The 288,358-nt window shown below is 34.5% G+C and overlaps 3 protein-coding genes across 3 annotated transcripts; 1 reads left to right on the top strand and 2 right to left on the bottom strand.

Annotated features, from left to right (window-relative positions):
• Positions 1-105,984: 105,984 nt before the first annotated feature.
• On the bottom strand, positions 105,985-116,570 carry C3H3orf38 (chromosome 3 C3orf38 homolog). Its single transcript, XM_051984368.1, has 3 exons — positions 115,934-116,570; positions 110,890-111,131; positions 105,985-107,522 (listed from the first exon to the last, which is right to left on the bottom strand). Exons 1-3 carry the CDS (start codon positions 116,169-116,171, stop codon positions 106,839-106,841), a joined length of 1,164 nt encoding a protein of 387 aa, XP_051840328.1. The 5' UTR covers positions 116,172-116,570; the 3' UTR covers positions 105,985-106,838.
• Positions 116,571-124,553: 7,983 nt separating this feature from the next.
• On the bottom strand, positions 124,554-234,477 carry ZNF654 (zinc finger protein 654). The gene is given in 10 exon segments (XM_051984366.1): positions 124,554-128,376; positions 128,900-130,783; positions 130,786-131,242; positions 136,680-136,821; positions 150,700-150,839; positions 151,368-151,570; positions 155,977-156,112; positions 162,665-162,746; positions 187,269-187,414; positions 234,098-234,477. Coding segments are annotated over 10 exon segments (3,384 nt in total). The 5' UTR covers positions 234,284-234,477; the 3' UTR covers positions 124,554-128,368.
• Positions 234,478-234,614: 137 nt separating this feature from the next.
• CGGBP1 (CGG triplet repeat binding protein 1) lies at positions 234,615-240,809 on the top strand. Its single transcript, XM_051984367.1, has 3 exons — positions 234,615-234,769; positions 235,452-235,657; positions 236,653-240,809. Exon 3 carries the CDS (start codon positions 236,672-236,674, stop codon positions 237,173-237,175), a length of 504 nt encoding a protein of 167 aa, XP_051840327.1. The 5' UTR covers positions 234,615-234,769; positions 235,452-235,657; positions 236,653-236,671; the 3' UTR covers positions 237,176-240,809.
• The last annotated feature ends 47,549 nt before the right edge of the window (positions 240,810-288,358 follow it).

Genomic DNA, 288,358 nt, shown 5'->3' with positions numbered 1-288,358 from the left:
TAGGTCTGGTTCTCTATCCACTGCCTAACCTAGTTGTCTGATATCTAGTACTCAATAAATGTTTGTTGACTGACCAAAAAAATAAAATAAAAACTTTTTTTTTCTTGCCTTCTGTGATAGTTCAATAGTAGATGATTCTCTATCTACATGTTTAATCACTTCTAATGATGAGATCCTGAATTGTGGGTGAGATTGATAGAGAGAAATTGAAACACTGATGGAATTGTTCTCTGGATCAGACAGGAAGAAGGCTCGGATAAAGAGCAGTTTAACTCCATGGTCCCACCTTCTAGGGAAGTCTTCTAGTAAGAAATCCAAGTTATGTCACAACCCTAAGGCCCACCCTTTGTAGAAATCATGGGCAGCCTCACCTTGTTATGTCCTGTCGGAAATCCCAGTCATATACCTGAAGCTAAATTTTCTCTATAAACCTTAAAGTCCATGCCACCTTTACTGTTCTCCCTTAGGGTAGTCCCCCACAACACTGTCTCACGGTGTTTTTCCCCTTACTCATCCCCCATGCTATGTAGTCCCTCCTAACCCCACAATGTTTCTCAACCCCATTTCTCCTCCTATTAGCTAATTAACAAAAAGTTAGTTAGTTTTAGGGTATTAAGTTCCTTTCAAGATTTAGTCTGCCAGCTAAGGACATGACCAACCTCATGGTGTATTCCCTTTTTCTGGATATTTGGGAGTTTCTACTAAGGAACTTGTCTTTTATATGCTCTCCTACTCTATTTCATATTTATCATTCCTGATGACTAAGTACATCTCATTTTGTCTGCAATCTCTTCCCCTAAATAAATCTACCTTTTGCCAAAGAGAATAGCCATTGTTAATTCTTGACATGTCCAGACCCAAACATTTGATGCTCTCCTAAAGCATATCATCTGGTGCCACATCATTTGCTACTCAATCTGATTTACTATCATGTATTGTGCATGGTAGAAACTTAATGTTTGTGGATTGATTGATCATCACCTATCTCCTATTAACTTAGCATAGGTTTCTTCTAGAATTCTTTTCTATGCTCTCCTGTATTTTTCTTTGAACTTTCTTTGGATAAGATCATTTAAACCAATAGTAATAATAACAAATATATATATGGTACCTTAAATTTGCTAAAAGCTTTACACATCCTCTCAGCAACTCAGTAAGATGACTATTATTTGCATTTTATAGATAAATCTGAAATTTCAAATATCTAAATATACATCTAGCAACAAGTAGTCTCCTAAACTTCAATCCCCATTAGCAATTACCTGATGGAACTCTCTTTTTGGATATCCCATAGGCATCTCAAACTCAAGATAATTAAAAAAAAATTAGGATTCAAATTATTTTCTACCTCCCCAACCAATTTATCTCAACTTCTCTGTTTCTTTTGTAACTACGAGCATCCTTCCAGACACCCAAATTTGCAATACACACACACACACACACACACATATATTTATATATATTTATATATTCATATACATATATATTTAAAATTCTTCCTTCTCTTTTACTACCCTCATTCTCAATATCTAAGCTGTCATTAAATCTTTTTGATCATACCTTCACATTATTTCTCTAATTCTATCCTTTTCTCTCCACTCAAATTATCAGAAAATTTAGGCCCCTTTCACTTTTCATTTATATTATTATTAAACCTTTCAAATTGTTCTTCCTATTTTTAGTTTCTTGTTTTTCTGAGTCATCCACAACATAGTTGCCAAAATAATCATGCTAAAACATAGCTAACTTATATGAGCTTGCTTTAAATCTTTCAATGGCTCCCCATTGTCTCTAAGATAAAATATAAACCTTTTAACTTAGCTTTTAAGATTCACAATTTGACTCCTTTTCCTTCTTACTTCTTACTACTCCCTTTCATACAAATTCAAAGTACATTTCAATCATTATTAACTACAATGTGCTTCTTGAATTTGAAATTTATTCCCCTACCTCCAGCCTTTCATGGTTCATGCCTATCATATACTTACTCTTCAATTCAACCTCTTAGAATTCTTGCCTTCTTTGAAGACTCAATTGAGGTGCCTTTTCCTCTATGAAGTATTTTTTTATTTACCAAATTCTTAAGTACTCTCTTCCTCACCATGTTCAAATTACTTTGTATATACTTATTCATGTTTTGTGATTTTTCTTTCTAGAATAATTTAAACTCCTTGAGGGCAAAGAAAAAAAATGTTTTGGTCTTTGTATCTCCAGCACAAAGCACTATGTTTGACCATAATAGGTACTTGATAAATGTCTGTCAGTTGAACTCAGCTTTCCAAGGACACATAGTTTATAGATAATAAAACAGGAATTCAAACATCACTCTGACTCCAAATCTAGTTCTCTTTTCACTATTTAAAAAATGTACAAAGAAAGAAAAATGCAAAGAAAATCCCATTTTTCTAGGGATCTGTGTGACTTATATTTAATAAGTTTGAGTTTACCAAATATTCTCCATAAAAGAAGGGCTTTTAACTTAAGATCTGTGAACTTTTAAAAATATGTCATTATGCTTCAATAAAATTGATTTCCTTTATTTTATATGTTTCATTCTATACACTCAAACACATTGGCTTCACCAGATTGCAGGAGTAAATCTTTGACAAACAAAAAACAAAAAACAGTTAAGAACCCGTGGAAAAAAAGAGGTTAGTTGTTTCCCCTTTCCAAACAGTAAGCACACAATTGCTGGAGTAAGCATGTTCATTTTAGTACTTTTCCTTTTAAATACTAGTCCACAAATTCCTCAGACGTGAGTAACTAAAAGAAAACTAAATTCATAATATATGAATTAGCAAATATTACTTTTTCTAAAGAGATGGTTCTTCATTACAATATGATAAATTAGGTAAAGACTAAATGATTACCTTTGTTAAATAGTTTTTAAGAAAAAGTAATTCAAAGAAATTCAAATAGTTTAGTACTTTGCTTATCTTAAGCCATTTTAATTATGAAACATTGCTTAAATTAACCCCCAAATCTGTCAGGTCTATACTGAAAATTCATTTGTAATCTTTTTTGTTTTTGTCTTTTTTAAGAATGAGAAGCTTTCTGGACTTTGATCATTTAGCCTTGATTCTAAAGAGAGCTAAAGGTCCCTTTATACAGTGGATATAGTGCCAGGCCTTTAATAAGAAAGACATATCTTTCTGAATTAAAATCTTGTCTAGACACTTACTAGCTGTGTGACCCTGGACAAATCATTTAATCTGTTTGCCTCAATTCTTTATCTGTAAAATGGACTAGAGAGGGAAATGACAAACCACTCCAGTATCTCTGCCAAGGAAATCCCAACTGGAGTTGTAGAGTCAGGCGTAACTGAAAATGACTGAATAACTATTTCTTTGCCAAGAAAACTCCAAATGGGGTCACAAAGAACTGGGCATGATTGAAACTACTAAATAACAACTTCTTTAAAGGGCTGGTAAAGCTGAGCTTCTAAATGATTTCTTTTATCAAATCAAAGGCATAAAACTTCCTTTATTTTTTGGATCAAACTGTTGTTTGTCTTCCCAAAAGAAAAAATTTCTCCATGTTCATTTTTTCTACTAATAAAGAGGAAAGGGGAATAAAGCAAAGAGAGAGAGAGAGGGTTGAAGCCCTGTATTCTCATGTCTTTACCTGTCTTTATACTTATATTCTTTCATCTATAATAATTTTGTAATCTTTTTTCTGAATTTTTTTCATCCACTTTAAAATACAAAACTTTGAAATTTTGTCATAATAGAGAGAAAATGGATTTAGAGTTAAAGATATGTGGTTTCATATTCTTCTAGATCTGCTTTCTTAATTTCTGTATAAATTCAGGGAAATCATTTCATCTCTAGGTCCCATTTCCTAATCTGTCTTTTTTTTTTTTTTAAGAGTTGAACTATATTCTCTCTAAAGTCCCTTACAACTCTAAGCCCTATGATTCCTATTCTAATACCCCCTCGGGTAAATAAGCAAAAATTTACTCTGTACATCTCCATCTTTGAAACAGTTGGCAAAGTAGTTTGATTTAATGGGCTTAAAACTTTTTTTTATCTACCTTTTTTCAGATAAAGTAGTATACCAGTCAATCTTTCTGTCCCTATGAAATAATTTATAAGGTTAAACAAGACTTATAGGGGGAAAGATCTTCAAATATGTTTCCCAAGAACTTTATTCTCAACTGAGAAATTAGATCTTAAATGTGTTTACTTAAAAAAAAAAAAAAAAAAAAAACTAGCCTTCTTACACCTTCAAACAAGACATAAAACTTTATATTTTCTCAATTATTCAAAAAATTGCTAGTGATTTTTCTTTACTTCCACAAATCATATATCCTTCAAACTTTAGTTATGTCTATTCTTAATGAAATAATTTTCATAGGTTCATAGGAACATTTGCTCACTGTATTTAGAGAAAGAAGGGACCTTAATGAACATATATTCAAAATTTCTCATTTTCTACATAAGAGAATTAAATATTTAAAGCTAGAAGAGACCTTAGAGTTTTCTAATTTAATCTATTCACATTTTTCAGATGAGGAAATGCAGACCACAAAGAGATCACAAAGGAATCAAGTGACAAAATCAGAATTTGAATCCAAGACCTTAGGCTTCAAATATAGTTCCTTTTTCATGAGAGAAAGGGAAAAAAAATGGAACCAAGAGAAGTTTAATGACCCATCTAATATCAAAGAAATAATAAATAAAAGAGATCTTATTCAAGCCTACCTTTTCTGACTCAAAATCCAATGCTTTTGCCATTTTATAACTATGTATGTATATATGTATATATATGTGTATTCAGAAAATGGGAATTTTTTTTAAATCTAAGAAGTTATCCTGTTTCCTTAAATTTAATTAACCTTTCCAAACACTAAAGAGAAAAATAATTATGATATGTTTTTCATAAATAACACAATTTTTTTCACCTCCTTTAGTGATCATATAGTTCAATACTCTCTGAAATCATGATCAATGAACCTATTTACATTTTTCTTCAAATCTTACCTAGTTGGCAGGAAAATATCTGACTAAATAAGATACATAAACCATACCACAGAAAGTCCTGCAGAGTTAAGCAATTTCTTCAATAAGGATTATTAATAGAAAATTCCTTGCCTCCACAATAGCTATCTGTAAAAAGGAAAAGAACCCTATCTGAGGAAGATAAGGAAAATATTTAGTAGTGATTCTTAATTACCATGAGTAAGACTGATAAGGGAAACTCATCACTTTGTTCACTATGGACCCGGTTTCACATTATTTAAAACCTTTTACCTTGATTCCGTATACTGTTTTCAGAAATGCCAGTTATATTTTTTCCATTCATTTTCAACAAAGAAGACTGGAATGCAATAGAAAGGAAAAGAATCAGCATTTATATAGCACCTATTATTTGTCAGGCTCTAATTGCTTTATAAATATTTAATCCTAAGAACTCTGTAATCTGCTTCACAGTTGAGATAGTTGAGGAAACAGAGCTTTCCCAAGTTCACATAGCTAATAAATGATTGAGGCTGAGTTTGAACTAGGAATAGGATTCCTGACTCCAGACCACATTGTACCAGTTAACTACCCCCAGATAAAGGTAAGAAGGGATTAGATTTTTAATTTTTACAATAAATAATAATAATTCCATTATTTATTTAGAAATAAATAATGGAATAAATTAATAAATTATTATGTCCAAGGCATAATTCTGGTTAAAGGATTAATATTTAGAATATGGATTCCTCTAGGCAAAGGGAAATATGTGTAACATGACCGTAGAGTTTGCATAGTAATCTCAATATGTTTGTATAGGTTGCAATTTTAAAAGAGAAGTGGTTGTTATATGTATTATTACTGTCCCTGTGAGATAAAAAAATGCTAAGTGAAAATAATAGAAGCTAAGATAACAGCCAAAAGGGCCCAAAAGATTTTTGCCAGTTTCATTACCTATTCTTGCTTGACCAATCAATTCTTATGATTACTGAGCTTTTGAATTAGCATAGTAATATTTGTGTAGTATAACTTAAGGGCCACTAGGAAGGGTGCCATGCCTGGCCTGAAATTCCATCTTTAATAATTAAATCTTAGAGGGACTTTTTATTGTTTGGAGTTACTAAACATCATCTAATAAAGAGCAGTCACTCTCTAGGAGAGAGAACACTAATTTTTAGTCAAATCTTTTCAATAGGATCAAAGTCTTGTGAAGAATGAAAGAGAAGATAGATAGGATAGCGAGAGAGGGGAAGAAAAGAGTAATGGCCTAAGTCATTAGAGATAAATTTTACCAATTTCACAATTTTGTCTAGAGCAATCCCTACTCATCCATTTCCTGTTCCTCACATTCTAGCCATGTCACCTGCAAAGTGGCAAAACAGTTGTATACCCTAACAAGATTTGAAACTTGTAGCCTTTATTTGTCTTAATAGAAGTCTTCAAGCCTTCATTGTAATCTATGAGACTAATCACAAAATAAACATTTATATGGCATGGCCATGAGATTTGTTAGACATTCAAAATATGTGCATTTTTTAAAAGCAATCTTAAAATGTAATTCATTGCCCCTCTCTTCATGCTGTACCTTTGGGCAGCTGCTAGTGTAGCTCCTGCTTAACCCTAGTTCTTCCTCTAACTTCTGCTTTGTCCGTCCTTCCTTCCTTCCCTTCAACAATTCAGAAGTTAGTAGGAAAGCAAGGTCTTGCTTTGTGTTCTGATTGTGGCTCAAAGAACAAATCTGCATAATTATCAATTATTTGGAATCACTTATATACTGTATAATTCAAAAATCCTGTGTCTTTGCATGAAATTCTTATTTTCAAGGACTTTTATTCTTTCTCAATTATTTTATTCCTTTTTTGCATGACAGTATAAAAACCCACATTAGTCCCTCGATTCTTTATTTTAAAAGGTGCCTAAAACATTGAAATCTCCAATATTCATATTCAATATTTTTTACAAATATAGTAAAAAAAAAAAAGGGGGTACATTAGAAAACATTTTTTCTCATTCTCAATCATGATAACAAATTCCAAAGATAAAATAGATCGAGAGTCAAAATGCAGGGAAATTCCTGAGAACATTAATTACAGTTTTGTAGGAACAGAAGGTGTAAACAAAAGGTGCAATTTAATCTGAACTCATAAACTATTCTAAGCACAAGGAATAATACAATTAACTACCTTGTTAAAGACTCAGATTCTGTGTGCATACATAAAAGAAACAGACAAAGAGGTAAGGAGGAGAAATAGAAGGACAGGGAGAAAGAGAGAGAGAGAGACAGAAACAGAGACAGAAACAGAGACAGAGAAGTAGAGTCAATCAGAGGAAAAAGGACCAGAAGTAGAGAGATAGAGACAGAGATAGACAGACAGATGGAAAAACACAAAAGAAGAATGGTGAGAAAGGGAAAATCTGGAAAAATCATGGTTATTTTTAAAAGCTAAAAAACATAGGGCTAACATTTATCAATGATAAGAAATGTGAGGGATTAATCAGTTAACCCGACTCTAAGAATTTTTTATGCATTTTTGCTACCTAATATGCCAAAATTTATATAATGTTACCAGTCTTCTTAGTTAGAATCCAGGAAAGGAAAGAAAAGAATCTTATTTAACTAAATAGACATCACTATCTTGAAGAAGTTTTCCAGTGATCTATCTTCCAAGTTAATTTTAATTAAACAAATGAATGGTAAATGCATGCAAAGAACTAACATTAATCTTTAAATCAAAAAGATTTACTTTGAAATTATAATTAATTACAAGCAAAAATATCTTATTTAATAGGGTGGTGACCTTAGTTACTTTATTTAATCACTAAAACAATTCAATTCCCAAAATTAAGATTTGGATCACTTCCAAATACATCCCATTAAGATGATCAATTCTGTAAGAACATAGACACTAAGCCTCTGAAAAGAAACTCTTTGGAAAGTTTTCCTTCTTATTAATGTGCTTAGATGATACTGGTTCTTGAAAAAAATAAACAAGGAAGAATCTCATTTTTCTCTTTCCCCTAGTGATTGAAGATGAGATGTCCCATTACTAGTCATGGTTGAATTATCTACTATGTTGTTGAACATGCCAATTGTCATCTGTTTGATCCCATGCAGGGACCCACAGTTAAAGAAAGTAATTCTTATTCCCAGGAAGATGTTCTAGCAAAATGCATGTTAACGCATTATCTTCCAAAATCTGGATGAATGACTAGTAAGTTTTATAAACTCATGTCCTGCAATAGTGTCAAAAAGGTCAGAGAAAAATTTAAAATATAACCCTAAATAGCTCTTTGGTGCTCTAACAGTTATTATTTAGTTCATTACATTTTAAAAGAATAACCACAAAGAAATGTCAGACTCAAAGATAATATGAAGAAATCTATTTCCACAGCAACTACTAAGGTTTTATAAGGATGAATTCGTATTAACTAAATTCCTGATCAACTTTATAATTCAATGAAACTGTTAAAAAACAGTAATTTTTTTATATAAATCCTTTTTCATTTTTTTCAAGCAAAATGATCAATAAATATGCTAGAAAGGACAAGTGGCTTTACCACTAATCTATCCCTTACACTTATTTAATAATCCTTTTTCTTTGCATAACATATTCTTAGAAGTTGTTTATGGTCACTTTTCCTTTTTGTTCTGTTACTGACAAGAACTTAACTCAAGGCCTAGATTTGTATAATTGTCATTGGCTCGTTTTTTGTCCCAACTGACTTTTTTAGTTCCAACTATTGTTAACAGAACACTTAAACTATATCAAAGAACCAGCCCAATTTACTTAGCAAAGCAAATACTGAGATTTCAAGGAAATACCCCTTCTACTAGAACTCCCAGTATCTGTGACCTGAGTAAACATTTTTTAGAACTTGTGGGATTCTTTAAAGCCAATTGCATTATATTGTACATAAGGAATGTTTCTTCAGGAATGGAATAGTACCCATAGCTTTGTAATATTCATTTAGTTGCTCTCCCACTATTTCCCACATATCTGGCTCTAATTTTTCTTCCTTGGATAACCAATGAGATGTGTACTTTAATATATTTATGCGCCCAATTATTTGCCTCTGAGTTACTAACAAACCTTGCTTTTTATTAACCTAACTATGCATTCTACATATTTCCCTTGAGTTTCCCTTGAGGTGGGAGAGGCTCGTTTCTTATTATTTATCTCATTTCAGCTGAAAAACGAAAGTGACTAGTTTAGCCCTTACCAAAGCTTCCTGCTTGTCTATTTTTATATTCACCCTATTTCCAGGTCACAGGGACTTCTCCCCTGAGCTTACAATCATATCAGTGGAACTGCCCCACATTTGGCCTCCAGAATGTAATGTCCAGGCTAGCTCTCTGGAGGGTCCAGGCCTTGATCTTTAGGTGAAGAAGTGAAGGCGGTAGGAGAGCTATCACACGGCTGGTCAAAAATGGAATCTGGAGCCTGAAATCGTCTCTGTGTCTGTGGCTGAGAGAGCCTTTTGTGTCTGAGACTCCCTTAAATACCTCAGTATAATTACAACACTACAACACAATGAGCTTGTGCAACCTTTACATCACCATCACATTAAGTAGGGAACCATTATCTCACACTGAGTAGGTGCTTAACTATAAGTACTATGCTGTCCTTGATTCAAGTATACCTTCTCAGAGTGCCAGCCCTCTACAGGCAAATCCTATAAAACCCCTTCTCAGAAAGCTGAATAAAATTCCAAATGTATAAATAATTTTTTAAAAGATAGGTTTGATAAAATGGAAAAAAAAATAACTCCTTAAAAATAGAATTTGTGAAACAGAAAAAGAAAATAACTGCTTAAAAAACAAAATTTGTGAAATGGCAAAAAATTCCATAGAACAAAACAACTCATTTAAAAATTCAATTAGACAAATACAAAAAGAAGTAAAAAAAGTAAATGAAGAAAATAATTCACTAAAATTCAGAACTGAACAAATGGAAATGAATGATTCAAGGAGAAAACAAGAATCAATCAAACAAAACCAAAAAAATGAAAAAATAGAAAAAAAGTAAAATTCCTAATAGGGAAAACTACTAACCTGGAAAATAGATCTAGGAGAGACAACATAAGGATTATTGGACTCTCTGAAATACATGATGAAAAAAAGCCTAGCCACTATTTTTTAGGAAATCATTAAAGAGAACTGCCTAGCTATCATAGAATCCAAAGGTAAAATAACTATTGAAAGAATTCACTGAACATCTCCTGAAAGAAATCTCAAAAGTAAAACTCTAAAGAATATTGTGGCTAAATTTCAGTACTATTGGATCAAAGAAAAAATATTACAAGCAACCAGAAAGAAACTGTTCAAATACTGAAGAGCCACAATAAGGATTACCCAGAACCTAACAGCTTCCACTTTAAAGGACTGAAGGGCCTGGAATCTGATATTCTGAAAGGGAAAGGAACTTGGAATGCAGCCAAGAATAAACTACCCTGGTAAAATGAGCATTTTCTTTCAGGAAAGAAGATGGACATTCAATGAAACTTGTGAATTCCATTTATTTTTGATGAAAAGACCAGAGCTAACAAAAAATTTTGACCTTCAAATATAGAACTCAAGAGAAGCATAAAAAGATACAAAGAAAAGAACTCTTGAGAACAATATTTCTGTTATGGGTATGCATAGAGAGTGCATGCATAATCTGATTTTATTATTATAATATAAAAAAGAAACTAGAGGTGGAAAGAGGAATGTACTGGGAAAAAGGGGAAAGTGGAGGTAAAATGAGGGAAATTACATCTCAGGAAGAGGCAAAAAAAAAAAACCCTATTATAATTGAGGGAAAGAAAGGAGGGTGGTGAACATCTTTCAGATGTTGGTTCAAAGAAAAACTATTATACATATTTGATTTCACCAAGAAACTTCTTTCACATTATAAAAAAGTGGGAGGGGAAAGGGGAAAGGGAAGGAGTAGGCTAAATAAAAGAGAAAACAGAAATAGTAGGGGAGAGGTATAAGAAAGGAAGAGGGTCTCTACAGGGGAGGACTGCTTGAGGCAAGTAGTACTCATAAGTAAATTACTGAGGAGGGAAAGGGGAAAAGGAAAAAGAAAAGTATAATTTGGAGTTAATAAGATGGCAGGAAATGCAGAATTAGTAGTTTTAATTGTAAATGTGAATGGGGTAAACTCTCCCATAAAATGTAAGCAGATAGCAGACTGTATTAAAAGCCAGAATCCTACAATATGTTGTTTACAAGAAACACATTTAAAGCACAGGTGATACATATGGAGTAAAGGTAAAAAGCTGGAGCATGCTTCAGGTGAAGTTAAAAAAAAAAAAAAAAAAGCAGGGGTAGCCAGCCTGATCTCAAATCAAGCAAAAGCAAAAATTGATCTAATAAAAAGAAATAAGGAAGGAAACTATATCTTGCTAAAGGGTACCATAAATAATGAAGCAATGTCAATATTAAACATATATGTACCAAGTGGTGTAGCATCTAAATTCCTCAAAGAGAACTTAAGAGACTTGCAAGAAGAAATAGACAGCAAAAATATGATAGTTGGAGATCTCAACCTTACACTCTCAGACCTAGATAAATCAAACCACAAAAGAAATAAAAAAGAAGTAAATAGAATACTAGAAAAGTTAGGTGTGATAGAATTTTGGAGAAAATTGAATGGAGACAGAAAGGAGTACACTGTTTTCTCGGTAGTTCATGGAACCTATATAAAAATTGACCATATAGTAGGACATAAAAACATCAAAAATAAATGCAGAAAGGCAGAAATACTAAATGCATTTTTTTCAGGTCAAAATGCAATAAAAAATACATTCAATAGACAGCCAGGGGGAATAGACAAAAAAGTAATTGGAAACTAAATAATCTCATTCTAAAGAATGAATGGGTTAAACAGCAAATCATAGACACAATAATTTCATCCAAGAGAATGAGAATAATGAAACAACATAGCAAAATTTGTAGGATGTTAAGAGACTTTCCTTCTGAGAATTGCAATGTATGTCCTGTCAGCTGGTAGGATGGACGCAAGAGGTAAAAAGGGGCTTGGCCTCTGAAGTAGGAGGTTGTGTCTTATAGGTGTTAGATCTTTTCTTAGGATGCAGCACTAACTCCAGGTGTCTCCCTTCTGCAGATCCACCTATGCAGTGCTGAGAGGGCTAGGCACAAGGTAATGCCAGAGGAGAGTAAATATAAATGGCCAGCTTTGCCATAGGCAGAGAAGGATGCAGAGAGAAGTAGAGAGAGGCTGAGATGTAGAGAGATTCAGGGATGCAGAGAGAGAGATGCACAGACATACATACACTTGCTCTTGCTTCCTGCTAACCCCTGCTGAGATAACCAATAAAGAATGGCTGTTTGACATTTTAACATTGGTCTCATCTCCATGTCTATCAGGGAAGACTGGTATGCATAGCCCTGACAATCAGTAGCCTCAGGATAGGAGGTTACAGTGGGGTGCAGCCAAAGTGGTAAGGGGGGAAATTTTATAACTCTAGATGCTTGCTTGCATAAAATAGAGAAAGAGAAGATCAATGAATTGAGCTTGCAACTAAAAAAGATAGAAAAAGAACAAATTAAAAACCCCCAATAAAATACCAAACATGAAATTCTAAAAAATAAAAGGAGAGATCAATAAAATTGAAACTAAAAAAAACTATTCAATTAATAAATAAAACTAAAAGTTAGTTTTATGAAAAAACCAACAAAATAGGTAAACCTTTAGGTATTTTGATTAGAAAAAGGAAAAAGGAAAAGCAAATTGTTAGTCTCAAAATGAAAAGGGAGAACTTTCCACTTATGAAGAGGAAATTAGAGCAATAATTAGGAGTTGTTTTGCCCAATTTTATGCCAATAAATTTGGCAACCTAAGTGAAGTGGAGGAATACCTACAAAAGTATAGATTGCCTAGATTAACAGAAGAGGAAATAAATTACTTAAATAGTCCCATTTTACAAAAAGAAATAGAACAATCTATTAGTCAACTCCCCAAGAAAAAAATCCCCAGGACCAGATGTATTTACAATTCTACCAAACATTTCTCCAATACTATATAAACTATTTGAAAAAATAGGGAACGAAGGACTAATTTCTTTTATGACATAGACATGGTACTGATACCTAAATCAGGTAGGACAAAAACAGAGGAAAAAAAATTATAGACCAGTCTCCCTAATGAATATTGATGCAAAAATTTTAAATAAAATATTAGCAAACAGAGTACCAAAAAACATCTCCAGGATAATACACCATGACCAAGTAGGATTTATACCAGGAATGCAAGGGCTAGTTCAATATTAGGAAAAATATTAGCATAATTGACTAAATCAATAACCAAATTAACAAAAATCATAACAAAAATCTCAATAGATGCAGAAAAAGCATTTGATAAAATCCAACACCATTCCTATTAAAAACACTTGAGAGTATAGGAATAAATGGACTTTTTCTTAAACAATCAGTAGCATCCATTTACAACAATCAGCAAGCTTCATATGTAATGGGAATATACTGGAAGCATTTCCAATAAGATCAGGGGTAAAACAAGGTGGCCCACTATTATCATTATCATTCAATATTGTATTAGAAATGCTAGCTTTGGCAATAAAAGAAGAAAAAGAGATTAAAGGAATCAGAGTAGGTAATGAAGAAACCAAAACATCATTCTTTGCAGATGATATGGTGATATACTTAGAGAACGCTAGAGAATCAACTAAAAAAATTAGAAGTAATCCATAACTTTGGCAAAGTTGCAGGATACAAAATAAATGCACATTAATCATCAGCATTTTTATACATGACTAAAAAAAATACAACAGCAAGAGATACAAAGAGAAATTCCATTTAAAATAAATGTCAATAGTATAAAATATTTGGGAATCTATCTGCCAAGGGAGGGTCAGGAATTATATGAGCAAAACTACAAAACACTTTCCACACAAAGTCAGATCTAAGCAGTTGGAAAAATATCAAGGGCTCTTGGATAGGTCAAGCAAATATAATAAAGAAGACAATACTACCTAAACTAATCTATTTATTTAGTGCTATACCAATCAAACTCCCAAGAAACTATTTTACTGACCTAGAAAAAAATAACAACAAAATTAATCTGGAAGAACAAAAGGTCAAGAATTTCAAAGGAATTAATGAAAAGCAAAGCAAGGTAGCCTAGCTGTACCAGATCTAAAACTGTATTATAAAGTAGTGGTCATCAAAACCATTTGGTACTGGCTAAAAAATAGAGCAGTTGATCAGTGGAATAGATTAGGTTCACAGAACAAAATAGTCAATGACTATAGTAGTGCAGTATTTTATAAAGCCAAAGACCCCAGCTTTTGGGATAAGAATTAACTATTTGACAAAAACTGCTAGAAAAATTGGAAACTAGTATGGCAGAAACTAGGCACTGACCTACACCTAATACCATATACCAAGATAAGGTCGATTATTATTATTATTATTATTTTATGATCTAAACATAAAGAATGATATTATAAACAAATTAGAAGAACATAGGATACTTTACCTCTCAGATCTTTGGAAGAAGAAGGAATTTGTGACCAAAGAAGAACTAGAGATTTTGGAAGGCTGAAACTCCAAAAAGGTAAGCTTGAATCAGACAACCAAGCATTTAAGGCTAATTACTTATTGGTGTGAGACAATGATTCTGCTAGCATATATTTGGATAAATGGCTCTTCTTACCTCTGGTGCTTGCTGAATGTTTGATGTTAAGATAATTGTAAGCAAGGATTAGAGGGTGGAGGGAGAGAAGCAGAGGCATTTGACTGCAGGACAATGAAAAGAGAGACTGGTGACTTAGGACTCCAGAATCCAGGATTTTGCTTGTCTGCCTCCTTCACTTCTCCCCTTAAAAACCAAGGACTTTAATTTATCCTGACTCTGACTAATCCCCAGGCCCTCCAGGAAGCAAGCCTGTACTCCACAAGAGATCATTATTGATCACAAAATAGATAATTTTGATTTTATTAAGTTAAAAAAATTTGCACAAACAAAACTAATACAGACAAGATTAGAAGGGAAGCAATATAGAAACTGGAAATTGAGTGGATGTCCATCAATTGGAGAATGGCTGAATAAATTGTGGTATATGAATGTTATGGAATATATTGTTTTGTAAGAAATGACCAGCAGGATGATTTAAGAGATGCCTGGAGAGACTTAAATGAACTGATTCTAATTGAAATGAGCAGAACTGGGAGATGATAATACACTTCAACAACAATACTATATGATAATCAATTCTAATGGACATGGCTCTCTTCAACAATGAGATGATTCAAACCAGTTCTAATTGTTCAGTAATTAAGAGAATCAGCTACACTCAGAGGGAGAACTATGGGAAATGAGTGTGGACCACAACATAACATTTCCACTCTTTCTGCTATTCTTTGTTTGAATTTTTGTTTTCCTTCTCAGATTTTTTTTACTTTCTTTCTAGATCTGATTTTTCTTGTGCAGCAAGATAATTATATAAATATGTATACATATATTGTAGTTAACATATACTTTAACATATTTAACATGTATTGGACTACCTGCCATCTAGGGGAGGAAGTAGGGAAGAGGGGAAAAGTTGGAACAGAAGGGTTTGCAAAGGTCAATGGTCAAAATTTACCCATGCATATGTTTTATAAATAAAAAGCTATAATAAAAAAAAGGAAAGCAATAAACTAAGAAAACATTTTTACATTCAAAGGTTCTGATAAAGACCTCATTTCTAAAATATATAGAGAATTGACTCAAACTTATCATAGTTCAAACCATTCTCCAATTGATGAATGGTCAAAGGAAACAAACAATTTTCAAATGAAGAAATTGAAACTATTTGTAGTCATCTGAAAAGTTGTTCCAAATCATTATTGATCAGAGAAATGCAAATTGAAACAACTCTGAAATACCACTAGACACCTGCCAGATTGGCTAAGATGACAGGAAATGATAGTGACCAATGTTGGAGGGAATGTGGGAAAACTAGGACACTGATACATTGTAAGTAGAACTGTGAACGGATCCAACCATTCTGGAGCGCAATTTGAAACTATGCTCAAAAAGTTTTCAAACTATGTATACCCTTTGATCCAGCAGTGTTTCTACTGGGATTATATCCCAAAGAGACCTTAAAAGAGGGAAAGGGAACCACAAATGCAAAAATTTTGTCGCAACCCTTTTTGTAGTGCCAAAAAACTGGAAACTGAGTGGATGCCCATCCATTGGAGAATGGCTGAATAAATTATGATATATGAATATTATGGAATATTATTGTTCTATAAGAAACGACCATCAGGATGATTTCAGAGAAGCCTGGAGTGACTTACATGAACTGATGCTAAGTAAAATAAGCAGCACCAGGAGATTATTCTACACAGCAATATCAAGACCACACAACAATCAATTCTGATGGACGTGGCTCTCTTCAACAATGAAATGATTCAAACAGTGCCTCTTGTTCAGTGATGAAGAACCATCTACACCCAGAGAGAGGTCTGTGGGAATTGAGTGTGGACCTCAACATAGCATTCTCACTCTTTGTGTTATTATTTGCTTGCATTTTGTTTTCTTTCTCAGTTTTTTTTTCTTCCTTCTTGATCTGATTTTTCTTATGCAGCAAAATAACCGTATAAATATGTATACATATATTGGATTTAACATATATTTTAACATATTTAACATGTATTGGACTATCTGCCAGCTAGGGGAGGAGATAGGGGGAAGAAGGGGAAAATTTGGAACAGAAGGTTTTGCAAGGGTCAATATTGAAAAATTACCCATGCATATGTTTTGTAAGCAAAAAGCTTTAATAAAAATAAATAAATAAATATTAATTTATTGATACATTAGGAATTTCTTGATTGTCTCTTTACCAAAAAATCTGATCCTCTTCCACAATAAATTTTCTCCTTTTCATTAATGTGAGTTTCAAACTTTTCTATCTCAAAGTAGAAGAGAGTTTTAAAGAAAAACAATTTTACTTTTTGTTAAAAATAAAAAGAAAGAATCATATTCTCAACAATGCAGTAATTCAAGGCAATTCCAATAAACATGAGATGAAAAATGCCAATTACCTCCAGAGAAGGAACTGTGGAGGTGAATGTGGATCAAAGTATAGTATTGTCATCTTTTTTGTTTTTTTTTTTCTTTCTCTTTTTTTTTTTTTGTTCTTTTGGTCCAATTTCTCTTGTACAATAGGACAAATATGGAAATATGTTTAAAAGAATTGTACATATTTAACCTATATCAGATTGCTTCCTGCCTCGGGGAAGAAAAAAATCTGGAACACAGTGTTATAAAAATGAATATTGAAAACTATCTTTCCATGTATTTGGAAAAAAGCATCATAACAATTTCTATTCTTTTTCTATTTGCTAATGCATGTTTTAAAGGTACATCTCTTTCCTGGAAACTATCACCTCTGAAATGATCAATAAAATATCATAATCATAAATATAAACAAAATATATATAATCAAATATTCACAAATCATATACATAAACAAAATGTCATAATGATATGAACATAAAATCTGAGTTGGAGGAGAACTTGAAGGCCATTTAGACCAGAGGTATCTAACTCATGCCTGCAACACTCTCAGTATTGCCTGAATCAGATTAAAATATACTGGGAAAACATTTAACAAAATAAATTGTTTATTAATGAAGAGAATCAGCTATACTCAGAGGGAGAACTATGGGAAATGAGTGTGGACCACAACATAGCATTTCCACTCTTTCTGTTATTTTTTGTTTTCGTTTTTGTTATTAAATACAAAATAACATAGTTAATGTTAATAGGGATTTTCTAAGTCAAATCTATAGGGATATTATGAATGTTTTAGTGGCCCCTGTTTCTATTTGAGTTTAATACTACTGATGTAAATCAATCCATACCTGACCAAAAATCTTTTCTACTGCATCCTTAAAATCCTTAACTTTCATTTGACTCATTCAACAAACATTTACTGATAAGTCCATAAACTGTTAAATATGAAAATAACTTGAGTGATCATCTAGTCCAACCTTCTTGTGTTTATAGGATAGCAATTTGAGATTCAGAAAGGTTAAATGCCCTACCCAAAGACATAAGGCTAAATTAATCACAGAGATAGAATTAGAACTTAAATGTCTTGAGATTTTAGTCCAAGTTTCTACCGATCCTAACTGTGCACAGAGAATAAAGCCTTTTATACAATTCAATCAACTTTTCTATTATAAACAGTCAAATCTTCAAATTAGAATTTAAGAATGACTCATGCTTTTCATGGCAGTAACAAGTGAATTAGACTCAATTGTAGTTATTGATCTTGTTACAATAATACCATATTTCCCTTATTAAATTCACACATTTTTACCAAACAATAACTATGTCTTTTATTAGTATCTCCTGCTTGCTTTTAACAGTTTGCAATGAAATTGAAACAATATCTTTTCTTTTTTTCCCCAGATATAAAAGTCTGATGCTGAGAGTTTGGATAAATATGCTTCTAAAGAAAATACTACCACAAGCCTCATTTTCTCTTTGCTGTCAAGTTATCCAAACATGTGGTTGAAATTACAGTTCCATCCCTCAGAGGAAGGACAAATCGTTCACTGGAGATTAGTTGCCTATAACACATTTGTTTTACCTGGGTCATATCTTTATGGAGAATTTCTCTGGATTGAATTTGCAAGGATGGCCCACTGGCATTTATCACAGTTATTAGATATAATGAAATCCAAACCAATATGAGTTCATTGACTGTATCAGTCTCTGGGGCTCTTTTTCAAAGTCTCAAAGTCCAGTTTGTGAACCTTACTTTCAATTGGGACCCAATTCACCAATCTGACTATGGAGACAAGACTTATTAATTGTTTTATTTTGAAATCATCTTCCCCATGTCCAATAGAGCATTTCATCATGCTGTGGAAATAATCCTGGATTTTCAAAGGTTATCCTTGAGCAAAAGTTTTGACACTTCCTAGCAAACAAAAAGCAGTTTGACTCTCCTCTCCTTTTTACTCACATTCCAACAGTAATACAGACTTTTTTTCATCTCTCTATCATATTATTTAAAAAAACCTTCTAATTTGTATCCCTAGAGACTAGTCATATAGCTGCCAAAGTGATATTTCTAAAGGTCTGACCACATCACTCTTGTGCCTAATAAGCTTTGGAAGCTTCCTATTGCCCTTAGGGTAAAAAGTACATACTTCTTTTCATAATTTGGTCCCTCTGATCTTTCCAGGTTGATCATGCTTTCTATCAGGTACTCTAAACTCTGGCCAAATTGGCCTACTGTATGTTCTCCACACATGCGATTATATTTCCCCCTTCCTATACTTTTGAGAATACTTTTCACACTCACCTCCGTCTCTCCAGTAAAGATTAAATGCTACCTTCTTCAAATAGTCCTTCCTGACTTCACCAGTTATCACAATAGATTTATTATGCACTTATCCAGCAATTACTTATCTCTGAACATGTGTAGAGTTTAAAATTGTCCAAATTACAACAAAAGAAACTGAGGCAGAATTCTGAGTAAATAGCATTTTATTAGAGTTCCCCTCTAATGTTGTTCCCCTCTAATAAAATGGATCTTAGATCTCCTTTATGTTCTGAAATGTCCCTGGTTCCCAGGACTTTAGTCTTCATAGGATTTGATACCCAATTATGCAAAAGAGGCATGATAAAATTCAGAATCTCACTGGTTAATATACTTTGATCTTGAGGGTAAAAAAATAAGATGGAAAAGGCAAGAGTCACCTCTGGTTGCCAATCGGTCCTAAGAACCTGCTCATGCTGGACTTGAGAGGGTGGTCCAGAGGTACAAAAATAAGTAGAAAGACTTTCCAAAGAATCAAGGCATCCCACCCATGTTGGACATGGAATCAGTAAAACAGGATGAAATATCTTTGTCAGCATTTTTGTGATTGAACAAGTTTCATAACTGGTAAACAAGTAGTGAATATTAAAATTTGAGGTGTTATAAAGGCTCTATCAAAACCTATTTATCTAATTGTTCTTGTTTTATATAAATTATTAGTTTGACTAATATTAATTGGAATAAAGTAGGTATACTAATGGATCATATCTCACACATTTCATATGCATTGTATATGTTTAGTCAAATTTTAGTCTCTAGAAGACTTTAGTGTTTTTTCAACAGTGCCCCGTACCTAGAAGGCATTTGAGAAATACCTATATTGAATATGAGCTCAACAATAGACTCTGTCTGTCATTAAATATATACAGATCAAACCAATTCTCTATTGTCAGAAAGAGGATTAACCTAGCAATGTAGAAAGACTCATCACAGGAAAAATGGTTAACAGGTAGTGGCTTTTTGTGGTCTTATCTACAGAGAAATAAGTAGTTGCAATTTGTATTAGGAAAGGGATTCCACACTGATCAAATCATGAATATTTTGAAAAAGTGTTCTTTGAATCCCTACTTCCAAACCCTCCTAAATGAGCCCCTCTCTTTTATTCTGAATTGTTGTCTTCTACTCCATCTGTACCATGCGTGTTCTATCTTATATCCTAGTGTCAAGTCTTAAAGTAAATAAGACCCATACAAAACCTTATACCTTTCAGAGGAGAAGGTAGTATGCAATAGCAAGGCCTGATCATGAGATCCCAGCCACCAAGCAAGAAAAACCACTACATTCTGGCTGTTTAGCCCTTCATGCCATGAATCCCAATGGAAGAAGGCAGGAACCTTAGAGGCTCAGACATATCTTGAGCTGGGTTTCTTTATAAGGCAAAATCTTAGTATGGTTCAGCTTAAGCTAATGGACATTACTTAAGGGTAGAAATGTAAGGATATACCTAGAAGTCAGAACATGCTAGGGTGATTAAAGAATAGTGTCTGTTAATATTACATTTGGCATAACAATTTTCTGACACTCGATGATTAAGTTCATTTCTTAGACTTCTCCCTACACACCAACAGATCAGTCATCAAATGGTTCCCTAACAGTAGATCTACTGTCTCCCATACCACTTTCCATTCACCTAGACTGCTACTAATTGTCTTTTGGATCTTTAACAAATACTTATCCTATACTTCAATAGAAATATTGAATAAGTTTAGTATAAACAAGTTTTAAACTTGGTTTGAATCTTTACTAATAAATCAGTAACATCTTACCTATTCTTTCCAGTATAGTCTGAACTTTAAGCCTCCCTAAAGAATGATGTTCCCATGTGCCTGTTCTTGGAATAGATGAATCCTGTACTTGGATGCCATGTTCAAAATCCCAGCCTTCCTTTCATCCTGCCTCACTGATCCGACACTGCCACCCAACCACATGTTACAATAATACCCCAGTGAAATAGCAGTGACATCTAGAAAAAATATATTTAACTGGCATATAGACTGTATAATCTGAAAAGAGTTCAGAAAAGAGATCAGTAAAGGCAGATATGGTCGGGGGAAAAGCTCTGAAAAGCAAATTCACAAACAGAAAGGAGCTTCCCTGGAAGATTTTCAAATCATCACATGCAATTAAACTATTCCAGTGACAAAGCTGATCTGTAAGGCTTCTAGAGAATGTCTGAAAAAATAAATAGAGAAGGTACCTTCTATTTCAAGATTTTTTCACTTCCACAATATTATTATTTTCTGCCCCTTTTTCTTCTTTTTCCCTCTTGCTTTCCTTCTTTTCTCTGTCTCTCTAAATGGTACTAATTTTAAAAGAATAAATATGAAAAAAAAAATCTTCTCTTTTACAAACAAAAGAGGGATGTGCTCTTTTTCCTTGGCAAGAAGTCCTTTCAGAGACCAATGGGGTAAACTCCATAGCATAAATTTCCTTTATGATCATCCACATTTTGCACCATGAAATCAGTACCTTTGTTATCTGATACAAGCAAGAGTCAAAAAATGGGGCAGTGTGTGGACTCAATGGATGAAGTGCTGAGCCTGAAGTCAGTAAGACTCATTTTCCTGAATTTAAATCCAGTCTCACAAACTTACTTAGCTGGGTGATGTTGAGTAAGTCACTTCACCCTGTTTGCCTCAGTTCATTATCTATAAAATGACCTAAAGAAGGAAATGGCAAACCACTGCAGTATCCTTGCCAGGAAAACCCCATATAAGGTCATAAAGAGTCAGACATGATTGAGAAACAAAAATTAGAGCAAATGCAAATTTATATTTATATTTTGGGGTGATGTTTGTTTAGGATTAGTGCCATTTGAAGAAGAGATCCTCAGAATACCCCTCATTTTCCATGAACTCTGCTTGGTTTTGACTCCACAGAAATCATGCATCTCCCAGAATAAGACCTGAAATCTCAATATTATGCAGATGGACTGAGTTTTTGCTATCTGCCACATTCCTTACACCCTCAAGTGCCTCTCTCTCCCCTTTGATCAGAGGGCTTGAGTACAGAAAAATAAACTCCTTAAAAAGCCTTTCCTTAAAGAGAACTCAGAACTTTCCAGGTAACTCTCCCTTTTCCCATCAGTTTCTGGTTTTTATTCCATGATTTCATCATGATGCTATCATTGAAATCTTTTCTTCCTTCCTTCCTTCTGCTTTTTCTATCATTCTTTCCTTCCTTTTTTCTCCTCTTCTTTCTTTTTTCTACAGTAGCAAATAAAAAAGGGAAGTTCAATAGTCCATAGGGTATTGGTCCATCACAGTACGTACAGTCTTATGTTCCACTGTAATAAAATATGCAGCAAAAATAATTCTAAGAAGACTAAACTAGAGGTAGTAAGAAAGCAAGAGCTTCCATGATAATTAAATATATATATATGGCAATAGGAAAGTCAGAAAGAATAGGAAGGCTATATAAAAATTATAACATAGAAAGTGAAAACTAGAATTTTGATTTATAAAGCAGTAATTCCATCGAGAGTTTCTGGTGACTCCAGTTTCACATTCACGGTTTACAGTATCACCAGAACCCCTCAGTGGAGTTATTTCCTGTAATGCACAGCTGCATTTGATTTATTTTATTAACTCTACATAAAAACCATAGGCACACAGCTTTTACGGTATTTGACTATGATTAGCATCATCTTTTCAATTTTGGGATGGGAAATAATGTGAAATAAAATGAGAATAGCATAGGAAGACCACAACTTTCAAAAGAGGGATAGAGAGAGTTGCTTAGGGCCATAACTTAACAATGAAATTTCCTCCATCTCAAATATGATAATTGATTACAAATCAAAATAGATCAAAATCCTCATTAGTTCATGGAAGACAGTTTTTTGGTTTTAGCCATGAATAAGAATCTCTGGGGGAAAAAATAATCTAGTATGAGAGTTTTGGTTTCTAAGTATCTCTCCATAGGATAAACCTTTTGTTTTAAAAATGTCTTTTAAAAATTATGCCATGATTACAAGATGATTATTTAAGTCTTCTTTGCTTGTCAAAACATAGTATTGTTGAGACTATCTTTCAAATGTACATTGTCCAATTCTCCTAAAAGATTCAATAGTATAAGAAAAAGAAGAGATGAAGCTTGCCAAGAGGATTCTAAAATGGCTAAGTTGCTATACTGAGAAAAAAAATTAAATTAAATGTATCTGACTATTAATGAATGAATCTGTCAGACATTATCTCTATTGTTTGTGGTTAAATTTTTGTATTACATTGAATTTGCCAAAAATGCATGTTAGACTAAGCATTATACCCACTACTTAGTATATTTACAAAAAATTAAGTGCAAATACGTCACAACATAGTGTTAATACTAAAGAATATTCTTTCCCAAACTGAGCAAGGCCTTTACCAGCTTTTCCTGAGAAAGCATCACATATGGTGCTGATAGCTCTGTGATTATGTCAGTGTTTATTAGTTAAATAAAAATCACAAATCTTCTTTAAGGAAATGAACCCAGATGCCTAAAATTAATATTTCTCAATCCCACTGAAGATACTGTAACTTAATTCCTAATGCCTTTACTTTCACAGACTCAAAACTCACAAATTATGTCATTAAAAACAGCGATGGCTAACAAGAGTCTTGGCGTAATGTATTTTCGTTAGCTGAGGCTAATTGGAGCCAAATGAGTAAAACAATGCAGTAAGGACAGGCAGTAAAATTCCAAGTCTTCAAGGACTGAAATAAATTAGGATAATCAGTAGTATATGCAGAATATGGCCTGTTCAATTAATATAAATAGGATAGCAGTCAGCTACAAAGTGCCAGTGAACATGATGAGTTCTGGTGAGCAACAGATGTCTTATTACATTCTATAAACACAAACAACATGCCAGACTAAACCAGATCAAATAGCAAGGGGCGAGCAGCAATATTTGGGAGCTGGGAAAGGAAATATAGAATGTTGGGGTCAGCCTTTGTAAATTTTCCTTTTGCAAGTTTACAGAGGATGGTCTGGTCTAAATTGGTAGGGGTTTCCTCCCTGTTTATTTCAAAGACTAGAAACATCTACCAAAAAGGTCAAGTTACCCATGTGTTTTATTCTTCCCAGCAACTGTTGTGACCCATGTTCTCACACACTAAATAGGAACCACCTCTGAGTTTCCCAGATATGACTGTAGAATCTTGGATTCCATCATAATCGAAGTCCCACAAGAAAATATCTGTTAGTAATATTTTTCTCTCAAAACAAGAAATTACAGGCATCAAAAAATACATATTGATTACATGCAGCTATTTGGAGAATGAAAATAGGTTTGCTTTTCTCTATTTTTTTCTAAAACTTCCCTAACCTTCCTCTCTTCCCATATCCTCTTTATCCTAGTAACATTTGACATTTTCAAGATCCTTCAACTATTGCATATAAATTCTATCAATGTATTTCCAACTTCAAATGTTTTATAGTCAAATTAATTTAAGAAATACTAATCTATTCCAGTTATTGACATGTTAATCTCAATTGTAACAGTTTACCATGAATTCTCATTTCTGGACATGAGCATTTCAATTCTGTGAGTAAGACGTTTTCCTATTACTGAAGTATTTTCTGTTATGAGATCTAATTTGTCTATTGTCTTCTTCTTTTCAAAAGAAAATAACAACAACAAAGTCTTAGTCCTTTAAAATTATTCTAATTGATAGCAGAGTACAACTTTTTGTCTTTGCAACATTGTAGTTAATACATATCACATTCATCACAATCCAGTATCAATCAATAAGCATGTAAGTACCTACAATGTGCCAGGTGCTAGCAATATAAAGGGGAAAAAAAAGCCATTTTTCCCTCCAAGAAACTTACATTCTATGTGACTTATGGAAATGTTTTGCATGACTACACATGTATAACCTGTATTAAAATGTTTGCTTTCTCAATAGGGGTGGCAGGGAAGAAAAGAAAAAGTCAGAGGGAGGAAGGGAGAGAATTTGGAACCCAAAATTTTTAAAACGAATATTAAAACATTGTTTTTACATGTTAACTGGGGAAAAAATAAAATGCTAAATAAATTTCCAAAAAAAGTTTATGTTCTATCAAAGCTTATAATCAGTCTACCTATGAAGCAATCAGTAATCTGAGACCTTGCTTCCAAAGAGCTCACGATCTAATGCAAAAATGTACACAGCAATGCACAAACAAGCCATATCAAAGAATAAATTGGAAATAATCAATAGAGGGAAGGCACTGGAATTAAGGGGAATTGAGAAAAGTTTTCTGTAGAAGATGGGCTTTTAGGTAAAACTTGAAGGAAGCTGGGGCCCCCTGAAGGCAGAGATGAAGAGAAATCATTCAGATTATGAAAGTCAGATGATGAAAAGAGAGGCAATATTAATAAACAATCTCCACTTTATTCTTATGAAAAGTTCTTTTTTTGTTACTTCTAAATAAGGATCAACAATATACAGACTCCATTAAGTAGTCAATGAGCTTTCCTGAGATTGTTTCCAAGTTAATTTATACTCTGTCTCAACTGCAAAATGGATAGCTTTCCAAGTTAAGAACTCTCCAATTTACCTTTTATCCTTGAAATCAACCTTGCAACGATTCCTGTGCCTTAAGAAGCAGTAAAATTACCTTAAATGTTTGAAGTTGTTTTTGTTGTTCTTCTTTTTAATAATGAAATAAATCTCCCAAACTTACTATTTAAGCACAAAGGAAGTGATTAAAACTTTGGAGTAAGAATTGGGGGGAAAAAATTAAAGGGAGCAAAAAAATCTATTGTGAAACATCATAGATTACTCTTCAAAGTTTTACTAAGAAATGATAGTAGCATCTTTTCAAGAAAAAACTCAAAAGATGTGTTAGGCCTGTTAAACCATGACTGCTGTGATTCATTCTTTATACTTGAACTGTGTGTTTTTTTTTTTAATAACTTTTTATTGACAGAACCCATGCCAGGTAATTTTTTACAACATTATTCCTTGCACTCACTTGTTCTGACTTTTCCCTTTCCTCCCTCCACCCCCTCCCCTAGATGGCAGGCAGTCCTATGCATGTTAAATAGGTTACAATATATCCTAGATACAATATATGTGTGCAGAACCGAACAGTTCTCTTGTTGCCCAGGGAGAATTGAATTCAGAAGGTAAAAATAACCTGGGAAGAAAAACAAAAATGCAAGCAGTTTATATTCATTTCCCAGTGTTCTTTCTTTGGGTGTAGCTGCTTCTGTCCATCTTTGATCAATTAAAGCTCTCTTTATCAAAGAAATCCACTTCCATCAGAATATATCCTCAAACAGTATCGTTGTTGAGGTATATAATGATCTCCTGGTTCTACTCGTTTCACTTAGCATCAGTTCATGTAAGTCTCGCCAGTCCTCTCTGTATTCATCCTGCTGGTCATTCCTTACAGAACAATAATATTCTATAACATTCATATGCCACAATTTACTCAACCATTCTCCAATTGATGGGCATCCTTTCATTTTCCAGCTTCTAGCCACTACAAACAGGGCTGCCACAAACATTTTGGCACATACAGGTCCCTTTCCTTTCTTTAGTATCTCTTTGGGGTATAAGCCCAGTAGAAACACTGCTGGATCAAAGGTATGCAAAGTTTGATAACTTTTTGAGCATAGTTCCAAATTGCTCTCCAGAATGGCTGGATGTGTTCACAATTCCACCAACAATGTATCAGTGTCCCTGTTTTCCTACATCCCCTCCAACATTCCACATTATCTTTCCCTGTCATTCTAGCCAATCTGACAGGTGTGTAGTGGTATCTCAGAGTTGTCTTAATTTGCATTTCTCTGATAATAATGATTTGGAGCATATTTTCATATGTCTATAAATAGTTTCAATTTCTTCGTCTGAGAATTATCTGTTCATATCCTTTAACCATTTATCAATTGGAGAATGGCTTGATTTCTTATAAATTAGAGTCAATTCTCTTTATATTTTGGAAATGAGGCTTTTATCAGAACCTTTGACTGTAAAAATGTTTTCCCAGTTTATTGTTTCCCTTCTAATCTTGTCTGCATTTGTTTTGTTTGTAAAAAAAACTTTTCAATTTGATAAAATCAAAATTTTCAATTTTGTGGTCAATAGTGATCTCTAATTCTTCTTTGGTCATAAATTCCCTCCTCTTCCACAGGTCTGAGAGGTAAACTATCCTATGTTCTTCCAATTAATTTATAATCTCATTCTTTATGCCTAGGCCATGAACACATTTTGACCTTATCTTGGTGTATGGTGTTAAGTGTGGGTCAATGCTTAGTTTCTGCCATACTAATTTCCAATTTTCCCAGCAATTTTTGTCAAATAATGCGTTGAACTGTGGTTTCTATGACCCTTTCTTCTTATGTTCATAAGGTTATAGTTTTATTTTCTAGAATTTTATGATTATAGGTACTATCCTCCCTCATTGTGTGAAATGTAAATGAATCAGTATACATGTATCATCTTCATTTCACACTACTGTGGTTGGTGGCTGGGCTCCTGCACTCCCCGCACTGAGACCAAGCTGGTCTGAAAGACTCACCAGAAAGCTAGCCGAGCCAAAATGTGGTGATCTTTTTCTTCTTTAAAATATATAGGATGATGGTTCTTTCTGGGGGAGAGGTGCAGGTTTCTCGAGGGAGGTTTTCTTGGAGGCAGTCTTAGTTGCAGTTGAAAGTAATAATCACCCAAAAGGCAGCCAGGTGATAAAAGTTCAGATCTTTTATTGTTTCTAATATAGCCCTCCGAATGTCTCCAAATCCAAAGGTTTTGTCCTTCAGCCTCTGCCTCTGCTTTCTTCAGCCTCCAGAGCCAGCACAAAGATGGAATGAATCTCTTGTCTCCTTCACTTGGGGCTGGGCTAGCTTTCTGGTGAGTCTTTCAGACCAGCTTGGTCTCAGTGCACATACACATATATTCATTGTTAAGCATAAGATCATGCATTATTCCCTTATTATTTCCCTATGAGAATCTTTGGAGATATGAAATTTATGTCACTAGTCTCACCTGTGAAACCTGAGATGGTATTTCACATATAAAATCCCAAGGAGAAAAAAGGAGACATGAACACTTTGAAGAGGTTTTTGTTCCCTCACTTAAGACAGAAACCCAGAGCCATTTTTCTGGAATTTGTCAGAATTCCCTGTGAAGATAGTTTATTCCCATTTGAGAAAAATTAATGTTTGTATTATTATGTTAATTACTATTAATTTGTGATCCATTCTTTTCCTCCTATTTTTGTTAAAAACACATTCCTGAAAAGGTCAGTCTCTGAAGACCAAGACTGAATGACATGATTATTCCTAGTCCTCAAGGTACATGCTTGATAACCAAGTTGATTAGGACTCCACCTAACTTAGAAATCTGACTTTTGTTATAGCATAAACAGAATCCAGACCTAATCCACTTCTTTCCTAAGGAAGAAGACTTCTTGTCCTTGAGCCCCTCCATTAGAATTTGGGACATTCCTAAATTCCTGGAAAAAAAAAAAAAAAACTAGCTTGAAAAATCCAGATTGAAATGACTTGCCCTGCCCAGATATCTTGAGACTGCTGAATCTCATGATCAAGTCACATTCTCTGCAGAAGAAGGCTTTTCCCCTATCTCCTCATTAAATGTCAATGAGAGTTGAGTTTATCAAGGGAGTTCCCTGTCAGAAGATACACAACTGATATAAGGTGTTTCAAGGTCTCCTTTGGAGTTTTTGATTACTGAATTACTGACCATTGGTTTTGTGATTATTGACTGGTGTATTTAATTAATTTTTTTATTACCTGGAGCTCTGTCTCTTGGAATTTTCTTTCACCATGCATATAACTTGGCATATCTTATAAATACTATTCCTTCTTTTTTGCTTTTATCTTCAAGCCAACTGAGAAGGAACAACCCTTTCCTGGAAATATTATCCTAAAGTGTCTATCTAAATCCAGATGGCCCAATAGCATTTTGTACAATAATTACAACCCACTACATTCCCATTAATAAACTTTGAATAATATAGCAAATATTTCTTTTCTCTCATAGCCAATTACTATGTTTTTAAAAATCTCAAAGTCTAAATATAGAAATGGATGTACTAGATAATACTTTTCTCTCCACTAATTCTGGAAATGGAAAACGCCATCTCCAGAATAAAGCAGAGAACGAACTTTTGGTAAATAAAAATGGAAATAAGCAAAATCAACCATCAACCCCAATTTGAATGAAGATTGGGAGAACTTTATCATTTCACTGTTATCTCTAGACTTCCTAATGTTCACTTGACAATACAGAATATACTTTCATAGTGATTATTAACCTTTTTCCATTCTAAGACATGGATTTTATGGATTTTATTCCTCCTAAGAAGGTAGACATGTGGACATTGGAGCACAGTTAGAACTGAGCCTGAGATGGATATAGGAAGCAAGGATTACAAAAATAAAAATCACAAGATTGGGTTGAGCAATAATCACAGTGGTCTGATCAAGTTATCAAGACCAAAATCATAGGTAGGGGTGGAAATAATCACATAGGGGTTTTATCAAGTTATTTCTGGGATGGATTGTTTTTCAGAGTGAGTGAGTCTGAGTTTGTTAGAAGGGGGAATTCCAAGTTCAGCAAGCAAATATTACAAATCATTTCTGTTGCACTCAGTTTACAGAATGCCGTTTTTCTCCTACTTTTGATTTCTAGGTCTATCTGGCCTCCTCTAGATATTAGTGTTTAATAAAAATCATTAACTGCCTCAGTTTTACATTAATTAATTTGTTTTGACATCTAAGTATTGGGGATGCTCTTTTCTTTCTTCTATTAAGGCAATCATTGAGTTACCATATAAGTGCTTTTGGAGAATCTTTTGCCACATAAAGATTTTGCCTCATAAAGAGAGCTGCAATAAGTGGTTCCTATTCATAGGAGAATAAAATGTACCTGGTAATTTCTCAAGTAGCTCTACTTTATCTAGAGCAAGAATTCTGTGCTCTGAGGAATTCCCTTAATAACTGAGGATAATAAAAGATCAATTATAGGGACATGTAGTAATGTGGGCAGGTTTAGAGGGCCGCAGATAGTGGGAGAACTCTGGGAAAGGTATATTTGAAACAAGGACACTTGCAGCAAGGTGTTTACTCAGTGTGATTGATGAGATAATATTCTCTGGTTCACATATACTTAATGTGATGTAATGATATGATCACTCTAGTTGGCATAGACTTAGTGTGATATGGTGATGTAATGGTTCTGCAGTTAGCACATGCTCAGTGTGCTATAGTGATATAATCATACTAAGGTATTTAAAGACTGAGAGGACTTGAAATAAATAGAATCCATCTTTGACCATCCTCGTAGTGGCTCTCCTGCCTTCATCATTCCTCTATCTAAGACCAAGGCTTATCCAGAGATCCTCAAAAAGCTAGTCCGGAAACTATAGGTGGGGGGGTGGGGATGGTGGATAACTATAGCTTGCCCCTAATATGCTTGTGCCCACCCATTGCCAGTTGAAGATGGGCATATTACTTAGGGCTAAGAATGGCAAGTTATAGTCACCGTCAATCATTCCCTATGCCAAAGAAGAAACATAATGAAAAATATACATGTCACTGTGATAGGCTTTTATTCCTGATACCTGTTGATACCAGATAAGGAGTTAATATTTTGAAGGGAAGATATATAACCTTATTATGCAGAGCTAGAAAGGACATCTTGCTCCAAATAGAGTTGCCAAATAGAGGAGTATGAAAACCAAGACACAAAAATCTATGGAATATCATAGATAAAAAGTACATTATCCTCTCCTCTTCCTAGATATAAGTACTTAATACCCTTGCTATGGATCTGTCCATGATATTCTCAGAGTCTTTAAATATATGAGAAATCATAGTCAACTAAAATATCCTACAAGCAACTTTGAAAGTGGAGAAAATGATGTGTAAGAGATAAATATTGTAGTTAAAAACTGTACTGTACTGTAGCTTTGAAAAGAAATAAGGAGGGTAATAATTATAGCTAAATATGTGCAATTAACAAATCAGCTACAGAAACTGTAATCTATAAATGGGAAGTGTCTGTGTTGTAGCAGGTGCATTTGGCAGGGAATTTTTAAAAAAGACCTTGGTATGGTGGCTCTGCTCTTTAGGATCAATATGATTTTTTTTCAAGTCACTATAACCCGCTTACATATTTTAGAATAGAGGAGTTACATTAGATTATCTCTCTAAAATCTCTCCATCTCTACATCTTCTGTTGCTGAGGTATCTGATGGAGTCAACAAAACACTACATGGCAAAGTTTCCTGATCAAATAATTAACCTTACAAAGAAAACAATAACTTCTTATGATGAAGATTAAAGTTCTTCATTTAATTAAAGGAGAGACAAAGAGAGAGGTAGTCAAAAAGACAGGCAGAGAAAGATACAGAGAGGGACAGAGATAGATAGCCACAAAGATAGAGACAGGCAGAGACAGCAAAACAGAGACAGGGAAAGATCAAGAGACTGAGACAAATGGAGATTTAATCTCTTTAAGAGAAAGTGTAAACTCGATGATCCCTTCTCTTTTGCTAGTTAAAGAAAAAAAAATACTATATGCTGTGTAGTCACAAAGCACAAGTCTGCTATAAGCAATTTCATTATTAACTTTATGCTAATATCTAAGCTTTTCTATCCTGGATGTCAAAAATGGCATAATTCACTCATGTTCTCTACTACATCTCTCTACATTAAGAAAATGTGAGGTAATGTTTATAGGAATCTTAAAAAAAAAAAAAAATGTTAAAATACAGTTTAGGATTAACATTCCAAAGGTCACTACTCAGTTCCTTCCATGAGCACTCCCTTAAAGAGATCCCCTGAAATAACAAGAGACTTTTTTTTCCTACAGATACCTATATCCTTTCACAATGACTGAGAAGAGGGGAGGATGTCACTGAACCCCTTCAGGAATAAGAGAAGATAAGTTCTTAGATGAGAAGCTGCTCATTTATGGGGTGGGGAAGAGAATGATGTGAACAAAATTAAAGCCATTTATTCTTCTTCCAAAGTTTGATTATCACTCTTAATCAATTTTGATAAGAAAAGACTTTTGGTCCTTAACCTAGCCAATCTTCAAACTGAGATGTCTGAAATGTCTTTTTTTTTTTTTAAGACCAGAGAATTATTATTTATTATTTCTACAGAAACTGAAAAAGAGCTTTTTAATATGTTTTCACAACTCTGATCATTTCATAACCAATACACTAGATTTGTCAGGAATTACTACCACCCACTGATCCCTTCTCTAGACTTTTCTGGTTAGACCAGAATAGTCTTCCAAATTTTACCCTAGAAATTCAGCCAAACTATACTTCACATGGCCCTCAACCCTCTAAACAACAGCACTTAATCCTCCTCACAAAGTACTCCAGAAATAAAAACTTTAGTTTCAAGTCTCTCTTAGGTACTCCCCATTTTTATGATTGAATAAATTTTTACTGCTCCATATTCTCCTATCCCTTGATCTCTGGCTTCAACTCTATCTTTCACACATTGTTCTGCTTCCTCTCAAGACCTCTGCAACAGCTAAAATATTTATGTAAAAAAGGCACCTTTGTCTCCATCCAAATGGATATATCCAATATCATTGATCAGGAGCTGTGTCTTGAAACTTTATTTAATCCTAACTATACTGCCCACTTTTTATTTCAATTAATATTATAGGACATTTTCTATCACATTTATCCACACTTGATTTTATCAACTACTTCTTTATTGGATGGAAGTAGGAAAAAAGTCTTTTTTGTGCAATAATTTTCCTGCAGTTTAACAAATATATTTCTAGCAATCACAGAGCATTATTTTTTCTGACAACATTCAATTTCTTTGAAAACTCCTTTTTTTGTTTGTTACTTGCTCCCTGGACAAAGTAAGTAATATATAGAAAAGTAGTAGTTACCCTGCCAAGAAATTATGTTCGGTTATTTCAATCAATAGTCATCTATAACAAATAATTGTTCTCTTGCTTGAAATAATCCATTTAGAGAAAGTCATAAGAACTTACAATGGAGAATCATATTTCTGTATAACACATGGCTTAAGCTCTGCTAGCAGTCCAGCATCATTTCCTTCAGAGATGATAAAGGATAATGTTTCAGATTAATATCCATAAACTACTAACACCCACCTAAATGGCCCAGTACCTATAATTTAGTCATAAATTTGTTTTTTGTCTTTTAAAAAGGGGATGGGAAAGGTCAGTACTCACAAACTTAGATTCCATGTTGAAATGGGAATGTATGCCATTAAAAATCCAAATAACTAGGATGGAGATGATTTAGTAGAAAAAGTATTTAACTTGAAGTTAATAGACTTTTCCCGAATCCTGAATATTAAAGTAGCTAGCTAGCTGACACAAGTTAGTTGCTTCAAATCTATGTTCTTCAAGTCTTCCCATCTATAAAATGAGGGGGATAATAAAACTTTTCACAACCTACTCCCTAAGGAAAACACTTTGCAGAAATGGTAATGTACTAAAGAAATGTGTCTTATGTTCCAAAGTAACAAATTACAAAGTTTGAAACTAGGCTAAGCCGTTCCACTTTACAGCTGGCATAAATTCATGTAACCCTAGAATAACAATAACTCACTATTATATAACATTTTGACATTTGTGAAGTATTTTGCTCACAACCACCATGTAAGGTATTCGATATTATTGTTCCCGTTGAGATTCAGAAAAGTGAAGTGACTTCCTTGTCATTTAGCTAATATGTATCAGGTTAGTACCTGAATCAATGTCTTTTTCTAGATTGCAGAATCTTCCTACTATGTCATACTACTTTTAAGATTCACTCTCTAAAGGTAGAAATATCCATCATCTGATCAACTGTGAACTTGGCTCTTTTGAACAATGTGGTGATTCAAGGCAATTGCAATAGATTTGGGATAGAAAGTACCATCCTCATCCAGAGAAAGGACTGTGGGGATTGAATATGGATTGCAATATAGTATTTTCACTTTTTTGTTATTGTTTGCTTGCTAGTTTTTCTCTTTCTCATTTTATCCTCCTTTTGGTCTGATTTTTCTTGTGCAGCATGATAATTGTGGAAATATGTATAGAAGAATTACATATTTACTACTGGGTTTATATCCCAAAGGGATCATAAAGAAGGGAAAGGGATCTGTATGTGCACCAATGTTTGTCGCAGCCCTCTTTGTAGTGGCCAGAAACTGTAAACTGAATAGATGCCCATCAATTGGAGAATGGCTGAATAAATTGTAGTATATGAATATTATGGAATATTATTGTTCAGTAAGAAATGACCAACAGGATGATTTCAGAAAAGCCTGGAGAGACTTACACAAACTAATGCTGAGTGAAACGAGCAGGGCCAGGAGATCATTATATACTTCAACAACAATACTATATGATGACCAATTCTGATGGATTTGGCCATCCTAAGCAATGAGATGAACCAAGTCAGTTCCAATGGAGCAGTGATGAACTGAACCAGCTACACCCAGCGAAAGAACTCTGGGAGATGACTAAAAACCATTACATTGAATTCCCAATCCCTATATTTTTGCCCATCTGCATTTTTGATTTCCTTCACAGGCTAATTGTACAATATTTCAGAGTCCGATTCTTTTTACACAGCAAAATAACGGTTTGGTCATGTATACTTATTGTGTATCTAATTTATACTTTAATATATTTAACATCTTCTGGTCATCCCGCCATCTGGGGGAGGGGATGGGGGTAAGGAGGGGAAAAATTGGAACAAGAAGTTTGGCAATTGTCAATGCTATAAAGTTACCCATACATATAACCTGTAAATAAAAAGCTATTAAAATTTTTAAAAATTAATTAAAAAAAAAGAAGAAGAATCGCATAAGTTTAACATATATTGGGTCCCTTGCCATCTAAGGGAGGGAGTAGGAGAGAGAGGGAGAAAAATTTGGAAAATAAGGTTTTGCAAAGGTAAATATTGAAACTATCTTTGTATGAATTTGGAAAAATAAAATACTACTTAAAAAAAAGAAATATCCATCTTCTTGCCATATGATAGAGTATAGAGTCATTCCTATACAAAATTTTACTATAAGCATGAGGAAACAAGCAACCACTTCTTGAAAAGAAATAACAGATTCATATTGCAGATTGAGACATATCCTTTGAACATGGTCAAAGCAGAAATTTGTTTTGCTTGACCATAGACATTTGTTAGGAGATTTTTTTTTCCTAACTAACTCATATAACGTTAACAAGAATCCTTAAGTAGAAATCCTGTTATGCCCAGATAATTCATTTTGGTTAGACATATCAATTTATATAAAATATATAATTGTACTTAATTTTGGATAGTACATATGCTTCTGAAGAGCCTCTATGAATCAAATCATATTTTGTAAGTACTTGGGGAATTTGCATGTTCCCTACCATGGCCAGCTAAGTGGTTCAATGGTTAGAGTACTTTACTTGGAATCAGGAAAATTCATCTTCATCAAGTTCAAATCCAGCCTTAGATAGTTACTGGCCAAATGAACCTGGGCAAGTCTCTTAACCTTATTTGCCTCAGTTCCTCATCTGTAAAATGAACTGGAGAAAGAAATGGCAAACCATTCCAGTATACCTTGCCAGGAAAACCCCATATAGGGTCATAAAGAATCAGACATGATCAAGCAACAAAAATTAGAGCAAATGCAAATTTATATTTATACTTTGTTTGGGGTTTACCATTTGTGATGTTTGTTTAAGAAGGTATTAGTGGAAGGCAGGATTGGTCTCAATTGAAGAAGAGATCCTTAGAGTATCCCTCATTTTCCATGAACTCTGGTTTTGGCTTCACAAAAACCATGCCTTCCCCAGAATAAGACCTGATATCTCAATATTATGCAGATTAACTGAGAAATGGCAACTACTCTAGTATTTCTGCCAAGAAAATCTCAAAATGGAGTCATGGAGAGTTAGGCATAAACTGAAATGACTGAACAACAATATCATCTTCTTCATACAATTAAAATTTTTGCAAACTTTTCTTCACTAACAGAATAAAGGCTAAATTCAGTGTACCTCAGGTTTTGTAAATTCTCACAAAAATCTGAGTCAGGTCCAAATGAGTGCTTACTTTATTATTTAAAAAGAAAAAAACTACAAAAACATTGAAAGAAAAACCATGTAGTCTGCTATCAATTTGGCTCTATTAAATAGCAAATTTCTAACATATTTCCATAAAATACTTAGTAATAAGTTACCTCTTTAATAGTAGTTTTTTTTTTTTTTTAAGTATGAGGACAGGGTATTATTTTCTCTCAAAAAATTATGAATGTTACAATTTTGAACACTTTGTCTTTAATCACAATCTCTGACTTAAGATAAAATTCATATATGATATATAATTAGTTTGTGGAAAATTTATATATAATCAATGACTGAAAAAGCAAAATAATGTGTGCATATGTATAAGTGAATACCTACAATGACAATTGTAGATGATTAAAAACTGGGTGGCAAGTAATAATAATGCATGCCACCTAGGATAACTAAGCTCCTCTATATTTTGCAACAAATCAGATAATTTCCATCATTCCTGAAAATGTTGCATCTGCTCCTTTTCTTATGTCATCAATTTTCCTGTTAGAAGGGTGAATTACATGCTTGGGCAGTCCTAATTGAGATTTGGTTCAATAATTTTGAATTTATTGAATCAATAAGAGTTCATTTGTTCCTAAGAAAAAAAGTTGATCCCTAAATATGGTATGTCCAGGAAATAGAATTCACTAATTTTTTAGTAATTTAATTTTACATTTCCTTCCAGGAGAAGCATCCCTTTAACATTCCCAAAGGATATATATGGTAATATGCTTCTATGACATGACTACCTTCACCTCATGTTGAGGATTAAATTTAACCCAGCATTTGTGAATGCTGTATTGGATTTCTATAAAATTACAAGAAATAATACAGCTTTTTTGTGGTATTGTTTTCTTCTGTATAATTAGCCATTCTCTGTTTTAGTTCTTTCCAAAATAATTCTTTCATAACAAAAGACAATCAATATCATAAAATTTATAGAAATTAATATAATTAATATATATGTATATATAATTTGTGCTATATGGAATCTTTTTAAAAAATTAAGTAATTTCCATAAGAAAAATTTATTTAACAAGAGACTATTTTTTCCATTTGTTTAATTCAAAAAATGCCAAAAAGTTAAACTTTTTTTAAAAAATGACTAAATGAGAATTATTCACTATTATACAATGAAATGAAAAAGAAGGCAAAGTCTGAAGTTTTATCAGTTTTCTATGCAGTAATTTTCAACTTGGATACTAGCTAATTTCAGATTCTAGATAATGGTTCTCTCTCCATTTATTTTGCTCATGCTTACCCTGTGTCATTTTCCAAAGGATTGTTATGGGGACTGATTAAAAAAATTTAATTCTACTGTGCTGTCATTTTTCCAAGTGCCTCTTTTAGTTCAATTAGACAGCAACTTGTTAAATATATACTACAGATGAAACAATGTTCTAGATGCTAGAGATATAAAGATGGCTTTTAAAAAAGTCTTTGCCTTTGCCTCTGCCCTCAAAAGGCAATTTGGAACAGTGTTAGGGTGAGGTGGGGTGAGAACAATGACTGAAATTAGAAATGTGTTGTTCTTCAGTTGTGTCCTACTCTTCATGACTCCATTTGGAGTTAACTTGGCAAACACTGGAGTAGTTTTGCTTTTCTCTCTCTAGCTCATTTTATAGATGAGGAAACTGAGACAAACAGGGTTAATTGATATGCCCAGGAGCATACAACTAGTGTATCGAGGCCAAATTTGAACTCAGGTCTTCTTGACATTTTATTCCTTTGAATTTAAAAACTAACTCATAGTTATGCACTAACAAAGAATTTTAAGTAGAAATTCTGTCGTGGCAACATAAATTGTACTGATTACAGATATACTAGAGATAGCCTAGCACTCTATCCACTATGCCTCTTAGCCGAGTCTTCTGGAATGAGAGAACTTAGGTTCTAACACTATCTCTAATGCTTGCTTCCTGTGTGATTTGGGCAAGTCATTTAATTTTCCTCATCTGTAAAATGAAGAGATTAAATTAGATTGCATCTGAGGTCCATTCCAGTTCAATAGCTATGAACAATCTCAAGCACAGTGTCTCACACATAATATGTACTTAATAAGGTAGTGATGATAATTTAAGGAAAAAAAGCAGTTAGGCTTAGGTACTTCTGCATCTAAGATTTCTCTCTTAGGACAAAAGAACAGTTCTGTTCCAGCTCTAGTGCTCTATACTGATGGAAAAGTTTTTAATTTTACTCAACCTCTCTAAGCAGCCAATTCCCTATCTGTAAAATGGGACAATTACATTTGCATTAGCAACTTCACAGCTTTTAAAATACCTTGTTAACTTTAAAATCAAGCTTGTTTGTCTGCATCCCCTTTTGCCCCTCTCATTTGCTCTCTTCTGCATATTTTTAAATGTTTCATTAATAGTCTTTCTGACTCCCAAGTCTGGTGCTCTATACGCTGGGTCACCTAGGTTGCTATGGAGTAAGAAAGGCCTGAGTTTAAATCTACTCTGGAAAAATTATAGCCTCTGTCTGCCTCAGTATTCTTAACTATAAAAATGAGGATACTGATAATACCTATCTCCCAGAGTTGTTATAAGGATCAAATGAGATAATATTTGTAGTGTTTAACACAGTGCCTAATACATAGTAGATTATAAATGATTTTTTTCTTCCTTTCTTTCTTCTTCCTTTCTTTCCTTCTTCTCCCCTTCTTTCCTTCCTTCCTTCTGTTCCTTTTCTTCCTTTCTCCTTCCTTCCTTTCTTTTTTCTCCTTCCTTGCTTCCTACCTTTCTTCTCTCCTTCCTTTTTTCCTACCTTTCTTCTTTTCTTCTTTCTTTCTTTTTTCCTTTCTTTCTTTCTTCTTTCCTTCCTTCCTTCCTTCCTTCCTTCTTCCTTCCTTCCTTTATCCTTCCTTCTTCCTTCCTTCCTTTTTCCTTCCTTGGTTCCTTTCTTTTTTCCTATCTTCCTTCTCTCTTTTTTCCTTCCTTCCTTCTTTCCTTTCTTTCTTCTTTCTTTTTTCTTTCCTTCCTCTTCTGCTAAGAGATGAGAATGATTTATTGTCAGTCTACTGAAACTATGATTGGTCATAGCATTGATCAGAATCCTGAAGTTTTTCAAACTCTTTCCTTTACATTATATAATCAGTATATAAATTGGTGCCTTGGTTCTCACTTCAATCTACATTAGTTGATGTATATCTTCTGAGTTTCTCTGAATCAGGTCCTTTTCATTCCTTTACATTTATATGTTATTTGGAAAGGCTGGAAACACAAAGAATTCCTGGAAATACTGCAAGAGACTCAAATATCTTTGACCAAAGGCAGTGCAGAATAGTGGAAGAAATCTGGAACAAGGTCAAAAAAGACTTGAATTTGAAGCCTGCCTTAATTAATTGTGTAACCCTGAACAAAGCACTCACTCAGTTTACTCATCTGTAAAACAAGACTAATATCACTTACCTTACAAGGTGATTATAAGGATTAAATGAGACAAGTTATTTTGTCACACAGTGTGTGTGTGTGTGTGTGTGTGTGTGTGTGTGTGTGTGTGTGTGTGTATGCATGCAATATTCTCTCTAAAATGTAATGTTCTCTGTTGAGATTTTCTTGGGGTCTCTGGAGGCAGCCTTCGTTTCAGTTCAGTAATCACCACAAATGCAGCCAGGGATTAAAGTCCAAATCCTTTATTGTCTCTTTCAAGTCTTGTCTCCTTCACTTGGGCTCAGCTAGTTTTCTGGAGGCCTTCTGGATCTTGGTTTCAGTGGAGAAGCAAAGGAAGAGAGCCTGCCACCACAGTCTCTGTCTTCCCTAGTTCTGAATTTGTCTGAGTTTATATGTTCCCTTATAGGTGTGACTCTTGTGGAACTCTGTTAAGTACTAAGTACATGTACTGAACTAGAGAACTGTTAAGCACCATGCTAAATAACCGTTGTCTCTATCAATTCCACTGAGTTAGCACCTTGTAAGAATTCTTATTTCAAATTCAGAGTTCTGGCCCATAACGTGTGTGTGTGTGTGTGTGTGTGTGTGTGTGTGTATTCAAACTATCAAATATTCTAATAAATATTCTAATAATTATGGCTTTGCTTAAGATTCTAGCTCATAAAGTTACCTTACAAAGACGTAAAAGTATGGCAAAGTTTTGCTGCATATCAGTGTAGTCAAATTGAATACAACACAAATAATGCTTCTACTTATAATAAGTATTGCTTGAAAAAAAATTATGGTACATATTTTTGAAGTAATATTGCCTCACAATTGCCCGACCTTATATCCTAGTAAAATGATTTATTTTGTTACTTTATGGTTTCATGATTTTATCATGTATGTGTGTAGCATCATGTATTTTACCAGTATGAGTACTCAACCTTACCACTAATGAAGACTATAATATCTCTACCTTAGTAAATTGTCTTGCCGTGTACTACCAAAAACATACATCCCTTCATTGTTGGCTGTTGGAATCCTTACAAGCTGTTAAGTCATTAGAATTTATAGAGACAATAATTATCTAATTTAGCATGGTTCAATATGATTGATCTGATCCTACAAGGAGATGTTATGGGCCAGAACTTGAAACAAGGTACTAAGTGGAATTGAAGAGACAATGTTTAAATCTAGTTTAGAACTGATTTAATCTTACAACAAATAATGGTTTCCCAGTGATTTAATGATTGATGTGTACTCAGTGTACAGCATGTAAGCAAGAATCTCTTAGGGCCAAAGAAAGAAGCCCACTCTCAGAGGAGGAGACAGATTCATCCATATTCCACCTTTGTGCTGACTGGAGACATTTGGAGGGAGCTAGGGGCTGAAGCTCAAGACTTTGAAGGACCCAATAAAGGACTGGATTTTAACTCCTGGTTGCGTTTGAAGTAACTTAGAACTGAAACTAAGGCTGCCTTCAGAAACCTCCCCAAGAAACCTGTTCCCAGAGAGAACGATTATATTATAAAAGGAAGAGAACACCACAGTTAGCCAGTCCTCTGTTAATGAGTCTGCAAGTTTGACTAAACTAACATATAGAAGATAAGCAAAAAACCCATCATCAGGTCCATACTCAAATCTTTAGTAGATTTGACAAAAACTGTACTTCTCTGGTATAGCTTTTCAGAATCCATGCTATAATGTGGCAAGAAATGGCTCTTTATAAGGAAGAAAAATAGTCCTTTTGAAGCTGAACATATTAAGCATCAAAGCTATTTTTCTAAGTTAGCTATATTCTTCTCACCAATTTGGAATCCTTCTTATAAGTATAACAACACTTTATTAGCAACAACAGTCAGTTCCTAAAATGTACCCTGACTCACCAAAAAGCTTTCACATGATTATTAGAAAATTCATAGAACATAGTTGATATTCCCTAAACTCCACAAGTCACTTCAACTCCAGCAATCACTCATTAGTTGCTCTATTAGAGCAAGGAATTATGCTATTTTAAATATTTCTTAGCATTTAACAGTTTCAAAGTCCTGATAAACCTTCTAAAAAGATGGTTCTAGTCTTAGGGTCTTTTATGCTAACATAGACTTAGCTGCTTCTGACATTTATTTCAATATCATCCTCATTAAATCCACGGTCAAAATTAAACCACAGATAATTATTTTACAACTTTTAAAGTGTTTTTCTTTGAATGATATTATATACTTGTGTCAGAGATTCTCTTTTGATCTAAAGAATTTAGATGCATTTTCTTTTCTTTTTTTCCCCCTGAGGCAATTAGGGTTAAGTGACTTGTCCAGGTTCATACAGCTAGGAAGTGTTAAGTGTCAGTTCAGATTTGAACTCAGGTCCTCTTGACTTCAGGGCTGGTGCCCTTTCTACTGCACCACCTAGCTGCCCCAGATGCTAGCTAATTCTAGCTAATTATCTCTACCCAGGTGGAATCTGGGAGCATCAGTACTTGGCACTCTCCCAAGGGTAACTACTAGCTCACCTTATAAGCACTCAGTCCTTTAAGACTTCAAAATATAGAATAATTTTATTATATAGTAAATGAAAGAAAAAGAATTCATTCACAGAACAAAGAGATCCTTCTTCTAGCATATCATCCCCTAAACCAATAAGCTACTTGCATCCTAGAATTTATACAAATATCATGGGTGGGGGCCCTTTCTACACCTCAGTGCTCTTTCATGAATGACTCTTTTATTATCAGTGTTTCACTGTTCTGCTGCTACTGTCCTCCACTTCTGGAAGGAGTCTTTGGTCCTTCTTGACTTTTTTGTTACTTTTAGTTGTACTTTGCTATTCCTCAGTCTACTTTAGTCTAAGTGCTATTCCTAAGTCTACTTTAATCTAAGCTAGCAAAGTTACATTGCTTTTCTTCCTCTGACTTATTTAAATTTTCTTCTGTTATACACTGATCTTTCACTCTTGTTATATATTTATATATCCCATCTATAGAAACTCCAGACCACCAGTCAAGAGTCAACCACAGGTATATCCTAAACATCAATATATATGGGATAAAACTAATAGGGTCATTTCTTGGGCTATTATATCTATGTATTAAAACTGTAATATTCTGATTCTTTCAGCAACAGGCAGAGAGCATTTCTAATTGCTATCTATCTGAAACACCTTAGTAGCTGTAAAAAGGAGGGTCTCCTATTTATTTACAAGACTGGATAAAAAACCCATCCAGAGTGGTATAGTAGATGATTGAGACTATCATGAGCTTTTTGATAAGAGTTGCTCATTGATGCATAGTACTGTTTTCTTTGGAGATGATATGTCTTACTTAAATCAGCCTATTTATGCTTTGAGCCTTGAGAGCCTGTGAGCTGTTAAAGGGAAATCAGTGACTATTACCTTGAAAAGACTTTGGGGTGGTTGATTTCTGGCCAAGATGGCAGAGAGGAAGCACACATCTACTTAAGCTCTGCATTTTCTCTCAGAATTTATTTCATGACAAGCCTCACAATTAGTGCTTGACTGAAAAAAAAAAAACCCACAAATAATTACCAACAGAAGACATTCTTAAAATTCTCCATTAAAGGTCTGTTTTTGCTTTAGGGCGGGGATGGTTAGACCAGGCACAGGCTGAGGGCAAGCAGCAGCAGCGAGAGCACAGCAAGCAGCTCACACTGAGCAGAGCAGAGAAGGGTGGGGTGTGATCTCAGCTGTCTCTGTGGAGAGAGCTTTACTATAGTATTGATTACTTTGCCCTGGCAGCAAGCCAGTAAACAAGCAGAGAGCTAAAAATACAGAGGGTGAAGACTATAACCCCAAAAAGCTAATGTTTGTCAGGACCTGGCCACACCCACCCACAGTGTCTCAGCACACGCTCAGAGTCTCAGAGCACAGACACAGTGCAGCCATTGCTGTCCTGCTAGTGCCTCACTGTTGTCCCCTGCAGTCTGCAGAGGAAGCTTGGTAACACCATCCACCCCCCTACTCCCCCACCCTCCAAAAAAGCAGACTGCATTTGGCTTTTTTCTGCTAGGTGTCTTCTTTGATTCTTCTCTGACAAAATGAGCAAAAAAATTAAATGGACCTTAACCATTGATAGCTTCTATATGGATAGAGAGCAGACTTTAAACCCTGAGGAGATTAAAAACAGACCGTCTTCAGATGAATCCCCAAACGGGGATATGATCTGGTCCTCAACACGAGACTTTCATAAAAGAAATTAAAAAGGCTCTCACAAGAGAGCTAGAAGAAAAATGGGAAAAAGAAAGGGAAGCTTGGCAAAAGAGTCTGGATAAGTCATCCCACTCATTTAAACATAGAGTGGATAAAGAAATCAAATCCTTGAAAAACAGAATTAGTGAACTGGAAGAAGAAAATAACTCTCTAAAAAATAAAATTGGGAAAATGGGAAAAACTTCCATAGAACAAAACAATTCACTTAACAACTCAATTGGAAAATTAGAAAAAGATATTTAAAAAGTGAGTGAAGAAAATACTTCACTGAAAATCAGAATCAAACAAATGGAATTGAATGACATGAAGAGACACCAAGAATCAGTCAAGCAAAACCAAAAAAAAAAAAAAAAAATGAAACAATGGGAAAAAAAATGTCAAATACCATCTTGGGAAAACAACAGACCTGGAAAATAGACCTAGAAGAGACAATCTGAGAATTATTAGATTCCCTGAAAAATATGATGAAAAAAAGAGCCTGGATATTATTTTCCAGGAAATTATCAAAGAAAACTACCCAGAAGTCATAGAAACAGAAGAATAAAATAGAAATTGAAAGAATTCATCAATCACCTACTGAAAGGGATCCTAAAATCAAAACACCAAGAAATATAGTGGCCAAATGCCAGAACTATCAGATGAAGGAAAAAATACAGCAAGCTGCTAGAAAAAATTAATTCAAATATAGAGGAGCCACAATAAGGATTACTCAGGACCTAGCAGTGTCTACATTAAAGGATCGAAGGACCTGGAATATGATATTCCGAAAGGCTAAGGAACTTGGTATGCAGCCAAAAATATCTTACCCTACCAAAATAAGCATCTGTTTCCAGGGAAGAAGATGGACATTCAACGAAATAAGTGAATTTCACCTATTTTTTTTATGAAAAAACTGGAACTAAACAAAAAGTTTGATCTATAAATATAGAACTCAAGAGAAATCTAAAAAGGTAAAAAGAAATCTTGGGAACTATATTTCTGCTATAAAGATATATAAAGAACACATTTATACTTTGTTCTAGAACTAGAGGTGGAAAGGAAATTGTACCCAGAAAAGAGTAAAGTGGGGATACTACCTCTCACAAAGAGGCAAAGGAAACCTATTATATCTGAGAGAAAGAATGGAGGGGGATGAACATAGTGTGTATCTTACTGCCATCAGAATTGGCTTAAAGAGAAAAATATTAGAAATATTCAATTTATGGTGAAACTTCTCCCACCTCATTGAAAAGTGGGAGTGCAAAAGTGAAAAGGGAAGGAGTAAGCTAAGCAGAAAGGAATACAGCAATTGTGAGGAAAAGGAGTAAGATAGGGGGAGTAACTCTAGGATAGAGGGAGGGATACTAAAAAGGGAGGGCTGTGAGAAGCAAATGGTGCTCACAAGTTTAATACTGGGGAGGGGAGGTAAGGTAAAAGGAAAGGAGAAAAGCATAGACAGGGGTTAACAAGATGGCAAGTAATACAGAATTGGTCATTTTAACCATAAATGTGAATAAGGTAAACTCTCCCATAAAAAGGAAGCAGTTAGCAGAATGGATTAAAACCCAGAATCCTACAATATGTTGTTTACAGGAAACACACCTGAAGCAGGGAGATACATACAGAGTAAATGTAAAAGGTTGGAGCAGAATTCTACTATGCTTCAGAAGTAAAAAAAGCAGGGGTAGCCATCCTGATCTCAGGTCAAGCAAAAGCAAAAATTGATATAATTAAAAGAGATAAGGAAGGGCATTATATCTTGCTAAAGTGTAGCATAGATAATGAAGCAGTATCAATATTAAACATATATGCACCAAGTGGTGTAGCATTTAAATTCTTAAAAGAGAAATTAAGAGAGCTGCAAGAAGAATAGACAGCAAAACTATAACAGTGGGAGATCTCAACCTTGCACTCTCAGAATTAGATAAATCAAACCACAAAATAAGAAAGAAGTCAAAAAGGTAAATAGAATACTAGAAAACATATATATGATAGATCTTTGGAGAAAACTAAATGGAGACAGAAAGGAGTACACTTTCTGCTCAGCAGTTCATGGAATCTATACAAAAATTGACCATATATTAGGACATTAAAATCTCAAACTCAAATGCAGTAAGGCAGAAATAGTAAATGCATCTTTTCAGACTACAATGCAATGAAAATTACATTCAATAAAAATCCAGGGGAACATAGACCAAAAAGTAACTGGAAACTAAATAATCTCATCCTAAGGAATGACTGGATAAAACAGCAAATCACAGACATAATTAATAACTTCACCCAAGAAAATGACAACAATGAGACATCATACCAAAATGTGTGGGATGCAGCCAAAGTGATAATAAGGGGAAATTTCATAACTCTAGAGGCTTACTTGCATAAAATAGAGAAAGAGAAGGTCAATGAATTGGACTTGCAACTAAAAATGCTAAAAAAAAAAAAAAAAAAAAGGAACAAATTAAAAACCCCAGTCAAACACTAAACTTGAAATTCTAAAAATAAAAGGAAAGATCAATAAAATTGAAAATTAAAAAAAAAAACTATTGAATTAATTAATAAAACTAAGAGTTGGTTCTATAAAAAAAACCCAACGAAATAGACAAATCCTTAGTAAATCTAATTTTAAAAAGAAAAGAGGAAAATCAAATTGTTAGTTTTAAAAATGAAAAGGGAGAACTTGCCACTACTGAAGAAAAAATTAGAGCAATAATTAGGAGTTACTTTGTTCAACTTTATGCCAATAAATTCTTTAACTTAAATGAAATGGAAGATTATCTTCAAAAACATAGCTTGTCCAGATTAACAGAGGAAGAAGTAAATATCCTAAGAGTCCCATTTTAGAAAAAGAAATAGAACAATCGATTAACCAACTCCCTAAGAAAAAATCCCCAGGACCACATGGATTTACATGTGAATTCTATCAAACATTTAAAGAACAATTAACTCCAATGATATATAAACTATTTGAAAAAATAGGGATTGAAAGAGTCCTACCAAATTCCTTTTATGATACAGACATAGTACTGATACCTAAACCAGGTAGGTTGAAAACAGAGAAAGAAAATTATAGACCAATCTCCCTAATGAATATTGATGCTAAAATCTTAACTAAAATATTAGCAAAAAGATTACAGAAAATCATCCCCGGGATAATACACTATGACCAAGTAGGATTTATACCAGGAATGCAGGGCTGGTTCAATATCAGGAAAACTATTAGCATAATTGACTATGTTAATAATCAAATTAACAAAAACAATATGACCATCTCAATAGATGCAGGAAAAGCATTTAATAAAATCCAACATCCATTCCTAATAAAAACACTTGAGAGTATAGGAATACATGGACTTTTCCTTAAAATAGTCAGGAGCATATATTTAAAACCATCAGTAAGTATCATATGTAATGGGGAAAAATGGGAATCTTTCCCAGTAAGATCAGGAGTGAAACAAAGTTGCCCACTATCACCATTATTATTCAATATTGTATTAGAAATGTTAGCTTCAGAAACTGGAAATTGAATGGATGCCCATCAATTGGAGAATGGCTGGGTAAATTGTGGTATATGAATGTTATGGAATATTATTGTTCTGTAAGAAATGACCAACAGGATGAATACAGAGAGGCTTGGAGAGACTTACATGAACTGATGCTAAGTGAAATGAGCAAAACCAGGAGATCATTATACACTTCAACAACGATATTGTATGAGGATGTATTCTGATGGAAGTGGATTTCTCTGACAAAGAGACCTAACTCAGTTTCAATTGATAAATGATGGACAGAAACAGCTACATCCAAGAAAGAACACTGGGAAATGAATGTGAACTATTTGCATTTTTGTTTTTCTTCCTGGGTTATTTTTACCTTCTGAATCCAATTCTCCCTGTGCAACAAGAGAACTGTTCAGTTCTGCAAACATATATTGTATCTAGGATATACTGCAATATATCTAACATATAGGACTGCTTGCCATCTAGGGGAGGGGGTGGAGGAAGGGAGGGGAAAAATCAGAACAGAAGCAAGTGCAAGGGATAATGTTGTAAAAAAAAAATTACCCTGGCATGGATTCTGTCAATATAAAGTTATTATAAAATAAAATAAAATATATATTAAAAAAAGAAAGAAAGAAAGAAATTTTAGCCTCGGCAATAAGATTCAAGAAAGAGATTAAAGAAATCAGGGTAGGTAATGAGGAAACCAAACTATCACTCTTTGCAGATGATATGATAGTATACTTAGAGAACCCCAGAGATTCAACTAAAAAGCTATTAGAAATAATTCATAACTTTAGCAAAGTTGCAGGATACAAAATAAATCCACATAAATCCTCAGCATTTTTATACATCACCAACAAAATCCAACAGCAAGCTATACAAAGAGAACTTCCATTCAAAATAAATGTCAATAGCATAAAATATTTGGGAATCTATCTATCAAAAAAAAGTCAGGAATAATATGAGTAAAATTACAAAACACTTTCTACACAAATAAAGTCAGATTTAAATAATTAGAAAAATATTATGTGCTCTTGGATAAGCCAAGTGAATATAATAAAGGTGACAATACTCCCTAAACTAATATATTTATTTAGTGCTATACCAATAAGACTCACAAGAAACTATTTTAATGACCTAGGAAAAATAACAAAATTCATATGGAAGAACAAAAGGTCAAGAATTTCAAGGGAATTAATGAATAAAAAAATCAAATGAAGGTGGCCTAGCTGTACCTGATCTAAAACTATATTATAAAGCAGCAGTCACCAAAACCATTTGGTATTGGCTAAGAAACAGATTGGTTGATCAGTGGAATAGGTTAGGTTCACAAGACAAAATAGTCAATAATTATAGCAATGTATAGTTGACAAACCCAAAGATCCCAACTTTTGGGATAAGAATTCATTATTTGACAAAAACTGCTGGGAAAACTAGACATTAGTATGGCAGAAATTAGGCATGGACCCACACTTAATACCATATACCAAGATAAGATCAAAATGAGTCCATAATTTAGGCATAAAGAATGAGATCATAAATAAATTAGAGGAACATAGGATAGTTTACCTCTCAGACTTGTGGAGGAAGAAGAAATTTGTAACCAAAGATGAATTAGAGATCATTATTGATCATAAAAAAGAAAATTCTGATTATTTCAAATTTAAAAGCCTTTGTACAAACAAAACTAATGCAAACAAGATTAGAAGGGAAGCAATAAACTGGGAAAACATTTTTTACAGTTAAAAGTTCTGATAAAAGCCTCATTTCCAAAATATATTGAGAATTGACTCTAATTTATAAGAAATCAAGCCATTCTCCAATTGATAAACAGATAATTTTCAGCTGATAAAATTGAAACTATTACCACTCATATGAAAAAGTGTTCCAAATCACTATTGATCAGAGAAATACAAATTAAGACAACTCTGAGATAACACTATACACCTGTCAAATTGGCTAAGAGGACAGGAAAAAATAATGATAAATGTTGGAGGGGATGCAGGAAAACTCGGACATTGATGCATTGTTGGTGGAGTTGTAAATGAATCCAACCATTCTGGAGAGCAATCTGGAATTATGCCCAAAAAGTTATCAAACTGTGCATACCTTTTGATCCAGCAGTGTTACTATTAGGCTTATATCCCAAAGAAATACTAAAGAAAGGAAAGGGTCCTGTATGTGCCAAAATGTTTGTGCGGGCCCTGTTTGTAGTGGCTAGAAACTGGAAAATGAATGGATGCCCATCAGTTGGAGAATGGTTGGGTAAATTGTGGTATGTGAATGTTATGGAATATTATTGTTCTGTAAGAAATGACCAGCAGGATGAATACAGAGAGGCTTGGAGAGACTTACATGAACTGATGCTAAATGAAATGAGCAGAACCAGGAAATCATTATATACTTCAACAGCAATACTTGTATGAGGATGTATTCTGATGGAAGTGGATTTCTTCAACAAAGAGAAGATCTAATTCAGTTCCAATTGATCAATGATGAACAGAAGCAGCTACACTCAAAGAAAGAACACTGGGAAATGAGTGTTTGCATTTTTGTTTTTCTTCCTGGGTTATTTTTACCTTCTGAATGCAATTCTTCTTGTGCAACAAGAGAACTGTTCAGTTCTGCACACATATATTGTATCTAGGATATACTGTAATATATTTAACATGTATATTTAAAAAAAGTTATTGTTTTCCCTCCTACACTTTTAGAATGTAAGCACACTATAAGTAAAGATTCCTTCACTCTTTATACTTACAATCACAGTGCCTGCCACATAGAAAACACTTAATAAATGTTGATTAATTGACAAGTTTTCACAAAAAAAGAAAAAAGAAAAGACCTTGGGCACTCTCATAGGTCACTGTTTGAAAGCATTTGTATTAAACTCTAGGACACGGTTTGTAAATGTGGTTAGAAATCAAGTTTTGAAAATATTTGTAGAACTTGACACAACTATTAAAATGCAATAATCACTCATTTATAAGGTGCAAATTTATATCACATCATTTCTTGACTTTACATTAGATTCACCAACCCAAGTTCTATAACTTGGATTCTCTCTCATGTAAATGTAAGTGTGATTTTTATGGTAGCATATATTAAATTGCATTTAATTCTTCACACAATTCTTGTTGAGCCTATGATAATATGCTCATTTAAAAATCATCTGCTCTACTTTAGTAGATTAGTCAGAGAGCACAGAACATCTTTAGGGAATGTCATAGGAAGTTCCCCCAAGCTCAATAACTATTTTGCTATTATGACCAAACAAGGAAATTTCACTTCCAAGTACAACCACAAACCCAGCTACTTTCCTCTATAAACAATTGTTCCAACATATTTTGGCCTGAAATTTTCCAGCTGTGCTCAAAAGCTTTGCAGAAACACATGGAAACTATTTCTTGGGGTTTATTTTTAATTATATCCCTTATTTCCCCATGGTCCTTTATACATTATTGCTCCCAAGGATACAGGATGCTCTAGAGACTGAATAACTTTCATGATAATGCCACTGTATGATCTTCTATAGTCAAGATTCTTCATTCTAGGACAGATAGCATCATTTGAACTTGTTCTGCTAGTTTATATGATACCTATATCATTACAGTTGTTTGTGTTTTGAACTCATCAGACATTAAATTATTTCTTTAGATGCCTATAAATATACCACACAACGAGGATCCCACAAATGTCATGCTATACCAAGATCCATATCCCTAATGACAGAATCCAATGTTTTTTCTTTATATAGATTCTCAGGCATACCATAATGAAGTGGTAGCATACCAAAGATGTGATTCTAGCAGGAGGGCCTAGTATATAGCATATAAAATACTTGATAACATTTTAAGCTTCCCTTTTAAGTACTGATGTGACTTTACTATTCAAAGTGCCCAGGTAGTCCTAAAATTGACATATTCAAGTTGAAAGCAACCTTAGAAATAATATAGTCTAACCCTCTGTAACTTCTGTTCCTATTTTAATAAATGAAATAAGTCTAAGGAGGTTCTATCCCAAAGAGATCATCCCAGTTCCTCAAGAAGCATCAGATCATAAACAGGGCATAGGATTCGAGATTAATTACTAATGTTATGTGGAGTGACCTGTGATATTCTAGTTCTGTCCCAATCTTTAGGTATTTCTGTGAAAAAACCTTCATGATTTGTAAGCATATGAAAAAAATAACAGAATGGACCTTATCTATATCCTGTGATAAGACCAATATTTGCTTAATGCACTTGCCCCAACTTCCTTGGCATAGTTTCTTTCCCTCAGAAAATCTGATTGGCCACAGTTTTCTTAATACAATTACCTGGGTGGAGACATAAAAACTCCCAGCCTCTGTACTCAAAGCCTCTCAGATAAGGTGACTGCCTGAGACTATAAGTTGCAAGATCCTTTTGGCTTACTGACCAGAAGCATTTTCCAGATAGAGCAAGGAATGCCACCATATATTTCTGTTATATATCCTTACTATGTTAGAGCAGAGCAAACTTCTTCCTTTGTTCAGTGACTTGCAGGGCCTCATTTCATCCCAATGTTGAACTTGAATTAAGAGGGGCTGGTGTTAGAGCCATCTAATGTGTATTCCCAGATGTGTTCACCTGTTATTTACCCCCAAAAATACCTATTCTGAATGAAGTCAGTATTTCTCCAACTAACCAACTAGTTGGAGAAATACTAGCTAACAATTCTTCATTTCCTCTTGGGGTCTCTACCACAAGCAGAAATAGATGAGTAAGAGTTAGAAAGCTAAGAGCTACAGAATCAACATTTCCAAATACTGGGACTGGAGAAGACTTTTTTTTTTTTTTTTGCAAGGCAATTGGGGTTAACTGCCTTGTTCAGTGTCACACAGCTAATAACTGAGGCCAGATTTAAATTCAGGTCCTCCTGACTCCAGGTCTGGTGCTCTATCTAGTGTGCCATATATCTGCCCCTGAAAAAGACTTTGAGAGTTCCTCAGACAGCAAAGATATAAAATCAGTCACTACTTAAAGAAATTAATTTAAACTATTCTTTGAAAAGTCAACTACTGATGCTGAAGCTTTGGTTGTGTAATGAAAAGACAGGACCTATTGAAAAAGACCCTGATGTTGGAAAAGATTGAAAGCAAAAGGAAAAGGAGATGGTAGAATACAAGTTGGTTAGATAGTATCATGAAAATAATAAATTTGAATTTGTACAGACTTTTTAAAATAGTGGAACATAGAAAGGCTTCGTCTACTGTGGAGAGGGGGGTCACAAAGACATTATTCAGACATGACTGAATAACTGAAGAACAATATTACAAATAGCAATGCTACTTTGATAAAATAAAAAAGCAAAAACCTAATCTTAACAGTGCATTCTTATATATGTTGCACAAAATCTTTTATTTGAAAAATTACTATCATTGGAAAGGCACAGTCCTAAATTATCTACCAGTGCTATCCACCAGCTTGGTTGGTACTGAATGGGACATTGGGTGAAGTTTTTTCAATCTATGAGGCCTTAACCCTAAGTCACATGATCCCTATTCTCACAGAAGATCAAGGTCTTGGACCCTGAGTCGCAAGAAGTCACATGATCTCTAAAAGGTCAGACCCAAGTCAGTGACAGGAAGTTACTGGAAGTGACCTGAACCACAGGAAGCAGACGACATTGGTGACCATTGGTCAAGGATAGTTACTTCCTTTCAGTCTATCCAATAAAAGGTTTGCATCTTTTGCTATTTAAATCCGGACAAGCCTAAAGCTTGTCAGGTTCCATGAGACATTGTAGAAGCTGGGATGGCTCCCAATTGTGCTTGCTTGGGCCTCTTTCTGCAGGGACTAAATAAATGATTTCTCTTTGTACCTGAAGATATCTCTGATTAGTTAATTTGGGAAAGGGGATCTAGTACCAGTCCCACACAGCACAATATACACAAGGAAAAGCCTAGAGGATTTAATTCACAGTGATGCAGAGGGAGAGAATAGGGAGGAGAGGCATGTGATAAGACTGACTAAAAGAAACATCAAATCTTTCATCATTGTGGTAACTTATGTTACAATTAAACTGCAATTGGTTTTACTTCATATTTTCTTTGTTTATAGCTACCTCTTTCTGATTCTAGAATTCAATGACATATATATGACATTTTAGAAATCTAATGTCAATATCAGATTTCCAACAATCATTGAAAAGAAAAATTGGCTCTTACCAAAGGCATTGATTAAACGCTTGATAAAAGAAACTACAAAACATTCACCACTGGAAGGCATTCTCCCACAAATACATATATGTTAAGTATGCCTGAGTTCATTCTCCCACAAATACATATATCAAGAGTGTACACAATCCACATGTAGAAAATACATGTGGGTAAAGTAACTCACATCTCCTGAACTTCAAGCTCTTAAAGGCCTTTTCCTCTTTAATTTTTTCCAAACTAATTCTTGATACCCTGGGCTAATTTTCTCTTGAAACCATAGTTGACTGTTTTGCTGCTAAGACCATGGTTTTCAGGGTAGCTAAGTGATGCAGCAGATAGAACAGCACCTACAGTCAATTAAGACTTGAGTTAAAATCCACCCTTAGACACTTACTTGCTGTATGACCACTGACAAGTCTTTTGTTCCTATTTGCCTCAGCTTCGTCATCTGTAAAATGAGCTAGAGAAGGAAATGACAAATCTCTCCACTATCTTTATCATTTATCCAAATGAGGTCACAAAAAATTGGGCATTAGACTTGTGATGGAAAGTGCCATCTGCCTCCAGAGAGAGAACTATGGAGACTGAATGGGGATCAAAGCATAGTATTTTCACCTTTGTAATTGTTGTTGCTGTTGCTGTTTGTTTGCTTGTTTTTTTTTTTTTTTCTTTTCTCATGTTTTTTCCTTTTGATCTGATTTTTCTTGTGTAGTATGATAAATGTCATCTGCCTCCAGAGAGAGAACTATGGAGACTGAATGGGGATCAAAGCATAGTATTTTCATCTTTGTAATTGTTGTTGCTGCTGCTGTTTGTTTGCTTGTTTTTTTTTTTTCTTTTCTCATGTTTTTTCCTTTTGATCTGATTTTTCTTGTGCAGTATGATAAATGTCATCTGCCTCCAGAGAAAGACTGAATGGGGATCAAAGCATAGCATTTTCACCTTTGTAATTGTTGTTGCTGCTGCTATTTGTTTGCTTGTTTTTTTTTTTTCTTTTCTCATGTTTTTCCCTTTTGATCTGATTTTTCTTGTGAAGTATGATAAATATGTTTAGAAAAATTGTACATGTTTAATCGATATAGGATTGCTTGATATCTTAGGGAGCAGGGGAGAGAGAGAACAATTTGTTACATGAGGTTTTGCAAAAATAGATGTTGAAAACTATATTTGCAAGTTTTTGGAAAAATTAAATATTATTAAAAATGTTTTTAAAGAATTGTAACAACTGAACAATAACAATAACAACAATCATGATTGCTGAAATTCCTTCCTTGCTTAGATGACTATCTCTAACTTTGGGGTGTGTTTCTCTGCTCTCTTGTAGATAAATATTTCCTAATGAAAAGTTATTCCTCTTAAGAGCAACATCGTAGACTCAAGGAGGAGGCAGAGAGAAATGATCTCCTTATAAAAATGATTCCTCCTCAGCAGTTGCTTTCCACGTCTGGCTTGAATTGAAAAATTACCTTTTGAACAGTTTCAATGTCTTTTAATGGTCACCTGGAGGGGTGGCTAATAATTACTCTTACAATGATATTACTCCTTTCCTAATTCACTCAAGGGACTTGTTGGAATCTCATAAAGGTATCACTAGGTGAATATGCATTGTTACAGTTAGTTTAACACTTCATTAACACTTTGTCATTACATTATGGGCTTTCTGGACTGGGGCAGGGGGCAGAAAGAGGGATGGCTAAAGCCCAATTTCCCTATGCATAAAAAGCTAGTTTTCCAGATGACATGCTTATCCCATCTGTGTTGAAAACATATCAGTCATATAGGACATGATATTAGGAAGTGTGGATAGATCAAGTTCAAATCCATTATTATTACTATAAAAACAGCAATATAGAATACACTACCCATGCTGAACAAGTAACTTTCATATTTAAAGGCAGCACAGCATTTAAAGAAAAAGGAAGTGCTCTGGTAACATCTGTAAAATCTGATGACTTATAAATCCCTGTCTTGCCACCAAGGGCACCTCATAAGCTAGTCAAGGGGTCCTCCAACTCTGACAGTATCAAGTTCTGAAGGTAATTATCATTGGTACCTGTTCAGTTAGTCTATTCTTTCTTCCTTGGACTGTTACAGGCATTTAAGCTTTTGTATCCCAAAAGGGAACCTGACACTCATAGCCTATCAGGCTAAAGGCATCTATTCTGCCTAGTTTGGTTGCTACTAGAAGTTAACTCTGGGCTTATGTCTGTCTCTGTCTATCTGAATATCTGTCTGTCTCTCTGTCTCTCTTTATCTTGTACTTTCTCTCTTGTACTCTGACTTTCTGTTTCTTTCTGCCTCTCTCTGTCCCTTTCTGTCTGCCTTTGTCCCTTTGAATCTGTTTCTCTTTTTGTTTCTCTCACCTAGTTTGCACTGAGAAAATTTTTCTATCATCTTTCTAAGAAGAAATTTCTTTCTCTTTCAAAAATAACTAGTAAGTTAGCACTAGAAGAATCTGCTTCTCCCTAGATGGATCTATAAGCCCAGCAAGAATTTTTGGCAAGGACCATGGTCATAGTCTGCACTCCTTGTTGTTTGTCTTTCATTCTTGAAGAGGATCATGACATCAGGAAGGTAATACCATGACATTTGAGTGACCTGGATTTAAGTGAGGGAGGACTGTGCAAGGTCACTTGCCTCACTTTCCCCTCCAGAGCCATCTGGGTCCAGTAGCAATTCATATATCAAGATAACTGGAGATAGCTACTGATTTAGCCAAATAGATACAAGATTGGATAGGTCCAGTCCAGTCTGTAGTTCATCATCTGGATGCCTCTATTATCCATTGAACCTGGCCATTGTCCACTCTGATATGGCCTTCTGTCAGCTCCTCATGGATTCTACAGAAAAAGCAATGGTTTTTCTTAAAGCCACTTCCCTCACACCTCCTAAGATAGCTTTTCCTTCTTCCCAGAAATTAGATCAAGAACAAGGGCAAAATTGCTAGAACTCTGGGGAAAAAAAACAAACTGACCAGTAGGCAAGTAATTGAGTCCACCACAGGTTCCCCATCAATTTATTTGTAAGCAGGGCCAACCCTGTGTTATATATAGGTATTTTTTGTTCTTGTTCAATCATTCAGTACAATTACTTATGAACTTGTGGGTCATATTGTCCAAGGGGTTTCCTTGGCAATGATACTTAGAGTAGTTTGCTATTTCCTTCTCCAGGGGATTAAGGCAGAGGTTAAGTGACTTGAGCAAGGTCATAAGGCTGATAAGTGCCTGAGGTCTGATTTAAATTTCAGGTCTTCCTGACTCTTGAGAGTAGTTAAATGGTGCAATGGATAGATTTCTAGGAGTTAGAAAGACTCATCTTTCAGAATTCAAATCTGATCTCAAATATTTAATAGCTATATAACTTTCAGCAACTCACTTAAACTCTATTTGCCTCAGTTTCCTCATCTGTAAAATATGATCTGGAGAAGGAAATGGCTAACCATACCAGTATCTTTGCAAAGAAAACCACAAATGGGGTCATAGAAAGTCAAATACAACTGAAAATGACTAAACAATAACAATCTTCCTGACTCTAAGCCCAGCATTCTGTCCCCTGAGCCATTTTGCTGCCCCAACATATATGCATAGGTAACACTAAAAACTAATTGTTAACAAACTGTATGCAAGTCAGACCTCTGGCCAAGAAAGAATACTTGTTCCAATAGAAACCTTGAAGCCAGCATGGGGCAGAGAGAAGACAAATAGATATTCAAATATCTAACGTATAACAAACCAAACTTTTTTTTGAAGGTCTGCAAAGGATTTATATATAGTAGGTATTGTCATTATCCCCATATCATGTTCTTTGAATATAAGAAAAAAAGTGATAAATTAGATTATAAATTTTTTAGGGCTTGTTGGTTTATTATTGGCATTTATTATTGGATTATTAGTAGATTATTTTAATTATTTATTTCAAACCAACACTTTTTAATATAAATAGTATTTCATTTTTTCCAATTACATGTAAAAGACAATTTTAAACATTCATTTTTGTAAGACTTTGAGTTCCAAATTTTTCTCCCCCTCTTCCTTTTTTTTCTCTCTCCCCAAAATGGCAAAAGATCTGATCTAGATTATTCATGTACAACCATGTAAAACATATTTCTACATTAGTCATGTTGTAAAAGAAGAAATAGAACAAAAGGGAAAAATCACACACACAGAAGTGAAAATAGTCTTCTTCGAACTGCTTTCAGCCTCTATCAGGTCTTACTCTGGATGTGAATAATATTTTCTATCATGAGTCTTTTAGAATAATGTTGGATCATTGCTTTGCTAAGAACAACTAAGAATCATAGTTGATCATTGTACAAATGTTGCTAATTAGGAAAATTACAACGTGTACAATGTTCTTCTGCAAACCAATACTTTTTAAAGAAAAACATTCAATGAACATCATATCTTCCATATTATTTTGTCCTCTTTCCATGTTATCATAGTCATTGTATGTTATTTTGTGTTGCATCTTTATTTTTAAAAATTATTTTTCATATATGAAAATGCAGGCATTTTCCATGAGGGTAGGAAAGCCTTTGTTATCTGCCCCAGCATATGGCTTCATGCTTTCCTAATAAAGGCCCTTAAAACATAACTGCTAAAAGAGTACAATCAACCCACAAGGAAAAAGATACTGTTTGAAAATCTCTCACCTAGTCATTATTTTCTATTCAATAAGGAACATATTCCATACTAGTGGGGCAATAGAATCAGCACCTGATTTGAGTACTACATCATATTAAGCTTTTAATATATATTGTTCTGTGCTAAGGGATATGTGATTTGATCTATAATATATCCAAATCCAGGTAAACAATAGGTCATGTTACATGTAAAAAATTATTCTTGAATTTAATATTTCCCATTTGTGAGGTATAGTTATCTCTGAATACTTATCCAAATGAGATCTCTAGTAAAATTCTGAGCAAAATGATCCCACAAATTCAGTTTGTTTGGATTTTTTGAGAGAAATAAAGTTTTTCATACAACTATATCTGCAAATTGTCTATTATCTATCCTGAAGGGAAGTTGGAAGTGAAATCAATTTGAGAGAATGCCAGAGTTTCCTACTTTTTAATATTCATCTTTAGGCTTCTTTCCCCATCGTGGGATAGCACTGTAACTAATGTATTTAAGGGTGCCGAATTTCTGGGTGCATATGTAACCTATTCTATTGCATCTTACTCCACAGATCTGAGAACCTATCATAGATACCCTCTAATTAAGCTTTGCAAAACAGTTCTGTGATTTAGGTAATAGCTAGAGATGTTAAGCCCCGGGAAAGCACATAGAAATGTTAAACAGTTTAACCAAGGTCACTTAACCAATTCATTTGATTGGGGAAAACTGAAGCTTCCTAACTGCCAAGGCAAAAAGAAAACTGAAAGCCTCTACTCCACGTAATTCACATGCTAAGGATCTAATTGAAAAGGCTGCCTTCTTTTTTTCTCTTCTTTCCCCCAGCTCCACCCTTTTTGCCCTCCCCCCATTAAATATAATAGAAACAGCTAGAATATATTTCTACTCACTTACTAATGCTTTTCAACCAAAATAAAATAGCTTTCAGTCATCAAATCATTTCCACTAGGTTGCTTATTGAAGCACTTTTTAACATCATATAAATATGTAACCCCTCCATTAGAGTTAAATTTATTTGTGCCAAATTTGAACATCCTTTTTACAAAAACTAATTTATTTACCCAATTAATTAATTGGGTAAGCAGAAGCTGGCAACCTTCAAAAATATCCTTTTAGCAAAAGCATCTCTTTCAAAAATGCTACTTTTCAAGTTATTTTTCAAATAGTATAAAGCCTGAAGACCAAATCCATTGTGTCGGATATCATTTCCTATTTAATAAGAAAGGGACCATCACACCTGCTCAAGAGGACACAAATACCACATTCTCCAATGAAGCTCAAAGACAGTGACATTTTTGTTATTTTATGTGCACCACTAACAATACTCTTGTAGAAAATAGCTCTCCATATTAAAAAAAAAAAAAAAAAAAACTTCATTGGTATTGGAAAGCCACTTATTCTATGTTTTACATCAGAGAAGTTACAGTTAAAAGAATTGCTCTACCCTTGAATGTGAAGTCTTATGTCTAAGGATATTGAATGCACAGGAACTCTACTGTCATATGGGAAAAGCCATTCTGACTGAATAAAGAAAATGTGTGCCATACACATTTATTAGCTTATAAAGAAAAATAGACGCATTTTGTTTATGATAAGAACAAATAAAATGAAAAAGAAAATTGGTACAGACAGTAGAAATCAAGAAGCCAGTCTGACGGGAAACTGTTATTCAATCATTCTCCAGATGAAATGGTGCAATATCTCCACACTGTGGCTAGATAAGGAATTACTTATTAACTTTCTATGCTCTGCCAAAATATTATGTTGTGTGGGTAATTCTCCAAAGGGTTTGTTCACTAGTAAATGAAGCCTTGTTTAAACAATTCTTGAAAATCATCTCTACCTAGCAGACTTCATCCTAATTCAAATCTTTATAGTTTTTCCACAATAGAAGGCTGAGCTGTCACACAAATGTTTGTTTCCCTTCTTTGGCCCATTATTCTCATCTGTCTTTTATTGTACCTAAGTTTCCATATTGCTATTTTTAAATGTAACTAAAACATTTTAATATTTTAAAAATATGTATTCAGGGGCAGCTAGGTGGTGCAGTGGATAGAGCACCAGCCCTGAAGTCAGGAAGACCTGAGTTTAAATCTGGCTTCAGACACTTAACACTTCCTAGCTGTGTGATCTTGGGAAAGTCATTTAACCCCAATTGCCTCAGCAAAAAAAAAGGGGGGGGGAGTAAAAAATATGTGTTCTCCTGCATGGGGGGTGAGGAACAATTCCTCCTCATCACTAATGGAAACAGTTGTTTTCCTTCAAAACACAATATAAGTACCACTTCATACATGAGGTATTTTCCTACCTGCTTTCTCTATCTATTATTCCTTCTCACAAAAATTCACCATATATTTTTTCTTGCATATATATTCTGTGTATATTGTCTCCCACAATAGAAAAGGTAGAAAGTAAACTATTTGTTGTCTTTGATTGGGATTCTCTCATTTCTATCTTGTATTCTGAGTGGCTTCCATAGTTTTTTTGCATAGAGTAGATGCTTGATAAATAACTGTTGATTAATAATACTATAGTTCCTTAAGAACAATGATTCTTTTTTTTCTGTCTGTCCTCATCTTCTAGTACTGTACCTTATAATTCTGTTTCTTGGCTGTAATGGGCTTGAAACTCTCGAGTTGATGCACTGAGGTCAGGACAGCCGAGCACTAAGGCTAACTATGGATTGAACAATACTCTATGGACATACGCTTGGAAAATGGCCCTTCCCACTATTCTGTGCTGGCTCGATGATTGGTGTATACAGAGGATTGTAGGAGGGACTAGGGGGTGGAGTAAGACTAGCCAGAGTCACTTTGGCGGTAGACAAGGGAGAAGGAAGGTCATGGAGATTCTGAGTCCATCCAATTCAATCCTACCTCTAAAGACCAAGAATAAAGACCAAGGACTTTTTGCTTGTCCTGATTCTGGCTGATTCTAAAGTATCCAGGGTGATAACACGGTCATCACATTTGGTGCCCAACATGTGGACCAAGGTTCCTAATTTCACTGAAGAAGTTTCCAGTGACCAGGAAGTAGGGTGAGTATTTTAATAGACAAATAGGGAACTTACTTTGTTAAGGGTTAAACTAGTAACCTTTTCTAGCTGAAATGGGGCAGATATTGGGAAAAGATTCTCCCTCAGCCCCAGGCCCAGCCCCACCCCCAGCCCCACCCCAAGGGGGCTCTATAAAAAGCATGCTTAAGTTGATCAAGGGATAAGGTTTAATTGTAACTTGGTTGCAGATGGCTAGACTCTTGGGTACATTAGAACATTCATCCCCTTGGTTCTTAAAGGAAGAAGAGATAGGGCTAGGTACTTGGAAGTTGGTAGGAGATCAACTATGTGAATACTACAATGATAAAGGTCCTTATTCAATTTCCAAGGAAACATTCTATATATACAACATAATACAATTGGCCTTAAAGAATCCTGCAAGTTATAGAAAAAAGAAAAATTCTAAGAACAGCCAGATGAGGAAGTGTGAGGACAAAGAGGAGGACAAAGAATGGATTAAAAGCCATATCACCAGAGGGCATAGGGAGTTAAGTGAGGATGAAGGGGGTGTGAAGGGCGTGTGTGATTCAACCCCACCTAAACTGGAACTGGTTCTTGACATGCCTCCATCAACTTCACCTTCCAGGATAGAGAGAAAAAGAATAGTGAGAGGGGTAGTGACACCACCAGCACCTCCCTCCCCCCCCCCCCCCCCCCCAGCAATCACGCCCTCGTGACTAGATTGCAAAGGCAGTACTTAAAGAAAAGGGACAAAATAAAGCTGATTTGAGAATAGGTATGTATCCTGTGATTCAACAGTTTAACTCTTCAGATCAAGAACTCCTTTTGATATAGAAATCCTCAAAGACCTGAAAAAGGCTTGCACTCTTTATGGGGCTACAGCTTATGTTAAGATGTTATTACAGAATTTGGCTTATGAAGTCTTAACCCATAGGGATTGGAAATCTATATCAAGGACATGCTTAGAATCTGGACAAAACTTGTTGTAGCTTTCTGAATATAATGAGCTCTGTAGAATACAAACTCAACAAAATAGTCATAATGGAGTTAATCCTCCAATCACCTATGACCAACTAACAGATGTAGGTTCTTAGGCAGAAATTTCAGTGCAGATTAATTACCCCTTAGCAGCATATGAGTAAATTGCTGCTGCTGCAATCAAAGCATGGGTTTCTCTCCTCAATAAAAACAACAAAGGTGAAGCCTTCACAAAAATAGCACAAGAGCCAAATGAACCTTTTGCTGATTTTGTGGGACATTTGCAGACAGCTATCATATGAACAAATGGTGAAAATGCAGTAACAGACATGATGATAAGTCAACTTGCTAAAGAAAATGCTAATGAGGTTTATAGAAGAATACTAGGACTACGCAATGATGCTCCTTTAGAGGAGATCATAAGACGCTGTGCCAGGCTATGATGTAGACTTCCCAAAATCCCAACATGGGAAGACAGGGTCCCTTCTGTCAAGGGACGTCCAGAGAAACTCATCAATGCTTTCAATGTGGTAAAGTAGGGCATCTGAGAGCTCAATGTTGGCATAGAGACAGAATGAGAAAACAGCATGGGAGAACAAAACCCAATACCCCATATCCAGCCTATGGATCCCTTGCCTCCAGGCACAATAGGCTTGACCATTTCACCTCCTGAGTGTACTTACAAAACAGTATCCATCCATACACTGTTGGGGAAAACTGGGGAATGTGTAGATAATATCCCAATCACTAATACAGGTAGACAATGTATGACTTATCAACCAGGAGAAGTAGTAGCGTCAGGTTTACTGATACAGACTCCTAATAAGCAATCTGGTGATAGTCGCTCAGATTCTGACTCCAAGCAACAAAATCCAGGAATATACTGGACAGCAGCTGTGACAGCTGACCGACCTATGCTCACTATCTATATAAATGACATACCATTAGAAGGATTGGTAGACACTGGTGTGGACCGTACAGTCATTAGAGGTGCCAATTGGCCTAATCACTGGCCAAAGATTAAGGCAGACACCTACATGTCTGGCATAGGAGAATCAATAGCAGCTTAAGTCAGTGCTACCCCTTTGAGATGGATATTTGAAGGTGAAACAGGAATTTTTACTCTTTTTATAGTTGAAAAAAACCCCATCAATCTGTGGGGAAGAAACAGTTTACAACAGTTAGGATTACAAATGAGTACTTTGGTTTTTTAGGCAGGGCTACTGTTGAAGGCCTGCCAACACTTTCACCTATTCCTATCCAATGGAAAACTGATACACCAGTGTGGATAGAACAATGGTCCTTAGGTAGTGATAAAATTCAGGCCTTATTAGACATAGTACAGGAGCAACTTGACCAAGGACACTTACAACCTTCTCTAAGTCCTTGGAATTCCCCAGTATTTGTTATAAGAAAGAAATCTGGAAAATGGAGGATGTTGACTGATTTAAGAAAAGTAAATGAACAGATGGAAACTATGGAAACTCTTCAGCCTGGACTTCTATCTCCTACTCAATTGCCTAGAGAATGTCCTCTTTGGGTTATAGACATTAAGGATTGTTTCTATTCTATCCCTTTGGATAAGGAGAATATGAAAAGATTTGCCTTTTCAGTGTTAACTTAGCTGAGCCTTATAAAAGATATGAATGGACAATTTTGCCACAGGGAATGAAAAACAGCCCCACTATGCATCAAATGTATGTTGCTGTTGCTCTTACTCCAGTAAGAAAAGCATTTCCAAAAGTTATGTTATTACATTACATGGATGATACATTGGGATGTGTATCTGAGGAACAAATGTTAGAAGCATGTCTACAAAAGACCATGGAAACACAAAGGAACTATAAATTGCACATAGCTCCAGAAAAAATTCAAAGACATGCTCCTTTTCAATATTTAGGATATGAAGTATATCCTAAGGTGTTATGAGCCAGAACTTGAAACAAGTTGATAACTCAAGGGAGATGTTAGAATCCTAGTGTTAACTCAATGGAATTGATACAATGCTTATTAATTCACACATTAGAGCAAATCCTTACAAAGTGATAGGTCAATTGCCTAATTTAGCATAGTACTTAGCAAATTGTCTAACTCACTAATGTATTTAAGTACTCATTGGAGTACACACGTATGGGAGATTCACAAAGTTAACTTTGTAACTTTGTGAATTCACACCTCCCTTAATCCCTCCCTCAGAAGAGGAGTCAATCTTTAAGAGATCATATATAAGAAGGTGACAGAGGCTCAGTCAGAAGTGCAATTGAAAAGATTGAGAGGGGAGCACTCTAGGAGGAAGCCCACAAGCCCACTCTCGGAGGTGCAGTCAGATTCATTCCAACTTTCACCTTTGTGCTGGCTGGAGATATTTGGAAGAAGAGAAGCCAAAGCTGGCAGAGGCAAAAAATTAGCAATGAGAGCTCTCAGAACCAAGGAAAGAGATAAGAAATAAACGTTTGAATTTTATCAACTGGCTATATTTGGAGTGATTATTACTTTTAACTGAAACTAAGGCTGCCTCCAGAAAACTTTCCCAAGAAACCTGCTCCCAGAGAGAACCAGCACATTATACAAAGGAAGAGAACACCACACTAAGGTGCTTACAGTACAAAAACTTTCTTTAAGAACAAAGAAGCTAAACATCTTAAATAACTTTCAGAAATTGATAGAAGATATCCAATGAATGCATCCAGTGTTAGGCTTGACTACCTATCAGTTACAACCATTATATGACATTTTAAGGGGAGACAGTGCTTTCAATTCACCACACCAGCTTACAAAAGAAGCTTAAGAGGCTTTGAGAAAAGTTAAACTGGCTTTATCCAATGTGGTTGAAAGAGTCACTCAAAAAACCTTGGAAATATCAGTTTTTGCTACACAAGAGTCATCCACAGCAGTCCTTCATCAAGGAGACAGTGTGATAGAGTGGGTGAACCTCCCAGCAAAACCAGAAGAAAGCCTTATTCCTTACCCAGTGCTTGTGGCTAGAATTTTATTAAAGGCCATTAAGCGAGCAGTACAATTATCTGGGATAAGACCTGACAAGATATACACCTTTTATACTAATGCACAAATTAATATATGCTGTGAAACCATCCCAGAGTGGCAAATTTTATTAGTCATGGCTCCAAATTTTACACATGGGTCTCCATTAAGGATAACCAAACTATTACATAACTGGCAATGGATTCTTGAAGAAAAGGTTTCTAAAGTTCCTCTTAAAGAACCAATTATCTTTACAGAAGCATCCAAACATAATATTTGCTCTGTATACTCTCGTGACTTAACTATAAAGAGAGTAGTCAGAACTCCTTTTCAGTCTACCCAGCAGAACGAATTGTATGCAATCATTTTGGCTCTTACTTATTATCCAGGAGATATAAATATAATATCTGATTCAGCCTATTCAGTAGGTGTTGTACAAAGAATTGCCACAGCCCAAATAAAATTTGTATCCTCTAATATATATCAGCTCTTTAAGGAACTTCAAGAGTAAGTGAGAAAGTATCTAGATAAGATTTATATCTTGTATATCCACTCTCATAGTGGACTTCTAGGTCCTATTTTTGATGGTAATTCAAAGGCAGATAGCCTTCTAACCATGTTGGCCAGTTCTCCTTTATTTCAGGAAGCCCAAGAATCTCATTTTAAATATCATCAGGCTGCTCGAGCTTTATGTTTACAATTTGGAATACAAAAGAGGAAGCTAGGAGCATAGTAAAAGCCTGTACAGCTTGCATTCCTTTCCACGCTCCTATACTGCCTCTAGGGAAGAACCCTCGTGGTTTGAGACCCAGTGAAATTTGGCAAATGGATGTGACTCATTATAAATCTTTTGGTCATCAGGATTCACTTTTGCAATACCAGCAGCAAAAGAGACAGCCCAAGTAGTCACTGAATTCCTTATACAAGCATTTGCAATTATGGGTGTGCCACAAGCAATAAAAACAGACAATGGACCTGCATATATTTCTTTTTTTTAATTTTATTTTATTTAATAATAACTTTATATTGACAGAATGCATGCCAGGGTAATTTTTTAAACAACATTATCCCTTGCATTCATTTCTGTTCTGATTTTTCCCCTCCCTCTCTCCACCCCCTCCCCTAGATGGCAAGCAGTCCTATATATGTTAGATATGTTGCAGTATATCCTAGATACAACATATGTTTGCAGAACAGAACAGTTCTCTTGTTGCACAGGGAGAATTGGATTCAGAAGGTAAAAATAACCCAGGAAGAAAAACAAAGAGCCTGCATATATTTCTAAACATTTTGCACACTTTTGTGCACAGTACAAGATTTTACACACAACTGGCATACCCTTAAGACACTCCTCCAAAAACAAAAGAAAGGGGGAGCCACAGTACCCTAGAGAACTTCTAAATCTAGCTCTTTATACTATTCACTTCTTGATTTTTGACAAAGATGCACTGGCTCCAGCAGACAGGTTTTATAACCCATGGGAAGGGCAGTGTCCAATGCGAGCAACTCCACTATCTTTAGATAATCGCCAGGTGATGTGGAGAGACCCAGAAAGTGGTGAATAGAAGGGACCAGATAAGTTAACTGCTTGGGGGAGAGGGTTTGCTTGCATCTTCACAGATGGAGAAGGAATCAGGTGGGTGCCAACAAGCCGTATTTACCTTGTCCATCGGAGAGAGACTGAGGAGAACCTTGAAACAAAGGAGAAGACCCAAGAAACATAGGGTGGTTCCGTTGCTGACTGTGCCCACCACTGAAAGAGCTTGGCAGTTATGGCGTTTGACTCATGGACATCAAAAACTGATGGACTTCAAAACCCTCAGGAATCCTCTGAGACATGATAAGATTGTTGTAGGACTTGAAAACCCTCAGGAATCATTGGATTCTCTGACACATGATAAGACTGTTGCAGAACTTGAAAATCTGGAGGAATCATTGGATTCCCTAACATGTGAAGCAATGGACAATTGATTGGTTCTGGACTATCTTTTGGCTGCTGGAGAAGGCGTATGTGTGACTGTTGTTTACATACCCTTCTTCTAAGACTTCTGGAAATCTTTTACAATATCGTGTTGATTCATATTGTTTGTTATATCACTATTTACATGTACAATTCATGTTTGTTACACCACATCGAGCCTGCACTGACTGTGGAGAGAGTCATCACTAATAGCCTGTGTGTTATTGCTATGTGCTTGTGTAATATCTTCCATGCTGTTGGGTTTGTAAATACCTGTTTCTGATAAGACCCTTCAGCCCAGAAACCCACTAGCAATCCCCACTTCCCTTTGGTGCTTTTCATCTCCCTTCCTGAGTTGTCAGGGAGAGCGTGATCATCTCCTTTTTAGTGCTTTCACTTCCCTTCCTGAGAAGTCAGGGGCATGTGATCACCTCCTTTTCACAGTGTGACCATCCGTGTTCTAAAACAAAAGAAAGTGGGAGATGTAATGGGCTTGAAACTTTTGAGTCAATGCACTGAGGTCAGGACAGCCGAGCACTAAGGCTAACTACTGATTGGACAATACTCTATGGTCATATGCTTGGAAAATGACCCTTCCCACTATCCTGTGCTGGCTCGATGATTGGTGTATATAGAGAATTGTAGGAAGGACTCGGGGGTGGAGTAAGACTAGCCAGAGTCACTTTGGCAATAGACAAAGGAGAAGGAAGGTCGTGGAGATTCTGAGTCCATCCAATTCAATCCTACCTCTAAAGACCAAGAACAAAGACTAAGGACTTTTGTTTATCCTGACTCTGGCTGATTCTAAGGAATCCAGGGTGCTAAAGTGGTCATCACACTGTAATTTCATCAATGAATATTTAACTATTCCCTTCAACAATGGATATCAATCACTGGCCCATAATTAATAGATTTTTCCATAATCACAAGCCTAGTATATTGTAGAGAAAAAATCTGATCACCTTCTATTTACAGTATTCTACTGGTTTGTAGATTTTTAAAATATTTGTAGAATTGAATTAAATGTATTATTTCAATGAATAATTGTCCAAATATTTTATATCTGTAATTAAAATAAACACACAATATTTTTATTTAACAAAATAAAATAAAATGAAAATGTGCTAGGGAAAGGATTTGGGGGAGATATTATAAAAAAAAAACAGATTGCTCTTTCCCAGATGAACAATTTTTTCTATACTTACGGAAAAAAAAAACAAACAAACACACACACACAAAAAAAAACTTGATCTTTAAAAATAGTACATGATTTAAAAGTACTTAAAACAGCAATTTGATTTGGATTTTTTTTTTTTTTTTTTTTTTTTTTTTGGTAAGGCAATTGGGAGATTAAGTGACTTGACCAGGGTCATGCAGCTAGGGAGTATAAGATTTCTGAGGCCGATTTTGAATTCTGGTCCTCCTGACTTCAGGGCCGGTGCTCGATCCACTGCACCACCTAACTGCCCCTGGATTCAATTTTTTAATAGTTCATTTATTCTTAAAAAATGAACACATTCTAAATCATTTTTCATGATGTTAGGTTTAAGAAAATTGGAAAAATTTGGAGTCAAAAGCATTAGGTCCAAATTTGACTTTTTATATTATTTTTGTGAATTGGTCAAATAGTTAACTATCTCTGTGCCTCACTTTCTTTACCTATATGCAACCTCTATCCCAAAACCCATTGGTATGGGACTTTCCTTAGTGGTAAAGATGAATGCCCTGCCCTGTATGAGTGGTAAGAGCAGAAGAGCTTAGTTTCTAAGCTAGTGCCTTTGGGGATTTTTTAGGATACATCCATTTTGAGGATTCATCAAGCTTCAAGTCTCCCCCAATTGCTCTTTAAGCACAAAGTCACTTGAGACACTTCTAAGTTCCAGCTTTGAGAGAAAAGATGGAAGAGACTAAATGCAGTTTTCTGATGAGGGCACACCATGCTGAATGGTCCTGTTCCAGTGTTTCCCATGTCATATAATTGATTCTAAAATTCTTAATGAGATACCTTGAGAATGTCCTTGCATCACTTTTCTGACCACCTTGCGAATACTTGCCCTGTGTGAGTTCTCCATAAAATATTTTTTTTGGGGGAGGGGAAAGCATACATTTGACTTGAGCAATGTGGCCAGCACAAAGGAGGCAGTAGAGGTGGGATGCTTGGCAGTTTAGTATGAGAAAGGACCTCAGTGTATAGTATCCTGCCAGATGATCTTTAGAATTTTCCTAAGACAATTCAAATGGAAGCTATTCCATTTTCTGGCACAGAGCTGGCATACTGTTCATGTTTCACTGGCATACAACAATGAGGTCAGCACAATAGCTCTGTAGACTTTCAATTTGGTAGTCTTAATACCTCTCCTCTCCCACTCTTCTTTCTGAGCCTCCCAAACACTGAGCTAGTTCTGGCAATACTCATAGTCAACCTCATTATCAGTGCATACATTCTTGGTAAATATCCAAGATAAGAGAACTAATCCATAGCATTCAAAACTAAACCATTTACTGTAACTGATGTTCCACATATGGATGGTGTGGTACTGATGGAGGACCTGTGTTTTTTGGGGTTATAATTGGTCAAATTGGTCAAAATCAACAGCCCTTCAAGATCTTAGAATAAAAAGGTCAAAGTGTCCCACTGCATCCTGGACCATTGCCAATCTTTATGATCTAAGTTTGCCTCTAGACTTCAATGTCTGTAGAGGAGAGAAGCTGAAACGGATGACTTTGCTCAGTCCTCCCTTACTAAAATCCAATTCACTTGCAAGTCATTCTACTCCTAATACCATTGGTCCTCTGAGAGCAACAATCAAACTCCTACCAAAAACATGATAAATAAAGCTTGTTGAGGTTAAGAAGTGCAGTTACTCTTCCCATAACATGTCACCAAAATGATCAGGTTAGCCACAAAAATAATATGGTACAGGATGAGACCCCAAAATCTGGTGTCTCAAATCATCCCAAAAGAATATAGGCATAGACCTCCAAATCAAGGGATTACACTCCTAGGAGAAGACAACATACAGAGCAGGAAGCTAGGAACATAGTAAGTACATAGCAAAGAAAAGTTTTTTGTTGTTTTTTAAACAACTAATAAGGGGAAAGACAAGTTCCTTGGTGGAATTCACAATCAACCAGGAAGAAGATGCTATTAAAGGAAAGAAGCCTTAGGGTGGGAGTACACCAGGGGAGGGCTGAATTCATAGAGAAATTTAGCAAAGATCTACAGTAAAAGCAGATTTTTATAAGAGAAATATAACCTTGGATATATAACATCATCACTTGACTTTCTGATTGGATATGTGAGGTTTCTAGAGATCCCCATCTGACCTTAATGAAAAGTCCAATTGGACAAAAGGCCTACTTAAGAACAAAAGACCTGCTTAAAAGGCTGAAGTGATCCAATCGTGCTTCTCCCAACTTGCCTCTGGGAGTAGCTAGGTTTCCAGATTTAGGCTTTCTCTGCTAACACCCACATTGCTATCCAGGACCTCATCAGCTATATCAAAATAAAGGAAGTAAATTATTCTTAAATAAACTCAATATTAAATCATCAATTTATTCTGACCTCCCAGACCTTCGATGAGAGGGAACAAATGCTAATAGAGATATCTTCTCTATATATCTTAAGATCATACAAGATCAGACCAAATCACTTTGTCCAGTTATCTGATCATTAACATTGATCAAAATGTGAAACAAAGTGGATACTTTGCACAAAGTATAGTGAAAATGAAATTCTGTATGCATGGTACTAAATACTTGTGTTTCCAGATGATAATACTTAGATTAAAAAGGTCAAAGTGTCCCACTACATCCTGGCCCATTGCCAATCTTTATAACCTTCAGAATACTTTAGGAATTCCTTAATGAGGTCCATGTTTGCTTAATAGAGATTGGCCTATTAATATATGTATTATCCATCTTCTGATATCAAACAATCAGCCAATAAATATTTATTAAGCACCTATATATATCAGGTACTGTGCTGGGATAAAAAAACAGGCAAAACACAGTTCCTACCCTCAAGGAACTTGACATCTATGGGGGGGGGGGGGGGAGGAGCAGCTTGGAATCTATAAAGCAATTTCTATACAGTATAAATAGAAAATAAATAAAAGAAAGAGAGCCCTGGAAGTAAGAGAGGATTGGGAAGGCTTCCTGTAGAAGAAGATATTTTTGTTGGAAATTAAAGAAAGCAGGAAGTGAGTAGTTGGAGTTGAGGGAAAGCATTTTAGGCTTTGGGAAATGCCAGACAAAATGCCTGATTGTTGTTCTCAACAAGAACCAATAATATCAAAAGGAGAATGAGTTTTAAGTGAATTGGATTTCTGTAAGGAAGAACTGGGCAAAGTCATCAGCTTCTCTCCTCTAGAGTCATTGAAGTCCAGAGGCAAAACTTAGATCATGAAGATTGGCAAAGATCTGGGATGCAGTGAGACACCTTGATCTTTTTAATCTAAGATCTTGAAAAGCTGTTAGGTGGTACATTGACATTGGAGTCAGAGGGACCCTAGTTCAAATTTTACCTCAGACACTTGACACTTATTAGCTGTGTGATCCTGACTACCTTACTCCTTCTTCCTTTCTCTTTCCCCTTCCCCCCAAAAAAGGAAAGAAAAGGTAAGGTCTTTCCTAGATCTCAGTTTGTCTAAGACAAGAGATATTCAGTGAGTAAAGTCTAGGTAAGAATTAAGGCAAAAGAGAACCTAGTTTGTCTTCACAAAAGAAACAATCTGGGAAGGGAAGACCCTCAGAGTTTCTGGTCAGAACAGAAATAATTGCTATTTATATTCCCATGTGGTTTAGGGAGTGAGTAGGTGGATATTGCTTCAAGTATTAACATATAAGAGAATAGAAATATTTTCCCCCTTCTTCGCTTTGTGTTAGTCCTTAAACAGATCACACTCTCTTTATTGAGATTAGTAAAATTACCTCTCCTTTAACTTTTTCAATTTATTAAAATATAGCCTCACTTTTCTCTCTCTCACTTAGGAGCCCAAGTTCCTTTCATTCTTTAACAGTTGCCATAATTCTTACCTGTTCTCCCAATTGCTGTGCTATCTTTCTTTCATTATATCAATTTGCCTTGTTCCAGATAATCAGTAATCCCTGGAATATCCTTTCCTCTACCAAATAATAGCCAGGAAGAGAATGAGAGAAATGTCCTAACTTTCTATAAGAATTAGGTATATGATCAAACTAAATAGACTTTGAACTGAACTAATTATATTGAAGCTTTGCTCTTACATATATATGCCCTCCAGTTAGATCAATTTGCTGGTTATTAACATGCCCATGTCTTTTCTTTAGCATGATGGGTTTTGATATTGAGCTACAATTATGACTATGGGTATGCATCAAATTATCTGAGAAATATCTATTTATGATAAGGCTTAATCTTAAGGACATCAAAAAAGTTCCTTTTTCTAATGGTTAGAGCTCTCCAACAGTGGAATGCTCTCTCAATTATAGCATAAGCTTCCCAGAAATCTATATAAGTTTCTTGCATGGTGTGGGAGGTTAGACAAAAATGACTTCTAATGAATCTAATTATATGATTTTTGATGAAATATATTATTTAAATGAAATGGAGTTGTTTAAGATTTTAACTAACAAAATTTAAAACTTCTTCCTCAAATATTAAGTACTAAAAGAATTTAGACAAATATCTATTCATATAACATAAATGTTAGACATAGATCATTTCATAAAGCCAGGGGTATGCAATCCATAAAAGAAATATATCAGAAATTCAGGAATCTACTATATTAAAGTAGATTTCAGACTTTAAAACAATATATTATGATAATCAGTCTGATAGAATTGTCACATCATTAATCTCTCCCAATCCCAGAGGTGCTGTGTAAATATGTTTGAATCCCAAACCACTGGAAAATATATCTTAAAGTCATTGCACACATTAATATTTATAGTCAGAATATGCAATAAATAATGTGATTAAGTAATTTACTAGATTAAGAAAAGCCATTTTGTGATTCACTGACATTGAGTCTCCTGATGAATAGATAAGATAATTGAATTTGAATGAATAGACAAGACAATTGAATTTGATCTTATGGATCTATTATTTAAATGAATACCCTCAGGATTTCCTCAAAGAAATATATGGTTCTAATATATTCCCATTATAGCAATATGTATTTTTTTTTATTTCTTTTAATTTAAACCTTTAGCCTTGGTAGAAATGGTTGAACTAGGAGAAGTTGAAGCTTTGATCTTACATATACATGTCCTCCAGTTAGATCAATTTGCTGGTTGTTAACATGCCCATGTCTTTTCTTTAGCATAATGGGTTTTGATATTGAGCTACAATTATGACTATGGGTATGCATCAAATTATCTGAGAAATATCTATTTATGATGAGGATTAAAGGAAGTTATCATCCAGATTATAAATCTTATCCAAATATTTGCAACCAGAGATAAGTCAATTTCTCCATCTGGGCCTCAGTCTTCCTTTTTAGCTTTTGTGTATAGATGGGGGGATCAGAGTGGGTGAATTTATTTTACATCTGCCCCCAACTGAGTTAATATAATCTCAAAAAGCAACGGGGACAACAGGGACAATATTCTGTTTTAAAGTAAAGTTAAGAAGATTTTATATTTTTTATTGCTACTTTATGAAATATTGATTGATGGAACTAAAAGGACTGATTGCCATTAGCTAAAGATCTTTCATGCTTCGATAATCTTTAAAAAGCTAATTTGATAACGCTGGCAAGAGAGTAGAGGCAGGACATCTTTGGAGTTTCATTTTATTTTTTTTGTTTGTTTGTTTAATTACATTTCATTTGTGGAGATTATTAAGGGATAGGAAGGAGGAGTCTACAACGTTTATTCTGAGAAAGTGTCAGATCCTATTTCTCTTTAGGAACTTGGCAGGACAAAGGACGTATTTTTTTTGGAAATGAGGATTTTGAGATGAAGCACTCCAACAACACCAAATTCCCTGATCAATAGTGCCTGTTTGATCCCTTCTGGGAAAAAATAGAATTGCTTGGAAGTAGAAAAGCAAAGGGCAAAAGTAATCTAATAGAGCAAAAAACTGAAAAGGAAACTGAGGTAATAAGGTTAAATGACTTGTCCAATGTCACACATTTAGTAAATGTCTAAGATAAGGATTTTGAATTCCAGACTGCCTGACTACAAATCTAATATTCTATCCATAGTGCTGCCCACATGGAGAGCCAGCTAGGGAAATAGAATCCATCTCTTAAAAGGTATCACTCTTTATCTTTCAACTTTAAAAAGGCAGCATTGGGAGGAGGGAATTCTCTTATCATCCTCTCCTTCAGCCACAGAATTTTGTAAGAGAACCACTCTCCCAATAAGATATACCAAAACCCACACCTCCAAAAAAAAAAAAAAAAAAAAAAAAGGCAGCAGAAAGAATCTCAACAGTTGCATAACCCAACATTCATTAAAGCAATTCCCACTTTAATTTAGCTAACAAACTATAATCTTGAGGAACTCCAAGAAGGTGGAGACTACCACCTTTCAAAGCTGTTTAATTTCCCTTTTTGACAGCTCTAATTGTTAGGTAGTTTTTTCCTAACATGAAGTCTAAATTTATCTCTTTATTACTTTCAACCATTGTTTTTTCTTTCTGAAGCCAAATGAGTTTCTCTCCTTCAAATGACAACCTTTCAGATACTTGAAGACATCTATCATATGCCCTCACCCCCAATTTGTCTCTTTCCTAAGCTAAGTATAAACAATTCCTCCACTGATCCTCATATAGTTCTTTTCAGGACTAAAGCCAAATAATCAATTCTCAATTGTGGTGCCAAAAGCCACAACATAGTCAGCAGCCATAGCCCAATAAAACCATCTTAGTATACAGACCAAACCAAGTAGAGGATAACCAATAAACTACAAACCTATAGGTGAGTTTGGGAGATTTCTACCCCTAAGCATGTGAAGACTTTCTCTGGCAGAATTGAAGGATGAAAATAATTCATTCCAAAAGCCATGAAGGCAGTTGAAGCACTGTGAAGCATTTAGAATTTGGTCATACATTGAAGATGTCAAGATCATCCACTGCATCCTAGGCTATTGATAGCCATCTTAACTTTTGATTTCAAGATGATGGAAGGGAGGCTAATGACTTTGGTTCATTGAGTTGAACAACAAACAAAAATACGACATGAATTCAGGACCTTTCACTATTGTTATACTTTTATGGATGCTCTTTAGATGATCACATTCTTTCAGAAACTCATGGTGCCCAGAGATGAATACAGAATTCCAGATAAGGCCTGATGAGAGCAAAGTACGATGGAGTTACAATCTCCTTATTCCTAGAAGACCCTAAAATCTCAGTTTTATAAGCTTGTACTCCACTAATATTTCCAGATTTTTTTCAGAATAACTGTTATCTGTCTTTCCCATGTTGTGCTTGTGAAGTTGGGGGATATTTTTTAACCCATGTGCAAGACTTTATATTTAATTCTACTTAATTTCATCTTATTGTACTCAGCCCAATTCTCTAACCTTTCAAGTTTCCTTTGAACCTGAACTGTATCACCTACTTTATTAGTTATTCCTCAAATTTTATATCATCTGAAAATTTGACAAGAACACCATGTCTGCCTTTATCCAAGTCATTGATCAAAATGTTAAATAGCCCAGAGCAAAGCACAGATGCATGGGATACTTCCCTAAACATCTGCTATATTGACATTGAACCATTAACAGCAATTTTTTTTTTCTGAACCATATGATCAAAACCGAATTCAGGTATATCACAGACAAAATGGAAGTATGTAGAAAGGTAATTCAGAGAATATCAGACAAAAAAAAAAAAGAAAAGAAAAGAAAAGAAAAAAGAACATTAGTAAGGAAGTAAACGAAACTACATTGTAACAGAATTAGCAAGATGAATATATTCCAGTGGTTCCTTGAAGCACTAAGTACTTTACCAAGGTATTATTTGTTCTTTAATTTTAACTCAATATATTACAGCATAGATTGTTTTAAAATAAATATTTCATATAGTTAATTTAAAAAAAATTTTAAATTTGTACCACTTTGATTAACATTTATGTTTATAGTTATAAAAATGGAAATAAATAAAATTTAGCTATAGAGCTGAAATTATAATTATAACAAATGTATGTATATGTATACACATACATCCATGTACACACACACACACACACACACACACAATCCTTTGCAAAAACATCTCCTCACACCATTTAATAAGAAAACTGAGACCTAAGATGGTAAATGACTAATCCAGAGTTATATTTTCAATGATGAAATTAGAAGATAGACCTCCCAAATCCTAATCAAAACTCTTTTCACTAAAATTCTTTTTTTTTTTTTTTTAATCTTCACGTTCAAAAAAGACTAAGAAATAGTTTAACTGTAGTACTGTCTAGGCCACCCCTAGAGTCAATCAGATCAAAATGCCAGGAATTTTCTGCATGTGAAATGTATTGTCATGTAATGAGAATGAAGGTTTAGTATGGACTTCAGGTATCTGGAGTAAATTCTGGGTATGAAGGTAAGCATATAAATGTATTAGGGAATGAAAGAGGGGGAACACAATAAAAGAATTGGAGGCTCTGTAAAAGAGTTTATGACAAAAATAGAACACTAAGCAAAATACACTAAGGACATGTTCTATCAACTACTAGAGCCCCTTGATTGTTCAAGAATTTGACAATAGTTTTTCTACACCGACCTGTTTGTTTCAATTTTCCTTTGTCCATTTCAGATAAATGGAATCAGATAATCTTCAGATAAGAGTGAGATTCATTTGATGCCTACTCTTCCTACTTCTTTCTCCATGTTTGTATATTTTTTCTTATTGTTTGCTGTTGTTCATCTATTTTAGTCATATCTGGTTCTTCATATTCTCACTTGGGGTTTTCTTGGCAAAGAAAATACTGGAGACTGGAGAGGTTTGCTGTTTACTCCATTACATTTTACAGATGAGGAAACTGAGGCAAGCAGGGTTCAGTGACTTAATCAGGGTCACACAGCTAGTGTCTAAAGACAGATTTGAATTTAGGAAGATGAGTCTTCCTGACTCTAGACCCAAAACTCCATTTGCTATATAGTTGCCTTTTTTATGTATTCCAATTATAAGTAGAAAGTGCCATCCCTATTCCTCTTTTGTATACTAGTGTATTATTTGTATCTTCCCTTCTCTTTTCCCTTTTAAAATGTTCAGAACTGAACTGATCTTTCACCTCTGGATCCTTAACCTAGGATCTTTATTTTCCTTATTTAACTCTCTCAAGAGCCTTTGAAGGTATTGTTATTTTTTCTTGATTTACATCTGAATACTTCATTGTATTCTTGCCAATGCACAAACAAGATATAACTGAAAAATAAGAGAGATAGATAAGAAAATCTGACCGAAGTTGACATTTGGATGATTAACTTGGCACTTGTTATCCAGAAATAAGTTTTTATACAGGTTTCAGAATTCTCTTTCAATGGGAAACATCCCATCCCATCATAGATCCATGAATAAAAATTGGATTTAAAAAAATGGAGAAGAAACCTTCTTCCCCATTAGAATGTTAGCACTATATCATCATACAGTTCATTCCAATTGATGAAATCAATTTACTATTCTCAGTTTCTCCAAACTCTTTTTTTATGCTTCAAAGTTCCTACTAAGTTCTAGTCTTTTTGTCAGAAATTATTGAAAGCACTTTATTCCATTAAAGAAATCTAATTCTTTTTTTATCTGTAGGATTAAACACAACTTTGCATGGTAAGTTATTTTTGTTTGTAAGCCTATATCTTTTGCCTTTTGGAATATCATATTCCAAGATCTCAGCTCATTTTTAGTAGAAATGAGGGATTCTTAAGGGATTCTTGTTACTTGCACTGTTTCTTTCTGGATGCCTATAGTATTATCTTTCTTTGATGAGGAGGCTCAGGAATTTGCAATAACATTTTTGAGAGTTTTTCCGTTTGAGATTTCTGTCAAGAGGTGATTGATAGATTCTTCCTATCTTTACTCTGCCTGGTTCTAATAAATCTGAAGTCTTCATCTATGATTTCTTGAAATATAGTGTTCAGGTGTTTTATTTGGTTTTGTCCAATCTTTTTTTTTTTTTTTTTTTTTGGCTGAGGCAATTGGGGTTAAGTGACTTGACTAGGGTCACTTGTTAAGTATCTGAAATCAGATTTGAACTCAGGTCCTCCTGACTTTAGAGCTGGTGCTCTATCCATTCTGCCACCTAGCTGCCCCTGTCCAATCATTCTTAAATTATTTCTTCTACACCTGTTTTTCATGCCAGATTGTTTTTTGTTTGTTTTTGTATAAGATGTTTTACTTTTTCTTCTTTAATTTTTTTTTATTTTGTTCTAATATTCCTCACTATCTCATAGTCATTAATTTTTGTTTGGTCTATTCTAGTTTTCAAAGATTCCATTTCTTGGGTAAGGATTATCACTTTTTTTTCTTCTAAGCAACTTATTCTCCTTCCAGGTCTTTACTCAGATGCTTTTATTTCATTTTTTATTACATACTTCATCTCTTCTATGTATTCATGTAGTCTATGTAGAAAAACATTTTTTCTTTTAAGATTTTTCTTATAATTGCTATAGAATTACATTTGCCTAATTTTTGTTCCTTGATGATGTTATCTTTGATTTGCGATTCTCTCCAGATTTAATTTCTGAACTAGGATTGTACCAGGGTAGACATCATTCCCTACTTCCCTCTCTCGTTTGGGGATGATCAGTTCTTCTTGCTCTTGGTCCCCTGGGTTCTTGTACTGACCTACACCTTCCAAGATTTACTGCCACTGATCTTTGAGATTAAAGGTTCTATATGTGGGGAAAAAATTGCCCCAAAAGACCAAAAGGAGAAACTGAGGCAGAGCTCTGAGACAAAAACACACTTTATTAGGGAAATCCGGCTCCCTTCCAACCAAGAAGATTCCAGACCTTTCTCCCAAACTGAGGTATCACCTTCCTTCAGGACTCTATTTTTATAGGGTTACAAGTATGCTAAAAAACAGAACATTTCATTGGTTACCATATAATACATAGGTTAAAGTATGAATAACAGCCAGGTTTCAAAGTATAAAATGGGCAATGCAGGAAATATTTCCAGTGACTACATGGTCATAAGATGGATGCTCTACCCTTGGGTTGAGCAAGTGGAACTGGAGCATTCTACTGATCAAGAAATGGATGAGCCATCTCTTAGAGTGGGCAAGTGGAGGTAGCACATCCCTAAGAACACTTTGGGGTAGGTGAGTCTTAGGGGCTTGCCATCCTACCAGCATGAAATGTGGGTGAAGCAGGAAAAAGATACTTTGTGTCAGTGTTCTTTTGGTACTGTAGTTAGGCAAATAGGCCTCATGTCTGATACACAGATAATTTCTATTATAAAAGCAATAGGTCTGCAAAAGGCCTCTCTATCAGAATCTGTATTTTTATACAAACTATGAATTACGTAGTTCTTTTTCTTCCTTTTAATGTAAGTAGAATAGTTCTCTCGGGGGAGAGGTGCAGGTTTCTTGGGGGAGGTTTTCTTGGAGGCAGCCTTAGTTCAGATCAATAATTACCCCAAATGCAGCCAGCTGGTAAAAATACAAACGTTTATTTCCTCCTTCTAAAGCAGCCAGGTTAGTTGAGGCCTCTCTCTCTGCTTGGTTCCAAGAGCTCTCTCCGAATGTCTCCAAATCCAAAGGTTTTGTCCTTCAGCCTCTGCCTCTGCTTTCTTCAGCCTCCAGCCAGGACAAAGATGGAATGAATGTCTTGTCTCCTTCACTTGGGGCTCTGCTAGTTTTCTGGCGAGTCTTTCTGACCAGCTTGGTCTCAGTGGGGGAAGGGCAGGAACCCAGCCACCACAGTGGTGTGAGATGAAGATGAATTGTGCTTCTGAGAGAGTCTTCTCAATCTTCAGTTCAGCTCTGACTCATGGATTCTTCTGACTTGACGCTCTTCTCTTCATGTTATTTGGCTGAATTCTCCCTGAAAGGGAGGTGTGAATTCACAAAGTTTACTTTGTGAATCTCCCATACTTGTCAACTCCAATGAGTAAAGGTGTGAACACAAGCATTGTATCAATTAGTTCTACTTAGTACCTTGTTTCAGGTTCTGGCCCAAAACATCTTCTTGTAAGATCAGATCAATAATCTATCAACTCTAATGAGTTAGCAGTTTGTAAAGATTCCAACACTTATTATTGGGTGATTGACTAAATAAATATTACTAAATGAATAATTACTAACAATCATTGTTCCCCATAAAATTATAATGGACTGATTAATACTTATTATAGTTTGAATTGAGGTCCCAATAAATCAACTTTCTCATGTAATATTTAGAGGACTTCTAGTGTTTCAAGACCCCAGAGAAACGTTGGAGCCCCTTAACTTGTGCTATCTCCAATGACTCCATCCTGGGATTTTCTGACCGAGGCTTTCTCAGCAATGTCTTCTACTCTTGACATCTCCAATCATCCTTGGTCCCATTGGGAATCTATCCTTTTTTTTTCTGCTAGAAAACACCTTACTTTTTGTGAAGTTCTAGGTTTTGTTTGGATGTATTGATCATTATTCAGTTTGCTGGGAGCTTCAAGGTTTTGCTGAATGAAAAATTGAAAGTTTAGTAAACTGCCTTCCATCTGGGAAGTTATCTTGGCAGGAAGTCTCTCCATTATATTGAAAAACCATATAGAACAGGATTTTGGCCTCTACCTCCTTAACATTCCCATCATTCATCACAATTGCAAAATCATGGGCTTTAAAGGTAGAAAGGAATCCTTAAATCCTCTATTTTTACAGAGGAGAAAACCAAGGCTACGAGAGATTAGAAACTTGACAAAACAATAGAAGTGATAAGTATCAAAGCCAAAATTGTTGAATAGTTATTCTCAAAAAAATGGGATTAAGACTCTGCTAAAATATTCTCCAGTAAGAGAATTACTATTTTAGAAATCCCATAGACCTGGGGGATAGGGTACTCTCTACTATCAAAGTGCATTTTTCTAGCCTAACTGGGTTTATTCCTCAGGGACTGTGGCTCCAAAGAGATGAGTCAGATTCTTCTTCCACTCTCTGACTGAATATATCTCCAACTTAGAGTAGAACTCCAGGCTGCTTTCTTAAATAAAAGTTTCTGTTTGACTCATATCAAACTCTCATTAAAGTGCATTAGTGAGGTCCTAAATATATTTACTGCATTGGAGAGATATTTATTTATTCTTTCACAAAAGAAACCACTTAAAACACAAAAACCTCATAAATATCCAATAACAAGCATTTCAACTGATCAACAAATATTTCTTAAACATCTACTAAGTACCAGGTACTGTCCTAAGAACTGGAAATTATTTGTTGTTTTGCCTAGAATGCTGTCAGTAGATATAAAAGTCAGACTTGCAATTTGACTAAAAATCCTAGTTTTTTCTTATCTGACAAAGTCCTGGGTTACTAGGTAGAGTTGACAGAGCCGAAAGTACTGATAAACTTACGCCCTGAGGTAAATAGGGAAGGGCATTGATGGGGATCAGTTCAATTTTATAGTTCCACTTTCTAGCTATGTCCAACCAGAAATACAAGTTATGTCAAACCCCTAAGGTTAAATTTCCCCTATAAATCTGTCCATGGCCCACACCAAGTTTGCTGAGTATCTTTTGGGTCAGTCTGCACGGCATTCTGCCTTTTGGTGTCTTTCTTCTCACCTCTTCCCCCTACCTCATGTTTCTTTCCTCTCATTCCTCCACCACGCCTCATAATGTCTTTCTCCTTATAGCTAACATTTTTAGGATACTAAATCCCTTTTAGGATTTCCCTGCCTATCAATAGTATGCTCCCTTCTTAAGGAGTATTTCCTTTCTCCTTATGAGTTCCACTAGGGAACTTGTCTTTTTCATTGACATTTGTTAAAAATTTTTTTCCTTGCTAATTATATGCTCTCCCAATTCTATTTCATATTTACCATTCCTGGTTTCTATAATCTCTTCATTTTGGCTGTAACCTCTTCTCCTAAATAAACCTACTTTTTGCCCAAGAGAAAGTCCATTGTGAATTCTTCACATGACCAAATCCCAAAATTTGGTGCCTACATTATTCCCATCATTTGGTACTGAACCCCAAACACATCATTTGGAACTAGGGATTGCTACCCTGAACACATCATACATCATATCTGCCTATCTCCAACAAAACATCAAGGTAACAATATCAGTAAGTTATTGTCTTAGTCTAAGCACTTGAAATGTGTTTTTTGTTTTCCTTTTGAGTCCCTGTCAAATGGAATAACTTTTCCTCCACTGAAACCTCAAGTCCTTTAAAGAGATAGCATCTACCTACAGCTACCTATCTACAAATATACAATAATTCAAAGGTAAAATAAGTTCCAGAGTAATTCATATCGAAGAGGGGAAGGAGAAATCATTTTAATTGAAATACTCAAATAATGCAGATAGAAATATCTCTTGTGTTTGGGAACTCAAATTTTCCAGATATCTTCAATCACTTATCAACTTAGCCGTTTTGAGACAGAGCTTCAGTTCTAGATTCTTGACTTCAGAAATCCTTTAATACCAAATGCCATTCAATATGTAACACTGGGTCTTTCTGTTATGAAGTTGAATGTTGGGAAATGAAATTCTGTTTATCAGAGCATAATTCTGTGTCTGGCTTTCAATTCCATACTCCCATTACTTTCCAGTGCAGTTATTTTAACATTTGCACTGGACACTGCCCTGTTGGGTTAAAAAGCCTGTATTCTCCCCAACTGTAATCTTTCTGCTGGTTGATCATGTAATCTTTTTGTGCCATATGATTACTTTTAGTCTGATTGATCACATCAGAGTCCTGACCTTTTAAAGACTCTCTGGGTGTAACCTCAGCTGCCATCATGCTCCATCTGTCTTTTGATTGATATCTTAGAGCTGGGCTCCACCTCTCATTTCCCTGGGTCAATCTAAATTCAGAGGCCCAGTGAAAGCCTCAGTTGCATTTTGGACATGGGGTTTGAGGTTTTCTTTCACCCTATCTTCTCACTCTATCTCGATATCTACACTGAGCTCTAAGATGTCCTATCTTTCCACACTGAAAACATCGACGAGTTTCTCTAGAAGTCCTTGCCAAGAGGGACCCTGTTTTCCCATGTTCATCATAGTCTGAGTATAATAAGCATTTGTACCCGCTGTGGCACAGTGCCTCATGATCTCCTCTAAAGAAGCATCTTTGTCTAGTCCCCATATAATTTTTTTGCAAATCTCATTGGCATTTTCCTTAGCCAGATGTCTGGTCATTATTTCTGTAGTTGCATTATCTCCAATGAACCATTATTACAGCTGTTTGCAAACATCCCACAAAATCAGCAAAAGATTCACTGGGACCTTGCTCAATTTTTGTGAAGGTTTCCCCCTCGAGCTTTTTGTTCTGGGAGGGAACCCCAAGCTTTTATTGCAGCCTTAGAAATTTGCTCATACACTGGTATGGGATAATAAATCTGTTCTGAATTCTTTCCATACTGACCTTCACCAGCTAGTTGGTTAAAAGCAATTTGTACAATAGCTCCTGTTTGTCTATTGTGTTGAGCTTGAATCCTACATAATTCATGATACTCTGAAAGCCACAACAAATTCTGTCCAGGTTCTAAACATGTCCTAGCTATGGATTTCCAATCATTTGGGGTTAAGATTTCATAAGACAAATTATCTAGTAACATTTTCACATAAGATGATGTAGCCCTATAAAGAGTGCATCCCCTTTTCAAATCTTTAATTTTTTCCAAATTAAAAGGAGTATATCTTTTCCCTTTTTGACCTGAAGACTCAAGCTCTTCAATCACAGGGTATGCATTTATAAAATCAGATATATCTTCTCCTTCATTTTTTGCCTTAATGCTTTTTCTAATCTTGTCATATTCTGCTTCACAGGAGATGCTGATTGTGTTTCTGCCTCTCCCCCCACCTCTTCCTTCTTCTTCCACTCATGAAGGGTTAATTGAGGGGGGAAGGTTATGAGATGTGGAATGATTTAATTTCTCCTGCTGTGAAGTATCACACTCAAAATTGTACTTAACTCCATTCTTATCTGATTCTTCCTCCTTTTCACCTTCTTTAGTTGGCACTTCCCCCTCCTGCTCTTTCTTCTTTTTCTTTATTCTAACACTTATATAATTTCTTATAGCCAGTTGTATTAAATTGTATGTATTAAGTGTGTCTTTGGAAATTGAGTCAGGTTCATTTTTATTGCAGAATTGACAAAGATACTCTCCTACTAATTTCCACTCCTCTAGATTCAATTCTTTTCCCATAGAGAAACAAGGACATATGTGCTTTACAATTGCTAAAAGTTCAGTGATCTACTACAAAATTATAATCAAACCTTGGTTTTTCATAACCTTGACAATACTCTCTAAACATTTTCCTTGAACAGAAACAGAAGGCTGTTTTCTAAACAACTGTTCCATCTTAGCTGAAATTCTACTTTAACTCTTTTAATAAAATTTCTTTATTATACTCATCCTAATTTCTGGGTTGAGGAGACTTTTCCACTGGATTCAGGATCCTGCCAGTCCCACGTTCAGGCACCAAAATGTGGTGTTCTCTTCTTTTGTATAATATAATGGTTCTCTGTGAGAGCGGGTTTCTTGGGGAGATTTCTGAAGGCAGCCTTAGTTTCAGTTCCGTGTAATAATCACCTCAAACGCAGCCAGGAATTAAAATCCAGTTCTTTATTGTGTCCTTTAGAGTCTTGAGCTTCAGCCCCTAGCTCCCTCCGAATGTCTCCAGCCAGCACAAAAGTGGAATATGGAATGACTCTGTCTCTGCCTCTGAGAGTGGGCTTCTGTATCTCCCAGAGTGCTCTTTGGCCCTGAGAGCTTCTTACTTATATGCTGACACTGAGTACACATCAATCATTATATCATTGGGAAACCATTATTTGTTGTAGGATTAAATCAATTCTAAACTAGATTTAAACATTGTCTCCTCAGTTCCACTTAGTACCTTGTTTCAAGTTCTGGCCCATAACATCTCCTTGTAGGATCAGATCAATCAGACTGAACCATGCTAAATTAGATAATTATTGTCTGTATCAATTCTAATGATTTAATACTTTGTAAGGATTCCAAAATCCTTTGATTGAGATTTGAGATAAAGTCTCTTGGGATTGTAGTTGATATTATTTGGAGTTTTGAATTCAGGTATAATTGATGTATCATCAAATCAGTAACTCATCATCTGAAAGAAACATGCCACAAGTTACTCAGAAGAATTTTATCCTGAATTGTTACAGATGGAGATTAGTAACCAGACAAAGGTTTGGAGGACAATCTTGGCCTCCACTTCTGACTCAGTTTTCCAGTGGTGTTCCTTTGAATAAGAACTCATCTAATTATCCTGTGTCTGGCTATAAGGTAGAAAACTGTAACAATTACGTAAAGTTAAACTGAGCTAAGGATGCTTTATTCTGTCATGTATGTGCTCTCAGGCTGAGTCCTGAAGAACCACTTTTTGATGATGTTATTATAGCAAGTTTCTAGAATCAGAGCAAGTGTGGTCAGTAGAAGCCATGAGGATAATTCAAGTATGAAAGATCTTGCAGTTTTCAATCTGAAAATATCTGGTCATTATATTCTAAATAAATAGGTAAGTGAGTATTTGGCTTAGTTAATCTATATGCATGTGTCTGCTCTTTTTAGCATTTTTGTTGTTGCTGACTTTTGTGACAGACATCTTTCTTTGCAAAATGTTACCTATTCTAATTACTGGGGACAGAAAGGGTTTGGGTGATAGATGACCCCAGATGGGAGTTGGGAGTACAGATTTTAGGAGATCTGAATAGGCTCATTAGACTCAAGGCTGTGATCAAAATAATTAATTGGATTTGCTGGCAGACTAGTCCCAGAAGAGACTGAGAATGAGAAAACTGAGGAATGTATCAAGAAGGGTGTGAGAGCTTTTCAAAGGATAATAAATAAGAGGGATGAATTGAGTGAAGCTCTCTCATAAGAATGTGGCCTCGATCTATGCCCTAATTAAAACTTGGGACTTTGCAATAACAAGTTGTGCTATAGCCCAAAGCCACAGGTGTTTGAAATAAACATACGTTTCCCTCCTGTTTTCCCCTCTGACCTTTTCATTAACATTTAAGTTCCTAATATGGTAGAGCATGTCATTGACTAGTATTAGAATGTAAGTCTGGACTCCCAGCCAATAGGAAAAGGGCCAGGAAGAGGTGGGGGTGGGGGAAGGGCTTTTGCATTAAGGTCTTATATAATCCTGTAATTTGCATCTTGCACTTTGCACTACTCTACTGACTACACCTTGTCTGTTGTGAGTTGCCCTTTCTCCTCAGAGCATAATAAATTCTTTTTGCATTTCTACCTCGAGAATTTCCAGCTTAATTTGGGTAGGGATCATAGTGTCCTACACAATATCAGACTTAGGGATAGCTGAACAATTTGTGAATAAACAAGAGATAGAGAGCAGAGTGAGTTATAAAATTGATCATTTAGATTCTATGAAATTAAAAAGGGTTTGTATAAATAAAACAAATGAAGCCAAGTTCAGAAGAAAAGTAGAAAGCTGGGGGGAAAATTTATAGACAGTCTCTCAGATAAAGGTCTCATATCTCAAATATATAAAAAAAAAAACCTTTATAAAAATATGAGTCATTCCCCAGTTGATTAATGGTCAAAAGATATGAACACAAGTTTCCTGAGGAAGAAATCAAAATGATTTATGAAAAATGCTCTAAATCATTATTGCTTAGAGAAATTCACATTAAAATAATCATATATCAAATAGTGCTTTATAGATGCCAGTATTGAATAAATCCATATATAGGAAGAGTCCAGTCCAGATATTACTTGAGATCTGCTCTTTCTAAGAGCCAAAGCATTGGCTCACCATCTCTCAACAATGAATGAAAGATATATTCAGTGAAAAATTTAAAATAATCTTGATGGAGAATGCATGTGATCAGAACAAGGCATCACAACTATGCTATTTATAATTCTATTTTGACAAATACTTTGTTATTGAAAATTTCTGTTATTGATGATCCTATTATGATAGATATCTTTTTATTTCTAGTTAAGGTGAAATTGAAATGTCAAAAAATGGTCTATGCATTAACCCTGGAAGGCATATAGCCTCACCTGGAGGTAGCCAGTGTTAATGTAACACTAGTTTAAAGAGTATATAAATCCTGGCTCTCAGATTAATAAATGGAGCTTGCAAAGCATATCTTCTGCTTGGCCTCAGATATTCATTTCAGATTCACACTCTCTGTTTTCACTGGAGCTGGAGTCCAGCAATGCTTTAATTTTGCAAAGTGTATTACATCCATTTATCTCATTTGAGCCTCACACACCTGGTTACATCTCCCATTTTTCAAAGATTTTTTCCTTTCCCAAAACTTTCCTCTGGATACTGGCACTGATGATAGGAGGAGGAGGGTATAAGGAGTCCTAGTGAATAAAGAATCTTAAATAAATTTCAGCCACATCTTTTAGGTAATTTCTTTTTTTACTGAAAATATGAGAATGGCTTACAGTAATCTGACAGAAAGCATAAAGAAAGGAAGGCAATCCTTTCTTGTGCATTAATCATTGAGTACCCTTTATTGCAGACCTATGCTTACTCTGGAAATCTGGCCTATTCCTCAAGTAAATATAGTTCTTGCAAAGGAATGAACAAATAGTCTCCTTAGGGGGCATCTTGTAATGGAGTATGCTGTACCTGTGTAATGCCAGGAAAACTGAGGCAAGATAGAAATTAGAGAGCTTTTAATATTTTATTTGGATTTGTGAGAGGGAGAGATTGTCTGGGGCCAAAACAGATCCATGTTGGCCCCAGGGCTGAATTGGACTTTTGTCTCAAAGAATTCAGCAGCGAATATGAGGTTCCAACGAAATATATATTGCTCTGAGCGATCAAGGTAGACAAAGACAAAGGAGTGGAGTCCCAAGTAAATGGCAGGAATTTTCAAGAAGAGACCATCAATCGGGTTCTAACAGGGTTGGTGGGGTGGGGTGAGGATTATAAATTCTTACAAATTGGGAGTAAAGGAGATAGTCAAAATAGAGACAGGAAGTATGGAAAGATAGAGGTAGAAGATGTTAATTAGGTATCTGAGATAGGATATCTGGAGTCTTATCTTTTAGAATGCCAGAATAGCCAGCTACAGACTTAATTATCTTAGTCCTATTGAACAGAAAAGGGGGTTGCAACCAGAGGGATTGAGGCAGAACAATTCAAGAATCTGAGGCAGAACAATTTATGGAAACTGAAGCAGGACAATTTAAGAATACTGAGGCAGGATAATAAAAGGAAACTGTGGCACAACCCTGGGAGGCTGCTACATCTCAAGAATCACATATCAATTGAGAATATGTAGGATAGTGCCTTCTTTGTTCTAAACCTATAAAAATCCTTTAATGGAAAGGGAGTTTGAGGATTTAGGCTTTGAAGTCCTTGTACACCTTTCCTAGCAATGGCTCCCACTCGAAATTCTGAATAGTTGTAACTGTCCTCCCAGCCAAGGAATTTGTTTTATTTTTTTTTTCCTTGTGGAATAATTCAGTTATTTATTCCATTTTATTTTTCAGAATCCACTATTTAGAAAGGGCCTCTCACTTTCAGTTCTAAGCTATTTTTTTTTAATCCATTTTCCTCCTCGGAAGCTCTAACTTCATTTATAATTTTATCTTTTGTCTCTTTATTTCCTTTAGTCACTCTTGAAATGCTTGTAGTTTTTTTTCTGAGCACCCTTTGTATTTATGGAGTCACTTTTTCTTAGTTATTCTCATGGGTTTCTCTTAATCTAATTTGTGTGGCTTCAGTTTTTAATTTGGGACTTTGACCTAGCATCAGTCAGGGAGTTAAATAAGGTATGATGACAGCACAAGGGTAGGGAGTTCTGAGGATTCCCTTCTAGCGGTGTAAACAGTTATCTGTAAAGGAATTTACAGACCCAAAAACCTAGATTGATAAAAGAGGTTTATTATGGGGATTGGAAGTAAGGTTAGAGTCTAGTTAAGGAAATAGGTGAGGATAAAGAGAGGATGGCAGTGGAAAAAGTATTCCAGTGGGCAAAGGCCTATACATAGCATAGCATGGCATGTTTGGAATCTCTGCAAAGAGAGGGTTTTAGTTTGGCTCTTTTATAATAGGGGGCTTTGGCTACAAGCTGAAGGGGTTTGTGGGTGGAGTCCCAAGTTGGCTCCTCACTGGATTTCAGCTAGGGCTAGAATTTGAATTGAATTCAATGGGTTTCAGGCTGAGCCGACTCCACCCAGATAACAAAGATGAAACTGTGCTTCGAGTGGAATCTCTTCACTGAGGCAGAGTTGAAGGAGATTTTCAGTTTTGGGGTTCTCTCTTTATTCCCCCCTCAAGCAGTCAAAACTTAAATTCATTTAAAGGAAAAAGACTTGGGGCAGTGTCCTGTATTGAGGCAAAGTTGAAGGAGATTTTCTCCTTCAAGGATTTTCAGAGGTCCAGGGTCCCCTCTTCAAGACCATACTTCATTTTTTAGATGAGGTAAATGAAGATCTTCTTGATGTTGTAGTGTAGGTGGTTTCAGTTCTAAATCAGGTTGCTAGGACTAGACCTTATCCTTTAACAAAATCTCTAGTGGCACAAAATGTATTTTGGCCTCTGATCTGCTTCCTCTGCTTCTCTTTGAACCAACCTCCCCATGGGCCCAGACAGACCCTTAATCAACTGTCATAGACTGTTTGGGTGTGTCTCTAGCCTTTATAGGCCCTGTGATACTGAGGCTGCTTGGTGGTTGTGTTACTTCTGATTTTTTGGTGTTCTGGTAGTACTACTGGTTTCACACCTCTTACTGGTCCTGGTGTTAATGTTATACAAGATGCTCTATTGGTCCTGTCTCCTGCTGTGACTGGCACAAGCTTTCAAGAGCAATCTCACAGGTTGCTGGATGCTGCAGTAGTTCCCATCTCCTACTTTCTCTCCTGTGACTTTGGCAAGGACTGCCTAGGTACTGCAGCAGCCTAGTCTCTTGTGGACTCAGATACTGACTTCAGGCTCCTTGGATAAATTCTGGCTCTGGGTCATCACTTGAAGGCCCCAGAAGAATACTACCTGATTCTGAGCAGTTACCTATGTAAGCTGATGTTCTCTGCTGCTCTGACAAATCATGATTGAGATCCTTTTTCTGTCCTTGGACTCCCACTCATCTAACTCCATTTGCCTCATAGCCTTATTTAAAATGCCTACAGCCTTGTGAAAGTCTTCCTGTAAATTGAAGAATACTATTACTATTTCTCTTTCATTTTTCCTTCAGGTGCATTTTTAGTACTTTGTTGAAATGTTGTGAGAGAGCTTAAGTTCCTCTAGGATTTTTTTATACCATCTGAACCAAAAGTCCAAGGGGATTTTTTCCTTTACCTTGAGTTGAGGTGGAGAGAAGAGATGGGAATAAATTTCTTAAAATTCTTAGAATGGGTAAATAGAGATTATTGGGGGGAGGAATTATTGGGGGGAAAATGGCTGCCTAGGTCAAATATTACCACCAGAGATTACCAATAATTCTTAATTATCCATAATTAAGAATTAAAGAGGTGCATCCTGGGGGATGTGATGGGATTATTCACAACCTGGTCAGTCAAATCTCTGGCATAAACTAGAACTGATCAATTGTTAAGAGAACTAAGACTAGGCCAAATGTCCTATGACTGGAACCAAGGCAGCATATAAAAGGGGTTCTGTCTTTTTTCTCAACCAGCCAGGAACATGGAATTTCTTAAAGCCCATTAGATGATGCTAACTAGATATGCAACTCTGTAAGCAAAGATTCTGGATTTTTCTTAGAATATTGAAATTTAAAGGGCACTGACAGTACTTGTACTCTTTCAAATAGATAAAAACTGAACTTCACATCTAGTTAGGAAGAAAAAAGCTTCATACCCAGGAGAGATTCTTGTAGCTTCCAGAAGCAACTTCATGATGAAATAATAAGGGCTTACTTCAGAAGTTTCAGAAATTATTTGCTTTTGTAGGAATATGATGCCATCAACCTAAAATTAATTAATTGGATATAGAGTTGGCAGGGATTGTCATGGAAAGAAAATCTATTCTATATAGTTTTAAGTCAAGTGGTTGAAATGTTGGCTCCCAGATGCAGGAAATAAGTGGACTATAAATATATAACATTATGTAGAGCAATAGGCAGGGTAAACTGAGCTCTAGGCCTAGAGTCAGGTAGACCAGGTTTCAAGTTTGGTTTTGGATGCTTACTATATGATTCTGGGCAAGCCATCATTCAACCTCTAGGAAATCAACCTAATAGGGGAAACAATGGCCAAACCTGGTAAGATTAATGTAATATAGCTTTTAGGGGAGACAGAAATGATTTAGAGGTCCCCTCATCTTAGGGGAGCTTCTGTTCTAATAAGTCAGTAATCCTAAATCTTCTGGCTTTGTAGTCTGCCTCAGGAAATTCCCACACCCAATCTAAGCTGTCTGATTCTGAATAGACCACTCCTCAGTCAGATAGCTTCTGGCTTCAGGATAGTCCCATGGACTAAACTCCTGAAATAATAGTGATGATCTGTTGGTCAGTGAAAACCAGATTCTGGAAATGACCACTCCTCTGAGCCATAGAATTAGCATGTCATTGATAGAATGCTGGACAAAGGTGTCTCCTCTCTCTTAGCATTCTGCTAAACTATTTTGGGACTTAGCCCAATTCAACTGGCTTTACAATTCCAATAAACTTTGTCCCTTGACCAGGAAATGGGTTCAAGCTTGCAAATTCTTTTGAAACACCTCTCGACACTGGTTTATGACCCCAAATTTTTGGGGTCACCTTCTAAATTTCAACAAGACCTCTATGTTATAATCCCCCTCCTTCTTCCACTCCCAAGTTATCTCATTTTATCTTCACAACCATCCTGGGAAGTAGGTGCTTTTATTATCATCATTTTACAGATGATAAAACAAAGCTAAAATATTTTCCCAAGGTTACACAGCTAGTATCTGAAGCAGAATTTTAACTCAGGTCTTGTTAGGTTCAGAGATCTGTCTACTGTACTACATAAATGCCTCTGCAATAAACCACACAGTTTCCTTTCCTTTCAAAAGTAGATTATAAGAATATAGCTAGAGACAATTAACACTTTCTAGCTGTGTGACCTATGTGACAAGTGATTAACCCCAATTGCCTCAGCAAAAAATATATATATATATAGGACTTGGAGGAAACTTGAGGCCATCTAGTCCAACCTCATATTAACCTGAATTAATGAGAAGGTAGCAACATAGCAAAATAAGGTTTTTAGTCAGACCAAGTTGAGTTGCAGCTTAAAGTGCCATGGAGCAAAGTGCTGGAGATTCCAAAGACTAGATGCTGGGTTCTTATAAAGTATTTGGGCAAAAAGGAGAGAAGTTGCTGGGACAAGAGGGTTGGAATATTCCATTATTTCACACAGTGTAGCATAACTACTGAAAATCTTAGAGAAAGTTTGGGAATTCCAGAGGAGAGATTTTGAGACATTTACAGAATAATCAAAAGTTGGAGAGCCTCAGGCAATTCATGAATCTGGAAATGTGGACAAGTTTAGCTTCAGTCTGCTGAGTTTGACACCTTCAAGTACCTAAATGGAGCCTCAGCTATCCATTCTTGACTCTTAAATCTTCAAATCCAGGTCAGTAGCTAGAAATTTGCAATTATGAAGAATGCCATACAATAATTTTACTCTACTTGCTATATTTTGGACTTTACATCTCTCAAGATTTGCCTAAGAGATCACAGAATGAGTGAGCCCTGGAGTTGTACTGGGGTGGAAAAAGTATAAATCTCAGCAGGGAAATTTGGTACTTGTTACCAGCTAACTTTGTCAAAGTCTTTTAAACCCTGAAATTTTATTTCTTCATCAGGAAAATGGAGATAGCAATACTTGAAGTTCTTTTGTAAATTTCAATATGCTAAACAATATCAACAAATTAGATTCCCTCTAAGTGGCAGTATACAATTAGACAGATGCTCACTTTTGTCTTTATGATGAGGTATGAGAATTGGGGTGGGAGATGCCCTCTGGTTGGAGTCGTAGGTCCTTTGAGAAAGAATTCACAAACCCAAAATCTGTGGCAAAAGGGAATTTTTTTTTCAATCAGTTGAATGAGACCACTTAACTTAGGAAAGGCGTTGTCTGGGAAAGATGTGCTTTGGAATCTCTCCAAAAGGAACACAGTTTATATCTGTTCCACTCCACAAAAAAGACCTATTTACATCATTCTTTCCCCCTCAAGCAGTACCCCCAAATTCATTTGGGGTAATGGGATGTAGGTCTCATCTTCAGTAGCTGCTTTAAGCTGACAAGGGTCGTAGAGCTGTCCCTACTTTCACTGGGGGTTCAGATGAGGAGGGGAAATGTGATATCTAAAGATAACAGCAGTGGCATCGAAGGATGTTGTGTGTCCCAGTCAGTTATCCCATGATCTCCAGGGTGAAGGAGCAGTTGAAAATTCATAGCTTGAAAATTGGAGGAAAGAAATCTCACAAGCAGATTAAAAATGTAGGGGCCAAAGATGGGTTAAAAAATAATTAGAAGTGGAGTTAGTATAGGGGTTAGTAGAGACCATAGCCAGGAACCCCACCCAGAGGAAGGACTTGACCTCAGGAACCATCTGTGCACCTAGGGGATATGCTTTTCTCTGTACAGTTAAGTTCTCCATTCTACTCCATTGTTTCTAAGGGACCTGTTAAGAGGAACGCCTCTGACTGGAACCCTCCCCAGCCTTTAATTCTCTCTACCCCCAGCCTTTAATTCTCTCTACCCGATGCTTAATCCCTTTTTAAGCACTATGGGTCTTTCACTCCAGGCCACTTAAGTGCTCCTTTCACTGTATATAATGCCACTGCCTCAACCCTGTCCCTACCCCTTCAAGGAGACAAAGACAGGGATTTGGGACAATGTTCTTTGGTACTTAAAGAAAGGCACAGCAATGCTAATACCCTGGGTAGGATACTTAGAACATGAAAACATCCTTTCCAACCTCACTGCCATAATCAACTAACTCGCCAAGGAAACTGCACACTCTCTCCAGGAGATCCAAGAATCTTTGGACTCTCTTGGTAACATGGTTATAAATTACCAAATGGCTTTGGATTATCTCTTTACCTCAAGGGAAGGTGTTTGTGCCCTGGTCAATACTTCTTGCTGGAAGTACATTAGCAACTCAGGGAAGTTTGAACTTCATACTGAGAGAATCTTAGAGAAAGCTGGCTGGATGCAAGCCATTCATGGAAAACTCTTCACATACTCTCAAGTCTTCCAGGAACCCATCGGGTTTCTGGCTAGGGTCTCTACTAACCCCTCTTAAAACTCACTAGAACACACATCTTTAAGCCAACTTTTAGCTGTTAAACCTCCCCCCTCTCCTGAAGCCTGTTCAGAGAAGGGAAACATAATCAAGAGATTGGTTTCAATTTTTTGTTGACACCTTTACTAACTGGGTAGGTTTTTCTTTGCAGGACTGAAAAGGCTCAAGAAGTATCAAGATGCTTGCCAAAAGAGATCATATCTCACCTAAGCTTCTAATTATTATTATTTTTTTACTTCTATTTGGCCCCTGCCAGGAGTTAACTCCTTCGTAGCTTTTCGATGGAACCTGATGCATTTTTTTGCAAAGGCCCCATTCCCAAACATCACCATTTCCACCGTGGATGGCACTTCACTTTTAATCTGCTTCCAAAATTTGTCTCCTCCAGGCTCCAACCTACAAATTTCTAACTACTCCTTCAGCTTGAAGATCATGGAACATTCCACATCTCCTGTTCTGAGCTGCTGCAATCTTCAGATCTCCCACTTCCCCTTCTAGCCTGAATCCCCAGTGAAAATAGGGACAGCTCCATGAACCTTGTAAGCTTGAAGCAGTTACAGAAAATGTGAGACCTTCATCCTGTTACCCCAAATGAATTTGGGTCTGGACTGCTTTGAGGGGGGAAATGCTGCTTGAGGGGGGAAATGATGTAAATTGTGTCCCCCTTAACTTCTGGGGGGCCAGATGTAAACCATGTCCCCTTCAGGGGGACTCTCAAACCCTGGGAAAAGCACACTCTTCTGTCCATGAGGGAAACTAAGTTAAGTGATCTCATTCAATTGAAAATCTTGGTCTGATAGTATCTCTGTTGAGTGGCTCAAACTACTCTCCAGGGCTCAAACTCCCAGTTAAGTAATCTCATCATTCAATTTTGAATTGAAGCCCCAAGCCTCAGACAGCTAATAAAAGACAACTCTGAACACTGAATTTTTGCAGACATCCTAACAAGACTATGTCCACTGTTGAAGATATTCTTTTTCCAGTATAACTTCTCTCTGCAATATTCCCTGCACACAAAGAAGGCTAACTTCCTAGAAAGCTGTCTTCCTAGAGGAAAATAAAATTTCTTTTGCCACAGATTTTGGGTTTGTGAATTCTTTCACAAAGAACCTGTGACTCCAACCAGAGGGGATCTCTCACCCCAATTCTCAAATCTCATCATTTAGGGCAGTCAGAGATCACTAGCCATATGTACACAATAAGGGCAGCTTTGGAACAAAAAATTCAAAGAACCTGATGCCTCTAATGCCTCTGATAAACTCAAACTGGCCTTTTGCATGTATAATTTATACCAAATTATATGTTATGTATCACATAACATATTTAGTATATTTTAATTATATAAAACAACATGTATGCATAGAGAACCAAGAGGTTCTTGAGAACAGGAGCAGGGCGGAGCCTAGGGGGTCAAATCCACATTTGTAGGGGCTAGGATTTTTCTAGGAATAGAGTTGTGTAAAAATTGTGGCCCTTAGATCTACAAAATTCTTGAGAGGTTTTTTGGTTGCTATTTTTTGGGCAACCTACCTCCTTTGACTCCTCTCCCAGAGGTATGAAAGCATAAGACCCCCATTGAGAATTCCTAACCCTGAGTCTGACAGATACGGGGACAGAAGTATTGGACCTACTGTATAAAGTGGTGAGCTTGGCTATTCCATGGACCAAAAGAATTAGGCCTTGAGGGGTGACAGAGTTTGGGACTTGATAAATTCCCTTTCTTATGAAAACAAAGCAGCTAAGGATTTTGCTGATCTGATACTACAAATGGAAGATACTGTTTCTAAGCAAGAAAACTTAACACTTCTGACTTGCAGTCTACAAGGGAGATGCCAAAGTCTAGTCTTCCTTTTACATGAGAGAGAGGAGCACCTTAACTAAGGACTCCAGCAGAAGTTAAAAGTTCAAAGCAGAGAGAAACTCCACTACTACTGCCTAGAATACTAACATGTTAAGTGACAGCTTAGGGTTGAAGTGAAAGAGTAAGTGAAAAGGACCCTGGAATCAGGAACAATGGAGTTCCTCAGATTCTTACTAGCTGTGTGAACCTGGGCAACCTTTCAGTTTCCTCATCTACAAAATAGAGAAAACACCTATCTCACATAGGTGTGAAGATCAAAATGAGATATAATTGTAAAATATTTAATACAGTGTTCTGGGTATAGTAGATGTTAAATAAAAGTTAGCCATTTGCTATTATTACAACTTCAAGAATAGCAGAGCAATGCTTACTTATATCTTTGAGATTATTCTCACATAATACTATTAGGGAGCAGGTCCAACAGAAGGAGGATGAGGATACAGATGTGAACTCTAGTTCCAGGAATTGCTAAAAATAAGCACATCCAGCTCCTTTGTCTTAAAGACAGAGGTGAAAAACTCCTAATAAGCCTCTATTGTCTGGATGAAACTCTTAATGAATTTATCCTCTCTGAGAAAGTCTTGATTAGCATATTCTGGTGTGGTGATCTTGTTCTTCTTTAAAATATGTAATAAATATGATGGTTCTCTCTGGGAGAGGTGCAGGTTTCTCGGGGAGGTTTTTTTGGAGGCAGCCTTAGTATCAGTTCAGATCAATAATCCAAAATGCAGCCAGCTGGTAAAAATACAAATGTTTATTTCCTCCTTCCAAAGTAGCCTAGTTAGTTGAGGCCTATCTCTCTGCTTGGGTCCAAGAGCTCCCTCCGAATGTCTCCAAATCCAAAGGTTTTGTCCTTCAGCCTCTGCCTCTGTTTTCTTCTGCCGCCAGCCAACACAAAGATGGAAGGAATCCTGTGTCTCCTTCACTTGGGGCTCGGCTAGCTTTCTGGCGAGTCTTTCAGACCAGCTTGGTCTCAGTGGGGGAAGTGCAGGAGCCCAGCCACCAAAGTGGTGTGAGATGAAGATGAATCTGGTTGTGCCTCTGAGAGAGCCTTCTCAATCTTCCACTGAATTCTCGACTCGTAGCTTCTTCCTCTGAAAAACTCTCCTTCCGCCACCAGCCAGCCAAGTGGAAAATATTCTTGAATAGATCTCTCTTGCCTCAGAGAGAGGGCTTCTGGCGTAATTCCGCTGAAATCTGTCCAAGAGCCTCTGTCTGTTTCTTTTATACGAGAGAGAGGAATTGTGGGATATGAGAGAGAGGGATTATGAGTTTTCTCCCATAGTGCTCTCTGGCCCCAAGAGCTTCAAGGGAGGTGTGAATTCACTAAGTTACAAAGTTTACTTTGTGACTCTCTCATACTTGTGAACTCCAATGAGTAAAGGTGTGAATACAAGCATTGTATCAATTAGTTCTACTTAGTACCTTATTTCAGGTTCTGGCCCAAAATATCTTCTTGTAAGATCAGATCAATAATCTATCAACTCTAATGAGTTAGTAGTTTGTAAAGATTCCAACATTCTGGGACATGGTCAGCCAGGAGGATTCCACTTGGATCCTCTTTGATCCCTCCCAGATTCCTCCCCTTACTCCCTTGATCCTGTCTCAACTCTGAAAAGTCCCCTCAAATCATACTCCCGACCCCCCCCCTTAAAAAAAAGCATTCAGGATCATTATCTTACCTGGTCTTATTTGTTTGAACACATGTGCTATTCATGTAAAATAAAATAGCAAACCTTAGTAACCTGTAATCAATGTCTAAGACATAAATGCCATGACAAATTTTTTGTGTCAATTGAACAATTATGCTTTTCCAAATCTATTTCATATCACCACTCCTGGTACCATTTTACCACTTCAATATCACTATTATGTCAGTAAATATCAATGGCTCTTCCGTATTAGTCACATTTCTCACATGTGCCAGGACCACTTCACTATGCAGCTTCTCTTCCAGTTGACAATGTATTTATTTGTGGGAGAGTAAGCACCAGGGTTTTTAAAGAAATTTTTGTTCACACTCTTGCCATTTTATTAAATGTTTTTGTTTTTAAAACTCTTTGCATCTCCTAGCTGACATTAACTGAAAAGTCAGCACCTTGATGGTGGTGTGTAAGTTATGGTTTATGAGTGGATGTGAAATCTGAGTAACTTGGGTCACAGAAAGCTTTTCTGGGACCCAGCTTTTGAGACAAGAGGTATAAATATTCTCTAAAGGAAAACCCCACATCTGGCACTTGTCTCTAATGGAATTGCTAAGGGTTAGTTGGTTTCTAACTCTCAATTTCTTCATTTACATTTGCTTTATTTTTCAGATTTTACTTAAGATAGTGATCTATTAGATTACACTATCTGTTATCTCCAAGGTGCTTTTCTGTGAGCCTTTGCCCCTTCTTAGTAAAATGCTACATACACTTATGTAGAGAAGTGCTCTCATTAATCATCCTCAATAAAACAAACATATTGTATCTTTTTTTTTTTTGATTATAGAAAAAAGGGAAAGATGTTACTAGTAAAAAACAAATATTTCTTTAGTTTTGTGTGAGATAGTATCATCCACAAAAATAGACTCTCAGAATAAGAAAAAAGCAAAAAGGAATTTATAACAATATCCTCAGAAAGAGCATCTTCCATTTGACAAAGTGTTTGTCAGCAAAGAAGTGCAAAGCATAAACTGCAAAGCACCAGATTAAATAGCCTAAAGGCAGAAGCCCTCCAAACTCCCATCCTCCCAGACTGGTTTTTTCTCCCATTGTTTGGGAGAATCCAGGTTTACATCCTAATCCTGGAAATCTAACCCCTGAAACAAAAAATATCCCTTGGAGAAGAGAATTCAAAGGCATGTTTATCTTTAAAAGAAGTACTTAAATGATAATTAAAGAGGTGGTGGGAAATAGAGACAAACACCGGCAACTTTTAGTTATAGCTCTACTTATTATAAAGTCTCAAGTCACAATTAAAATATAAAGTTCTAGATCTGCAACTTGGCCCATTTTCATTTTTTCAAAGTTATCTATAGATATATCTATAGACATGAACACATTTAAAAATGGTTATCTATCTAATGAATCATATAAATTAGGAATATACTTTTTGGTCCTGCCAATTAAATATATTCTTACTTAACAGTATATATAACTTATTTAACAAATGGCTGCCCAAAATTATAGGAAGTTCTTTCTTTACTGTTTCTGGCCACTTCTGAAATCTGAGAATACTACTTGAGAAATCACAATAGTATCCTTTTGAATTCATCATAAGAATATATTAATGCTTCTACTCAAGTTTGTTTCACATTGAAGGATACTTTCCTTATTGATGCAAACAGGCTCAAATGACAGACATGGATTTCTCTGTAGGATGAATTGATGCCCAATTGATGAGGTCCTAGATAGCTTGGTGGGGGGTCAGCAGAAAGAAACTGGAGCACTGATAAAATTTTCCCATGAGGCAGCCAGGGAAAAGGTCCTGATAGACATCAGTTTATCTCCATGGTTCCACCTCATAAAGTCAGAAATCCAAAGTTAAGTTAAACCCTTCTAGAAGTGTCATGGCAGCTTCACCTTGCTCAGAAATCCCAATCAAGTCCCTGAGGCTAAATTTTCTCTATAAATCAGCTTATGGTCCATGTCATTCCTCTTCCACTTCTTTGGATCAGTCGGCCAAGGGACTCAAGTCTCGCTCACCATGCCTTATCATCTCTCCTTTCAAACCCCACATCCCTTATAGCTAGCTATGTTAGGATGCTAAATCCTTTTTAGGATTTAGCCTGCCAATTAAGTGCATGCCCCAACATCATGGGGTAGTTCTTTTTTCCTGATTAATGACAAATTCCACTAGGGAACTTGTCTTTTACATCATTAATTATTAAAACTCCTTTCTATGTTCTCCCAAGTCCATTTCATATTTCCCATTTTTGGCGTTTATTTTATTTCTTCATTTTGTTTGTAACCTCTGCCCCTAAATAAATCTACCTTTTGCCAAAGAGAATGGCCCTAGTGAATTCTTCACACAACCAAACCCCAATATCTGGTGCCTAATCATTTGGTAATACATCAGCCACATCACAGTCAGTCAATAAACATTTGTTAAGTGCCTATTATGTGCCAGGCACTCCCCTAAGTGCTGAAGATTACAAGGGCCCTTTTCTATTCAGCTAACAAGAAATTACTGACTACTGGTACTATGAAAGGAAATGAAATACAAGACAGAAGCTTTGTGCCCATGTAGTTTACAACCCACCAAAGGAGAGAATAATTGGTTGCTATAGCATGTATCCCAACAGTTCAGAAAAGAAAAGATCAGTTTGGGGGTGGGGTGGGGGGGTGGAGTGTGGAACAGCTGAAGATTTTGTTGAATGACTATTCCTAAGTACTGATCAGATGTCTAGTTTGGTAGGCAATACAAAGATTGATGAATTTCCCTCCAAATGTGATTTTATTTTTAATTCTTGTATTATATAATTTCATTAATACTAATTTGTTAATCCTTATTTAACAAAAAGCTAGCATTTTTAAAACTTCTTTTTCTTTTTAGATAAGTATATACAGTTGAATGTCTTTAAAATCACATTAGATTGGCTTGAGTTGTATTAAGGAGAGGAACTCAGTGACACTGTAAGTAAAAATGGTAGTTATGATGAATATGACTGTTACTAGAACAAATTCTACAATGTCTGGCTGAAGGTTTACCATTTACATTGTTTATTTTACATGCCTTCCTCAGTCAAGTTGTTTTTTTGAAAACCGAGAAACAGTGGTCACTTGGGGAAGAAAGATGTATTAACTAATAGGATAAATAAAAAGCCTGTCCTTTGTAAAATTTGGCCTTCAAGCTCAGTGATTCTATTTCTGGTTTTGGGGTTCTAGGAGTGGATTGTCCAATTTCCAGGAGAGAATTTTATCTTTTTTTTTAATTAAATTGGGGTTAAATCACTTATTCAGGGTCATACATGGCTAGTGTCCGTGGGCTGATTTGAATTTAGGTTTTCCTTACTCCAGGGCCAGTGCTTAATCCATTGTGCCACCTAGTTGCCCCTCAGAACAGAATTATAGAGGGTTGTTTTTTTTTTAAATAGTGGAGAAGTGGTGTTGATATCCAATAATTATAATAATTCAAAAAAAATTAAGAAAATCTTCATTATTGTACTCTTGAATTCATATTTTGTTGCCTACAAACTTTTACAAACAGAGCTTCTTTTGTTGGGTTTATTTTTGCCCGCTTTAATAATAAGCTCCAGATAGTAAACTTTTTGGCAAGCTATACATTTAAAAATATATTCTTCTCTGGCACTGGACATTAATATGGTCCTCAATATAAAGTGGCTTCTAATTTGCTATTTTAATACAATAAATCACGCATTGAAAAAGTATCTTATATTATAAAGGATAATATAGATTGCTACTATTCATTACATAAGGAACACTGTTTATTAGCTTGAAAAAAGTTTACCTTTTTGTCATGTTAATTTGCTTTATTTTTTATTTTCAAATTATGAAATAAAACAAGCAGTTCCATAACACAATACAATAAAAAGATGATTGTACATGAAACTACTACACACAATTTGCTATTCAAATGTAAACAAAATTATGTAAATTTCTTTATTTTTCCTCCCTCTGGCTACCATTGGACACATAGGTCTCTGTGTGTGCGTGTGTAAAATTATTCTATATATACTTCTACTAATCAAATATTTGAATGTCCTTTATAATTAATTTGGGTATTTATAAGAGACAAAATAACTTATTTGCTCAAAGTCATTCTTAAAACAATACTGCTGTTAATGTGTTCATTTCACTATTATTCCATCCAAGTCTTTCCATGTTTTTCTAAAATCACTTGGTCATTTCACTTATAGCAAAATAGTGTTCCATCACCATCACATAACACAATTTATTCAGCCATTCTCTAATTGATGGGAATCCCTGTAATTTCCAATTTTTTGCTACCATAAGAGAACTGCTAAAAATATTCTAAAACATACATGTATATATATCTATATCTATCTATCTATCTATATAGATAGATAGATAGATATAGATATATATCTATGTATATCTCTCTTTATATATGGGTATGTATAGGTTTTTTTTCTTTTCCCTTGCTTTGAAACACTCCTAGTAGTGATTTTGCTAGGCCAAACAGCATAGTTAGTTTTAAAAAGCTTACTTTTAATAAAGTACCTTAGTCTAAGTTAACAGTGTATCCAGAGACAAAAATATCTTCCCCTAGACTCTGCTACAATGATATGGACAGAAGAGTTTCTACAGATAAGATTCTAAACACTCCCTAACCTTTCAAAGGCTTATGCAATTAACAGAAATGACAGAAGTGGGAAACAAAGTGAATCAACTGATTAAAATATTTATGTGTCTTATACATAACACATACACACATATACAAAGCCTCTGAGGACATTGAGAAAAATGAAACTCTATGAATTAAGTAGCTTACATTCTATAGGGGCAATTACACATAGAGGAAAGGCCTCAATAGTAGCAGTACTTAGATTTGTAATAGGTAGATTAGTGACCAGCCTATGTGAAGACAGAGATAGGAAATATAGCTTTATGTGCGAAAAACAGCTATAATGTGAATGAATGGGATTAAAATAATGAGGCTTGGAAAAGCTAAGGATAATTTTTTTTTTTTTTTTGTGATCTTAACATATCTTCAGAGCTAGCAAAACAAATGGTGCACTTTAATCCCTATTCTATCATTTCTGCTTCAAGAATGAATTCTTGAGTCATTTTTCTAAGATAAGGAATCCCATAATTTTTCTTTATAATACTCAGAGCACTCTTAAAACCCTGGAGATAATGATTCTAATCTGATTTTCATCTTGGCTTTAAAAGGTATTTTCTATCCTGCCTGATTTTGTGCCCTTGAAGTGGGAAAGACATCTATTCTACACATCAATGGCCTCATATATTCTTGAGGCAAATTCAACAGGTAGGGGCAGTGTGTTCTATGAATAATATGGCTACCTTTCTGCTAAAACATTTTCTTTCTTTAATTATGGAAAAAGAGAGGTAGGACTGAATAATGGATAGTGTCCTAGACTTGAAATCCAGATCCCATCCTTCCTGATGCTTACTAGCTGCAGGAACACTGACTGGAAAGTCACTTAAATTTTTCAAGTCTCAGGTAACCAAGATGATAAAATAGGATGCAATTTATTGATGAAGTTAGATATCTGACCCATATACATACATTTAAGTAGGTAGAAAGGAATAAAGGAATCACGTTAGACACCCACTTCTATATCTTTACTATTCATCTATCTGGATTGTTTAATTCTTACTCCTTCATTCAAAGCCCACTTGTACTAGATATAACACTACAAAATTCTGAGTCAAATATGAAATTATCTGGTAAGCCTTTGCTTTGCTCACTTGTGAGTTCATAGAATCATAGATGTCAGAGACCATTTAACCCAAACCCACACCTGAGAATCTTCTCTACAATAGCCTCAATAAGAAGGTATTTAACCTTCAGTTGAAAACCTCAAATGAGGGGAAAATCCATTATCTTCACAAGCCAAGAGAGCCAATTCAACTTTAGGAAGTTTCTCTTTGCTTTAATGTTGCACTTAAACTTAACTCTTGGAATTTTCAACCCATTGCTTGTAGTCTTATTTCTGGTACAAAATACATAAAATCTAATTCCTCTTTCACATGGCTGTCCATCAAACTCCTGAAAAGATCTAAAGTTAAATATTTCAAGTTATTTGAAATTATCTTTATATGTCAGACTACCTTTTTCTCAGGTTGCTCTCTAGCTTACAATATCCCTTCTATTATAGGTATACAAAACTGACAAAATACTGCAGATGTGGCTAAATTAGAATGCAACGGGATTCTTAACTTTTATGTTTTAGATATGGTTTATCTCAATTGCTTGATTAGCATTTATGGCTATTTCATTTACCTGTTAATTCATACTGAATTTCCAACTCACTAAAGAACTCATCTTAAGATTTAGTATTTGTAAAATAGATTTTTTTTCAATCAAAATGAAGGACTTAACAGTTATTCTTAAAACATTTTTTTTGTGATAGATTTGGCCATTTGACTAAGCTCTTTTCTCATTCCGACTCCATCATCTAGTGATAATTTTCCCTGAAATTTTTATATAATTTATAAATTTGATAATATATAAATAACTGATAATGCCAAAACAGTATATGGCCAAGTATAGATCCCTAGGCACTCTATTAAGGTCTCATTAGCTAGTCTAGTCATTTAACTACTTTTCTGCCATTATCTAGCTCACATTGATTCATTATGGCCTTGTGAATAACAAACTTTTGTTAAATGCTTTTGATGAAGGCTAGGGAAAACGTCTGTGTAATGTAAAGCATTGCTTTAAGTCTATTAACAACAACAACAACAACAAAATCCCAAAAAAGGAAATGAGATTAGTCTGGTGTGACTTGTTCTTCACATAGTTTTTAATATTACAGTAACCAAGTTTTTCAGTAAATTAGGTTTAATCTAGTTAATCTAAGTTTGGTGATTTTAAATCTTCTGGGGTACCTAAGTGTTCTCTTAAATCTAGCTTGCTTATACGCTCCAGAATGAATGTTTAGGCTTCTCCTAAGATGTATTTTGCCTTATTTTGATAACATGTACTATTTCTCCTAATAGATTTTTTTTTGGGGGGGAGAGAAGGAAATCAGGACTTGTAATGCCAGTAATATATGAAACTCCATGGTATTAAATGCTAGTTGCAGTCTAACAATTGTTTGGAAATTTAAAATTTTAAGAGTGTTGCATGAAGTATAAAGGAAATAAATGACTTCCCCAGGTTCATGGCCAGAATTTGGTCATCCTGACTTCTGGGTCAGAGCTTTATAAATATAGCAGTGAGTTAAACAGACTCATTTTTTCAATGAATACTATCTTTCTTTCCTTTAATAGAAAATTATCAAATACCTATAGTGAACAAGACACCTTATATGGGAATAGGGAGATGAATAAGGTATTGCTCTTGCCAAGCAGGAATTTGAAATATTTAAGTGTAACACTTAAAAATAAACTTGTTTCTTAAATCTTTAGTTCTATACCTTTAACAACTTTGCTTTTAATTCTGAATCTCCCAAGAACTTTCCTTTTTGTTCTTTCAAAACATCTCTTGATATGAGATGGCAAAACAGAAATGTATTAAGTTTACCCCATCAACTTTGCATTTTACTCTTATCTCATGTCATATTAAATATTAATATTTAATATTATAGTAAATAGCTTCCTTTATTTGGCTCATTAACTTTTCTAAACTTATCAAATTAGAGGAAGATACCTGTAAACTAAGTCAGTACAGTCTATTGGTTAAAAATTAAAATCTTTACCTATTTGTGTCTAAAATGGTAGCCATCTCTAGGGTGGAAGAAGAAAACAAGGGAGGGGGGAAAAAAGAAATTTCCACAATAATTTTGTATATTTGAAAGGAATATCAAGTTGTATATAAGAGATTTGCAGTTTTGTAGGCAATCATGTTTTTTTAATGTAATGGAAATGCTTGTTTTATTCAATAAAATAAGAACATAACTCAAGAATAAATAAATAAATCCTATGTAATCAGCAAGAAGAATGAAGAGGAATGCAAACCAATTAATCTATTTTCATTAATTTATTCCTGGCAATTGAAGTGTATAATCCAAATCAAGTAAAAAAATTAAGCAGGGAAAAAATATCAATAAATACAAAAAACACCTGACTGAAATTTACTATTAAAAAAAAAAAAACTTACACCAATCAAGATGACTTTGCAATAGGAATTTTCAAAAGTGTAGTGAAAAGACACATCTTTTATCAAGTAGGCATAAATTAGGTTCAGTGTTAGCTCATTTTGAAATTAACATTTGCCAGTGCCAGAATAGGTTGGGAAAATACATTTTGATGTTTTTGAAAGGTATATAACTTGTACAATGAATAGCCGCCACATAATAAATCACTGGCATTTTTCCTTAAATACAATTAAATACAAGAGTTTATCAAGTATTTGATTTTGCATTAAGGTTACCAACTCAAGAGGGTATGATTTCCATTACAACTATATATTCTATTTTGTAATAGCTGCTCAATAAAATATTTCTAAAATAAGAATTAGAAGGAAATTATGCAAATTATTGTACCCTTTTTTCTATTACAAAGTAAACATTTAGAAAGAAGAATTAGAATTTCTGCAAAATAAAATGAAAATATTGCTTGATTTCTAAGGCACATTATTAGTCATGAAATCTAAAGTGAAATTTATTTGGTGAATGGGATCAAGATCTCATAATATTTGTCCAAACTGAAGTGGAAAGAGATATTGCATCAACATAAAATTTTAGTTTGTAGTCAACAACAGTATCCTAACTAAAATATGCCAACCCTGCAAGCCTGAAATCATCTGAGCAATATTGGTACAGCATAAGCTGAAGAGGTTCTGAATAAAAAGGTTTTTTTTAATTTGACATACAGTACTCAGTGTTTTAAATTAGGTAATTCCAACTCATACGTGTTACGTGATGCCTCATTTTCATGACATAGGGCCTGGTTTCCACTTCCACTACATAAAACAGGGGTTTCAGTAAGCAATGCTTCATTTCTACTACATGTTGCTCCATTTCCATTATATAGTAATTCTAATTCTTTGGATTCCAATGTAATTGAAGGCTTCTCCAATGTCACTCCAGGTTCAAGGGAATTCTGTCCAACAATCCTCAGATTGACAAATTTTATTTTCCAAGTGTTTACTAGAAAAGGGCTGCGGATGAGGCCAAATACTTGTTCAAAGATGCCTAAACACATACTGCCTCGGTGGACAGTGCCAGCAACTGCAACTACAACTAATCCATGTGGAGAGGATACACACTTCAATCCATTGCAATCTAAGTTGGGATTAAGAAATAGAAACTCTTCTTTCACCAGAGATAGTAAACGAAGGCTCACCAGTTCTGAACCATGATAGTCTATCACATTTTGTTCTGATGTGTTGTAACAAAATTTTAGCTTGACATCATCCCAAAAGTGCTGTGGTCCCCATTTTTCTTGGGGTGGTCCAAAGAAAGGATTCTGAGAGTTGAGAAGCTCAAAGAACCACTGGCAGAATTCTTCTCCTAATTTGTAACAATCATCAAATTGTTCAGGGGTTTTTTCTCTTTTTTCCTGTCAATAAAGAAAATATAGGTTAGCTTTATAATCCATTTTTCAAGTCTAGATTTTATGGAAAGAATAAACCATCTTAGAGAGAACTTGAAAATTAACAGTGAACTAGGCCCCAAATTAAATAGGTAGGAAGGGAATCTCATGATTTCATGACCTTCAGTAAATTGTAGAGCTCCTTCAATGTTCTTAAACTTCTCCCAGAAGACTCATCTATTTTTAAAACCAATATTCTACTAGTTTTGTTCTTTGAATCACAGAACATTCTTCTCCGACAAATATAACAAAGAATTACAAAAAAGAACTAAAATAAAGGCCATTATCAAGGAAATATGATACTAAAAAAGAAAGGGGACTCTTGGTGACAGTAATAATTGGTGAACTGAAAGATTGGATACTCCAATATAATAATTATGATGTCAGAATAAAATAAGATTCAGTAGATGAGATAGATTTCCTAAGGTGAAACTGTGAGGACAAGAGCCATACAGAAAGGGTAGGGACAACACACACATAATACTGTTGTAGCAAACAGTCTACATGAAAAGATCAAACACCCATATCAAAAAGTACAGGTTTATGGACCAATACTGTTAGGATACACAAAAAACTTGTCTAGATAGTATGGTACCGTGAAAAATTACTCAGATGATCTAGAATAAAATACCGACACTGAGGCTTATTTCTTCCCTAAACTTTAGTTCTTTCATCAATTAAAAAGATGAAGCTAAGACTCTGAAAGTCCTTTGACATCTCTACATCTACAATTTTGTTGGCTACTTTCTAAGTTCAGAGGGAATTAAATTATCAATCCTGTTACAGGAAGGTAGTGTTGCTGATAATGCTGAGTATTTTTTAAAAAATCATTTAAGAATTTTAAAAACTATTTTACCTATTATTTTTTATGCAAGTTTTATAGACTAATTTGCTTAGGTTAAATAATAAAGCAATGACAGATAATGAATAGCCCATACTAAATAAGTTCCAAACTTAAAACATATTCTCTCAAACTGCTACATGACAACAATCTTTCCTTTTTAAAAATTTTCATTTAAAAGATATGGGGGTGGAGTGGGAATATGTGCAAAACACAATTACATGCTAGGAAATCTAGCACTAGAAAATAAGATTTCTATATAGGATCTAATTTAATAGAAGCAGGAATTAATTCCTAGTATTTTTTTCAGGGACTGAAGGATACTAAATGATTCTAGGATCAGTTAGTACATATTTATTACTAAAGCATTTTCACTGTTATTCAATGATGATAAACCAGTTTTAATTGCATTGAAATTTTCTTGCAGTTCCTCATTAATAGGACATCATTTTGGCTAGAGTGACAGGGAAAGATAATGCGGAATGTTGGAGGGGATATGGGAAAACATTGTTGGTGGAGTTGTGAACACATCCAGCCATTCTGGAGAGCAATTTGGAACTATGCGCAAAAAGTTATCAAACTGCATATTTGATCCAGCAGTGTTTCTACTGGGCTTATACCCTAAAGAGATACTAAAGAAGGGAAAGGGACCTGTATGTGCCAAAATGTTTGTGGCAGCCCTGTTTGTGGTGGCTAGAAGCTGGAAAATGAATGGATGCCCATCAATTGGAGAATGGTTGAGTAAATTGTGGTATATGAATGTTATGGAATATTATTGTTCTGTAAGAAATGACCAGCAGGATGAACACAGAGAAGTTTGGCGAGACTTACATGAACTGATGCTAAGTGAAATGAGCAGAACCAGGAGATCATTATGAACCTCAACAACGATACTGTTTGAGGATGTATTCTAATGGAAGTGGATCTCTTCGATAAAGAGAGCTAATTCAGTTTCAATTGATCAAGGAGGGACAGAAGCAGCTACACCCAAAGAAAGAACACTGGGAAATGAATATAAACTGCTTACATTTTTGTTTTTCTTCCCAGGTTATTTATACCTTCTGAATCCAATTCTCCCGTGCAACAAGAAAACTGTTCGGTTCTGCACACATATATTATATCTAGGATATACTGTAACCTATTCAACATGTAAAGGACTGCTTGCCAGTGGAGGGAGGGAGGGGAAAAATCGGAACAGAATTGAGTGCAAGGGATAATGCTGTAAAAAATTACCCTGGAATGGGTTCTGTCAATAAAAAGTTATTAAAAATAAAATAAAATAAAATAAAACAAACAAAAAAATAGGACATCATTATTAGGATAAAGGGGGAAAGTGCCATATTACCAAAGAATTATTATTAATTCTTTTTAAAAGGCATCACTCAAAATAACTAAGAATTAAAAATTAAGATAGTCCAAAATGGTCAGAGTTTTAACAACTATCTATCTAGATTTCTTCCAACGGCAGATTGATGTGACATGAAATTTTTTTTTTCATTACACACATTAACATACATAAAATAACTGTCACTACTCTGGACTGGAGAAAGGATAGATAGGATGAGCAAAATGAATCACACTTTTAGATTTTTTAAAAAATGTACATTTTCTTCCAAGTATAAAAAGTATTTCAAATTAAAGAAAGTTCCATTAAAAAAAAAAGTCTTGTGGCTATCAGATTAAATCAATTAATTCAGTTAATCTATTTATATATAAATAAGCAGAACTCTTATTTTACAAATGATACTGCTTTGGCAATACTGTTTACACTAATAATGTTTTTTTTTTTTTTTTTGCTGAGGCAATTGAGATTAAATGACTTGCCCAGGGTCACAGAGCTAGGAAGTGTTAAGTGAGGCCAAAATTGAACTCAGGTCCTCCAGATTTCAGGTCTGGTGACTTATCTACTGTGCCACCTAGCTGCCTTAAGAATACATTTAAACAAATGGTTTGATATAACAACAATAACGAAGTGTAAGCCTCCTTGTTTCTGAATTAACAAAAATTTGGAAGTGAAATTTTACTATACAGTATTATATTTCTAAAAGCTCCCAGGCTGTCATGAAAATTTATTTTTATCATAGTACAATACATACTACATAGGACAATAAGTCAAGCGTTTTTATTTAATTTGTAGGACCAAAAAACTTCCAAGATGACATGCTGTCTTAAATTAATAAAAACATATTATACACCAACAAAATTGTAAAAGGTGGCATGACATATTAGATAGGACAAACTTAACAATTAGGAAGAATTGGATCCAGGGCCTGTCTCTGATAAATGCATGCTGTGACCATGGACCACTCAACTTCTCAATCCAGAAAACTCTTTGAAACTCTGACTTTAAGAGTTGAGCTATGTATACCTTAAGAAAAAGTGAAAAGATTTTATAAAGATGTTTAACAAGCAACAATAATTTATGCTAAATTTAAATTATTCCATCATCTTCAAATTATATAAAAATTTAAGGAAAATAAAAGTCATCTTAACTTGTTCACATAGTATGGTGTCTTCTGTACTTGGAACTTTCTCCAGTGTTTCCTCCATCACCTTCAACTCTGGCTTGTTCCAGTGATTTTTGGCATATTGAATAAGATTGTGCTTTTCAGAAGCTGGAGGTACAATCACTCCTTTCATTGCTAGATACTTAAATATGATTTCTCTGTATACTTTCTTTCTCTTCAGAAGTTCTTCAGCACTTTGACTATAAGCTAATACTGCACGAATGGCATCTAGAAAGAATTTGTAAAAATGAACAAAATCAATAAATTAATAAAAATGTTAAACTAAAAGTGACTTTTAATCTAAAATTTTCCAAATGAAATGACAACAAATTCCTAGCTTTCAAACTTCTACTTCCTTTACAACTACTTCTGTATTCAAATAAAAAATTTTGCTTCCAAAATGATAGCATGAAAAATTGTACTTTGTCTTTTTAAGGAGAAATATTACCCACATAGCACATATTACTTTGGTATTTAATAAGATTTTAAGATAGCATTCATTTTTTAAAAGAACACTATTCAAATTTTTATGTTGAAAACTTAAAATTCAATCAGAACTATAGGATTTTATAACATTTTAAAGACACAACAAAAAAGCAGTAGGCTTGTCATGTATTAGAGAATGTGAGCAAAAATAAACAAATTCCTGGATAGAAAAAGAGCAAAAAAAAAAAAAAAAATCTAACCTACTTAGGAAGAGTCTGAAGTGGTATGCAAAAATATGAATAAGAATTGCATAAAATGAGAAGATTGGAGGGACAGGATTTTGTTTTCAAGGTGGGAGCATTCATACTAAGGATATAAAGGATCCATCCAACATTAAAAAAAAACTGCTGGGGATCAGAACAAGATCTAGCATTCAAATTTCATAGGACACTGGAATCTCAAGGTGCAATATGCTGTAATGGAAAAAATATAAAAGTTTTAAAGACATGAACTCAAATTTCACTTCTAATACTTATTAGTTACCATTGATCAATAAGTCCTTTAAACTAAGTACCATGCACCAATCATTTTAACTCTTTATAGCCTAAGTTTCCTCATTTATAAAATTGGGCAGAATGGCAGCAGTTTCACATATTGGTCAGGATCAAAAAATATATATATTTTTTTATCATGTATTATATCATGTATTATATCATGCTTACTTAAACAGAATAAATGATCACATAAAATATTAAACTGAGTAAATCCTTAAGAAATTTCTTATTTAAAATATTTTTGTAATGAAACCAAAATTTCAAAAAAATAATTTGTTCTGAATGCAGAATTTAAATTAGTTTCAAGATTTAATTTTGAAAATTGAGAAATAACATTTTTTTTTTAAAGTTAAAGGAACACCTGTGTCAAATCGTATCTAGCAGACATAGGATTCTGGAAAATTTCTCAGTCTCATTCACCCTACTCTCCATACTTTAAATTTCAAAACTAATCTTATATGAAGTTCCCTGAGAAATTACCCTGGCATGGATTCTGTCAATATAAAGTAATTATTAAATAAAACTTAAAAAAAAAAAAAAAAAAAGAAGTTCCCTGAGGAAATTACTGAGGGTTGGGGGGAGGGGGAGAGAAGAGAAAAGAAGAGGGAGGTGGGGAAAGAAAATCAACCAACCACTTCATATTTATAAACTGTATAATCTTTGAATCAAGACCTTAAGAGTATCACTTAGGTCATTTTACAAATACAGAAATTGAAGCAAAATCCTAAAAAAATGTATTTAGTAGTTACTAATTTTTTAAAAAAGGATGACTTATTTAGAGCTCAAAGGGCACTGAGAAGACATTTTAAAGCTCGAAATTCACAAATGAAGAAAATAAAAGTCTAGCAATGTGAAATGATTTGCTAAAGGTCACAATAAGCAGCAAGCAGTAAAGCCACTATACCACAAAGCCCAATTCTGAAATGGTAAATCCAGTTGCCAATTGTATTAACATTTAATTTAATCACTGATTACATCTATCCAATTTAATTTCATAGCAAAAAAAAAATTAGTCAATTTCTCTGCAAAAATCATATTCAAATGGATATGTAATCCTAAAAGAAAAGATTATAGGAAAAGTTCACATAGTGCAAGATCCAAAGAGAGATAATTCAATGCTGTTATTGAATGACCAAAGAAAATGCATAGGCTCATTGAAAACTCTCACTATTTACTTAATAGAGTAAGAGTTTGTGTAACTCAACATAGATTTGTTTAATGCGCTCCATGAAAAAATTAATGGATGTGTACTTGAACTAATAATGAAAACCAGGATTTAGGGATCAAGACAGAAAAGAATTAATCAGGACTAAAGGGTAATAAAAAGACCAACTGGCTCAGAAGTCAGGAGGATTAGAGTTCAAATTAAACCTCAGACATTTACTACCATGTTTCCCCGATAATAAGCCCTCCCCTTACTGTGTGAGATTCCTCTAAGATAAGCCCTCCCCCAAAAATAAGCCCTATTGAGATTGCTACTGTAGTGAAGGTGATCCCCTGCGCTACACGCTACATTACGGTACCTTCTGTATGCACCGTACCACTCCCCCCCCCAGTGAAACACACGCCGCACTCTGAGCTGCATCCTATCAGAGCTGCAGCAGTGAGCCCGTCATCCTGTTCTTCCCCAGTGATTTGCTTGCTGGCACCATTGAGAGCAGTGCCACGGAGGAGAGCTGAGGCAGGACAACATAAAAAACCGGTATGTAAGCGGGAGTGTGGGGGCATGATGGAGGATAAAAAAACTCGGCCAACACTCACCGCACTAAAGAAAAGAAGAACTTCCTTGCAGAGAGAAGAATAGATCAAGTAATGATTCCTGCAGGAATGCTTGCCTATCTCCAGACCCTTGATATTGCAATAAACAAGCCATTCAAGGACCATTTGCGCATGGAAGTCAATGACTACATTGAAGATAGAATGGAAAGAAATCAGCGTGGAAACTTTGTGAAGCCCTGTCTGCAAGAAGTCGTGACTTGGGTGAAGAAGTCATGGGATAAAATTACTGACAGCTATGTCCCCAAGGCACTACGAGCAGGTTACCTGGACAAGACATGTTCATTTAAAGAGAGCTATATTGCTGGACATGACAGATTGGGTCCACTTCTTCTGAAGGAAATAGAGGCGCAAGACATCCAGGATGGAATTCAGGGTATGGACACTTATGACGATGTTGTTGAAAATGACATGATCATTATTGAATAAAGGTACTTTTTTTTGTTCACATTTACCTGTTTATTAAAATTGCTGTCAATGTTCATTAAAATAAGCCCTCCCCTGAAAATAAGCCCTCTGGCGGTTTTTTTCTGTCCAAAAAAAATTAATAATAATAAGACAGTGTCTTATTATTGGGGAAACACGGTAGCTGTGTGACCCCTGGGCAAGTTACTTAACCCTAAATGCCTTCAATTTTAAAAAAGAGAAGTAGTAGAAAGTACATTGAATTTAACAGAATAATTTCTTAGGATATCAAAATTATTAGTCTTTGGAATCATTTAGGTCAGAAGTTAACCTTTTTGGTATTATCATACTCTTGGCAGTGTGATGAAAGAGATGAAATCCTTTCATAAAAGTAAAAAAGAAAATATACAGGATTAAAAAAGAAACCAATTCTATTTATTGCTATGAAAATATGAAAAAAAAACAAAAACAAATGAAATTCATAGACCACAAGTTAAAACAAGGCCTACTACTTTCATTTACAAAATGAATAAAAAAAGATCTGTAAAAGCAAAAAGACCTGTCCACAGTCACATAGAGGATTTAGCAATAAAGATGGCATTAAAGTCCAAGTTTCCAAATCTTCACACCAAATTTAGTTCCTAATCTCTTTTTACAGATAAAGCGAAGGCAAACTAGAGAAGTGACTAGCTCAGTGCCCAGTATTCAAACTCCCTAACTCCTCTTAGCTCCAGTGCTTTCTCTCTTAATTATTTTCTATACTTCCTGTATACAGCATGCCTTACTTGTATTTGTTTACATAGCTTTTCATCTAGTAGAGTGTAAGTTCCTAGAAGTTGAGAGCCATCTTTTTGCCACTTTAGGTATTCCCACAAGACGCTTACAGTTTACTAGAGTTCTCTCACACCATGCCACCTACTTGTTCATTCAGTCGTGTTTTCAATGGGGTTTTCTTGGTAAAGAAACTGAAGCAGTTTTGCCTTTTCCTTTTCCAGCTCGTTTTACAGCTAAGGCAAATAGGTTAAAAGTGATTTACAGGGTCACAAAACTAGTGCTGAAGGCCAAATCGGAACCCATCTTCTTGATTCCAGGCCCGGAGCTCCTGCTTCCCAGACTCAGCACGAAATCCGACCCTGCTTTCGAATCAGATTTACAGCTGAACCTTATAAGATGCCTTAAAAGTTCTTAATTTTTTATGCAGGGAGACTCAGACTCAGAGCAGTGAAACGGCTTGCTACGGGCTCATCCAATTATTGAGAGTCTGGGTTCTACTTGGACTCCCAAGGAGTTAAAAAATGAGGCCACTGACTTCGGTTTCATTTAAAAAGTGGGACGCTTCGTCTAGATCAGCGAGTTAACTTATTTTTTGGATGGGCGGATGTGGAACCACATTTTTAAAGGTTTAGAGAAATAATAAATGTGTAAGATTAAAAAGGAAATCAAAATTAGGGAAAAGTGATGATGCAACCCTTCCCCCCATATCCAAATTCGAGGATCCTTGAAGCCCGCCCAGAATTCAAAACGTCCAGGGTGGGTCTCCCCATTCTAAAAACGCAGCGATTGCAGCCTTCAGGGAGCGAGAAGGCTCCAGCTGAAGGCCACTGGACGCGTTACAGGCCGTGCTACGCTCCGCGGCGTGCTCTATGACGCGCTCTCCGGCGGCGTCACAAGGGAAGGGAGGCAGCGTGGGCGTTCCAGGAGTGAGCCTGTCTCCCACGGAGGACGGGCCTCCGCGTTGAATCCCTGGCTCTCAAAGCTCGGGCTTGCCGCCCTTCCCCCTACAATCTCGAGTCCTCTCAACGGGGCGGGAAGGGGAAACCAAAGCGGCTTCCCTCTCCCCGAGCGGGACAGCGGCCAGACCACTCTCACCTTGGCGGTCCTGGGGCTGAACCAGGCGGTTGGTGATGGTGTCGCATAGCGCGAGGATTTCGGAAGTTTCCATTAGGCCTAGCAGGTCACGACAGCCCTCCAGCTCTATCTTGTTGAGCCCCGACATGTTGACCCCCGGACGGGGGAATGCGGAGGGAGACAGTCGTGCAAGCAGCCACCTTAGCAACTGTAACCGGAAGCGCTTCCTCGTCTCTCTTCTCCCCTCCCTCCGCGCCATGCGCACAAATCTTTTCCCATATATGCCATGCGCCGAGATGTCCGGAACTTCAGTCAGTGGTGACCTCCCAGGGACATGAGAGCTTAATTCGAAGTTCCGGGTGATAAAGCCCTGCGCTTCAATTCATTAAACTTGGGGCTGTTCCCATGCCCCAGCAGTTCACACGGATTGTTTGGGACCTGGATTGTTTGGGACCTTTTACGCAGGAAGCGCGGCATTGACAGGAAATAAGCTACCCCGGAAGGAAAAGTAATCGACGTCAGAGATGTACGTACGGGAGTGAACTTTCTGATTAGATCCTACAGTCCTGTGTGTATGTGCATGTGTTGGTTCTTCCAAACTCATAATAGTCTAAGTCCGTTCACCCACGTTCACCCCAGAGCCCAAGAAAAAAAAGAATTTGGCTGATCATGTATAATAAATACCCACTAGATAGTAGACATTTCCTCAACACATGTTTATAATACATAATATTTATGTGTGAAGAAGACTTCGACTTCTCATGGTTGGGATCTGGATGTGCTGCATCCAGCTCCTATATCATTGTGAAATTTTCAAAAATTAGGCAAAAGCTGTAAATCAGCCTGATTCTTTGTTTTGGTGACAAACTCAATCAATGGAGAAAATATTAATAATTGCAGATTATTAGGTTTTAAAGTGTGACATGCCCGTGAACATCTTTTTTCAGTGACCGGGTTGTTAAAACATTTATCATCACACCATGATGATTGGTGTATAAATTTCAAGGGATTTGGATGGTGAAAAAAAAAATACATTTAAAAAGTTTTTTCACTAATCTTTAGTTTCTTTCATAATCTTGTGTATTTTAATTTTAAGCATTTAAAAAGTACATATACTTTTATTCATTTAAAATATTTAGTTTAAAAATTTCTGGAAAAGAACAAAAATGAAATATAGGTATATATGTATATATCTACATACATGTATAAGTATATGTATGTATATAAACACGTTTTGAAATGGGAAAATGTTGAGAATAGACAAGGGAACTTTGTTAGTACTAGCTTAAATCTGATAGACATTTTAAAAAATAGAATAATCGAAGTTCAGTTTCCTCTATATTCCCTTCTATATATTAAACACTATAAAGTTCATGTTTGTCAAGTTCCTTAAAAAAAGTAGACATAGATATATTCCTTCCCAACTCATTTCAAACACTTAATTCCTTAAGGCTTTTCTTAAATCTCCCAGCAACCAGTGCTTCCAATCTCCCCATTAGTTTGTCTGGTACTTATTTTATTTATATTTTTACATATATGCACATTGTTTTCTTCATAGAATATAAATTCATTGAAAGTAGGGACTGGTTTTTTTTTTTTTTTTTTTTTTTTTTTTGTCTTTATATATCCAGAACTTAGGGTGGTAACTGAAACATAGTAATAAATGTTTACTGATGACTGATTCTGATAGTTGTAACCAAAGCAAAGAATATGCAACATAGAATGTTAAAGATAAAAAGTTTACAATCTGTTCCCAGCATTTTAGAAGTGAAGTGACTTTTCCATTGTTACCAGGTTACATGGCACAGTCAGGTCTTGAACATAGGTTTTACAATTCTGAAGTGCCATGCTCCTTTGTTTTCTGCCCTCTCACTTTCTCCTTGTGGTCACATCATGGCCAGGACAGCTCCTGGACACAGTAACACCCTACCTGTTAACACAATGCTTCTGCTTTTGTGCACTAAAGGGAGTTGGAATTATGCTGAAATCTTGAGGGTGAAGCTGTGCAGATGTTTTGAGGGTTCATGCTTGAACTTTCTAATAGTATGTCTTCATCAGCTGACCTCACTGATACTCTGCCTAGAAACTCATTCTCCATTAACATACTTGCACCCCTTTCTCATCTAGTGATACTGAACTGAGTGCCCCTAACTCTACAGAACAAATATCTCCCCCACTCTAACCATTTGCTTCTTCCTTCTTTCCACCTCAAAGCCTTATATCTACAATTTCATTTTAGGTCTGTATACCCCCTTCCATAATTAACAAATATTCTTTTCATCTTTAACTATTTTTCTTGCCCTTCTATCTTCTGACTTCTTCCAATGATATTGCATCCCTACCTACACTTTTATTCACAGGTCAGGTAGGAGAGTCAGAATACACTTTCCTTCTCATTGCCATTTTCAGACTCTGCCTCTACACTCATTATTCCTTTCAGGTTCTTGCAAACTAAATTTATCAACCGATCTGAATTCTAGTACTTATTAGCTATTGGCCCTAAGAATATTCTAAATTCTGCTATCTTATATCTTCCTACCACAATTCCCAACTTATTGGGCAATTTTAATATTCGTGTTAATATTCCTACAAGTAACTTAATTTCCCAGTTTCTCAAGCTATTCAACTCCCATGATCTACTTCTTTCATTATTCACTTCAGATCTACACAAGAAAAACTTGATCTTCTCATTATTCTCAGGTCCTTGGTCACTTTAAATTTTAATTAAAATTAAATTTTAAGGACTCCAAAAATTCTTCTATTTGATTATAATTCTTTTTTTTTTTTTTGCTTCTAGGTCATATTCCTATTAAATTATTCCTATTCATCTGACCTTTCAATCTCTCCAGTTTTCAATGCATTCCAGTTCATCAACTCTCCCCTGACTACATTTTCTTCCTTTCCCAATCAACATTATCATTTAATCTCATTTTTTCCCTCATCTCTGATCATGCTTTGCTAAACAACAATCTCATATTACTCCTACCATCTGCCTCCTTTGTCCCTGCTCATAATTTGAAATATACAACTGGAAGAAAAAATAAAATTATGCTAACAGGGTCTGCAACATAAGTGCTTATGCTTTATAGCACAAATACATGAAGAAAGCAAAAATTTAATCTGACTCCCATCTCCAATTCTAATTCACATATGGTTTTCCTGCATATCCCAGTAGTAACAGGTACTTTTTGTAATCGTCAAAAGAGTCTGGTACTGGATAAGAAATAAGAGTAGTTGATCAATAGACTATATTAGGCACACAATATACAGAAGTAAATAACTTCAGTAATCCACTATTTTATAAACCCAAAAAACAAACTATTGGTTCAAGAACTTAATATTTGACAAAAACTACTGAGAAATTTAGAAAATACTCTGGCAGAAATTAGGCACATAGACTTTAATATCTCATACTACATGCCAAGTGATAAGGTCAAAATGATTTAAAATATAAAGAATGATATCAAAAGCAAATTAGGGGCACATGGAAACTTGTTAGATAAGAATTTGTGATCAAACAAGATAGAGGACCACTGGATATAAAACAATTTTTATTCCACTAAACTGAAAAATTTTGCACAAACAAAACCAGTACAGTCAAAATTAGGCTAGCAGAAAACTGGGAGTGGGAGGGATTATTTTTACAGCAACTTTCTGATAAAGGTTTCATTTCTAAAAATATATTGGTAATTGATCCAAATCTATGAAAATAAATGCAATTCTTCAATTGATAGTCAAAAAATACGAATGGGCACTTTTTAGAAGAAATCAAAGCTACCAAGTCTATGAAAAAATGCTCCAAATTAGTATTGATTAAAGAAATGAAAATTAAAACTGAAGTACTACCTCAAACCAATTAAAATGGCTAACAAGATAGAAAAGGGAAATAACAAATGCTGAAGGACATGTAAGAAAAAATAGGTATACTAATGCACTCATGGAGCTGTGAACCAGTACAACTATTTTGTTTTGTTTTGCTGAGACAATTGGGATCAAGGGACTTGCCAGAGAGCCACACAGCGACCAAGTCTGGATTTGAACTCTGGTCCTCCTGACTTCAGGGCCATTGTTTTATCCACTGCACCATCTAGCTGCCCCTAGTACAATCATTTTTGGAAAATGGAACTCTGCCCCAAAGGCTATAAAATAATGCATTATCTTTTGGCCCAGCAATACTGCTAGTAGGGTATCCCAAAGAAAAAGGAAAAGGATCATTATGTACAATAATTTTACAGCAGCTCTTTTTGTGGTGGCAAAAGTTGTAAACTGAGGGGATATCCATCAGTTGGGAAATATTTGAACAATCTGGGGTATATGATTGTGATGGAATACTATTGTGCTATAAAAAATAACAAAATGAATAATTTCAGAAAAACCTTGGAAGACATATGAGCTGATGCAAAGTGAAGTGAGTGGGATTAGGAGAAAAATTATACACAGTAACAATATTGTAACAACAAAGATTTAGTTTTTTTTTGTGTGTGTGTTTGTGTGTATTCTGCCTACCATTTTAATAAGAATTTTAATTCATACACATTCATTTCTCATTTACAAATCCTTGTGCTTGGAATAATCTTATTGGATTTGTATCATAGACTAGGACACGGACCCAGGCCAGTATACCTCCAGTTTTGTTTGGTACTGTAGCCAACAGTAGATTCTTTAAAAATTAGTTCATTTTTTCATCACAACCATGTTGTTTCAATGCATTTTAATTTTTATACATTTTAACTGAATTTAACAAGTCAGCTTTTTCTAAACAAAATGGTATAAAAATCAGTATACTACTAATATCTTCAGGTGCTCAATAAATATAAACTTAATTCATATATACAAATGACTAGATTTAATTATTTTGATCATTATCCAAAATAATTCCAAAGGACTTATAATGAAAAATGCTATCCACTTTTAGAAACAGTACTAATGAACTCTTAAGTGCAGATTTAAGCATATTTTTTTCTTTCAGTTTCTTTTTTGGTAACATGGCTAATGTGGAAATCTTTCACGACTTCACATGTATAAAAGTCTTTATTTCTTGATATCTTAATAGGTGAGGAAAAGGATAGAAAGGAGAAAACTCAAAATTGAAAAATTAAAAATAAAGCACACAGCTAACCAGATCACCACAAGAGTCCAGTGACTCTCCATTATTTACTGAAAGAGGCACTTAATAGTGGGAAAGACCAAGAAAGATCTCTTATAAGGAACAATGCCTGAGCTAAATCTTAAAAAGATTCTTAAAAATAGAGATTACTCAAAGTAGAAGCCAGAGTAAAGGGACAAAGAGAGATGGAGTATACTGTGTAAGGAACAGCAAATAGGCCAATATGACCACACTATATCATAAAGTTCAAAGGGAATGTAAGTGTAAGAAGGATGAGAAGATGGGATCAGATTATAAAGAGCTTTACATATCTGAACATAAGAATTTGTATTTGATGCTGAAGGCAAACTAACGCTGGATTTGTTTGAGTAGGAAACTGACATGGTCACTTAAATTTTAGAAAAACCCTTTGGCATCTGAGTGGAAAGTGAATTGGACTAGGGAAGATTTGAAACAAGGGGTTTACTTAGACTACTGCAATAATCTAGGCAAAAAGTGATGAGGGCATGCACTAAGATAATAGTTGTGTGAGTAGAGATAAGGATATATTCCAGAGATGTGGTAGAGAAAAAATAAATGACATTGTATGGCAATTAAATAGAATAGGTAGGGTGACAATGAAGTGTTAAAGTTGACACTTCAGTATTCAAACCTGGGTGACTTAAAAAAGGATGTTAGCACTCTTGACAATAACAGGAAAAGTTCAGAAGGGAGAGTGAGTTTGGGGGAAAAATAATTTTGGATCTCTTGAATTTGAGATGCCTATGGGGCATACAAAATATGAACTGTTCAGAAGATAGTTGGTGATATAGGACTGATCAGGAGAGAGAAGGGTTGTATATTTAAACCTGGCAGTCATGTGCATAATGATGCATATTCATGTGCTCTATTATGGCAATGTTTTGTAATTTTTTTAACTTGCATATTCCTATGGTAGGATCATAATCACTGGGAACTCTTATAATAATATGGTAATATGGATTATAATTAAGCATATTTGTAGACTGTTTTTAGCCGCCCCTTCCCTCCTCCCCCCCCCCCCCCCCCCGCGCTTTTTTTTTTTTTTTTTTTTGATTAAAGCTTTTCATTTACAAAGCATATGCAGGGGTAAGTTGTCCAACATTGACCCATGTATATAACCTTTTGTTCCAAATTTTCCCCTCCTATCCCACTACCTCCAGCTGGCAGGTAGTCCAATACATGTTAAATAGGTTAAAATGTGTTAAATCCAATTATGTATACATATTTACACAGTTATCTTGCTGCACGAGAAAAATCAGATCAAGAAGGAAGAAAAAGAAAAACTGAGAAAACAAAATGGAAGCAAACAACAGAGAGTGTGAGAATGCCATGTTGTGTTCTACACTCTGTACCCAGGGTTCTCTCTCTGGCTGTAGATGGCTCTCCTCATCACTGCACAAATGGAACTGGTTTGAATCATCTCAATGTTGAAGAGAGCCACGTCTATCAGAAATGTAGATCCCTTTCTTTATCCCTAATGTGTAATATTTGTTTTTAAGTGTATCATATTACAGTTTTAATCATTGAACATGTCCCTTATTTAAGTCAAATCTGTATTTTAGTGATAAATACTAATGAATTATTTTTTTTTAAAGTACAAATAAAAAGGAGGGTTAGTTTTGGCAAGCCCAAGGGTCATCTTTTCATTAAAGTTTTGAGTGAAGGAGGATATGAGAGGAGATAATGTCAGATGGATGCAAGAAAATCAGTAGAAAACAGTGAGTTAGGGCCGGTTTCAGTTACTTTTTCATAAAACATGATGGGAGTCCCTTAACTTGAGAATGTGTAATGGCATACTAGCACTCCAAAGGTGGCGTATGTATGTATGATCTTTATGAATGAGAGAAAATGGGTCTCAAAACAAATTTCTTTGTATGCTTTTTTACTGTAAGTGATGGATACTAGCATTACAAAGGCTACTTTATATTGCTAAAACTCATGTCCCTTTTTTTCATTCAATTTGAAGCCCACAAAGAAAACTTCCTACTTCAATAAGACTATTTGATCAATTAGGGAATGAATTCAATAAATACTCAGTAACTTAATGTTTTCCTGGTTTATATCCAGAAATGGGATCTGGGTAGTCCATAGCCTTCATGTTGAATTCCAAACCACTTTGATCTATTCCTTCATTAGAAATTCCAAGCTTTATTAAGCAAATTTCAAATATACATTTTTAGTTGTGAGCCCAATGCCTGCTTCACATTTCTAATACTTTGTGGCAACTTTAAGATCTTAATTTTTCTAAGTCTACCTTAAGCTTGGTTTATGACAGATTTGTATAACAGGCTTTCAGTGGCCATTCTTTTTCTATCAATTTGGTTCCTTAGTGGTATGTTGCTTTTTAAAAAAATATTGCTGGAGTCACTAAATAATTACCACTTATGTAACACTATCCCCTACTACTTTACAGCCACTAGACTTCTAGTTCCCAAAACAAATGTGTTTTTCTTACCTCTCAACCTCTCATTCCTTTGCTTATCTTCTTTTCTCTGGTAGAATACCTTTCCCACTACTTATCTGCATTCTGAATGCTCATAGCACTTTATACCTTTCAAACACACGTTATAAGCTTGTTATAGATATCTATATAATTAATTTTACAATCTCCCTAAACTTCTGCATAGATAAGACTATGTATCTCTACCAAAGATTTCACACTGCATGTTTGCATTTTTTAAAGAGCTGAAATGTTTTCCCCTCCTATCTTTTTTGGAGGGCACAAAGGTTTGGGATAGGAGCAATAAGGCAGAAAACAATATACAAGAAATAAATAAAATAGTTATCAAGAGAACTATTATTCTCATTTATCACAATTTACATTTAACTAAATTTTCCCTTCCTCCACAAATTGAAACATATTTTGGTGGGTCATTTTTATTTTATAATAATCACCCTCAATTATGATCTTGTTTATTTGAATTAGCAAGAGCTTTTATTTGTTGGGGAGGAGGGGAGGAAGCCCTATGCATTATATGAATTTAACAGTTTTTTGACACAAAATTGTCTTTCAATGATTTCTAATTTGATGTGAATTCCTATTTTGCCTCATGTGTGGAGAGAAAGCTTACTTGAATTTATAATTCAGATGCTTAATAAAAAGACAAAATGCTTTGTAAAAAAAATACAGTAAGCTTTTATCTGATAATCCAAAATACCTCCAAATATTGATCCAATAAATTAAAACTCTTACTAGACTTTACTATTACATAAAGACAATATGGTACACATTGATATCTGTAATAAAATTAAATTGATGCTAAAATTGTTTCCTAACAAAAGATTAGATTTTGTTTAGTATGATTTTGGTAGTGTGTATTTTATGACATTGAAGACTTTCAAAAATTGAAATCACAGGCTTTCAGACTCAGATCTGGAAGAGTATATCTCTGTGAGGTTTGTTAAATCATATTTGTCTAACCACAGCTAGCAGAATCTAAATTAGAAACTCTAAAATATTTTAGGATACTGTAATTTTTTTTTCAAAAGCAAACTATTACAAAAATTGAAGACTTATTAACAACAAGGACAATGTTTTATTGAACAAATCTATGTACAGTACAAAAAATTTCTTTAAATGAAACACTACTGTTGATTTATTGCAGTTCAATGGCTCAGTTTTAATTGTACTCTTATAAAATGTAAAATAAAATAATTTAACATTCAACAAGGAAGCACAAATTTCCTTTCTTGCTGAATCTCTAATAACTTTTACAAATTAATAGTTCCGAAATGCATACATTGCATTTAGTCAATCAGAAAAGGTGTTATACAGTACCAAATAAATTAAGAAATAAACACTATTACCCTTTTTGGGGTTTTCATCCATACCACTGGTGTTAAACCAATAAAAATAAATGAGTACAGCTGAACCTTCAATGTGATTTGAAAACCACAATTTTAATGTTATAAATTATCCATTCAATTTATACAATTGGTAGTTCTTTTAAAAATGAATATGGCTAAATGCCCAAAGTACCAGTGTCCTTTTCCACACACAAGCCCACCACATATTTCATAATATTTGAGCAGCAACATTTCATATTTGCTATTTGCTTAACCAGTTATTGAAGAATCTCAAGTGGTAATAGTTGACTCTCTGAAGCAAATTCTCATTTTTAAGAAGAAAAAAAAAGTTTAAGCAATGGTCTAAAAAAGGTAAAATTATTATTCATATAAGAAAAGAATATCCTCAGAAAAAGATTAGGAAAAAAAACACTACAACAAGAAAAGAGAAATGGAACAAACTCCCTCATTTCTTCCCCACAAAAATGAGCACCCTTCTACAGAACTTTAAAAATAAAGTAAAACAATTTAGATTTATATTTTGTAAAAATGTCCCTAAAACTACCCTGCACACTCTTGGACAGGTGATTCTTTAAAACTTATATACTTAACATAAGTTGTATATAAGAAATGTGTTGACTGAAAATTTTACAGAACTATTGTATTATGGTACAACTCCTTCATGTGACTTTATATGTATACCAACTAACTAATAAACCTTCATGTCTTTTTAGAATCTGAACTTTCTCTTACAGTAACAAAATTGTAAATTAAATTTCTAAACTGAAGCTAAATGCTAAACAGGTAAGGAATGATAAATATTATTTTAGATAAAACAAATTTCAATTGAAAATTGACACAGCTGACAATTTTAAAATAAGTTACAGTTATTAAATGCTTTTTTAGAAGTTAGAAATATGACAACAGTTTGTGTCTTGGTAACTAGATCTGGGGAAAGAAAGAATTAAATTTAACAATCACCACGTAAAATTGCTAAATTATAATTTAATTTATAAATGATGCCATTTTCAAGCAGATTCTATTGTTAAACTTTGATTATTTGATTTTAGGCCTTTTTAATAATGAAAAACAGGTGAGAGAATTTTTCCTTACTTGATTAGTTCAAATACAAATTAACTGGAAACTTGTTAGTAAATGAATGGTTAAAAAATGCTTTTGAAAGTATTGAGAGATAAAGGTTGGAAACAAACAAAAAAAAAGTTGGTGAAAATAACTTGTACGTGAAATTAGGAGGGCATTTTGTAGCATCTAACTTTTAAAAGCAAGTCATAACAAGAAATCTATAGATTTTACTTTTTGATTAATTCACACAAATTGGTCATTTTAACTGGTAATCACAGTAGACTCTGCTAATATTCTTTCCTCACCACCACCCACCACCACCACCACCCACCACCACCACCACCACCATCCACAAAAATAGGCAGCTAAAAGTTGGTATTCTTACCACTATCCATCTTTTTTCTCCAAACAATGCTACAAATCCCAAGTATTTATGCAAATTTTTTTTTTAAAGAGTATGTTTGTCAACCCATAAAGATTCTATTCTAATAAGCACATGGGGATGCCTCTGGCTACTTAAGTCTACAAATAAAAAGAAAATGTAGACCAAATGTAGCCAAAGACACATAACAAATACACACATAATTAAACCTATAACCCTTATGAAAATGTCAACTCCATTGCTGTCCATAAATAAACTCTAAAATTGCTTTCCATAGATTTTAATGCTCTTCTGTCACATAAAATAACTTGCCATTAACAGCCTATGAAATTGTTTTCACAACTAAAGTTAGAAAATATTTTCTGGGTCCCTTGCACTAAATACTTGGGTCAAAAATCCTAATTTTGTTAAATCTAGCTTTGGTCTTAAAAGAAAAATGTCTAATTTCTAATATTTTTGTCAAAGAACTTGATGTTATATATTTTATGTATCTGGTTCAGATAAATCCACCTGCCCTGGAAAATCAAGGCTTTTAAGAGAAATTTCATTTCTTATACATGGGATTTTTGTTGTTGTTAATGCATTTGGAGTAAATTGGTTTCTGGTTTTTCCCAGCTGCTGGTAATGCTGGGGCTGGCAGAATTCTTAAGTTTGGGAGTTCTGAGTTGTAGTTAGCTATGAATTTTTGGTGTCTACAATTTGCATGACATCATTGCTACAAGCCCCTAGAAAGTGGGCTATTGAAAAGAGATCATTAGGCTACCTGGGAGAACAGGTGTAGGTCATAAATAGAACAGGTTATAAAACTGCACTTCTAGCCTGGATAAGTTGGAAAGTCCTAGTATTAAAAAAATTTAAAAAAAACAAAAAGGGATGTATACAAGCTTCTATTAAATGAAAATAATATGAGTGTTATTTTAGAACTTTCTCTTGCTTAAGTTGTTTATTGGCAGTTAAAGTTAAAATCTCTCACAGGAAAATTATTAGCCATTAGTGTAATGATAACCTATATTCTTAAAATGAAAATTCTGTTAACAATTCCTCTTAATTTAGGATGTCATTAAAAAAATTTCTATTTAGAAAGCCCAAATTTATCATTGTACATTTAGTTTTGGGAAATTAAATGATTTCTTACCCTAATTCTATTTAATATATTTTTAAAATTAACATTTGTCTTCATAAGACATCATTTAGATAATTCACACCAAAAGAAATGCCTGTGTATAATGAGCAAATATGCACTTGAAACTTCAATTTATTTTTTTCAAGACTTTAATCTTTTTGTTAGTCAATCTTTGATTCTCCCATCCCCATAAAATTTTTGTTATTTCACAGTAAAATTGTTTTAAAAGATAACTTGTCATTTAACTTCATTCTGTATTGCAAAAGTGAAAAAATTTTATTTTGTTTTAAATCAAAAAGTCTGGATATATTTTGGCCCTAATTTCCTGAAATTTCATTGTAAAATTCTGATATATCACACAGCCAAGATTTTTTTACATTCTTTAATTTATGATGTTGTGGAAACAAGTTTTTAAAAATAATTTCCACAAACTCTAAATCACAACTTACCGGTAAGGTTTTCAAATCATCTTTTATCAAGAAGTAAAGGGCATTATTTGCACATGCATAAAAAAGAAAACAAATACTGTTTGGAAAATAGCTTTTGCATTTCTTAAAATCCATCTTTTGTTTTTGTTTCTTTACAGATTCACATTATTCCTTTCTTTAAGGCCACAGCTACTTTTCTTCTTGGGTTGAATGCTTCTTTATGAGGTGTTAATGAGTTAAACTGAATGTGCTGCTGTGCTTTGATCATACACTCTTATGGTGTGTGGTCGTCTGGATAACTGGTACTTTGGGATCTTTGTAGTAACCCTTCTGGAGTCAAAATTGGCACATCTTCTCTGAGTTCATTCTAGAAAATGTGCTTTTTCTTTATATTGTTCTTTAGTAATCTGAGACCACTCTGTGATTAAGGCCAACTGGGAAAGAGCAAATTGAGGATGCATTTTTTTTTTTTTTGCAGTGTTTTTTTTTCACACTACTCCTTGATAGACGTTTCAGTAACATTTTATCAGGCACCTGTAAAGAAGAACATGCTTGTTAACTTCAGTTTTGTATATATACATTGGGATTACCAAACCAGGAAATGGGTTGATATTAATAGATCTAGTTCATAGAACCATATAATTAAGAGATGGAAGTGACCTCAAACTTTACATATCTAGTTGAGATTCCTCATTTTTAGGTGGAGAGCCTACAGCCCAGAGATTTGTTTATAGTCATATAGGCAGAATAAGTCAAGTCAGGATTCAAGAGTTCTTAACTCTAAACTCATTGTTCTTTCCACTACATTCTACTACACAGCTTGTAAAAAAGTTTTCCATGTCTGCCTTAATCTATCAAACTTCCAATGGTTTTCTTTTGAGGACAACACCTCACTAGCTTTATGTTCTGATGGATAGATATGTTTTTATTTCCATCATGATCACTCTTTCTTATTTTATTACACTAAAATGGCTTAGTTTTGCTCTATTAGTTTCAATGCAATTTTTCATTTACTTATCTAATCCCTTGACTCCCACTATAATTTTATAAGACTTACTTTCATCATCTGAGTCGAATCCAAACAGCGTCTGACATTTCTTTTGTGCAAGGTGAGCCTCAAGTGCTTCTGAATTACAGTAGATGGTCAAGCAGTTGCCACATCTAAATCTCTCTGATGATGTGCTATAAACACTATCTTGATCAGAATGGGCATCTACTTTATCAGTCAGAGTTTTTCTTCGTTTTGGCATACTGATGTACCGTTCATCAAGATAACTGGGAGGCAATGGTCTCACATATGGCTTCGTTAAAATTAAACCATATGAAGTATTTTCAGTTGATGGATTTGGTTTGGAAGGTGATTGAGAGACTACTATTAGGGGACTGTGTTCTTGTGATACTACTTCAACATTCTGTGAAATGGAACCATTTTCTGTCCTTGTTCCATTTGTCTCACTTTTCAGGGCAGCATCTGATGAAACCAAAGCTGTCTGCTCTGATTCACGATGTCCATTGACTAACAGTTGGTCACTAATAACACTACTTTTTTCAGAATTTGGCTCTACAACAGTCATCTTTTGGTCTATGAAGCTTATATCTGAAGCAGTGACATCAGAAGAATGGTCATTCCCATTCTGAACTACACTATTTGTCTTCTTTTCAACACTTTGTATATATGTCTTTGGTTCTGTAGAATCTTTCCTTGATTTCCAAGTGGGAACTGGCAAATCAACAGTTTCTTTTTCACTACCAGATAGGTCTTTTTCCTGATTCTCACACTGAAGATCTGTAAGAGTATCCAAAACATTTCTACTTGTTTCAGCAAAAGATTCTGGTATTGGATTTAAGTAATGCTGAGCTTCATGTTCATACAGCAAAGGAAGCTCTTCAAAAAGCTCATGGCATTCTGGAAAACTACACTGAGCCTGAAAAACACCATGACTTTTTGTATGCTCTGCAAGCTCGGTTGACAGTTTAAATCTCTGATTACAAGTAAAATGTAAACAAAAGTACACATTTGGATAAATATGTCTTTTCAAATGATCTATAAAATGCTGAGAATCCTCAAATTTCCGCTGACAAAATCGGCACTTTCCTTTGTTCCACTTCATTATATGTTGTTGTACTTTCAAATCAGTTGGATGAGCTTTCCTTGCATGTTTATTCAGAAATCTAATTTTTTTAAATATTCTGACACATCCATTAGCAGGGCACTTGAAATTTTCTTGTTGATCTACAATATCCAGATCTTTTTGAGGGCAAACAGTTCCATTTATTTTATGAAGTACTGGAGTCTCTCGATTTAAATCATCATCATCATCATCACCATCATCATCATCATCAATACATGTGGGTAAATTTTCAGTGGTGAAAGGCTCTAGGACATTATTTAAAGAACTATCAGGACTTCCATTTTCAATAACATCATGAGGTCTATACATAAAATTTTTAGTCACATTAGCCACTTGCTCAAAAGATTCTTTCTTATTTTCACTGTTATATGTAACAGGAGTTTCTATTTCACTATCTTTAACATTTGAATTTCCATTTTCAAATGAAATGGAAGCATCAGAGCAATTTATTTGTTCTGTTGTATAAATTCCCTGATCTTCCTGTTGAATTACAGCAAAGTGCTGTCTTTGTATTTTCTTAACATGATTCTTTAAATGCTTCAGCATAAGTCCTCTATTTCTAAATTTTCTACCACAAATTACACATGAAAAGCTGCCCTTTTTCTGGTGAGCCTGTGCATGGCGTACTATGTGGCCACCTAGAAATTCTCTGTTACACAACACACATTTATGCCTTGGAACATTACGGTCTACCTTAGACACATTAAAAGTTGTGAGATTTTTCTTGGCATTACTATGACCTTTGAATTGGGTTCCAGAGACATCTTCTGGATCATATTCCCCATTGTTCAGGTCCATAAGAAAACTAGATCTTCATCTAAAACCTGTGTTTCCATCATCTTTCCAGGATGACCTGTAGTATTTTCCAGTGTATTTTCATTTAAAAATCCAACTGCTAATTTATCTCTCAATAATGCTGCACAGTTTTGCTTTATCATTATGAAATTCCAAAATTCAGGATCAAAAAACAACCCCTTTTTCAAAATTGGAAGCAATTCAAAACGAACACGATTCTGAACAGAACTAGTGCATTCATTGTACTCTTCATCTGGATGTTTATAGAGTCGTTCAACAGTATAATAGGATTCCAAGGAGCGCTCAAGAAAAAATACTGAGAGTGCACAAATCCTGAGAATCTCCAAATCATTTGGCAAAAAATGAGCAATTGTTTTATAAATTAGACATTTAGTGTTTGGATCATCTTGAAGGTCCAGTTGTAGAGCACATCCACATATTTCAACACAAATTTGTAAGCCTTCTACTTCAACCTGGAGAAAGAAAATTTCATTTTATTACTATATAAGAACTAATTTTTTTTCCCCTTTCAAATTTGTCCCCTTCTAATTTCTCTGTAATGTATTCTATTTCAGTAGACTTAAAATAATAGGAAATGTCTAACTTGCATCAAATATGTATAGTACTCAAACATACATATATAACAATTTTACTCTGCATACATTTACATGTCATGGAGACATATAAAAATACTTCATTATATCATCTGTCAATACTTACTTATGGAACATTAATAAAACAAGTATCAATTCACAGAAAGACAAGTGAAAAGCCAATTGGGATATAAAACATTTGAGATAAATATTAACAGAGGAATAATGAAAGTTATTTCAATTATTAATGCTTAAAATGAAAAACATTATTAGTTTTTAAAGCTGTTAACTTTTTATTTTCCTATGAAACTGGCTAGCTGTATAATTCTCTCTTTGCTAGCAAAAATTATAGAATGTGTCAGAAGGAATATCTTCTTCAAATTTTAAATCCCAATAGTGGGATTCCATTTTCATAAATGAATTAGATAGTACACAAAAGTTCCCAGTATTCTGGAGAATTTCATGAAGCAAATATTTGGTGGCAGCAGGCAGCAATTACAACAACTCACATTTATATATTGGATAATATTACTTAACAAGGTTTAAAAAAGACTCAAATGTTAATTAACAGAAAGAGAAACCTTTTTAGAAAATGGCTTATCATTTGATATGTTGACTGATTATATGTAATATAAAGTCTATATTCAAATAAGTTCTTCCAAATGTCAGAGGGAAAAGTTTTTTTTTTTTTTTTTTTTTTTAAAGAAGTTTAAAGTTAAATGAGGTACCAAGAGTACTACTAATAATGCAAATAGCAAATGATAATTTATTTGAGAAAAATAGAACCCAAAAGAAGATAACTGAAATACCTTCCAATTTAGGCTTTGAAAACTTGGTCTGATGACTTGAAAGGCATTAGAACTTTTTTATTTGAAGAGGGTTCATTTATTAGGTTTAATTAAAGCTTGCTTTAATGGCCTGAATAATTCTGAATACTTTAAAAGTTTTTAAAAAGTGTGGACATGGCACATCTGCAAACAAATAGTAGATGTCTTATCTCTGGACTTAAATTCAAGTAACCGATTATTTTAACACATTTTGAATGTCTATAACATCTTTCAATTTCCCTAAGTGGCGATAGTGTAAAAATAAGTTAATAATGGACACTTGTCTTCCATATTCTGAATACTTTCTATAATTATTTTACTTGTTCTTACTAGATGCTTTGCACCTAGTAAACATTTAATAATGTTATTAACATTAATTATCTTATCTTAATTGTTAATAAAATTAATAATATAAATAATAATAATAATAATAAACCTTTGATATATCTGAATTTCTAGAATTTAACTCAGGTGATAAAATGACAAGACCTTTCAATAGTACTGCAATGTAATTATGGATGGCCTTAAAATGTTATATATATTATAAGAATTAGTAATATTACAATTTCATATACATACTAATGACAAATGTAGCAATGAACATGTGATAAGTATAGAGCAGCTATGACAAATGAAAATTTACCTTAAACACTCCTCATTACATGTATTAATCATACACAAAGTTGGTTAAATGGAGCCACAATGAAATAATAGGGTTGCTTTTTCCTCTCCATATCTTTGTGTTCAAAATTCAAGCTAGAATTTTTGGGAAGGAATTAAAGAATCTTCAAGATTCTGTTTGATATATATGTTAAGGCCCATATTGAGAAACATAGCCATTTAACAATGGGCTAAGCCCCTTGATTTGGGGTTTTAAATTTTTTATTTTTACACATGTTGAATCCTAAGAGTCACAAAATTTGAAACCATCTATATACATTCAATTTAAGATCCTTGTCTAGCAACCAGAATTAACATTGCATTGAAGACGTCAATTTTATCGTTTGACACTGTTATAGGTAAAATCTGAAAGAAAAAAAGAAGTTGCAGCTAAATGGAAAGACAGCCCACAAATTCTCCCTGGAGAGGCAAATAAAGGATATAGCAGAGCTGGTTTTATCATATGTCCAAAGGCAACAGGAAACATCATTTCATGGGACACTTGGTCACTTTGAATTTCAGAGCTCATGTTAAACATTTGTAAAAAGATCACTATGAATTGCAAATTGTGTGTCAACATCTGTTGCAGAAGATGAGGAGGCAGAGAAATAGTATGAACATGAAAAGATCCTCCAAATTAAACCATCAATTAATGCTTAGTGACTTCAGTGTTAAAATAAGGATAGGGATGACTGTGAAAAATTATTTAAAAATATTTCTTAGGTCTAAGAAACAAAAAAGAAGCAAAAATCTTCTAGATTAAGTAAGGAACCTCATAATTATATACCATGTACACTATTTAAGTAAGTTAGAGTTACAGAATACTTAAGAGCGCCTCCCTGCTCCTCCCTCCCTTCATTTCCCAAAGAAGCTGATTATAATTTGACAAGAAACAAGTTAGCTACTACTGTGGAAAATCACTCTAAGCCAACTTTTTTTTGTACCGTAAGGTCTACTGTAATGGGCTGAGGCTTGAGTTGATGCACTGAGGTCCCAAGCACATGAGGCTAAATAGTAATTGGATCATACTCTATTAATATATAAGCTTGGAGAAAGAATGGCCCCCACCCACTCTTTGTGCAAGTCCTGATGTGTTGTATAGGAAATGACGATTTTGGTGGGTGGAGGTAGGGGAGTGGAAAAGGAAGGGGAAGGAGAGACTTTTGGGATTGCCTTGCCACGGTTTGTTCAGCTCACATCTCTCTCTGTTAGCTGGCTTCCTGTCACAACTGTCCATATTGCTATCGCAACCTTTCTTGCCTATATTTGCTATCGCAATCTTTATTCACCTCTTCACTTCAATAAATATTGAAGATTTTCCCCTTAACCTGAATTCCTGACTCCGGCTGATTTTAAATACGCGGTCATTACAGTCTACAACTTGTTAGAGGGACCCTTTCACTCTATTTCCTTCAAATTAATATCACATTAGATGAATTTAATGAGACGATATGTTGAATAAAAAAAAACTCATATGACTTTTTAAAACAAGCTTTTGATGCTTCTAAATTAAAACAGGTAAAATAATAGATGTTAATATTATTTCCTATTAATTATTTCCCAAGGAAATGTAACTAATGTAAATATCACAAGAGGAAAACAAAAGAGTTTAGACATTTTCATCTCCTTATTAAACAAAGAGACGTGGCAACCAAGCTTTGAATATAAAAACCATTTGTAAAATCTTAGGGATAAAAATGGTGAAAGATTATGCACTGTATCATCTCTTAAAACAGTGAAGTGGAGGAGAGTAAAAATTAGTTTCTGGAAGGATGATGAGAGAACCAATCATTTTAAATCACTTTAAGAATAATTAAAGATGAATCTGGAAGGGTAATAAACATGAAAAAGATACATTCAGATTTCTACTTGATTTTTAAAAGTTATATGACTATAAGCCACACCTAGACCCTAAGGTAGCCCTCTGTCTGCTGCAGTAAAAATGACAAAGAAAAACTGAAATGGGAAGAGCAGCCAGATTAGACTGAAGTATATATAATGGAGGATCAAGCTGGAGATGACCCATTTTTGAGGATGCTAGGTGACTGATTCTTGAAGAACGAGAAAGTAGAGCCGCCCAGGTATTTGGAAACAATAGAAACATCATCAACAAAGCTACCAACCAAAAACCCTACTTTTCCATCTTGACAAAATCTCTATGAAAAGAATCTAAAAATAAATCAAAGGCAAACTTTCTAAAAACATGAAACATATTTAATCTTTGCATAATCTGAAACTTATAATGAAAATGCTAAGTGAAAAATGAGGTAAACTTGTTGATAGTCTGGGTTTCTATTATGTTTGTCTTTTAAAAATTGTTTTATTATTGCATTCTATTTACATTATGTCATATCCTAAACACCACTCCCCTGAATACATCCTTTAGTTAAAAATTAAAAATATTAAAAAATTTCTTAAAAAGGGGGAAAAAAACCAAGGGGGTGCTTTTCACATATATATTCTATAGAAACTATATGTTTACAGTCACATAAGTGAAAAGGTAGAGAAAACAGAAGACCTTTATACTTAATTGATTTCTACAAATTATTTGCTATGCAAAAGATAATTTAAAAAGCTCTCTTCTAACAACTGTCTTCTATGAATATAGTACAATCATAAAATATTCCTTGAGTGATGGAATTATAGATAACTTATGAGTCCATGATTATTAGTTTAATAAAGTGGAAAAAAACCAGGGAGAAATCTATTTCCCAAAGATATCTGACACTATAGTGGAAGATATTTGATACCAAGTCCAAATGGAAGAAAGATTCCATATAAATGTTGGGATCCTTCAAATGCTACTATTTTCAGATGACATTGTATAGACTGTATCAAGTTCTGGAACACTGAAGAGCCTCCTAAATGAAACCTGTAATCATTCAGAGTTGATCTAAATATCTACACAGAAAAATGCAAGTGGATGATCAATGTCTATTCTAAGATTATGATATGCAGGTAGTTTTAACAAATAGCCCACAGAACTGATAGAATGGTCACATATCTTAGTCAGATATTGTGGACAGACAATGAACTGGGCCCAGGATTAAATAGCAGTGGACTAGATTGCATCTGGAAAATTGTGCAATGCTTACTGACTCTGAGATTTTTCTTGAAATGAAGGCACAATAAAAAAATAATTAAAAAAAAAAGTAATGTGCTTCCAGTTATGCTCCATAGCTGTAAAGTATGGAATATTGCATAGAATGTGAAGATATCTAAAGATTTATGTTACGGTAAATGAACCTATTGTGAAGGTTTTTATAGAAGGTCATGGAACAAGAATTATACAGGATAACAAGATGTGGATAGTTTTCTAATCTACGTTAAAGGAATATGTATCAGTATTATAAGATTTAGCAATTATTGAGGTATTGAGTTTAAAAAGATATTTACTTTTTAAACTACCCTTAAGTTCAAGAAAGTAAAACTGCTTACCTGATTTTAAAACTTATTGTAATTTAATATTTTAATATTTCTGAATCAAGCTTCTCTCTTTAAATCAAACAGGTTAACCTAAAACTTAGGTTAGTTTCTGTATATAGGCTTTAACATACAAATGAGCAAGGAGATATGTTGGGGGGAAAAAAATCAAATAGATTTTGGTGCAAAGCTAAAATTTTATTCCCAGATAAAATTGTGTCATGAGTGAATGGCAAAATAATATTAAATTAGTGTTCTTCCCATTTAAACTGCCTTTGCATGTATACTACCTATATTTACACGATAGCATAATGTAAAAGGAATCTTAAGGATACTTTAATTCTCTACTTCTCAATAATTCAGCAACATGTAAGTTTCATTTAAAATGCAAAATTAAAGAAAATTACCTCATCTTTTATTATTTTCATGAAAGGAAAAATGACTCTCACATTAGTTGCTGTTCTTAAAAGCTGGTAGCATTGGTCTACAAAAACTTGCTTTGAAGGATTAGATTTAAGTTGCAGTTTACTCCATATGAAAATCAAGTCCCTGTAAAAGAGAAAAAAAATTTAAAAATACCATTAAGTTTAGTATTAACTATATTATCCTGTTCTGTAGTAGGTTAGATGAGAGGTATATAAAATGGAAACAATACATGATCTGAGAGTTGGAGGGAGCTCTGAAGATTAGATGAAGTCATCTAATCTAACCCATACAGAAAGGGAATCACCACTTAGGGTATCTGACAAATGGTTGTGATTATATCAATCTCTTCTACCTGATTCTTGCCAACAGATATGAGAGGCAGAAGATAAAAACAAAAACAGCAGTGGCAGACCTATGTTAATGAGGCTCCAAGCTAGATCAGATGCTGGTGAACTTAAGACACTTATAAATTTTGATATTAAGTAAGAGGTCTTCAACATGTATGTTGAAAAAAACAGAAGACCTCGCCTCCTACCACAATGAGAAGCTCTCATCTCCCTTTACTTTCAGAAACACTACATTCAATCTGCTGTATAACCATATAACCTTCTCTCATAATGCATTCGTTTCCATTTTGATCTTCAGCCTCCTTTGGGGAAGAGGAATGGGTCCTTTCAATGAGTAATGAACATTCTCATCCCTGGTCACACCCTATACACTCCAGTGGTTTTAAACAAACACTCCAAACCTCCAGCCCTCAATAACCAATTCCTTATTCTCATCCCTCTCAACTCTTATTTCAAAGAATCAATTACCTCCTTCAACTGTGCCCTTGAAATGACTATTTCATGGGCTTTAATAAACTTCCTTCACCCAAAGGTTATTTCCTCTCTCATTCTTTCCATTACTAACTACTACTGAGACCTGGTCATCCATCCTGATGACACAACTTCCCCAACTATCCTTTTCAGCACTGGTTGCACCATCACTAATTCCCCTAAGTTCACTGGCCAACTGGTTGCACCTTCACTAATTCCCCTAAGTTCACATATATATATACACACACACACACACACACACACACACACATATATATATAGGCCTTCACTGCCATTTCTAGGTTCTCTCCCTTCCTCTTATCACTGAGTATTCTCTCTTACATACCATTCATATCTACCACCCAATCAAAATCTTGGTAGCCATTGTTTACAGATGTCTGGGTCATTCCCCTTCCTTCCTCAATAAGTTCTATGCATGATTTGACATTTTTGTATCCTGACCAATTCATATTCACATATTTGGGACTTCAACATACATAATGACCTAACCACTCAGTGCTTCAATATACATTCTTCCACCCCACTTTAATCATACATTTGATCCTGCCACCACCTACAAATGAACTACTTCCATATTTTTGAGAATTCCACTATCTTCTCTGACCATAATTAATTGGATTTTCATATCTTCCTCTGCCTGCCTTTACTGAAAGACAGTTCTTTCCATCTATACCTTGAATTCTCAATTCTCTCTTCAGCCATCTCCCTTGCATTAGCTATTCTTTCCTCTTTTCCTCATCTTGATCCATTAGTGAACCAATTCAACTCTACAATGTCCTCCTCTTGTGAGTCCTAGCTCCAGTATCATTTCACTGATTCTGACCTGCTAAATTGCAGACATATTATTCCCATTGCTTGTTGCCTTTGTCCCTGCATATTCCTTGCTAAACAACGGTGGAGAAAATTATGCAACATTCTGACTGGATCCTCTAAAATATTATGTCGACAAAACATCAACTGAGTCCTCAATGCTGCTAAGCAATCCTAGTATACCTCCCTTCTCAATGTATTGGCTGACTTTCCAAAGATGCTTCCAAATCTTTTCAGCCCTCATCAAATCTTGCATGGCTATCCGTCTCCAATTCTCTTAGCAATAAAATCTGCCTCCTATTTTACAGAAAAAATTGAGGCCTTATCTTCTCCTTCATCTCTGATAAGGTAGATACCTTCACTTCTTACCTCTACTTGCTCAAGCAATCCTATTTCCATCACTACTCTACTACTTCTTTTAAAAATTGTATTTTTGTCAAACATCTTAGAATATATTTTGTATAATAGCCTTTTATTTTTCAAAATATATGCAAAGACAGTTTACAACATTCACCCTTACAAAACCTTATGTTCTGTATTTTTCTTCACCCCTTCTTACATCTACTCTTCTTCCCCTAGACAGCAAGTAATCCAATATATCTACCACTTATTTTCAATCTCTGCCTGGCTCCTTCCCCACTGCCTTCAAATAAATCCATGTTCCTAATCATTCATCCTTATTATTGTCCTCTAGCGCCTCTGTCTTTTGTAGTTAAACTTGAAAGCCACATAGGTACATTCAGTCTCTCTCTTCTTATTCTCTTCCTTAAGATTCAACTTCTGACTTTAGTTCACCAAAACTTTTCTCCAAAAGTTAGCAATGATTTCTTATTTACTAAATTCCAATGGCTGTTTTTCAGTCCTCCTCCTTGATCTCCCTTTGGGCTCTGACACAACTGATCATCCTGCTCTCCATGAATTCTCTTCTCTTTAGATTTAAATGGTTCCATTTTCTCCTATCAAACGGCTTCTTTTCAGGCGCCTTTGCTGGATTCTCATCCAGGTATTACTCTCTATCCATAGGTGTCCCATAGATTTTTGTCCTTGGCCTACTTTTGTTCTTCTTCTATACTACATCATGTGGTAGTTTAATTAGTTCCTATGGATTTAATTACCTTCTATATGCTGATTATTCTCAAAGAGCTATCTAGTCCTCTACTGACTACAAATCTTGAATCTCCAACTAGGTTTCAGATATTTTGGATTGGATATTCACCAGAAATTTTAGACTCAACATGTTCAAAACAAAATTCATTATTTTTCCCTCTAAACTTATATTCTACTTCTTAAATTAGCTGTTACTGTAAAGTGTGAAGTTCAGACTAGCTCCCTGGAGGCCTCAGAATCAGGATAAGCAAAAGTCCTTGGTCTTTAGGGGGAGAAGTGAAGGAGATGGACAAAACTTCCAAGAGTTTTGCCAAGGATCCTTCCTTGATTCTAGAGTCCAGAATCTCCACGAATCTCCACACTTTTCTCCTCCTCATCCTGAGGCCAAGTAAAGTTTTTTGGCCTCTCTCACTCTACCCCCTTTCCTCCTCAAATCCTTACTTACAATTCTCTTAACCCCAAGCACTGAGCTAGCATCAACTGAGAGAAGAGAAATTCCAAACAATAAAGTTATTGTCCAATAGGTAATTAGCTTTAAGTGCTCAGCTATCTGATTCAAGCACACCTTTTAAGAGTTTCAGCCCTTTACAATAAAGGGCAAAATCATTCTTCCCATCACTCATGCTTACAACTTAAATGTTATACTCAGTTCATTATCTATCTCTTAACCTACATACCCAATATATCCTCCCCATGTATCCAATCTGCTACCAAAGTCTTTTGATTTCACATTTGCAATATCCCTCAATGCCACCATACTAATACAGAATCTTATCTCCTTGACTCAAATCTCTTCCCATTCTAATACATTCTCCAATCAATTAATAAAGTGATTTATTTTCCTAAAGTGCAGGTCTGACCATGTTAGATTACTCACTCCCAAATGAAAAAAAGTTACTCTCAATTGCCTCCAGAATCAAATATAAAATCTGCTATCTGGCAATTCAAAGACCTTTTCAGTCTTTTACTTTTTTTTTTTTTTTTAATTTTTTAACTTATTTTTACTTTTACTCCTCACAATGCACTCCCAAATCCAATGGCCTTGTTGCTATTCCATAAATAAGACACCCCATCCATTTCTAGTCATTTTCTTTAGTTTTCCACCATGACTGAAATGCTCCTCCCTCTCATATTTCTGCCTACTTTCTTTGTACCCCACTACATAGCAATTCATGCCACATAGCAAGTGCTTAATAAGAATTTATTGACTGGGATCCTGGCTCTTTTCTTCTTAATCCATTTATATAGGTATTTCCAAGAATTTGTCGTCTTAGGTTCTTCATTCAACCTCTCCTGTTCACATTCAAGTCCTATTTATTCACTGTACATACCAACTCCTTACCTCTCAAGAAGAGTAAGTCTAAACTACTTCAAAAGTCTCTCAACACATCTTCTAATCTTTACTCTCTCCCATTTCCAATCTACTCATGATAGTATCAAAATAATCTTTCTTAGTCACATTTGTCAAGCCATTTGTCTGCTCAAAAATCTTCATATTCTTTGTTGCTAGCCAAATAAACATCAAACTTATCTACTTGGAATTCTAGGACTTCTGTAGTTTGGAAATAATCTATCTTCTGAGCCTTATCTTATTTCATTTCCCTCTCACATAGTCTACATATATTACAGCCAAACTAAACTTCTACCATGAAAATGTCTGATGTTTCTTTAGCTCTGTTTTCATTCCAGCTGTCCTTTATGTCTAAAATACTCTCCCCTCCTCTTTTTTACCTTCTAAATTTCTGCTCCAATTTAAATTCAACAGAAAAGTTCTCTTTCCTTCAGGAAGCCCAGGGTCTTGCACTCTATCAACTGAACCATCCAGCTTGCAATTTATCAAACATCTAATCTCACATATCTAAGTAACTACAGAATATCTTGAACTATAAAGCACAAGACTTGAGTTCAAATGCAGCCTCTGCCTAAGTTTTCTCAAAATAAAAAGGAATAAAAAGAGCTCCTACCTCTAGAATTGTTGTAAAAATAAAATGAAATCTGTAAATATGTAAAGCACATGCCTGGCACAGAGTAGGTATTATATAAATGCCCCTAAAAGCTATAGTTGACTAAGGGAGTTTCCTTTTAGGATAATTCCTATACAAATGAAATCACTGGTGCAAAAGGAAAAAAAAAATTTAAATCAAAATGAAGCAAAATATATTAACAAACTCTACTAAGCAAATTCACATTGCAATTTTAAGGTTAAAAAATAGAAGATATAATTCTTGCATTAGATCAACTCATAGTTTAGTTGGAAAAACAATATACATTAGGGAAACACTTAGAGAATAACTGCAAAGCAATATATAAATAAATACCAGAAATTTCAATGAGTATATGAGCCATCAGTACAGATATTCCAATGAATTCATCAAATAAGAGAATTTTAGAACTGGAAGGGACTTATAGAGCTCTCTTTAGAGAACTCTTTCATTCTGAAATCAAACAAACCCAGACTTGTTAAAATCACAAAACTGATTGGTGGTAAATGTGGGACTAGAATCAAGGACTCTATCTAGTATAAGGCTCTTTCCCACTATATTATAATTCTTCTCTTTTATACTTAAGTATTTTTATATAGTTGTTTTTTTTAAAGCCATAAGAGCTTTATATATTTTTTATATATTTAGATAATCTAAGTGATGTCAGGTTTATTATGATCCTCTTGGAATTGATTAAAAAAAAACTGATGGAAAAACACCAGTTATATACCAACACAATTGCTTATTTTTCTATAATTCTGAGTTGAAAAGTTATTATGCTAGGTGGCACATTTGCACTGCTGGTTACAGAAAGATTTTAGTCATACTGTGGACATAATTAATTAGTCTGTTGTAGAGTAGCATCTAAACAGACCTTACTTCAGTGACATCTGCATAAAGATTTGCAAAGTTTTTTTCCAACAACATGTTAAGATAAGGGAAAGAAGAAAACTATCACAGACAATCTTTTGTGGGAACTTTTAACACTTGCAATGAGAAAATTCTGAGTGAAATGGTTTCTCTACAAGTTCAGATTCCTTCTGACAAATTTTATAAATGGACCAACATAGGGAACACAAAATCATGTCAAGGATTGTCATGAGAATACAACCAATTCTCTTTAGGAAATTAGGACCAAGCATTAAGTAGTTTTATGGAAACATAAGAATCGGGTAGCCCTAACAGTTCCACATTGGCCACATTGGCCCTGACTGGGAAAAATAAACAGGGTAGTTTTATTTAACAATGGAAATAAATAGTTCTGTTAGCTAGGTTTAAAAAAATGACTATGATAAAGAAAACTTTAAAATGTAATATTGAATATTGTAATATTGAAAGGGGTTAGGCTTGTTCTGCTTGACCTAAGCTATAAGAATTATTTAGGAACAATAAGTTGAAATTGCAAAGTGGCAGATTTAGGTTTAATAGAAGGAACATTTCTTAATGATGAGATTCTTCCAAAGATGGTATGATCTATTTCAGTTTTCCTCTACAGGAGGACAGAGGGCCAGTAATGCTATTGGGGGCAGTATTAATACATTGGAAAAATACTGGCTTTGGAATCAAAGAACCTGGGTTAAAAATTCAAACTCTGATGCTCACTACTGCATGTTCTTACGCAAATCTCAGTTTGTTTCTTCAACTGTAAGTGAGGGTTTGAATTAGATTACCTTTAACTTTCCTTCTAGAACCAAATCAATGATCCTATAAATGTCTACTAAGATATGTAGGTTGCATTGAGTGACCTCTAAGGTCGTTTCTTGTGCTGAAATTCTGTGTGATACAAATCTAAGAATAGCTCTGTCCTTTGGGATTCTAATGAACAGTGTTTTCTGGTGAATGGAGAGGGTTTTTTCATTAACTCAAGTAGTCATTACTAGGAACATATCCACCTGCTGCAAAATACACTTAAAAAAAATAAAGGTCATGCTAATATGACTAAAAAGCAAGTTATTTAGTCTTCTGGAGATTTCTGGAGTCTGAGTTTTCTTCATTTTTCATCTATAAAACAAAAGTGGGAATTTGAGGTCTTTTAAAATTTTAAATCCTATGAAAAGGACATCTCAACAAGGGTAAAGAAAAATAATGTCTGAATATCTTAGAATAACGAATAACTTCTACAATGACTTAGGACAGAGAGAAAAGAATTAAATATAATGGTGATACATATTTATTGATTATATCTTAAAGGAGACCCAGAATCTTAAATCCATGTCCCGAGATCTAAACCAGGATATTAGAGTATCATAGAATGTGGAAAGGATTTTCAGGTAATTAGTTTAATTCCCTCCTTTGGATTTTTCTGAGTGTTCCTCTGGTAATTGGCATCATGTGATTAGAAATACATTTGGGGAGAAGATGCTTATTTGGACTATATCAGTCTTGGGAACAAATAATAAAAAGTATTACAGATAATAAAATCTGATCACAGAGAATTAAAAAAGTTTTCTAACAAAATGTATTTAAGAAATGGACTCAAATTAAAAAAAACCAGAACTCCTCAATTAATAAATGCTAAGATAATGAAGAAGAATGGTTTCTATTCTCATCAAGAAAAGAAACCCAAGTTATCGATAATCAAAAAAATTCCAAATCACTGATCACTAGAGAAATTAAAATTAAAGAAATCTTAAGAGTATCAAATAAAAAAGGAAACTCATAAATGGTAAAGGGACTATGAGAAAAAAGGAACACTAATAGGTATGCAAGTCGGTGAACTTATTACTTGGATATGACCATTCTGGAAAGCAATTTGTAATTAAACACAAAAAGTTTCTAAGTAGTGTATGCACAATGACGCAGCTAAATCATTGCTAAGCCAATTTTCAAAAGAGATCAATAAAAAAAGAAAGGTCTAAGTGTTAAAAAAATTCACAGGAGTTTTCGGCAATGGCAAAAAACTGGAAAATAAAGGGATGCTCATAAATTGATAAATGGCTATGAATAAATTGTAGTATAAGAATATGATGAGTTATCTAAATGTACATTATCAAGTATAGCTGAAGAATAAAGACTTTTGTACTAGGTAAAATGAAAACAAAATAAAGCAATTAGATCATTAAATGTAGGCCTTTACCACTTGGATCCGAAGAAAGCTGTTAGAAAATATATTTGGCTCCAGATTTTTGATGAGAATTCATGAATTCAAGGAAAAGCATAATCTAAGAATAGTCAAATCAGGACAGCCTGTCACTTGCTACAGTAGCAGAAAGGTTTGTTGTTAGCTTCTCCCATTTCTGAAAATGCTTTCTATATATCATCCTAATTCCAGAAGTCGTACTGTTGTGTATGCCTGCTAAGTGTTCCTCTGGAAAGCAATTCTCAGATCTCTGACTTGTGTGCAGAAAATTGAACAAGTAATTCCTTGCTTAAATGTAGCAGCTACCAGGCCACTTAGTAGGATTAGGACTGATTTTTTTTCAGGCTCTGTCTTTTAATCAATAACTTGCTTATTTTTATTTTTAACAGATTAATGTGGAGGGCTCTTTCTAATAAGATCAGATTCCCTGAATTCAAAAGTTAAGTCAATTCTAGACTATGAACAAGGTATAAAAGGTCAAGTAAAAGAAAGGTGGCATATAGCAGCCCTAGAATGTCCATGACACTAAGAAGCTCTTAAAAGCTAGAAAAGCCAACAAGAGGATTGCAGAATCATTAGTGAATCACATCTATTCCAATTCATACCTGAAAACAATCCCTTTTTTAACACTGATGACAAGTAATTATTTAGCCTTTATTTTAAAGCCTCCAATGAAAAGAAATCTATTACAAGTGGTAACCATTCCATTTTGTATTGCTCCAAGTTTTTCTTTATAAAAAGTTGAAATCTGAATATTATTTTCTAGCTAGTATATTTTATGTTTCTAAGGTTAGCTTATCTCTGCTTTAAAGTCCTTTAAGTTTTTATCATATTTCTATCCCCTTCTTCTTTTTTCTGCTATACATAACCCAGTTACTTCCACTAATTCTCATATGACACGATTCCCATTCTAACAATTCTGTTCTCTCTCCTCTGGATGTTCTCTAGTTTGTCAATATTCTCCATAAATTATGGCATCGAGAACCAAAATTAGCTGAATGTAATATTCTAGTTGTGGACTGACCAATGCAGAGTCTAGGTAGACTATCATTTCCTATGCTGTCAGAGTCATACTTTACTTAATGCAGCTTAAAATTACATAGTTTTTTTTTTTAGTTGTTGCCATTCTCTATTCATTTTGAGCTTGCAGAGTCTATTAAAATCTCTAGATATCTTTTATACAAACTGTTGTCTAATCATTTTTGTATTTATGATATTTGACATAACAAGTATAAAATTTCACATTTATCTTTATTAAATTTTATTTCATTAGATCTAATGCATTTCTCTAGCCTACAAAGATCTTTCTTTTTTGAGGGCCTGTATTTTGTCAGCCAATGTGTTGTTATTCCTCTTCAAAATCCAACAAATACATGACTTATATGATTTTATCCAAGTGCAAGACAGACCACTGGCATATTTCAACCAAAGACTTCTCTCTTCAGACTGAAACTGACGCATCAATGATTACAATGAGTCTGGTCATTCAAGCATCTCTGAATATACCCAACTAAACTATCTAAGTGATATTTCTCCTTTACATCTCTACAAGGATAGCATGAGAGACATTATCAATTGCTTTGCTGAAATCCAGGTATGTTACAGCTACAACATTTCCCTGAATGATCAGTATAGACACCTTTTCAAAAAAGAAAATGAAGTTAGTCTGTTATATTCTGATCCCAATGAAACTCTAACAGCTTTTAGTGATGCTAAAAATGTTGCTTCTTTTTATAAATACTCAAAAATAATTTTGAAAAATGAGAACTCAAAATTTAATCAGGCTATGGTATAAAGATTTAGTACAATATAATGAATAAAGTACCAGACTTGAAGTTGCAAAAACATGATTTCAAATACTCCTTCTGACACTCACTTTATGAGCATGGGCAAACCACTTAAATACTCTGAGACACTATCTTCTTATTTGTAAAAGGAGAGAGCCGAAAAGGAAAGTCTATAAAAGGTTTCTTTCAGCTCTGAAGTTATGATCTTGTTCCCTTAAAAAATTATAGGCAACAGTACTGCCTTTTTTTGGTCTTGTAATACTTTTTTTTTTTCTTCCACAATCTTTCAGATTTCCCCAATAGCAAATGAGTTGTTGAGTTGAAGAATAGGTTACCTGTGAGTAATCCATAAGGACTCTGGCCAGGAAAACAGCATATGTAAAAATTATAGAAGCCAAGGAGGAATACGTCAACTAGTACTGAAATTTAAGTCAGCAATATTACCGACTAAATGAAACTACAGAATTTTGAAGAAAAGTTTTTTATACCTTTAAATAAAAATGAACTCCAAAATATATGATATTTGTGAAGAATAAATACAGATTTTTAAAATCTGAAAAAGTTTATTTAATTCAGGATGCTATATATAAATATGAAACTTCTTCTCTTGATCTACCATTTCATCAACTACTAATTAAAGAATGAACTAATAAAATCTCAGTACCAGGTACTAAGCACTAAGCTATAATCCAGGAATACAAAGGCAAGAAAACCACTTTCTCACAGATACATTTTAGTTTGCAATGAGAGGAACAACAAAATAAAAAGAGGGTGGTGGACAAAAGAAAGGTATTTTGGCTTACCCTGTCACAAGGATCGGGAAAAGAGGCATACAAGAATAAAGTGACTTATCTTTTCCAAGAAGAAAGTGGATTTAATGATTAATGTTTTTATTGTTTAAGTGTTCATTTTTTAATAATTACTATTCCCCTAGCAAGAGAAATATAAAGGGGGATTCTGTGGAAGGCAAGAGAAATCTACCCTGATTGAGAGTGGGATGGTAGGAAAAGGCAATTTCTTCTGGTGAAGCCACCAGGGGTCACTCTTATCTTTATCCAAAAAAAAAGTCTTAATGAAATGTCTGCTGATGTCACTAAAAAGAGGTATAGGCTTGATAATTTCAGGAAAGGCTAGACCATGCCGGTATATATTTTCTAGATTTAGAACACAAAACCATTTAAATAAGTAGGAATACTTTATTCAGAGACATAATTTTAAAGAGTTCTTTAATCATAAGAGGATAAATGTCCTGAGATTCAAAAACTAAGGCTCAGAAAGGTAATTTCTCTAAGGATTAAGGTCCTGTTTTCTGGGTCTGAGAAGAAAGTATGAACCCACTTTGGCTTATATTATAGTTTCTCTAGTTATTTTAGGAAGAATAATAGATGATAAAGATCAGCTTTAAAAAAAAATTTTTTTTTGACTGGATGGGGTAAAGTAGAGAATGTAAGGGATTCATGAAAAATTCAATGAGGACAAAAGGCAACTGGGCAGGTAGGTGGCACAGTGGATAGAGCACCAGGCTGGAGTTAGCAATACTCATTTTCTTGAGTTCAAATATAGCCTCAGATGCTTACTAGCTATGTAATCCTGGACAAATCACTTAACTCTGTTTGCTCTAGTTTCCACATTTGTAAAATGAGGTGGAGAAGGAAATGGCAAACTATTCCAGTATCTTTATCAAGAAAACCCCAAAAGGAGTCATGAAAAATTGAACATGACTGAAAAAATAACACAATGAGGGCACAGGAGCTATGAATTCTGATTGCCTACAAGAAAAAAAGACTGGAGAGTCTGATATGCCAGCTATGTTCGATTATCAGCAATCTCCTGTGGCTATGGACTACCACTGATTGAAAGTTAAGATACTTTCCAACTTTACTGCATGATTAAGGGTTTCTCTGACTTTGTCAAAGGAAGTTTCAATGGATTGACTGCAAAGTTCTTAGTCTTTTTTATTCATAAGTTTTTATTTATTTCTAAAAGATAAATTTTAGTCCTCACCAACACTCTTTTGCTATCTAAACTTCCTCTATCTCCCAAAACTGCGCTAAGATTTTTGGTACATCCTCTATATACATATATTCCACTGACAATAGAAAAGATTGTGAGGATTATATTGAAAGGCATTCTAATAAGACTGTGGGGCTTAGATGCATTTTGTCCACAAATAAAATTTTGATTCCAGAAAACAAGTATTTTTCCATCAAAAATGGGAAGCTTACTTGATCTCCTATGAGATCACACCAAAAGAAACTAAGCATGATATCTGATGATCACCATACTTATAGATACTTAACTCATGGCATCCCTGGTGGCTTGCAATAATAGGGAGATAAATAGCTAATGTTTTCTGAGATTCTTCTAAAAAAAAAAATCTTGCGGTAATAATTAGTCATCTATAAGCAATTAACTCTCTGATACTTAATCACATACGTGACCAATGAAGACTTTACAGCACTGAAGCTCGCCCGATAATGTATCTGGATAGGAATTTAGGTTTGGAAATTAGAATATGGGGCTGGGAGATCTAGTAGTCATTACTAGTAGTTTGGCAGTAGTTAATTATGGGACTCTCACACTTTAGAGATAGATGTAAAATAGTAAGAATCTAGTTAAATGGGAACACTTTATGCTAAGTGGCAAATATTAATGGAGCGGTAGATTCAGAGCAGCAGACAGACTGAGGCAGGATGATGGTTAGAAGCCAAGGAAAAGTGTAGCTAGAATCTGTAATGATTGCAGGAAAATACTTTCAATTTATTCTATCAGTAGAATGTTGTCAGATTAAAGGGATTTTGTATGAGCTTCAAGTTAAGTTTCCAGTGTAAAGGTAAGAATTTCCTGGGGGATGTCTCATTCAAATTAGATCTGAGAATAGAGATATATTTTAGCTAGAAGAGATAACCATATACCATTATCACAGTGTACTAACAAACTTCTGTTTGTTCTGGTATCAAAAGCAATAATGGCAGTGTATATTAATATTCCCAAGAAAATGGATATGCTCCTAACATGACCTCTTCCTAAAATATAGAATTAGGAAAGGCTCAGCACCACTACAGCATTGACATTAGATAGAACTAAGTTCTGTGCAGATTGGCAGAAACCTACTGAAAGACAAGATTCTTCCTCTCAAATGCTTGATAATATAAGTTTGCTTGGTTTAGGGTAAGGGCCTAGCTACTTGTATTTATGATTCTAGGCTGATTAGTGAATTATCCTGAGTTAAGGAGAGGAGCCTCACAGAAAAAAAAATGCATGTTTGCTGTATCTCTCTGCCTTCCTCAGTATCTCCTTACCATAAGAAGATTTTAAGAACAAGGGATATACTTCTTCATGTCTATACTGATAGTTAATTGAAAAAGTTGATAATTCTGTTAAATTATAAATTCTTAATTTCCCCTATTCTAGGGTCTGCACATATTGATACATCTTTTATGCATTTATATCATTCTGCCAGTACAGAATGAGAGTAAAAGGGAAGTTGGCCCATAAAGAAGGAACTCTGAAAGAAACATTGGGGTTTAGAAACCAGGAGTCTCAGGGAATACTGCAAGATTAAGGGAAGGCCCCTGAGGTTATACAGGAAAAAAAGAGAAGAAAGCAAAAGGTCAATCATTTGAATAAAATCTATTAGAAAAGGAAGATAATAATTACATTTTAATGATAAGCTTTTGAACTAATATAATTTGGAGTTTTCAATCACTGTTAATTTAGGGGAAAAAAAATTTTCCCCTCAAGATCTTTGCAAATTATTGTGCTCAGCTCATCAAGAGAAAAACAAATTTCTTTTAAAATTAAAATGGACAATCAAAGTAATAAGAAATAAAAGGAAATTATTTGATAGTTTTACAAAGTATTATGGCACATTACAAATGACAAATTTTGTCTGAAGAAAAATTCTTTGAAGCACAGACTGATGTATTTTGTTTTTGAGTCCCCCTTGTTTTGAGTAGGTACTTAACAGATATCTGTTGCAATTGACAGGAATGCTGCTTTTTCTTAAAACATTTCTTGTAAATTATTTTTTGAAAAAATTTCCCTATTCCCAATCTAGAATAGTTATAATTTTACATCAAAGATAATTAGGTAATTTAAAAAAATGGCTATATAAATCATAGTATTTCAAACAAAAATCTATATTTAAAAAGAGAAAGTTTTTGATCCCCCTTATCTCTAATTCTCTGAACTAGACAATGTATAGTAAGTACATTAGAAGATTTGTTTAAGTGGCTAATTTTCATGTTGGTCAATACAAAAAGACTTTACTATTCAGAGGAAAAAAGCCTAACATTCTTAATACCACTTTTATTTTGCAAACATACATCCCAAACTGTGCTACCCAACAATTCTCTCCCTTCATACCGGGAGAGTTTCTTATTAGAAAAACTTACCAAATACAATACATGTCCCCATTCTGGAGCTGTGGAATTAGGAATGATTCACAGAGCTGCAAGGCTAATGTAGTCTTGCCTTCTTTTTCGGTGTTACAGATGATATCAATTCCATTCTTACAATCAGTTCTCAATACATGCTATAAGTTTAAAATAAGATTGGTTCATACAAATACAAATAAATATACAAATAGTTGTACAGCTGAAATTAAATTATTCCATATTACTCTACAGAAGTAATTGATGTTTAGTTTTCTTCCATTAAGGTCTATGTCTGAACTGATAGAAGTTATCTATGGAACAGAATCATTCTTCAAAGTAGAGGTCAGAATAATTGATTTAAATATTCTATATCTCAAGAATTAGTTTAAAAGACAATTATTAAGTTTTTACAATTCTTATTTGACTTTTTTAAAAAGATAAACTCTTTTCTTTGTTATATCCAAAGCTCAATACAAATTTTCTTGGTGTCTACTATGCTGTTTTCATTGTTTGTTTTGTTATATTATTTGTAATTCAACATAAAAATGAGATGAAATAAGTTACCAGAAAAGAAAAAAATATTGATTAGGGACTTTCTTACAGCTTACAGAATTAACCTAAAAAAGAATATGCAGATACACATATACTATGTCACTATAATATTGAAATTTATTCTCAATTAGTACCTCCTGGAATAGGTGATCTTCTAATGGTGACATATACAGACATGTGAAGAATGCTTGATGGAAGTACAAGTCTTTACTGATATCTGGGTGATTTATGCAACATTTGATAAGAGCCATTGCCTCTGGTATACGTTCACAAGCAATAAGGTATCTGGCACGCAGTTCAAAGAACAGTGGATTTTCAGAGCTCAAATATTTGTTAACTATATTAGAAAAGAAAAAAAAAAGGATGTTATTTAAGAAATAGAATTTAGAAACTCAGTGTTCCCTTAAATTGTATCACTTAAACATTCCAGTTTACAAAATATAGTTATTATACTTTGCTTAAAATTTAAATTTATGATTAGAAAAGAGGTGAAATGATGATGATAATCTAAAGACTTCAAAACTCTGATAAGTAATCAATTATGGTTTCAAAGGACTAATCACATGCTCTTTGCCAAAATAGTAGAATAAAGGTTTAGAATGACGTATATAATTTCAGACAAAGCCAATTTTTGTTACTCTGTATTTGTGTGTATGTGTGCGCATGTAAGTATGTGTGTATATATGTGTGTGTGCATATGCATGTGCATTCTTTTGTATGAACATACAAAATACTCAATGGAAAGTCAGTAATATAAATGGGGGATAGGAGGGACTTTGTCAGTCATTCAAATTATCAATTTTCTTGTGAGTTCTATAAAAGTAACTAGCATTTTAATTAAGGTTTTGCTTTTAAATTCTATAAATGTTGCTAATTTAGACTAATTGTGGGAAAGCAAATCTAAATTAGTAACAAGTATAGTGATTTGGTACTTTAGACTTAGACTTTGATTATTGCTTTGGTTTGGATCCAAGATTTCATCTTTATAGGGAACTTTAGGTAAAAAAATTCTCTTGAGCAACAACTGCAACTTAGAAATGCTCTTAGAAATGAATGGGACTGGCGGCTAGGTGGCACAGAAGATAGAGCACCAGCCTGAAATTGGGAGGACCTGAGTTCAAATCTGACCTCAGACACTTAAAACTTCCTAGCTGTCAAGTCATTTAACCCCAATTGCCTCAATTAAAAAAAAAAAAAATGAATGGGACAGTGCTAAGTTAAATGACTTTCCCAGAGTAACATCAGTCAATAACTGTAAAAGACTAGAACTAAAGCTGGGTTGTTCAGAAGTTCTAAGTCATTGTGACTCCACAGCCAACTTTCATTCCACTAGTTTACATTGTTTCTTTAGATTCTATTAACAGTAATAATGTACAAGTGTGTACAGGCCAGATAAGAGTATTTTGGAAATTCATCCTACTTTAAAGACAAGAATTATGATTAATACTATAAATAAAAGCTTATAATACATTCTCCTTGTACTATTAATCATTTTTCCCTATATAAATTATCACCAATTCCAATATGCCTTCAAATATAGGTAGTCTCCAACTTACTGATTTGTGTTCTTAAGTAATTTGTATGGAATTAGAATGACAATATATGTGATCACATATATATTACATATGCACTTGTAAACATTTTATTACTTTCAATTAGAATGACCTTTCCTACAATAGGCATTAAATAAATATATGGTGGTTCAATTTCAAGACAGTCAAAGAGAAATTCAACACAAAGTACCTTAAGTAGAATATAATAGTACATGTACCATGAAACCAAACTACAATATATAAACAGTATTACTGTGCATTCAGAGTTTTGATTTGGAACACTAATAATTCATGTTCTCTATAGTTCTAGCAGTAGGATTAAGGACTCCTCTGGTACATATTGTTTCCTGTGCCCCGAGATAGAAGATTCTGTAGAGTAGGCTACTGACGAAGATGGGGCTGGAAAGAGAGAGACCCCGATGGACACCAGATTTCTCTTGCCAATCATGTTTCAATCCTGTCTGGTGTCCCAAGTACTTTTGAAATGGTGGAGAGAGGGAAGGAGCCCCAGGACAATACAATATGATTTGCCGCCTCCTTCTTCATAGGCTTTATTCTCCCCCCCCCACCAATTTCATATGAAAAGGAACAAAAGTTTTTCTCCTACCCTCTTATACAAGCTTTTTGATAACTTCTGAGATATTTTATTGATAAAAATCAGAAAAAGACTTCCTCTAACATCCATCACCTGTCCCCTCCCCCATAAAAAAGATACATATAAGTGATAGTCTGAGAATAAAATTCATACACATTTCAGAAGATGTGGTAATTCTCCTGTTCATTTTGATCACAAAAGCTAGAGCAGTAGTACCAGAGAAATAGAGAAAGCAGTGATCAGTTGAAATTGCTAACTCTTCCTTCATCCTTGTTATTCTGCGTCTTGTCTAGAACAAAGGAGATCTTTGAATGAAGAAGGAATCTTCAGCAAGAAGGTAAGGGAAAAATCACAAGAAGTAGCAGTTGGAAAGAAGTGAGTTTTTGTATTCAACTGGCTGGGTCAATTGATTCAATACTTAAAATTTGTTACAGAACTAAGAGGTTGTTTTGCCACTGGACTAAAGACCTGGTTTCAAAACTTATTCTTACTACTAATTTTTAACATTCATTGAAGAGGTAAGCAATGATATTAATTATACATGTAGAATCATACAAAATATATTTTCATAAGAGCAAAGAAAAAGGCAAGAAAAATAAAGTGAAAGCCAAGCCCATTTGGTCATTATTTGGATCCTGATTGAATATAAATAGCAGTTATTTCTGATTTGGCCAGAAACCCTGAGGGTCTTCCCCTCACATTTATTTATTTAGATATTTTTTGACCTAATCCAAAAAAAAGAGCAGATTCTTTGCCTCAATTGCTACCTAGCCTTAATGAAGCCTCAGTCAAACTGAAACTTGTGGAAGACCTTAGCTTAAAAAGGCCAAAGTTTCCAGGGCCATCTCCAGTCGTCCTGATCTGTATCTAGGCACTGGACCAAGACTGCTTTGGAGGGGAAAGTGAAGCAGGTGACTTTGCACAGTCCTCCCTCATTCAAATCCAGTTTGTGGGATCAAGCATGTGAGAACTGACAAAAAACAACCTGCTTCATTTTACGGTCAGAATAGCTAAGTGTTTCACAATTGATCATTGTTACAATATTGCTCTTATTGTGTGCAACATTCTTCTGGTTCTACCCACTTCATTTTGCATGAGTTCGTATAAATCTTCACTGTTTTTCTGAAAAGATCCTGCTTGTCATTGCTTGGCAAAATATTCCATCACAATCATATTCGATAACTTACTTATACATTGCCCAAAACTGAATATCCCCTCCATTTTCTCTTCTCAATTGTCACTTAAAAGAGCTGTTATAAAGATTCTTTGTACATATTGGTCCTTTTTTTTCCTTTGTGGTTTCTCTGGGTCAAAGGGTATGTAGCTTTACAGCATTTTGGGCATACTTCTAAATTGTCCTCCAGGATGGTTGGGCCAATTATTAGTATATTAGTGCCTCAATTTTCTCCTATTTCCTTTAACAGTTAAAATTTTCCTTTCCTATCATGTCAGCCATTCTGATAGACATAAGCTAGTACCTCAGGGTTTTTATTTGCATTTTTATAATAGTGATTTAGAGTATTTTTTTCATGTGACTAAAAATGTCTGTTCACATCCTTTGACTATCAATTGGGGAATGGCTCTTTTTTATAAATATGACTTAGTTCCCTACATATTTGAGAAATTAGGTTTTTACTAAAGAAACTTAACGTAATGAAAAAAAATTTCTCCCCCAATTTCCTGCTTTCCTTCTAATCTTGGCTGCATTGATTTTGTTTGTGCCAACTCTTTCTAATTGAATGGAATCAAAATTATACATTTTCAGCAATCCTCTCCATCTCATGTTTAGTCATATACTCTTCCTTTATCTAAATTTTCCATGCTCCCCTTAATTTGCTTATGACACCATATGTATAAATCCCATGCCAAATTTGATTTTTTCTTGGTATAGGTGTGAGATGTTAAACACTTTCATTTGTAATCTCAGAAGTTTACATTAACATTTTACTAACTTTTTACTTACCATCTTAATATTAAGTCTGAGATTTGCTTTTTAGTCATATGTTTAGTATATTGTCATTATGGTCATATATAAATTTTTTTTTTAAAAATAAAAGCTTTTTTCTTTTTCAAAATAGCAAAGATAAGTTTTCAACTTGCAAAACCTTGTATTTCATATTTTTCTCCCTCTCTCCCTATGAAAGCAAATAATCCAATATATGTGGATCCAAGAATGTGCAATTCTTTTAAATATTTCCATATTTATCACATTGCATAAGAAAAATCAGATCAAAAAGGAAAATAAAAAGAGAACTAAAAACAAGCAAACAGCAATAAAAGGCGAAAAATATTATGTTATGATCCACATCCATTCCTCATAATTCTCTTTTTGAATGTAGATGGCTCTCTCCATCACAAGTTTATTGGAATTGGCCTGAATTATCTCATTGTTGAAAAGAGTTTTGTCATATTTAAAATATACTTAAAAATAACTGAAATTGGAAACACAGCCAGCTATAACAGTTGTAAAAGCAACATTATGCTTACATTGTTCATTTTATTTTCACTAAACAGTGAAGTCAATTATTTAATAGTAGAAATAAACAAATGATGACATGATAGATTTGATGTTACTCTACATATGCTTTAAAATACCTATATCCTGAGATGTTGGCTTGGCTTTAAGAACTGCTTGCAAGACTGGATTTTCCCATGGTCCACCATCTCTAATAATTCGAGTTACCAGTTGGAGATTCACATTTCCATATCTACTGAGGTGGTTTTGGCATTCCTACAAGAGAGAAATTAGTTTAGTTTTTTCTGAATTTAAAGGCATTGTTTAAAAGTTGAATCATAATTATGTGATTAATGGAACAAAGAAAAAATACTGTTGGAAAACTTAATTCTCTTTTTCAGTTGAATACTCATATTAAAAGTGGCAACTTTTCCATGTGCATATGCATATTGTATATTTTTAAACTAATTTAATTTCCCAAGTCAAACACTATGTAAAAAATAATTTCTACCTCACACTCCAAATATTTCATTTTTTCAGTTATTGTATTCAATATATTTTTCATCCTTTTAAAAATTTAATTTTGTAAACATTTATTATCTTTCCTTCCTATTGTATCCCATCAATTAAAAAAGAAAACATTAATTTTGCCTTTACTCTTTTTGCTTTTTACTGATTCTATCCTATTACTCTTTACAGTCAGATTTCTCTTCAGATTTCAATTGGCCTATAATGGATGAAGTTTAGAAAGTAGTCCTCTTGCTTCAGAGAATGCTGCTATCCTTGGGAATGTGGGTTAGTACCAGAGTTTGATCCTGTATCTTGACACCATCAAGCTATTCTTCAAGGATATCTGGTTTGCTATCCAAAGAAGTCCAACTTTCCAGAGGGACTCAAACAAAGAATGATTCTCAATTGTAAGGGGGAAGACAGGGTTGTTACTAGCCTTCATCTCCCTCTCCCCCCTCCCCCCGCCCCCTTTCTTTCTCTCTCTTTCTTTTTTTAATAATAGCTTTTTATTTTGAAAATACACGCAAAGATAGTTTTTTCAACACTCACCCTTGCAAAACCTTGTGCTCCAAATTTTTCTCCCTCTTTTCCTCTCATCCCCTCCCTCCCCTAGATAGCAAGTAATCCAATATATGTTAAACATGTGCAATTCCTCTACACAAATTCCCACATTTATCTTGTTGAACAAGACAAATCAGATTAAAAAAGGGGAAGGTGGGAATGAGAAAAGGAAAAAAAAAAAGAAGCAAGCAAGCAAACAACAACAAAAGGTGACAATTACTATGTTGTGATACACATGTAGTCTCCATAGTCCTCTTTCTGGATGCAGTTGGCTCTCTCCATAATCAGTCTACTGGAATTGGCCTCATTCAATTCCAAATTTCTAACCATTCATACTCTTTCCCATCTTTTTGCTATGTAACCATTTTGCCAACAATCCTACAATCCTCCCTATTCTATTCTTTGTTCTGTACTCCCCGAAAACCTAGTAAAGAGGAGCTTTCTTCTACTAGGTGTCTCTGGAATAAATCAAAGCAAGTTATTGACCGCTTTATTCATAGGTTTATATCCTGTTAACAAATTTACTTTGCTCGGAGAGAATGTGCTTCAATCCTACCATTCTTAAATTTCACGCAACAATTATGAATACCAATAGTCTAGCAAATTAAATTCCCACAATTGTTATGTCTAAAACTACATCTTTGTTCAAGACTTTAAGTTCATCTCAGGTAGGAGAGTGAAACTTTCCAACTTTTTTCTTCTAGACTTTTATCTTTGAATTAATAAAAAGTTCCAAAGGTTGTAAAAGTCTCCCAAAGTTGTTTTCATTGTATAAAATCATTCTAGTTTTGCTCACTTTACTCTCCATAAAGATCTTTTTAGTTTCACTGAAATTGTCCATTTTATCATTTTTTATGAGACAGTAATATTCCACGACATGCATATAGTGTAATTTGTGTAGCAGAGGCATAAATTTTTAGACATGGCTAATAACAGAACTTTTTTTGCTGAACAATGAATGTTTTATAGATGGGTATTCCACTGGTTTCCAATTTGGGATTACTACAAAAAAGCTGTTTATTCATGTAAGTTTAAGTCCTTTTCTTCTTTCTTTGGTCTATGTGAGACATAGGCCTAAGAGTGTATAACTGGATCAAAGTGTATGCATAGTTTGGTAACTTTCTGGCCATGGTTTCAATTCACTTTGTGCTTTAGTAAAAGCACACAAGTATATTACTTGTATGCTTATACACTATGTTGCAGCTCTTCCAACATTTGTTATTTTTATAGTATATTCAGCTATACTAATCTAATGGATATGAAATGGAATCTAAGCGTTAATAATTTGCCTCTCTCTTTTAACTAGCTATTTAGAACATTTTTAATTGGTTACTAATAGTTTAGATTTCTTCCTTTGAAAACTTTCTATTCATATTCTTTGAACATTTATCTACTGGGAGATGGCTTTAAAAAATGCTCTTATAAATCTAAATCAGTTCATCATATATCTTGGATCATCAGAGAAATTTGCTATAAAGACTTTTTTTTCAACAGTTACCCGTTTCCCTTTTTAGTTTAATTGTGTTAGATTTGTTTGGGCAAACCGTTTTAATTATATTTCACTTTTATCTTCTGTGACCCTTTCTATCCTTCATTTAGTCACAAATCTAATCCCAATGAACACATCTATTTCTTCTTTATTCCTCTAATTTCTTTATTACATCATTAAAAGGGTAATACAAATTCTTTTTAGGTAGAAATTAAAAAAAAAAAAAAAAACACTACGTTGCCAAAGCAAGCTGATGCTCCACAAATTTGAAAAAATCATTTCTTCTAAAAATTACTTTTTAAGAAATTGTCAAGGTCTTAATGATCTCCTGTTTTTTTAAATCAGTTTCTAACATGAATGTTTACATGTTCTAGAGCAATATTCTTACATTAATAGAAAGATTCTGATATTATTCAATGATAGTCAGCCATATATAGTTTCTGAAGAAATTTTGATTATTCCAAAGTATAAATACAATCCCTTCTGAGTCAGGGAAAAACATCTCATTTAAATACTATAGTAAAACCAAAGCCACCCTGATTCAGCAGATGAGAGTTGGCTTTTGGCCCAAGAAACACACAAGAAGTAAAGGTGAGACTTAAATAAGCTACTCTTGCATACTCAGTCCTGGCTGTTTCTGGATTGTCTGTGGTGAGGCAACTATCATATTATCTTTATCTGGGGGAGGGGGGTAAGGGTTTAAGATTAATTGGACCTAAACAAGATGGTAATGAAAGAGCATTTACTATGAGTATTTACTTACTAAGTTTTCTAAAAGATATAATCTCTCAAAAGGTTTAGACAACTACACTTTGCTGTAAGGATATGGAGCAACACATCTAAATACTCTGCTTATTTTTAAAAATACTTAATACATGTGACCAAAGATTATTTGTCAAAACCAGAAAGCAAATTATATAATTTTCTTCATAATAAAGTTGTTATTTTATGTTAAGCATAAACACCTAAAGATAATGGAAAAATGCATAAACCAAATATGGCATAAAGCTAAATTATTTTACTTAAAAACTATTATAATTTCTCCCAAAAGTCCCAAAAATCTATTATAGACCTTAAACAAGAATTAAAAAATATATATAATTTGAACTAATATATATGGGTCCAACTTCTTTAGATAAGTTCCTCAAAATATTTTCATTCTGACTCAATGCTATTAACAATAATCATAGTTATTTTTTTAAAAAACTAACAGTACAGATTTACAGCATGCCAAATTAATGCCTACTTCTAAAAAACAATGACAGTAAAGTTACACACACTTTGAATCATTTAAAACCATTATCATCTTGTTCCCATGATTTAAACCCCATTTAAGTGAGTTTATGTAATTACTGAAATTGCCATTTAGTGTTGGCAGAGTGTAAAAAAAGATTCTTTTATGGTATCATATAGAGGTCAGTGTTATTTAGGACCTATAAAGCAAGGAAAAGTTTTAGTAGAAATATATGGACTTGTTGGTCTGAGTAAAATAAACAAAGTGATGAGATCTTTTATGATGCTCTCTTTCTCAATTGTTTTCTTCCAGGATAGAACAAAGACACAATCTTGGAGAACAGTGTCATTTTAGATTGGTGTTTAATTGCAACCTATTACTGAGTAAAGATTTACATTAAACTATAATGATCAATAGGATGAAAAAGTGAGATAGTAATCCATGCTCTTTTTCTCTAAGGCATTCCCTCCTTGGCAAAATTGCAAAAGCAATTCTTTCTTTCTCAGCACTTTGTGCCTCTAATCAAACAGTTACTTTCTCCCAAGTGTTTGAGTGTATGCATACTTTTCCTTTGTTAAATAAAGTACAGTCATTTCTGTTATAATGCTCATATGAAAACATGAATTTGTTGCAATATGATTAATATCCCAGGGAACAATTTAAGCAAAGTGACTTTCATTTGTTTATGTTAAATTTCATTCTGCAAGAATACAGAAAACTGCATCACTTTACAGTAACTCAAAAGTTGCAACTCTTGCAACACCCACTTCTCCAAGCAAACCTCTAGTCTTTTTCCAGGTAAAGTAACACATTTATTGGATTTTTTCTGGTATAGGAGCAGGAGGCAGATAAGAGCTGATCACAGCCACTCAGTCCCTCTTTCCCTAACTTTTATCATGGGATCATGGTCAAGAGTTGTGACGCACCAAAGGCAGCTCTTTCACTACGACCATTGACTTTGCCAGCCTAAGCCTAGGCTAAACAGCAGTCTGTATTCTGTGGATGTTGCCAACATTTATTGTAATATTCATACATTTTTTGTTAATATGCTACTGTAAATTTGAAAAAAATGTTTATGGTTTTTGTTAAGAGATTATGCATTCATATATAGCACAGTGTTTTTGTTTTTGTTTTTTGGTTTTTTTTTTAGGAAAGCATATGTTGTATTATAACAGAATTGTGCATATTAATACTTTTGAAGGCTTTTCTACACATTATCTGAAAAGGGAACATAGAAGCATGGAAAGAGCACCAAACTTAATAGTTAGAAGTCTTTATTTGAGTCCTTGCCTTGTCATTTGCTTTCAGGTGTGCCAATTTTCTCTAAGCTGCAATATCTTGTTCCATTAAATGAGGGAGTTGTACTATGTGATCTCCAAAGCCCCTTCCATTTCTAATAGTGTCAGTCTGGTGAGATATGTGATGACTAATAGACAGGTGAAGAGGAAGACCAGAAAAACTGAACAAAGTATATTAATAGTATCAGGAGGATTTACCCATCAAATATATCCCCAAAGTGACCAGAGGATTAAAAATCTGGTTCTAAGGAGGAACAAAGCTAACCACTTCTTGGGGGGAAAAGTAGATTTCCATTATAATTTAAAGGCACTGCCCCTTTAAAAGACTTTTAATTTTCTCAAAAATAAATTTCATTAAGTTGTTAAATTATTTATTTAAAGAAAATATTCATTATATACCATATTCACTAATCATATTCACTAACATTGAAGTTAGTGTCAAGCACAAGGGGATGTTTTATTTATTCCAAATAAATAGCATATAAAAGTATAAATATTATACTTATGAAAGCAAATATTACCCTTTACCCATAAAGACTACACATGTAATTTTACTGGTACAGGGAACTCCTCTACCAAAGTGGTCTAGCAATTTCTCTGCTAGAGAGCTGCCCAGAGCATTCAGAGATTATTATATGCGTATATATTCATTCATATGGGTACTATTTCTAATTTTTCAAAACATTTTGTATTTAAGGTAAGATGATCCATACATATTGACCTTTCGTGAAGCATGTATTTAGTGAAAAGTGCTTCCTTTAGGAACTTAAGAACTGTTATCATCTATTAGTTATAACTAATTTCCTATGCTCAAACTCAAGAAATTCATCAAAGGCCCTGTAAATTCATATGATCATAGATTTTTGACTATGTCCAAATCTCTAAAGAAACAAAGCTTCAGAAAGACTAAGTGACTTGTACAAGGGTACAAAGATATTAAGTATAGAAGGTAAAATTTGAACCCAAGTCCTCTGATTTCCATATTTACTGGACCATGCTATCTTCCTATACAAAGAACTCAAAAAAGTTTAAAACCTTCCAAACATAAAAATGTTTTGAAAAGTCTTAAAAGTTTTGCTAAGAATATCTTACACAGTATTTGGATGCACTGAATTAATCTGAATATCATGCTTCAAGTACATCATCTTTTGTTGTAAATTGCTAAAAAGTATAAGGAATGGTAGAAATACCTGTCAAAATTTTTCTTCAAGTAGAATTTGTTATAAACATATCAGCACAGAAGGATTATTGCAAAAGAGCTGAATGTTATCATGGTGTCTGTTAAAGGATTAAACCTATACTCACTGGAAATCCTTTTCTTTCCTCATAATATGTCACTTTATTCCTCCTAATTATTCCAACTAGTTTTAATTGGCCTCTATGCAAGTTAACATCCTTCTAAGGATACAAAAATTCAAAAACAAAAACAAAATCTAGAGCTATTCTAGGTCAAATGAGACAAATAAGGAATAGAAGTGGTTAATAACTTAAGATCTTAAAAATGACAAAAGATAAACAGTTCTACATATTTACTCTATTAGTAAAATAATTAGGTTTTTCATTGAATAAGATTATATATATATTTTTTTCCTCTACTACTATTGTAAAAAGATAGTGAGAACCATCTGAAAATTACAACTACAACACCATTAAGCCAGCTAATAATAGAAAATGTATACCTGTTTTAGTAATAAAACATATTTTATACAGAAAATTTAAGAAGCAAATTTCATTACCTGGATTGAACCAAGAATATCCTTTAATGGCTCTTCATAAAATTCATCTTTTCCAAAGAACAGCAGCAACTCAAAGAAACTCCTAAAAAACATTAAGAAATCTCAGAGTTTTGCCCCAATCTAAAATAGTCTAAAATGCTACATAAATAACAAGAATCACATACATATTTTTAAGTTTAAAAAAAAAAAAAAGATTTTACCAGCCAAAATCTGATCACAGGCAAATTGTCTGCCTTTACAGTTAAGTGGTATAATCTTCAACTTAATTGCTTAGTTACAAATCTCACTTCACTATTCATAACAATTAATACTGAAGAACCTTTGCACATAGTAGGAACATAATAATTGTGTGTGGCTATCCATGCCAATTCTATCTTTATTCTTACTTTGCAAGCAGCCTTCAGATTGAGAAATATTTGAGCTTATCAATGATAATACAATTTCCAATAACAGTTTTTTATTTATTAATCAATTTTTTCCAAGTAACAAAGTGAAAATCATATTGACTATGTGATACCTTTATATCTATAATATTATTGTAAACTTATAAAAGTAAGAATAATTTCCTTTATTCTAAGAATGATTAAACTACTAATTCAATAGTTTAGCATTACTATTTGGGCATGAAAATAAAATAGTATGAAAGACAAATTCCATCAGTATAGAGTGGGCAAAAGAAGAATGATGTTTTTGAGATCTGTACACATACACACAAATAAAAGATTAAAGAAGCTTTATCTCCAAGGAATACTTTTCTGAAATTATGTGATCCATTCATTACAATATGGGCAATATAAGCTTTTCATTCACTCATGTTTTCCTGTGTGTTTTCTGAGTAGTATGAATCTCACTGAAGAGAACCTGCAGTATCGAGGAATCTGATGCAATCAGCAAATGTTTACAAACTGAAACATATTGAGACACTAAAGTGTAAGGAATTTTTCCATTTGGAATTTGTGTAGGATATCGCATACAAAAGTCACAAATATCTTTTTAAAAAGAATGCATTTCCTTGTTTTATGCTTTCTTTGATCTCAATGACCAGAAGATTCTACCGAATAAAGTTATCTCTGTGCTTGTATCTATAAAGGAATTTTGTATACTCAACCAAATTCAAGAGGAGCATTTAATTGGAGATGACTTTTAAAACTGGTTTTGCTCTAAGTGAGCCAAATATTTTTATCAATTAAAAAAAAAGTTATTCAAACTAAGGCTTCTCTTCAAACAAACCAGAAAGAATTAATAAAAGTCATACTTAAGTAAATTGTACTATATAAAATCTGACCAAGAGCTTAACACTCCCCCTACTCTATGTTTTGTGTTGTGTTTGAGAGTGTGTGTGTTTGAGAGTGTGTGTGTGTGTGTGTGTGTGTGTGTGTGTGTGTGTGTATTGTTTGGCTGGGTGGTGAGGACAGAAAAATGAATTAAATATAAACCATAATCTCAATCCCTTAAGAATACACATCAAAGAGGGTATAGTTCTATCAATCACTGCATGCCACCTATCTACTGAATAAGTCCCAATGCCTACTTATTACCTCCAAGATCGAATATAAACTCATTTGGCATTTAAAGCCAAATTTAACTTGATTCCATCCTTTCTTTCTTATCTTTTGTGTACTTTACTCTTCTTCTGACACTCTATGATTTAACTAACCTGGCCTACTTTCTGTTCCTCAGCTGACACTCAATTCCAATTTTTGCACTACCTATCTCACATACCTGGAATGTTTTCCTTTGCCAACTCTATCTTCTAGCTTTTCTGGCTTCCTGAGTGACAGAATTCAAACATCCTCTCTTCTATAGAAGGCCTTTCGAGGTCTCCTTGTAGTAGGAGAAACCTCAATACTTTTCAAGAAACAGACCACCTGGCCTTGGGAATGATGTAGTCATCTTAGGAATGTAGCTATAGGGAATGATGTAGCACAGGCTTGGCGAATATGTGTGAAAGAAGGGAAGTTGGGCCCGATATTTTTTATCACATTAAACTAGACTTGAAGGCTATCTGTTTTGTCATTTGAAAGTCTAGGCTGCTATCTTGCCTCTGGAGTCAAACAAACAAATTAAGCACTTCTTAATTTCATGAAAGAAGAAAGGGGGTCATTTTCACCCCCATTGCAAAATTTCCTATCAATCAAGTGAACCCCAATCCTACAATGTCATTTACTCTGCACCCCCACTCTACCTCTAACAATTTCCCTTATGAATCTACCTGCTTGCTCTTTGAAATTTAGCCCGATTCAATTAGCATTACAATTATGACAAAATTTTGCCTATTGAATTAGAAATTATCTAAGCTTACAAATTCTTTTGGAACACCTAAGATACTAGTATATTTGGGGGGATCACCTGCATCCCTAAAATTCGACACTTTCTCCCAGTTTACATTTCATATATCTTTTATATACATAGTTATTTGCATATTATTTTCTCCATTTGCCATTTCCACATTCTAATGTGAGCTATGTTTTTACCTTTCTCTTTGTCTCCAAGCCACTGCCTGACATACATTGAGTATATAAATGTTTTTTGATTTAACATAATTCATCAGTTGTTTTCATGTATGTTATTATAATCATTGGCTATACTGTTCTCCTGGTTTTGCTTATTTCACCTGCATCAGTTAATAAAAAGCCTTCCTATATTTCTCCCACCCAAATCTTCATATTTGTTGCTTTTTACATATACATTGTATTCAACTATTTTCTATCAGAAAGGCATCTACTTTATTTTCATTCTTTTGTTATTGCAGAAATACTATTTATATCATTTCTTCTTATGTAAGCAAATAAAACATTTCTCTTTAGTTCATATTGAGTAATTTGCATTTCTCACAATTTAGGTGTTTGAGGCTTAGACAAGGAAACATATAATGGAATTCTGAAGCTGCCTGCAGTTCTCATTTAGTCAATACTTTACACTTGGAAAGAGCAAAGAAGCTTTTTAAATTCTAAGTCAAACATGCCACGTCTATTACTAAAGGTCAGATGCTAGAGATCTAAAAACTGAAAAATCTTTGATTATGTTTCCAAGAATATATTTCAGACAAACTGATCCCGTTTCAAACCTCTGAAAGCTCTACTTTTGAAAACTTTATCTTGTTAAACATTCAATTCTAAGGATAATAGAGAGAAAGCATGAATAAGGTTAATCTGCTTTTAACACCTTGTTTTCATTTTGGGATAATCTCTCTTAAGAGAAAGCTATGCCACCTATTGATACAAAGTGCCACCCATACCCTTGAGAAGAGCTATAGAGAGCTCAATAGCAACAGTGAACAAGACTGAAATAAATTTGGATCGATGGAGTGCAAGGTAAATCCCAATTCCAGAAACCAAGATTCTCAACAGTAGTTTACCAAGACTTTTTCATATACTGATGTAATAGCATCAGTTAAAAATACATGAAACAAAGAATGATGTCTTTCAATGGTTTGGTTTCTTCAATATCTAGATACAATTACTAATACTATTGATAGTCATGTTAAACTTTTAAAAGTCTGTGAACTGATTATGTGAAATGATTATCATGAAACAATCTATTTCTATTATAATTTTATTTTATATTTCACAAAATCTCTAAAAGTTTTCTGCTCTATTCTGTTGGTCTTGACATCACTATGAGAAGAGTGAGTGATGCCATAAAATGATTTTCAACAAAACAAAGTAATTCAAAATATGCTGTCATGCATATATTGTATCTAGGATATACTGTGGCATATTTAATATGTATAGGACTGCTTGCCATCTGAGGGAGAGGGTGGAGGGAGGGAGGGGAAAAATCGGAACAGAAGTGAGAGCAAGGGATAATGTAAAAAATTATCCTGGCATGGCTTCTGTCCATAAAAAGTTATAATTATTTTTAAAAAAAAGATATGCTTTCATGGAGACTGCTCTCAGCTCCTTAATACCAGGATTTAGGCTGGAGAAAATAACCTAACAAAATATCCTGAGAAGAAAGGGAATAGAGCTCTATATTTTGGGACCAAGTAGGATGCTACTTGCTCTAGTCCTTTTACCTTCAGAAAACTAACAAACAAAAAAACCCTTTCCATTCCCTTAATTATCATGCGTTCCCTTTATTGATTAACTTACATTTCCATTTCTACATAGTTTGTAGTTTGTATATAGTTGCTTGAATGTTGTCTCCTCCACTAAACTGTGAATTCCTGGAGGTCAAGGATTTTTTTTTTTTTGCTTTGTTTTGCCTTTCTTTGTATCCTGAGCATTTAGCATCATTACTAGTACTAGTACATACAAAATAAGCACCTGACAAGTTTGTTGATTTGGCCTGCCTATGTTCAGAAATAAAAAATTCCAGAAAACTCAAATCAAATTCTAACTTTTCAGAAACACTAAGCTATCAGTCTTAAAATGTACATTGAAATAAATAATCTTTGAAATGGATAATTCTGAAGACTTTTAGTTTAAATGCTCCTGTGATTAAAGGAATTAGAGTAGGCAATGAGGAAACCAAACTAACAGTCTTTGCAGATGATATGATGGTATACCTAGAGAACCCCAGAGATTCTACTAAAAAGCTATTAGAAATAATTCATAATTTTAGCAAAGTAGCAGGATACAAAATAAATTCCCATAAATCCTCAGCATTTTTATACATCACCAACAAAATCCAACAGCAAAAGATACAAAGAGAAATTCCATTCAAAATAACTGTTGATAGCATAAAATATTTGGGAATCTGTCTACCAAAGGAAAGTCAGGAATTATATGAGCAAAATTACAAAAAAGTTTCCACACAAATAAAGTCAGACTTAAATAATTGGAAAAATATTAAGTGCTCTTGGATAGGCAGAGCGAATATAATAAAGATGACAATACTCCCTAAACTAATCTATTTATTTAGTGCTATATCAATCAGACTTCCAAGAAAATATTTTAATGATCTAGAAAAAATAACAACAAAATTCATATGTAACAATAAAAAGTCGAGAATCTCAAGGGAATTAATGAAAAAAAAAATCAAATGAAGGTGGCCTAGCTGTATCTGATCTAAAATTATATTATAAAGCAGCAGTCACCAAAACCATTTGGTATTGGCTAAGAAATAGATTAGTGGATCAGTGGAAAAGGTTAGGTTCACAAGACAAAATAGTCAACTATAGCAATCTAAGTGTTTGACAAACCAATAGATCCTAACTTTTGGGATAAGAATTCATTATTTGATAAAAACTGCTGGGATAACTGAAAATTAGTACGGCAGAAATTAGGTATGGACCCACACTTAACACCATATATGAAGATAAGATCAAAATGGGTCCATGACCTAGGCATAAAGAACGAGATTATAAATAAATTAGAGGAATATAGGATAGTTTATCTCTCAGACTTGTGGAGGAGAAAGAAATTTGTGACCAAAGATGAACTAGAGACCATTACTAATCACAAAATAGAAAATTTTGATTATATCAAATTAAAAACCCTTTGTACAAACAAAACAATGCCAACAAGATTAGAAGGGAAGCAACAAACTGGGAAAACATCTCACAGTTAAAGGTTCTAATAAAGGCCTCATTTCCAAAATATATAGAGAACTGACTCAAATTTATAAGAAATCAAGCCATTCTCCAATTGATAAATGGTCAAAGGATATGAACAGACACTTTTCAGAGGATGAAATTGAAACTATTACCACTCATATGAAAGAGTGTTCCAAATCACTATTGATCAGAGAAATGCAAATTAAGACAACTCTGAGATACCACTACACACCTGACAGATTGGCTAAGCTGACAGGAAAAAATAATGATGAATGTTGGAGGGGATGCGGGAAAACTGGGACACTGATGCATTGTTGGTGAAGTTGTGAACGAATCCAACCATTCTGGAGAGCAATCTGGAATTATGCCCAAAAAGTTATCAAAATGTGCATACCCTTTGATCTAGCAGTGCTACTACTGAGCTTATACTCCAAAGAGATACTAAAGAAAGGAAAGGGACCTGTATGTGCCAAAATGTTTGTGGCAGCCCTGTTTGTAGTGGCTAGAAACTGGAAATTGAATGGATGCCCATCAATTGGAGAATGGCTGGGTAAATTGTGGTATATGAATGTTATGGAATATTATTGTTCTGTAAGAAATGACCAGCAGGATGAATACAGAGAGGCTTGGAGAGATTTACATGAACTGATGCTAAGTGAAATGAGCAGAACCAGGAGATTATTATACACTTCGACAACGATATTGTATGAGAATGTATTCTGATGGAAGTGGATTTCTTTGAGAAAGACCTAACTGAGATTCAATTGATAAATGATGGACAGAAGCAGCTACACCCAAAGAAAGAACACTGGGAAATGAATGTGAACTATTTGCATTTTTGTTTTTCTTCCTGGGTTATTTTTACCTTCTGACTCCAATTCTCCCTGTGCAACAAGAGAACTGTTCGGTTCTGCAAACATATATTATATCTAGGATATACTGCAAACATATCTAACATATATAGGACTGTTTGCCATGTAGGGGAGGGGCTGGAGGGAGGGAGGGGAAACATCGGAACAGAAGCGAGTGCAAGGAGAGAACAGCTTCTTGGATACAACTATTTAGAAGGAGAGTAGAAATGAAGAGGGCAATCCCTACCTTATCAACACCTATGGCAGATGGGCGATAACTGCCTAAGTCTGGATATGCCTTCTAAATGTCCACTTCCTAGCTAATGGCCAATCCATACCAATTACTCGTACTTAGTAATTTATTCAATTTGTCTACCTTTTATTTCCACCTTATAAAATGATTCAATATACCCATTGCTGCAGCCGCACAAACACCAGCCCGCCAACTTGTTGTAAAAAAATTACCTTGGCATGGATTCTGTCAACATAAAGTTATTATAAAATAAAATAAAATATAAATAAAAAAAATGCTCCTGTGGTTATCCAGAATCTGAATTTTATTATTTTCAAACTTGGTATATCTTACTGTACCATAAATGATTTCTGTCACATAACATACAAATAACCCATATTTCAATGGTAATAGCTAATAATAGCTAATATTTCTATAGTGTGCAAAATGTACCAGGCACTGTGCTAAATATTTTATTATCTCACTTTTTTTCTTATCTCACTGAATCCTCATAACCACTCTGGAAGTTAAGTGCTATTATTGTCTCCATTTTACAGATGAGAAACTGAGGCAAATAGAAGTTAAGTGAGTTGCACAGAGTGGCAAAATTATTTAAACTTAGATTTTCCTGTCTAGGCACTATATTCACTGTGCCATAAAAGTATTAACATAAGAATGTAACTATCACTTAAATATTACACTGTGACTAAAATTTCTTAACTCTTATTTTGGAAAATAGCCTAAATAATATGGACATTTCAAGATAAAATCACGTATGTAAATCATCAATAAAAGTACACCAATGAACTGTACTGCCCTATTTCTGCATAAAAGTTAAATTTGGAAAACAAAACAAAATTTATGGATCAAATCATGATTTTAACATTACTCTTCCTTTGCACCTATAAAATACTTAAAACTATACCTAGGCATTCTTCCAGAAACAACTTTGTTTTTCCATCCTAAAACAGCTCAATATTCACTACTTTACATGACAGAAAGCAAATAATTACAATCAATGAGTGGAAAGCATTGAACAACCATCAATCTTGAAACAAACATGTAAGTAGTAGATATTTTTAACTTTCAACTGCATTATTAACATTTTCCATAAGAACCTCAGGAGTATATGTAACCTGAACCAGATTAAAATGTAAAATAAGATAAATAAACAAAAATACAATGGAATGAATATAATATCAACTTGTGGCTTTCACAAATATGAAACCACCATTTCTATTGGATTTTAACACTAATCATCTAGACAATCAATAAAACAAATCAGATCTTGATTTGTAGTATTTGATGATTTTCAATATGTAAATACTTATAATGAAAATTCAAGTTTATTGTTGCTTTTCAAAAATCTTCTGTAGTGTCCTGGTTGGTTTTCTGGAGGTCTATTGCCTTGATTCTGGACGTTTTTCCTTTACTCCTTCCATTTATCTGCTCTCACTACGACTCAGATATCACTATATCACTCACTAGCTATCCTTTCTAGCATAATCCATACTCTCCCTTCCCAACCCCAAACTAAAGAGATCATTGTATATATTATATATAAATCCCCAACATACCTACTCTCACTCAGTTAAAAAAAATACCTAGGTCACTGTCTTTTTCTCCTCCTCACCTCCTGTCATGTAGGTAGTCTTCAACATTCATGATGCTGGTTCCTCAACCATAACTTTCCAATTCCTTAATCTCATATCTTATGACTTTCATTTCATATGAGCCACAAATAGTAATGGTCAGAGCCCTAGAGCTCCCTTTTACTCCCTGTTTCACTTCATGGATCAATTTGGCAATATTCTTTCTGACCATAAATTCCATTCATTCCATTGCTCCCTATGTTTACCCTACAGTTTGACCTTATTCCTTCTCCTTCCCCAATTACATTGTTATGGGCCAGAACTCTGAATATGAAACAAGGATTCTTACAAGATGCTAACTCAGCGGAATTGATAAAGACAATGGTTGTTTAGCATGGTGCTTAATAGTTCTCTAGTTCAGTACATGTACTTAGTACTTAATATAGTTCTACAAGATCCACACCTATGGTAATGGAGTACATAACAGCCAGCAAAGACTGAGACGGATCCACACCATCATCCACCTTTGTGGTGGCTGGAGGCTGAAGCACAAACCTTTGGATTCAGAGAGATTCAGAGGGCAGAGAAGACAGGTGGGACCTCGAGCTCTTGGAACCAAGGAGAGAGATAGGCATCTAAGAAAGCTAAGGGCCCCAGGAAAATAGACAAGATTTTGAAAGAGATAATAAAGGATTTGGACTTTAACCCCTGCCTACTTATGTGGTGATTATGGAACTGAAACAAAGGCTGCTTCCAGAGACCCCCAAGAAAATCAAAACAGAGAACATTACATTACATGAAAAACGATTTTTTTTTTTCTTTTTAACAATTGTGTGTTTGGGGAGTTTTTGAGTTTCATATTTTCTTCCTTCTCTTCACGTCTCCTTGAGATGACATGGAATTTGAGATAGGTTATATATATATCATTAAAAATGCATTTCACTTTGGTCATTTTATTGATAGAATTCATGCCAGGGTAATTTTTTACAGCATTACCCCTTGCATTCACTTCTGTTCTGATTTTTCCCCTCCCTCCCTCCAACCCCTCCCCGAGATGGCAAGCAGTCCTTTACATGTTGAATAGGTTACAGTATATCCTGGATACAATATATGTGTGCAGAACCGAACAGTTTTCTTGTTGCACAGGGAGAATGGAATTCAGAAGGTATAAATAACCCGGGAAGAAAAACAAAAATGCAAGCAGTTTATATTCATTTCCCAGTGTTCTTTCTTTGGGTGTAGCTGCTTCTGTCCATCTTTGATCAATTAAAGCTCTCTTTATCAAAGAGATCCACTTCCATCAGAATACATCCTCAAACAGTATTGTTATTGAGGTATATAATGATCTCCTGGTTCTGCTCGTTTCACTTAGCATCAGTTCATGTAAGTCTTGCCAGTCCTCTCTGTATTCATTCTGCTGGTCATTTCTTACAGAACAATAATATTCCATAACATTCATATACCACAATTTACTCAATCATTCTCCAATTGATGGGCCTCCATTCATTTTCCAGCTTCTAGCCACTACAAACAGGGCTGCCACAAACATTTTAGCACATACAGGTCCCTTTCCCTTCTTTAGCATCTCTTTGGAGTATAAGCCCAGTAGAAACACTGCTGGATCAAAGGGTATGCACAGTTTGATAACTTTTTGAGCATAGATCCAAATCGCTCTCCAGAATGGCTGGATGTGTTCACAATTCCACCAACAATGTATCAGTGTCCCTGTTTTCCCACATCCCCTTCAACATTTCACATTATCTTTCCCTGTCATTCTAGGCAATCTGACAGGTGTGTAGTGGTATCTCAGAGTTGTCTTAATTTGCATTTCTCTGATTAATAATGATTTGGAGCATATTTTCATATGTCTATAAATAGTTTCAATTTCTTCGTCTGAGAATTATCTGTTCATATCCTTTGACCATTTATCAATTTGAGAATGTGGTTTGATTTCTTATAAATTAGAGTCAATTCTCTATATATTTTGGAAATGAGGCCTTTATCAGAACCTTTGATTGTAAAAATGTTTTCCCAGTTTATTGTTTCCCTTCTAATCTTGTCTGCATTTGTTTTGTTTGTACAAAAACTTTTCAATTTGATATAATCAAAAATTTCTATTTTGTGGTCAATAGTGATCTCTAGTTCTTCTTTGGTCATAAATTCCTCCCTCTTCCACAGGTTTGAGAGGTAACTATCCTATGCTCTTCCAATTTATTTATAATCTCATTCTTTATGCCTAGGTCATGAACCCATTTTGACCTTATCTTGGTGTACGGTGTTAAGTGTGGGTCAATTTCCAATTTTCCCAGAAATTTTTGTCAAATAATGCATTCTTATCTGGGGTCTTTGGGTTTGTCAAACACTATATTATTAAAGTTATTGGCTGTTTTTTCCTTTGAACCTAACCTATTCCATTGATCAACCAGTCTATTTCTTAGCCAATACCAGATGGTTTTAGTAACTGCTGCTCTATAAGATAATTTTAGATCTAGTACAGCTAGGCCACCTTCATTTGATTTTTTTTCATTAATTCCCTTGAAATTCTTGACCTTTTGTTTTTCCATATGAACTTTGTTATTTTTTCTAGTTCATCAAAGTAGTTTTTTGGGAATCTGATTGGTATAGCGCTAAATAAATAGATTAATTTAGGTAGTATTGTCATCTTTATTATATTTGCTCGCCCAATCCAAGAGCATTTAATATTTTTCCAGTTGGTTAGATCAAACTTAATTTGTGTGGAAAGTGTTTTGTAGTTTTGCTCATAAAGTTTCTGATTTTCCCTTGGCAGATAGATTCCTAAATATTCAGTAGTTACCTTAAATAGAACTTCTTTTTGTAACTCTTAACTGTTGGGTTTTGTTAGTGATATATAAGAATGCCACTTTGGTCATGTTAATAAAGAAAATAGGTAAAAAAAAAATCCCCATAAAAATTTATGTGAAAAATATTATGTGAAGGAGCTAAGATGGTGAAGTGAAGACAAAAAGCTGCTCAAGGTTTCCCAGTTTCTCTTAAAAATCAGATGAAACCAAGCCTTTGAACAGAATCTGATGGAATGAAACTGTTATGCCACAGTTCTCTTTTATTGTCCTGACTCAGTTTCCCTAATTATCCTCTCAGTCCTGCCTCTGTTTCCCTGCTTCTCAGTTCTGCAAAACCTCCCCTCCCTCTTTATAAGAATACTCGATAGAATATCAGAATGCCACTCCCTATCCCAAATTATTAGGATATCAGATACTGTCTTATCAAGATGTCTCTCCCCATGTCTGGGATGCCTCCCCCTGATTATGTCGTCCCATCTCAGTGGCTCACCCCACTCTCAGTCTCCCCTCTACATCTGAGCCACGTGTATATATGTCTCTGAGAACTCTGCTGGATTTTTGGAGACATAGTATCATTCAGCCTGGGATCAAACTATGGATCCATTGAATCCAGTATACCTCTCCATTTAATAAATTATTAAATACTCTCTAATCTCTATCTTCCTTAATTTCTCCAGCATTACAATACCACTTTCTAACTCCAAGAAAGGTCGGTCTCAATGGGTAAAAGGGTGCTCAGCCCAGCTTAGACAGTGTCTCAGAAAGCCAGTGAGAAGGTCTTAATCACAACATATCAGCAAACTGAGACCCTCAGTCCTGACTCAGTAGCAGGGCAGACTAGTGGGGCAGCTACCAGTTCTAGCACAGAAGGCAACTAACTGCCTCCTTAGGAAGCCAGGTTGTTGCCTAGAGAGCAGGTAGAGCTACCCTTTGTTGTGAACAAGACACCAAACACAAAGGGGCCCTGTATTAAAAGCCAAGGCTCACGGAGGTACCAGAAACTTAGGTTTGTCCCCTCTACTTCAAGAGCAGAGTTCAACCATAAAAGTCACAAAACAGGAGGGGAAAAAAAAAAAAGAGAAAATGACCAAGAAACAGAAAAGAACCTTAACCACAGAAAGCTATTTTGGTGACAGGGAAGCCCAAAACACCAATTCAGATAAGAACAAAATGTCCACAGGGAAAATCTCAAACAATGATATTATGAATAGATCTCAGGCTGAAAGAGGCTTCTTGGCAGTGCTCATAAAAGATTTTAAAAGGCAAATAAAAGAGAAGTAGAAGAAAAACTGGGGAAAGAAACGAGATATTAAAGAGAAAATCAACAGGTTAGAAAAGGAAGGACAAAAATTGCCTGAAGAAAACAATTCCTTAAAAATACAATTGGCCAAAAAACAAAACAAACAAACAAACAAAAACAAAAACCCAACAAAACAAAAAACCCTGAAGAAAACATGACCTTATAAAATAGAATTATTCAAATGAAACAAGAGATACAAAAGCTAATTTTAGAAAATCAAACACTAAAACTAGAACCGGACAAATGGTAGCTAAAGACTCTATAAAACACATCAAGAATCAGTTAAACAGAAAGAAGTACACTTTCTTCTTGGCAGTTCATGGAACCTATACAAAAATTGATCATATATTAGGACATAAAGACTTCAAAATCAAATGCAAAAAAGGCAGAAATAGTAAATACATTTTTTTCAGATCATGATGCAATAAAAATTGCATTCAATAAAAAGCCGGGGACAAATAGACCAAAATGTAATTGGAAACTAAATAATCTCATGCTAAAAAATGAATGGGTGAAACAGCAAATCATAGACACAATAATTTAAACCAAGAGAATGACAATAATGAGACAATATATCAAAATTTGTGGGATTCAGCCAAAGCTGTAATGAGGAGAAATTTTATATCTCTAAAGGCTTTCTTGCACAGAGAAAGGGAAGATCAATGAATTGGACTTGCATTAAAAAAAAAAAAAAAACTAGAAAAAGGGCAAATTAAACCCCACCCCCAATCAAATACCAACCTTGAAATTCTAAAAATAAAAGGAGAAATAAATAAAATTGAAAGTAAAAAAACTATTGAATTCATAAATAAAACTAAGAATTGGTTTTATTGGAGAAAAAAAAAAAAACAGATAAACCCTTAGTAAATTTGATTAGAAAAAGTAAAGAGGGAAATCAAAGTGTTAGTCTTAAAAATGAAAAAGGAGAAATTTCCAACAATGAAGAGGAAATTAGAGTAATTAATGGGAGTTACTTTGCCCAACTTTATGCCAATAAATTTGATAATCTAAGTGAAATGGAGGAATACCTACAAAAATATAGACTGCTCAGATTAATAGAGGTAGAAGTAAATTGCTTAAATAGTCCCATTTTAGAAAAAGAAATAGATAAGCTATTAATCAACTCCCTAAGAAAAAATTCCCAGGACCAGATAGATTTACATGTAAATTCTACCAAACATTTAAAGAACAATTTGAAAACATAGAGAATGAAGAACTGTTCCCAAAGTCTTTTATGACATAGACTGATATCTAAATCAGGTAGGACAAAAATAGAGAAAGAAAATCTATTTTCCCTAATAAATATTGATGCAAAAACCTTAAATAAAATATTAGCAAAGAGATTACAGAAAATCTTCCCAGGATAATACACCATGACCAAATAGGATTTAGACCAGGAATGTAGGGCTGGTTCAATATTAGGAAAAGTATTAGTATAATTGACTATATCAATAACCAAATTAACAAAAACCATATGATTATCTCAACAGATGCAGAAAAGGTATTTGATAAAACCCAAAACTCATTCCTATTAAAAATACTAGAGAGTATAGATATAAATGGACTTTTCCTTAAAACAGTCAGTAGCATCTATTTAAAACCATCAGTAAGCATCATAAGTTATGGGGATAAACTGGAAGCATTTCCAATAAGATCAGGGGTGAAACAAGGTTGTCCACTATCACCATTACTATTCAATTATTAGAAATGCTACTTTTGGCAATAAGAGGGAAAAAAAGATATTAAAGGAATTACAGTAGGTAATGAGGAAACCAAATTATTACTCTTTGCAAATGATATGATGGTATACTTAGAGAACCCTAGAGAATCAACTAAAAAACTATTAGAGATAATCTACTACTTTAGCAAAGTTGCAGGATACAAAATAAATCCACATAAATCACCAACATTTTTATGTATCACTAACAAAATCCAACAACATTCCATTTAAAATAACTCTCTATAGTATAAAATATTTGGGAATCTATCTGCCAAAGGAGGGTCAGGAACTATATGAGCAAAATTACAAAACATTCTCCACACAAAGTCAGATCTTCTGTGGAGGAGGAAGGAATTTGTGACCAGAGAAGAACTAGAGATAATTATTGATCACAAAAGATAGCCTCATTTCCAAAATCTATAAAGAACTGATTCAAATTTATAAGAAATTAAGTGATTCGCCAATTGATAAATGGTCAAAGGATATGAATAGGCAATTTTCAGACGAAGAAATTCAAACTATTTCTAGTCACATGAAAAGATGCTCCAAATCACTATTGATCAGAGAAATGAAAATTAACTCTGAAACTCTGAAATACCACTACATACCTCTCAAATTGGCTAAGATGACAGGGAAAAAATGACAAACATTGGAGGGGATGTGGGAAAACTGAGACACTGATACATTGTTGATAGAATTGTGAACAAATCCAATCATTCTGGAGAGCAAATTGGAACTATGCTCAAAAAGTTATCAAACTGTGCATACATTTTGAACCAGCAGTATCACTACTGGGCTTATATCACAAAGAGATCTTAAAGGGGGGAAAGGGACCCACATGTGTAAAACTGTTTGTGGCAACCCTTTTTGTAGTGGCTAGAAATTGAAAACTGAATGGATGCCCATCCATTGGAGAATGGCTGAATAAATTATGGCATATGAATGTTATCAAATATTGTTCTGTAAGAAATGACCAACAGGATGATTTCAGAGAAGCCTTGGAGAGACTTATATGAATTGATGCTAAGTGAAATGATCAGAACCAGGAGATCATTATACACAGCAACAAGAAGAGTATCCAACAATCAATTCTGATGGACATGGATGACAATGAGATAATTCAAACCAGTTCCAGTTACTCAGTAATGAAGAGAGCCATCTACATCCAGAGAGAGGACTAGGGGAACTGAGTGTGTGGACCACAAGAGCATTTTCACTCTTTCTGCTATTGTTTGCTTGCACTTTTGTTTTCCTTCTCAGATTTTTTTTTTCTTTTCTAGATCCGATTTTTCTTGTGCAGCAAGATAACTATATAAATATAAATATGTATACATATATTGGATTTAACATATATTTTACATGTATTGGACTACCTGACATATAGAGCAGAGGGTGGGGGGAAAGCAGGGGAAAATTTGTAAAAGGTTTTGCAAGGATCAATGTTGAAAAAATTATCCATGCATATGTTTTGTAAATAAAAAGCTATTTAAAAAAAGAATCAGTCAATTCTGATATACAAACTAAAATATCTCATTGAAAAAAGAGCTGACTAGAAAATAGATCCAGGAGAGAATTCAAAAATTATTGGTCTATTTGATGGCCATGAACACAAAAAGCCTGGATAGCATTCTTCAAGAGATCATTAAAGAAAACTGTCCTTATATACTAGAAATAGAGGGAGAAATAGTCACTGAACGAATCCATCTATCATCTCCAGAAAAAGATCCTATAAGGAAAAATTCAAAGAACATTTTTGCAAAACTCCAGAACTATAATCTCAAGAAAAAACACTGCAAGCTGCCAGACAAAAAACAATTCAAATAAAAAGGAGCAACAGTCATTATCACTCAGGATCTGGCAGCTTCTACAATAAAGAATCGGAGGGCTTGGAGTATCGGATTCTTGAAGGCAAAGGACCTAGGATTATAATCAAGAATCCACTAATGAGCAGCATCTTTCAGGGAAGGGGAGGGATTATCAATGGAATAAGAGACTTTCAATCATTTCTACAGAAAAAACTAGAACTAAACAGAATATCTGATCTTCAAAAACAGGCCTCACGAAAACCACAGAAATTATGGTAAACAGGGAAATATATATTATTTAAGGCTAAATTGTTTACATTCTTAGATGGGAAAATGATATTTGTAACTCTTGAGAACTGTATCCGTTATTGGGGCAATTGGAGGGACACACATGGACAGAGGGTGTAGATGCAAATGGACTCTGATGTAATAATATCAAAGAAAAAGGTATTAAGTGATAGAAAAAGATTGTTATAAGAGGAAAGAAGAGGCAAAAAGGAACAATTGGATCACAGGAAAAAGCACAAAAGACCTATAGCAATCGAGAGAAAAGAAGGGGGATGAGCATGGTCTAAAGTTTAATCACATCTGTTTGAACAGAAGAGAGGGTAGAAAAATAAGAGAAAGGATAAGGGAGAGCAAATTGAGGGCCAGATAGGTTAAAAAAACAAAACAAAACAAAACATTACTAAATGAGAGGCAGAGTGAAAAGAGAAAAAAAAAAGTATACACAGGGGAGAAAACAGGATATAGGGAAATACAGAGCTGGTAAACACAACTGTGAATATGAATGGGATGAATTCTCCCATAAAACTGAAGCAAATAATGAGTGGATTAAAAAAAAAAATCCTACAATATACTGTTTACAAGAAACACATTTGAAACAGAGATATATACAGCAGGGATAGTGGGTCCTTATCTGAGATCAAGCAAAAGCAAAAGTAGTCTAATTAAAAGAGATAAAGATGGAAATTACATCTTGAGAAAGGGTACCATAAATAATGAAATAATATCAATACTCTAAACATATCTGCACCAAGTGGAAAAGTATCCAAATTCCTAGAGAAGTTGAGAGTTACAAGAAGAAATACACAGCAAAACCATACAAGTGGGGGATCTCAATCTCCCACTATCAAAACTAGTTAAGTCTAACCACAAAATAAACAAAAACTTAAGGAGGTAAATAGAATTTTAGAAAAGTTAGTCATGATAGACCTTTGGAGAAAAGTGAATGGAGATAGAAAGGAATATATTATTTTTCTTAGTGAATACATAGAAACTACACAAAAACTGACCATATTATTATGGCATAAAAACCTCACGACCAAATTCAGAAAGGCAGAATAGTTAAATGCATGCAATAAAAATTATATGTAATAAAGGACCATGGAAAATAAACCAAATATTAACTGAAAACTAAATAATCTATTCCTAAAGAACGAGTGCATGAAACAACAAACTATAGAAACTATTGATAATTTCATCCAAGAGAATGACAATAATGAGACAATATACCAAAACTTATGGGATGCAGTCAAAGTAGTTCCTAGGGGAAATTTTATCTCTGTAAATAGTTATATGAATAAAATATAGAAAGAGGAGATCGATGAATTGGGCACACACCTAAAAAAACTAGAATAAGAACAAATTAAAAACTCCCAATTAAATATCAAATTAGAAATCCCAAAACTCAAAGGAGAGATTAATAAAATTGTAACTAAGAAAACTATTAAACTAGTTAAAAAAAATAACTGGTTCTATGAAAAAACCCAACAAGACAGATAAATGTTTGGGTAATATGATTACAAAAAGGAAAGAAAAAAATCAAATTGCCAGCATAAAAAATGAAAAGAGTGAACTTAGCACCAATGACATAGAAATTAAAGCAACAATTAGGAGCTATTTTGCCCAACTGTATGCCAACAAAACTGACAATCTAATCTAATCTAATCTAATCAAAAAACCTGCCTAGATCAAAGAGAAAAGGAAATAAATTACTTAAATAATCCCATTTTAGGAAAATGAAACTGAACAAGTCATCAATGGGCTCCCTAAGAAAAAAATCTCCTGGGCCAGACAGATTTACAAGTAAATTCTATCAAACCTTAAAACTATGTTTTAACCTAACACTATGTAAACTATTTGGAAAAACTAGGTAAAGGACTCCTTCAAATTTCTTCTACGATACAAATAAGGTACTGATACCTAAACCAGGAAGAGCCAAAACAGAAAAAGAAAATTATAGGTGATTTCCCTAATATAGATGAAAAAAAATTAAAATAAAACATTAGCAAAGATAAAATAGCAGAACTTATTAGCAGGATAACACACTATGACCAAGTAAGATTTATGCCAGGAATGTAAGGCTGATTCAGTATTCAAACTATTATAATGATTGACTATATCAATAACAAAAGTAACAGAAATCATATGATAATCTCAAAAGATGCAAAAAAAAGCTTGACAAAACAAAGAACTCATTTCTATTATAAACATTATACAATATAGGAATAAAGGGAGTTTTCCTTAAAATGATAAGCAGCATCTATCTAAAACCATTAGCAAGTTTTATTTGTAATGGGGATAAACTAGATGCATTCCCAATAACATTAGGGGTGAAACAAGGGTGCCCCATTATCACCACTATTATTTAATATTGTACTAGAAATGTTGGCTTTAGTAATAAGAAAAGAAAAAGAAATAAAGGAACTACAATGAAAAAATGAGGAGATAAAACTCTCACTCTTTGCAGATGATATGATGGTATACTTAGAGAATCCTAGAGAATCATCCAAAAACCTACCTGAGACAATTCACAGCCTTAACAAAGTTGTAGAATATAAAATAAACCCACACAAATCATTAGCATTTCTATATATTACTAATAAAGCTCAGCATCAAGAGATGGAGAAATTCCATTAAAAGTAACTATAGACAAAATAAAATATTTGCATACCTATCTGCCAAGGCATATAGTTCTTAACTATATGAACACAATTACAAAACATTTTTCACACAAAATCAGATCTAAACAACTAGAAAAATATCAATTGCCCACAAATAGGGTGAGCTAATATAATAAAAATGACAATTCTACTTAAATTGGTGTATGTGTTCAGTGCCATACCAAACTGCCAAAAAAATTATTTTATACAGCTAGAAAAAATAACAGCAAAATTCATCTTGAAGAACAAAAGATGAAAAATATCAAGGAAAATATTGAAAAAAGAATACAAAGGAAGGTAGCTTAACAGTACCAGATTTAAAACTATATTATAAAGCAGCAATCATGAAAAACCTATGATACTGGCTAAGAAATGAATGGGTGGATCAGTGGAATAGATTAGATATACATGCATAATAATGACTACAGTAATCTAATATTTGAAAAACCTCAAAACTCCAGCTTCTGGTTTAAGAACTCACTGAGAAAACTGGAAAATACTATGTCAGAAATTCAGCATAGATCTACATCTCACACTCCATATCAAAATAAGGTTAAATAGATATATGACTTGGGTGTAAAGGGTGATATCATAAGCAATGTAGGAGAGTAAGAGTTTAACTATCAGATCTTGTGGAGAAGAGAAGAATTTGTGGCCAAAGAAGAACTAGAGAACATTATGAAATACTGAGAAAAATCAAGTCTATCAGAGTTGATCACTGCACAAACTTGCTGTTGCTATGTACAATGTTATCCTGGTTCTGCTTATTTCACTCAGCATCAATTCATATAAATCCAGGTCTTTCTAAAATCAGATTGGCCACTGCACAAAACCTGAAACTTGGGACAGTGCACTTTCTACCCTGGAAACAAAGTCTTACTTTAACAAAGAGTTAAAAGCCAAAAGTAATAGGCTAGGAAAATGAGCAGACAACAAAAAAAAGTTTCTGGCAACAAAATACTATGGTGACAAGGAAGATCAAAACACACAGCCAGAAGATAATAGCAAAGTAAAAGCTCCTCTATCCAAAGCCTCCAAGAAAAATAAGAACTGGGCTCAGGCCATGGAAGAACTCAAAAGGGATTTTGAAAATCAAGTAAGAGAGATAGAGGAAAAATTAGGAAAAGAATTGAGAGTGGTGCAAAAGGAAATACAAAAAAACTAAGGAAGAGAAGAATGCCTTAAAAAGCAAAATTGGTCAACTGAAAAAGAGATAACACTGCTCACTGAGGAAAATAATTCCTTAAAAATTAGAAATGAGGGACAGCTAGTTGGTATAGTGGATAGAGTACCAGCCCTGAAGTCAGAGGGACCCGAGTTGAAATCTGCTCCTCAGACACTTAACATGTCCTGGCTGCGTGACCCTGGACAAGTCACTTAACCCCAATTGCCTCAGCCAAAAAAAAAAAAAAAAATTAGAATTGAGCAAATGGAAGGTAATGACTTTATGAAAAATCAAAATACTATAAAGTAAAACCAAAAAAAAAAAAAGTGAAATATCTCTTTGGAAAAACAACTGACTTGGTAAACAGATCCAGGACAGATAAATTAAAAATTATTGTCCTGGGGCAACTAGGTGGTACAATGGATAGAACACCAGCCCTGAAGTCAGGAGGACTTAAGTTCAAATCTGAACTCAAACACTTAACATTTCCTAGCTGTGTGATCCTAGGCAAGTCACTTAACCCCAAATTGCCTCAGCAAAAAAAAAAAAATAACAAATAACAAATAAATAAAAAAAATAAAATTAAATAGAATTTATTGTCCTACTTGATAGTCATGATCAAAAATAGAGTCTGGACTTCATATCATTCAAGAAATTATGAAGGAAAATTGTCCTGACATTTTAGAACCAAAGTGTAAAAGAGAAACTAAAATAATCCACTAATTTCTTCCTAAGAGATCACAAAATAAAAACTCCCAGGAATATTATAACCAAACTCCAAAATTCCCAGGCACAGGAAAAAATATTGCAAGCATCCAAAAAGAAACAATTCAAGAATGGAGCTACAGTCAGGATAACACAAGATTTAGCAGCTTCTACATGAAAGAACTAGCAGATGTGAAATATAATATTCCAGAAGCAAAACTGAGTATAATCCTGCAGGGGAAAAGGCGGATATTCAATGAAACAGGATTTTCAAACATTCATGATGAAAAAACCAGAGTTGAATGGAAAGTTTAATTTTCAAATACATGACTCAGAAGAATCATAAGGAGGTAATCAGGAAAGTGATATAAGGGACTTAAAAGGAAGAAAAACCTTTTACAGTATAAGGAAGGAGGGGGAAGGAATGAACTAACCTTATTTTCATCAGAATTGGCTCAAAGAGTTATAAAATAACAGACATTCTTAATATGGATATAGAAATCTATCTCATCATGCAGGAAAATATGAAGGGATGAGGGTGATTAAAAAGAGAGCATACTTTTGAAGATGGGGAGAGTGAAAGGAGTGAAAGAGAAAAGAATAAATGAGAGGAAATTCAAATAGCAATAGTAATTAAATGTTGAAGCAAGTTTCTTTAATAAGATCTTATTTCTCCAATTTATAAAAAATAAGAGCCATGCTCCAATTGATAAATGATCAAAAGATATCAACTATGCCCAAAGGGTTATAAATTCATGCATATCCTTTGACATAACAATACTAATATTAGGCATGAATACCAAGAGAGATTTTTTTAAAAGAGAGTATGGGAAAGAGAGAAAAGGATTCATATAAAAACAAATGTTTGTAGTAGCTCTCGTCTCAGGGCAAAGAATTGGAAATTGAAGGAATGCCCAAATAAATTGTGGTGTATGATTGTCATGGAAAATAATGTTCTATGGAAAGCAATGGGCCAGGGAGGAAAAAAAAAAACCCTGGAAAATCTGCTTTACTCAAGCAAAGTAAAATGTACTGTATATAAAATGTACTGTATATTCTGGGATGACTAGCAGTACAAGGCTTTGCTATTCTCAGCAGTACAAAGAGTTACAAGTTTTCTGAAGAACTTAAGGTGAAAAATCCTATCCATATCCAGAGAAGAAACTAAAGTCTGAATACAGATTGAATGATACTCTTTCTTTTTTTAAACTTTATTTTTCTTGAAGTTTTTGTTTTTTAGGGTGGGAATGTTTTCTCTCAGAACATGTCTTTTATGGAAATGTTATGCATAGTTTCACATGTGATTTCTTAATGGGGGTTAGGGGTGGGGTTAAAGGAGAAAATCTGGAACTCAAACTTTTTTTTTTAATGTAAAAAATTTGTTTTAACTGTAACTGGGGAAAAGATTAAATAAATAAATTATATTAGAAAATAAAATCAGCCTATTCCTTTTTTATAGGACAATAATATCCCATTACTTTCATATACCATAACTTATTCAGTCATTCCCTAATCGATAGGCAACTACTCCTTTTCCAATTCTTTGCTACCCCAAAAGAGAGCTACTCAAACATTTTTTGCACATGCCAGTCCTTTCCCCTTTTTTATGATTTCTTGGGGATACAGATCCAATAGTGGCACTGCTGGACCAAAGGATATGCAGTTTTATTGCCCTTTGGGCATAGTTCCAAATTACTCTCCAGGATAGTTGGATCAGTTCACAACTTCACCAACAATGCATTAGTGTTCTAATTTTCCTACATCCCCTCAATGTTATCCAACTATTTAAATGGACCATCATTACAATTCTTTCATTTCTCTCTAATTGATTCCCTATCATATTCTTCCTCCCCTTACTCTTCTCCATATTTTCATTTTACCTTTCATTTCACAGAAAAAACTGAAGTCATTCATCATAAATTTCCTTATTTTCTCTCTCCATTTCAAAATCTTTAGCAATCTCCACTCTCTCCTTTCCCTTATCTTTGATGTAGTTGTTCCTTTTTTCTTGCCAAAGCTAACTTCTACATATGCCCTTGGTCTCATTTCCTCTAATATTTTTCATCAGATTGATCCCTCAATTATTCTCCTCTAAACTTCAACTTGCTCCTATGGGTTAATTCCTGCTATATCATCTTTAAAAATGCCCAAACTTCTTCCCCTTTCACAGATAGTTCTAGGTCTTTCCTCAGCCAAATTAATTGAAATAGTTACACTCCAACTTCCTCTTTACTGCTTTTCCACTTTACCACACTCCAACTGCCACCAAACTTCCTTTCTTTACTCCTCAACCTTCTGTAATTTGATTTCATTCCTCAAATCAAACTGCTCTTTCTAAAGGTTTCAATGATCTCTTGTTCAGATGATCTTTTCTCACTCCTCATACCACTACATTTGACACTACCGACAAGTCTCTCCTTCTAGATACCATCTCCTCCCTGAATTTTCATGACATTGTTCTATCCTGATTCTCTTTCTATCTACTTGTTCCTTAACCTTCTTTGCTAGTTTACCATTATATTACACCATCTATATGTGGAAGTTTTACAAGTCTTGGGGGAGCTTTCCTTCTTCTCTATACCTTTTATCCTTGGTGTCTTCATCAAACACCATGGGGTAATTTGTCATCTTATTCAGATGAGTTAATCTATACTTAATAGATCTAGTGTCTCCTCTATCCTTCAGTTCTAGATCCCCAACTACTGGATATTCCAAAATAGATGTCTTGAACATATCTAAAACTTAATTTGTCCATAAAAGAATTCATCATTTTTCTCTCCAAAACCTAACTTTCTTTCATGCTTCCCTATTTCTGTCCAAAGTATCACCATTTTTCTAGTCTCAGATGACCATTAATGTCTATCCCTCACTCTGCCTCATTCTCCATATCTAATCAATTATTAAAATTTAAACATTTTTAGTTTCACAACATATTTATCTCATCCATTCTCTTTATTCACACAACCACAACCATAGTTCAGAGTCTCATTACCTCTTGCTTAGATTTTGTAACACCTCCTAATAGATCACTATATCTCAAATCTTTTCCCATTCTTACTACATAGCTGCAAAAGTAATAATAATCTTTAGATTAAGATCTTGACAACATAACTCACCTATTTAATAAATTTCAGTGGATTGGCTTTTGCTCATTTTTTAATTTGGAGGCAGAGTTAAATAATTTGCCCAGGATTGCAAACCTAGTATCAGAGGAGTTTGTGTATTTATTCTACTGACATTTATTTAATTTATGCTTATATCTGTGTTTAAGCTTCTTCAAATTCCTTAAGAGAAGAAACTATCTCATTCTTTGTACCCCAAGCACCTAGCATGTAATAGATACTTAACAAATGTTTATTCATTAATTAACTGAAATCTCAGGAAAGCCATGGATAAAATGAAAGTCCAGAGGGTTCTGGCCTAGTATTATGTTCCTTAAAAGATTATTTTAATAACTATGATACACTAGCTTATTAAATTCCAAGGCATCATAGTACAATTATAATTATCCAGTAACTTCTTTAATTGGGAGAAAATAACAAACAATTAAAATAACAATAACGACTACTGCTTTAAGGTTTTCAAAATGCTTTGTGCTATATCTCATTTGTTTACCCAGATGAATGAATTTCAGAGATGAAGATACTATTACTGAGAAAGATTTGTTATTGTTCAGCCACATAGCTAATACCTGAAGCACAATTTTAACATATGACTGACTCAAAATACAGTGTTCTTTTCTCTCAACCCCTGGAAAAATAATTTTAGTTGCAGTAAAATAGAAAGATGGAAAAATACTATAGGCAAAATTATAACAAATTTTTAAATAAAATAAGAACTCTAAAAAATGAAAAAAAAAAAAAAAAAACAACCCAACCCTTTATATTTTTAGCAGGCTGGAAACAAATCTATGCATAATACAAATGACAAAGACATCATTTTAATAAGGAAAGAAAATAATACTTACAAAGCTAGGCTACTCAAAACATATTGTACGTGCTCACATTCAGTTGGGAATGATACACTGGCTGTTGTGAAACAACAAAGTGCTGTCTGAAGAACCTGAAGCTGTGGCAAAGGAACCTGCCATCTTCCAGCATAATCTTCAACCACCTACAATGGGAAAGTAATACAAAAAAGATCGTTAGATTTTAATATATGAAGTCAAGAGTGATAATTTCTCAAGAAACTGTTGTCATGCAAAAATATAAAGTTATTTTCTAATTACCTTTAATCAAATGAGAAAAGACATGTAGAGTGCCTATCTCACTCCTAGATCATGCTTAACCATCAATTATTTTTAGAGTAACTTATTTTCATTTATAAACATACACGAGCGCGCCGCGCAAGCGCGCGCACACACACACACACACATGTATCTTTTGCCTTTTGGAATGTTATTCCAATAATATTTTATTTTCCAAATACATGTAAAGATAGTTTTCAACATTCACTTTTGTAAGGATTTTGTGTTCTAACTTTTTCTCCCTCTTTCCCATATCTACTCCTTCCTCAATGTACAATTTTTAAAACTTATTTCCATATTTGTGGTGATGTACAAGAAAAATCAGACCAAATTGGGGAGGGAGGTACATAAGAAATTAAGAACAAAAAGTGAAAATACTATGACTCGAAAATACTATGACACATTCTCCATAGTTCTCTTTCTGGATGCAAATAGCCCTTTCCATCCCCAAGTCCATTGGAATTACCTTGAATCACCGCATTATTGAGAAGAGCCAAAACCATCAAAGTTGATCATCACATAATCTTGTTATTATGTGCAATGTTCTTTTAGTTCTGCTCTCTTTATTCAGTATCAGTTCATAAAAATCTTTCCAGCATGCTCCTAATTTCTTAAAGAACATTTATATTCCATTATACTCGTATCCCATAATTTATTCAGCTATTCCCTAATTGATGGGTATCCACATTGCTAATGCAAAAAGGGCTGCTATTAGTCCTCAGTTTTAATAGACACTTTTCCTATTGCTAAACTGTACAAAAGGCAATTAAAATAGATGCCAAGACTTAACTAGTTCAGAGGTTCTTTGTAGGATCTGTGAATGTTTTAATTAAAAGTTTAATAATATTTTAATAATGGTATTTCTACATAACCATTTTCTTTTGTAATCCTATATATTTTGTTTTATGCATTTAAAAATTTTGTTCTGAGAAGGGGTTTATGAGTTTAACCAATGGGGTTTGAAACACAAAGATATATTATATCTTTTAATTTTAATTTTATTTTTACTTTAATTGCCACAGGTACTCTCAGATGTCATCCAGTGCAATAAAAACTTGTAGAAAAATAAATGTGATGACCGTGTTAGCACCCTGAATACTTTAGAATCAACCAGAGTCAGAATCAACAAAAGTCCTTGATCTTTGTGGACTTGAACGAAATGGCAATATGAAGTGAGAGAAATTGCTACACGAATGCGGCCAGGAATCACTCTGGCTTTCTCACTCTACCCTTTTTTTTCCTCCTCCCAAAATCTCTCTATAGATAGTCCAACAGATCAAGCCAGCACCCAATGGTGGGGTGGGCCATTTTCCAAGCAAATGCTAATAGAGTATTGTCCAATTGGTAATTAGTCTTAAGTGCTGGGACCTCAGTGCAACTGCTCAGTTTCAACCCATTATAATAAGTGATCACTCATTTTTTTACTTCAAGGGAAAAGCAGTTTATTTTTACTTTTAAATAGTTCCAAATTAATTTTTCCTTACATTAAGCTAAAATTACCCTCTCTGCAACTTCTACCTATTCATCTAGTCTTCTAAGGTGAACCAGTAAAAAATTAATAATAATAATAATAATAATCTTCTACAATAGTTTTTCAAATAAAGTCACTGGACTTAAGGAGAATACATAAAGATAGATTTGCAAGCATTGAATAATGCACTGTAGACATGATCTGACCAGGGCAGAATGCTTAACTTCCTAATTTCTTGGATTCTCTGACACGTTACACTCTTTAGGCACCTTAAGATCATATTAGCTTTTTTTGGTTGAGTCATACTGATAACTCACAGTGAGCTTTTAGTACCTTTAGTCCCTTTACCTCTTCATATAAATGATCTGGCAAAACAACCTTAAGCCTGAACTTGTGTAGCTAAGTTTTCAAAAAATCTAATTTAAAGTAACATCTCCATTAAATTTCCTTTTATCTGATATGGTACAAATGTCATTTAACAGATGACAAAGCTGAGGTCATGAAAAGTTAGGTGATATGCCTAAATTGGGCAAATATTAAGTAACACAGCTAGGATACCAACACATATTTCTGTCAAATTGAATGTTCTTGCTACCACATAGCTTTATAATAGAAACTAGGAGGCTAAGAGCTTTGAGATTTATATAGACAGATAAGATATATAGAGATATAGATATATAGGGAGATAATGTGATAGTATAGACAGAAATGAGTCTGCAGAGTACAAATCCTTGGTTCAATTAAAGCCCCTTATACATATTAACTATGTGATGATGGACAAGTCACTTAACCTTACTCAGATAACTCAAAGTATAAATTGTTCCCTAATATACTGCTGAAATTATACATTTAATTTTTTAAAAACAGATTAATTATTGCAAATGTGAACTTAGCCACATGTTTTCCTACATGAGGGAAACAGTGCATTTAAGGCCAAAATGTGAACGATTAGTCAAATAAATGAATGCTGGGTGTCACAAAACCAATCTGAGAAATAGCTTTAAATTTAAATTTAATTAGAGAGTAAGTGAACAAAGATCTTACTTGTGAAATCATAACCAAAGAAAATGAATCTAAAATGCATAATAGACATAATTTGAGGTATTATTTAGTATTATCTTTTACTTAAAAGTTATCAAACCTATCAGTAATAAATTGGATCAAGCCTATCTATAAGGACAAGACAGCTATGACCATTTACAGAGACTGAAATTTACAAAATTACAAGTCTGTTTCTCTTACCATGAATTAAGTCCTAAATAAATTAAGCAATTTTATTATCAAGAGAGAGATGCCATATATCCAGAATTCATCTACAGAGATGTATAAACAAGAGACTTGGGGTTTGGGGGCACAACTAACTGTGTAAAATAACAGAAACAGCACTAGTAACTTCTGTTCATCTTTTTATGGTAAATATGAAGGTAAGTGTGGGGAATTGAGTGCTGGAGAAAAAAAAAGGTAAAGATTTCCTTGCTTCAATTTATGCCTACATCCCTCTCTTTCTCTTTATGTTCATGGTTCCCAGTTTATGAACCAATTTCCAAAAATGGCATAACTATAATTGTGCATCACTCTCACCCACTACCTGCTGCATTTTTTTTTTTTAATACAACATCAGATCTCTCAGATTTCTGGTTTCTATTAGGAGTTCAGAAGGAAAACAAAACAGACAAGTGAAAAACCTTTGGAAAAAATAAACACCTGAATATTTAAGCATCAGGCAAGGTCTAGTATTATTTCCTGGGTCAAAAACACAATAATAAAATGTATTTCTAAGTGCAACCGATCAAGATAATCAACTGCTGGATCTTATTAGAAAACAGATATAACTTCACTGTCCCCAACTAATACCTGGTCCAATGCCACTATTACATTTCTAAATTATCATCATAAGGTCAATTTGTTATTTTTGTTTAGTTGGTTTTTGATTTGTGTTTTTTTTCTGAAAAGCCATACATTTCCTTCAGAAAAACAAAACTATGTATCTACCCCTATCCTCAAAACAGTAAAAATACATCTGCCAAATATGACATTATAAATGTAGCAGTATAAGCAATATAGTCCAAACTTAAATGTCATTACTGAATTTAAAATGTAACTTGAGGAAGTTCTTTCAGTATACATAAAAAAGGAATGAGTTTTAAATTAGATTAGTATTAAATTAAGTTATCTTGAAACTTCAATGTCACAATATAGACATATGAAAGTTATATACAAAGTGTCAGGATATCCTAAAAGTTCACTTTTAAGTTTCTGAAGCTTAAATATGCAAACTCTTAAAATATCTTGTAAGTTCTAAGGTTCAACATAATACACTGAGTTTACACAACTTTCTTTATACATATATATGTATGTATTTTTTATTTTTAAAAATTTTAATGGTATTTTATTTATATATGCAAAGATAGTTTTTAACATTCATCTTTGCAAAACCTTGTGTCCCAAATTTTTTTCCCTCTTCTTCCCCCTTCTCAAGAAAGCAACAAATTGATACAGGTTAAGCACATGTAATTCTTCTAACCGTATTTTATATTCATCATGCTAAGGAAAAAAAAAAAAGATCAAAAGGGGGAAAAAAAACCTTGAGAAAGGAAAAAAACAAAAAACAAAACAAGCAAAGAATAACAAAAACAACAAGGTGAAAATACTATGTTTTGATCTACATTCAGTCCCATAAGTCTCTCTCTGGATATGGATGACACTTTCTAACACAAGTCTGTTGGAACTGCTTTGAATCACCTTATAGCTGAAAAGAGCCAACTTCTGAACACACATAATCTTGTTATTGTGTACAATGTTCTCTTGGTTTTACTCACTTCACTTATAATCAATTTATTAAGTCTTTCCAGACTTTTCTGAAATCAGCCTTCTGATCATTTCTTATAGAACAATAAAATTCCATTGCATTCAAATACATAACTTATTCAGTCATTTCCTGAGAGGCATCCTATCAATTTCCTGATCCTTGCTACTACAAAAAGGGCTGCTACAAACAATTTTGTACATGGGTCCTCCTTTCCTCTCCTTTATGATTTCCGTGGAATACAGATCCAGTAATGGCACTGCTGGGTCAAAGAATATGCACAGCTTGATAGCCCTTTGGGCATAGTTTCAAATTGCTCTTCAGAATGGTTAGATCAGTTCACAACTCCACCAATAATGCATTAGTTTCCCAATTTTCCCATGTCCCTTCCAACATGTATCATTTTCTCCATCTTAGCCAATGTGAAAGGTATGAAGTACACTCATTCTTAATCAATTTGATGTATCCTACAGAATTGAAATTTTTAAATTAAATTTTATGATAATTGTAATCAATAAATAACTAAGAAAATGGCATAAAATTCCCAAATCTTAGTATTCAAGAAGTAACATAATAAAATTAATGTCACACTAGCAATTTTTAATTGATATTTTTACTACACTGATTGTTTCTTTTTTCTTTTCTTTTAAAGTAAAAACTGGTTCCTTTAAAAAGCAGTTAATTGTAAGCATTTCATTAAACAGAAATGAGTTCAGTTCAAACTACTACCCAGAGAGATCTGAGTAAATTGATAGAAAAAATTAGATTTAAAAAAGATTAGAAAAAAGAAAGAAAAAAAATCACCAGCATCAAAAATGAAAAGGATGAACTTAGCACCAATGACAAAGAAATTGAAGCAATAATTAGGTGCTATTTTGCCCAATTGTATGACAGCAAGTTTAACAATCTAACCAAAATGGATGAATATTTACAAAAATATAAATCGCCCATTTTAACAGAAGAGGAAACAAATTACTTAAATAGTCCCATTTTAGAAAAAGAAATTAAAGAAAAAGAAAATGAACTCCATAAAAAAAATCTCCAGGGCCAGATGGATTCACAAGTGAATTCTACCAAACATTTAAAGAACAATCAATTCTTGTGAACACATCTAGCCATTCTGGAGAGCAATTTGAAACTATGCTCAAAAAGTTATCAAACTGATAACTTTGATCCAGCAGTGTTTCTACTGGGTTATACCCCAAAGAGATACTAAAGAAAGGAAAGGGACCTGTATGTGCCAAAATGTTTGTGGCAGCCCTGTTTGTAGTGGCTAGAAGCTGGAAAATGAATGGATGCCCATCAATTGGAGAATGGTTGAGTAAATTGTGGTATATGAACGTTATGGAATATTATTGTTCTGTAAGGAATGACCAGCAGAATGAATACAGAGAGGACTGGCGAGACTCACATGAACTGATGCTAAGTGAAACGAGCAGAACCAGGAGCCAGGAAAAGGGTAGGTTCATCATTGTTCTTGAGATGAAGAGTTGGGATCGGGGTTGGGTTGGGGGGATAAGGGGGGGAATCGTCCGTGAAATATTCTATCTACAGGTAATTTGTCAGGGAATCCCCTGAGTTACGAAAAGTTCGAGTAAAAAATAAAAAAGAAAAAGAAAAAAAGAAAAAAAATCAGCCTATAATAATTTTTTTAATAATGACTGAACTACTATAAATCCACAAGCAACTGTTCAGACACGGCGTCTCCGAAGTGTTCCATACCCTCCCCTGCCAGGCACAACTGCTTCAAGGGGAGAGATGAAGAGTGGAACCCCCTCCCCCGCCCGGCTCTGCTCAGGCATCAGGAGACCGAGGCTGTCATTACTGCTGAGCGCCTGCGGTAGCTGGAACTGGCATCCCCAAGGGGTTGGCAGCAGCAATCACTGGTGAGCCTGCTAGAGGTCCAAGTGGTGAAGGGGTTGGCACTGATGTTGATCACCTCAACAACGATACTGTTTGAGGATGTATTCTGATGGAAGTGGATCTCTTCGATAAAGAGAGCTAATTCAGTTTCAATTGATCAAGGATGGACAGAAGCAGCTACAACCCAAAGAAAGAACACTGGGAAATGAATATAAACTGCTTGCATTTTTGTTTTTCTTCCCGGGTTATTTATACCTTCTGAATTCAATTCTCCCTGTGCAACAAGAAAACTGTTCGGTTCTGCACACATATATTATATCTAGGTTATACTGTAACCTATTCAACATGTAAAGGACTGCTTGCCATCTGGGGGAGGGGGGTGGAGGGAGGGAGGGGAAAAATCAGAACAGAAGTGAATGCAAGGGATAATGCTGTAAAAAATTACCCTGGCATGGGTTCTATCAATAAAAAGTTATTTAAAAAAAAATCAATTCTAAGACTATGTAAAACTATTTGGAGAAATAGGTAAAGGTACTGCCAAATTCCTTCTATGACAGAAATATGGCAATGATACCTAAACCAGGAAGAGTCAAAACACAGAAAGAAAATTACAGACCAATCTCCCTAATGAATATTGATGCAAAAATTTAAAATAAAACATTAGCAAAGAAAAAATAGCAGCAACTTATAAACAGCATGACACACTACAACCAAGTGGAATTTATACCAGGAATGCAAGGCTGGCTCAATATAAGGAACACTATTACCATCACCAACCATATCAATAACAAAACCAACAGAAATCATGATATAATTTCAATAGATGCAGAAAAAACTTTTGACAAAATACAGCATCCATTTCTATTAAAAACACTAGAGAGCACAGGAATAAAGGGAGTTTTCCTTAAAATAATAAGCATTATCCATCTAAAATCAATAGCAAGCATTATTTGTAATGTAGAAAAGTTGGACACAGTCCCAATAAGTTCAAAGGTGAAATCAAAGGAATTAGAATAGGCAATGAAGAAATAAAACTACCACTCTTTGAAGATTGTAGATGATATATGACCTATCTGGAGAATCCTAGAAAATCATCCAAAAAGCAACTGGAAACAATTCACAGCTTTAACAAAGTTGCAAGATATAAAATAAACCCACACAAATCATCAGCATTTCTATATATTACTAATAAAGTCCATCAGCAAAAGATAGAGACATTCATTTAAAATTACTATAGAGTAAAAAACAAACAAACAAACAAAAAACCTTGGGGGTCTTCCTGCCAGACAAATTCAAGAACTATATGGATACAATCACAAAATACTTCTCACACAAATAAAGTCAGATCTAAACAACTAAAAAAACATCAATTGTTCATGGGTAGGCCCAATTAATATAATTAAAATGACAATTCTGCCCAAATTGATCTACTTTTTCAGTGCCATATCAATCAAACCACCAAAAAACTATTTTATGGAACTAGAAAAAATAACAACAAAATTCATCTGGATGAGTAAAAGGTCAAAAATATCAAGGGAATTAATGGGAAAAAAAATCACAAAGGATGGTGGCCTAGCACTAGCAGACGTAAAACTATTACAAAGCAACAGTCATGAAAAACATATTATATTGGCTAATATAATAAGAGTGGTAAATCAATAGAATAGATTAGATATATATGACACATTCATCAATGAGAAGCATCCATCAATTCTAGTATCCATCATAATCTAGTATTTAATAAACCTCAAAACTCCAGTTTCTGGAATAAGAACTCACTATCTGATAAAAATTGCTGGGAAAACTAGAAAATACTATGTCACAAACTCACACATAGACCTACGTCTCATACCCCATATCAAAATAAGATCAAAATAAGATCAAAATGGGTACATGATTTGAGCATAAAGGTTGATACCATAAACAAATTAGGTGAACAAGAGATAATTTACTTATCAGATCTTTGGAGAAGGGAGGAATTTATGTGCAAAGAAGTATTATAGAATTTTAAGAAAGACAAAATGGACAACTTTGATTACATTAAATTGTGCTTTTGCACAAACAAAACCAATAAAAACAAGATTAAAAGGAAAGTACAATAATTGGTAGAATTGTGAAATAGTCCTACCATTCTGGAGTACAATTTGGAGCTATGTCCAAAGAGCTATAAAACTGTACATATCCTTTGACACAGAAGTACCATTACTAGGTCTGTATCTCAAGGAAATCATAAAGGTAAGAAAAAGACCCACATATGCAAAAATGTTTGTAGCACCTCTTTTTGTGATAGCAAAGAACTGGAAAATGAGTAGATGCCCATCAATTGGGGAATGGGTGAACAAGTTGTGATATATGAAGATGACAGAATATTATTGTTCTATTAAAAAATGATAAACAAGCTAAGCTGATACTAAAAAGGCCTATAAAGATTTATATGAATTGATGCTGAAATACATTGTACACAAAAAAAAATAGGAAATACAATGTACACAATAACAGCAAGAATGTGCCATGATCAATCATGAAAGATTTTGTTCTTCTCAGTGGTTCAGTGATCCAAAGTAATCCCAATAGACTTTGGACAGAAAATGCCATCTGCGTATAGAAAAATAACTAAGGAGACTGAATGTAAATCAACAGACACTATGTTCACTTCCTTTTTCTGTTTTTTTTTTTTTTTTTAAATCTCTCCCATGGTTTTTCCCAAAAACTATTTTTTATATTATATTTTAAAGAAGAAAAAGATCACCACATTTTGGCACCCGAACAGGGACGCCAAATGTGGTGATTTTCTTCTTTTAAAATAATAGTTCTCTCTGGGTGAAGAGCAGGTCTCTCAGGGGAGGTTTTCTGGAGGCAGCCTTAGTTGCAGTTCAGATCAATAATTACCCCAAATGCAGCCAGGTGATAAAAGTTCAGATCTTTTATTGTCTCCAATATAGCCCGGTTAGCTTAGAGGCCTCTCTCTGCCTGGTTCTGAGAGCTCCTGCAGCTTTGTCCTTTGCCTCTGCTCCCTTCAGCCTCCAGCTAGCACAAAGATCAATCTGTCTCTCTTGCCTTCCGATGTAATTCTCTCCTGGCTCTAGCTCAACTCCAACTCATGGCTTCTTCTGACTTGACGCTCCCCTTTCCATGTAATTTGGCTGAAATTCTCCCCGAAAGCCTCTGTCTGTTTCTTTATATATGAGAGAGAGGAATTGTGGGATATCTCCCAGCGTGCTCTCTGGCCCTAAGAGCTTCAAGGGAGGTGTGAATTCACAAAATTACAAAGTTTACTTTTTGAATCTCCCATATTTGTGAATTCCAATGAGTAAAGGTGTGAACACAAGCATTGTATCAATTAGTTCTACTTAGTATCTTGTTTCAGGTTCTGGCCCAAAACATCAACTCTAATGAGTTAGCAGTTTGTAAAAATTCCAACAGCTCCTACCTCCAATTTCTAGCGATTTGATATCTTTTTTTGTCAGAATAAAAGACTAAGTTCTTTGAGAGAAGGAATTGAAGGTTTTTTCCCCCCTACTTTTTTGGTATACCAATATTTAGCCCTATGCCTTGTATAAAGTATGAATTTATTAGTATCTCCCTGCAAAAAGAAATTTTTTATAGTCCTACAAACTATTTGTAGGATGGACAGTTCGCTTGAAATTGTTGAATATCCTGACTTATCACCAAGTATCATTTTGACATGACTTGAAACAATTTTTAATGTGAATTCATATAGTAAGAAAAAGGATTATAATGAGTGGCCAAGTGTATTAAATTGCTTACTTACTGATTTTCTTTTTAAAGAAAATAAGTTTTATTTTTTTAATAACACCATAATTTCTCAGTGTCTCTCCTTTGTCCCATATATCAAATTGTATTTTTTAAAAGACAGGAAAAATAAAAATATTATGCATAATACTTACAATCCAAGTACCACAATTTGTTCAGCCTTTCCCAAATCAATGAGCATTTACTTTAATTCCAATTCTTTGCTATTATAAAAAGAGCTGAGATAATTTTTTGATGTGAAAGGACTTTCCTGGAATTTTAAATTTAGTAATGGAAATCTCAAAAGTTGTTTTGATTTGTATATATGTGTGTGTGTGTGTGTGTGTGTGTGTGTGTGTGTTTTCTTGAATAAATCTTGGGATAACCATTAGAGAAATTTGATCCAAAGAATTTTTTTCCCACTCCTCCTTTCCTATCCAAGGTGCATCAATTTTGTTTGTGTATAAAATTTTCAATTTTATGTAATTAAGGATATATCTTCTATCTATAACTGTGAGAAGTATATGACTTACTGCTAAATTAAGTGACAATTCTATTTTTTTCTATTTATTGTCTTCATTCCAATTGTAAAGTCTCTTGGGCTAACATGGCTTAAATTGGATTATACATCAAACTTTGTGTAAACTTGTTTTTCCCACTGTTTTTCACTGTTAAAAAGATGGTATTGTTTATAATCTTCTCTCATTTCCCTTTCACGCATTTTGCAAATGTCTCTAACATTTTAAATTTGTATTGCTTTAAATGCCAATTTATTCTACTAGGCAAGGAAATCATATGGTTGAAAAAGTTTCTTTGGTTTTTAAGGTTATTGCTTTAGGCTTCTGAATTTGACATAAGAAATGATAAACAATATTAAGATCTTTTATGTCCTAGTTTCCATTTTTCAGTGTCAGTAGCTTAATATGTCAGGTTGGGACTACTGTAATTTCTATTTTTTTTCTGAACGTTATCTTTTCTTCTAATTTAGTACTGATTTTGATCTTTTTAACAAGTTGATGATCTCACTTCACACAATTGATATAAAAATCACCTATCACTAAACAGTCATTTCTATGTATTAAGATATAACCTATTTCAGTTTTTGTAATGTTTAGTATACACAATATTCTGTGGCTTCTGACACTTTTAGCTAAAGAAAATATTCATATAGTCATAAATCAATTTAGATTATTGGTGGCTGTTGCTAATTGACCCTCCAGGCTATTTTCCTTCTTTAAGGAGTACTTACTATGAGTCTGGCTCATAATACATTTCCCCTTTTCCTGCTCTCACACTGGGGAACTTCAAATGCATAATGATGCATTTATAAATATTCTTAAATGTTCTATCTTCCAAGTTCCTCAATCAAGACAATAGACTTGTTTATTTTACAAATGCTCCACATAATAATCATCATTGAGCACCAAACCTTTGTCTACTTTACAACTGCTTCACATAATAATCAACCCTTAATGATATCCTTATTTAAAAAAATACTTTATCTGATCACAATCCTTTATCATTTTTTTCATTTTTCCTGTTTTATGATTCCCTGTTCTTCATCTCCACCACAACTTCTTTTCTCTCTATCCCTCTTTGCCCTTTCATAGATTATCACTCCCTTCAACCAGCTACACTCATATTTTCCTTAAATTTACCCCTTGGTAAGGCAGTCCAACTCTATACCATCCTCTCCTCTTGTCCTTATCACCTTGCCAATCAAACCTTGCCAAATACCAGTCCTAGATTTCCTAACTTACACATACTTCAGAATGAATGAAAGCAAGCTAACTAGATCTACTTTAGCTTTATATTAATTAATATCAACTGGGTCCTCTCTGCAGTATGTCTACTCTTCCCTAACCAATTCATTCACTATCCATCTTCCCACAGTAACTGTTCTGAACCTTACCTTTCCTCATACCTGCAAAGAAAGCATCATTCCCTACTCAGATTAAAGGTAACCGACAGGCTATAAAACTGCTAATGTCTACTCCAAGCATGTAGAGAGTTTGCTAAATAAGAACAATTTGTCCCAAAGGCCAGAAAAAGCTTTCAGCAGAATAATTTTTGTAGTTTATTGATTAATCAATTAAGACATTTCAGAGGGAGCCTTCCCGTCCACCTGTCTGTTTGTATGGCTAAGACAGGGAATTGTGCATATAGATTTTGGAAGGTGAAATCATTAATACTATACCCAGAGAAGACTAGAATTCAAATTCAGCCTTAGATACTGAGCAAGTCACTTAACTTCTGCCTCAGTTGCCTCAAATATAAAATATAAAAGGGGGTTTTGTGAGGATCAAATGAAATAATTTTAAAGCTCTCAGAACAGTGACTGAAGGTAGTAGGTGCTATATAAATGCTTACTTCTTTGCTCTTCTCCACCCATAAATGCAAATTAAAACAATCCTGGTCATATCCAGTAAATTGGAAATTGGCAAAGACGTCAAAAACAAATGTAAGAGGGATTGAGGGAAGACAAATTACTTAATAGAATGCTATTGGTGGATATGCAGATTTATATAACCATTCTGACAAGCAATCTGAAATTATGCAAATGATTAAAATGTCCATACTATTAAACTCAGAATTTTCATTAAATAAGATTATACATCAAATAAGTCTTTGGTAAGAGTAAAGCTAATCTCCATATAAAAAAAACAGCAATGAAACAACTTTGGAGTTCAGTTAAATACTTTATTAAGAATCTATGTTTTTCCCCCAAATAATTTCATCAACAAGTATGAGGGGTAAGAAAAAGACCAATGAACTGGGCATGTAACTTTAAAAAAAAAAAAAGAAAGAAAGAAAGAAAAAATATTCCTAACCAAACCAAAACCTAACCAAACCAAAAAATAGAAATCTTGAAAATCAGAGAAATTAAGCTGAAAATGGAAAAAAAAATTGAATTTATGAGATAAACTGAGCGAAGACCTTTCATGAGAATATGGCCTTGAGACTTTGAAATAATAAGTTGAGTTGTAGCTAAAAAAGTTTAAAAAAAAAAAAAAAAAGGTGCAGGTGTTCTGTTGTCTTGGATGAATATTTCCCCTCCTGTTTCCCACCAGCTCTTAATTAGGATTTAAGTACTTTTAAAAGTGATGATGGCTTTGGGAATTCAGGCAACAAAATTCTCTCATTCTCTCAACCAAGAATATCTGCTTGTATAGCAGTTCTCTAGGAAAACTTGAATTAAGAGCTTGTTAGTAATATTCTTTTTTTTAAAGTATAAGCCTGGACTCCCCCAGACAATGGGGGAGGAAAAGAGGGTTCAGATTCTATTTAATCTTTAATCTGATACCTTATCTTTTGGGAGTTGCCCTTTCTTGAGAGATAGTAATGAATCCTTTTTTGCTTTTACTTTTTTTAATCTTGAAAGTCTCTGATTTTCATTTGGGTTCACAGTCCCACACAGAATCAACAAATAAGAAATTACTTATTTTATAAGACAAGAAGACAGACTAATTTGATTTAAAGAGAAAAAAATAGAAAAACAAAAGGTAAATTTGCATCTGGAAACAAAAAGGGAAGAAATTTTTAGAAATTACTTTGTCAAAATGAAAATAAAGAAATGTTAGAATTCTTACAAGGTGCTAAGTCAGTTATCTAATTTAGCATGGTACTTAACAGTTCTCTAGTTCACTAATGTACTTAGTACTTAATACAGTTCCGCAAGATTCACACCTTTAAGAGAGCATATATAATAAGCAAGGAGCCTCAACCAGAATGCACTTCAGGAGATTCACAAGCCAGAGAAAGTAGCTTAAGCTCTTGTAACCAAGGCGTGAGATAGGCCTCTATTAAAGCTAACTAGGCCCCAGGAAAAGAGGCAAGACTTTGAAGGAGAAAATAAAGGATTTGGACTTTAATCCCTGGCTGCATTTGAGGTGATCATTACACTGACCTAAAACAAAGGCTGCCTCTAGAAGTCCCCTAAGAAACATGCTCTCAGAGAACAATACATTTTAGAGAAGAACATTACAAAGGAAGAAGTTCAGCAGCACCAGATCTTAAAATTGTATTAAAAGGTAGTAATTATCAAAACTATCTGGTAATGGCTAAGAAATAGAAAGGAAGATCAATGGAATAGAGCAGACATAATTTACAGCAGAAATAAGCATTACTGATGAGGTTTAGATTTGGGGGTTACCCTTATCGTGTTTCCCCAATAATAAGACCTATCCCGACAATAAGCCCTCCCCTTACTGTGTTAAGATTCCTCTAAAATAAGCCCTCCCCCCAAAATAAGCCCTATTGAGATTGCTACTGTAGTGAAGGTGATCCCCTGAGCTACACGCTACATTACAGTACCCTCTGTATGTACCGTACCCTCTCTCCCCCCCAGGGTGAAACACACGCCGCGCTCCGAGCTGCATCCAATCAGAGCTGCAGCAGTGAGCGCGTCATCCTGTTCTTCCCCAGTGATTTGCTTGCTGGTGCCATTGAGAGCAGTGCTGCAGAGGAGAGCTGAGGCAGGACAACATAAAAACTCGGTATGTAAGTGGGAGTGAGGGGGCATGATGAAGGATAAAAGAAGAACTCAGCCAGCACTCACCGCACTAAAGAAATGAAGAACTTTCTTGCAGAGAGAAAAATAGATCAAGTAATGATTCCTGCAGGAATGACTGCCTATCTCCAGACCCTTGATATTGCAATAAACAAGCCATTCAAGGACCATTTGCGCATGGAAGTCAATGACTACATTGAAAATAGAATGGAAAGAAATCAGCGTGGAAACTTTTGTGAAGCCCTGTCTGCAAGAAGTCATGACTTGGGTGAAGAAGTCATGGGATAAAATTACTGACAGCTATGTCGCCAAGGCACTATGAGCAGATTACCTGGACAAGACATGTTCATTTAAAGAGAGCTATATTGCTGGACATGACAGATTGGATCCACTTCTTCTGAAGGAAATAGAGGTGCAAGACATCCAGGACGGAATTCAGGGTATGGACACTTATCGATGTTGTTGAAGAAGATGACATGATCATTATTGAATAAAGGTACTTTTTTTGTTCACATTTACCTGTTTATTAAAATTGCTGTCAATGTTCATTAAAATAAGCCCTCCCCTGAAAATAAGCCCTCTGGTGTTTTTTCTGCCCCCAAAAATAATAAGACAGTGTCTTATATCAGGGAAACACGGTAGTAGGAAACCAAATGATAAGGTCTAGATTTAGGGAACCAAAGTGAGATTAGGGTTTCTGATGGTCAGGGAATTAAATGATAAGGTCTAGTGGCAAGTTTGGGGTTCAGGGAACTAAATGGAAAGATTTGGCTCCCCTGCACCTCCTTGGGATTCAGCAAAAGGGTAGGGAGTTTTAGGGAATCCCCTTCTAGCGATCCAGAGATTCTCTGTAAAGTAATTTACAGACTTGAAAACCCTAGAATGATAAAAAAAAATTAAAATTAAAATTAAAAATTTAAAATTAAAAAAAAAAAGGGATTGGGAAATAAGGTTAAAAATCCTAACAGGCATAAGGACTCATTAGGGAAATAGGTGAGGATAACACTAGAAAAGAGTATTATTCAATCGGGAAGAGGTTTCCTTGGCATAGCATGGCACGTTTAGAACCTCTGGAAAGAGAGGATTTTACAAGCTGAAGGGAGCTAGTGGGTGGAATCCCAAATTGGCTCTATCTACAAGCTGGGTTTCAGCTTGGGCTGGAATTTGAATACAATTGACCAGAAGATAACAGAATGAAACTTTGTCTTGTTTCCATTGGGCACGGTCCCTCACTGAGGCAGGCAGAGTAGAAGGAGATTTTCTCTTTCAAGGAGTTTTAGAGTTTCAGGGTCCCTTCTTCATTATAATCCTGTATTTGACAAGTACAAAGACTTAAAATTTTGGGATAAGAATTCATTATTTGGAATAATGTAAAAAATCTTGTGATAACTGACCTTTTACCAAGATAAGGTCAAAATGGATATATGACTTAGATATAGAGTTTTTACAAGAAAATTAGAACATGGAACATAATACTTATCAGACTTGAGAATATAGAAACAATTTATGAATAAACAAGAGACACAGAAAAGTCAGGTGTGAAATAAATAATTTTGAGTCATAATAAATTTTTATTTATTTATTTATATATTATTATATATAAATAAAATAAAATAAATGAGTCAAATTTATAAAAAAAAAAAAAAGTCATGACCCACTTGATAAATGAGCAAAAAATATGAACTATGCCCAAAGAGGTATAAATCATGCATATCCTTTGCCCTAACAATACCATTACTAGGCATGAATTCCAAGAGATTTTTTTTTTTAAAGGAAAAGGACCTATATGCACAAAAGTATTTATAGCAGCTCTCTTCTCAGGGCAAAAAAACTGGAAATTGAAAGGATACCCATCAATTGGAGAAATGGCTGAATAAATTATGGTATATGATTATGATGGAATATTATTGTTCAATGGAAAATGATGACCAGGATGCCTTCAGAAAAACTTGAAAAGTCCTTCATGAACGCAAGCACAGTGTGTACAAAGTAATAGCAATTGCTATTCTGGGATGATCTGCAATGCTGAGAATTGTGAAGTCATTCATAGCTATGATCTTCAATTGCACTGAAGGACTTAGGCTTAAAAAATAAAAGATAAACAAGCCATACCCAATTGTGTCTCAATACTACAGATTAAAGCATATTCTCTCTCTCCCCCCACCTCCATGTTACATTTCTTGAGGGTTAGAGGGTGTGTGTGTGTAGGGGGGAGATCTGTTTTCTTTCACAACATGATTTTTATGAAAATGTTTCATATAACTTCACATGAGCTTTCTTAATGGGGGCTGAGAATGAGATAAGGAAGAGAATATGTAATTCAAAAGACGTAAAAATAAGTACAAAAAATTGTTATAAATGGAATTACATTTAAAGAATTGTTAAAATTACCTATACCCTTTGACTCAGCAATTTCACTAGATCTATTTCTAAAGATGATTAGGGAAAAAAGAAAAGAACTTAATATATTCTAAAATGTTTATAGCTGTTGTCTTTGTGATGACAAAGAACTAGAAATTGGAGGGATGCCCATCAATTGGAAATGACTGACCAAGGTGTGGTATTATGATTGTGATGGAATACTACTGTGGTATAATAATGAATTCAATAATTTTATAAAATTATGTAAGTAATTTTGCAGAAAATAATGAAAAACAACAAACAGAACCAAGAGAAGGTTGCACACAGTAACCGATACTACTTTAAGAATAACTTTGAGGGGTGCAGCCAAGATAGTGGAGAGGACACATGCATCTATCTAAGCTTTCCCTTACCTTTGGACTACTTTTTTATGAAACAGCCTCAGAATTAGTGCTTGACTATCAAAACCCATGAATATTGGGTGTATAACACATTACTAACAGAAGATAATCTCAAAACTCGCCAGAAAAAGTCTGTTTTGGCTCATGAGCAGGGAAGGTTAAGCCAGGTGCAGCATCAGGCAAGTTGGCAGTGAGAGGACAGAAGGCAGCTCATGCTGAGCAGACTGGAGGGGGGTAAGGTGAGGTCTTCGAAAGTGGATAATTTGCAGAATTTTCTACCTCAGTGTCAGCTGCTCTGCTCTGGCAGCAGGCCAGTAGATCAGCAGAGAAGCTATATACACAGAAGGTAAAGACTATAACCCCAAAACACTAGAATATCTCGGGAAATGACCACACCCACCCAGTACCAGAAGGGACTCAGCATGATCTCAGCATGCAACCATTGAGCACAGTGCAGACACTGACCACAGTGTAGAAGCTGTCAACATAGCCACTAATCCCAGTGAAGACGCTAATTCCAGCACAAGATTGCTGTCCCACTGCTGCTTCACTGCTACTGCCTGTTGTCTATGGAAGAAGCCTGATAATACCACACTGCCCCAAAAGCACACTGCAGTTTTGTTTTTTGTTTTTGGTCAAAAAGAGTAAAAAGGCAAAGCGGACTCTAACTATGGATAGCTTCTATACTGAAAGAGAGTAGATGTCAAACCCTGAGATTATAAGCAGATTGTCGACCAAAGAAGAACTAGAGATCATTATTGACTACAAAATAGAAAATTTTGATTATATCAACTTGAAAAGTTTTTGTACAAACAAAACTAACGCAGACAAGATTAGAAGGGAAACAATAAACTGGGAAAACATTTTTACAGTCAAAGGTTCTGATAAAGGCCCCATTTCCAAAATATATAGAGAATTGACTCTAATTTATAAGAAATCAAGCCATTCTCCAATTGATAAATGGTCAAAGAATATGAACAGACAATTCTCAGATGAAGAAATTAAAACTATTTCTAGCCATATGAAAACATGCTCCAAATAATTATTAATCAGAGAAATGCAAATTAAGACAACTCTGAGATACCACTACACATCTGTCAGATTGCCTAGAATGACAGGGAAAGATAATGCGGAATGTTGGAGGGGATGTAGGAAAACAGGGACACTGATACATTATTGGTAGAATTGTGAACACATCCAGCCATTATAAAGAGCATTTTGGAATTATGCTCAAAAAGTTATCAAACTTTGCATATCTTTCATCCAGCAGTGTTTCTACTGGGCTTATACCTGAAAGAGATACTAAAGAAGGGAAAGGGACCTGTATGTGCCAAAATGTTTGTGGCAGCCCTGTTTGTAGTAGCTAGAAGATGGAAAATGAATGGATGCCCATCAATTGGAGAATGGTTGGGTAAACTGTAGTATTTGAATGTTATGGAATATTTATTATTGTTCTGTAAGAAATGACCAGCAGGATGAATGCAGAGAGACTTGGAGAGACTTACATGAGCAGCTAATTGAAATGAGCAGAATCAGAAGATCATTATATAACTCAACAACGATACTGTTATGAGGATGTATTCTGATGGAAGTGGGTTTCTTCGACAAAGAGATCTAACTCAGTTTCAATTGATCAAGGATGGACAGAAGCAGCTACACCCAAAGAAAGAACACTGGGAAATGAATATAAACTGCTTGCATTTTTGTTTTTCTCCCCAGGTTATTTTTACCTTCTGAATCCAATTCTCCCTGTGCAACAAGAAAACTGTTCGGTTCTGTACACATATATTGTATCTAGAATATACTGTAACCTATTTAACATGTATAGGACTGCTTGCCATCTGGGGGAGGGGGTGGAGGGAAGGAGGGGAAAAACCGGAACAGAAGTGAGTGCAAATGATAATATTGTAAAAAATTATCCTGGCATGGGTTCTATCAATAAAAAGTTATTTAAAAAAATTATAAGCAGATTGTCTCCAGATGAAGCCCCAAATGGTGATATAGCCTGGTCCCCATTACACAAGGCTCTCATAGAAGAAATTAAAAAGGCTCTTTAAAAGAGCTAGAAGAAAAATGGGGAAAGGGAAGGGAAGCTTTGCGAGAGGGTCTGGATAAGTCATCCTACTCATTTAAAGAGTGGATAAAGAAATCAACTCCCTAAAAAACAGAATTAGTGAATTGGGGGAAAAAAATAGCTCTCTAAAAAATAAAATTGGCAAAATGGAAAAAAATTCCATAGAACAAAACAACTCACTTAAAAACTCAACCAGACAATTACAAAAATAAATAAAAAAGTAAATGAAGAAAATAATTCATTAAAAATCAGAATTGAACCAATGGAAATGAATGACTCATGGAGACATCAAGAATCAGTTAAGAAAATCCAAAAAAAAATGAAAAAAATGTTAAATACCTACTTGGGAAAACAAAAGACTTGGAAAATAGATCTAAGAGAGATAATCTGAGGATTATTAGACTTCCTGAAAATTATGATAAAAAAAAAAAAGAGCCTAGACACTATTTTTCAGGAAATCATCAAAGAGAACTGCCCCAGATGTTATAGAAACAGAGGGTAAAATAGACATTGAAAGAATTTATTGGTCACCTACTGAAAGAGATCCCAAACTCAAAACTCCAAGAAATATTGTGACTAAATTCCAGAACTATCAGAACAAAAAAAAAAAAAAAAAAAAAATACTACAAGCAGCTAGAAAAAGCAATTTAAACACAGAGGAGTCATAGTAAGGACTACTTAGGATCTAGCAGCGTCCACATTAAAGGAATGAAGGGCCTAGAATCTGATAAAGGAGTGAAGGCTAAGGAACTTGGTATGCAGCCAAGAATAACTTAACCAGACAAAATGAGCACTTTTTCTCCAGGGAAAAAGATAGACATTCAATGAAATAGGTGAATTCCATCTATTTCTGATGAAAAAGCCCAGAAGTAAACAAAAAGTTTGACCTCCAAATACAGGACTAAAGAGAAACATAAAAAGATAAAAAGAAATCTTGGGAACTGTATTTCTGTTATGAGTATACATAAAGAATACATGTATAATTTGGTTTTACTGTTAAAGAAGCTAGAGATAGAAAGGAAATTGTACCAGAAAAAGGGAAAAAGGAAGGTACTACATCTCACAAAGAGGCAAAGGAAACCTATTATATCTAAAGGAAAGAAGGGAGGGGGATGAACATAGTGTATATCTTACTCTCATCAGAATTGGCTTAAAGAGAAAAATATTAGACATATTCGATTTACAGAGAAACTTCTCCCACCTCATTGAAAAGTGGGAGGAGAAAAGCGAAAAGGGAAGGAGTAAGCTAAATAGAAGGAAATACAGAAATTGTAAGGGAAAGGTTTAAAAAAAAGGAAGGGAATCTAAGGGAGGGAGGGGAGGCCTAAAGAGGGAGGACTGTGTGAGGCAAGTGGTCTTCACAAGTTTAATACTGGGGAGGGGGTTAAGGGGAAAAGGAAAGAGAAAAGCATAATCTAGGGTTAACAAGATGGCAGGAAATACAGGATTAGTAATTTTAACCATAAATGTGAATGGGGTAAACTTCCCCATAAAACGGAAGCGGATAGCAGACTCAATTAACAGAATCCTACAATCACCCATCATTTTGGCTTTGAAGCAGCCGCTTGATATTGACACTTCGTAGATGTGCTATGACTATTCCTATATGTATCTATCTACTGATGGGGCTCATATTTTTCTAGTATAATTAGTACTACTGATTTCCAATCATTAAGTTCTGGGTAAAACCAGAGAAAAATAATTAATCTAATCCTAACTCTTCTAACTAACTCCGCCTTGGCAACCATCGTAGTTCTCATCGCCTTCTGGCTCCCCCAACTCTACCTATACCTAGAAAAATCTAGTCCCTATGAATGTGGCTTTGATCCTTTAGGATCCGCCCATCTTCCATTCTCAATAAAAATTTTTCTAGTCGCTATTACATTTCTTCTGTTTGATCTAGAAATCGCTCTTCTTCTACCTCTACCCTGAGCTATCCAATTACCAACTACCAACACAATACTTGCTCTAGCTTACTCCCTTATTATTTTACTTACAGGAGGCCTAGCATATGAATGATTCCAAAAAGGCCTCGAGTGGACTGAATAGGTTTTTAATCTAATTAAGATAATTGATTTCGACTCAATAAATCATGGTTCTACCCCATGAATACCTTATAAATACGTTGTTTACAGGAAACATATTTAAAGCAGGGTGATACATATGTAATAAAGGTAAAAGGCTGGAGCAGCATCTACTATGCTTCAGGTGAAGCCAAAAAAGCAGGGGTATATATCTGCTATATGTTTTTGGTATATGTTAAGGTATATTTAAGGTATATATTATACCATCCTGATCTCAGATCAAGCAAAAACAAAATTTGATCTAGTTAAAAGAGATAAGGAAGGGGAGCATAGATAATGAAGCAATATCAAAATTAAACACAGATGCATTTAGCATCTAAATCCTTAAAGGAGGAGTTAAGAGAGCTGCAAGAAGAAATACACAGCAAAACTATAATAGTGGGAGATCTCAATCTTGCTCTCAGAACTAGACAAATCAAACCATAAAACAAATAAGAAAGGAGTCAAAGAGGTCAATGGAACACTAGAAAAGTTAGGTATGATAGATCTTTGGAGAAAACTAAACGGAAACAGAAAGGAGTACACTTTCTTTTCAGCAGTTCATGGAATCTATACAAAAACTGACCATATATTAGGCTATAAAGACCTCAAATTCAAATACAGAAAGGCAGAAGTATTGCCTATTGCATCCTTTTCAGATCACGATGCAATAAAAATAACATTCAACAAAAAGCCAGGGGAAAATTAACCAAAAAGCAATTGGAAACTAAATAATCTCATCCTAAAGAATGATTGGGTGAAACAGTAAATCATAGACATAATTAATAATTTTACTCAAGAGAATGACAATTATGAGACGTCATACCAAAATGTGTGGGATATGGCCAAAGTGGTAATAAGGGGAAATTTTATATCTCTAGAGGCCTACTTGCATAAAAAAGAGAAAGAGAAAATCAATGAATTATGCTTGCAACTAAAAAAATGCTAGAAAAACAGCAAATTAAAATCCCCCAGTCAAACATTAAATTTGAAATTCTAAGAATAAAAAAATTGAAAATAAAAAAAAACCCTTTTGAATAAATAAAACTAAGAATTGGTTCTATGAAAAAACCAACAAAATAGATAAACTCTTGGTAAATTTGATTAGAAAAAATAAAGAGGAAAATCAAATTGTTAGTCTAAAAAATGAAAAGGGAGAATTTGCTACTAATGAAGAGGAAATTAGAGCAATAATTAGGAGTTACTTTGCCCAACTTTATGCCAATAAATTTGATAACTTAAATGAAATGGATGACTACCTTCAAAAATATAGCTTGCCCAGATTAACAGATGAAGAAGTAAATTGGTTAAATAGTCCCATTTTAGAAAAAGAAATAGAACAAGCTATTAATCAACTCCCTAAGAAAAAATCCCCAGGACCAGATGGTTTTACCAAACATTTAAAGAAAAATTCCAATGCTATATAAACTACTTGAAAAAATAGGGACTGAAAGAGTCCTACCAAATTCCTTTTATGACACAGACATGGTATCGACATCTAAACCAGGTAGGACGAAAACAGAAAGAAAATTATAGACCAATCTCCCTAATGAACATTGATACAAAAATCTTAAATAAAATACTAACAAAAAGATTACAGAATATCGTCTCCAGGATAATACACCATGACCAAGTAGGATTTATACCAGGAATGCAGGACTGGTTCTATATTAGGAAAACTATTAACATAATTGACTATATCAATAATCAAATAAACAAAAATCATATGATTATCTCAAAGGATGCAGAAAAAAATTTGATAAAATCCAACACCCATTCCGATTAAAAACACTAGAAAGTATAAGAACAAATGGACTTTTCCTTAAAACAGTCAGTAGCATCTATTTAAAACCATCAGTAAACATCATATGTAATAGTGATAAACTAGAACCATTCCCAATAAAATCAAGAGTGAAACAAGGTTGCCCACTATTACCATTATTATTCAATATTGTATTAGAAATGCTAGCCTTGGCAATAAGAGAAGAAAAAGAGATTAAAGGAATTAAGAGTAGATAATGAGGAAACCAAATTATTACTCTTTGCAGATGATAGGATGGTATTACCTAGAGAAGCCCAGAGATTCTACTAAAAAGCTATTAGAAATAATCTACAACTTTACACAGAGAATATGCTCCTATTCAGTGGAGGCCCCCTCCTCAAATGTAAGTTGAGGTCTCCTTTTTCTTTGACACTCCATTCCAATAAAGGTGATGCCACAGGTCCCTTTATTCTGGTATGCCTTGTCCAGCCTCGTTCCTAAGTCCAGAATTGCTGTGTCTGAGGTCAGTATCACCTGGTAGATAGGGTCCATCCCAGCATGGAGTCAGCTTCTTATTCTTTGGAGATTGAATAAACACCCAATCTCCAATGTAAATTTTATGAACAAGGAAACCAAGAGGAGGAGTCTGAGCTATCAGTTCTTTTTTTTTTTTTTTTTTTTTGTAGTTCTTGTAAATGTTGTACCAATTATTTAACCTATCTTTTTCTTCTTTTTTTTTAAATTAACACTTTATTTTATTATCAAAGTTTATTATCATCAAAGCTATTTATACTTCAAAAGCTAATTTTTAAACACTGACCGTTATACAACTTGTGTTCCAAATTTTCCCCTCCTTCCTCTCACTCCCTCCCCTAGATGGCAAGTAGTCCAAAATATGTTATACATAACATAGCTCTTAAGAAATAAATCCTTTGTCTATAAAATAGGATTCTAGTTTCCTATATGATAAGGCTGGAAAGGGTAACCATGTAATTCATAAGGCAAAAGTCCAATATCTCCACATGGTTTGGTTCTGATCCTGACCAGAGCAAGAAGGCCCTTAGTCCAAGTTGGGTTTCTAAAGATAATTTAGTCAATTACTCTTTTATTTCTTGATTCATCCTTTCATTCCTTTTCCCAGAAGAGGGAAGATTGCCAAGGGGTGTGGAGATCCCAAGTGATTTCTAAGGCCCTAATCAGATTCTGCAATACTCCTCCAGAAATATGTGTTCCTTGACAATAAGACATTACTTCCTATTGAGGTGATTGCTCTGAGGGGAATGCCTCCACTCATGAGGTCAGATGGTCCACTATGACCAGCAAATATTTGAGGCGACTTACTGGTGGCAGTTCAGTAAAGTCCATCTGGATGTTTTGGAATGGTCTAATTCCTGGAGGTCGTCCCCTTTTTAAGACCTGGAATTGACAGCCTTGTTAGTCCTCTGACAAACAAGGTAGCCAAATACCAGTTGTCAAGCCTTGATATATTAGGCCAGGGGATACATACCATGTCAGTACAGTTCACATAGGTTTTAGTTGTTGAAGGATCTGCCTCATACTTGCTTTCTGTACTCTTTCTGTACCTCTCTGCCTAGTGTAAGGTGAATCAGCTCTTTACCCTTACTATTTTCAAAACCTCTTTCTTCCCAAATTTTTCCAAATACATGAAGCATACTCTAGGCATATTTCAAATCTGTGTATATATATTCTCACCCTGTTGCCTCAATAACTTCAATACTTTATTTAAAGCATAAAATTCACAAGTTAGAGCTGCCTAATGGGCAGGTAGACTGCTTTTATAACAGTGGAAGTTTTTATCTCCATCCACAATAGCAAATCCATTTTTCCTTTTCCCAGCTATCATTCTAGAAGAGTCATCTACAAACCAATTTATTCCCCCAAGTATTGGGGATTTTTGTCGATATTCTCTCAATTAACTCTAAATAACAGTATTCCTCTCTGGGTGATAGTTCTGGTCCAGGGGACAAAAAGGGGTTAGGGTTAAGGTTATGATCTTGAGTGATTATTAGATCATCTTTTTCTAATAATATTGCCTCATATTTTAAGATTCTGGAATATATGAGCCACTTTTCAGCTTTCTGATTTAGTTATATCCTTACTTAGTATGTGGCATTTACTGGCTCCAAAGGTGAGCTTCCTACTCTTTTCTGTACACAGATTGGCCAACCTTTAGCTACAGGATCTAATACTTTAGAAAGAAAAGTTACTGGTCTTATCTGCCCCCCTCTTATTTGAGCAAGGATTCCTAGAGCCACCCCTCCCTCAACACTGACAAATAGGTGAAAAGGTTTTTCCAAGGTGGGAAGAGCTAATACAGGTGGTGAAATTAACAAATGTCTCAAGTCCTCAAACTTTTGATCACTTTCTTGATCCCATATAATAGAATTTGGACTTTCCTCCAGCCATACAAGGATTTAGTGATAACCGCGTAAGAAGTCCATGTCAGGTAATATCCTACTAACCTCAGGAATTTGTGTAGCTCTTTCTTCATCTTAGGTTTGAATGTATGTAATATTCCCTCAATTTTGACAGGGTCCAATCTCTTGCTACCTTCACTGATCAAATGGCCTCTCCACAAACTGTAATAGTTCAATGGTATAACTACAGGTGTGTTCTCTTTTATCCCCCACTACTAATATATCATCTTATATATTGGGAACATACATAATGGGAACACCCAAGTTCCCATTATCGGATGGACGTTTCCTATGCAATTTTCAAGGACTAACCCAAATTCGGGGACTCAGTATAGTCTTGAGATAAAACACACCACCCTCAACTGCTGTTTTCTTCCAGTCCCTTAGGTCTTCCTATTCAAAGGAAAAGAAGTTTCTACTAGTCTCCTCCAAAGGGCAGCTCCAAAATTATCCTTCAAGTCTAGTATACTAAACCATTTAGCAGAGTTGGGAATCTGGCCCAGGATGGTATATGGGACTAGAACCATAGGGTGGGATGGTAATACAATCTTGTTAATATCCCTCAAATCCTGAACTAACCTGTATTTCCCATCCTTCTTCTTGACAGGAAGTATAGGCATACTAAAAGATGAAATACAGGGTTCTACTAATCCATTTCTCCACAAACCTTGTATCTATCACAGGTTGCATACCTCTCCTTCCTTCTAGGGAAATCTAATAATGTCTGACCTTTACTGCATCCCTGGGATTTTTCAAAGTGATCTTCATGGGAACTATATCTGCTCTGCTTGGATTATGAAGTCCCACCCAAACCTCAGGATTTACCTAGTCTGTTCTTCCTCATTTATTAGTGCCATTTTCCTGGGGTATATACTGGGTCCATGTGGAATCATCACAATTTCTAGTTTAGTTATTAAATTTCTCCCCAAAAAGTTTATTCCTGCTTCTGAGATGAGCAAAAATCTGCCCAATGTTTCCCTTTTTCCCATGTAAATTTTATAAGACATGGTCAAAGTACAAGAAAATTTCCTCCTTTAAGCCCAGAAAACACCAGGGTCTTTCCTTAGACAACCTAATCCCCTCAGGCAAACTGGTCACTAAGGATCTTGATACCCTAGTGTCTACTAAGAACATAAGAGTTTCCTGGTGGGAGTCTTTCAAAAACCCCTGACTTTCTAATCTTTATCAAGCTCAACAAGGGGATATATCTGCCATTCCCTTCTCCCCTGAGAACACTCTTTTAGTATATGTCCTTCTTTTTAACATTCCCATCATTTCAAAGACTCTCTGCTAGTAGGGACAGTGAGACTCCTGTTCCTTCCTGAATATCCCTGTCTCCTGACACTGGGGCCTTATCCTGTCGGCGTTTCTGCATTCTTTGCAAATCACTGTACCATTTGGACTAAGATTTTGGCTTTCTGCTTTTGTTTTTCATCATCTCTCCTAACTTACACATTGGTGGCCTCTTCCAATAGATTGGAAAAACTCATTATTCCATCCTTCTAATTTCTGTAACTTCTTATTGATATTTTACCATGCACTGGTCACAAAGTGCAATTTCAAGGTATCTTTTACTCCTGAGTCATCAGGATCAAATCCAGAATACTTCATGTTACCTTTTAATCAATTCAGATATTTAGCTGGTGAATTGTTCTTTTCCTGAGTCACCTCAAAGGCCTTTTTCATGTTCTCTGCCTTTGCTACTGCATTTCAAATTCCTATAATTATCAATTCTCTAAGGTCCCTTATTCTTCCCCAATGTACAGGGTTATTGTGATCCCAATTTGGGACTTTTGCAGCTGGAGGATATCTTCTATCCTACTCCTTCCTAGCTGCTCCTCTAATTAGACTTCTCTCTTCTTGTGAGAAAAGAGTGTTCAAAATAGACACAAGTTCTCCCCAGGTAAAAAGATTAGGGCCCAGGAATTGGTCAAATTGTTCTGCTAGCCTGGTGAGATCTTATATTAAAGACTTCATTTCCTTCTTAAAGTTCCTGACTTCTGTGCTATTCAAGGGAGTCTTCACATATTCTATTGCCTCTTTAGGCCAGAGAAATTTCACTTATAGGATACAATTTAATATTTGGGGTCTGGGGTCAGGAAAGGGGTAATTTTGGACATCCCTTTTAATTTGTTCTAGTTCCTTCTGTAATGGAGCATGTATCACAGTAGGATCCATCCAGCCCCCACTCATTTAAAAAGGCCTATCCTGTCCAGAGCACCCCTTGACTCAAAGGTTTTACCTTTTGGGTTGCAGGTACACCAACTGCTTGACTGCTTAGTCCTCACACCAACCATTAGGGGGCAGTCAGAGTTTTACCACGGAATTTCTTACTTTCACTTTGCCCTGAGTCTTTCCCCTTTAGACCACTTTACCTTGGACAGCAAGGAGAAGCCCTGGACATTCACGGGCTACCTAAAACAGGATAGGGTGCTATCCTGCTAGCATCCAAGAATTTGCCCACTTACCAGATCATGTGATCCTGGATGAGCCCCCAAAACTGTGTGGCTCAGAGAAGTAAGTGACCACCATATAATAAAGTAGCTGGAGATATCTTTAGGAACAAAATGAAGGTTTATTATATGTTCTCATGAGAAGTGAGTGTCACTTCAGTAGAACAAGCAATCAAAGGAAGGAGGATCCTTATAGAGACAGGACAGACAGCAGATTAAAATCTCTAAAGCAAAAAACCCTCCCATCACTGACCCTCATCCTCATTGGCTGGAGTTCTTACATTCTAAACATGGGAATTACCCCAGGAAATTGAACTATAGCCAATAAGAGCATAGTTGCCCATATTTGGTTTAGGTTGAAGTAAGAAGCGAATGATGTCATGAAAGAATAGCAAGAAGGGGAGGTAGATATTTCTTAATGGGTGTTAGTTCAAGTCTACACCAACTCTGGGATTGGTGAAGCCTCAATTTTCACAATTGTCTGAGAGATCTCACTTCATCTCATTCAGAAGTGATATTTTATGAAAAATGCTCCAAATCACTAAAAAGTAAAGTAAAAATTATGACAGTTTTGCGGTTCCTCTTCATACCTGGACAGATAAGGATGACCAAAAATGTAAATGTGACTGATGGAGAGGCTATGGGAGTATAGGCACCTTGGTAGAAGAGTTGTGAATTGGTATAACCATTTTGGAAATCAAATTGACACTATACTACAAAAGTCACTATAGATTTTTCTCAGTGATTCAACTATCAGACATGTACCCCAAGTGATCAAGAAAAGAAGAAAAGGACCCACATGTACAATAATATTTATAACATTATTTTTTATTAAAACACAGAACTGGAACAGGTATTTAGAAAATGTGAAATACCAAAACAAATTGTAATGTACAAGTGAAACAGAATATCATTGTATTATAAGAAATGACAAAAGGGACAGAATCAGAAATAGAGGAAGATAAACTGATATAAAATGAAATGACTTAACAGGAAAATTGATGCAATGAAGGAAAAAAAGTTCAGAAGAGAAAAAGACAAACAATAATTCTTCATCACCATCACCTTAAACTTAGTTTGCTTTAAACACACACAAAACTGTTTATAAATTCACAGTTTCATATGTAATTTTCTCTTTCAGTGTTTTGAATATTAAAATGTTCATATTTATTGATGTTTGTAACCATATCCTAAAGTACTGGGAGGAGTCTTTCACGACACTACTGTGGATTCCTTCCTACTTCCCTTCCATGGAATAAAGACTACAATTCTGAGGTTCCCTATTTACATTCCAGTTCTACTTGGAAAATGAAACCTTACAGTATGCTGGCCCAGCACCCTAATATCACTGTCCTTGCTTATCCCCACTCCATACATCCTTAGGCATTGTAATTAGTTCCCTTGGTATTAAAAAATCAAAATAAAATGTCCTCCACTGTTTTCAGTATTGACTATGCTCTTTGATTCATCTTCACAGTCCCTCTGAGTTCCAGCAATAAACTGTGACAAAATATAAAATTCTAAATATATTGAAACTTCCCTTATAATTTCTCTAAATTTCATATTATATCTGTTTGTTGCTGCAAATTTTACATTATCCTTTGCAATAAAATCTGACTTCATCTATTCATTTATCAGGCACCATTAGAAGAAATGTATTCCAAAGATGTTGGGTTTCCAAATAGCTGCAAGTTTAACTTTTCAAGCATCAATTTTTAAAATGTAAATTAAAAAAGAAAAAAAAAATTTAAGTTATATTACATCCTTTTTGCCTCCTTCCACTTAAATAATCATCATGGTGTGAAGGTGACCCTAAGTGATCTCCAAAGCTATACTAGATAGATGTTTTGTTGAACTGTATCAATCTAGAAAGTTTTCAAATATAACTCGGATATTGGATCATTCATAATTTAAGGAACATTCTACGTGCCTTCAGAGATTCATCACTATGAGTGTGATTACTATATGGAAATTTTTGTTGACAGAAACTGGTGAGACCGTTTACCAAAGTGGTGTGAGTACAAGAGAAGGTAGGGTGTCACCATCTATGTTGATAAAGAGTTATTTACAAACTATGAAATCACAAGTTATTTGAAGTATTCCAGATTTACAACATGAACATATCTGATCCTTTCTTTGGTAAATCAAGTTTATCATAATGCACAGAAATTATTAATAATTTTACTTATAATTCTGGCATGTATTAATGCTTTTACAGACTGCCAAAAAAACATCTGTCCTTAAGGTAGCCCTAAATTGTTTTATTATTTTGTTAGGACTAATAAAATATAGCAGCTATATAGTAGTCTCTTATGTTGTTCTGTCATTTTCTGTTGTGTTCAACTCTTCATAACCCCATTTGGGATTTTCTTGGCACAAATGCTTTTTTCTAGCTCATTTTACACATGAGAAAACTGGGTTAAGTGATTTGCCTAAGGTCATACAGCTATTAAGTATCTGGGTCTGATCTGAATTCAGGAAGATAAATTTGAATTTGAAATTTAAAATGTAACAAAAAATAAATTTAATTTAAAAAAAAAGTAGTTTACACTTATCTTTTCTCTTTCCCCTCTCACTTCCCTCAATTTTATTTCTGGTTCCCAGAATTTTCCTAGCTGAATCTCTTTTAATTCTGAACTAGTTGCCTCTATTCCTTAATCTTCAATTGGCCCTTGTGAACTGGACCTACACCAAGCTCTTTTGAACATCTATCTTCAAATCTTTATACTATGAATACCCATCTTAGACAACATTTTAGTTGTTAGTTAACAAAGGAGAATGACTATGAGAACTCAAAAATAAGCAACAGGAAGATCAATTGAAGGAAGTAATAATGTTTAAACTGAAGAAAAGACTTCAGGTATTTGTAGGGCTATCACATTAAGTACATTTGATTGGCTTGGTTCCAGAAAGCAAAACAAGGAGCCAAGGGAAGTAGATGCAAAGAAACAGTTTTCAGCTTGAGATAAACAAAACTTTCTCAACAATGATAGCTGCCTCAAAGTAGAAGACACTGCTGGCAGTCTTCAAGCAGTGTCTGAATAACCACTTGTCAGAGATAAAGAGTTTAAGTAAAAATTAAGACCTTTTAAGTCCCAATCAATCCTAAGATTATGATCTGAAATTCCAAGATCTAAAAGAAAGTATGTAGAGTTTTTTCCACACTTTGAAGTAATGAGTTATTGGTCTTCACTGAGCCCCCCCATTCTGACCACATGTTTTTACAATACCTAAACAGAACTCATAATTGTTAATGAGGTTATTTATTTTCACCCAGTCAGGGTGCAGTTGCCCCCAAATCAGCTCCTTTGACCAATCTGAAGATAAAGCTCTCTGAATTTATAGTTTTACTATTTCACCCCAAAGGCAATACATAGAAATGCTGATGATTTATCTAAGTTTATTTTATATCCTTCAACGCTGCTGAAGTTATTTCACTAGTTTTAAATTGGTTCTCTAAGTATACCATTACATCACCTACAAAGGATAGTTGCTCATTGCCTATTCTAATTTCTTTAATTTCTTTTTCCCGTCTTACTTCTATAGCTAGCATTTCTAGTAGTGATGGAAATTTCTAATTTCTAATAGTGATGATTAATGAGAATTCTTGTTTCACACTTGATCTTAATGGAAATGCATTGGAAATGCTTTATCCAACCATTACATGGTTTTGCTGATGGTTTTGGATCATACTATATATCATTCTAAGGAATGCTTTGCTTTCTAATGTTTTCAATACTAATGACTACAATCTCCTTCCTGTTATTTTATTTAAATTTTTTTGTATTCATTTTTTAAGTTGGTTGGTAAGTTTTTTCTTCTTTTGCTTTTTCTGGCTTAGCCACAAAAAGCTTAGCACCATAAAAGAATTTGGTAGGGCTCCTCTGCCTATTTTTCCAAAGAGTTTAAAAATTATTGGAATTAATTGTTCTTTAAATGTTTGGTAGAATTTACTTGTGAAGTCATCCTGCTGGCTTGTTCAATTTCTTTTCTTTTTTTAAAGAAAAGGTTAGTTAAATATTCTATTTCCTCTTCTACTTATCTGGGCAATCCTATCTTTGTAAAAATGTGTCCATTTCATTTAGCATGTCAGATTTACTGGCATATAATGGGACAAAATGACTGCTTTAATTTTAACTTTAATGCTAATATAATCACTTTTCATTTTTGCTATCATAGTTTCATTTTCTTCCTAAAAAAAAAAAAAAAATTAACCAAGGGCTTACAGATTTTTTCCTACCATAAAACCAGTTCCTAGTTTTGTGGTTTTCTTGGTCTCAATTTCATTAATTTCTCCTTTGATTTCCAGAATTTCCAAATAAATATCCAATCAGAGATTTTCAATTTTTTTTCCTAGTTCTTTTCCTTGTATACCCAATTTATTGAGCTATTGAGAGTTCTTTATTTTTACTGGTTCAAACATTTTAAAGACATAAATTTTTTCCCAAGTACTGCTTTGGCTGCATATACATTTTGTTATGTTGTTTCACTGTTGTCACTCTCTTCTCCCCCCCCCCACTTATCATTATTTTACTCTTTCAGTTATATGTTAAGATAGTTTTCAACGTTGTCATTTTCTTTAATGAAGTTATTTATTTTGTCTATGACTTGTTCTCTAATCTACTCATTTTTTTAATCTGAGGCATTTGGAAGAAGAGCTCAGTCCGGTGCTTCTTTACTCAGTCATCTTGATCCTACCTTTAGTCATTTGTAAATACTAAAATTATTTTTGGCATTTAAATTTAAAATTTAAAAATGAATGATCATTATAAAGTACAAATGAAATCAAACTCAACTCTATTATGTTATTTTAAAAAATAAAAACCCACTACACACCTGTCAGATTCGCTAAGATGACAGGAAAAGATAATGACCAATGTTGGAGGGGATGTGGGAAAACTGGGACACTGATATATTACTAGCATAACTGTGAACAGATCCAAACATTCTGTAGAGCAGTTTGGAACTATGCTCAAAAAGTTCTAAAACTGTGCATACCTTTGATCCAGCAGTATTTCTATTGGGATTATATACCAAAGAAATCTTAAAGGAGGGAAAGGGATCCACCTGTGCAAAAATGTTTATGGCAGCCCTCTTTGTAGTGGAAAGAAACTGGAAACTGAGTGGATGCCCATCAATTAAGAGAATGGCTGAATAAATTATGGTATATGAATGATATGGAATACTATTGTTCTGTAAGAAATGACCAGCAAGATGATTTCAGAGAAGCCTTGGAGAGACTTACGTGAACTGATGCTAAGTGAAATGAGCAGAATCAGGAGCTCATTATACACAGCAACAAAAAGAGTATATAATGATCAATTCTGATGGATGTGGCTCTCTTCAACATTGAGATGATTCAAACCAGTTCCATTTGTACATTGATGAGGAGAGCCATCTACACCCAGAGAGAGAACCAAGGAAACAGAATGTAGAACACAACAAAGCATTCTCACTTTGTTGTTATTTGCTTGAATTTTGTTTTCTTTCTCAGTTTTTCTTTTTCTTCCTTCTTGATCTGATTTTTCTTGTGCAGCAAGATAACTGTATAAATATGTATAAATATATTGGATTTAACATGTATTTCAATATATTTAACATGTATTGGACTACTTGCCAACTAGGGGAGAGAAGGAAAGGAGGGGAAGATTTGGAACAAGAGGTTTTGTAAGGGTCAATGTCAGAAAAATTACCCATGCACATATTTTGTAAATAAAAAGTTTTAATAACAAATATTAATAAAAAATTTTTTTAAATAAAAAATAAAAGGAATGGATTTTATCAAGTGCCATGCAAAATTTAACTTTTTCAGTTAATTCAAAAATTAATTCTTTCAATTAATTCAAAAATTAACTCCTTCAATTATATATTTACCAACTGTTAAGAATAGCATGTTTCAGAGCTACATTGTTTTGGATTTGTTCTTAATTCTAAAACATGAAAAAATATTGATATATCTAGTTTAGAATATTTTTATCAGTAATCATTAAGTCACCAAAAAAGCTTGCTAGAGTCATAAATGCCCCAATATCCTTTAAATGACTTAAAAAATAATTATTTTTTATTTTTTCCAGAACTTCAGAGGTTTACTTTTAAAGTATCAGTCTGTTCAAATTCAATTAATAATGATCATGTTTATAATTGATAAAAAAAAAAATAACTGGCAAAATTTTGGCTAAAAATAAATAAATAAAAGATTTGGAGTCCACATTATACAAAATAGTGCTTATCTGTTGTTATTTATTTAGGACAATGAAAACCGATGGCATAATTTAGTACTATTTTTACTATCATTAAAGGCTACCAACCAAATGACGTGACAAAGGAGTATTTAAAATCCAGTAACTCAGATTTCAGGGAATTGTCTACCAAACCCTTAAAATTCCATGGATATGTAAGTGTCTATTGTGGATATATGAGTGGAGTATTGAGGAGGGGGTAGGGAGTACAGGGACAGAAGAATCAGGATCCCAAGATTTAAAAAATTAATCCATAAAGATAATAGAAGGCAGATTCTGATAGAGAAAAAAGAAGTCAAAATATTCAAGGAAAGTAGTCAGGGCTGAAGGAATCCAAGTGGACTTCCTTTTACAGGATAGATGGCTGGTCCTTGAAGGAAGAATTTTTTACAGAGGCAAGGGGACTACATTCCAGAGAAATGGCAAAAAACCTGTAAGAGTCAAAACAAAAAATTAAGCAGGAATATAATTTGAACAGATGGAAAACATGTAAAAATAGGCTGGAGTCAGATTATGAATTTCTCTCCTTGGTTCCAAGAGTTTGAGCTCCCGCCTCCAGTCCTTTATCTGTCCTTTGATGGAAAGTGAAATTTCTATTTGATCACATAGGAAATGAGGAAATGCTAAAAATACTTAAACAAGAGTGTGCTTTATCAGACTTGTGAATTTGGAAGATGATATTACCTATGTAATACTATTTAGATCTAGAATACTAGATATTTATATGATATTTAGATCTAGAAAGTGCCTAGAAGGTGAAAACATTCCAAATTAGGGCTGTGGTAAGGGTAAGTAGACAAAAAGCAAAATATCTTAAAACATACTACAGAGGCAGAACTCACAAAACTTTACCACTGATTGAGAAAAGAAAAGCATGAGTCAAAGATGATTGTGGTTTTGAATTTGGTTACAGCAGGAAGGTGACGATCCCAATGGTAATGTTGAACAAGCAGATAAAGATGAAAAGTCTGGATCAAAGGAGATATTCTGGCTATATATAAGGTATGGTATCTGTAATTAGGTGGTAGAGGAGAAAAATTTTTTAAAAACAAACAATCACTAGGAAGCAGCAGCAATTAGAAAAGTAAAAGGGAAACCAAGAGAGAATAGTCTTAATTCTATTAATACCATGTTGTTTTTGCTTTTCAGTCATTCAATTGTATACAACTCTTCATGATGCCATGTGAGGTGTTCACAGAAAAGATTCTAAAGTAGTCTGTCATTTCCTTCTCCAAATTAATACTATATACAAAGCTTTAATATTCTTCTGCTACTTGCTACCTTGCATGAACTTGGGCTTCCCTTTGTCTCTCATCTACAAAATGAAGGGTTTGGCCTGGAGGATGGACTACCGAGGTCGCTTCCAGTTCCACACAAATGAACCTCTATGAGGTTGTTTGATTGGTAAATTTGTTTGCTTGGTAATCATTTCACTTCTCCTAGACCAAAAGGTTTAGAATTCCATTGATATTCTATTCCTGTTTTAACATTCTGTGATCTTAAATATTTTGAACTTTAAAGTAATCTGAATGATAAAGTTTTCCAAAAAACTTTGAAGAAAATTTACTTAATTAGAGCAGAGTTCAGACACTTGCATATAGATATAATGAAATAATCCCTTATACAAAAAAGAAGTGCTTTATTAGCAACTACCATGAGGGATGAGAATTTCTTTAAGCATTTTTTCTATTCCATATGTTTAGTTAATTAAATTTAAATATGTAAAACGCATAAAACCAACTGTAGTAATTTATCTTTCTAATGTTCAACTTTCATGAATAGTAGAAATTCAAGCAAGATCAAATTTACAAAAAAGCTTTTTTTAAAAAATGAACAATTTTAGAAGTAAAAATAATTCTGCCAGGAATAAGTTAGATCTAAAGTACTTCAGTTAGATTTTTTTAATAGCTACTTTGAATAGTTCAGAAAATGTTGCACATAATTCAAATGCAGAGAATTAAATCAGATTTTCTTGCATATCTCCTTTTACTGAAATATTTTCCTTCTTTTAAAACCCATCTAAGTATTGTCTCTCTCATTTCCTTTGCAAATCTCAGGCCCTCTTTGGACTTCTTTATAAGTTCAAATATAAAGTCTGAGAAATCAAGAACTGTTTTGTTTTACCTTTGTATTCCCACTTCCTGGATAGTCCACTTTACCTAACAGGCATTTAATAAATATTTGATGAGTTATAGAAGTAAGTATTAAAATTCATATTCTAAAACTAACAAAGCTTTTAAGAAAGAATAACTGAATTCTATTTTTTAAAATCTTATTAAAGTTTGATAACCAGCATATTATTTCACAAGATGTAGTGAAATGAACAATCAGTTCCCATGCAATACTTTTCTCTTCCATTATGCTGCATATCCTCAAAGTTTTAGTACAGTTTTGAACTTTAATACTTTAAAACATTAGAACTTTAACACTCTTTTTTTTTTTTTTAATATAAATTTTATTTTATTTAATAATAACTTCGCATTGACAGAATCCATGCCAGGATAATTTCTACACGACATTATCCCTTGCAATCACTTATGTTTCGTTTTTTCCCCTCCCTCCCTCCCCCCCCCCCCCAGGATGGCAAGCAGTCCTATATATGCTAAACATGTTGCAGTATATCCTAGATACAATACATATTTGCAGAATCGAACAGTTCTCCCGCTGCACAGGGAGAATTGGATTCAGAAGGTAAAAATAACTCGGGAAGAAAATCAAAAATGCAAATAGTTCACATTCATTTCCCAGTATTCCTTCTTTGGGTGTAGCTGTTTCTGTCCATCATTTCTCCAATGAAACTCAGTTAAGTCTCTTTGTCAGAGAAATCCACTTCCATCAGAATACATCCTCATACAATATCGTTGTCAAAGTGTATAATGATCTCCTGGTTCTGCTCATCTCACTTAGCATCAGTCCATGTAGGTCTCTCCAAGCCTCTCTGTATTCATCCTGCTGGTCATTCCTTACAGAGCAATAATATTCCATAACATTCATATACCACAATTTACCCAGCCATTCTCCAATTGATGGGCATCCATTCATTTTCCAGTTTCTAGCCACTACAAACAGGGCTGCTACAAACATTTTGGCACATACAGGTCCCCTTCCCTTTTTTAGTATCTCTTTGGGGTATAAGCCCAATAGAAACACTGCTGGATCAAAGGGTATGCATAGTTTGATAACTTTTTGGGCATAATTCCAGATCGCTCTCCAGAATGGCTGGATTCGTTCACAACTCCACCAACAATGCATCAGTGTCCCCGTTTTCCCGCATCCCCTCCAACATTCATCATTATTTTTTCCTGTCATCTTAGCCAATCTGACAGGTGTGTAGTGATATCTCAGAGTTGTCTTAATTTGCATTTCTCTGATCAATAGTGATTTGGAACACTCTTTCATGTGAGTGGTAATAAGAACTTTAACACTCTTTAACTGCAAGGGTAATTACCAGGTGAACAAATTCCTTTTAAATGCAGGTTTGTACCATTTCTGCAGTTCAGTCGTAGAAAGTTACGTAAGATAGTAGAAGACTAGTCCACACAGAGTCAAGACTTGAATCTAGATCTTCCTGGATCTGAAATCAGCTTTATATCCACTATACCAACTGTCACAGGACACATACTCATCAATGTATTAAATGTCTATTGGATACAATGGACTGTAACAAGTGTTTTGGTAATCCCAAAGTTAAGAAATTATACTTTTTAGTATTTTTTATACCTTATACTTTTTAATGTAATTACAACGTATGCTCCCAGAGGAAGACTGTAAGAAAAACAGTCTTGGTATCTCCAGTGCTTGACACACTACATGTTTATGCTTTAGTACAAAAAAAGATATGGAAAAGAAAAATAAAGCATTTCACAGAATCTAGGAAGATTTCAAAATCTCATCTACAATGCTTCAAGTACCAATTCAGCTTTTGCTTTAAGATTTATTTTCTTTACATGATACAATAATCATCCATTACATCTACTTCTGTCCTCTGGTGTTCTTCGGGAGCAAAGAAGAATAAATCTGGTTAATCACCCAAGTGATGGCCCTTCAAATACCTTCAAATACTCAAGACAGTTCTAATCCACAACCTCCCAACCTCCCTACCCTGCTAAATCTTCTTTATCCCAAGCTAAATACTCCCAGGTTCTTGAACTAATAAACATGGTATGACCTTGAGCACCTAGGTGTCACAGTTTGTACAGTGCTGGGCCTACACTCATCTGCCCGAGTTCAAATCTAGTCTCAGGCACCCACTAGCAGCGTGATCCAGGATAATCATTTAACCCTGTATTGCTCAGTTTCCTTCTCTGTAAAATGAGTCGGAGAAGGAAATGGCAAACTACTCAAGTATCTTTGTCATGAAATCTTTGTCACAAAGTCAGAAAGGATTTAAGAATATAACCTTGAAGTCCATCACCCCTTTAATCAACTTTCTCTAGATGTTTTTCAATTGTTTCTAAAATTTACCACCCAGAACTGAAAATAGTAATTCAGAGAGACCCTGAATAAGGGCAAAATACAGTAAAATAATTACTTCTTGTATTTTGGATAAAAAAATGTGCCTCTTCTAATCTAAAGAATGCCTTACTTTTGGAGGGCTGCCATCGCACACTATTTACACATATTGAGCTTGTAAAATACCAAAACCCCCAAATCTTTTTCAGACAAACTCTAGCACATCTGTACTATAAGTTAATTTTTTGAAATCAAAATTTTAAAATCTTAAATTTAAGCCTGATCAATTTAATCTTATTAGATTTAATCACTAAGCAATGTTCAAGTCTATCAAGATATTTTTGGATCTTATCATTCGATGTGTCATCCAATAAGTTAAAAACAAATACCTACTAGCTTTGGGTCATCTGTAAATATAAGTAATCGACAAGAATAATCCAAATTAATGACAAAAATATTAAAATCTGTAAGATCAAGAAATGATGCTTAGGACATTTCACAAGAGACTTCTTCCAAGTTGACAGTAAACAATTAATTAATTACATTCTATATTTCTAAATCTACCTGACTACCACTATTTCCCTCTTTCCCTTAAGGACACAAAAAAGACTTTGTCACATATTTTGCTAAAATGTAAGTAAACCAAAAGAAAAACTGCAACAGTTGACAACCAAATGAAGCAAATGAAAAAATAAATGCGGCTTCACCTCACATTCAACAAACTGGTAAGCATAATAAAAGCTGGAAATGGATATGAAGGAAGAGTTACAAGAAGACAAGAACAATAATACATTTGGTGGAACTATGAGTTGACCCAACCATTCTAGAAAACTCAAAAAGAACTAGACCTGTAGTTTCACTGGTATAAACTCCCCCCACAATCAATCAGCATCTCCTTTGCAATTATAATCTAGAGTTGCCGAGAACACTAAGAAGTCAAGTTGTTTGTCTCATGGCAATTATGTATAACCCAAATTTTCCTGGCTTTCTAACTACAAAAAGAAATGATCCTTAAAATTTCCAACCCCAAAATCCTATTGCTTAGTACATATTCCAATAAGATCAAAAATAGAAGGGTCCTATACACATTAAAATCCAAAATCTTCATAAAGGAAATCTTTGAAGTAGTAAAATGTTAAAAATAAAATGGGGGTCCAACAAATGAACAATGGCTAAATAAATTGTGGCTTATTAAAATAATAATACATAATACATATTATATGTAATACTCTAATATAGTAATTACTATTACTATGCTAAAGGAAATGATAACTATAAAGAACTGAAAAGTATTAAGACATACATACTCAAGTAGAACCAATTGTCCTTAGTAAGCTATTAATACTTTTCTACTCTTCAGCTTCTATTACTGGTGGTATAAAATAAACAAGATCCTAACACTAATTACTTACTTATTGCTAAGTACATTTAATTTCTTCAACTAGAAAATAAAGAGGCTAGATTTTTAAGATCCTTCCTAGCTTTAAAATTCAGAAATTTCTTTTCATAAATGTTTGTAATTACTGCTGAAATCCAAGTGTTTCTACTGGGCTTATACCCCAAAGAGATACTAAAGAAAGGAAAGGGACCTGTATGTGCCAAAATGTTTGTGGCAGCCCTGTTTGTAGTGGCTAGAAGCTGGAAAATGAAAGGATGCCCATCAATTGGAGAATGGTTGAGTAAATTGTGGTATATGAATGTTATGGAATATTATTGTTCTGTAAGGAATGACCAGCAGGATGAATATAGAGAGCACTGGAGAGACTTACATGAACTGATGCTAAGTGAAATGAGCAGAACCAGGAGATCATTATATACCTCAACAACGATACTGTTTGAGGATGTATTCTGATGGAAGTGGATCTCTTCGATAAAGAGAACTTTAATTGATCAAAGATGGACAGAAGCAGCTACATCCAAAGAAAGAACACTGGGAAATGAATATAAACTGCTTGCATTTTTGTTTTTCTTCCCGGGTTATTTATACATTCTGAATTCAATTCTCCCTGTGCAAAAAGAAAACTGTTCGATTCTGCATACATATATTGTATCTAGAATATACTGTAATCTATTCAACATGTAAAGGACTGCTTGCCATCTGGGGGAGGGGTTGGAGGGAGGGAGGGGAAAAATCGGAACAGAAGTGAATGCAAGGGATAATGCTGTAAAAAATTACCCTGGCATGGGTTCTATCAATAAAAAGTTATTTAAAAAAATAAATAAATAAACACAAACATATACATGTGTATATATATAATTTTTTAAAAAATTACTGCTGAAATCCCAGATCAGAGTCACATAAGCTAGACTAATTACTTCTATATAAAGCAAGCATTTCTAATGAGGTAGTATGAAATGTTGAATGTCTTTAGGTATCTACCACTAGGAAGTCAACAGGAGTAAAACAAATTCACTAGAGTTTACAGTCCTTCACTTTCATACCTTAGAAATAGTATGCATACTTAATGTATGGTAATAAAATCTGGTAAGTCAGTAATATTAAAAAAAAAAAAAAACCACACAATGTTTAAAATATATATTATATGTGTGTGTATATGTACATAAAGCTGTTTTTAAATTCATAGTCTGCCCAGTTTAATCCTTTGAGATTAAGAAAGATGCTAACAAGATTATACTATACATGAAATATCTAACATATCAAACATAAACTGTTCAATAAAGAAGCAATTTCTTTGAAGGCTAGGAAACATGCTCCTCATGTCAATAAATAGAAAAAAAAATTTGCCTTCCTTATATTACCTGGTAGTTAATAAAAATCAAATTTATAAACAAATATTTATTAAATATGTATATGCAATTTACTATGCTAGATATGTAGGGTGGGAAAAAAGAGGTTTCAGGCAAAACTACACAATCCTTCTTTCAGAACTTAGAATACAATGTCAACTTATCAAATATAGTAATCAAGTTTAGGTAGAAGATTACAACCTTAAAACTATCAAGAACTCCCAGATATACAATAATAATAGCTATCATTTATTTAATACTTTAAGGTTTGCAAAGTGCTTTACAAATAGTCCTCAATAGGACTCCAAGTATTCATGTGATTTATTAGTACCTTCATTTTCATTTTCAAACTGGCAATCTTGCACACTTCCAGCTATGTGCAAGAAAGAAAAAAATAAAAGGCACCATGCATAAGCATTTGTGGAACAGCTGGCATCTTATTAGGTCTTGTTCACTTTACTTATACAAGAGTTCCTCATGCATTCATCGCATGTTTTCATTGTTTGCCCCTGAAATTCAAGTTTTGTGCTGCATTTATGTCCCCAAAGTATAGTGCAAATCCTTTGAGTTCTAAGCATAGCCATGCAAAGTCAATTATACAGCTCAGTGAGAAAAGATGTGAGCCAAACAAATCTCATGTTGAAGTGTTTGCAATAAGTCAGAAGTTTGATGCTAACAAATCAACAATTCATTATATTCTCAAAAAGAAAATATGTAAGGTACTATAGATTCTATGTTTAATGAAAAGTGAATACTTTGTCTGAAATAATTTTAAAATTACAGTATTAGGATAAAGGTCATAAAATTCTTGAACATGCAAGAAAATGTTCTGCATGTTACCAATTTTATTTTGTATGCTGCACTTTATGGGTTATTTCATGTTTACTATCTAAAAAAAAAGGCATATTATCAGAATATTTTGCTATAAAGAATTATATGCAGAAAAGTATATTATCAGCACTCTAGCAAAAGATCAGTTACTGGTGGTTGCAAGTATCCAAGTTGCTATTACTATAAGTTTAATGTGTCAACTTTCCTTTCTTAGTCTTTTGCACAATTTTCTAGAAACACTACCCCTGTGGAAGTTGAAGATTTACTTCATTATCTTATTTTATCTACACAACAATTTTCTAATTTCTAATAACTTTCTATTATTACTCCCATTTTATAATTAAGGAAACTGAGGCAACCAGGGGTTAAATAACTTGTTCAGAATCACACACAGGTGGTGCTTACTTCCAAGAGTAAGCTGCGGCCAACTCAAAACAGTAGATTGTAATATATTTCAGGGTGATCATTTACACCTCAGAAATCAGAAAAGGCTATGAATCAGGGTTTCACTTAAAGTACTTAAAAAATTATTTAGACTTAACAAAGTGGAGAAAATTAAATATCATATATACACTCCCATCCCAGCTCTAGTCAGTTGTTCAACATTACCAGCATTCCCTTAATTATATACTAACCGAACTATTAATTTTTTTCCTGTAAATAGTTAAAACGCAAAATTACTAAACTTAATTCATCCAAAAACCCAAGGGTACTCTCACAAACTTTTTCAACAAGTCACAAACATAAATCCTCCATTTCTTTTTGCATCCATCATATTTTATAAATTCTGTACTCCTAGTCCTCCTTCTGGAATTGAAGCAAATTGTAAAGACTGGCAATGATGGAATGTCAAGGAAGAGGGATTCATGATATAATAATGATTAAAGTGGCCAACTCATCCATTTCATACAGCTTTCAGTATAATATTGTTGTCATAAAATCACTTTCCATCCCATCCAGAAAATCAGAGAACTCTACTTTGAGAACTATTAGAGAATGTTGTCTTTTTTTTTGGCTGAGGCAATTGGGGTTAAGTGACTTGCCCAGGGTCACACAGCTAGGAAGGAATGTTGTAATTATTAAAGAGAATTAAATACATTAAATACATGTTTAGTGTAATATATTATCTATCATAAGCTTTATTATTGCTTAAGGTAGGAAATGCACTTTGATATTTTAACCAAAAAGTTAAGCTGGTGCCTTTTAAGTCTGATAACTACATTTAATTATAACTGATTTCCTTTGTATTTCTATATATTTTATCTTAAAATATTTAAAAATATTATTCTTAAAAGGGGTGTATCACACAACCAAAAAGTACCATGACACACACAAAAAAGTTAATAAGCCCTTCTCTATACAAATGTTTCTTTCCACCTTTAAAACCAGCTGTCAAAAAAGTTTCATTCAGTATTTCTACTCCTCTCAAAAAGTTTACTTGAAGTGTTTCACATTTTCAGCTCTGCAAGACCATACATGTACAATGAATAATTTCAAAATTAATTCTCTACATGCATATTAACTATCTTACAGATTATTCACAGATAACTCAGCCTGCTTAACAAATGGGAACTTATTTGTTAGCTTAAGAAAAAAATTGTAAAAGTAAAAGTAAATCTAAAAATTTTGGACTACTGTTTTGGATTTTATATATATATATATAATATATAAATAATCCACTGCTCCCTTATCCATGCCTATTAGCATCAAGAAATTTAAGATGCCTACACTAAAACTTGTTTGCTATAGAGTAAAATTCAGCAAAGGCAAAAATTTTTTTCCAACAAATCTTATTCCAGGGATAAAGCCTATAGAGAGAGGCAGTTTAGTGGTACAGAGGACTACAGATCTGAGTTTAAATAGACATATGTTTACTAGCTGTGTGACTGGGAAAATCACTTGACCTACATTTGCTTCAGTTTTCCTCAACTATGAGATGGGATAGCACCCATCTCATAAAGTTGTTGAGGATCAAATGAAGCTATAGTGTTATATAAATACTTATTCCTCTTTTCCCTCTTCAAAAGTTTTAAAATGCATAGAATTACAAAAGAAACCAATTATAAGGAAACAGCAATCAAACTATTTAAACAGTTCAAGAATCTCAGGTTAAAAACTTTTATATTTTAGGCCAACTTAAAAAAGAATCAGAAGAATAGATTCCACAGTTAGACTTAAAAAATGAGTTCTACCATTTTGTAAAAATAGCAAGTCTATATATAATAAAACTTTCTGATACATTGAAGCATGTAGATATCTTGATGTGTTGCAATTTTACAATGTGGGATAGATCTTTTTTTCTGTTTTTCTTGTTCATATTTATTTTGCTTCCATTAACCAGTTAATTCCATAAATAGTTATGGAACATCACAATAAGCAAAATTTAAAAATAATGTAAATATTTCAAAAATATTCCTCTGAAACAATTAAGTTCTACATTAAAAGATCACAGTATCAAAAAAAATAACAAGATAAAATGTAACATCTTTATTATATGGATTGGAGAAAAATGTAAAAACAAAAAAAAAGCTACAGAATCAAGTTTTTAACACTAAACAATGGATCTAAATGTAGCAGTTTTTTTTGAAGTCAAGGTAGTCAAAAATCATTTGTAATAGGGAAGCTACTAGGTGGCGCAGTGGATAGAACACCAGCCCTTAAGGCTGTTCTCAAGACACTTAATACTTCCTAGCTGTGTGACCTGGGCAAGTCAGTTAACCCCAATTGCCTCAGGACGAAAAAAAAAAAAAATGTAACATCAATTTCAGAAATAGACTATAGTTTTTACTCTGATTACCTGGTTTGTAGATGGTTAACAATAGTGTTAAGAGCACTTAAGATAGAGACTTATTAAGTCTACTTCAGAGAAACACTAAAATGTTTTATTTTCAAATAAGTCCCAAACACTTGTTTTCAGTGTCAATAAATAATGGGACCCACCTTCAGGTCAAAACAACTACCACCCACAAGCTATGTATTCTAAAAAAAGTCAATGAATAAATAGCTTAAAATTTACAAGAGGTAGTCAACCTTATCTTTGATCCCTCTACAACATCCGGATTCAGAACGACACAAATGACACAGTAAAATGCCAGCAAATAGGATATCCATTGATTTCATAGTCACTATTTATCATTACTTTTCATTCCCATTTCTTTAAAAGGGGCAAAATACAAAGCAAATAGAAAAAAGCATGGACTAGAAGTCTTCTAAAATAGAATCTCTTAAAACCTCAAACTTGCAATATGGAAAACAGAAGTCAGAAGTAGGATCTTTGGTTGGTTCTGTGAGGGAATGTAAAATTTTTATTATGCATGTTAATAAAAAAAAGCATATCTCTTAAATTTTCTCGTAGGTAAGTATTTAGGAGTAGAGATGTTTCCATTTAATTCCAAAACTCGAAACTACACTGAAATACAATGACTACAGACTGAAAAAAGGCAAAGAGTTTTCTGTCACTGCCTCTACACTATTTCACTACCATGACTGTAACATAAAGGAAGAAGTCGGAACTGCAACAATAAAAAACGACTTTCCTCAGGGTTAGTATAGAGAAAGGTGGTGGGGAGTTAAGTAAGGTGTTGGGGGAGAGGACATTTTCCCACAGGAAGGGAAAAAAATAAAAAGAAAACAGACACTGATTCAGGGTTTGAGCAAAAGAGAAAAGTAGCCCAAGCCGGGTGTCAGGGAGGGGATGACAGGAGACCCTGACTGCGGAGGGGGGAAAGAGGGGGGAGGGAGGGAAAGAGATGACAGGAAAGGGGGCAGCAGAGAGTTGACATGTCACTCACCCCGAAACAGTGGAGAACAAGGTGGGAAGGAGAAAGCAAAGCAGAAGCAATACTTAGATAGGTTATGGGGGTGTGTGTGAGTGGGACAAGCAGGAGGCAGGGAAGGGAAGGATGGTTAACACCGGAAAAGAGATGGTCTCAAACAAGCACTGACAAACCTCAGGAGCTGGGCACACGAGAAAAAGACGGGGGAGGGAGAGGAGAGGAAGAGGTAATATGTGGAAGTCAAGGAAGAAGACCAGGGGGCCAGAAGACAACATCTCCTATCTCCCTCTGACCCTTCACCTCCTCTGCACCCCTGAAGTAGCAGGGTCACCGCGACCCCGCCCCCCGCCCGGGTGTCTGCAGCCTTCGTTCCCTACCCCCCTCCCCCAGGGGCACAGGGAGGAGCGTGCGCGTAAGCAGCCCTCAGGACCCGGGGAAGGCGAAGGAGGAGAAAATACGGGGCTGGAGAAGGAGGTCAAAGGGGAAAGCGTCCCTCCTGAACTCCTCCATCCCAAGCAGCGAGGAGGGCGGCCCACGGCTGCTCCTCACCTGACAGAAGCGACGGCAGTAGTCCCGACTGCTGATCCTGCTGCTGCTGCTTCCAGTGCCGCAGCTGCCTCCTCCATCGCCCCTGGCCCCGGCTCCGAACGCGACGGAGCCCGGAGGGGATTCCACGATCGCTTCTAGCTCTTCCCCGAGGCGCTCGGCCTCCTGGTCGCTCTCTTCCTCCGCCATGAGGTTCTCGCAGCCCAGCGCGTACCAGCCCCAGCGAAGCCGTCGCTGCCGCTGCTAACCTACTCCTCCTCCTCTAATTCCCTCCCCCTCTTTTCCCCCTAGCCGGACAAGCGCTGCTCCGCCGGGGCCCTACTTCCGGCTCCGCCCACCCCCGCCCCCAATCTACATTGGCCACCTCCCGCCGCCAGTCACCGTGGCTCCCGCCCTCTAGCTACTATTGGTCGGAGTCACCGTCCGTCTGACCCGCCGACCAGCCGTTGGACAGCGCCTCACGGCGGTTGCTGGGGGCCGCCTACCGTGCTTCGCAATAGGCCGCGGAGGAGGACGGGGCGCGGCGGGGGACACGGCGGCCGCCGCGGGGCTTGATCGGGCGACGGTGGCAGCGGCAACTGGTCCTCCTCCTTCTCCCTTTCCCACCTCCTTCGCCTCCTCCCCCTTCCTGGTTGCTTCTCGTTCTCCTCCCCTAGTGGCGGCCCTGATCCTACGGTACCGAGCAGCGGGGAAGCTGTGGGCGGGCCGGGCCGTTGGTGCGGGCTGCGGGCCCGGGGCCTTCTGTCCCGGAATCAGGCGGGGGAGTGGGGGTGGGGGTGTGGGAGCCGTTGACTGTGGGAGGAAGGAGGAGGAAGATGGCAAACCTGTCAGCGGCCGCTGCCGCTGCCCCGCCACCGATCCCCCCCCTCCCCACCCGGAACTGTCGGCTTCTCGGTGATGGGGTGTCTGGGCTCGAGGGGCCAGGGACTGGGGGGAGGGGCCAGGAGGAAGCTTCCCTCCCCCCTTCCCCGGCAGTCTTCCCTGCTCTCTTTCCCCCTCCCGCGGAGCGGGGAAGTAGAGGCGCCGGCGGGCGCGCTCGTCCGGTTTAGGGTGGGAAATCCGATTCCCAAGGGGATGCCCAACTCCTCCTTTCCGGAATACTCGGGCTTGGGAACTGGGTAAGGGAGGGGCAAGGAGAGGAGGGGAGGTCCGGAGAGGGTATCCAGAGCAGGCATTGGGTATGTTTAAGAAAAGGATGGGGTGCGCGCTGTTGGGTTCCGGACTGTGGGCTGGTGCCTAGGGGGAACCCTTTCTGAGCCACTTTTTTTGGTGGTGGTTATTGACACCCTTTTGCATCTCTATTTTCATTCCCACTTCCTCTTTCCCTTCCCTCCTTCCCATTTTTCTTTTACTCTAGTAAGGGAATGACTACCAGGTACGCCAGCGAAAATAGGGTGCAAGCCCAGAAACCATTTCTGTACCACCACTTGTTGAGAAACTGATTTGAAAGCAACTCTTGTACTTGGAACTGGCAGAGGGTGCCCGGATTTGACACCTCTGTTTTCTCAGATTGGGAACCCTTCACTGCTAAGTGTCAAGGCAACAAAACTGGAAACTAACTTGGTAAACATTTAAACTTGAAAATAGCGTTTTTAAAATTTTGCATATAGTAATGTTTAGAATTGCGTATTTTCAAATTCCCACGTAGGCCAGTTCTTAATCTTTAATTTTTAAAGTCTTCCATAGAAATAGTGTTATGCATTTGAGGTTTGCAAAACACTTATATTATAAATATTAACTTATTTCATCCTCTCAACTACCTGGAAAAGTTTTGTTTCTCACCTTTATAAATTCCAGGTAGGTGGATAGCTGAATATGTAGCAAGCCACGTCAGTTGTACATTTGTAAAGAACTATTGACTGCCTTAAAAAAAGAAATTTTCACATGTAGACTAAAGTTGAATAGATTACTTAAAATAATTTAAAACTCTTAAGTCAGGGATTCTTAATTTGTGTGTGTGTGTTATGGATCCATTTAGCAGTCTGATGAATCTTAATATTTTAAATCATAATAATATTTTAATGTAGAATTCCAGAGGAAACCAATTATACTGAAATACTGTTATCAAAATTTTTTTAATTTAAAATTTTAATTTTAAAATTATTTTTAAAAGACTTTGTAGATCTCAGGTTAATAATTTCTGCTTTAAGTGAAGAGTATTTTGAGTTAATGGATTTAGTCTTGTTTGTTTTTTTGGTTAGGCAATTGGGGTTAAGTGACTTGGCCTGGAATCACACAGTTAGAAGGTGTTAAGTATCTGAGGACAGATTTGAATTTAAGTCCTCCTGACTTGAGGGTTAGTGCTTGATCCACTGTGCCACCTAGCTGCCCCAACAAATTTACTTGTAATTATAATCTTTTGGATAGAAATAGAGAAATAGTAGAGATTGGGCTTGAAGTCACTAAGACCTCTCATCAAATCATTTAACTTCAGTGAGCTTGAGGCAACAACTCAGGAAAGCTTAAAAGTTATAGAGGTCCCTCTACCTGTCCTGATAGTTTTTTTGTTAGTCATAGAATATCCTGTTCTTATCCATTTCTTTCTCTTATTTTGAAAGACCCTTATTGAAAACCAGAATGGAGCGATTTGTAGTAACATCTCCTCCTGCTCGAAACCGTTCCAAGACTGCTTTGTATGTGACTCCTTTGGATCGTGTCACTGAGTTTGGAGGTGAGTTGCACGAAGATGGAGGGAAACTGTTCTGCACTTCTTGCAATGTGGTACTTAATCATGTTCGCAAGTCTGCCATCAGTGATCACCTCAAGTCTAAGACTCACACCAAAAGAAAGGCAGAGTTTGAAGAACAGAATGTAAGGAAGAAACAAAGGCCTCTAACAGCATCTCTTCAATGCAACAGTACTGCGCAGACAGAGAAAATCAGTGTTATCCAGGACTTTGTGAAAATGTGCCTGGAAGCCAACATCCCACTTGAGAAAGCTGATCACCCAGCAGTTCGTGCTTTTCTGTCTCGCCATGTGAAGAATGGTGGCTCCATACCTAAGTCAGACCAACTAAGGAGAGCTTACCTCCCTGATGGGTATGAGAATGAGAATCAGCTCCTTAACTCACAAGATTGTTGACAAGGGAGGTTACCATCATTGTGAACAAGACAAATGACGTGGAGTATTAAAGTTATGTGTTGATTGTGTGGTTCATTTTTATATTTATTTCATTAAAATCATGTGATACAGAATAGTTTTGCAATGTGTATATAGCTGCGGAAGTGACAACCTCACTGCAGAACTTAGTGATAATTTAGCCACTGGTGGTATAAGACAGAACTTCAGTTTAGAGTGTGCTAGAATATCTAAAGCCTGATGGTTTTCTTTCAAACTGATGGTTTTCCCCTAAAAGGTTTATGCATTGAAAGTCCTACCCTGCTTTTTACCATGTATGACTGTTCCTTGAGAAGTTCCTTTACATATTTAGGATGAAAAATAGCATAAGAAACTGAAACTGCTGCCAAGGAATACTGCTCATGATTAAAGTTTTTTGTTTTTTGTTATTGAAGGGGTTTTTGGTCTGGTTAGATTACCTTCTAGTAGAATAAAATGTGCTTCTGTATTCTTTGTTCAGAATGGGTGAAGGTGCTTAAAGTTCCTTTCAAGTTACATTTATTAAAACTTAGTTGTCTTAAATGTCCTCTTATCCTACCCTTCCTCAAACATTTATTTATTAATAGCCTCAAAATCAGCAAATAAGACTTTTCATGAGAGCCAGAATTCATAGTGAGACATTAGGTAACTGTGATTTTGCTCTTTTAACATGAACAGAATTTCACAAATGTATCCAGGAACACTTTTAGTGAATTTTGAACTATTTAAATTTCAAGCATCCCTTTCATGTGCATGTGTTTATTGGGTTCCAAAACTCTTTTTGCATTAAAATTCAGTCTTAAATATAAATAGAAATTTGGTTTTGATGTCTTAACTATGGATAAGTAAAATTAAGCAGCAAGTCTAATTGTACTGAGTTGAAATACCCTGTTTCATGGAGTAATCCTCTGTGCCTGTGCTTTCAGGTCAGTGCAGATGGAAAATTAAATCCATTTAATTTTGCTACATATGATTTTAACATATATAATATATATCTCATGAGGTAAATAGACCAGGAACAAGAAAGCTCGTATTATTTGATTTCCTGGAAAAACTATTTCTGGTGCTTTGGTGTTTTTAGAAATAGTATAAAAAGGAGCTAATTAGAAATTCTGGCAAGATATTTGTTTAGGGGTAGGCTTCTGGCAGCATCATGCATAATTGTTTTGGGGGATATGATTGTCATTTCTGCTGAAGGGTCTACCATATTGAGGAAATGAGCTCGTTCTGACCCTTATTATCTCAGTAAGGCAAATAGCACAGTTCTTATAGATTTCAAGTCCAGACCACAAGAGAACCAAATTGTATGCTTTTAAAAGTTAATCACTTGCTAACTTGGGCTAGTGCTTTTATTTTTATTTATACATACATATATATATATATATAATTTGTTGCTTGAGCATATACAAGATAAAAATTACTTGTAACTTTTTTTTTTTTTTTTTTTTTTTTGGTTACAAAGCAATGGTGGAGTCCCTTGTAACAGGGTAATAAGGTTTCTTTAAAAAGACACATCGCAATATGTCACGTGAAGCTGTGCTCACGAAAAATGAGGCCAAAGTGAATAGGAATGTTGGATTTATTTTTTGGAGCCAACTTTCCATGCTTAAATTTCTGAGAAGATGCTTTCAAGGTGCTAGTTGAGTTTCATTTTAGGTCTTCATTTGAGTTTAGATTGTAAGTATTTTCTCCTACCCTTCTAAAAAAAAATTAGCCTGTCTTTAAAAATTACTTTATATAACTTAGACTACTGGGTTGTTTTGTTTTTGTTTTGTTTTGTTTCTACAGTTACAGTAAATTAATGCAGCAAATTCTCCTTATAATGCTATAGTTGATAAGGTACCAATTAAGGAACTAAATATCTTTCCCAACAAAAATACACACTTTTATATTAGAAAGTCACTAGAAGTTGGGTCATGTTTGCTTTAGCATCCAAAATGATACTAAAATCCAAGAAACTAAGAAAACACTTCTAGTACTAATTTCAGGTTTTAAAAAATGAGGTTAGGTGGATCAGCTGATTGTTGATTTCAGATAATTCTTATTTCCTTTCTCTGTATTTTAGTATTAATTTACTCTGAAGGCAAACTATCAATAATAGGTCATATTTCTCTTTCCGTGGTTATTTTTATTATCACTGATTTGATGAGTTTCACTTATATCTTTGTGTACTTCAACAAGCCCCTATCTATATTACCATATGTACTATATGTAAGGGCATAATCCCATCTTCCTGTTAGGATCATGAGATCATATTCTCAGGGGTCTCTCCCTTGCCCACTTTTTAATGCTTCTGGGGCTTTAATGGTAATATTTCTTTACTGATTATGACATTTTGTGTCTCTGAGACTATTTAACTTTGTCTCATGGTTTATAAGGCAGATTGCCCAATTTTAGCCTTTTCAAAAGTGGTTCAAATCAGTGAAACCATATTTGAGATGTGTTGGATAGAATAAATAGAAACATGAGACCCATGCTGCCTTTGGGGTATGATGGACATTTTGTACAGAAACCCTTTCAACCTTAACTCTATAGTGTTAGTGTGATGCTATGCTATTGGAAAAAAAAAATAGCCTTTTTTCTATTTTGTAAGTTTTATTCATACATACAAGGTGGTTAAATGTTTCATTTACAAACTGTGTTCTTCAAGACATGCTTACCTATTAATAGTGTTTTCTCATAACATAGTTTGTCTTCCAGGAGTTCATTATATGCTTACCGTTAATTTATGGATTGTTGGAAAGGAAAATTACTTGTAGGTAAAGCAAGACTGAAGGACTATGTAACTTTCTTGCAGGGTGAAACTTTAGGATTATGTTTGAGAGAGAACCATATTCTTTTATAAGTTCCTACCATCAAATAAATCTTTTGCAAATGCCGCTTCTCTTTAAGTTTTTTGGCCCTGATGAAAATGTTTCCTATGATCCTAAATTATACAGGACTAGGAAACATTGAAGAAAAGCTCTGTCTTAAGAAATATAATCAATTGGCTATTTGAGATTGTGTTTGATGTATATTAAAAAAAACAGAGCCACTACTTTAAGCAACTAGTAAAGTGGGCACATGATAGCTAAAATTTTCCAATTTGGATGTTAACCTAAAAATGTGGAGTGAATAAAATATTTAACAGTGGGAAATCTTTCAAATGTGGTGATTCCATACTTGCATTCTTTTAAAGGTGCTTTTGTGTTTTAACTTGTTTCAGATACTATTAAGTGTGGTAGCAATCACCTTAAGCACTCAAAAAATTAATTATAAAATACATTTAATATAACAATTTCAATCAAAAATCTTATTTAGACCAATGTAACATTTAAATTGATTTAGCTTATTTTCCCCTCCCCTGTTGATTAAAATAAATTAAATAATGAAGTGGCTATCTTAAACCCTGGTTTATTTCACTGCACAGTATCATAGGTTTCTGAGGGAAATAAAACTAACTGACCTAGTGGTATTCTACTCATATTCAGAGTACTGTAATAATAGTTAACTATGTTCATTTTTGTTCTCAATGCTAATTTTCTTTGCTCACGCATGTATCCTGAATATTAATGTCCGTGTCGCTTTTAAAGTTTTGTCTGTGACTTTTAGAAATAAATTTTTTTTACAAAAAAATTAACAGATTTCAGAAAATTTGTGTAAGCACTTTATAAAAATATAATTGTTTTAGAATGTTAAGGCATTTGTTGTTAATTATAAACCTTTTACAGTTCAACAAAGTTAAGTTGGAGATTTAAAAAGTCATTTCTATTATGTTTGTACTTTTCATTATATAGAAGTAAAAATTAAAAGATGGCCCTATAGATCAACACTTTTATTATCAAATTAGGTGATAGGAGTTCTAGGGAATATGGAATTATGGAAATACTAGATTTGTCAACAAGGTGGCCTGACTTAAAATCAGTCCAGCCTTTCTTAGTTCCCAACACTTAGCCTTAAAGTACTAAGTATTTTATCTTAGGCCTCAGTTTCCTATCTGTAAAATAAGAGGAATGATCTCTGAGGTTCCTTTCAGCTTTAAATTCTGTGATTTAATTCCTCCCAATTACACTTTGTAATAAATAATTTAGATACTGAACTGGTTTTTTTTTTTTTTTTTGTTGGAACCATTTTAACTGTATTTTTGAAAAGTTAAATCTGAAAATTAAAAAAGTTCAAATTTCCTGAAATTGTGACTTATTGCTTAGCATTTTAGTTTAAAAATCAAGCTGGTTTTTTATGGTTACTTGACTATTTTGGGACTAAAATATTCTGTTTTGCTATTTTATTCAGTAAAAATTTTTTTCTTTATTGCTCCATCTTTCACAGGACCATATGAATGGAAAGGACCATAAAATTAAGTTGTCTCTTCCTAGGTTTCTCACATAAATCATCCCAGATATATATTTTGTTTCCTTTTTTAAAATCTAGTGAAAACTTCATAATCTTCCTTGATAATGTTTTAGTTCAACCTTGTCAAATACTAATCTTATTAAATCCTTATCCATCTCTGAGTTTCATAACTCACATTCAAGGCTTTTCATGGCATCATACCAATTTGATGTTGCTGAAAGGTAGAAGTTAAAACATCAGAACTGGTAAGTGATGTGTATGATTATATGTGGTATACTTTTTGATCATTCCTCAAAATAACATTGATTGTTTTGAAAATGTTCAACTTAGATGAAATGCTAATAACTCAAGATCAAAAATTTTAATGTCTTATATATCTTATACTTCAATATTAAGGCCATTTTTCTTATGTTTTTGGTTGAATGGAGAACTTGTCCATTGTCTTAATACAGTACCTCATGCCAAATTGTTTTTTGTCTTCTCTGGGTTCCTCAAGCTAGTCTTCATGGTGCCTGATTTATACCAACACTTTGGTTTCTTGAGGATCTTCTAATGTAGAAATGTTTGGATTAAAGGATGACAACAAAGAATATTATTTAAATGAAAACCTCCAAATTAATGTGTGTTCTGTAAAGGAGGTAGACTGTAATTATTAGTCATCACTCACAAATGTGCCATTGCCATGCTCATGAACTTTTAAAATTACTTTATGTAATCATATTTATTTTTATTCTACCTCTTTATCTGTCTGGCATTCCCCAACTGAGTTCTTAGTGTACATCATGACCTTTAATCTCTCAACTCTTGAGTTTTCCAGACCCTTAACCCTATACTGGTTATACCTGTTGTCCCTCCCCATTTTAACGCCATGGTGAACTACTTAAACTATATATTTTTCCTTTTTGAGCTTCTTACTTCCTTATGCTATTGCCAAATTTGTCCTGCAATTTCTCAGTCTTGGATCATTCCCACCATCCACTGTTTGTGCTCCTACTTATCTCCTGCTGAACGAAGTTGGAGAAAATCATGAAATCATACTGACTGGGTTTGCTACAAATTTGTTGCATAACTTCATTTAGGCCCTCAGTGCTATAAGGCAGTCCTTTTACTCTTCCCTAATCATCCCACTGTCCCACTCATACTACAGCAGCTCTTCCAAATCTTTTTTTATCTTCTCAAACCTGTGGTCACTCCTCCCCCCCATCTCAGCTGAGAACATTGCCTTACATTTGAAATTCACCATTTAAATTCTACTCATTAAAAAAAAAAAAAAAATTGGTACATATACCTATAATTCCCTCACATCTTATATCAGCTCACATCATGCAGATGAAAAGCTAGGTTTAGCCAGTCATTTACTAAATACTATGTACCAGACTGTGCTAGACACTGGGTTGGCATTTAGCCAGATAGAAATATACTCTACTCTAATTCTGTTTTTCAGACTGGTTTCAATTCAAGGAAAGAACATGTCCCTGCCAGATTAAACTGATCACTTGTAATCTCATCACCTCTGCTAAATCAAATCTTGACTGACATTACCACTCTCATTGTTTTCCTTCTGATTAGAGGGCTAAAGAGTACCAAACTTACCAATGCCTTTTGCTGAGAGTAGAGACTATAGACTTTTCTGATCATTCCATTCTGCATCTGCTGCTCTTTCTGGTTTCAACTGCAAGGAAAAAGATGCCACAAGCTGGATATTCTTTTTTCCTCTTCTCCTTTATGCTTTCCTACCTCTCTTTGTGTAGTGTCTTCACCCATTAAATTTGAATTCTTCAAGGACAGTGTATCTTTTTTTATTATGTGACCAGCACACAATAGGCACTTAATAAATATTTATTGGATTAGATTAGACTGAATATACTACAGCTGTGACAGGTACTAGAGTCAGAAAAGAGGAGTAGATATGTTAGAGAGTCTTTAAGGAACAGCTCTTTGCTTAATTCAGAATCTAAAGCTCATAAGCACATGGCAAGCAGGTCTGCAAAAAGTAAGATGCAATATGGTGATGGTAAAAATCCTCTAGAAGTATATATTACACTTATCAATTCTATTGTTTAGTGTAAAGGAAAAAAGAAACCTGATTTAGTCTGATTAGATTCCTAATTACAGAGACAATAACAGATGCCAAAGCAGCTGATAAAGTCAGTAAAGTTAGATCAGTAAACATCTGTAGGTCTGATACACAATCATGTGTTGTGCCAGCATATTACTGGTCTTAAGACATGGATACCACTACCTTCGTTAACAGGAGTGATGTAAATGCTTAGAGTTGATTGTCCATGTTACCTATGCAAAAAAGGTTTAGCTCAGAAAGGATTGGTTTTGATAGGCACAAAAACATCTTCCCATGTATGGGCCTTGGAAATAAAGTAGAAAAATGCACCTGTAGATATTGAGTCAAAAGTAATCTGGGAAAATAATGCTATTCTGCTACAGTCATAGTTGATTATTGATTTCTAAATAATGAACATTAGGAAAAGGAGATGGAACTAGAGAGGAGGCCATCTTAGGCCTCAAAATAGTAATATTCCAGAATAAAAAGAATGAGGTCTTTGTCAATTCCTTGTGAATCTACTCCATCTTGGTTCATAGTATCCCACACAAAGGCAATGATCAGTATTGAGAATATGGACCACACTGCTGTCTTTGACAGCATAATTCAAACGACTGGGGTAATTTGTCTTTTTTGATGAGAGGCATTTAAGAAAAATACTTTTTTAGCCTTTAGAAAGGCATGGACTAGAAACATAGTGACAAAAACTTCCTTTATCAGTGTGAACTTGGAAGTTTCCAAAGTGAGTTGATAGTATTAACAGAATTGTGGCCACAATGGCAGATCTACCATCACCAGAGTGCCACCTGTTATCAACCAATTATAGACTATTTAAAAGAAAGGTAGTATACTACAAATATTGAGTTAGAACATAAGATCTGTACATCCTTACATCTGACCATTCACTTGACTTTTTAAAAACTTGTATCCATCTTCCCCCCAAAAGAGTCAAGCATAATTAATTTCTTAAGAACACTGGCTTTTTCAAACTCAGAAGCAGATCCTAAGAAATTTGACTTTAGTGACTTTCCAGGATTAGAAGAAAAATGGATAAATACAAAAAACATGTAGACATTTGCAAGAAACTACAATAGAATATTACATCATACAAAATGCTCTGGATTGTCTACTATGAAGCTATTGGTTCTCAGTCTTAGCCTTTTTTAGTAAGTGCCATCAGATTTGTTTAACAGGAAACAAGGAGAAAACTGCTTTCATCTACTCTGGAGGATTTTTTTTTTTTTTAATCAGTTTGAGTATCTGTTCCGAGGCATCTTAAAGAATCTGCTACTTTCTAACAGCTTATGGGCACATCAATTACCTAGAAATATTGGCATATCTATGATGCTGGCAAATCTGAGATGATTTCATTTTTAGAAAGACACCAAAAGAACATGAGAAATTGATGAAGGTACTATATCAAGAAGAGAAAATGGTCTGAAGTTGTTCATTGACAGGTGCTAATTTTTCAAAGGCTCACTGTGTAAGCAGATCACATATTCTCTCATAAAGCTATGAGCACTGACCTAAAGAAGACAAAAAGCATTCCTTAATTGGCCACAACCTCAGAATCTTCAAGAACAAAGAACCTTTTTTTTGGCTAAATGTTCAAATAGATCCATGATTTTATTCAATCAGATTGCAACCTATTTCCATGCCCATTCTCTTGTCCTTATTCTTAGGGGTCCAAAAGGCTCAGAGGCCTTTTGTCGTCGTGCTGAAATTGTGAAGCTGCTGGGGCAGTACTCTGGCAATGTTACTATCATCCTTTATCCTAAACCTATGAGCCTTCCATCTTCTTCAGTCATTAATGTCATAATGAGGAATGCCACACATTCCTCATTAATTGTACGTCATAGCAGCCCACATCAATTGTGTACCTCTCTATTGCCCTTAGTGTGATACTCATTTTTATTTTTTGAGGCAATTGTATTCCATATTTCACTGACTTAATAGCAACACATATAAAGTTAGTAATAGAAAGATGGACGTCTCTTTTCTCACATTTGGTCAAAAAGCTGAGCAATTTCCCAAAGACATTCTAGTTTGCTTTTCTTCTGTTCAACTCTGGGCCCAATTCTGTTTTGTCTCTCAGTTCTGTCCATCCCATACAAATGTACTGATGGATAAGCTCTCTAGGGTCTTTCTGAATGCAATAGTCATTTTTCATTCACTTTTTTTTTTTTCTGTGTATGGACAAGCCCAAATACTTTGAGTATTTGAGATCTCTTTCAAAGGCTCTTTCTGGGCCTTGATGCAAACAGCATTGTCATCCATAAACAGGAATAAATTTGACCATTAACATTGTAAATTTATTTTTAAAAAAGACAAAAAACAAAGCTATATTGCCATTGATAACCCTCTGAATACATAACTCATCAATGCAGGATTAAAGAGGCAGAAGTATAAGAAATGCCAAATGACTCAAATTTGCAAAGCTAGATATTGATGGTCAAATACATGTGAACAAACTTTCAAAGATAGGAGGTAAACCAGGTAGTGAAATGAATAGAACCTGGGACTTGTAATCAGGAAAGTTTGACTTCTAATCCTGCCTGGAAACTCATTAACTTACTAAGCAAGTCACTTAATTGCTCTGTGCCTTAATTTCCTTATTGGTGAATTGGTGATGATAATATTTACTTCACAATGTTTTTGTAAGGATCAAATTAAATGTTATTTGTAAAGTTTTTGCAAATGTAAAAAGTACTATATAAATACTACTTATTGTTATTATTAATTATTGTTTAAAACTTAGTCAACTATCTCACATATGTGCCAGTTGGCCCATGCAGTGCAATAAAAAAAAGCCTTTTGTCTTGTATACAGATAACAGATTGGAAGATTTAGTAGCTCCCAGTTGTTGGAATCTTTACAAAATGTTAACTCATTAGAGTTGATAGAGACAATAATTATCTAATTTAGCATGGTACATAGCAAATTCTCCAACTCACTAATGTATTTAAGAAATCATTGGAGTTCACAAGTATGGGAGATTCACAAAGTTACAAAGTTAACTTTAAATTCACCACGCCAGCTTACAAAAGAAGCTGAAGAGGCTTTGAGAGAAGTTGAACTGGCTTTATCCAATGTGGTTGAAAGAGTCACTCAAAAACCCTTAGAAATATCAGTTTTTGCTACACAACAGGCACCCACAGCAGTCCTTCATCAAGGAGACAGTATGGTAGAGTGGGTGAACCTCCCGGCACAACCAGAACAAAGCCTTACTCCTTAACCAGTGCTTGTGGCTAAAATTTTATTGAAGGCCATTAAGCAAGTAATAAAATTATCTGAGACAAGACCTGACAAGATATACACCTTTTATACTAACGCACAAATTAATATATGCTGCGAGACCATCCCAGAGTGGCAAATTTTATTAGCCATGGCTCCAAATTTTGCACATGGGTCTCCATTAAAGATAACCAGACTACTACATAATTGGCGATGGATTTTTGAAGAAAAGGTTTCTAAGGTTCCTCTTAAAGGACCAACTATCTTTACAGATGCATCCAAACAAAATATTTGTGCTGTATACTCTCATGATTTAACCATAAAGAGAGTAGTTAGAACTCCTTTTCAATCCACTCAGCAGAACGAATTATATGCAATCATGCTAGCTCTTACTTATTATCCAGGAGATGTAAATATAATATCTGATTCAGCCTATTCAGTAGGTGTGGTACAAAGAATTGCCACAGCCCAAATTGCAGCTTCTAATATATATCAGCTCTTTAAGGAACTTCAAGAGCAAGTGAGAAAGCATCCAGGAAAGATTTATATCTTCCATGTCTACTCACATAGTGGACTTCCAGGTCCTATTTTTGATGGAAATTCAAAGGCAGATAGCCTTTTAACTATGTAAAAGTCCTAAGTACTAAATTCCAGTACTTCTTTGTTTCAGGAAGCCCAGGAATCCCATTCTAAATATCGTCAGGCTGCTCGACCTTTATGTTTACTATTTGGTATAACAAAAGAGGAAGCTAGGATCATAGTAAAAAGCTGTACAGCTTGCCTTCCTTTCCACCCTCCTACGCTTCCTCCAGAGAAGAACCCTTGTGGTTTGAGACCCAATGAGATCTGGTAAATGGATGTGACCCATTATAAATCTTTTGGTCATCTGTCTTTTATCCATGTTGTGGTAGACACCTATTCAGGATTCACTTTTGCAATACCAGCAGCAAAAGAGACAGCCCAAGTGGTCACTGAATTCCTCATCCAAGCATTTGCAATTATGGGTGTGCCATAAGAAATAAAAACAGATAATGGACCTGCATATACTTCTAGACATTTTGAACACTTTTGTGCACAGTATAAGATTTTACATATCACTGACATACCCTTTAATCCTCAAGGTCAAGCAATCGTAAAGAGAAGAAACAGAGACATTAAGACGCTCCTCCAAAAACAAAAGAAAGGGGGAGCCATTGGTAACCTAGAGAACTTCTAAATTTAGTTCTCTATACCATTAATTTTTAAATTTTTGATAAAGATGCACTAGCTCCAGCAGATAGGTTTTATAACCCACCAGAAGAGCAGTGTCCAGTGTGAGCAGCTCCACTATCTTTAGATAATCACCAGGTAATGTGGAGAGATCCAGAAAGTGGCGAATGGAAGGGACCAGATAGGTTAACTGCTTGGGGAAGAGGGCTTGCTTGTATTTCTACAGATTGAGAAGGAATCATGTGGGTGCCAATGAGCCGTATACGCCTTGTCCATCAGAGAGAAACAGAAAAGGAGAAAAACCTCAAAACAAAGGAGAAGATTTAAGAAATATCTGACACTGAAAGAGCATGGCTGACAATGAGACTGTTAAAATAACTTAAAAATCTTCAGGAATCATTGGATTCCCTAACACAAGATGAACAAAAATCAGCAGGAATCATTGGATTCTTTGAGATGAAAAATTGTTGATGAGACTATTGTAATTCTTCAAAGCTTACAGGAATTATTGGATTCCTGGCACATGAACTAATGGACAATGAATTCCTTTGGGACTATTTCTAGGACTTATGGACATGTATAATTCTGTATGTTGATTCATATTATTTGTTACATTACTACTAGCCTGTGTTATATTGCTTTTTGCCTTTGTAATTATGTGTAATGCCTCCCATGTTGATGGATTTATGTACACCTTGTTTCATACCTGTTTCAAGTGAGCTCCTTTAGAAACCCGCTAATCTGATTTGATTCCACATTTCCTTTGATGTTTTCATCTCCCTTCCTGAGATGTCAGGGAGGGTGTGACCACCTTCTTTTTATGGTGTTTTCACTTCTTTTTTGAGCAGTCAGGAAAGACGTGATCACCTTCTTTTTTGGGGTTCTCACCTCCTTGAAAAGTCAGGGAGGTCATGACCACCTATGTTCTAAATCAAAAGAAAGGGGGAGATGTTGGAATCCTTACAAAGTGTTCACTCATTAGAGTTGATAGAGACAATAATTATCTAATTTAGCATGGTACTTAGCAAATTCTCTAACTCACTAATGTATTTAAGTACTCATTGGACTTCACAAGTATGGGAGACCCAGTGTCTAGAGTGTTAGGAATCAATTGCCATCACAAAACTACGTGAAAATAAGAGTCGGGGCAGCTAGGTGGCACAGTAGATAGAACATCAGTCCTGAAGTCAGGAGTACCTGAGTTCAAATTTGACTTGACCTTAGACATTTAACATGTTCTAGCTATGTGACCCTGGACAAGTCACTTAACCCCAATTGCCTCAGAGAAAGAAAGAAGGAAGGAAAAAAGGAAAGGAAGACAGAGTTCACTTCTTTTTTCACAAATTAGAATCCTTGATTTTGAGGTAGGCTGTCATCAAAAAAGTTCAGTGACTCTTTGAAGCAAAATTCCCAATTTACTGATTTCTCTTCTGACCAATGCCAAATTAAATGCCAAAGACTGGTAATAACAGTAACTATATATAAATGTATATGTGTCCTGAAAATCACCTAAAGCTTTAGTGATATTGAATATATGAAGGCTGTAACATAAAGAAATTATAATCAATTGTAAATATAACTGAGAGCATGGAACTTCCACCAGATAGCATGGTAGCAACATATGTCAATGTTATATCATTGGACCTAACTTCTTGCCTGTGTTATAGACAGACAACTGGAAAGGAGAGAGCATTTGAGTAATGAAGAATTATGGGAAGTTATCCAGGAAAAGAAACATAGGCATTATGCTTAAGAATTCAGGTTTCATTCATATGATATAAATATATCAATATCAATATTGATCCTCCAAACTTAAGTTCAAGTATCAGAATAGTACTTACATTATTACAGTAATAAAAGATGGCATAAGCATATGGGACTTGGAACAAGATCTTTTCCAGGGGTTATAGCTTACTGGTATAGATGATGAAACCTGGCTAGTATTCCTGGAGGTTTGGATATACCCTAGAAGACTGAGAAAAAAAATCACTAAGTCTGGAAGTTTGGATTAGATAGATATATCTGTAAATCACCAGTACATTGATGATAACTGAATCCAGGAGAGTTGGTAATATTGATAAAAGAGAATACAGTGGGGAAAGAAAAGACGGTCCAAGATAAAAGTCTTATGGAACACTCACTGTTAAGGTATGTGACTTGAATGAAGATCTTAGTAAAGATGGGTGAAAAGGAATAGTCAAAAACCAGAATAGTCTCATGGAAACCTAGAGAGAAGAAACTGTCAAGAAAAGGGTGATGAACAGTGTCAAAGGTTGCAAAGAGATCAAAAAGGATGAGGATTGAGAAAGGACCACTAAATTTATTAAGAAATTATTGGCATTTGGAGAGAACAGTTTTGGTTGAATGATGAGGTCAGAAGTATAAACTTCTAATTGAAGAACTGAAATTGTTCTGATGTAAACAGAAAACAACTTTACTACTATACAGTATAATGTAATTAATGTAATCTATCAATAAAAAGATTCTACTTCAGAGCTTTATTTTAACTATGAAGATCCTTTATATTTTAAGTGTACTTCTTATGAATAACAGTAGTGGGAGTTGTTTTCCAACCCATTATGCCCATTTACCCATTTATCCTATTCACATTTAGAGATTTGATCATTAGGTGTGATTATTTTTTTACATCATATTCTATTATAATGTTTCTTTTCTTTCCCTATACCTACTTCCTTTTACAAACATTTTAAAAGAAGAAAAGAAAAAAAAAAGGAAAGTTAAAAGAAAGAGTGGGATCAACCCTAGTTATCCTATAAATTTCCTCTTATTCTCTTTACCTGACCAAGGCCTAAATTGCTGCTTCTTTCTCTCCTTGCTGAGACAATTGGGGTTAAGTGACTTGCCCAGTGTCACACAATTAGGAAATGTTATAAGTATCTGAGGCCAGATTTGCACTCAAGTCCTCCAGACTTCAGGGCTGGTCCTCTATCCATTGTGCCACCTCACTGCCCCCTTTCTCTCCTTTTAATCTTACCTTTATAATTCATATTCGATTGATTATTCTTTCTATAATTTTACCCTCTCCCTTAAATTCCATTCTGTCTGCTAGCTATTGACTCTACTTCCCTACTAACTTTAGTGTATTTCCATATTAAACTCTTGTGTGTATTATGTATGTATGTATGTATCCAACCTTCATTTTTCAAGTTAAAATAAGAACAAAGTTTTTAAGATTTTCTTCTCACTTATCAATTATACTCCACATCTATGTATTTTTCTTTATAATGTCCAAATTAAACTCTTTCATCTTCTTCATTCCTGATGTATTTCTTTTTCTTTCCTCTCTTAAATAAAAGAAACAACCTAAAATTCCACCTAGATCTAAAGTTTGCCTTTTTTTGCCCCCTTTTTTGTTGATGTAGGTTTTTCAAAAGACAATGGTCTTCCTTTCAACTCCCATTATTGTGTTAGCACTTGATCTTCATTTGTTATTGTTCAGCTATGCCCAACTTTTATTGACCTGATGGATCAAACTGTTTATGGGACCTTCTTGGCAATTATTTAATAAACATTTGTCTGAGGTCAAATTTGAACTCAGGTCATTTAACCTCCTTCAAATTGCTTGAATGTAGTTACTTATGTTTTATGTCTCTTGTCTGTCTTTCAGAGATAGTACTAAATTTCTGTTGGCTTCTGTTTTGTTTGGACTCAAGAAACATCATGTTCCATTTAAATGAAATAGGCTATTCGCCTATAATTTTATCACTAGGCTGACTTACTCAAATTTTGAACTTCTCAGAGGTCTGTTCCATTTGATTGGAACTCCTCCCAAAACCTTCCTTTCATTAATGCATTCAATAAATATTTATTAAGTGTGTATTGTATGTAAAGTGTTACACTAAATATTGGGGATACAAAAAGTGGCAAAAGATATTCCCTCCACTTACAGGGCTTACAACCTAATGGGGGAGACAATATGCAAAGAAATATATACAAAACAAGATAAGTACTGGAATTATAGAAGGTGAGATTTTAGTTGGGACTTAAAAGAAATTAGAGAGGTCAGTAGCAGAGTTAGAAGCAGAGGAAGTAGAGTGTTGCAGGCATTGGGGAGCTCTGAAATTTCAGAATTCCAGGTAATTCTCTACTTTCAATCAGAACTCCATTTGATTTGGATTTCATGGATTATCATTCTGATAGAATTTTAGAAAAGTTGGATACAATAGATCTCTGACAACTACTAAATAGGAATCATAAAGCATAAAGATCTTTTTCAACTTTAAGCCATGTGCTAGGGCATAAAAATTCAGAAATGCAGAGATATTAAAATATATCCTGTATTAATCACAACACAATGAAAATGATAATCAACAAGACTAATTTGAAGAAAGTATTCAAAGTCAAAAAGAGATTAAATAATAGTCTTAAAAATCACGTGGTTCAAAGAAGAAATCATTAAAAAAGATAATTTCATCATCAGAGAAAATAGATATATCAAAATTTATTGGCTGAAACCAAAGCAGTACTTAGAAGAAATTTATCTCTAAACATTTCCAAAAACAAAATTATGAATTGATCATGCAAATAGAAAAGAAATTTTAAAATTGATTTAATAATTATAAGTAGATATTGATTTATTGAAAACATATAAAAGAGAAAAAACTAATTTTTTTTAAAAAAGGAGTCAAAAACCACATCACCAATATCAAAATAAAAAAAAAAAAGACATCACAAATGTTAAAAAAGAAATGAAGGAAATTATTAGAAAATATTTTGCTGAATTGTGTGCAAAAAATAAAAATGAACTTTCCCAATGAATAGATCAAGAGATTTAAGTAATAGGATTTTTTTAGGAAAAAGAAATCAAGGAAAACCAGACTCAGGTATACTTACAATTTAATTCTAATATGCATTCAAATATAAATTAATTCCAATACCACAATAACATCTTTATACAAATAGAGAAAAGATCATTTTATGAAAAAATGGTACTGATATATAAAAAAGGTAGAGAAAAAGCAGAGAACAAAAACCATAGATCAAAAGCCATTGGACTTGATTCATAACTATTGAATAAAATGTTAAAAAGGACATTAACATGTTGAAAACATTATTCACTATAATCAGATGAAAAATGCTTGTATGGTTCAACATTGAAAATACTATAAATATAATAGCATTACAAAAAAATCATAATATATCAAGATAGAGAAAAAGCATTTGACATAAGATGATATTCATATCTGTTTAAAACATCAGAATGTTCCCCAGTTGACAAATGGTCAGAGAATAAGAACAGACATTTTTCAGATGAAGAAATTAAAGCCATTTATAGTCATATGAAAAAAAATGCTCTAAATCACTATTGATCAGAAAAATGAAAATTAAAACAATTCTGAGGTACCACCTCACATTTTTCAGATTGTCAAGATGACAGAAAAGATGATAGGAGGAGTGTGGGAAAACTGGAACACTAATGCATTGTTGGTGGAACTGTGAGCCGATCTAGCCATTCTGAAGAGCATTTTGGAACTATGCCCAAATGATTATAAAACTGCATACCCTTTGATCCAGCAGTGCCACTACTGAATCTGTATCCCAAAGAGATCGCATGCAAAAATATTTGTAGCAGCTCTTTTTTGTGATACCAAAGAATCGAAAATTATACTTGCCCATATGTTGGGGAATGACTGACTAAGTTACGGTACATGAATGTAAAGACATACTGTAAGAATTGATGACAAGCTGATTTCAGAAAAACCTGGAAGACTTACATGAACTGATGCTGAATGAAGTAAGCAGAATCAGAACACTGTAAACAGTAATAGCAAAATTGTGTGATGATCAACTATGTTAGATCAAGAAAACTCAAATAGAATTTGGATGGAAAATGTCATCTATATCTAAAGAAAAAACTATGGAGACTGAATATGGATTAAAGCATATTATTTTCACCTCTCTTTTGTTTTGTTTTGTTTTTTTCCTTTCTCATGATTTCCCCTTTTTGTTCTGATTTTTCTTTCCCAGCAAGAATCTTAAGAAAATATGTTTAAAATGATTGTACATATAACCTATATCAGATTGCTTACTGTCTTGGGGAGGGGGAGAGAGGGGAAAAAGGGTAATAAAGGAAGAAGGGAGAAAAAAATTTAGAACTTAAAATCTTACAAAAATTAAAGTTGAAGACCATCTCTACATATAATTGGGAAAATAATATTTGAAAGGGAAGAATATTTTAAAAATTAGGATGCACAGGAATAAGTGAAACTTTCTTTATGATAGTGAAGAGTATTTTTATAAAATAAGAACAACTTACAAAACCATCAGCAGTTCTATATATTATTTATCAGTGAAAGCTCAAAAAGAAATTTCATTCAAAATAAATATAGAATGCATAAGATGTCGAGGAGTCTATCTATCAAAACATTTTCGAGACATGGAAACAACTACAAAATGCTTTTTACAGAAATAAAGGAAGACTTCAAATAGTTGGATAAATATTAGTCATGGTTGAGCTGTACCAATAGAATAAAATGATCATACTACCTAAATTAATTTATAAATTTAATGCCATATTCATTAAACTACCAAGAAATTATCTTTACAGATTTTAGGCAAAATAACAACAAAACTAAATTAATTCATCTTAAAGAACAAAAGGTGAAAAATCTGAAGCAAATATGAAGAAAAAAAAGTAATTAAAGGGGACCAATAGTACCAGAACTCAAAGTATAACTACAAAGTAAAGCAGTGATCATCAAAACAATTTAGTACTATTTAAAATTTTTTCTATTTTTTGGTAATTGAACCAGATTATATAAATAAGACCCAGAGCTAATGAAACATGAATATAGTATTCAGCAAATCCAAGGAAATTAATTAATACAGCAAATTCCGATAACACTAAAAAATAATCTGAAAAAAATTAGGGTTAGACTAACATGTTCTATCACTTGCCACAATACATTACCTTAAAATAAAAAAATACAGAGTGATCAAATTATAGGACAAAAGAAGGACATGCCTTTAAATTTATGGCTAAGCAGGATGAATACAGAGAGGCTTGGAGAGACTTACATGAACTGATGCTAAGTGAAATGAGCAGAACCAGAAGATCATTATACACTTCAACAATACTGTATGGGTATGTATTCTGATGGAAGTGGATTTCTTCGACAAAGAGATCTAATTCAGTTTCAAATGATCAATGATGGACAGAAGCAGCTACACCCAAAGAAAGAACACTGGGAAATCAATGTAAACTTTGCATTTTTGTTTTTCTTCCTGGGTTATTTTTACCTTCTGAATCCAATTCTTCCTGTGCAACAAGAGAACTATTCGGTTCTGCACACATATATTGTATCTAGGATATACTGTGACATATTTAACAGGTATAAGACTGCTTGCCATCTAAGGGAGGGGGTGGAGGGAGGGAGGGGAAAAGTCAGAACAGAAGCGAGTGCAAGGGATAATATTGTAAAAAATTACCCAGGCATGGGTTCTGTCAGTAAAAAGTTATAATTATGAAAATAAATAAATAAATAAATAAAATAAACTTATGGCTAGAGAAGATAGCTCTTAACCAAGTGTTGAGAGGATCATAAAAGATAAATAGATAAATTTGATTAAATAAACTTGAAAAATTGTGCAAAAGTAAAATCAGCACCATTAGAATAAAAAGGCCAATAAGTAGGAAAATATTCTCCTCCCCATTTTTTTCTCCTAAGGGTTTTATATACATAATATATATGTATATATGAATGAGGCATTTTCCAATAGCTATATGGTCAAAGATTCATTTATTCATTTACAATGTTTTAATGTTTTAAACAAATAAGTAAAAGTCCAACATAGATATCATATATGTATATGTTAATTAGGTATTTTCCAGTAGGTCCATGGTCAAAGATTCTCTTAACCCTTTGCATTCTGCTTAAAATAAATAATAGTATTATTTTTTGTCAAAAGCCTTTTCTCTACTTTCATATATTAAAAAACAATATTAATATTTTTAAAAGATTATTCAGTATGATTAGGTTGGATTTATAACAAGAATGTATATATAGTTCCAAATCAATAGCAAACATTACAAAACTCTTGATCATATAAATTCATTAAAAAGAGTAATTCAAATGAAAACAACTCTGCTATTCTGTCTCATATATATCAGATTGACAAGGATGACAAAAGAATAAAATTGTGACTCTTATTTCTGGAAAGAAGTTTAGAACTTCACCTAAAATATTAAATACTATTAAATAATTCACCTAAAATATTAAAATAACATAAAATACACATCATTTGATTCAATGATACTACTCTAAGGCATGTAGCCCAAGGAAGGCAAGGATGTAAGGAAAGGATTCACAGTTACAAGAATATTTGTAGAAAAAATTTTAAATAAAAAAAAAAATCACCAGTCAAAAAACATTCATCCTACACTGTGGCAAAAAAAGGCAAAAACTATCATCTGTGATAATTCTGCAAAGATGCCTGAAAAAGAGCAGTTCCATGAATAGGAGTCAAATCTAGAAGAAAAGAATATCATGAAAACATGATAGCAATATCAAATGCTATCAAAATTCTTTTCTTAAAGTGAAAGTTTGGCAGTGCCACTCCTTTACTCAATCAATTCAAAAAATCTAACCTTAGCCAACATTTTCCAATCTTACTACACATTAATCCTCTCCAAACACTGCAAAGCATGATTAGATTGACTTTCTTGCTATTCCTCACACACAACACATCATGGCTAGGCCTTTATGTTGGCTATCTCCTGTGATTGGAATTTACTTCCCTCCTCCTCTATCTTTTAAAATCCTTCCTTTTTTTTCTTTTCAAAAAAATAATAAAAGCTTTTTATTTTTTCAGAATATATGCAGTGGCAAGAAACTGGAAACTGAGCAGATGCCCATCACTTAGAGAATGGCTGAATAAATTATGGCATATGAATGTGATGGAATATTATTGTTATGTAAGAAATGAGCAAGATGATTTCATAGAGGACTGGAGAGACTTACACAAACTGATGCTAAGTGAAATTAGCAGAACTTGGAGATCTTTATATACATGGCAACAAAATTATATACTGTTCTGATGTGACGCTTTTCAACAATGAGATGATTGAGGCCAGTTCCAGAGATCTTGTGATGAAGAAAGTCATCTATACCCAGAGAGAGGACTGTGGGAACTGAGTGGGGATCACAACAGAATATTTTCACTTTTCCTATTGTTGTTTCCTTGCATTTTGTTTCGTTCTCATTTTTTCCTTTTTGATCTTATTTTTCTTGTGCATCAAGATAATTGTATAAATATGTGTGCATATATTGGATTTAACATATATTTCTACCAATACCAATAATCCTATATTGGATTACTTGCCCTTTAAAGGAGGGAGTGGAAGAAAGGAGGGGAAAATTTGAAACACAAGGTTTTATAGGGGTTAATGTTGAAAAATTACCCATACATATGTTTTGAATATAAAAAGCTTTAATACATATATATATATATATATATATGTATATAATATGCAAAGATAGTTTCAACATCCATCCTTGCAAAACCTTATGTAACAAGTTTTTCTCCCTTCCCCTTCCTTGCTTGCTAGAGAGCAAGTAATACAATATAGGTTAAACATGTGCAATTCTTCTAAACATATTTTTACTTTTATCATTCTGCTCAAGAAAAATCAAATCAAAAGGGAAAAAAATAGAAAAAATAAAATAAGCAAACAACAACAAAAACAAAAAGTAGAAATACTGTGTTGTGATCCACATTCATCTCCATAGTCCTCTCTCTGGATGGTGATGGCTCTTTCTTTCACAAGTCTATTGGGACTGCTTTGAAACACCTCATTGTTGAAAAGAGCCAAGTCTATCAGAGTTGATCATCACATAATCTTGTTACTGTGTATAATGTTCTCTTGGTTTTACTCACTTCACTTAGCATCAATTCATGTAAATCTTTCCAGGATTTTCTGAAATCAGACTGCTGATCATTTTTCATAAAATAATAATATTATGGTATTGCATTCAAATACCATAACTTATTCAGCCATTCCCCAACTGATGGACATTCACTTAATTTCCAATTCCTTGCCACTACAAAAAGGGCTGCTACAGTTATTTTTACACATTTGATTTCTTTCCCCTTTTTAATGACCTCTTTGGGATACAGATCCAGTAGAGACACTGTTGGATCAGAGAGCATGCACAGTTTAATAGTTCTTTGGGCATAGTTCCAAATTGCTCTCCAAAATGGTTGCATCAGTTCACAATTCCACCAACAATACATTAGTGTCCTAGTTTTCTCACATCCCTTCCAACATTTATCATTATCTTTTCCTTAGGGAAATTTTAGCCAATCTGAGGGATGTGAAGTTGGTATCTCAGTGTTGTCTTAATTTGCATTTCTCTAATCAATAATGATTTAGAGCATATTTTCATGACTAGAAATTTCTTTAATTTCTTTGTCTGAAAATTGTCTATTCATATTCTTTGACCATTTATCAATTGGGGAATGACTTGTAGAATCCTTCTTTTTCTTTAGAATTCTGCTCGTGACATCTTTCACATAAACACTTTCCTGATCTCCTGAAGTACTAGTAACTGCTCCTTTTCCACCATCCAATTTTATCTTGTATTTATCTTTTTTATGTACTATTTATGTACATGTTTTAATCTTGGCAAAATATCAGTAGTTTCTTTAGGGAAGTGGCTGTGACTTTTACTTTTGTCTTTGAATATCCAGTCACTGGCATGATGCCTAGTAGATATTTAATTTTAAAAAAATAATAGGTATCATATAAATAGGACTTTAAGTGTACTGCATAGATTTGAGTTTGCAAAGCATTTTGCAAATATTATCTCATTTTATTCTCATAACAACCCTGGGATGTAGGTGCTATTGTTATTCCATTTAAAGAAGAACAAAAGAGGTAAGAGTTAAATGACTTGCCAGTCACATTGCTAGTAAGGGTCTGAAATAAATTTTGAAGTTAACTCTTTCTAATTCCAAATTCATCGTACCAACTTTCTGTATTTAATACTTATTGATTGATTGACATGTCATTAGTGATCTATTTTTGTTCTGATCTTTAAAACTTACTGTCTTTGAGCAAGTCACTTGACCTGAGTCTTAGTTTTCTGACTAGTAAAATGGGAATAATAATGACTATTGTGTGTCAGTGAGGTGGTGCAATGGACAGATGGAGTGCTAGACCCGGATTCAGAAAAACTTGGCATCAAAAGCAGCCTCAGACACTTAGTAGCTGTGTAAGCCCTAGGCAAGTCACTCAATCCTGTTTGCCTCATTTTCCTCATCTGTAAAATGAGCTGGAGCAGAAATTGATAAACCACTCAAGTATCTTTGCCAAGAAAACCTTCAAAAAGGGTCATGAAAAGTTGGGCAAGGCTGAAAATGACTAGACAATAACAAAAAACTTGTTTCAGAGAGCTGTTATAAGATTCAAATGAGCTCATTCAAGCAGAGAACTCCTAAAGTTATGTCCAAATGACATTCTATTACATTTAGCCATTTCCTATAAAATGAAACACTAAAAGACTATATTCTGTAGAAAGAGGCTCAGAAGTCAGAAGACATGGATTCAAATCTCTACTGCCTATGTAATCTTGTCAGACTAAATTATTTCTATGATCCTTTTTAAGTCTAAAATTCTGTGACCTAGGGTAGGGGGCTCCACCCCTCAGGACTCTCCCAAGGACTACTTTTTTCTTAATCTTAATCTTTTAATGAACCATTTTAATTGTATGCTTACCTTTACCCTGTGAATTAGATTCACTATAAATTTGTTATCTAACCTTAATTAGGCCCTCAAAGCATGGGGAAAACCTTTTTACTTCTTCCTAATGTGTCTCTATCCTGCTTCCCATAGAAAGTGTTTTGAACATTTTATTCTCTTTACTTGTATCATCCCTCCCTCCCTTCCTAATTGAAGACTTTTCTGTTAATTTACAAAGAAAATAGTGACCACTACTCTGGTCTTCATTTCCTTTTCTTATCACCTATTGATCCTCTCCACTCTCTTCTTTACTCCAATCTTTAATGAAGAAATGACCTACTTCTCACCATGACCTACTTGTTGGCCTACACCTACCCTTAATCCCATTTCAATTCTTCCCTGGCTGTTTTCCTAGACCTCTGGATTTTTAGAAGTTCAGCATTCTGTATGATAACATCATCTTTGAAACAGCTCCTCAGAGCTCCCTGACCCTTGAAGCCCTCCCTTTCCTTGCAAAAAATGAAAAGTGGACACTGGAGAGCTTTTCTCAGATCCTCCACCATTTAAGGGGAAAATCTAAGGCATTTTCTTCATAATTTCCCACTCTGGTTACAGAGTTTCCATTAGGCTCCTACTCCCTGTACCTCCTCTCCTCACCTATCTTTTTCAACTTCTGTTTATATGCTGTCTCTCCCATTAGATTATGAACTTTTTTGAGGAGAGGAACTTTCCTTTATATCTCTAATTTTAGCATAGATCTGGGTACATAATAAGCACTTAATAAAATAAAATTTTTTGATTTTATTGTCTCCTGATTTTCCAATAAACTTCCCCCCATAATCATGTTCACTCTTTTTTATTTTCCTTCTCTACCTACTAGTTCCTTCTCTGCCCTCCATAAACATACCCAGATCTTTACCATTTTTCTTCCCCTGTCATTTTTCAATTAAAAAAAAATTAAATTGGCTATTAAAAAAATTATCTACCATTCTTAAAAAACCTTTTCTAAATCCCTCTCAATCCATTATCCTTTATCTCTCTTCTTTTTCTCAGCCCAACTCTTAGAAAAAAATGTTTACAACCATTGTTTCTACCTCTCTCTTAAATTATTTATTTTTTTTTCACAATCTTATTTTTGGTCTAATCATTCACCTGAAATTGTTTCTCTCCATAGATTCCAGTGATTTCTTAACTCAAATGTGATAGTCTTTTCTCAGTTCTTACAGATCTTGTCCTCTCTTCATAATTTGATGACCCTCTCCTGAATAATCTGCTCTACTGTGCTTTTCCTGATACTTCTCTCCCTTAGTCCTTTTATGTGTTTAATTGTTCCTTTTCTGTTGCCTTTGCTGAATCGTCTATATACAATTCTTAATTTGGGTATATCTCAAGGCTATATCCTGTGCCTTCTTCTATCTTTTTTCTCTCTTTCTCTTGAAAATCTCATTACTTCCCCAAATTTAACTATTTTCTGTGTTCCAGTGACTCCCAGTTTCTATATATACATCCTATATATGTGAAACATCTTGTATATATGTTTCTCACCTGTGCTGTAGTCCCACCTATTGAATTGACAATTTGACAATTTAAATTGGCTATCCCATAGACATGTCAAACCCCAAATATCTGAAACAAAACTCATTATTATTCAGTTGTATTAAATGATCTCTAAGGGAAGGGAAAGGAAGAAATATTATGGGCTGAATGGTTTATAAATATCTCATTTGATTCTCACAACAAGCCTTGTTTTACAGTTGAAGAAACTGAGGCAAACAAGTTAAGTTTACTTACTCAGGTTACACAGCTAGTAAGTATTTAAGATCAAATTTGAAATTAGGTTTTCCTGACTCGAGCACAGCTCTCTATCCACTATTACCATCTAGATTCCTTTCAGTTCTTAAATTCTGCTACTTTGTGACTCTAACCTAAAAGCATTCTACCTCTTTTAAATATATTAGTTTATGTGTTACTAAAAAAATCATAGATTTTATGTCTCCCCTTTATATTACATTAGATATTCAAATTATTTCTTTGTGAATGACTATATTAGTAAAAATATGATTTAATGCCAAAATATAAACAAAATTCAAAATCTTTTTCAATGTGTTACCAGGTGATAAATATTATTGTTTAATAACTATTACTTAGTTATATATAAATATATAATTAATAATTATTACTTAATAAATACTATGTTATTTAAAGTACTTAATCAAAAAGCATTTATTAAATATTTACTATGTGCCAAGCATTGTGTTTAGCATTGGAGATAAAAAAAAAAGTTAAAAACTTTTCTGTCTCAAGTCTCTTCCAACTGTAGGCAATCTTCCATTCACCTGCCAGAGTGATCATTATACAATAAGTACCAAGTGGATTAGTGATGCTGAATTGTAGACTTCTTCATGGAAGGGTAATATATAGTCTAAGAAGATTGAAAAAGTAACAAGGCACTAGGGGATAAAGGGCTTTAAAATTCGGGGAAAAAAAGAATGTTACATTTGACCCTTGAGAAGAAGGACTATTAATAACCAATTATTTAGGGAAGATCCAGAGTTCTCCCTCTTTTTCTAAAGTCCTCATTTTAAAACTCCATCTCTGAAAGACAAGATTGATGATAGTAGACAGGATTAACATTCTCCTCACTTTAGGTATTGACTCCACCCAGCTTTATAAGGAATTTAATCTAAGGTGAAACTCCTGCTCCATTATATTCTGAGAGAGGGACCTAGGAGTGATTTTGAAGTAAATGGTAAGATCAGTGTTATGTCCCTTAGATCCTCTTTAGAATAGGTCCACTTACTCATTCTTTCATTAATTGTTAGCCAAATAGAGTTGATTGCCTTCCTAAGTAACACCCATTCTATCAAAGACATATAAACTGTGAGCCCACTGCCATGATTGGTCTTTGGTATTGGAGAGTGTCACTGACCCATTATGTTATTAGTAATATGCTAGCATTATTAATAAAATGGTTAATTACTCAAAACCTATGTCTTTTAAGATTTTAAAATATCACGCCCTGGAGATAATAGGGAGGCACTGGAGTTTACTGAATAAGAAGTGATATAATCTGACTAAATTTTAGTGTATTCATTTTGGCATATGAATGAAGAATGAATTGGAATGGGGAAAACAATGCTGGAGAACCATTTAGAAGGCTATTTATAATAATGTGAAGGAGAGGTGATTAGGATTTGGATGAGTAGGAAAAGGGGAATGTATATAATAGATATTGTGAAAATAGAAATATGTTAAAATATGATAATGTATTAGATATATAAGGTGAGTGAGAGTGAGAAGTTGAAGCTGTCATAAAGTTTTCAAGCCTGTATGATTAGGAGAATGGGAAAGTTCAAAGAAGGGAAGGGTTGGGGAAAATATATTGAGTTTTGTTTTGAATATGCTGAATCTGAGATATCTTTAGGGTATCCATTTTGAGATATATATATAAAAAAAACAGATGATACATGACTGTAGGTAAGGAGAATAATAATTCTGGAATGAAGGCTCAGTTGAAAGTAGATGACATAAATTTCTAGTGAACTAAATCAGTAGTTTCATTATTATAGCTCCATTCTATAAAATGTGAATAAGAGTGAAGAAGCGAACATTCTGAATTATCCAGGATTGAGGTTTCAAGGGATCAGTGAAAGTACAGGGAATAAGTAAATTATGATCCCTGTGGTTCACCACAAGGTTGAGATAGGAAAAAGAGAAGAATACACTTAATGCAGGGTGATAGTTTTGAGAGGTGGAGAGAGATGGAAGAATAAAAGGAACGGAGATCATGGTAAGAATAAAGTTCAAGATTCTCCCTCATGGTCTAGGTGGTACTATTCTGCCCTTAAAGACCCAAGGAGGTATGCCTAGAAGTTGGAGAATAGTTGAATAAATTATGGCATATGAATGGAATGGAATATTATTGTTCCATAAGAAACAATCAGCAGGATAATTTCAGAAAGGTCTGGAGAGACTTACATGAACTAATGCTAAGTGAAGTGAGTAGAACCAAGAGAACATTGTAGACAGCAACAAAATTATGTGGTGATCAGTTCTGATGGATGTGGCTCTTCTTTGATCTGATTTTTCTTGTGCAGCATGATAATTGTGGAAATATGTATAAAAGAATTGAACATGTTTAACATATATTGGGTTACGTGACATGTAAGGGAGGGGATGAGAGGAAGGAAGAGAGAAAAAAATTGAAACACAAGATTTTATAAATGTGAATGTTGAAAACTATGCATATATTTTGAAAATAAAAAACTTTAAAAAAGAAAACAAGGAAAATACCGCCAAAAATAAATAAATAAAGACCCAGAGAGCTTGCTCCTGGCAGGACAAAGCCAGAAGAGATATAGAATTCTAATCAGGTGATACTGGTGCCAGGTCTAATGTGAAACCCTTAGGGAATGAGAGGTAGAAAGTGCAAATTATTCTCATGGCAGCCAGTACTGAAAAAAGCTCCATTTGGGCTATGCAAGTCAAGAGAAAGATTTTTGTTTCATATACAGCTTTGAAGTGGGTGGCAGGTTTTTATATAAGAAATTATAAGACATTATAAGAATTAACTTAAGAAGGAATTCACAACATTTTTATAGACTGCTTCTCTGAATTCATATAATATCCACTTTTGATATCCTATCAGTATCAATCATCTAGTTCATTAAAATAATTATTAAAAATGAATTATGTACAATTCTTTTCTTCTCTCCCAATTTATTTTATTAAATTTTATTAATTTACTTTTGGTTTTATATAAGTTGTTTACAGAAAGATCCCATTTTCTGTAAGCCTTCTATTTTTAATAGAGAAATAGTTAAGCAAAGCCAACCATTTTATTGACTACAACTGATATTGTAGGCAAATTGCCCAACTTTCCAACAAACGAAAGGGCAAGTTTGATGCTTACAATTAACCTGTGTCCAGTTTCATCTTTCCCCTTTTTCCATTATATAATTAATTTATATTGTTTTTCTGGTACTTATTTCATTCTGCATTAGTCCTCTCATATTTCTCTTAGTCCTTCATCTCCATCTCCATCTTCATTCTCATCTTCATGATTTTTTGTAACATTCCAATACATTCATATGCCAAAAGCTAATGTGTGTGTGGGGGGAGGGTAGGTAGACCTGGAACCTTGCTTACATTCATCAGGAATGGGTTAAAGAGGTGTGTGTGTACACATACACATCTAGAAGAGTATAAAAATCTTCTAAATTCATAATGACTGGCCTAGCTGTACCTGATCTAAAATTATATTATAAAGCAGCAGTCACCAAAACCATTTGGTATTGGCTAAGAAATAGATTAGTGGATCAGTGGAAAAGGTTAGGTTCACAAGACAGAATAGTCAACTATAGCAATCTAGTGTTTGACAAACCCAAAGACCCTAACTTCTGGGATAAGAATTCATTATTTGATAAAAACTCCTGGGATAATTGGAAATTAGTATGGCAGAAATTAGACATGGACCCACACTTAACACCATATACCAAGATAAAATCAAAATGGGTCCATGACCTAGGCATAAAGAACGAGATTATAAATAAATTAGAGGAACATAGGATAGTTTATCTCTCAGACTTGTGGAGGAGAAAGAAATTTGTGACCAAAGATGAACTAGAGACCATTACTGATCACAAAATAGAAAATTTTGATTACATCAAATTAAAAAGCCTTTGTACAAATAAAACTAATGCAAACAAGATTAGAAGGGAAGCAACAAACTGGGAAAACATCTTCACAGTTAAAGGTTCTGATAAAGGCCTCATTTCCAAAATATAGAGAGAACTGACTCAAATTTATAAGAAATCAAGCCATTCTCCAATTGATAAATGGTCAAAGGATATGAACAGACAATTTTCAGAGGATGAAATTGAAACTATTACCACTCATATGAAAGAGTGTTCCAAATCATTATTGATCAGAGAAATGCAAATTAAGACAACTCTGAGATACACTACACACCTGTCAGATTGGCTAAGATGACAGGAAAAAATAATGATGAATGTTGGAGGGGATGTGGGAAAACTGGGACACTAATGCATTGTTGGTGGAGCTGTGAACGAATCCAACCATTCTGGAGAGCAATCTGGAATTATGCCCAAAAAGTTATCAAAATGTGCATACCCTTTGATCAGCAGTGCTACTACTGGGCTTATACCCCAAAGAGATACTAAAGAAGGGAAAGGGACCTGTATGTGCCAAAATGTTTGTGGCAGCCCTGTTTGTAGTGGCTAGAAACTGGAAAATGAATGGATGTCCATCAATTGGAGAATGGCTGGGTAAATTGTGGTATATGAATGTTATGGAATATTATTGTTCTGTAAGGAATGACCAGCAGGATGAATACAGAGAGGCTTGGAGAGACCTACATGAACTGATGCTAAGTGAAATGAGCAGAACCAGGAGAGCATTATATACTTTGACAACAATATTGTATGAGGACATATTTTGATGGAAGTGGATTTCTTTGACAAAGAGACCTAACTGAGTTTCAATTGATAAGTGATGGACAGAAGCAGCTACACCCAAAGAAAGAACACTGGGAAACGAATGTGAACTATCTGCATTTTTGTTTTTCTTCCCGGGTTATTTATACCTTCTGAATCCAATTCTCCCTACGCAACAAGAGAACTGTTCGGTTCTGCAAACATATATTGTATCTAGGATATACTGCAACATATCTAACATATATAAAACTGCTTGCCATCTAGGGGAGGGGATAGAGGGAGGGAGGGGAAAAATCGGAACAGAAATGAGTGCAAGGGATAATGTTGTAAAAAAATTACCCTGTCATGGATTCTGTCAATATAAAGTAATTATTAAATAAAAATTTAAAAAATTAAAAAAAATTCATAATGACATAAAAGGTTCAGGGGAGAGGATTAGGGAGAGACTTTTAGATGGGTGTGTATATTAAGAAACAGAAGGGCAAGTAGAAGTAAAGCAGAGGGTAAATAGGGTGAGAATAGTGAGGAAAAATAGGAAGTATGTCTATTGTGACAGTTAGATGGGCAATCTTTAGAGTTTATCATTAGTGTGTATATTATGTATAATATAATATATATAATGTATACATATTGGAAATGCATATATGTATGTATATATGCAAGCACTTATGTGTCTGTGAAAAGTAATAAAAATGGACAATGAGACCGGATTAGGAAAGTGAGCTAGATTGCCTTCAGGGAACTGCAAAGTTACTTAATGATCCCAAGCTTTCTAGAAACAGAGGCCTATATTTTCATTCTAGTTTTCTTTTTCATTTTACATTCTTTAAAAAGTAACAGAGACAGTTCTTACTTATTATGCAAATCTGACTTTACATAAAAAAATTCTGAAAAAATTTGCATTTCAAAAAAACTCATTAACTTTACTCTACAGTACTATGCCCTCTCTCTATCTCTTTCTCTGTTGGTTTCTTTTTGTCTATCTGTTTCTCTTTGTCCGTCTGTCTGTTTCTCTGATTCTGCCTTTCTGATTAGTGCTCCATGGCTTTCTATTCTCCCACCAGAAAACAAAATAAACAAAACATCCTCCAAATGAAAGCAGAAGGGAGTAGGGGGCTTGGCTTCCTTTTCAAGAGAACAGACTATTGCATAACTCTATTCACCAGACTGCCAATCCAGTCTCACCTGTTGCCTATTCTTTCCTGTTTTTTTTTTTTTTTTCCTGTTTTTCATCTAGCCCACATGTATCTGTCTTCTCCCATCCCCCAACTTTTTCCTCTGTTTTTGGTCTAGTCCCCACATACTGGCTCCAGCCCCATATATTTCTCCTCTTATTATTACTCCTCTTTCCTCAGCCCCCATGTGTCTCTGAACTATATGCCAGCCCTCTTCCTGCTTTCTTCTCTCCCTTCCCCACATCCACTGGCAAATTCACATTATGTAAAAATCACTTTAATTGAGGACTGTCTGTATTACTTACCATATACTTACCATAGTTGGTAGATCTTTTTTTATTTTTTTACATCTACTAAAGTAGTAAGCAAAACCGAATACTTCACTAATAACGTCATACAAGCAGTATATTGATTGTAAGTCATCAGTTTGATTAACAAAAAATTGTAACATAGACTTGAATACATATCGAATAATTCAGCATTATGTTAATCAGAATTATTTGAAGCTCAATGAAATAACCCCTTGATAGTCAATTAGGCCTATTTTTCTTTTTTTTTTTCTTTTTTTTTTTTTTTTAATAATTACATTATATTGACACTCATTTCTGTTCCGATTTTTTTTTTCCCCTCCCTCCCTCCACCCCCTCCCCTAGATGGCAAGCAGTCCTTTATATGTTGGATATGTTGCAGTATATCCTAGATACAATATATGTTTGCAGAACCGAACAGTTCTCTTGTTGCGTAGGGAGAATTGGATTCAGAAGGTATAAATAATCCGGGAAGAAAAACAAAAATGCAGATAGTTCACATTCGTTTCCCAGTGTTCTTTCTTTGGGTGTAGCTGCTTTTGTCCGTCATTTATCAATTGAAACTCAGGTCTCTTTGTCAAAGAAATCCACTTCCATCAAAATATGTCCTCATACAATATCGTTGTCGAAGTGTATAATGATCTCCTGGTTCTGCTCATTTCACTTAGCATCAGTTCATGTAAGTCTCGCCAGTCCTCTCTGTATTCATCCTGCTGGTCATTTCTTACAGAACAATAATATTCCATAACATTCATATACCACAATTTACCCAGCCATTCTCCAATTGATGGGCATCCATTCATTTTCCAGTTTCTAGCCACTACAAACAGGGCTGCTACAAACATTTTGTAGGCCTATTTTTCTTTATTAAAATTATTAGATTATTTTCTGAATGTCTTGTTCAATGTGCAAATTTCATTAGTAAGATTTTATCCTCGTATTTTTCTTTCAAATAGATGCAAGCATATTTACATATGTGATCTCATTTCTCCTTATCTTTGTTCTTAACTGTCAAACTTCAATAAAAACAGCATTTGTTTATTTAAAAAAAAAAATAAAGATCTTTCTTTTCTCCCTCTCCCTTGCCCTTTATACTGCCCCCACTGAGAAAGTAAAAAAAAAAAAATTGTAATTAAAATATATAGTCAAACAAAATAAACTTCTTTATTGGTCCCATTACTTACCAATGAAATTTACTTACTGATCCTGAAATTCTTGGAGGCAGCTAGGATAGAGCAGTAGGCCAGGAAGACTTGAATTCAAATTCAACTTTAGATTCTTATTAGTTGTTTGACTCTGGACAAGTCATTTAAGCTATATTTACCTCAGTTTCCTCAACTGTACTATGTGTATAATAATAACACCTACCTTGCAGGATTGTTATGAAGATAAAATGAGAATTTTTTTTAAAGCATGCAATGTGCCTAATATATAATAGGCACTCTATAAATGCTTATTCTTTTTTTCTTTCTCCCTTTTTATAGCATCTAGAATCCCACCTCTCTAACCAGCCTTAGCTTATACTATTTTCCTTCTTATGTTGCACACTGCAGCCACAATGATATACTTCTTTTTCCTTATTCTCATTCAGTCTTATTCTTTTTTTTAAATCTTTATGATGTTATCTATACCTTGAAAGGACTGTCTGAATCCCTTTTTTTTTTTTTTTTTTCCATCTGTGGAATTTTAAATCTAGTGCTACTCTTTCATGAAGGTTTCTTTGAATGCTGCCTACATTCCCAGGTGAAAGTAATATTTTTCTCATAACACTGTCCTTAAACCCCTGTTTCACTTTCATATCACTATTTGTGCAATTTCTTACCTTCCCTTCATTCAATTGTAAACTTAGTCACAGTAGCAGAGGTATAATATATGTTTGCATTCTTAATGTCTAGTATAAAAACCTATAGTACTATGATGTGTTAATTACTTAGGCCAAGCAGAAATTTTGATATGTAAAACAGTAATGGTCAGGCTTGTCTGCTTCTACTGACATTAGTCTGGCTTAGATAAATCCAGATAAAAATGTATTGAGCTGGTTTCCCCAACTTTAATTAGTATTCTATCATTTGAGTTCTGAATTTTGTTGCATATATGTTTCATTTCTTTTTTTTAAGCTATATTTTTAATTCTGTATTTTTTAAGAATAGGAAATATTAAGAAGTTATAACTCTTAAATAACACACATCAACAATAGAGACATTGCAGTGGATGTTGGTGTGGGGAAATAAAACACTTCAAAGATTATTCAAAGCCACAATGAATTAGGTAGGCAAAAAGCAGCATGATAAAAAAACAAAAAAGCCCAACCCAAACCAAAATACTACCAAGAACTACCAATCTCGTGCTGTAAAAGTCTAATTAACCTTTAGAAAACAAGCAAAGGTCTTCAGATAATTTTGGCAACTGGCAGTACTGTTTAGAGCAAGCTTACTTCTTAAACTTATAAAAACAGTGAGAACACTAATTAAAAAAAAAACAAAAAATAGCGAAACAAATAAACAATCCAGTTGCTAATCATTACCATGCAGAAAGAAAGGTTATGGACAAGACAGTACAAATAATCTCTAAACATGAAACTTGCCTTTTTACTCAGGTTACAGAGGAATGAGTGAGGCTGTAAGATCTGGCATCTTCATTAAACTGTAAAATCTCCATCTCCATCTTTTAATTTCTAATTGATCTGAAAAACCTTATCCTTTTTGAGAGAATGTTGACATCTGACAAATATATTGATATATTAAGAAACAGGATTGTTATGGAACTTGATAAATTTCTAAATGGAGATGTAATACCACATGTAGCCTTGCATCATGTAGCTTATCGCAAAAAGTTAAGAAACTTATCCAAAGAATGGAGATAAACTTGCTTTTCAATGACCTGACAAACACCATTTAAGGTTCTATGGACTATAGTCAAAATTAGCCTTGAAAAAATGGACTATTGGGGCAGCTAGGTGGTGCAGTGGATAGAGCACCAGCCCTGAAGTCAGGAAGACCTGAGTTCAAATTTGGCCTCATACACTTAACACTTCCTAACTGTGTGACCTTAAGCAAGTCACTTAATCCCAATTACCTCAGTTAAAAAAAAAAAAAAAAAAGGAAAAAAAGGACTATTTATCAAAGATAAACTTAATATCCAATATGATAAATATAGTTTTGTGATGAAGAATTAAAAAATCTTGTGGAGTCAATGAAATCATGTAAAATAACATTTACAACAAAAGACATATGTTAAAAGACAAATATATAAAACATTGTAAGATTTATTGTAAATGTCAATAAACATTATTTTGTTTTGTCTCAGTTTATTTTATCTTACTATAAGTGCAAACTAAATGATTATTGAATTCAATTCAATTGTGAAGCAAATGATTCAGGTAGTTTTTACCTGAATATGTGTGTATATATATATATATATATATATATATATGTGAGGAAAGAAATCTGAGGAACCTTAGAAGTTAAGATAATTGTCCAATCAATTAGCAAGTATTTATTAAATGATTGCTATTTATATGACTGTGCCAGACACAGCCCTCAGAAAGAAAAATAAATGTGGTTCCTGTGTTTAAGAACCTTTCTTTCTAATTGAAGGGACAATATGCATATAAGTATGTACTTACAAGACACATATAGAGTAGATAGAAGCTAACTGTAAAAGAGAAAAGTGGTCACAATTTTAAAGTACTTATAGGATTATATATATGAAAAATATACTGAAGAAACATCAGTGTCACCAGATCAACAATTCAATATTTAACAAGTAACATATAAAGTACACAGTTTTTCATAAAAATGACTAATCTAATGTAAAGTTTGTAGATATTTTTACTTCTCTTTTCAAGAGCTTAATCAAATCAAAAGAGACACTGTCTTTCTGCAGAAAATAACTTAGGAAAAGTCCTGAAGTCTGATAAGTGTTTAGAATGAAATCTTAAATAACAATATCCATGAACAAATACACGACTTTAATATATGCTATTTCCCAAAGAATCTTCTCAGAGAATATTTAATAGACTTCCATAACTACTTCACATGTTTAATAAATGAGACATTTTAGACTAAAGGCAGAGGGATACAAAAAACTTTATATATGCTGTTCATAATTCTAATTTCTTCCTCCTTTTCCTCCTTTTTCTCTTCTTTTTTTTCCCTTTCTCTTTTATTACTGTTCTCCTATTATCTATATAGGTATAGTAATATAAAAATACCGAAGAATAGCAATGGAAAAACTATAGCACAATTTTGTTAACTGAATTATTTTGCTTTTCCTTTTTAAAAATATTTTTGAATTTAAGGACTCTGTCCCAATAAATGTCAAAAAAAATTAATAATAATAAAATAGAAACCAAAATTTTCAAACATTGTTTTATTATTCCCATGGAAAGAATTACTGAATGGAATTAAACCATTAATAGACATTTCATCTTTAAGTATTCTGGCCTGCTGCTTTCACAAAACCACTTCAATCTGTAAAAATGTATATTGGCTACCTATTGCCCTATCTTCTCATACTGAGGTCTAGAGCATTTGAATTCAAATCTCCCTTACTCCAAATCTAGGGCTTTATTTGCCATACTATAGAACTTCAAACCATATGGGTATTCCATCATTGTCTTTGTTATCTTTGAAAACTCCAAGGAATTACATACATAGACAATGTTTATTATTATTATTATTATTTTGTCTTTAGCTAGATGCCTTGTCCTCTTTATTATTTAAAGTACTATCTTGTCATCCAGGGATTTCTTTTTTTTTTTTTTTTTTTTTCTCTTTTTTTTTTTATTTTAATAATTACATATATTTACACTCATTTCTGTTCGATTTTTTTTTCCCCTCCCTCCCTCCACCCCCTCCCCTAGATGGCAAGCAGTCCTTTATATGTTGGATATGTTGCAGTATATCCTAGATACAATATATGTTTGCAGAACCGAACAGTTCTCTTGTTGCGTAGGGAGAATTGGATTCAGAAGGTATAAATAATCCGGGAAGAGAAACAAAAATGCAGATAGTTCACATTCGTTTCCCAGTGTTCTTTCTTTGGGTGTAGCTGCTTTTGTCCGTCATTTATCAATTGAAACTCAGGTCTCTTTGTCAAAGAAATCCACTTCCATCAAAATATGTCCTCATACAATATCGTTGTCGAAGTGTATAATGATCTCCTGGTTCTGCTCATTTCACTTAGCATCAGTTCATGTAGGTCTCTCCAAGCCTCTCTGTATTCATCCTGCTGGTCATTTCTTACAGAACAATAATATTCCATAACATTCATATACCACAATTTACCCAGCCATTCTCCAATTGATGGGCATCCATTCATTTTCCAGTTTCTAGCCACTACAAACAGGGCTGCTACAAACATTTTGGCACATACAGGTCCCTTTCCCTTCTTTAGTATTTCTTTGGGATATAAGCCCAATAGAAACACTGCTGGATCAAAGGATATGCACATTTTGATAATTTTTTGGGCATAATTCCAGATTGCTCTCCAGAATGGTTGGATTCGTTCACAACTCCACCAACAATGCATTAGTGTCCCAGTTTTCCCGCATCCCCTCCAACATTCATCATTATTTTTTCCTGTCATCTTAGCCAATCTGACAGGTGTGTAGTGGTATCTCAGAGTTGTCTTAATTTGCATTTCTCTGATCAATAATGATTTGGAACACTCTTTCATATGAGTGGTAATAGTTTCAATCTCATCCTCTGAAAATTGTCTGTTCATATCCTTTGACCATTTATCAATTGGAGAATGGCTTGATTTCTTATAAATTTGAGTCAGTTCTCTATATATTTTGGAAATGAGGCCTTTATCAGAACCTTTAACTGTGAAAATGTTTTCCCAGTTTGTTGCTTCCCTTCTAATCTTGTTTGCATTAGTTTTATTTGTACAAAGGCTTTTTAATTTGATGTAATCGAAATTTTCTATTCTGTGATCAGTAATGGTCTCTAGTTCATCTTTGGTCACAAATTTCTTTCTCCTCCACAAGTCTGAGAGATAAACTATTCTATGTTCCTCTAATTTATTTATAGTCTCGTTCTTTATGCCTAGGTCATAGACCCATTTTGATCTTATCTTGGTATATGGTGTTAAGTGTGGGTCCATGCCTAATTTCTGCCATACTAATTTCCAATTATCCCAGCAGTTTTTATCAAATAATGAATTCTTTTCCCAGAAGTTAGGGGCTTTGGGTTTGTCAAACACTAGATTGCTATAGTTGACTATTCTGTCTTGTGAGCCTAGCCTTTTCCACTGATCCACTAATCTATTTCTTAGCCAATACCAAATGGTTTTGGTGACTGCTGCTTTATAATATAATTTTAGATCAGGTACAGCTAGGCCACCTTCATTTGATTTTTTTTTCATTAATTCCCTTGAGATTCTCGACTTTTTATTGTTCCATATGAATTTTGTTGTTATTTTTTCTAGATCAATAAAATATTTTCTTGGAAGTCTGATTGGTATAGCACTAAATAAATAGATTAGTTTAGGGAGTATTGTCATCTTTATTATGTTCGCTCGGCCGATCCAAGAGCACTTAATATTTTTCCAATTATTTAAGTCTGACTTTATTTGTGTGGAGACTTTTTTATAATTTTGCTCATATAATTCCTGACTTTCCTTTGGTAGATAGATTCCCAAATATTTTATGGTATCAACAGTTATTCTGAATGGAATTTCTCTTTGTATCTCTTGCTGTTGGGTTTTGTTGGTGATGTATAAAAATGCTGAGGATTTATGGGGATTTATTTTGTAGCCAGCTACTTTGCTAAAATTATGAATTATTTCCAATAGCTTTTTGGTAGAATCTCTGGGGTTCTCTAGGTATACCATCATATCATCTGCAAAGAGTGATAGTTTGGTTTCCTCATTGCCTACTCTAATTCCTTTTATATCTTTCTCGACTCTTATTGCCGAGGCTAGTGTTTCTAATACGATATTAAATAATAATGGTGATAGTGGGCAACCTTGCTTCACTCCAGATCTTACTGGGAAAGGTTCCAGTTTTTCCCCATTGCATATGATGCTTACTGATGGTTTTAAATATATGCTCCTGACTATTTTAAGGAAAAGTCCATTTATTCCTATGCTCTCAAGTGTTTTTATTAGGAATGGATGTTGGATTTTATCAAATGCTTTTTCTGCATCTATTGAGATGATCATGTGGTTTTTGTTTGTTTGGTTATTGATATAGTCAATTATGTTAATAGTTTTCCTAATATTGAACCAGCCCTGCATTCCTGGTATAAATCCTACTTGGTCATAGTGTATTATCCTGGTGACAATTTTCTGTAATCTTTTTGCTAATATTTTATTTAAGATTTTAGCATCAATATTCATTAGGGAGATTGGTCTATAATTTTCTTTCTCTGTTTTCAGCCTACCTGGTTTAGGTATCAGTACCATATCTGTGTCATAAAAGGAGTTTGGTAGGACTCCTTCAATCCCTATTTTTTCAAATAGTTTATATAACATTGGAGTTAATTGTTCTTTAAATGTTTGGTAGAATTCACATGTAAATCCATCTGGTCCTGGGGATTTTTTCTTAGGGAGTTGATTGATAGTTTGTTCTATTTCTTTTTCTGAGATGGGACTGTTTAGGATATTTACTTCTTCCTCTGTTAGTTTGGGCAAGCTGTATTTTTGGAGGTATTTTTCTATTTCATTTAAGTTGTCGAATTTATTGGCATAAAGTTGGGCAAAGTAACTCCTAATTATTGCTCTAATTTCCTCTTCGTTAGTGGTGAGTTCTCCCTTTTCATTTTTAAGACTAACAATTTGATTTTCCTCTTTCCTTTTTTTAATCAGATTTACTAAGGGTTTGTCTATTTTGTTGGTTTTTTCATAGAACCAACTCTTAGTTTTATTAATCAATTCAATAGTTTTTTTACTTTCAATTTTATTGATCTCACCTTTTACTTTTAGAATTTCAAGTTTAGTGTTTGACTGGGGGTTTTTAATTTGTTCCTTTTCTAGCATTTTTAATTGCAAACCCAATTCATTGACCTTCTCTTTCTCTATTTTATACAAATAGGCCTCTAGAGATATGAAATTTCCCCTTATTACCGCTTTGGCTGCATCCCATACATTTTGGTATGATGTCTCATTATTATCGTTTTCTTGGGTGAAGTTATTAATTATGTCTATGATTTGCTGTTTTACCCAATCATTCTTTAGTATGAGATTATGTAGTTTCCAATTATTTTTTGGTCTACTTCCCCCTGCTTTTTTGTTGAATGTAATTTTCATTGCATCGTGGTCTGAAAAGGATGCATTTACTATTTCTGCCTTACTACATTTGAGTTTGAGGTTTTTATGTCCTAATATATGGTCAATTTTTGTATAGGTTCCATGAACTGCTGAAAAGAAAGTGTATTCCTTTCTGTCTCCATTACATTTTCTCCAGAGATCTATCATATCTAGCTTTTCTAGTATTCTGTTTACCTCTTTGACTTCTTTCTTATTTATTTTCTGGTTTGATTTATCTAATTCTGAGAGTGCAAGGTTAAGATCTCCCACTATTATAGTTTTACTGTCTATTTCTTCTTGCAGCTCTCTTAGTTTCTCTTTTAAGAATTTAGATGCTACCCCACTTGGTGCATATATGTTTAATATAGATAGTGCTTCATTATCCATGCTACCCTTTAGCAAAATATAGTGTCCTTCCTTATCTCTTTTAATTAGGTCAATTTTTGCTTTAGCTTGATCTGAGATCAGGATGGCTACCCCCGCTTTTTTGACTTCACCTGAAGCATAGTAGATTTTGCTCCAACCTTTTACCTTTAACCTGCATGTATTTCCCCGCTTCAGGTGTGTTTCCTGTAAACAACATATTGTAGGATTCTGGCTTTTAATCCATTCTGCTAACCGCTTCCTCTTTATGGGGGAGTTTACCCCGTTCACGTTTATGGTTAGAATGACCAATTCTGTATTACTTGCCATCTTGTTAACCCGGTTTATGCTTTCCTCCCTTCTTTCCCCTTTCCCCCCTTCCCAGTATTAAGCTTGTGAGCACCACTTGCTTCTCACAGCCCTCCCTTTTTAGTGTCCCTCCCCCGCCTTAGAGTTCCTCCCCCTATCTTACCCCTTTCCCTCCCAGTTCCTGTATTCCCTTCCGCTTAGCTTATTCCTTCCCTTTCCACTTTTCCCTTCTCACTTTTCAATGAGATGGGAGAAGTTTCACCATAGATTGAATATGTCTTAAGATTTTTCACTTAAAGCCAATTCTGAAGGCAGTAAGATACCCACTATATTCATCCCCCTCCATTCTTTCTCTCAGATAGAATAGGTTTCCTATGCCTCTTCATGAGATGTACTACCCCCACTTTACCCTTTTTCTGGTACAATGTCCTTTCCACATCAATTTCTAGAACAAGGTATACATGTATTCTTTATACATCTATATAGTCAAAATATAGTTCCCAAGATTAATCTTTACCTTTTTAGATTTCTCTTGAGTTCTATATTTGTAGATCAAACTTTTTGTTAAGTTCTGGTTTTTTCATCAGAAATAGATGAAATTCGCTTACTTCGTTGAATGTCCATCTTCTTCCTGGAAAAAGATGCTCATTCTCGCTGGGTAAGTTATTTTTGGTTGCATACCAAGTTCCTTAGCCTTTCGGAATATCATATTCCAGGCCCTTCGATCTTTTAATGTGGATGCTGCCAGATCCTGGGTGATCCTTATTGTGACTCCTTGATACTTGAATTGGGTTTTTCTAGCCGCTTGCAATATTTTTTCTTTCACCTGAGGGTTCTGGCATTTGGCCACTATATTCCTTGGTGTTTTGATTTTAGGATCCCTTTCAGTGGGTGATCGATGAATCCTTTCAATGTTTATTTTTTCCTCTGTTCCTATGACTTCTGGGCAGTTCTCTTTGATAATTTCCTGGAAGACAGTGTCCAGGCTCTTTTTTTCATCATGTTTTTCTGGGAGTCCAATGATTCTCAGATTGTCTCTCCTGGATCTGTTTTCCAGGTCTGTTGTCTTCCCCAGAAGGTATTTCACATTTTTCTTCATTGTTTGATTTTTTTGGATTTGCTTGACTGATTCTTCTTGTCTCCTCGAGTCATTCAATTCCACTTGTTCAATTCTGATTTTCAGTGAAGTATTCTCTTCACTCACTTTTTTAAAATCTTTCTCTAATTGTCCAATTGAGTTCTTTTGTTCTGTGGAATTTTTTTCCATTTCGCCAATTTTGTTTTTTAGAGAGCTGTTTTCTGTTTCCAGTTCACTAATCCTATTTTTCAAGGATTTTACTTCTTTATCCACTCTCTCTTTAACTTTCTCCAGGCTTTTTTGCCAAGCCTCCCTCTCCTTTTCCCAAGCCTCACTCTGCTTTCCCCATTTTTCTTCTAGCTCCCTTGTGAGAGCCTTTTTAATCACTTCTATGAGGTTCATCTGTGCTGAGGAACAGATGATTTCCTCCTTTGGGGAATCGCCTGGGGACTGCCTGTTTTTAGTCTCCTCAGGATTTAGAGTCTGCTCTCTATCTGTGTAGAAGCTGTCAAGGGTTAAAGTCCTCTTCAGCTTCTTGCTCATTCTGTCTATTAATCAGAGATAAACTACCAAAGAAAAACAGAAAAAACTGGAGTCTTTCTTTGGGGGGGGGGCTGGGTGTGTTATCGAGCTTCCTCTACAGACTGCAGGGGGCAGCAGTGAGGCACTAGCAGGACTGTGCTGCGCCTGCGCTCTGAGATCCCAAAGCGTGCTGAGTCACTGAGGGGGGGGAAGGGGGGGGGGCAGGTCCTGAGAGACTCCAGCTGATTGCGGTTGTATTCTTCAGCCCCGGTGTTTTTAGCTTCTCTGCTGGGCTGTTGACTTGCTGCAGGTTCCAAACCTGTAGCGAAGCTCTCCCCGCAGAGACGGCTACGATCACTCCCCACCCCCTCTCAGCTCTGCTCCTGTGCTCTCACTGCCGCTGCCCTCAGCCTGCGCCCGATCTAAAACCGCCCCAGCCCTCCAGTAAAGACAGACCTTTCTTGGCGGATCTCAAGGATGGCTTCTCTTGGTAACTATTTGTGGGTTTTTTTCAGTCAAGCATTGATTCAGAGGCTTGTAATGAAGTGGATAGTGAGAGAAAGCGCGGAGCTTATGCAACTGTGAGCCTCCTCTCCGCCATCTTAACCGGAAGTCCCCATCCAGGGATTTCTTTAATTTTTTGAAACCACCCGTCTGCTAATTCATTCCATCTTTTATTCTGAGCCTGTTTTGAATCACATTTATTGATTTCTTGGTTCATAGATGAAAATGCTATCTCTATCATCATGCTCAACAAATATTCTTCTCTGCAAAGATTGTAATCCACATTAAATATACCAAATAGTTATTCATCAGTCTTGACTTTAAAGGTATTAATAGTTCTTGAATTCAAAGTTGTTTCATACTATAGCAGAGTTATAAGTGGAATTCTGATACCTGGAGAAATGAACCTAGGGTATGTATATGTGAATATATGGATATGTGTAATTGATATCTAAGCGATTGACCACTTCTGTGCATGGTCTAGGTAGATTGGAGACAGTTTATCTGTCTGGGAGTTAGGAAGTCTGAAGAATTAGAAGGCAAGATATTTGAAGTAAATGGTTTATGCTTTAAGGTTTATTTTGCTCCCAAATTTTCCAAGTAATTGAACTTTTTTTTTTTTTTTTGGCTGAGGCAATAGGGGTTAAGTGACTTGCCCTGACTCACACAGCTAAAAAGTGTTAAATGTCTGTTACCACATTTGAACTCAGGTCCTCCTGACTTCAGGACTTGTGCTTTATCCATTGTGCCACTTAGCTGCCTCTCAAGTAATTGAACTTTCAAATGAGCTATCACCCACACATCAAAATCTTTTTGTAAGTCTTTTTTAGGAAAAAACAAAACTCTATACTTTGACATGAATAGTGCCGCATGATAAAATTTTTTCTTGTTTTTGGATACACAAATCAATTCTGTAAGTCCTTTATTTGCCTTCTAAGAAAGATTTTGGAGTTATCCTTCCACTTAGCTGCAATTTTCTCCTATCTGGGGGTTTCCTTTATACATAAAACAAACTTGATTAGACTCAGTTATGCCATATTTTATATCATATCATATTATGTTGTTATATCATATGATATTCTATTATAATTATCATATTTTCATTAGATCATAGATGGAGGGCTGGAAGGGATAGTAGAAGTCAGTTAGATGAACCCCCTCATTTTATAGGTGAAAAAAATCAGAATCAGAGAGGTTAAGTGATTTGATTCTGGTCAAACAGTTCCTGAGTGTCAGAAGCAAATGGAATTGTCTTGAATCACCTCATTGTTGAAAAGAGCCAAGTGGAAAGATAGTTTAGAAGAAAATTTTTCTAAATGGATGCCTTCGTGGTAAATATTACCACTAAAAGATGAAAGCAAATCTAATGCATATCTCATATATGAGAGTATATTTGATAATATGAGGTAAAGTTGACCAGATCTTAATAATCAACAAGTGCAGGGAGTAAGAAAGCTGCCAAAGTTTCTTTGGGTGCTTCTAGACTGGGTGTGGGAAGCAAGGGAGAATAACTTCAGGTATTTAAAGTTCCTGGTCCTTGATCAACCTTTTTTATGTTAATATAAGCATTAGCATTAAAGCAAAGGGATCAGGACAAGGGTTCATAAGCAATACTTTTTTTTGGGGGGCTGAGGCAATTGGGATTAAGTGACTTACCGAGGGTCACACAGCTAGGACAGGTTAAATGTCTAAGGCAAGATTTGAACTCAGGGCCTCCTGACTTCAGGGCTTGCGCTCTATCCATTGTGTCCCCATAAGCAATACAATTTAAGGCTAGTTTCTTTTTTGCTTATATAAGGGATAAGTTCTCTTTCTGATATCACTTTTTTGATAAGACTGCTTTTCAATCATTCCTGGATGTTTAAGAGCATTAATTGATCATGATGCCCCATATAATTGACTTTTAAGAGATTTCAGTCTTGGTACATATTGTAGGAAGACTGAGCAGATACAAGTACTATTATTGGGGAAAACTTATGAAGGATTGGTTCTTATAATTAACATGTCAATCAAGCAAGCAACAAGACTTAATATGCACCTAAAATGTGCCTGTGTAACAGGTATCTACATGATCTAGGATACAATAACATGGTTATTATGACAAAGATTAAGGGGGAAGGAATAGAGAAACCCTTTTTTCTTCCTCAGTCTTGGGTTTTTGGCTCACTAATATACTGGTCTAAGGGAATGATAATTTCAGATTATGAATGTCTGTAAGAAAAATGCAAATCCAAACAACTCTGAAGTGTCAATTCAAAATCAACAAATTAGCAATACCATAAGGGCACACATAGTGGACAAAAGAGGGGGTTAGCCACTTTTATAGGTATTGTAGGAAGATGGGCACAGTAATATTCTGTTAGCAGAGCTGTTGATTGTACTTATGATTCTGAAATTATGTAAAGAAAATGATTAAAAGATACATACAAGTAAACCCAGAAATGCAGCAGCTATGCATATATCTCTAAAAGATAAATGATGGAAAGATATTTAACAACAGTATATTGATAGCAAGACATTTTTGGTACCAAAGTCAATTGGTTAGTATGAACTTAATAGCCACTATTATGTGCCAGGCACTGTGCTAAGTGCTGAGGATACAAAGACAAAATACAGTCTATGTATTCAAGAGGCTGACAGTCTATCTCTGTATCTATTTTTTTGTTTGTTTATCTATCTATGCCTATGAGTCATCTACATTTAACTCTTTCTCTCTTCCTCCTTTCCTCTTCCCCTCTGTCTTCCCTCCCTCTCTTCTCTCTCTCTCTCTCTCTCTCTCTCTCTCTCTCTCTCTCTCTTTCTCTCTCTCTTTCTCTCTCTCTCTCTTCCCTCTTCCCTCCCTCCCTCCCTCCTTTTCTTTTTTCTTTCTCTCTTTCATCAACAGAGAGAAGGCACTTGAATTGGGATTGAGAAAAACTTCTTGTAGAAGGTAGAATTTTAACTTTGATATGAAAGAAGCTAGGGAAGTCAGGAAGCAGAGGTAAGGAAGAAGAACATTCCAGAACCAAAGGACAATTAATAGAAATGTCTGGAGCCAAGAAATGGAATGTTTTTTTTCCAAAGAATGGAAAAGAAGCATATGTCATTAGATCAAAGAGTATGTGTGTGTGGGGGGGGGAGGGGAAGTGTTAGAATTCTTACAAGATGCTAAGACTTGAATATTTAAGAATTGATAGAGACAATAATTATCTAATTTAGCATCATTCAGTATGATTGATCTGATCCTATAAGGAGATATTATGGGCCAGAACTTGAAACAAGGTACTAAGTGGAATTGAGGAGACAATGGTTAAATCTAATTTAGCATAGATTTAATCCTAATAATAATGGTTTCCTAGTCATTGGTGTGTACTCAGTGCACAGTATATAAGCAAGAAGTTCTCAGGACCAGACACAGAAGGCCACAAGCCCACTGTTGGAGGCAGAGGCAGATTCTTTCCAACTTCCACCTTTGTGCTGGCTGGAGATTCGGAGGAGGAAAGGCTGAAGCTGAGACAAAGGACTAGCAGCAAAAGCTCTGGGAACCAAGGAGAGAGATAGGCCTCAAAGAAAGCTAACCAGGCTATTTTGAAGGAAACAATAAAGGATCTGCACTTTAACTCCTACCTGCATTTGAGGTGATTATTACACTGAACTGAAACTAAGGCTGCTTCCAGAAGCCCCCCAAGAAACCTGCTCCCAGAGAACATTATATTTTAGAAAAGAACATTATAGGGAAGGGTGTGTAAAGTGCAAGAAGACTAAAAAATGAAGAGGTTTGTGTTATGAAAGGATTTTAGTGCCAAACAGAAGATTTTTGTATTTGATCCTAGAGGCAATAGGAAGCAACTGGATTTTATTGAATGGGGGAAGGGGTGACATGGTCAGATTGCATTTCAGGAAAATTACTTTATCAGCTGAATAGAGACTAAACTGAAGTGGGAAGAGACTTAAGGCAAATAGGCCCCAAACACTATTGCAATATTCTAGATGTAGTTAAATGAGCACCTTTATCAGGGGGGTGGCATTTGAAAGATGTTGCAAAAGTAGAATGAGAAACATTGGCAACAGATTGACTATAAGTGGTGGTGGTGGTAGTAGTAGATAGGGAGGGGTTGAAGTTTATGAAGTTCAGGCATTGGGAGGATGGTGATGCTCTCAACAATAAAAAAGAAGCTTGGGAAAGGGTAGGATTTTGGGGAGGAAAAATAATGAATTCAGTTTCAGACATATTGAATGTAAGACATATTCAGAAATCCAGTCTGAGATGTTTAATAGACAAATGGAAATGTGAGAATTAAGGTCAGCAGAGAAGTTAGAGCTTGATAAGTAGATTTGAGAGTCATTAGTGTATATGTGATAATTAAATTTATAGAAGTTGATGAAATAATTAAGTTAAGTAGAATAGAGGGAAAAGAGAAAGGGAAGTGTTAGGAAAGAGCACTATGAAATACTCATCCTTAGTGGGCAGGACTGGGTGAGAATCCTGAGAAGCCCGAAGAACAGTTAGATAAATAGAAGAAACAGGGAAGAATGGTACAGTGAAAAGCTAGAAAGAAAAGCATATCAGGTAGAAAGGATGATTGACAAGTGTCAAAGTGCAAAGTAAAATAGTCAAAAAAAAGGATAAGGAATGAGAAAAGTCCATTGAATTTGGCAGATAAGAAATCAAATCGATAATTTTGGGAAAGCAGTTTCAATTCAATAATAAGGTTGGAAACTAGATTGTAGAAAGTCTTCTCAGGGAATTTAACTACAGAAGTCAGGAAGGCTTTGGGACAATAGATAAGGGGAATAAAAGGATCAAATGAAGATTCTTTCAGCAGACAGGGAGAAAATGAAATTATGTGAGGTAAGACGTAAGATGTTAAGTGAGGCAGTAGATAATGTTCAAGGGAGCAATTTTTTAGAGGAGATGAGATGGATCATTTGTGTAGTTAGGGATAATTATGTAGGTAGATTGTGGAGTTGTAGAAAAATTGATTTAGTAGTAAGGGCCTAGTTAAGATGATGACATATAAATTAGTAGTTATCTAGTAAATAAAATTTTATACTTTTCTCCACTTTGTATATAGAAATGAAGACAATTCTTAGTAGAAATGAACCCATGCTAAAGCTTGGTAGGGCACAATTGAGGATATGATAAGAGGATTATGGACTGAAGAAAAGAGAATAATGAAGAGTTAGGTTGTTTTCCCAAGCAATCAAGATGGGGAAAGGAAAAGAATTTGTAGTACTGAGGTGGTGATCTGGAGAGAACTGCAAGTTTGAGAGGTTAAAGGTCATGGTGTGGACAGAACAAGGATTTATTTTGGAAGGAAGGGAGAAATGGAATATACAGGCATTGGCTATTTTAAATAGCCATCATACATACATACATAATCATACATAATCATACATAAATACATACACATACACACACACACACAGATAAAAAAGAAAAAGCCCAGGTCAGAGTTTTGGGTTATAACATGTAATGTGGATGATGAGTCAAAAAAGGAGGCTGAGAATGAGTTGCTAAACAGGTAGTAGAATTAGGAGAGAGAAGTAACACAAAAACATATAGGAAGAAAAAAATATAGGAAAGAGCATATAAAAGGTGTGATAAATAGTGCCAAATAAAGTAGGGATCAAGAAGAATGAAATTTATAAAAAACATCTGATTTAGCAATTAAGAGATCACTGATAAGTTTCAAAGAGTGGTATGATTTGAGTGATGAAGTCAGTAGAGAGATTACAAAGAGTTGACAAATGAATAAGGAAGGGAAGTGAAGGCAATGAATACTGACAACTATTTCTAGGATCATAGAATTATAGATTATGAGCTGAAAACGCATTCCCTTAAAGATAAGGAAATGGAAACTCTGAGCATGTCTTGCTCAATGTCAAACAGTTAATATCTATGGCAGGATTCAAATTCAGGTCTTCCTGATGCAAATACAGCACTTTATCCAATTCTTATTATCTAGCTGCCTTGTTTTGCCATCTAAGATATTTGGCTGAAAAATGGAGATGAGCTCTAGTACAATAACTTGAGGAGAGTGATAGGATACACTAAAGGCTTTCAAGGATGGGGCAGACCTGAACATGTTTTTAGGCTGAAGAAATTAAAGATTATTCAAAGGGATGGGAAAGAAGTATAGGGATAATCTCAAAGATGTATGCAGATATATAGACCTATCTAGCCTTGGTATGGAAAAGAGCTATCTCATCATTGGGGCCAGAATAAATAAAGAAACAATAAGAGATGATGCCAGTGGATTTGAGCTAAAGAAAAGGGATGAATAGGGTGCATGTGGGAAATAACTTCTAATTTTCCTAGTAAGTATGAAATAAGATCTTTAGCTGAGTGGATGAGGGAAATGTTAGATGTTTGAGAAGAAAAGGGAAGAACCTTTATGGAATAGCCTCTATGGGGAATGGAATATGGAGTAAAACTGAGAAAAAGTAAAAGGCAATCCTTTCCTGTTTCCAGGAGAGATCAGTTGAGTTTAGATAATATGAATTTCTAGTGCAACTGGTCTGCTCAATTGTTTGATCTGTTTTTGTTGTGTAAGTATGTAAGTAGGAGAGAAAAAGCATGATGATGAGAGTAATCTAAAATTAAGGTTTCACAAGACAAATTACTGATAGGACAAGAAAGTGAGATATTCAAGAAAGAATAGTATGAAGCTGAACTGGTTAATTACATGTTTGAATTAGTAAGAGAGGAAAATGAAGTCAGGTACCTTGAGAAAGTATTGAGGATTAAAAAGACTGGCGGTTGCAATGAAGAGAGAGAATGTGTTTAGGAGGGACAAAGTTTAGGGAGGGATGATAAAGAGTTGATTAGAGGGAGGAATGTCTGAGTTTTTATTCACATAAGTGTAACACTTATGGTGATGGCAAGATCGAAGATATGGCTATACCTGTATATGCTAAGGAAGTAGTAGATTATGAGACTTGAGAAGATTCTTGGAGGTTAGGATTTTTGAGGGAACTTGAGTGTAAATATTAAAGTACCATAGTATAGGAGGAGAAGATGGATAAGAGAAGACAGTAAAGAAGAAGAAAGAAATAACCTGGGGATGGTTGCACAATAGCTATCATAATCTCAACTGGGTATCATGTTTGATAGAGTGATTTTCAAATGAAAAGATGCTATAGAGTGATAATAATAGTTAACAGTTGTTTAGAGCTAGGTTCTGATTAGTAGAAATAATGAATCTCATAAAGTAGCCACATTATTCAATTCATATAGCATTTTCCCATTAGTATGGAATCAATGGTTATATGTTACATAATCATAACTTTGCATAGTGTGAATTTGAATGCATACAACTACTTCCCAGGATTTGTTATTTGAATTATTCAGGACCTAGCTATATGCTTTAAGGTTTGCACAGAACTTCACACATACATCTCATTCTCTCCTCAGAACAATCCTGGGAGGAGGGTGCTTTTACTATCTCCATTTTACAGATGAGGAAGTTGACACTGAAAGGTTTTATGAGCCCAAGATGGTTGCAGATATTTACCAAGCATGTGCTCCTTACATACAAAGAAAAGTATTATTAACTTGTGCTAAATATTAAGATAATAAAAACACTAACAAATCTTTGGAACTTGTTTACATTGACTTCATGTGAAGTATGGGTTAGTTCCTTGGAGGACCTTGGAGTCAGCCAGAGTCAGGTCCTTGGTCTTTAGGGGGAGAAATGAAGGAGGCAGACAAACTGCCATGAGGCTTGCCAAAGATCTCTCCTAGATCCTGGAGTCCTGAATCTAGTCTCTCTCCTCATCCTTCTGCCAAGTGATTCTCTGGCCCCTCTCTCTCTGCCCTCCAATCCTTGCCTATGATTATCTTAATACCAAACATTCAGCAAGCACCCAACAGTGAGAAGAGCTATTTATCCAAACATATGCTAATAGAGTCATTGTCTCACATCAAATAGGTAATTAGCCTTAAATGCTCAGTTGTCTGATTCAAGCACACCTTCTTGGAGTTTCAGCCCTTTACATCTCCTGCTTTCTTTTGTTTTAGAACACAGGTGGTCACACCATCCCTGACTTCTCAGAGAGGTGAGAACTCCCAAAAAGGAGGTGATCACGCCCCACTCCTCCCCCAACCCTGACTTCTTAGGAAGGGAAGTGAAAGCACTAAAAAGGAGATGATCACACTCTCCCTCATTTCTCAAGATGAAAAACCCCAAAGGGAAGTGAGGAATCAAGTCAGATACTGTTAGCAGGTTTCTGGGCTGAAGGGTCTTACTAGAAACAGGTAAACACAAACCTATCAGAATGAGAAGCATTATACAAACACATAGCAATAAAGCACGGGCTAACAGTGATGACTCTCCCCACAGCTGGTACAGGCTCAATGTGGTGTAACAAACATGAATTGTACATGTAAATAGTAATATAACAAACAATATGAATCAACATGGTATTGTAAAAGATTTCCAGACGTCCTAGAAGGAAGTTATGTAAATAATATTTACACATACACTTCCTTCTGCAATCAAGAGATAGTCCAAAACCAATCTATTGGCCATTACTTCATGTGTCAGGGAATCCAATGATCCCTGCAAGTTTTTGAAGTCCTGCAACAGTCTTTTTATGTGTTGGGAAATCCAATGATTCCTGAAGATTTTGAAGTGCTGCAACAGTCTCATCACGTGTCAGGGAATCTAATGATTCCTGCAGATTTTGAAGTCCTGCAACAGTCTTATCATGTCTCAGAGAATCCAATGATTCTTGAGGGTTTTCAAGTCCTACACCAGTCTTATCATGTCTCAGGGATCCAGTGATTCCTGAAGGTTTTCAAGTCCTTCAACAGTCTTATCATGTCTCAGAGAATCTAATGACTCTTGAGGATTTTCAAGTTCTACAACAATCTTATCATGTCTCAGGGATTCCAATGATTCTTGAGGGTTTTGAAGTCCTGTATCAGTCTCATTAACAATTTTTGATATCCATGAATCAATTGCCATAACTGTCATGTTCTTCCAATGGTGGGCATAATCAGCAATGGAACCACCAGATGTTTCTTGGGTCTTCTCCTTTGTTTCAAGGGTCTGCTCTGTCTCTCTCTGATGGACAAGGTGAATAAGGCTCATTGGCACCCATCTGATTCCTTCTTCATCTGTAGAGATACCAGCAAACCCTCTCCCCCAAGCAGTTGACCTATCTGGGCCCTTCCATTCACCATTTTCTGGATCTCTCCACATTACCTGGCAATTATCTAAAGATAGTGGAGCTGCTCGCACAGGACATTGCCCTTCCTGTGTGTTATAAAACCTGTCTGCTGGAGCCAGTGCATCTTTGTCAAAAATCAAGAAGTTAATTGTATAAAGAGCTAAATTTAGAAGGTCTCTAGGTTACCTATGGCTCTCCCTTTCTTTTGTTTTTGGAGGAGGGTCTTGATATCTCTGTTTCTCCTTTCTACTATTGCCTGTCCTTGAGGATTAAAGGGTGTGCCAGTGGTGTGTAAAATCTTGTACTATGCACAAAAATGTGCAAAATATTTAGAAGTATATACAGATCCATTATCTGTTTTTATTGCTTGTGGCACACCCATAAGTGTGAATGCTTGGATGAGGAATTCAGTGCCCACTCAGGCTGTCTCTTTTGCTGCTGGTATTCCAAAAGTAAATGCTAAAAAGGTGTCTACTACAACATGGATAAAAGACAGATGACCAAAAGATT

This window comes from Antechinus flavipes, chromosome 3 (genome assembly GCF_016432865.1).
Source record: "Antechinus flavipes isolate AdamAnt ecotype Samford, QLD, Australia chromosome 3, AdamAnt_v2, whole genome shotgun sequence".
Classification (NCBI taxonomy): domain Eukaryota; kingdom Metazoa; phylum Chordata; class Mammalia; order Dasyuromorphia; family Dasyuridae; genus Antechinus; species Antechinus flavipes.
This window is presented reverse-complemented; position numbering and strand designations above follow the sequence as displayed.

Coding starts and splice junctions, on each gene's coding strand:
- C3H3orf38 (XM_051984368.1), bottom strand. CDS start 116,171: ATGGCGCGGAGGGAGGGGAGAAGAGAGACGAGGAAGCGCTTCCGGTTA. Junction 111,132..115,933: donor TCAGCCCCAGGACCGCCAAG/GTGAGAGTGGTC, acceptor AATTCTTTCTAG/ATGCCATTCGTGCAGTATTA. Junction 107,523..110,889: donor ACACCATACTATGTGAACAA/GTTAAGATGACT, acceptor CTTTATTGACAG/GAAAAAAGAGAAAAAACCCC.
- CGGBP1 (XM_051984367.1), top strand. CDS start 236,672: ATGGAGCGATTTGTAGTAACATCTCCTCCTGCTCGAAACCGTTCCAAG.